The sequence below is a fragment of the Sciurus vulgaris genome (genome assembly GCF_902686455.1).
Source record: "Sciurus vulgaris genome assembly, chromosome: 16".
Classification (NCBI taxonomy): Eukaryota; Metazoa; Chordata; class Mammalia; order Rodentia; family Sciuridae; genus Sciurus; species Sciurus vulgaris.
This window is the reverse complement of record NC_136477.1, coordinates 53,665,891-53,909,031: the sequence shown is the minus strand read 5'-3', so window position 1 is coordinate 53,909,031 and position 243,141 is coordinate 53,665,891. Positions and strand designations below refer to the sequence as shown.

At 43.2% G+C, this 243,141-nt stretch overlaps 8 protein-coding genes and 1 long non-coding RNA gene across 27 annotated transcripts; 3 read left to right on the top strand and 6 right to left on the bottom strand.

The window, feature by feature from the left end:
• The first annotated feature begins 17,881 nt into the window (after nt 1-17,881).
• On the top strand, nt 17,882-45,812 carry ACOX2 (acyl-CoA oxidase 2). The gene is made up of 14 exons (XM_079114478.1): nt 17,882-18,154; nt 18,856-19,018; nt 19,228-19,379; nt 19,770-19,877; nt 21,402-21,521; nt 21,841-21,956; nt 22,587-22,759; nt 24,917-25,079; nt 26,628-26,818; nt 28,927-29,106; nt 30,786-30,891; nt 35,185-35,402; nt 42,002-42,134; nt 45,660-45,812. Exons 1-14 carry the CDS (start codon nt 17,995-17,997, stop codon nt 45,720-45,722), a joined length of 2,046 nt encoding a protein of 681 aa, XP_078970604.1. The 5' UTR covers nt 17,882-17,994; the 3' UTR covers nt 45,723-45,812.
• Nucleotides 45,813-48,012: 2,200 nt separating this feature from the next.
• KCTD6 (potassium channel tetramerization domain containing 6) lies at nt 48,013-65,348 on the bottom strand. 6 transcript variants are annotated; one of them, XM_079114443.1, is made up of 3 exons: nt 65,331-65,348; nt 51,157-51,226; nt 48,013-49,421 (listed from the first exon to the last, which is right to left on the bottom strand). In XM_079114443.1, exons 2-3 carry the CDS (start codon nt 51,181-51,183, stop codon nt 48,735-48,737), a joined length of 714 nt encoding a protein of 237 aa, XP_078970569.1. In that variant the 5' UTR covers nt 51,184-51,226; nt 65,331-65,348; the 3' UTR covers nt 48,013-48,734. The 6 variants fall into 6 exon arrangements, with proteins under 6 accessions (XP_078970569.1, XP_078970568.1, XP_078970570.1 ...); XM_079114442.1 differs by lacking the exon at nt 65,331-65,348 and adding an exon at nt 65,271-65,288; XM_079114444.1 differs by lacking the exon at nt 65,331-65,348 and adding an exon at nt 58,866-59,010.
• Nucleotides 65,349-98,035: 32,687 nt separating this feature from the next.
• On the top strand, nt 98,036-103,744 carry PDHB (pyruvate dehydrogenase E1 subunit beta). The gene is made up of 10 exons (XM_079114453.1): nt 98,036-98,140; nt 98,231-98,284; nt 99,737-99,844; nt 99,930-99,992; nt 100,096-100,131; nt 100,256-100,541; nt 101,463-101,573; nt 102,031-102,122; nt 102,768-102,909; nt 103,204-103,744. Exons 1-10 carry the CDS (start codon nt 98,099-98,101, stop codon nt 103,347-103,349), a joined length of 1,080 nt encoding a protein of 359 aa, XP_078970579.1. The 5' UTR covers nt 98,036-98,098; the 3' UTR covers nt 103,350-103,744.
• A 1,039-nt stretch (nt 103,745-104,783) lies between these two features.
• On the bottom strand, nt 104,784-179,900 carry PXK (PX domain containing serine/threonine kinase like). Of its 13 annotated transcripts, none has more exons than XM_079114406.1 (19): nt 179,694-179,900; nt 150,904-150,954; nt 148,589-148,636; nt 141,345-141,531; nt 134,694-134,771; nt 133,747-133,820; nt 132,874-132,948; nt 129,554-129,658; nt 128,938-129,039; nt 126,889-127,050; nt 126,373-126,490; nt 125,126-125,204; nt 122,690-122,738; nt 119,997-120,074; nt 118,937-119,023; nt 118,453-118,522; nt 115,376-115,438; nt 107,463-107,496; nt 104,784-106,064 (listed from the first exon to the last, which is right to left on the bottom strand). In XM_079114406.1, exons 1-19 carry the CDS (start codon nt 179,793-179,795, stop codon nt 105,878-105,880), a joined length of 1,749 nt encoding a protein of 582 aa, XP_078970532.1. In that variant the 5' UTR covers nt 179,796-179,900; the 3' UTR covers nt 104,784-105,877. The 13 variants fall into 13 exon arrangements, with proteins under 13 accessions (XP_078970532.1, XP_078970533.1, XP_078970529.1 ...); XM_079114407.1 differs by having other exon boundaries at nt 115,376-115,435; XM_079114415.1 differs by lacking the exon at nt 107,463-107,496 and adding an exon at nt 110,217-110,249 and having other exon boundaries at nt 105,932-106,064; nt 115,376-115,435.
• Nucleotides 173,051-179,670, bottom strand: LOC306646062. Its single transcript, XR_013759813.1, has 2 exons — nt 176,941-179,670; nt 173,051-176,836 (listed from the first exon to the last, which is right to left on the bottom strand). It is a non-coding gene; the product is annotated as an uncharacterized lncRNA (long non-coding RNA).
• Nucleotides 179,901-186,340: 6,440 nt separating the features above from the next.
• HTD2 (hydroxyacyl-thioester dehydratase type 2) lies at nt 186,341-189,210 on the bottom strand (the record flags this gene model as incomplete). Its single annotated transcript, XM_079116273.1, has 1 exon — nt 186,341-189,210. The coding sequence occupies one exon, from the start codon at nt 189,208-189,210 to the stop codon at nt 188,695-188,697; it is 516 nt and encodes a 171-aa protein (XP_078972399.1). The 3' UTR covers nt 186,341-188,694.
• A 31-nt stretch (nt 189,211-189,241) lies between these two features.
• Nucleotides 189,242-196,953, bottom strand: RPP14 (ribonuclease P/MRP subunit p14). Of its 2 annotated transcripts, none has more exons than XM_079116277.1 (6): nt 196,792-196,953; nt 194,317-194,414; nt 194,136-194,220; nt 190,734-190,810; nt 189,992-190,070; nt 189,242-189,375 (listed from the first exon to the last, which is right to left on the bottom strand). In XM_079116277.1, the coding sequence occupies exons 2-6, from the start codon at nt 194,391-194,393 to the stop codon at nt 189,319-189,321; spliced, it is 375 nt and encodes a 124-aa protein (XP_078972403.1). In that variant the 5' UTR covers nt 194,394-194,414; nt 196,792-196,953; the 3' UTR covers nt 189,242-189,318. The 2 variants fall into 2 exon arrangements, with proteins under 2 accessions (XP_078972403.1, XP_078972404.1); XM_079116278.1 differs by lacking the exon at nt 196,792-196,953 and adding an exon at nt 196,307-196,718.
• Nucleotides 196,954-200,444: 3,491 nt separating this feature from the next.
• Nucleotides 200,445-200,892, top strand: LOC306646263 (prothymosin alpha-like). Its single transcript, XM_079114797.1, has one exon. It carries the CDS (start codon nt 200,495-200,497, stop codon nt 200,825-200,827), a length of 333 nt encoding a protein of 110 aa, XP_078970923.1. The 5' UTR covers nt 200,445-200,494; the 3' UTR covers nt 200,828-200,892.
• A 6,364-nt stretch (nt 200,893-207,256) lies between these two features.
• ABHD6 (abhydrolase domain containing 6, acylglycerol lipase) lies at nt 207,257-242,117 on the bottom strand. Its single transcript, XM_079114427.1, has 10 exons — nt 241,667-242,117; nt 240,408-241,562; nt 231,868-232,020; nt 222,944-223,100; nt 221,348-221,461; nt 219,796-219,928; nt 217,323-217,480; nt 214,816-214,870; nt 214,179-214,279; nt 207,257-208,358 (listed from the first exon to the last, which is right to left on the bottom strand). The coding sequence occupies exons 3-10, from the start codon at nt 231,984-231,986 to the stop codon at nt 208,182-208,184; spliced, it is 1,014 nt and encodes a 337-aa protein (XP_078970553.1). The 5' UTR covers nt 231,987-232,020; nt 240,408-241,562; nt 241,667-242,117; the 3' UTR covers nt 207,257-208,181.
• Nucleotides 242,118-243,141: the final 1,024 nt, after the last annotated feature.

The following is a 243,141-nucleotide window of genomic DNA, read 5'->3' as shown; positions in this document are numbered from 1 at the left end:
CAGCAGCTGTCCTTCTCCAGATTCTTGTAAATAAAAACGAATTCCTGTTTGCTTAAGTCATTGTTAGTCAATCTCTGGTACATAATCAAAAATGTTTCTTAACTGATACAGATGGCCAACCCTGCCTGCCTAGAAATACCTGCAGGCCATGCTAAAATTTAAATTTCACTTTCTCATTAGAAACCTATTGGGTCAGGCTGGGTATGTGGGTCAGTAATGAACCTCTTATGTGTACAAAAGTTATAAAATTCCTCTAGCAACCTATTGGATCAGGATCCTCAGCTATGTAGGCCTTGGTTCTCTTTTTTATTTTATTGTTTGGGGAGCGTGGGGGCAGAATACCAGGGATTGAACACGGGGCATTTAACCACTGAGCCACATCCCCAGTCCTTTTTTGTATTTTATTTAGAGACAGGGTCTCACTGAGTTGCTAAGGGCCTCGCTAAGTTGCTGAGGCTGCCTTTGAACTCTCGATCCTCCTGCCTCAGCCTCCCGAGCCACTGGGATGACAGGTGTGCACCAAGGCCCCAGCTGGGGTCTCTTTTTCTATACCTTCTCATTTAGCCTACCTGTCACCATTCTGAGAGCTGGAACTTGGATATCACTAGTTCAGTAAATGTTCTTTGAATGCCCACTCTGTGCCAGGAAGCACACTGGGGGCACCCTGGGCACAGTGGAGAGAAAGTGCCTGTCCTTTATCTGGATTACCACTATCCTGCTACAGCCGTTGCCTTCTACTGCCTGTACTCCACAGAGCAGCCAAATGACCCTCTTTCTTTTATTTTGGGGCAGATCTTAACCACTGTGCACAAAGCCGCCCACCAGAATACAGTCCTTCCTGCAATCTCAAAGGTCCTGTGTGTCTGGCTCCCTCTTAACCTCTGACCTTCCCCCCATTCTCCCCCTCACTCATGCAGCTCTGGCTGCCCTGGCCTCCCCATGCTCTCCACGTGCACCGCACCTCAGTGTCTTTCCCTGGCCCAGGAGGATCCTTCCCCAGGCCGCCCTACCTGGGCCTCAGAACCTTCCCCAGTCCACTCACTCATTCTCCTCAGTTTTTTTTTTGGGGGGGGTGGGGGTGGGGGTGGGGGGATGCTTCTTCTAAACAAGGCCCCATGCAAAATGTCACATTGCCAGATGTGGTGGTGCACACCTGTAATTCCAGCAACCCAGGAGGCTGAGGCAGGAGGATCACAAGTTCAAGGCCAGCCTCAGCAACTTAGCGAGGCTCTAAGCAACTTATCAAGAACCTGTCTTAAAATAAAAAGGGCTGGGGAGGTGGATCAGTGGTTAAAAGCACCCCTGGGTTCAATATCTGGTACCAAAAAAAAAAACTAAAACATAAAATGATATGTCAACATCTACACACTTCCTATTGAAGGAGTTGAAGGAGTTAGAGATCTGTCTCAAAATATGAGGAATTGGTAGATTAAACTATAATCACTTGAGCAATGATAACTTCAGAAAGGGCTGGATTTAGGCCCTGGCTCTGCCATTTCCTTTTTTTTTTTTTTTTTTTTTTTTTTTTGGTAACAGGGATTCAATCTGGGGCACTTAACACTGAACCACACCCCAGCCCTTTTTTATTTAGAGTCAAGGTCTTGCTAAGTTGCTTAGGGCCTCAGTAAGTTGCAGAGGTTGGCTTTGAATTTGTGATCCTCCTGCCTCAGCTGCCTCAGTCTCCTGAGCCACTGGGATTATAGGCGTGCACCACCAGGCCTGGATGCCACTTACTCTTTGTCACAAGCCTGGACAATTTGGGGGCCTCATTTTCCATTTTCCACATCTGTGACAGTGGTGATCAAGAGCTCGACTGGTTGAACGTCCAGTGTGTCTGTGCCAGGGAGTGTGCTCAATACTTTGTACGAATTAGCTCTTGTAATCCCCAAGACTATCATTACCCCTGTTTTAGGTGGACCCACATCTGCCTGACTCTCTTACCCTGGCAGTACCTGCTGTGGAAGGATCCAGGAGGGTGTTCTATAAAGCACCCACACTAGAGCGTTCCCAGCTGGCCTAGAACATTCTGAGAGCATGCTGAGAATGGCCTTCCTCCTCCATTGACGGCAGGTGGCCACCCACGTCAGTCTGACATAACTGGTCCTTGAAACAAGAATCCCAGGCCCATCCTACTCACAGATGACAGAAAAGTCAGTGGCCACATGGGACACAGGGTCCCACATCTGTGTTCTTGGATCAAGGAGCTCAGGGAAGTGGCAGGAAGGAAGAAGACCTAGTGAGCGTCTCTGTGTTCCTGACATCTTGCCCAGCAAGCACTTCTTAGAAGACAGAAGCCCCTGCTCCCTGCCTCCCTCCCCTTTGGGATACCTTGACAGGTGGCAGGTGTGACTTCGAAGAGCCCAGGTTTCAGGCTCTGAGATGGACTTCAAATTCTGGGGGGAGTTGGGTGGATCCAGCTGCGCCACCCCCAAGTTGAGCGACCCTGAACAAGTTACTTATTAACTCTGAGTCCTTCATCTGTCAAGTGAGGTTGCAACATATTTGCCTCCTGGGTTTTGGAGAGGGCTGCATTTACAAATAAAAAGTGCTTGACAGGCCCCAGGCATGTGACCAGTACCCCCAAAAAAGTTAATGATTCTCACCTTCCCTTTTCCTAGTAGTTTTACTCCATCTCTTTCTTGCTGAAATAACCCGGTTTCCACTCACTCTTTTCTCTCTGTCCATAAGCTGATCCAGCCCCCATCCCCGCTGCCGCCCGCGCATGGCTAGACCACTTCAAGACACTGTGCCCAGGTAGAGGATGCGGCTCCATGGTGGAGCGCTTGCCACAGGTGAGGCTCTGGTTTTGATCCTCAGCAACACACACACACACACACACACACACACACACACACACACACACACCCCAAAACCAAACGAGAGAATCCCACTGTGTTCTCCTCCCTGTCTTCATTTTTGGGGGACACCTTCTCAGGCCAGCTCTGAGCCCCCATGTTACCTAACGTTCTTCTGCTGTTTTAAAACAATTCCTGAGCATTTCTCTTCTGTTTTAATTCACTAACCCCAAACCCAAGAAGCCAAGAGTGTGGCGTCTGGTTCTCCTCTCTCCTCCCTGGGCAGTAAAAGAACTATTTTTTCCCACACCCTTACGCAGGATCCTGTGACTAGTTCTTGTGGATGAAATCAAAGCATGACAAGGGTCACCTTTGGGCTGAGGCAATGAGAAGCCCCAGGGAACCCTCAATTCTTTCTCTTCCCCTTGGTGGCAAATCCAGGGTTTACAGTCAAGATGGAGGGGCCTCAAAATCAAAGCAGCCTGACTCATTGGGTCACCATGGAGAGGGTCACCTGAATGGTTCTCAGGCCAACCGTGGAGGTGGAATAAAGGAGATATAAACTTGTGTTTAGCCACTCAGATTTGGGGAAGCTTCATTCCTGCAGCTGGCTCATTCTGCCTAATGCAGCAGGGTACAAGTTAAAATCACCAAAATCAATGGACTGCCTATTGTAGTGTGCATAGCTATAAAAAAAAGGGCAATGTTTGACATAATGTTTTAAGCAAGTAAACAAATGGCATTAATGCTAATTTAACTCAAAATAAGTGATTTCATTAAAATGAGAATAAAAGATGCTATAGGAAAAGATGCAGGTAAAAATACCTTTTGGTTGGAAAGATGAACTGATATTGTAAAGTCAGCCTATTAATCTAAGGAGAGTTTAAGGTCCCAGAAGATATCCAAAGATTGGCAAATAGCCAACCTGTATTAGTCAGGACTATTTGGTGACAAAAGACAGAAACCCAACTCTAGCAGATTATAAAATCAAGATTGAATCAAAGAAATGACAGAAAACTTCTCAAACTTGAGGAGAGACATAAATATCCAAATACAGGAGTCTCAATGGCCTACAATAAGATTCAATTTATATAAGACTATACCCAGACATATATAATTAAAATAAAAAACAAAAAGAAGACCCAAAAAGCAGCTAAAGAAAAGAAGTGAATCACATAGAAGAGAATTCCAATTCAGCTATCAGCAGGTTTCTCAGCAGGACCCTTATATCCAGCAGAGAACAGGATGATATATTCAAAGTACTGAAGGAAAAACTTCCAACCAAGAATACTTCACCTGGTAGTACTGGCCTTCAGAAACGAAGGAAAGAGCCAGGTATGATGACACACACTTGTAATCCCAGTAACTCATGAAGCCAAGGCAGTAGGATCACAAGTTCAAGGCCAGCCTAGGCAACTTAGCAAGACTGTGTCTCAAAAATTAAAAATATGTAGTTAAGCTATAAAAATATGTAGCTTAGCTGTAAATCATCCCAGTTTTTGATCTCTAGTACCAAAGAAAAAGAAAGAGGAGGAGGAGGGAAAGTTAAAGACTTCCCAGACAAACAAAAGCTGAAGGAGTTCATCACCACTAGATCTATCCTGCAAGAAATGAGAAAAGAAGTCCTTCAAGTTGAAAGACAAGAATGCTAATTAGTAACATGAGGCATATCATAGTATAAAACTCACTGGTAAAAGTAAGAAAACAAACAAATTCAGAATATTCTAATTCTGTTATGGTGGTATGCAAATCACTATGTTTTAGTACAAAAGTTTAAAGGCAAAACTATTAAAATAATTATAACAATAATACCTTCTAATGAATACACAATGCAAATAGTTTCCAACTTATCATGTTTTGACTTATAATTTTCAATTTTATGATTGTGACAAAGCAATATGCATCCAGTCTAAGATATATTTCAGAATTGAATTTTGATCTTTTCCCAGGCTGGCATGTGGTACAATACTGTCATGATGCTGGACAGATATCGCCAGCCACAGCTCCCAATCAGTCACATAATCATGAGGATAAACAACCAATACTCCATAGTGGACTGTATTGGTACTCTACGTTGTTCAGTAGATTAATTATTGTTTTAGTCAGCTTTTTCACTGCTGTGACTAAATGATCTGACCAGCACTATATTATAGAGGAAGAAAAATTTATTTGAGGGCTCAGGGGTTCAGAGGTCTTAGTCCATAGAAGGCTGGCTCCATTCCTCAGGGTTTGAGGTGAGGCAGAACTTCATGGCGGAAGAGTGTGGCCGAGGGAAGCAGCTCACTTCATCAGGAAACAGAGAGACTCCACTCTCCAGATACAAAATATATACCCTATAGCCATGCCCCATTCCCACCTCCTCCAGCCACACCCAACCACTTCAGTTAATCCCATCAGGGATTAATTCACTGATTGGGTTAAGACTGTTGCAACCCAATCATTTCTCCTCTGAACCTTCCTGCATTGTCTCACATGTGAGCTTTTGAGGGACACCTCACATCCAAACCATAACAATTATATTAAACTCTTTTTTAACTTAGAATATTTTCAACTTATGATGGGTTTATTGGAATATAACACTGCTGTAAATTGAAAAGCATCTGTACAGAAAGATGCAAATTGCGACATCAAAACAAATGTTGAATGCAGAGTTCTTTTACACAAATTTAAGTTGTAATCAACCTAAAACAGTCTGTTATAACTGTGTTTTATGTAAGTCTCATGGTAACCACACACAAAAACAATAGTAAATACATAGGAGATGAAGGAATCAAAGCATATCACTACAAAAAAAAAAAAAAAAAATCTAAGCTGTGTGTGGTGGCACATGCCTGTAATTCCAGTGATTCGCGAGGCTGAGGCAGAAGGATTGCGAGTTCAAAGGGCAGCCTCAGCAACTTACTGAGGCCCTAAGCAACTTAGTGAGTCCCTGTCTCTAAACAAAATATAAAAAGGGGCTGGAGATGTGGTTCAGTGGTTAAGTGCCCCTGGATTCAAACCCTGGTACACACACACACCAAAAATCATCTAATCACAAAGGAAGACAGCAAAAGAAAAACAAAGGAACAAAAGATCTACAAAACTACCAGAAAACAGTTAGCAAAGTGTCAGTAGCAAATCCTTACCTGTTAATAATTTAAATGTAAGTGGATTTTAATTCTGCAATAAAAAGACACTAGTGAATGAAATTTAAAAAACAAGACCCAACTAATATGCTGCCTGCAAAAAACTCACCTCACCTTTAAAGATATATATATATATATATACACTGAAAGTAAAGGCATAATTAAGATCATCCAAGCTAGTGGAAAAACCAAAGAGAGTAGGAGTAACTAAATTTAAGTCAGATAAAATGTACTTTAAATAAAAAACTACCTAATTTCTTGTGTGACCCAGTTCATTATTCTCTCCCAGTTCAAGGAGTTAGATGTTCTTAGAAATTACGTAATATTTAAGCATGTGAAGAAGATACAGAAAGGTAATACTATGTACTAGAGGAATATGGGTGTTAACCAGTGTTAAGATTGCAAACCGGGAAGTCAGGCCTCTTTTTCATGTTGCCTTGGGGGTGATCAGCTACTCCAAGATGAAGTTGAACATTTCCTTCCCAGCCACTGGCTGCTAGAAACTCATTGAAGTGGACGATGAACACAAACTTCATACTCTTGATGAGAAGTGTATGGCTATAGAAGTTGCTGCTAATGCTCTGGGTGAGGGTTATGTGGTCCAAATCAGTGGCAGGAACAACAAACAAGGTATCCCCACGAAGCAGGGTGTCTTGACCCACGGTGGTGTTCACCTGCGACTGAGGAAGGAGCATTCCTGTGTGATGGGTTGACAGATCTGGCTCCATGAGAATGTTATAGGCCAGACTCTAAGGGAAATGACTAAACAGACTCCATTTTGCTCTGCGACTCCATGTTAGGTAGGAAATAATCTCCCATGGGAACACCCCGCCTCTGTACCCATCATTGGTTACTTAGTGTGACATGTTTAACAACACAGAATGACAATTCCTATATAAAGAAAAATTGCTCCCTTTTGACCTATTGCTCCTAAACAATGTACCATGTGAACGGAGATTATGTGGATGTTAGTAACCATTCTTTTAAGTTTGTACCTAGGTAAGGGTTGTTTTGACCCACTTTCCCCTCTGTTGATGATCTCATGATGTTAGTTTGTAATTTTGAATCACAGCAACAGACACATGATTGATGTGATTTTTGGTATAAGAACCCCTACAACCCTATGTTCTCCCAATAGCCATTTTTTGGGGCATTGTGTGAGACGGTCAGCCGGCCAGCTTAATAAAGACTCTCAAACTTGGACTTCTCAGTGGTGATCAGTCTGTTCTTAAGTTGCGCCCCTTAACACCTGTTACAGAACAAGGTGAACTGGAGAGAGAAAGCACAAATCTGTTCCAGGTTGCATTGTGGATGCCAATCTGAGCGTTTGCAACTTGGTTATTGAGAAAAAAGGAGAGAAGGATATTCCTGAACTTACAGATACTACTGTACCTCATAGACTGGGAACCAGAAGAGCGAGTAAAATAAGCCCACTTTTCAATCTCTCTAAGGAAGGTAATGTCCGCCAATATGCTGTCAGAAAACCCTAAAACAAGGAAGGTAAAAAGCCCAGGACCAAAGCACCGAAGATTCAGCATCTTGTAATTCCACGTGCCTTGCAACACAAGCGCCACTTACTGCTCTGAAGAAACAGCATACTAAGAAAAATAAGGAAGAGGCTGCAGAATATGCTAAACTTTGGGCCAAGAGAATGAAAGGAGCCAAAGAAAAACACCAGGAACAGATTGCCAAGAGACGCAGGCTGTCCTCTCTGAGAGCTTCTACTTCTAAGTCTGAGTTCAGTCAAAAATAAGAATTTTTAAGAGTAACAAATAAGATCTGGCCTTCAAAAAAAAAAAAAAATTACAAACCTACCATATACAAGCTATGTGAGACAGTAGGGAAATTGAAATTGCTTATATGAGGGTAGAAGAAATTTTTTTAATTGTTTGTTTTAAACACACACAAACGTACACTCGTGCACATGCCCCTGATTTCGGTTGAACTGCAGTACATGTACATGGTATATTTCTCTATTTCAGTATTTACACATTTCCCTCTGCTACAGCTTATAGTTCTTACTACATAGAATTTGTACCTGTTTTTAAAATTCATCCCTAAGTATTTTATTTATGTATTTACTTTGTTACCGGGGATTGAACCCAGAGCTGCCAACCACTGAGCCACCTCCCCAGTACATACTTTATTTAGAGACAGGGTCTTGCTGAGTTGCTTAGGGCCTCACTAAGTTGCTAAGGCTGGCTTTGAACTCTGGATTGTCAAGTTATTTCCATGTCCGGCGTGGGTGAGGGAAAGGGTTTCTGTCAGAGGGATGAGCCAGCTGTAGATTAATCACTAAGAAACTTATTTAATAGAATAACCACAGGAAACAATTATCTTTTCTAAATCAAATGGGGTGTGACAGATTGAGCCATGCTAAGATCTGACTCTAACAAAGATGGGGAGCCCACCTTCCCTTTATGATAGTCGTACAGGGAAAGGGGGACCAGGACGAGCTGCTTCGGTGAGCAACAGGACAGGGATGGAGTTAAGGAAGCCATTCACACTAGTGGGTCAACCCAGCAGGACTAGCATATTCCAGGAGGTGAGTCACTTGCAAGGAAGCCACATACTTCAGGCAATCTAGAACAATCTCTTAATGATTGCCAGTTCCTGAAAGACAGATTTCTGTGTCTGATAGCTCACCAAGCCTGGTTTTAATTGCTGGCCCTAAATGGTTCCCCACACTCCATCCTCCTGCCTCAGCTTCCCGAGCTGTTGGGATTACAGGTGTGTACTACCACGCCCAGCAATCATTTTATTTTTGAAAATGTTACATATTATTATTTTTGAAAATGTTACATATTGTTATTTTATATTATGTTATTTCTATTGTTCAACTAAATATTCAAATCAAAATACAGATATTGTCAGACTAACTTAAAAAGCTAGATAAATTATATTTTGTCTGGATACAAAATGTGCAAAACATTAAAAATAAAGAAAAGAAGTGTTTCCAGTGGGGAAAAAACTACCTAATTTTAATTATACTGCAAAGCAACAGTACTTTAAACAGCATGGTATTTGAATTAAAACAGACATGTAGCTCTCTGTTTCTGGCTGTCCTATCCTGAGCTGCTTTCCTCTGCTCTACTCTTCCACCTTCTTCCTTGCTGATTTAAATCTGTATCCTTTTACTAATAAACCACAAGTGAGTTCTTTTCAGCACATCACTGCACCTGAGGTTGATCTTAGGGACCCTCTGAAAGCCTCAAATAAATTCTCAAGATCAGTTTGTTGCATCAATGTTAATTTCTTGGTTCCCTAACTATACCATGGTTAAAGTTTGAGGAAGCTGAGGGAAGGGTATATGAGAACTCTGTAATATTTTTTGCAAATTTCTCAACATCTAGAGTTATTTCAAAATTAAAAATTAAAAACAAGGAAGACATTAGATGATCATCATTAAAGCTAGGTGTTGGGTACATGTGAATTCCTTGTGTTGTTCTATCCACTTTTCTACAGGTTTGAAATATTTCATAATAAAAAAAAAAGAACTAAACCTTTTTTTTTTTTTTACCCTAGATAATGCAATAGACTGACACAACAAATCAAAATTATCCCATTCAAAACCTACAAAGCAGGGCCCAAGCTGATGAAGAAATAATTGAAAAGAAGGGAGCTTACAAAGATGTGGAAGCAATAAGAGAGACCAATGAAGCAATCTTCCATGGGGAGAGAGTGTACAAATCCTTGGCAGAGGCCAGATTGAAGCCAGGACTTTCATCTCCAAGAACTGGGATAAAGGCCACCTAACCTGAAGTCATCACCCTGTGTGGAAACCACTGCCAATAGTAATAGGGGCTGCCACAGTCCTATAGTCCCAGCAGGACCTTAAAGCTTGGGTCACAGGGCCTGCCTCCTCCAGCAGACACAAGCTTGATGCTACCTGAGGAATACAGGAGGGAAATGTGAGCCCCTTAGGTGCACAGACACCCCATACACAGACAAGGGAGGCTGAGGTCCAGGACGGGAGGAAAACTGCCCAGAGTGCCAAAGCTCAGATATCCTGTCAGGACAAGAGTGCCAGTCTTTCTTTCTCAATCTTGCCCAAATGGGTCAATAATTAATCCTTTTCCTCAGGGACCTGGTTCAAATTCCAGCTCTATTAATTTGTCAGGAATCTAGCTATTTGTACGAACTGGGGCTGAGGACATCACCTATCTGAGACTGGTTCCTTACCGGCAAAATGGGGAACTGCACCCTACTCTCTGGGGTTTGGTTTGGTTTTGTTTTAAGAGGAGGAAAAATTTATTTTGACTCATGGATTCAGAGGTTTCAGTCCATAGATGGCCTAGTCCATTGCTCTGGGCCCAAGGTGAGGCAGGTATCCTGGCAGAAGAGCCCAGCAGGAGAAATCTGCTTACCTCAAGGTGGGGTCTGGAAGCAGAGAGAGGGAGGCAGGGAGAAAGGGCCACAGGGAAGAGGCATTCTTCCAGGACACATGCTCTTGACCCACCTCCTCCAGCCATGCCACACCTGCCTATGGTTACCTGTTTTGGTCCATCCATTCAAACTAGGATGGATCAATTAGGTGCAGTTCTCATAATCTCAGCGTAAGAAAACCCACGAAAACCACGCCGGACACGGGAAATCACATAAGAGGGTTTATTAAGCAAACAGAGTGTCTTACCTGCAGACATAAGTATTGAAATGAGATTAGTACAAGATAAATGTTGCAGAATCTGGAACATGCCAATGGATATCCTCAGCAGGGGGTGGAAGAACTGAGAAGTTTTTCCCATAACAAGGCCTAGCAAAGGCTGGAGAGGACAAGGCCTTTATTTGAGAACTTTAACATTGTCCAGGTTATCAGGCATGTAAACACAACATTTAGTAGAGATCTCTATACTTCTGTTACTTAGGGCTAGATAATCATCCTAGCAAATATAGATTAAGCATACTGTGTAGCTTAGGAAGGTCTGTAGGCCTTAAATTGACTAAAAATTTCTGACTCTGGCAGTTTCTCTTGATAGTTATCAGGCACATTTGCCTAAGAATCTCTCTTTTGTAGCTTTTAGTCTTTATTCTAGTGGGCTAACACAAGTGTACATCTTAAGTTACATTTAACTATTATTTCTTTTAAATGCCCAAGAATGGCTATATTTTGGTTTTATCTGTTTTTCTAGGTGTTTAAGATCAAGCTGGTCAAAGTGACCTGCTCCTGTCTGTTAAAGAGTCAGCTGAGTTTCCACAAGGGTCACTCATAGAGAACTTGAGAGCCTTAGCTTTAGTACTGTCCATTAGGCAATGTCTCCTCGATGAGGTGGCTTCCCTTGAAAGCACCAGGGATGTCTCCCTTTTTCCTTGACACTCCTCTGCAGTAGGTGCACTGAGTGGCTTTTCATCCTCTAGTGGCCTCATCAATCTCCTTGATCAGGAGGTTGTGTGACCCAGTTTCAAAGCTCCTTAGAGAAGTCCTCTTGTTCCCTGGATTCAGGCTGACTGAGGGCAAGACCCAAATATGGACTTTTCTTGACCTCTGTATTTAATCTCAATCTCTAAGTTTGATCTTAACCATCAAGCAAGCCAGTCTCACCAGTCATAAAGTAAAAGTACTGGGCTTTAACTTCAATATCTATAACTTTACAGTTATTTACCCCATTTTATCTAATTGGGGTCTACATTATCTGTCCTATAGGTGATGGCTTACTATTTATTTCAAGCTAATCTATGGTGTACTTCTGCAAAATATTAATCAGGCAACAGTTAGAGCTTACAAGGAAAATACAAAATGGAATCACCAACAGTAAAACATTCAGTTTGTGCAATAGCTATCTTGAATTTTGGCTGAGTTATTCTCTCTATCCCCTGTTTGAGATCACAGTAATCTTTACAACAAACATCAAACTTTTGAATACAATTTTAAATGAGTTAAAGTCTGGTTTACTTTGAAGTCATTCTAAAGTGCAGCATTATTCTTTGTTTTCAGGAAAGTTACAGAGACATTAACGTAGGAGCTCTGTGTAGCTCTCAAGGAAGTCCACTGTCCAAAGTTACTGTAAGGTGGGCAGGAACCAGAGCAGGGAGCTGATGAAGCACTGGTTATCTAGCAAAAGAATTCCTTCCTGCCCAAGAGCTGTGTGCCTGAGATCAATGTCAGAGCTGACAGGACTCCTGTATAAAGCCTTCCCAGGGAAGGCACTGCCACAGAGTTAAGCATCTTGTGCCCCAGCCCAGGAGCACTCCCAAGCAACAGGCATGCCAGTCAGGAGGTCAGAGACCCCAATCTCAATCACTGTTGTCCCATTTTTGCTACTGCATATTACACCCTTTCTTAAATGTCATTTTAAGAAGTTTACATATATTGACTCCTGAGTCTATATGAACATTAGTTAACACAATTTAACATTTAATCTAAAGCATGAATTAAAGAAAGGCTGAAAGAGCTTTTAACTTTCCTTTTGTATGGCAAAGTGTCAAAATGCTTTCACGATATTAACCTTTAAACAAATCAGGCTTTCAGTAACATTTAGAAATACATTTACATTTAAATTTATTTTATCTCAGTGTAACAAATTTTACATATACCCTATTGATGACAGGTCCTATAATAGAACATTAAATGATGAGTTTAAAATTACCATTACAGACAAGTTTAATTTGGAGAATAGCAGCTTGATAAATTTTCTGCTTTAAAGGCTTGTATATCTGGAAAATATAAACACATTTAATATACAAAGAATAATGTTTTTAAGTATGCTACTCCATGGAATAACTTTGTAAATTAATCAGATGTCTCTAACAAACACGTTTGAGTAATCCCATACATGTCGACTCTAATTCACTCATCTTTTTGTAAAAAAAAAAAAAAAAAAAAAAAAAGATATCAGACAAGTGAAAAAAAACCCAAGATATCAGACAAGTGTACCAACAGTATTTGCCATCTCTTTCCTGTTGAAGAAAAGTCCTAGAAAAATTGATGTTAGACATTTTATAAACATCAACATTTTATTAGTTTGACCACCTAGAGACTTGTGAGTTAATTTTAAAGACATTTTACTTCTATTAGTTTACCCAATTTAAATTGAACCTTTTTAAATCACATGAATTAAAAGTATTTGGATCCATTTTTTTAAATGTTAATTTTTATGTGTGCTTATATTTAGCACAAAAGCAAAGACCTTGTAATGCATATCTCCATTACAATGTAACGGATGTTCAAAAATAACTCTAGAGTTGGATAAAAAGAACTAATCAAAAATCATTAACCTAGGTATATAGGATCAAAATTGTGAACTCAAAAATATAGCATTTAAGAAAAACAAAAGTCCTGGAAGAAAAATGATAATGGCCATTAATTATAGCATGAGAAAATGGGAAAGAGAAGGGTGGGAAGGAGAGGGACAGAGAGAAGAGGTAAAAGGGAGAGATAAAGTGTTGTGTTGCAGCCCAGGAGAAATTTTACATGGACACTTTTTTTCCTTGGATTTGAGACTGGTCTCATGTGGAGGACATATCATATCCAAACTGTAACAGAGACCAAAAGAGAAAATAGGGCAAAGGGTATAAATAGGACCTGTCCAGAAAAAAAGATTGCCAATGTCCAATAAAAGTTTGAAGAGATATACAGCCTCACTCATAACTTACATAAATGACTAAAAAAAATGAAATTGTTTTCTATCTGTTGTAGATGGCATAAAAGGTCATAGGGAAACTGGAAAATGCAAATGTTTTTGCTAGTATAATGGTACAATTGGTTTAGCTGGAAAATCTGACGACATCCAGCATATTTAAGCATTTCTATTTCTTGGTGTATATTAGAGATCATCTTAGTTTTGCATTGTAGGGGCCCATAAATAAGCACAAGCAGAATTGCTGGGTAGCAAGGCCTAACATTTTTTAACTTACTAAACAGTCACATTCTCCAAAGAGTCATATCAATTTAACATTCCATGAGAAGTGTATGAGAATTCTATCTCTGCTCCTCACTCATACCCAGTAACATCAAGATTTAAAATCTTTTTGCTGATGTGTGGGAATCTTACTTGAATTTCCTTTTCCTCATTGATATCATAGTTTATTATCTTTTCACATGTTTGTATTAGCCATTAAGTTTCCTCTTGACAGAACTGTTTGTTAACATCTTTTGCCACTTTTTCTATTGGTTCATTTTCTTTGACTTGTGGGAGTTCTTAAGATATTTTGCATAGTAATCTTTTGTCAGTTAGATGCACTGTAGTATTTCTTCCCAATCTGTGGTGCATATTTTTTTTTTTACCTTTATTGAAGTTGTTCTTCATCATACACTGGTTTAAAACTTTAATGTAGTCAAATGTATCCATTTTTGTTGTCCTTTTTAGTTATACATGACAGTAGAGTGTATTTTGACATATCATACACACATGGAGTCTAACTTACTCTAATTAGGATCCCATTCTTGTGGTTGGACATGATGTGGAGTTTCACTGGTCGTGTGTTCATGCATGAACACAGGAATCCAATGTCCCATTCATTCTACTGTCTTTCTTTTCCCATCCCCCTCCCTTCCCTTAGTTCCCCTTTGTCTAATCCAGTGAACTTCTCCCCCCTCCCCACTCCCACCCAGCTTATTGTGAGTTCCTTCCAGGGTTTTAAGAGTGGAAGTGTGGGACCTTCTGAGCATCCCATCCCACCCAGCACCATGCCCAACAAACTACAAGTGTTCCACAAAGATCCATCTGGGAAACCTGGGGCAGGTACGTGAATACTAATGCTCACCATAAAGCAAGCCAAATTTTATAGCAGACATGGAGAGAGAGAGAAAAAAAAAAATCATTTGTCTTACAGAGCAACCCTTTCACACAAGGACGACCTGCGGGGAGACTGTTAAGCTGCGAGGCGATCAGCTTGAGTTCCTGATGGCAGGAGAGAGGAAGCCATGAGGACAGATCAGGGGTTTCACTTTGGAGACACAGCTGGGGTACACAGCTCTTAGTACAAGTACTTTCAGAGGAATCCCCAGCTTTGAGACTGGAGGGGGCTGCAAGCTCCCAGGCAGCCCCTGTGCCTGGCACCCAGGGCAGGTACATGTCACAGCCACCCAGGGGTACAGGGGCGGGGACTCCGAAGGCGGGGAGCCAGCGGGAGAGCCTCTAGGCTGTGTTCTCAGGCTTCCGCACCCAACCCCTCAGGGGGAGGAGAAAGGGGCTGAGCCGCTCACCTTTGTCTTTAAAAGGCTCACATCTGCAGCCAGGAAGGCATCAGCCCAGGCCTCAAGTGCAGACCCAAGACAGAGGTGAGTCAGGGACCCAGGGCAAGGCAGGAAAGGACTGGGAGACCCCGAGGAGGGGCCAGCCCAACAATAAGCCTGGGCAGCTCCTGGTGACTGTGAGCACCGCCTTCTTTCTTTCACACCTACTGAGCAGGCACTCCTGCCGGCAGGCTCTGGCTCTGCACTGGCAGAGCATGAACTTGACAAAAGATTCCTGCTCACTTCCATGAGGGCGGGTGGCCACAGACCGGATACACAAGAACGACTAACAGGTCAGAAGGTGGTAGGTAAACAGAAAAGACGCAAAGCAGAGTGGGGACAGGAACAGGTGCCAGGGGGCTTGGGATCTTAAAGAGGGTGGTCAGGTGGGCCTCTCTGAGAGGTGACATTAAGGTAAAATGGAGGGAGCCATGGTGACACCTGAAGACAGGGCGTTCTGGTCAGAGGTGTAAGAAAAATGTGGCTCAGCTCGGGTCCCAAGGCAGCTCAGACCCTTAAATCCAGGGGAGCAGGCACTCTGGGGTGCCCGGTCTGAGTCGCGGTCCAGCGACAGCACCCGGAAAGCCACTCCGGACACGGGAACTCACACCAGAGATTTTATTAGGCGGACGACCAGAGCATCCACTCCTGGGGCTGGGAAAGAAAGAAAGAGAGAGAGAATGGCGCAGGAGCTTCTCCTAAGTAGTGGAATTTCACGGGCTAACAAGGGACCAGTGACTGAGAAGGGGACTTGCAGTGGACCGACATCTAGCTAGGATGTGCACAGACTGACGATCCAGGTTGTGAGATGGGAGGGGGACAAGTGGCTGCAGCATAAAGGGCCGGGGGGGGGGGGGGAGCTTCACATTATAAGGGGTACGGCCCTGGGCCCTGGCAAAGGCTGACCGGAGGGAGAGTTCTGGAGAGGTGGGAAACAGCCAGGAGGCAGGGGGATTTGGAGTGAGGGCAGAGGAGAGGTGGAATAGGAAGGGAGGAGCTGGGCTAGGTGGCTTTGCAGGAATCCCAGAGGCGGCTGATGGAGACTCCTTGGGCATACTAGGTTGCCTCTCAGCACCCACAGCCCTGCTCCAGGAGGCCTGCATAGAATCCTGCTTGCTGGGCTGGGGATGTAACTCAGTGGTAGAATGTTTGCCTAGCATGCACAAAGCCCTGGGTTCCATCCCCAGCACTGCTGATAATAATGATGACGATGATAATAATAATGCATTTTGCCAGTGCAGTCACATGCACACCTGTAACCCCAGCAATTTGGGAGGCTGAGGCAGGAAGGTGGCAAGTTCAAAGTCAGTCTCAGCAACTCAATGAGACCCCCATCTCAATACAAAAAATAAAAAGGGCTGGGGATATAGCTCTGTGCAAAAAGCATCCCTGGGTTCAATCCAGGGATGAACTCAAAAAACTTAAATTAAAAAAAGAAAAAGAAAAAAAGAATCCCACTTGCTACCTCTGGCTATGAGCTGACAAAGTCGCTTTCTTTCTGAGGCCCCTGCCTTCTTTATGAAATGGTAGCAACCATAACCCATTCTAGGATTGAGGGGAGGGATACAGGGAATCCAAAGCGGGGCAACCTGCAGGAAAGGTTTACGTCTTGCCTCCCGTGAGCCAGGCCTGGGGACCCAAACAAATGCAGCGCACCTCACCCTGCATTGCCCTATGGCCCAATGCTCACTGCCTTGGGAAGGGGACATGTGAGTAAATAGGAACTTGTCCCCAATACCAATAACTGCCCATAGAGATTCAGTTCTCCCAGGGCTTTATAGAGTTGAGGTTCCTGGAGTTGGAACTCGCTAGGAATACCAGGAAGCTGAACCTTGCCCAGAGGGACCATCAGGGGCAAAGGGCAGCAGAAGAGTGAGAGGAAGCCCCAGATGGGGAGGTAGCTTGATGCAGGAGAGGGACGAGTGGTGTGGGAGGCAGATGGACGTGACAGTGACTCCATTCCACAAGCAGGGAGAAACATAATGTGACTTGCACTTAAGAGTTCACCTGGGCCAGGTGTGATGGCACCCACCTGTAATCCCGTGGCTTGGGAGGCTGAGGCAGGAGGATCGCAAGTTTGAGGTCTCAGCAACTTAGTGAGGCCCTAAGCAACTTAGTGAGACCCTGTTTCTAAATAAAATACAAAAAACGGCGGGGCATGTGGCTCAGTGGTTAAGCACCCTTGGGTTCAATGCCCTAGTCCCTCCCCCCCACCATAAAAAGACACAGAGGCCAGGAAAGACGTGATGGTGGCTGGGTGGTAGCCAAGGAGCAGTGGGATACAAGCAACTTGGGAAGTAGGATGGACTGTACCTGGTGGTTGCCTCACTGTAGAGGAATGGAAGCTTCTAAGAGCCCAAGGGTTTGGCATGAAGGAGGCAGGGCCCACCCTGGCCATAGGAGACCTGCTGGGGTTCCAGGGGAACACTTCCCAGGCAGAGGGCAAGCTTCCTCCCCTCAGCATCGCAGTACCCTTCAGAGCCCAAGAAATGGGGTTGAATGAGCCTGGAACTTGGGAACAGGTGATTGGAACCACAAAGTCCCACAGTGAGTCCCCAGGGTGTATGGATGACGAACTGCTTTGTGGTCAGATCCCATAGACTCCTGGTCACCTCCAGCAGTGTCACTAGGGGCCACTTACCTAACCTAAGATTATTTTGTTCAAGTGACCATCGCCAGCTCTTCACGAGGATGTTGCTCGTTACTAAGCCACAGAGGATGGAGCAGGAGCTTTGTAGTCAAAACCCGAACAAACCCCGGAGTGCAGCGGGACCCCAGGACTTGCTGACATGCAGCCTTAGGTGCTTCCTCTTGTACCCAGGTTCTTGAAGCCACCTGACACCCTGAACAGGCCTTCAGAGCAGCCAGGCCGGAAGTGTCTCTCCTCGGACGGCAGAGGAGGATGGGTAGCCCAGTGCACCGAGTGTCCTTGGGGGACACCTGGAGCAGGCGAGAGCACCCTGACATAGAAAGTGAGAGGCGTGTGCGGTCCTTCAACGTGGAACGACTCACCAACATCCTGGACAGAGGTGTCCAGAACACTGTGCTCCGGAGGGAAGTTGGTGAGAGGAGGCGGGGAATGGAGTACCTGCTTTGTACCCTGCTTTGCTCTCTTTTCTTTTCTATTTTATCAGGATTACTCTGTTTTTTCATCAGTGCATAATATTTATACCCATGTGCTTTCCTGAGAGAATGGAATAGGAGTCAAAGTCCTGTCTATCCATAGCACATTTGCACCCAGGCCTGGTGGTGCATGCCTGTGGCTCGGGAGGCTGAGGCAGGAGGATCGTGAGTTCAAAGCCAGCCTCAGCAACTTAGTGAGATCCTGAGCAACTCAGTGAGACCCTGTCTCTAAATAAAATATCAAAAAAGGGCTAGGGATGTGGCTCAGTGGTTGAGTGCCCCTGGGTTCAATCCCCAGTACCCCCCCAAAAAAAGTTAAATGCAAATTTGCCCTTGAAATGCCATTGTCAGAGTCATTCCTTTGGATTGTGAAGGCCCTACCAATACGCCGGTAATCCCTGAGCCCATCTAACTGACAGAAGAGTCCCAGGCAGGGGAGACCTGAAAGCTAGTCCTAATTCTGCCACTGCCTTGCTTTTGTGACCTTGGACAGATCATAGTTCCCACCTATGGGCCTCAGTTTTCTCATCTGTAAAGTAATAAGTGACTTCCTTTCCAGATCCATGAGGCAAGTGGGTGGAAAGATCCGATGCCAGAAACTTCACCAAGTTCCTAAGCCCTCTTTCTCCATCCCTTGCAGAGAGCATCGTCCACGAGAACCCAGTGTTCAGCCTTAAGAACAATTATTTCATGACCCAGAATGAGCGTTATGAGAACGCCCTGCGGAAGAGATTCCACATACAGACGATAGCACAGCGCCTGGGCTGGCTGCCAGATGGTAGTGAACTGACCTATGCTTACAGGTGCTCTCCCCTGGTGCGGCCTCACCAGAGAGGACTCTACCTGGGGTCACGTGTAAACCTCCCAGCCCTGTGAGCCATTTTCCCCAACAAAGGCAGTACTTACTGGGAAACCAGGATTCCAGGTGTCCCTTCCCTCTTGTGCCCTGGCTGAGGGTACCTGGGCCCCTGTCTTCGATAGGCTACTGAACCACAGCGTCTCTACCCCACAGGGCCCTTTCTGGAGACGTGGCCTTATCTTCAAGTGGCGTCTTCATGAATGCCCTCAGGAGCTTGGGTTCAGAAGAACAGATTGCTAAATGGAGCCCACTCTGCAAAAACCTCCAGATCATCACAACATATGCCCAGACAGAACTGGGACATGGTGAGCCAGGGCTGCTGCCTGCAGCATTGGGGTTGTGCACTGTAGGACCACAGAGGGCCCCTTGCATCTCATAGATTTGCATATTTAATTTGAAAACACTCCAGCAGATGGCAGTCAAGGGTCTTGAGGAAGGAGTGGCTTTTTCTAATTTGTATACTGTACTGTATGAACCATCAGCCGGACAAGTCATTCCTTTTAGAAGCATCGGCACCCAGCTGTGTGCGTCCCCACACAGCCCACAGACTAATGGGGAAAACACCTGCAAGTACAGAAGGAGCCGGCCCTCCTCCACACTGGCTGGTTCCTCAGGGTCCAGGCCCGCCCAGAGGCTGCTCCCCAGGTAAGAACCCCACCTTGGCTGAATGTCTGACTCCCCTCCTTGGTCCCAAGGGACATATCTTCAAGGCCTGGAGACCGAAGCCACCTATGACACAGCCACCCAGGAATTTGTGATACACAGCCCCACCATGACGGCCGCCAAGTGGTGGTCTGGGGACAGTGAGTATCCATCCTCCCCTGCCCTGTCCCTTCCCAAGGAGAACAAAGTCAGAGGGCAGAGCGGCACTGGCTTTGGTGTCCAGGAGACTGCAGGCTGATTTCCTCTCCTAAGCTGGTCACCTTGGGGGAGTTGATCCACCTCCCTGAAATAGCGGGGCTGCTAAGACTTTCATTAGCGAGCAGCTGACAGGCTCCCAGGGGGACCTTAAGTAGAGGAGACAAGGCCACACACGCACACACTGCCCCCGCCCCATGGGTGTGCATGTACACAACACACGTGCACACTTGGCCTAGCCCCAGTTGTTCTGTCTCCTGAGTTGATGATTAAGCTTTCCCCAGTCTGAGCACAGGCCCTGTGAGGACAGTTAGGGGGAAAAACACCCTCCCTGCCCCTGCCCCTACCCCTGCCCCTGCCCCAGACACTCTGTGCTACCCTGTGCTACCACCAGCTCAAATCAGATGGCCACCAGATGGCTGCCATGCCCAGCATCTCAGAGGTTGATCTGTCAAGCTCTAAGGGTCCCACCAAGGCCCCCTTCCTTGGGCTTGAGAATTCAGCTCTGAGGACATATCTGTAGCATTTGGGGACCCAGAAAGTAAATGCCTGGAGTGGAAAATGAATAAAACAAATGCCGTGAGTTCAGCTAAAGCAGAAAAATGGCAGAGGGGAGAGAGACTGGCAGAGGGGAGAGAGACGAGCAGAGGGGAGAGAGAGCAAGAGAACGAACAAGATCAAAACCACAGAGAAGAAACCTGCCTTTAAGATCAGGCAGACCACCTGGTGTGATGGCACATGCCTTTAATCCCAGTGGCGTGGGAGGCTGAGGCAAGAGGATCTTGAGCTCAAAGCCAGCCTCAGCAACTCAGGCCCTAGGCAACTGAGTGAGACCCTGTCTCTAAATAAAATACACAAAAGGGGCCGGGGATATGGCTTAGTGGTAAAGTGCCCTGAGTTCAATCCCCGGTACCAAAAAAAAAAAAAAAAATATATATATATATATATAATATATATTTATATATTTTATATATATTGTTTATATATATATATATATATATATATATATATTTCCCCCCCTCAGGCAGACCAGGGTTCAAATTCCAGCCCCCGGCCCCAGCCAGTGACTTTTGGCATGTAACTCTGCTCTCTGAGCCTGTTTCCTTATCTTGGAAAATGAGACTCATGGAACCTGCCCTGTAAGAACTAGAAAACTTCAGTGCAGGGTCAGATGCCACCTGGATTTTGATAAGCATCTGTATTCATTATTATGAGGTTGATGACAGAGGGATCCATTAATAATTTTTTGTGGGGGGATAGCAAGACTTTATTAAGAGCTCATTCATTTCAGTTCTTCTGTCAAGTCACTGCTAGTTTTGTTTGGTTCTCTGGGGACAAATCTTCTCTATTATCAATGACTTTTTGAGGCCTCAGAGATGTCCATGAGCAACCCAACCCCAGGAGGATAAGCTGGAGGACAGCAATGTCCAGGTCTCCCTGTGATGGGTTGCTCATCTTTCTGCCCTCAGTGGGACGGTCGGCCACCCATGCCCTGGTCTTGGCCCCGCTGATCTGCTCAGGAGCCCGGCAGGGAATGCACGCCTTCATCGTGCCCATCCGGAGCCTCCAGGACCACACCCCGCTGCCAGGTAATCCCATGCTGCTCCCTCCAGGACCCCTTCCAGAAGGAGTTCCTATCAAGCTTCCTTGTCCTCAGGGCCCAAATCTATGGGAGAAGCTGGGACTGCTCTCCCTTGGTCCAGGAGGGTACCAGTTGGACAGACCTGGTACTGACTGGTGGGGTGACCCTGAGCAAAATTCAGCATCTGTCTGACCTCGGCTTGCTTACCTGCAACGTGGGCACCATAACCCCAGTGTCACAGGCTGCTGTGAGTTGGAATGGGAACGTGGTACCTGGCACATAGCACACACTGAAATGACAGACATTCTCATCTCTTCCCCCTCTAGGAATCACTGTTGGGGACATTGGACCAAAGATGGACTTGGAAAATATAGACAATGGCTTCCTGCTTCTAGACCATGTGCGGGTCCCCAGGGAGAACATGTTGAGTCGCTTTGCACAGGTCGGGGGCCAGGGAGGCTGTGGACCTATACTGCCTGGGGAGGGGACCTGCATTTTGCACTTGCTGTCACTGGGTCTGGGTCCTCCTCCCTAGAACCGTTTAGGCCACGATCCCCCAGAGAGACTCTGTTGTCCCACAGCCTGGGGTAAAGCCCCAGCTTAGAAAGAGCGTGATCTTGGGCAAGTCACTTTGCCTCTCTGAGCCTCGGACTTCTCATGTGGAAATGCTGTCCACACTGGGTGGCAGAGCCATCATGGAGCGGGGTGGCAAGGCAACCCCAGGGAAAGAAGAAAAGGGGCCACAATGAGGCCTGGACACAACTAACCAGAGTGCTGGCAGAGACCTGGAGGTCCCCGCTTTGTCAGGCTTTGCCCCTTTAGTTGTGGATCATGGGGAGGCCAAGGGTGTCCCCACAGAGCGGCCATACACAGGGCACAAGGGGAAGTGGCTAGTTAGGAACAAGCAGGGAAACGTTTCTGTATCTTAATGATCGTTGTGGTCACTCCAGCCGTCTGCTCCAGATGGCCAGGAGCACCATGGTACTCATGGGGTGTGGAGGCCCATGGTCATGGGAGTCAGCAGGCTGGGGGGCCGTGGCTCTGGCCCAGCGTCTGTCTTTGTTTCACACAGGTCTTGCCAGATGGCACCTACATCAAGCTTGGGATGGCACAGAGCAACTATCTTGGCATGGTAGTGACGCGGGTGCGCGTGCTGTTGACTGGGATCTTACCCTTCCTGCAGAAGGCCTGTGTCATTGCTCTGCGCTACTCAGTCATCCGCCGCCAATCCCGGCTCCAGAACAGGCAAGGCTCCCTGGCAATACCTCTCTGCCAGGGCCAGGTGCAGGCACCTCTCTCTCTCTCTCTCTCTCATACACACATACAAGTCTGACGTGTTGGCAGGGTCTCTCTGGCCCCCTCTAACCCTGCCTGACCTGCCGGCCCAACTTATATCTATCAGCATCTGATGTTAGTCTGCGTCTGTCCAAATCTGTGTTCTACTCAGCTGTGACTGGCTAGTGAGTCTGGGTTGGCCAGTTACCAGGTTGCATCTGACCCTGGCTGGCTGTTCTGTCTGGCAAAGCCCAATGGTCTTGTCAGACTGTGTGGATGATGGTGTTCTGTCTGGCTGTGACTGTCAGCATTTGACTGTGGTATGTCTAGGTCTGGACCCCTTTCCTCATGGCTGGTTGCATCTGGCTACTAGTCCCAATACTCCATGGCACAGAATGGCAAGGGCTACTCCATTCCATCTGTTTTAATCTGTGTGCAAAAAAGTGCACGTGCCTGCGCACGCGCGCGCGCGCGCGCACACACACACACACACACACACAGTCTCCAGATACAGCACACCCATTTGAATTTTAGTTAAATAACAAATAGTTTCAAAGAGTAGATCTGTCCCAAATGGACACACACACCCAGGATGTGGCAAAATGGAGTGAGAAGAGGAATAGAGGGCAGAGTTGGTCACAGTAAGACTAAATCCGTGGTGCTGAGGACGGGTTTCAACCTGACAGTGTTCATCATCCCAGCTCTGCTGACTGACCCTGGACAAATCCTTGACGCTCTCTAGGTCTTGTTTTCTACCTATCGTGAGTAACATCATGCTGGGCATGGGATTACACCTGCAATCCAGATGGCCAGGAGCACATGGTACCCATGGGGTGTGGAGGCCCTTGGTTATGGGAGTCGGCAGGCTGGGGGGCCGTCCAGCGTCAGCAGGCTCTGGTCCAGCGTCTGTCCTTGTTTCACATAGGTCTTGCCACATGGCACCTACGTCAAGCTTGGGACGGCACAGAGCAACTATCTTGGTGTGGTGGTGATGCAAAAACGAGGCACTAAGCAACTTAGTGAGACCCTGTCTCAAAATAAAATACAAAATAGGGCCCCTGAGTTCAATGTCTGATACCAAAAAAAAATAACCAGTAAGATCACCACACAGGCATGTGGTGGGTGCCTATGGTCCCTATGGCTGAGGTGGGAGGGTCACTTGAGACCAACCTGGCAACATAGTGAGACCTCATCTCAAAAAAAAAGAAAAAAAAAAAAAAAAGAAAGAAAGAAAGAAAAAGAAGCAGCATAAAAAGAATGAGGTCTCCTGAACTGGAACTTGGGGACATTCAGCCCACGGATCTGGTGTTATTTCATGCTATGGGCTCCAAGGTCCAGAACAGTCTGACACAAAATGGACAGAGGATTGGATGCGAGGTGGACAGGAGTCATTTTTCGGGGTAGTGTTGAGGGTGACATACAGGAAGGCAGGGTGGGCCTCTGGCAAACCCACAGCACCTTTGGCGGCCTGGGCCCCAGAATCCCAGGCAGAGGGTGTCTGCACTGGAAGACAGCACTGCTTGTCTGCCTGCAGCCCCTGTACTGGGTTGTAGAGACACCGCGGGGATGATAAGAACTACTTGTTGGGTGGGGCCCCAGGTTCCTGTCAGCTGTGGGACAACCACCCCTCTTTCCTGTGCACTGAGGACATAGCAATGGACAAAGAAGATCCAGGCCACTCCTTGGGTTCCACTGGGCCCAAGTTCACGTCCAAAGAGTTGCTGTTTAGGCTCAACGCATTTCCTAGCACACAGCAAGTGCACATGGGCAGTGAAAGATCACAGGTTCAAATCATCATCAGTGCAGGGCCACAATCCACCCAATCCCTGGGAGCAGATGCCTCACAGTTCAGAACTTTTCACATTTTAGGATCTGGTGGTGTGCACACAAGAATTGTGTGACCCTCCCTCCACAAGAGGCAGTCCCTACGAGCAAGAGTGCAGGGAAATATGTGAATGTTCACGTGAGATGAGACTTTAGAAGATAATAAGTTTCGTGTTAGTTCTGCAATGAGTGTGTGAAGAACTGTCTGTTTTGAAGGCTTCCGTGGAGTTGGGGATGTGATCTTAAGGAAGGTGGACATGCCATGTAGCTATCATTTCCATCTTTTGCTCCTTTTCCCCACAGTGAGCCAGAGGCAAAAATTCTGGACTACCAGACGCAGCAGCAGAAACTCCTTCCTCAGCTGGCTATGAGTTATGCCTTCCATTTCACAGCAGTCAGCCTCTTGGAATTCTTCCACCACTCCTATGATGAGATTCTGAGTAAAGATTTCAGCCTCCTCCCTGAGGTATCTGCTGGGGAATCTGCTAGAGGGCGGCACAGGCTCTTCCAGCCACTGAGGAGCCGTCTCAGCCCTGCTCTCGCAGGCTCTCCCCGGTTCCGGCACCCTTCCAACATCCCAGGGTATCAAGGTGCACTGGACCCTGACATATAAATTCACCCACACCTGGCCCCCAGAGAGCTCCAAAAATGTTAAATGAAATACTCACACACAGTACAAAGAACACAGATCACAATCCCTGATGTGCTTTGAATCCCACAAAGCTCTGAAAACCAAAAGCTGGAACTCGTTTGATAGCACGGTTTGACTTGATTTATTCCAACATGAATAAGCAAAAATATTAATGTGTTCAATTATGAAGGCTTCCCCAAAGCTCACTGTGGGTATTACATGTAATATACCTTAAACACCCTGCTCTGCCTTTCTGCCTTTCTAAAATCCAAAAATTATTCTGATTCTAAAGCACATCGGGCCCATAGGTCTCAGATAAATCACGGTGGACTCACATATTCATTAAGATTCAGTCTGCTCAGGCACTGTGCTTTGTAAGCATTGCTTCATTAATTCTTCCAACTGTATAGCAGACAAAATTTATATCCACATTTTACAGATGAAAGAACAGAAACAATAAAAAGGTAAGACATGACTTTCCTTACAAGGACTTGAACATATGAAAGAAAGATTGGACCTTTCAAGAACTAAAAACTCTAACCAGGCTTGCTGTCTGGCAACCCCTCTGTCTTAGGCTGTTTGGGCTGCTATAACAAAATAGCATAAACTAGGTGGCTTATAAATTTGTTTCTCATAGTTCTGGAGACTTCCTAGCTGCCATCAAGTTGCCACCATCTATTAAGGGCCCTCTTCCTGTGCTGAATGTTCCACAGTTGGAGGGCACCACATGGCAAGGGATCCTCTAAAAGAGTGTTGGGGGGCAGAGTGCTTTTTTATAACCAAGCCACGCGCATGGCGACCCCATTAATCCATTCATAATGGCAGAGCACTGATGACCCAATCACCTCAAGAAGGTCCCATCTCCTACTACGATTAAAATGTATTTCAAATTGAGTTTTGGAGGAGAAATGCAAACCATGGCAGTCATTAATCCTATTCATGAAGGTTTTACCCCCATGACATTATCGTGTCCCAGAAGCCCCACCCCCTAATACTATCACCTTGAAAGTTAGGGTTTCAACACATGAATTTGGAGCAGATGCATTCAGATCATTGCACCCCACTCATCCTCACAGGTCAGTTTTCCAAACTTTGTGAGTTCTGAGGGATAGTGCGCCCAGTCCAGGCAGCACCCTCTTCCAGAGATCCTAGAGACAATGGCCAGGAAGGTCTTCCTTAGTTCATACTGCCCCATGGCTACACGGCCTGACCGTGTGACTCTGGGTGAGTCAGAGCCCGGGTCTCAGCCTTCTCATTCAGAAAGCTGTGAGTTAGGGAAACGCTACTTACCTCACGGAGTTGTGCTCAGCCTGCCATAAATGCTCAGTAATGGGAGGTATGGTATCCCCTTATCCCACCTGACCCCTCTTCCTCTTCTTACAGCTCCATGCACTGAGCACAGGTATGAAGGCCATGATGTCTGACTTGTGTACCCAGGGGACCGAGGCGTGCCGCAGGGCCTGCGGGGGACATGGCTACTCAAAGTTGAGTGGTCTGCCATCATTGGTCACCCAAGTGACAGCCTCCTGCACCTTCGAGGGTGAGAATACAGTGCTCTACTTGCAGGTGGCCAGGTAAGGACCGGACTGGCCCAGGCCTCTGTCCAAGCTTCTGCTCAGGTTGAGGTTTCTGTCTGATGCCCACAGAGGGAGGGGACAGGCTTGGGAAGCACCATTTGGAGGCTGTCCAAATCCCACAACAGGGCTCTAATCCACCTGTCCCCAGAGCCACTGTTCTTAGCCAGGCTGCCATCTTCTCTCACCTAAATCCAGATCTCCTGCTTCTACCAGGCCCCACTTCTCGATGGGCATCCAAGAGGGATCTTTTCAAAGCTATGGAAAATCACATCTTTCTCTTGCTTAAAAGTGCTCACGCAGTCAGGTACCATGGCTCATGCCTGTAATCAAAGCTACTTGGGAGGCTGAGGCAGGAGAAGCACAACTTCAAAGCCAGCCTCAGCAACTTAGTCAGACCCTGTCTCAAAATAAAATTTAAAAGGAGTGGGGATGTAACTCAGCGGCAGAGCACCTACCTAGCATGTGCAAGGCCCTGGGATCAATCCCCAGCATTGCAATTAAAAAACAAAAGGTTTCCCATGCTAGAGTTATTTTATGCTGTGGGCTGCCAGAAGGAAAATTCTACATTGTGGCCCACAAGGCTGTCATGACCTGGTTCCTACCTCCCTATCCATCCTGCACTGGGAACCTCCTGCCTCTGTTCACTTCTGCCAGCCACACGCTTCTTTCCATAGGGCCATTGCACTTCTCTGCCACCCAATATTGACTATTTCCTTTGGAACACAGTCTATAATTGTCTACATTTTTTTGTTGTTTACTTTTTTAGCTCTGGTCCCCAACTAGACTGGGAACTCCTTAAGGGCAGGGATTACACCTGCCTGGCTCAACACAGGATCCCAGGCTTAGTGTCAAGCTCACATAAGAGGCCCCAACTTTTTTTTTTTTTTAGTTCATTTTTATTGTAAACAAAAGGAATACATCTTGTTTCTGTGTTTGTACATGAAGTAGAGGCATACCATTTTAAGAGGCCCCAACTTGAGAGGCAGGATCCAATGGCCAAGGTAGCCTCCTGCACATGGTTTCCTTTTTTGGGGGGTGGGGGGGATACCGGGGATTGAACTCAAGGGCACTCAACCACTGAACAGCATCCCCAGGCCTATTTCATATTTTATTTAGAGACAGGGTCTCACTGAGTTGCTTACACCTTGCTTTTGCTGAGGCTAGCTTTGAACTCGTGATCCTCCTGCCTCAGCCTCCCAAGCCACTGGAATTATGGGCATGTGCCACCATGCCCAGCTCCAAGTGGTTTCTTTTCAGCTCTCTTTGAGGCTGACAAAGCCTCTCACACTCACTTATTCTCAGAGGACTGAATGGAACAAATATTCCCATAGACATGGAGAAAGGTAAATGTGACAAGGAATACTTTCAATATATAACAGTTATGGGTTTGCGTTTTCAAATTACCAAAGGAACACAGTAGTATGTATTGGGCATCCTGTGCTCAGCTCTGTGCCAAGCACTTCACAAATATTATCTTTCTGTTTCACAAACCACCTCCCAATCAGGTTGAGTATGACCATCCCCATCTAGAGATGGAGAAACCGGGACTTAGGGAGGTGAACCAATTCCTGAGCATCACGCAGGCCTCAGGGGTGCAGCTGAGAGTCCAGGGTTGCCTGAGGCCAGAACCTATAAGCACTGGATTGACGTATGCAGCCGCTGAGCGTCACCTATAATCCTCACACTCGCGTCAGTACCTATTCTCCTTTTCTCAGCTTAGAAAATGTGATTCCCACAGTCACTGCACAAATCATCATAAATCCCCAAATCACAAAATTTCCACAAAAGGATTCAGTTTGCACAGAATCTCAAAAGAGTTTATGATCCAGATCTGAAGGGATCTGCCCCAGGTATGCAGCCCCATTTCATTGTTGAAGCTGTCGGGTGCACCTCACGAAAAGGCCCACAGCAGGATGGCAGGAGGGGACTCTGGAGTGAGGAGTAACCCTCCAGAGGGCAGCTGGGAGGAGGCCTGGGCCCCAGGTTCTTCCACAGGAAGAATGGAGCCCAGTCTAAGAACGCACATCTCTGGCAGTTAGGGCAGCCGGGTGCCCCCATTGGGCCCCACACCGTCCCATCTATGCCCACCCTCTTCCACCCTCCAGGTTTCTGGTAAAGAGCTACCTGCAAGCCCAGGCGTCCCCAGGCTCCACACCACAGAAGCCCCTGCCTCAGTCTGTCGCATATCTTGCCACGCCTGTCCTGGCCAGGTGCCCAGCACAGAAGGCAGCCGACTTCCTCTGCCCAGAGCTCTACACTGCAGCCTGGGCACATGCAGCAGCCAGGTGAGTCACTGAGAGTCCACCAGGGTAGGCTCCTCCTCCCGTTAGGGTCTTCAGGATTGGTCGGGTGCACGTTCGGGGGCACGTTCAGGGATAGCCTCTGAGACCACTCCCATCCCTAGCCTTCCCAGGCCTCTCGACTCCTCTTGCCATGACAGAAATTTTAAAAATCTTTCAGTTCCTGGGATAACCCACAATGCAACAAATGTACCCATAAGTAAATACTACAAATGTATTGATATGCAAACCAACAACCATAAATAAAGCAACCCTTCTAAGTTGAAAATAGCCGATAATCTAAAAATGATTTTCTAAAACATGACTATATCACAGGACAGAATCTGTTTCATTCCGGCATCTAGTAGGCTCCAGAGAACACAGAAAAAACCAAGGGCTTGTCCATTCTGTAACTCAACCAATATTGCCAGGTACCTACTATGTGTCAGGAATGACCAAATATGCTAGGGACTTGGAATGGAGGCCCTAGCCAACCATAGACACCATCACAGAAAGATGGAACGATTTAATTACCTAAAAAGAAAAAGATTCTAACCCTGCCCCACACTAAAATGCCAAAAAAAAAAAATGGAAAAAAAATCTTCAGGAATGATTAATAGTTATTTTGAGATCACAAGCAACTTGGGACATTCATTCATTCATTCATTCATTCATTCCACAAATATTTATTAAGTGCCCACAATACGCCAGGCACTGTTCTAAGAAATAGGGATCTATCAGTAAACTAATAAAACCCTCAGACCTCAAAGAGCTAAATTTTTACTTGGGGGAGTGGGGTCGGGGGAAAAGAAGACTGCTGGATAATTAAAATACCATTGTATTTCTCTTCGTTTGGAACTCAAAGTGACATCTGCTTATGTACTCCCTGACAAAGCAAAATAAATATTGCTTAATAGTTTTCTTTATACACAAGTTTTGAGGGTCATGGATGGACATGCAGGAAACAGACAATAAAAGGGGATTAAAGGTTAATGTAATGGCAAATGACTAACTTATTAGTGTCTTGGAGGACAAGAGTAAGTTTTGTTTTTGTTTTTAGGATCCTTGCAGCAGGCCAGGTGACCAACAGGCCTCACTAACTAAAAAAATTATTTTTCTTGCTTGGACCATAGGAAGCCAGCCAGTGGAATGGCCTGAAAACACTGCAATTGGGGTGGAATGTGCATGAAAAAGCGGGGAAAGCTCCTGGCCTGAGTCCCTGAGGCTTTAAAACATGGTGGTTAAGAACAAATCCAAGCGGGGCATGGAGGGGTAATCCCAGTGGCTCAGGAGGCTGAGGCAGGAGGATCGTGAGTTCAAAGCTACCTCAGCAACTTAGCAAGGCCCTTAGCAACTCAGCAAGACCCTGTCTCTACATAAGGGCTGGGGATGTGGCTCAGTTAAGTGCCCCTGGGTTCAATCCCTGGTACCAAAAAAAAGAAAAAAAAAAATCTAAATTCTGGCTCAACTCCTTACTTACTAGCTGTGTTACCCTGGACAATTTAGTTGACCTCTCTGACATTCAGTCTTTCCCCACTGTAAACCGGAAATGCATGCCTTTAGAGAATGTTTTAACTTTGACACATGAGTAGTCATAAACAGAATTTTTATTTCTGAGGGCCCCCTTAAGCCCACCAGTTATCTTTCCCACTCAGTCAGGAAGTTGACCCTTTTTCCATTTTCAGGCTCACAGGAGACGCAGCGCATCATCTACAGACCCTCACGCAATCTGGGGCTGACCAGCAGGAGGCTTGGAACCAGACTGCTATCATACAACTCCAGGCTGCTAAGGTGAGCTGCCTATCAGCTGAAGCTGCAAGGGACCCACTTGTCTTTCCAAGCTGGCTACCCTGCTGGGAAAACCCAGGCTGTGCCATTATTTCCCAAGCCTGCTCCACAGCGGCTGCCCTCATTTCATTTCTAAGGCTTTAGTCCAGGGTATTTTAATTAAAGGACTTAACTCCAAAGCAATCTTGCTGGCAGCTCTTAGGGGGAAAGGTAATGAGGCAGTGTTATTGGATTTGCTTCAGGTTGTTCAAATATTTCTTCCCAGATAGAAAAGCAGGTCAAGCTTCCCCTTAGCCCCATAGGCAATCCTTGGATGTCTGATTCAATTTCCACTGTTTTGTGTTTGTGCATAATTCACAGTCAGTCGGCAAATATTTGAGCACCCACTCTGCAGAGCATTGGGCTGGGTGCTCTAACAGGGAAGCTTCTGCCCATACCTATCAAGAAAGCCCTGGATGGGGAAATACAGGCTGCTGTGGGATTCTGGGGCAGGTGCATCTCTACTCACCTTGAGGTTTCCCAGAAAGAGTGGCACACAGGCTGAGGCTTCAAGGATAAGCTGAAATTAGCTGGTTGAAGGATGGGGTGGCAGCTTTGCTGAGAAAGGTTTCCAAGCAAAGGGAGCGGCAGGTACAAGAAGAGACTAGAAAAGTCCTGGTGCTGGGGAGGAAATGCAAATCTTCCCAAGGAGGAGCTAAAGGAGGAAGACTAAAACACAGAGGGGAGGGGAGGCAGGGAGGAAAGGGAGGAGAGAGCTAAAGCCTTTTGCAGTGTGAGAAGCCTGGGTTTTGTTTCCATTGCAATGGGAAGCCATGGCTGAGTTTGCATCCGGGGAAATGAAGTGATCAGAGTTTCATTCTAGAAGGATCATGCAAGCTGCAAGGGGAGGATAGACTGGAGGCTGGAAGTCAATCAGAAGGAAGTTGCTGTAGTCTGGACCAGCCCCCATCATGAACTTGGCAGAGGCCATGGAGAGAAGTGGGGAAATGCAGGGACATTAAGCAGGCAGAAGGAAGGAACAGGCCTCAAGAGTCACAGGGCGGGAAAGAGATAAGAATGCCTCTTGAGCTTAGGTCACTGGAACTCTGGCCATGCCAACAACTGAAAACGAAAGTGACCACTCCGATCATGATCATCAGGCTTCAGGCCCTCAAAAATGGTGACCAAAGAACAGGAGAGCCCTGAAGGTCTGCAGAGGCCCTGGTTGGGCAGGACTGGTCAGGCAGGACTGGTCAGGCAGGCTGTGCATGAGTGCCACCTAATGGCCCAACACCTGGTGACCCAACACCTCCACCACACTTGTGGGCGCTGGCAGCAGCCGCAGCCCTCGGCTCCAGTCAGTCCGCCACAGGGGCACTCCCTGCGGTGCTAAATGCCCTGTCAACATGGAGGGCGAGTCAAGGCTGCACACTCATAGGATGACCAAAAAAGGAACCACAGTCACCCATTATTCATTTGTTCATTTTCCAAACCTAAGCCCTGCCTTCAAACGGGCCGGACACTGCTCGCCAGGGTTCCTTCATTTAGCATGAATGAGCCTGTGCTGGAGACGAGCAAAATCTCCCCTCCACGGGTGACAAAAGAGAACTCAGAGGAGTGAAGTCCCAGAAATAGGAAATGGCTGAATCAAGATGGCTTCCTTTGGGCTGGGGTTGTGGTTCAGTGGCAGAGCGCTTGCCTAGCATGCGTGAGGCACTAGGTTTGACCCTCAGCACCACATAAAAATAAATAAATAAAATAAAGGCAATGTGTTCATCTACATCTAAAAAATTAAAAATTAAAAAAAAAAAGGCTTCCTTTTCCACACACCAGACGCAAGCTGTGTCCTCAGGGCTCCTCAAGCTCCAGGGCACCAGCGTGGGAAGCTCAGCCAGCCTGGGAGAGAAGAGTGAGTCTAAAAGGCTTCCTGGGGAGATGGTGGCCAAACTGAGTCTCCGAAGTCTCCCAAGCTGGGAAGGGGGTTCTGTCCTTCCTGTGCTTTGTGGGGTCCACTACTTTACCTTAAGCATCCAACCAGGCCCCATCTGGAAGCCAGAAATGTGCAGGTAGAAAATGACTACAACTTGGGGGAGGGGACAAAATTGTCAGGGGGTAGACAAGGAAAAACCATGAGCTAAGTTCTGGTCTCCCAGCCCTGTGTTTGACATGCCATGTGACCTCAAGCACTCCCTCCCTCTCTGGGATTTACCTTTCTGGTCTGTAAAACAAGGGTGCTCTGACAGGCTTTGGTCCTCTGAGGTCAGACTCTGTCCAAGAGAGATGTCAGTTCCCAGACCCCTGGAGCAAATGCTGGTGCCTGGTATAACCCAGCCTCGGTCCCTGGTGGCTTTGGCAGCACAGGGGGCAGTTACAAGTACAGCCCTGGTTTGGCTCTTGTTGCCACCACTTACCAGCCATATGACGTTGGGCAAAGGACTTAAGTCTCTCAGAGCCCGTCTCTTCATGCAAAACACAGCTAATAACAGTACCTACTCTGCAGGATTATCATGAAAATTGAGCTAACACAGGTAAAATTTAAGAGATACTCAGCGATGAGGACATACTTTCTCCCTGTGGCCTAAAGGCCGCCTTCTCTTTCTGATCTTCATCCTGCTTTCCAAGACAGAGCTGGGCCCTGAGGCAGCTCGCTGTCACTCTACTCCTCAAGCAGAGCCTTGAGAATCTGCAGGTGTGGTCCGTGGGTTAGACAAGGGAAAGCAGGGCTTCAGTGACAAAGTCTCCAGTGTCGTCAATCTAGACACAGACTGAGTACCCAAGGCTGTAGGGCCAGCAGGGCGGCAGTGCCCACCTGATGTCTTCCAACTCCAAATGCTGCAAACCCAGCATGGGGGGGCGGGGGGGGGGCGGTTGGCTAAGAGGAGTTGTCAGCACCTGTGTGAGGAAGGCAGGTTCTTTCCAAATGGGAAATCTGACTACTCATTGCCCTGCTGAAAACTCTGGTGACTCCCTGACCCCTACAGAATAAAACCCTGACTGTGTCATTCACAGCTCGTCACTGATGTGGGCCCAGGTGCAGGTCCACCCAAACTTACAAAGTGCCCATCATTGCCTCATTAAATGCCAGTGCTTCAGCCTCAGGAAATTACCTTCAGCTTCCTGAAAGTATAGCCTTTGCACATAAAGTTCTCTTTGCCTCTAATGGCCTTGCCCCTAACCCTCATCCCCCAGAGGGAACTCTTGTGAACCCCCAGACACTCTAAACCTTGCTACTTCAAGTTACTAAAGGCGGCATAGGAATCACAAGAGATCTGGTTAGAGATGCAGTCTCGGGCCCTACCTTGAACTCTGCATTTTTTAATTTTTTTCTTTATTTTTTTTTGTGCCAGGGATTGAACCCAGGGGTGCTGAACCACTAAGCCCCATCCCCAGTCCTTTTGATTTTTTATTTAGAGACAGGGTCTCACTAAGTTGCTTAGGGCCTCAATAAGTTGCTGAGGCTGGCTTTGAACTTGCCATCCTCCGGTCTCAGCCTCCTGAGCCTCTGGGATTACAGGTGCGCACCACTGTAGCCGGCTGGAATCTGTGTTCTGACAAGATGTCCAGGTGCTCTGCAAGCACATACAGATTTGAGAAGCACTGTTTGTCCCCTCTTCCTCATGCCTGATGAGATAATTATGTGCCCCCTTATCTTGGGTAGAGGGGGAATATTCAAAATATTTAATGACCAATAGGGCAGAAGAAAAGGAGTCCTAAAGATTCCTGCTGAGTCAGGCATTAATCCTTTAGTTGCTGGGCTGTGGGGAGAAAGGGGTCCAGGGAAGGAGTCCATCTGGCAGAGGCGGCTCTCACTAGGTTGACGACAGTGGTCACTACCAGCCAGTACCAAATGATGATCTTAACAACTGAGAGCAAGACCATCGCCTGTGGGCTGATGACAGCACTGCCCAGCTCCAGGAGCTTATGCTCCGGCTAGGACACACTTCCTATACATCTCGGACCCTCACTTTTCCACCTGTGTGCCACCCTCCGAGTCCCCACAGCCAGCCACCAGCACACCTGTACACTCTCTCTACTGTCAACTCTACTTGAAGCTGCTCCAAGCAAAATGGGGATACCAAAGGCCAAGTTTCTGAGCCCACCAGCCCCTGACACACACGTGTGTACATGTACAGATACACACAGCACCAAAAAGGCTCAGTGAGACCCTGAGCGAGCTGGCGGGGAGCGGGGCTGCTGTCAGCCCACTGGCAAACATACAGCTGTGGCAGTGTACTCGTCTTGTCTTGCCAAGTATCCAGGGTGACTTCTGGAGTTGGAAATCATCAATCAGTGTCTGATACGTCTTTGTCTTTGTAGGCACACTGCTACTATTTCACTGTGAAGAGTTTTACAGAAGCTCTGGGGAAACTAGACAAGGAACCAGCGATTCAGCAAGTGCTCCAACGCCTCTGTGACCTCTTTGCTTTACACAGTATCTTGACAAACTCGGGTGACTTTCTCCATGATGGCTTTCTGTCCGGGGTCCAAGTAGACATGGCAAGAAAAGCTTACCTGGACCTGCTCCTCCTCATCAGGTAAGTGGCAGGGTCCTCAAACCATGACATCAGCCTTTGGAGAAAAGCCCTACACTCTAGTTCACAGGTCACCTCAAACTCCAAGATTTTGCTAACTGGGTTTTGTCTGGAAAAAACGGCAAGGGCCTGGCGGAGGTTGGCACCCCAGCATTATGACACCAACATAAAGCATTGAGGCTTCATGAAAGAAATAAGTGGAGAATAATTAGAAATAAAAATATTTAAAAATAAGTTAGCTACCTCAGCTGACCTCTTCAACATTGTCAAGGAGGCAGGAACAGTGTCAAAGGCATATGAATAAAATAAAGCATGCCACATGTGGATTTGTTAATAGTAATAGTCTGAATCATACCTAACATTTAAAGGGTACTTATGTGCCAGGCACTGTGCCAAAAGCTTTTATATACATCATCTCAGCTAATCCTCAGAGCCCTTTGAAATGGACTTAATCTCTGTATTTTACAGCGGAGGAAATTCAGGCTTATGGGAGTTAAACTGCTCAACGTCACATAATTAGCCAGAGAAGATCTGGTACAATCTCAGGCCTCTCTCTCGCCTGAGCATGAATCCTTAACCTGTGGGTGAAGGTTGAGGTACTATTTCAGGCATATTCCTTTGTTGAATGTGCATGGGCAAATTCTTACCAAGTTGACTAAACTTAACCTTACTGCCTTGGTGCCAAGATGAATTTTTGTTTTTTAAACTCAAGTATTTCATATATTGATTTATAAAACAATAATACAAATAGTTTTTTATATGTAAAACTCATGCAATCTGGAGTCATGAAATACTAATCCAATGTTTCATCCAGTCATTTCACATAATCTAAATAATTGCTTTAAAAACATATCAAAACCGAAGACCAACCTGACCAGGATTCTGGAAGAAACAAATTAAAACAATACAAATTATTTACCACTGTCAATAAGATTTTTTTTTAATGGGATAACTTGAGAATATGCCCTTTGTGAGCCCTCACTGGGCAGAAAACATGATACCTTTTGTACATTGGCCTTTAAACCCCTACATTCTCTGATAGTTCTCGTTATCAGCAACACTAAGAAAATTTTACAAATTTAAAATTTTTGTAAAATAAAATTTCCATGACAGAGGTAAAGGAAATAAACAAAACTCTTTTTATTTCTAACAATATACAATATTTTACACGCTATGTATGACTAAACATAAGTACTTAGCTAGCTGGTAACTAGTGAATGTTTAAATCATCACAAATTGTCAAAAAGGGTTGGGGATATAGCTCAATGAGAGCCCCTGGGTTCAGTACTGGAAAAAAAAAAAAAAATTGGGTCCATGAAAAATATTTAATGATTTAAAAAATTCTTACACTGTGAGGTTATTTTATACTGTTAGGAATAAAGCCAAAATAAATAAATAAATAGAACATATACATACACACATACATGTACATACAGTAAGACTATGAACTTGGGATATACATGGGGCTCAGTGGTAGAGTGCCTGCCTAGCATGCATGAGGCCCTGGATTCAATCCTTAGTGCCAAATGATAAAAATAAACTCTCAAAAATATATCTGACTGCCAGGCATGGTAGCCTGTAATCCCAGTGGCTCAGGAGGCTGGACAGGAGAATTGAGAGTTCATAGCCGGCCTCAGCAACTCAGAGACCCTTCTGTCTCTAAATAATATACAATGTGGCTCAGTGGTTAAGCACCCCTGGGTTCAATCCCTGGTACCAAAAAAAAAAAAAAAATAGATAAATGATAGATGATAGATAGATAGACAGATAGACAGACAGATAGAGATCTATAGATTTATGACACAATGATGACCCAGATATTAAACTTTCCCTCATCTAGGGAAGCCACAATAAGAGCATATTAAGTATAGCACAATTCAAGCCCAAATGTGTCTCTGAAACACTTGACACTTTAAAAGCACATGAGGAAAATAATGTTCTGGCCCCGCTTGGTGCTGATGATAAAATATGAAAGATCACCTTAACACCTTATAAGCACAGGGGGTTTTGACTTTTGTTTTTATCTGTGAACAGCATTTCTAAGTGCTTGCCTTGGCTCCAGAGACTTACAATTCAAGACAAGACAGCCCTGACGCAAGCTGCCAACTCACGCAAGCATCAAACCCACAAATTGATTTACTTACATTATGGTTCCTAAGTAACCTTATACTGCAGGGTAATTAGGTATGTAACAGAGTCCGCGCTTTTAACGGTTCTGTGTCACAGTTCCCTGCCTTAATTAGTCATTATCTCCCTCAGACTTCTGAGATGACAAATGAAAGGCAGCACACTATTCTGAATGACACCAAAAACCAGCTCTCTGTGTCATGTTAGTGAATAGACCCAAAGGGTTTTAGTTGTTTAAAAACGTGTTAGTAAAATCTCAGCTGGGGTAAAGATGGCAGACTGGGGTAAATCTCAGGTAAGGATGGCCGACTGAACAAATGCATTTCATTTTGTTCCTTCCTAAAGACACACCTGGGCTTGAATTGTGCTGTACTTAATTATCCTCTTAATGGTTTCTGCCACTGGATTCCCTAGATTAGGGAAAGTTTCCTACCTCAGGCATAATTATTTCAGATATATTTTCAACAGTGTTTTGTCTTGTTTTTACTTGGCACTAGCAATTGAGCCCAAGGCCTTGCACATGCTAGGCAAGCACTCTTTAAACAACAGCAAGAGAATTAGAAAATTGTTAAAGGCATCAGCCTACAAAGAGAACAGGAGAGGAAAAATGAAAGTTGGGTAGACGGACATACAGTGACTTGGCAGACAAGTCACAGCAGAGAATCCCAAGGAGGAGAGGCACTGTGCACCTCAGGCAATGGGGATGAGAGTGGGACTGACAGGAGGGGTTGGAAGTTCAGCTCAGAGGGAACTGAAACCTCAGTTCCCCTCCTCCCTGTGACTTGCCTTGCCCCTGCTTGATGGGGCCAAGGGGAATGGGGACATCAGGCACAGTAGAGGATGAGGCTACCCTGCAGAAAGCAGGGGTTTCACAGGCCAAATACTAACACTTCCCTCCCCCAGTGCTCATTAACTGCTGGGTCCTAGAAGACTGATAGTCAGGCCAGTAACCTGCAGGAAAATGGCAAGGTGATCCTTCTCTGGAGAATCTGATCATCCCAGGGAAAAGAAGCTAAGGATTGAGGCCAGGGTCCCACAACAGTCCATAGCGAGCCCCATTAACAATCAACACACACTCCTCTACTGGGCTAGTTCATGCCCCACTCTTAGCTATGACCAGACACGCTGTATGCCCCTAACATAAAAGATGGAGACCAAAACAAAGAAGAACAAGGCAAATCAAAGGACGCTGAGAATCTGTAATGAGTAGAAAACTTTAAAAATAAAATAACATAGTAATATCCTCAAAGACTTAAGAAGAGATACCACAACTATGAAATAAGGATCAGAATGAAATTATTTAAAATGTAATATTCAGAGAAGAGAGGAAAACAAATAACTCTGAAATTTTTTAAAAAATAGTAGAATAAAAACTTAATTTAAGGACTGGAAGAGAAAACGATTCATCTTCAAAAAAGCAAGTCTAGGAAAAAAAAAAAAAGAGGGAGAAAGGGAGAGAAAATGGAAAGGGGCAATTCAAGTTTAGATTGAAAAAGGGCCACAGTGCCTACAAAGAGGAGACACACGATGTCAAGCACACGTGTGAAGTGTTAATAAGTGCTATGAAGGGAAGGAAAGCAGGGGAGGGGGATAAGGAATGGGCAGTGAGGGAGAGGGAGAGGTCTCTGGGAAGGTGACGTGAGGAAAAGACCTGAGGGGGGTGCCATCTGGCTGCCCTATGGTGGAGGGGGGCGGGGGGGATTCCAGGTATAAACAGGTACAAATGTTGGAGGTCAGTGCTTTTACTCTGTATGACAGTAGGAGGGCTTTGAGCATAGGACAGTCACAATGGGAAATAATCCGACGTCTGTTTTTAAAGGATCGCTCCAGCTGCTATACTAAGAATTACGAATAAAAAGCAGGGGCTAAAGCAACTCAGCAAGACCCTGTCTCTAAATAAAATTTTTAAAAAGGACTGGGGATGTGGCTCAGTGGTAAAGTACCCCTGGGTTCAATTCCCAGTACCAAAAAATAAAAAGAAAAAAGAAAAGCAGGGGCTGAGAGCTATCTTAGCCGTTGATCCCTTGCTTAGCATATGTGAGGCCCTGGGTTCAATCCCCACCTGGGGTGGGGGGAATGGAAAGCAGTGGGGAGACCAGCTGGGAAAGCAAACATAATAATCCAGGTGAGAGATGATCAAGGCCTGGACCTGAGTAGGAGAACTGGAGTGGGGGGAAGTGGTCAAAGTTTTATATTTTATATTTTGAAAATAGAACAGGATGTGCTAAGAGATGAGATAGATGTGGGGTGAGAAAGAAGAATCAAGGCTGTTTATTATAATTGAGGAGGCCTACAGGAGAGTCAGGTTTGGGCAGGATGGACAGGAAAAGATTAGGAGTTTGGTTTTGGACATGTTTTGTTTGAAAAGCCTATTTGAAATCCAAATACAGATGTGACACAGGAGGGATAAATTTGGAAGTCACTGGCATATGGTTGATATTTAAAGCCATGAGAGAGATGATACCACAGGAAGTGAGAGCATGGGGAGAGGTCCATGTACTAAGTCTCAGGAAGAGGTGACCTTGACAGTGCAGTGGTGGAGGTGAGAACATGAACAAATCCAGTTCTCTCTGGAACACTGGAGTTATGGCCAACAGTGACAGCAAAATACTTGCAAGTTTTGTCATAGAGGGAGCCAACAAATGGAGTTAAGATAGAAAGAGCAACTGAGTAAAAAGTTTGTTTTTAAGATGAGAGAGAAGACAGCATGTTTGTATATTAAAGGAAATGATCCGGCCGAGAGGGGAGTTTTGACACTATAGGGGAAAAACAAGAGAATTTCTGGATCATTCTCTAATAGGCAAGAGCAGAAGGCAGCTAGTAGACAGGAGGGACTGACTGGCCAGAGCTGGGAGCCTGGACAGGTGACCTGCATTAGGACAGGGGGCACTATGTATAAATGAAGGGATGGGAACTGTGGAAATTCTCTTACTCCTTCCACTTTATCAGTGAAAGAGGATGCAAAGTCATTCCTGCAAGAAAAATGGGGAGGTGAGCCAGGCACGGTGGTGCATGCCTGTAATCCCAGCAGCTTGGGAGGCTGAGGCAGGAGGATGGCAAATTCAAAGCCAGTCTCAGCAACTTAGCAAGGCCCTAAGCAAGTTAGTGAGAACCTGTCTCAAAAAAAAATTTTTAAAGGGCTGGGGCTGTGGCTCAGCGGTACAGCTCTTGACTCACACGCATGAGGCACTGGGTTCAATCCTCAACACCACATATAAATAAATAAAATAAAATCAGATTCTTTGTTAAAAAAGGGGGGGAGGGGTGCTGGAGATGTGGCTCAGTAGTTAAGCGTCCCTGGGTTCAATCTCTGGAACCAAAAAAGAAAGAAAGAAAGAAAGAAATATGGGGAGGAGAGTAATGTAGATTTGAGGAAGACAATTAAGAAATAATCACCAAAGAGGTAAAAGAGAAAGAACTAGAACAATGTAATATGACTGCTAAACAGCAACCAGGCACACTTGAACCCTTGAATCCTTAGGCTGCTTTTCCTAGCCCTATACAACTACAAAAGTGTTGGCAGGAAGTTGGTGGAAAGCTGGAGATAACAAGGCATGGGTTTTGCTAAACTAGTATGGCAAGCAAAAAAAAAAAAAAAAAAAAAAAAACCAAACTGATGAATCTATTTTTGAGAGGATAAATGGAATTTCAGCTACCTAAGGAGGGAAGTGAGACCACGAGGGGTATAAGAGACTTTAAATAGGTGGGGGTGGGGAGGTCCTAACAATGAGGAATCATCAAAGAGGGATTAAGGACAGCATCTGGCTACCTCAAATGCTTGGATGACATACAGTCATCAGAATGTCAACACTGAATTTGGTCCCACCAAAATCACAAATTTATTAGGAGGAAAGCCAAGGGGAAGAAGGGTGATGGGGATTGGGGGAGGAAGGGATAAAGAGAAGGGATGCTCAAAGTTAATCCTTGTGTTTTGTAATGGGAAGTCAACATGTAACATCAAGAAGTTGCTAGCAGGGAGGGGGGATGGGAATAGGAAAGATAGTAGGATGAATGGGACATCACTTTCCTGAGTTCATATATGAATACATGACCAGTGAAACTCCACACCATGTACAGCCACAAGAATGCGAAGTCATACTCCATGTAGGTAGGATATGTCAAAATACACTCTACTGTCACGTATAACTAAAAAGAACAAATTAAAAAAAATTTTAAAGTTGCTAGCAATACAAACCAGGTATTTAGAAATATTCAGTGAAACACCAAAATATCAGCCTCTTGAAACTGCCTCTTGGAAAGAGACCAGGATATGCTGCTTTTAAAATAACGAGCCTTAAGGAACTCTTTGACTCTTCATACTGCGCATGTATAACTGATGGGAAAAAAAAAAAGCTGAATTGTTCAAAAAGTGAATACTGATACAAGCTCTAATTAGGTGTTGTTAATTGTCACTCCAGATTAATTAGATTCATAAGAACGATCCAAAATACTCACAGTCTTGTTTCCTCTCTCAGGAAGGATGCTATCTTGTTAACTGATGCCTTTGACTTCACCGACCAGTGTTTAAATTCAGCACTTGGCTGTTATGATGGAAATGTCTATGGACGTCTGTTCCAGTGGGCTCGGGAGTCACCAAGCAATACTCAGGTAGTCGAGTGGAACACATTATAAATTATGTAAGAGAGCAGAGAATAAGCAGTAAATACACCTGTTTTTCCATTTTAATTGATTTCCATTAGGTTGGAAATCGCTTGATATAGAATGTCTGTTTAAAATATTTTTAGAGAATACATAAAAGACACAGGAGTAGGGGTGTGGCCTGGCAGGAAGTATAATCAGCAAATGCATTGCTCAGGACTTAGTAAAGGGAATTAGGAGAGAGGCCCAAGCTCTAAATCATGGCTTGACATAACCAAGAGCATATACACACAAGGGCAAACTGGCTTTTAAGTAACAAGAAGATAAATTACGGCAGTGATTTAACCATCTTATATTCAGTCTTTTTAACTCTCGATGTTCTGGAGATAAAAGTGGGCATTCAGAGGTGACAGGAAGCTTGAGGGGTGTCTCACTCAGACCTGACTGCCTGCTAGAGATGCCTCTTCTTGGCAATCTCAGGAGCATAGAAGGTGGCTTCAAGGCCATGGTAGTCAGCAGAGCCACAAAAATGACAATTACAAAGGTTATGGCAACAAGATCCACAGCTCTCCTGGGAGAGAACCCCAGAACTCTACCTCATTAACAGCTGGAGGAGAGGAAAGACTCATAAAATCCCAAATATTTAAGGTCAGGGTCCCAGCCTCTGCTCAGCCTCGCTGAGATTAGTTGCAAATGCCAGTGGACACATTAGATGGAACAAGGAAATAAATCCTGTAGTTAAGAATGTGGGAAACCAATGTTTAACAGCAGACCTGACAGATGGTCAAAACAAAAAGTCTATAGGTACACACAGATCTTTTCTTTTGTTTTTGCAGTCCTGGGTATTTAAAGATTAATTATGTAGAGTCAGGTATGGTGGCACACACCTATTATATCAGCCCCAGAACTCTGAAGCCAAAGAAAGAGGACCGCAAGTTCAAGGCCAGCCTGGGCAACTTGGCAAGATCTTGTCTCAAAATTAAAAAAAAAAAAAAAAAACAGGGCTGAGGATGTAGCTAAGTGGTAGAGCACCTCTGGGTTCCATCCCCAGTATCAAGAAAGAAAAAAAAAAAAAAAAAAAAAGATGTATAATGCAAATATGTTGTTCACATGGTAACACTTTGCTTTTCTATCTCTTCAGTCCAATTTCAGAAAAAAAGGTGTCTTAACAGCTCATCAAATTGGCAGTTCTCAGGCTTTCATTCACACTTGGCACAGTGTTAGACTTGCTCTTGACAATTTGTGCTGTCATACCTCATAGCTTAATTTAACATGATTATCTCAAGTTATAGCACAACCAGTTACCCCAGAACAGCTGTCAGATGGCCAATCCATTCGGTCAACCCCCATCCCCAGAAAGGCGATCTTTGAAATCAACAAGGAAATATAAACAATTTACCACAAGAAAATATTTACTGCTTAGCTTAGTACAGTCTGCCTACTTCTGGAGTGTTTCTTTTACAGCGATCTCTCCTTTCTAACATTTAAAGCTTGGCATAAAAATAAAGCAGTATGCCTAGCCCAGCCCAGTTCTTGTGGTCCAAAGATATACACATGCCCTTTGGTGCTCCAAAGAACCTGCTCTGCTGTGTACCTGACAGGAAATGCTGACCTACAGCGCTCAGACCAGTTTTACTGAAAACACAGGAAACATTCCAGTTCTCCAGATTTCTCATGGTCACTGAAGAATGGAGGGGGCATTCTTGTTTTTCACCTTTAAAGACTTTAATCTGGATACCACATGAGAGCAGGCTTTTCTAAATGAGGCATGACTGATCCAAGGCGTTCAACAGATTTGGAAAAATGCCGATGCACTTCATGCTGTTCACTTCATCTGCCTGATGGGGAGTGAGGATGGAGCCTTCCCCTGCCTAACTCCAGAACTTACCATGGAGTAGACACATTTACGGGATAAATGAGCATGGTTTTTATGACCTACCCAGACAAAGGAGCCCATTGCAAACAAATACAGCAGACTCTCATCATCCTACCTTGCATTACCTTGTAAAAAAAGGTGACAGGTACAGCAATATGGCTCTTTCATGCATAGCAATTTAGGAATATGAGGTTACAAATCACCTTGTTTCCAGCTAATCAGAACGACAATCAATTGACAGCTAATATACTGCCACATGATTTTACAATACATTTCTGATTCCTACAGAAACCACCACAACTTTTAAAGTGTATTTTTCTAACCTAATATAGGTAATTTTGAAGCTGCAGTAAAGACATATTTTCCCTCATTTGCACAGGTAAAAAAAGGCACATTACAGGTATTTTAAATAAATTAAAAACAGCAGCTATATTAAAATATGCCTTGTCGACAAAAAAAGTACAACTGGGAATATATTTCAGTGGTTTTTCTACCGAAAGTGCTATGCTGAGTTAAATATCTTAGAATCAGAGAAGAGTCTCTTTTGTCTGGGACAGACTGTGTTAAGCTTTCTCCCTAGGTAGCATGATGTGCTCTCTCTAGGTTTACTCTAGCCATGGTATCTGCTTTTTGGTTTTCTGCCCAACCTGGATGCTATTTCAAGCCAGTTTCTCCAAGGAAAACTGCAAACAGTTCCCCCTCCCTACATGAACTCACATCTTAAGAGATTTCCGTATGGATGCAAGAAGTGAAGGAACCACTGGGGACAATTTCAAATCATGAATCCTATTATCCCCTGATCATTCCACTGTAAAAATCTGCCCTAGAAGTAGTTAGATGTGTTAATCTGCCCTAAAAGTAGATGTGTTAAACACACCTATTGATTCATTCATTTGTACATCCAAGAAGTCTCTATTGAGCTTACACTATGGTGCCAGAAACTTCTAGGTATTAAAAATACAGTGGAGCAGAGTGCGATAGCCAGTAATCCCAGCACATGCCAGTAATCCCAGCAGCTTGGGACGCTGAGGCAGGAGGCTTGCAAGTTCAAATCCAGCCTCAGCAACTTAGCAAGGCCCTAAGCGATTTAGCAAGACTCTGGCTCAAAATAAGTAAAAAGGGCTCGAGATGTGCCCTGGGTTCAACCCCTGGCACACACACACAAAAAAGCAGACCCTCGTACTTCCAATTTTAGCGTAAATAAACAAGTAAATTTTATAAAAGATGAGGATAGAACTCTAAAGAATTCAGACTTGCATTAGAGAACGATGGGAAAACCTTTCTGACACAGAATACTGCTTACCTGATTTGGCTTTCTGGTTCCTTATTTTGTGGTTCATGTTCAATTTCAAAGAGCCTCAAAAAATCAAGCCTTTTATTTGTATTAAATTCCAAAAGCAAAGATAAGCCTTTTTTTTTTTTTTTTTTTAAATCGGCCACCTGCATCCACAATTTAAAAGCTGCATAAGAAAGGAAGGGTGCCCTTTGGAAAAATGTTTCTCCATATGCTCACACAAAATGAATTTAAAAAATAATTGAAGAAATTAAGAATCTTATGTAAGGTTACTTTTCTGAAGCTAAACATTTAATTTGAAAGTTAAAAATCATTAATCCTGGCAGAAATATTGTCTTAATAATGCACTTCTTTCTAAAAACAGGAGAACCCTGCCTATGAGAAATATATCCGACCACTATTACAAAGTTGGAGATCCAAGCTGTGAAACAACCAACAGTAATCAAGGAGCAAGCAGCACCACAATGTTTCTATGGCATATATATAAAATTAAAATTGGTATACATATATACACATACATATATGTAAGAGTCATCTTTTAGACATAGTCTGGAGTAGCATCTGTGAGATATTATTTGTGATTTACTTCTATAAAACAGTCTGTAAAAAGGAGGAGTGAAGAGCTGTTAAATTTGGTCACTGGGTAGGTATTTAGGTGTTCATTACACTACTCTCTCTACTGTTGGATGTTTGAAATTTCCCACAATAAAAAAAAGAAAAAAATAAATAAATACTATCTACTTGTAGCATTTATTTGATTAAATACCATAACTTTGTTTTAGATATAGCAAAGTCAAAAACCAATAAACTCATCAGTTCCTATTTCTCTCTCTCTTTTTTCCTTTTTTTGGGATGCTGGAGATCAAACCCAAGGCCTCACGAATGTTAAGCTGTTAAGCGAGTACTCCACTACTAAGCTACATTTAGTATTTGTCCTCAGGTTTAAAAGGACACACACATTCTAACACACTATCCTCCAGAAGTGCCTATGCTTGGTGTAACTTAAATAAAATATAGAGCACTAAAAATACATCTAAGTATCAACTTTTTAAAAATCAACTCTTTGGGGCTGGGAATGTAGCACAGTGGTAAAGTACCTGCCTAACATGAGTTGTAGAGGCCCTGGGTTCAATTCCCAGCACAGAAAAAAAAAAACTTTTGAAGGGAAAATGATAAAAATTTCAAAGAAACAGACATAATAATTTCAAATTATCCAAATATAATCAAGGTACATTTTTCCATATCATTTCCAATTACCCAACTAGATAAAGCACTCAAATATCAACTGACAAATCGAAAAAAAAAATTTCTGCAGCAACTTTTCCCAATTTACTCATATAAGCAATCATTTAGTTATTAATAATTAGTAAACCTGAGAAAATTTATCCAAAGTAAACTTATCTCCAATAAGCTGGTTAGGGAAGAGAATTCATAAGTCTTTCACTTTCATAAACTTGGAGCCACTAGTATCATTCCTATTTCCACACTATTTTCAATTCTAATCATTTTACTTCGTATTGATCTCAGTGAGCTCAACTAACCAGTTGGGGATTTGTATTTTTATTTTTTTTGTAACCATCAACCAACTTGAAATGAGAGCCAATTTTCTAAAATGGTAGCCTTGAACTAGTACATCAATTTACCGAAACCAGAGCAACCTGTCAAAAACATTTAGGAATCTTAGTCTGAAGATGGTGAAAATGGGGTAATTACAGGTTTCTGCTTATGGGTAACTTATCAAATCTTAAAATAAATTTTCAGGAAGACGTGCGCAAAGTGGACAAAGTAAACGTTGTTATCTTTTCAGAGACAGAGTCTTGGAATAGTCTCACAGAGAGGAGGAGAGAGTGACCTGCCTGCCCCAGGGCACAGAGTCTCAGAGTTCTACTCTTCCCTTAGGAAACAGGGCAGAAGTTACATGCCTTCCTTTTATAAGGTGTTCTAGCAAACCAGGAAGTCTCACTATAATTAACATAATCCTTCCTGTAACTTTCAAGAAATAGAATCAAATGCAAAATAAGACTAGAAGTAGGCCAGGGTGGTGGCACGGTGCATCGCTGTAATCCCAGCTACTTGGGAGGCTAAGGCAACCGGATCCCAATTTGAGGCCAACCTAGACAACTTCGCAGGAGCCTGTTTCAAAATAAAATAAAATGGGATGGGAATGTAGTTTTGAGCATGTCTGAGGCCTGGACTCAATCTCCGGTACTTAAAAAAAAAAAAAAGAAAGAAAAGACTACAATGAAATAAAATTACATACATTTCCCCAACTATTCCATATTCTTCATTTATAGCAGTTTATTTCTTCTCTTCAGAAATAAACTTAGCTTTGATAATAACATATAATTGTGGGTAACCACAATATATGAGAGTAAAATAGCTAGAATCATTCTTGTTCCCATGCTTAGGACGAAATTGAAATAATGAGTCATATTCAGCATTATGACAACTGAAGAACAATCTGTAATCTTTAATATAAGTCCCACTGGAAACTTTGTCGAACTGCATGTTCACCATTCAAATATGCAATCTTTTAGACATCCAGACAAAATTCTATCCATCCCTGCTTTAATGACACAACAGAGTTCTTATAAACTACAATCTAAGGTTCCATTGAGTCCTCTCAAATCAAAGAGTAGGACATAAACAATGCATACTTTAGACAATAAATATGATTTTCTCCTTTAAGTAATAACAACCACCAATAAATACAAATCTAATTTTCTTATTTCATTTTTTATTAGGTTTTTTTTTTTCCCCCTGGTGGACAGTACACTTGGGAATTATACTGCACCAGGCATAAGAAGATTTCTACCACAGGGACATTTTGTATTCAGAATCCAATATAAATATTTCTAGTCAGACATTTCCATGGCTACAGATATTTGGTTGCTTGATTTATATGCATAGAAAGAAACAGTTGTCATAACTGTGAAAAGCAGTACTTAATAAGTACCTTTAAATGATTGGAACAGTTTTCCTTTAATATTACAATACTGCTTATTGGTTTGGAAACTAGGTCACCCTACATGATATTTGATTTTTTCAAAGGCATCATGAGTACTCTTTCATTCCTGTATTTTTAGCCTTCTAGTTAAGTTAGGGACCATTTTATCAGAAATCATTTTAGCACTGTAATAAAAAAAAGCTTTGTTAAGGGTAGATTATATACCATAATGATTTTCAGACTTCTTTTTATAAAAAAGGTATCTGGAGACTCAGAACAGGCACATGCATACTGAGGGTAAAGGAAACAAAACAGAGTCTGCTAAAGCACAAAACTTCCCTCTGGTTCTCAATGCCTTCAAATAAATACAAACATCAAAAAAAAAAAAAAAAAAAAAAAAAAAAAAATATTGATTAAAAAAAAAAAAAAAAAAAAAAGTCTCTTCCATTTCCTGGAGAGTCAGTTTCCAGGAACTTCTCCCAGCGCTGGAGATCAATCATCCGTCTTCCGGGCCAGTCTACAGAAAGTCCAGTTGTGCTCCACTGTGTTCTCATTGGCCCGCTCACTCATGTGATGCACGCGAGTGTTGCGGATCGTGAAACCTTGTTTTGTAATGTATTCCATGAGGTGGACCCGCAGAGAAACTTCCTGGTGATAATCACAGGGTCCAAAAGTAAAAGAAACCTGGCAGTCTCTGGTGTCCATCATGTGCTTATTCCACTTGGTAAAATAATTTGAGATGCCTTCTAGTAAGGAATGGACCTTGGTGGTGATGGTTAATTGAGTTATGATAACAGCCACTGGATTGGAGTACTTAGAAAGCTTCCGGGTACTAGAGAGCTCCACAACCTCTTCAAAAGTATCCATAGGATACAAAGGCTTTGGGTCGTTGAGACATTGAATCAAGGGCTCGATCTGGTAAAAATCTGCTTCTTTCCGAAGCAGATCAAATTCCTTAAAATCCAGGGGTAAGGTCAATTCTGAAGTTCTTAAGAAGTTGAGGACATATCGGAAAAGAGGTCCATCTCGATCAATGAAGTAATTGCCTTGAGGGTCTCGAGCTGTGGGGAAGTCCCCCCCAAACATAGCTCCAAGCATGGAATCTGGATAACGCGTCAACGTGGTGAGAGACGTCGTGTACAAGTGTCCACCTACATTTAACGTGACTGGGTCAGTCATCTGAAATTTTTTAAAAGATAATCAGTCACCTGAAATTTTATAAATCCTAACTATGACAAATTAAGAAAATTAATAGTAACAAGCAAAGCACTAGATTCCTTTAAATTATAACATATTTGGCAAATACATAATGCAAATGGCTTTACTTTCAGTGACAAGCCCACCCAGATTAAGGGATCTAACATTTGCTTCAATAAAAAAGAAAGAAGGAACTGGGCATGGTAGTACATGCCTGTGATCTCAGAGACTTAGGAGGCTGAGGTAAAGAGGATCCCAAGTTCAAGGGCAGCCATAGTAATTTCATGAGACCCTGTCTCAAAAATAAAAAGGACCAGGAATGCAGCTCAGTGGTAATGCTCCCTTCAGTTCAATCCCCAGTACCAAAAAACAAAAGGAAAGAAAAAGAAAGGAAAGAAGAATATATTCAGTCCTTTAAAGACTTAAGAATCAAGGGCATGGGGCTGGGGTTGTGGTGGTAGAGTGCTTGCCTAGCACATGTGAGGCACTGGGTTCGATTCTTAGCACCTATAAAAATAAATAAATAAAATAAAGGTATTGTGTTCATCCACAAAAAAAAAAAAAAAAAAAAAATCGAGGGCATGACTTCCAGAGCCTTACAGTTTCAGACCAGTATTTGAGAGCGTTTGGGTCACAGGAAGGAAAACCTCAAGCTAAAATATACTCATTTTTTTCTGATTTTTTTTTTTAAAGATCTTCAGCTTTTTTTTTTTAACTCAGTTTAACATACAACAGAATAAAAATGATCTGATAATGTAAAGATATTTACTTTTAATACTTCCTTGGAGTTTCCCCACTCAAAAAAGAACAAGTCATGAAATCTTTAAAACTGAAACTTTGTGGATTGGGGCTGTAGCTCAGTTGTGGAATGCTTGTGTAGCACATGTGAGGCACTGGGTTTGATTCTCAGCACCACATATAAATAAGTAAAATAAAGGTCCATTGACAACCCAAAAAAAAATTTTTTTAAATAAATAAATAAATAAAACCTTGTGCCTACCTAATCTTTATAACTTTTTTATGGAAATAGTAGTTTCAAACACTAAGTTAAAATATACAGCTGGGTCAACACAACCTAGCCACAAAACCATCACAGACTCAAAGGCTAGTAGTAGTTTTAAAATTTCATAACTTGATAGTGTATTCACATTTGTAACATTAATGTTGCAATCTGACCTTTAATTTTGAGAAACAAAACCCTCTAAATAACACATCTTTCATTTTAGAAACCATATTTAAGAAAAAGTAAAGACATGGGTAATGCCCAGATATGAGGAAAGTAAAATATTTCTCATCAGAGGAAGAGAAAAACAGGGAGACACAGGAACACACAAAAGGGAGAAGAGGCACATTCTCGACTGTCATCTCCCCAGCCACAAGAAAATGTTCTCCATTACATACTAGACCCTTTAGTATCACCACTCCACAGGCAGTTTTAAGAGTAATATACTTTAAAGACCAAAAAGTGATGGTCTCTCTCAAATACGTGATTATAAAAAGTTACTTCAAGAGTCCATACTAAGTCTGCTTCCATTAAAATACCAAACCAAACAACACACACCCCCGAAAAACACATCTAAATGAATTGAAGGGGAAAGGGGTTGCACAAGTTCCTAATTTGCATCCTTGTAAGATATATTATGTCTAAGACTAAGGGGAAAAAAGGTACAAAAATAATTTTCCAGTCTTCAAAGTGCAGCTGCCAAGAGCCACTCACCATATAGCCCCAGTCTCCATTATCCATCTGCTCCAGCGCTGCGTTTTCAGGAGCCCAGCTTCCAGGAAAACTTTGGGAAGAGAAAAAAGGACATATGATAGCACAAGCAAGTATGAAAATAGAGGAAAAAGTTCTCCCACCTAACAGAGCAGAACACCAAAAAATGACTCATCTTTGTTCATCTAAAGCCTACTACAGGGCCAAGACCTGGCAGGGTGCTCTATGGGTATCTTGAGAGCCTGTCCAGAAGGGAGAATTTCCTACACTTGGAGTAAGAGGAGGAGCCTAGAAATAAACCAGCCATTCAAATTCTTTTTCTTCTCTACAAGTCCAGTTTTTAGAATTTCCATAAAAGAATATTATGGCTAACTCTTCAACCTTATATTGGTACAAACCTATGATGATGATGGTCTTTCTCAGAAAGGTCATTTAAGAAAAAGGCAGGAGGTTACATCATGTATAACCAGAAGAATGAGAAATTATACTCCATTATATAGGATGTGTCAAAGTGCATTATAATGTCATGTATAACTAATTAGAACAAAATTTTAAAAAATTAAAAAAAAAAAAAAAAAAAAAAAGAAATAAAGAAAAAGGCAGGAGGATTACAAGTTAAAGGTCAGCCTGGGCAACTGAGCAAGACCCTGTCTCAAAAATCAAAAAAATTTTAAAAGGACTGGGGATGTAGCGCAGTGGTAAAAAGCACCCCTAGGTTCAATTTCCAGTATCAAAAAGAGAAAGAGAAAGGAAAGCCAGGCACAGTGGCAGTGTATGTAACCCCTGCAACTCCAGAGGCCTCAGTGGGAAGATTGCAAGTTTGAGTCACTCTGAGCAATTTACTCAGACCCTGTCTCAGAATAAAAAATAAAAAAGACCTAGGATGCGGCTCACTGGTAAAGGGCCCCTGAGTTCAATCCCCAGTACTGTAAAACAGTAGGAAAGGTAAAAAAAAGGAAGGGAAAACTTCTTTTTTTTTTTTTTTTTTGTGGTGCTGGGGATCGAACCCATATCCCCAGCCCCAGGGAAAGCTTCTATTCATCAGCATTTCAGCTATATGAATTAAACATCTTGGGGCTAGGGCTGTGGCTTCAGTAACAGAGCGCCTGCCTAGCATGTGTGAGGCACTGGGTTCTATTCTCAGCACTGCACATAAATACGTGAATTAAAAAAAAAAGTCCATCAACAACTAAAAAAATTTTTTAAATAAATAAACATCTCACTAAACACATTAAAAATAAATTTCCCAAGATACAAGTATCACTTTCCACAGAAATACATCAGAATAGTATTTATTATATAATAAAAAAGATACTTTTAATACTGAGGTATTTCTCTTCATGCAATAATCAAAACAAATAGAAAGCAATTTAAATGACAAACTGTTAGAGCATAATTTGGGGCATAAAGAACCGTCCTGATCTGGCTCAGAATTGTCAGTCAGCAATCTAGAGAGCCAGTCTTAGGACACTAATAAACACCCATATGCTAATGATGCCAGTTTGAATTTATTTTTATCTACAATTCAAGAGCACTTAAACACTTCCCCAGCTACTGAATTGCCTTAGTCAGTTCCCTCTCACACACTTCATTCCCCAAATCAACCTGCAAAGCAAACTGTAGAGCAAATTTCAAAAGCGCTGGCAAGAGATGGTAAGAAACATGGACCTCTCCATATTCACCCAGGAAAAGCATCGGCTTTTTTTGTGCGGTCTTTGAACAGATCCACTTTTCCCACTTTTAGAGGAATCTGGCACACAATTCCCAGAACAAGCTCTGGCTACAAAAGATCACAAAGGCTCTTTCTCAAAAGGTCACTCAGGCATGTAGAGAACATTTGCATAGCACAGCAGGGGCTGAAATCAGAGCCTGAAGCATCTATTTCTCCACCTTGCAAATTCTTCAAAGCAAACAAGCTAAAATGTGGACCAGAGGATGTACAGTTTTTTACTCTTTACCCTCCACAGTTGGATACAGACAGGCCTCCACATGCTACAGGATGAGAAATGGAACAAATGTCAAATTCAGGGCTGTTGGGACAAATTTGTATTCCTCTGACTTGCTTCATAAACAGTGCCTGAAATAAACAGAACCAAGAAGTGAACTTTACCAACTCGTCTTGCCAGCATCTCATGCAGCTACTGATAACAACAAATCAGTAACCATGCAATTTAAAAGGCCAGTCATTAGAAAGTTCTGGTAAATTCTGCTCATCTTTGGCATTCCCTGTCACCCTTTGGTATTTCCTGATGACCTCAATAACTGATCATTCAACCAACATTATTTTAGATCAATTACCGGGAGGGAGGATATATGCAATGCAGATACATAGGAGAAAAAGGGCAACCCTTGCCCTCATGGAGCCTTCGCTCTACAAAAGAAGGCAACAGGCAACTGAAGTACAGAATTCCAAAGTGTACATGGATGAACAGGCAGAACCTGCAGGAGGGAAGACCAAAAGTCCAAACTGGAAAATGAAGAGCTCACTCAATGGAACAAAGAAAATTTGCACAACCTGAGAAGGGATTCCAGAAAGAAGAAGCAATTTAAATAGGCAGGGATATGTACATCTTCCCCCCAACCCCTGCTCCCCAACACTGCTGATAAAATAATCCAAGCTCAAATTACTGCTCCCATTTTAGAGATGCAAAATAGAGAAACCAAGCAGATTAAGTGGCTTGTTCAAGGCCCACAGTTGGGAAGTAACTGAATAAGCACTTGAGCTTTCTGACTCCTGGTCTAGATCTTTCCATAAATACCCTCCTAGGATAGATATTGAAAGAAGAGAATCCCCAAAACCAAGAAATTGAAAAGGATTAATTTTAGACTCTCTATAGTTACCTACTAACCCTATCCACCTACTAGGGTTTTATTTACAATTTTACAGTAACTCACCCTAACTAAGCAGTCGTAACAGATTTGTAAAAATTCCCCGGAGTCGACAGGCACCATGGCCTATAATCCCAGCATCTTGGGAGGCTGAGGCAGAAGGATCATGAGTTCAAAGACAGGCTCAGCAAAAGCAAAGCCATAAGCAACTCAGTGAGATTCTGTCTCTAAATGAAATACAAAATAGCGCTAGGGATGTGGCTCAAGTGGTTGAGTGTTCCTGAGTTCAATCCCAGTACACCTGACAAAAAAATTCCCAAGTCTAAATTTTAAAAAGGCAGAAACCACTCACTAGTGTGAATAATGAATAACGTTCTCTGCCTTAAGTGACATAAAGAACTCCAATCCATGAATATCTAAATTACTAAATGACAAATGGAATACCAATAGACATTGATGTTATAACTGTTAGGCAAGGTCTATTTGTAGTTCTTTTTTACAACTAAATCAAAACGGTAATGTCTTGAGCAGTCATAAAAAGAAAATGCAATGATGCCCCTGAATCTGTTCTACAGCGAAAGCCAAGATTCTGTACAAAGATGTAAAAAACCTCAAACTTAATAATTCAGGAAAGCAATTATGGAAATCTACATGAGCCCATATTTCTTAAAAAGCACCCAAAAGTCTTTCTATACTTGTGTATAAGATTCATCAAAATAAACTGAAGCAAAGTCAGGGTTAGTCACTTCCAATAATAATGACGAAACTCTAAAAATGTCAAATTGGTCACTAAAGAGCTCAAAGGGGGAAAAAGTATTAAATTTTACCTCTACTCCTTGTTTCTAAATGTCCTCTGTAGAGATGTTTAGATACAGCAAGAAACCAAAAAAAGAAAAAGAAAAAAGCCAGGAAGATTCCTGATTCCTGCTTACCCAATACTGGATTCTGAATTAATGACTATTATTCAGAACATATCAGAGGCAATGCAGATGGATGAAATAAAACAAAATCCAAAAGAATTTCCGGAATAGCTTCAATCTCTTCTACTAAATCATTTTCCAGAGCTGTTAACAATTAGAAAATGATTCATTTGCTTTTCATCTTTTCTCTCTTCTGGTACAGACTCCCCTTAAGGGCTTAATGAGAAGTTAAATGACCACAAGACAAGCAGCAAAAGGAAGACCCTGAAGTAGGCATCAAATGGGTCTGTGTTATTTGATAAGGTAAAGAAATATCTAATATTTCAGAAAATTTGTGAGGAACAGAGATTATAAGGGTAACAAAAAAAATTTTTTTCCAGTGACTTTCCATACTAAAGATTGTTTTAAATGACAGTGAGAGCTAGGGATATAGCTCAACTGGTAGATTTCTTGCCTTGAAAGCACAAGGCCCTAGGTTCAATCCCCAGCACTGCAAAGAAGGAAAAAAAAAAAATGGCAGTGAAAAACCTGGATGTGGTGGCACATGCCTATAAACCCAGCAACTTGGGAGGCTGAGGCAGGAGGATCAAAGCCAGCCTCAGCAGAAGCCAGGCGTTAAGCAACTCAGTAAGACCCTGACTCTAAAAAAAGGGGCTGGGAATGTGGTTCAGTGGTCAAGTGCACCTGAATTCAATCCTTGGTACCCATCCCCCCAAAAGTGAAAGCAACCAAGCACAATTATAAAATTCAAAACACAACACTTCCTGGCCTGGTAAAAATCAATTCATCTGAAAAGATCTGACCTTTGATCCAAATAAATTCTTGTCTCAAAGTCTATAAGGCAGCACTGAAAATTTGCCTAGGTTTAATCTTAAAAGGTTATCATGACTAATGTATAAATTCTGATGGTGTAATGTTAGCAGGTAGTTCAGTTAAGGAAAGCACATGCTGAAAAACTTATAGAAGCTTTAAAAGAGATTACAGGGCTGGGGTTGTAGCTCAGAGGTAGAGTGCTGGCCTAGCACGTGGAAGGCACTGGGTTCGATCCTCTACACCACATAATAATAAATAAAAATAAAGGAATTGTGACCGTCTACAACTAAAAATATTTTTAAAAAATAAATTACAGATTTTTTCAAGGTAGCATATCTGAAGAACACACAATCCAATAAATTAGTAATTTACAAAATAACCTAACCCCTAAATGCCATCCTCCTTACCGCAGTAGAATTGCATTTACAGGCTCATGGATTATGATGAACTAAATTTAACACAAATATTCTGGGTTGCTCTTTTCTGCTACAGACTAAGAATCCCCCAGGGCAAAGTCCTTCTCCCATATATCACTCTATACTCTGCAACAGAAACCTCCAAATCTGATCAAGTAGTAAGAAAAATCTTGGCCAGGCGTTGTGGCACACGCCTGTAAATCGCAGTGGCTTGGGAGGCAGAGGCAGGAGGATCCAGAGTAGAAAGCCAGGCTCAGCAAAAGTAAGGCCCTAAGCAACTCAGTGAGACCCTGTCTCTAAATAAAATACAAAAAAGGGCTAGGGATGAGGCTCAGTGGTCGAGTGCCCCTGAGTTCAATCCCTGGGACCCCAAAAAGAAAAAAGAAGACTCTCTTAACTACTGCCTTCTCAGAGTTTCCAGGTAGCCCTTTAAAATGCTTTTCTACTGAAACCTTTGTGTCTGGCATTCGGAAGAGAGGACTCAATAAAGTCTCTCCGTCTATACTCACCTTCAAAATTGCCTTTGTACTGAGTTTCTGTTCTTGAAACGTGGGAGTTTGAAAGTGAAATACTTTTTATAGTAACTAGTTCAGCGACATCTAAAGGAGTCTTTTGGGTTAACATCCACATACAAGTCAGCACAAGTAGCTAAGCATACAAGGATAATGCGCTTATAATGTTAGATTAGCCCTAACCCAACCAATACAGAAATGGATCTTTTCTTAAGTAATTCTTTCTCCTCTCTCAACCATGTGGTCTAGAACAGAAGAGCTCTAGATTGAAAAGTGACCTTATTGCTAAAGAACTGTCACAGAGTCACAAAATCATAAAATTCATCTTACCCTCATGAGATAATATCACCTCCCTCAAAACTAATTAGACCATTTCAACACTACATGAAAGTAAAAACTGGCCTATAGGGCAACAATCCAGGAGTAAGGTTCTGAAGTCACATGCAGGCAAGTGCAAAGGAAAGAAAACTGACTACTGGGAAGGAAGGACCAGAGCCCCAATTCTGCTTCATTACTATTATGAGACCCTGAGTAAATCACTCATATGCCCAGCTTCCTCCTTGAGTAAATGGATAACATAAACAAGATCATGAATATAAAACAAGTATTATACAAATGTGAAAGTATTTTCACTTGTGGCAGTAGGATCAACAAAATTTCTATGAGAAAGAGAGAAATTTAAGAATGTGAGCAAAGTAATTTAGAGCACAGGCATGCAGAGAGGGCAAAAAGGAGGTGATGGCCTCTTAATATGCCTCCAGTGTCCTCAAGTCCACATTTCCTCAGAGTTCCAGACAAGTACAGTACAGGTAAAGGGCAGAGTCCAATGTTTACGGAGACCACAGACATCTGAGTGTCTGATCTGAGAAGGAACTTCTCTAAAGCATGACTCAGGATTATCTCCAAGGTAAAGCTGAATGCAAATACATACGTGAACTTCATTTTAAATAGCCCTCAAAAATCCAAATCCAAAACACACGAGGGAGTCACAGCATTCACCTAGGACTCCTTTATGTAGTAAAAGGTTTGGTTAAAATATGATTTATGAATATTCATACCACAAAACTTAGCAATGGCATCTATGGCTATCCTTGATACTTAAGACATTACAAAAAACATCTCCTTATCGACTGATGGTGTTCAATCAAAGAGCAAGTTCTCCCAACTTACCAACCCTGCTCATAAAAACATCCTTTTCCTAGCTACACGCTTGTTCACTTGAAAACATCTCAACCTGGGGCTCAGGCCTGTGCTATCTCAGCTTCTTTTTCCAGGATCATTCTGGTCCTAGGGCATTTGTGACAGCGAAGAAGATGAACATGCCAGGGGGATATGGGAAAGAAGAAGATACTTGAGCTACCCCAAACATTCTTAGCCAAAAAGGGTCATCCCAGGTCTATTTGCCACCCAAATCTCTTCTATCAACAAAGTCTCAAAACTGGATTTATCAACTTGTTCCAGAACTGGTATACTTGAACAGAAACATGATAACTTCAGCAGAATATCCAAACAGGATCTCGGTCACGTTTCATTTCCCGGTCCCACCCCCAGACACAGCCTCCAGCACCGTCAGTCCAGCAGGTGCTGCAGGGGCTCCCCATTACCACGGTCATTTATCACCTCTGACATCAAGCATCAGAAATGCCACGACATATACAAATCTGAGCATCTGAGCAACGAACTCGGCTGCAATCTGTGTGTCTCTTCGGACCAGAAAATCCCAAAGGCAATGCTCAGAAGCCCTTCCGTACGCTTTCAACTGGGGCAAGCGCTAGCTAGGAAGCGCCATCCCCCCAAAACACATCGTTTTCGAGCAAACCCGGACTCTTCCCGTCCGGGCCCCGCTCCGCTGTCGCCCGGCCAGCGAAGCCCGCGAACCCGACCCGGCCCCGGCGCGGAGCGGGCGATGCTCCCCGCCCGGGTGAGGGGCGCGCACCGGAGCCCCGAACCTCCGCCCGCGGGGCCGCGCGTCCCTGCCGGGCGGGCCCCGGAATCCCCGCCCAGGCCCGGCCGAGGGCAGCCCCGCCGCAGGCTCGTGCCAGCCCCGGGACGCGCGGCCCGAGCTCCCCGCGGTCCCCTCAGCGCGGCCCGCCACCTCCCGGCTCCAGGCGCCCCTGCCCAATCCTCTCAGCTCCGCTCCCCTAGCCACCGGGCACCGGCTTCTCCTTATCCCCGGCCCTCCCGAGCCCGGGCCCCGAAAGCCCTACGCCCGCCCCACTCACAGCGCGACAGCGGCGGCGGCGGCCCGGCCGGGAGATGCCGGCGGCCGGAGAGCGCGAGCACGGGGACGAGCGAGCCCGCGCCCTGAGGCAGCGGCGGCGGCTGCGGCGGCGGCGGCGGCGGCGGCAGAAGGGACGACTGAGCCGGCGCCCGGAGTTGCGGTTCCAGCTGCCCAGCGCGGGCGGCGCCTTCCCAGCAGAGCTGCGGCGCCACGAGCGCGGGCGCCCCCTAACGGTGGCGCGGGCGGGAGGTCAGAGAGATTAGGGAGCCCGACCGCCGTGGGAATTCAACCCGCACAGCCAGGACTGGGTCACCAGACGCGCTGTATCGCAGCCCCGAAGCCCCGCCCCAAAGCGCCAGCCCCGCCCAAGACTCCGCCCCGGCTATCTAAGCCCCACCCAGGGCACGCCCTCGCTCCCTGCCTCCGCCTGCAGTCCGGGGTCCTCCCAACCCCGTGCCCTCAAACCCGGTTCTCTCCCTTCGCTCTGCCCTGTGCGCTAGTGTCTCCACAGGTGTTTCTCCTCATTCATTTCACAAACTTGAGTGGATCCCTCCCACCACGTGCCAAGCCTGGGGAGCGGCCACCAAAATCGCGGCGGGTCCCAAGACTCAAGGAAAAAGCTAGTTGACAAAATAAGATTATAAGTGTTGGGAGGGGCATGACTAGAAGACTTAGGTGGAAATGAGGGAAGAGGACCCCTGCTTCAGATGCAGTGGGCAATGAAGACCTGGACGCCCGGCCTGTGACCAGAGCCCCTCCTGGCCTCGTCCAGCGTTAGGAAGGCCGCCTTATAAAAAGGACTGTAAGGAACCCCCAGGGGCCACCTATCCGACCTGGTGGCAGCCAAGGGCAGCCAGATGGAGAGAAGTACAGAGCCAACTTCAACAACCGAAATGACCTGTGCAAAGGCTTGGAGTCTAGAAGTTCTGCCCTAGATGAGGCTGGTGGAGGTTCCCATGTCAAAAGGCCAAGGTGTGGAATACCTAAAGCCTCAGAGCTAATTGATCTTGGGGCACAGCCCCTCCGAATGCTTTTCACAACGTCCCTTTCTAGGTAGGACCAGTTATGTGAGATTGGTTTGGCCGGTTTCCCTTCTCCAGGAGAACCACTAACCTCACCTGGATTTCATCATTTCTTCACGTGTGAGAGGAGATTCTCAAAATTGAACATTTAGGGGGAGGGTACCAGATTGAACCCAGATTGAACTCAACCACTGAGCTGCATCCCCAGCCCTTTTTTGTATTTTATTTAGAGACAGGGTCTCTAAATTGCTTAGAGCCTCCCTAAGTCACTGAGAATGGCTTTGAACTTCCTGCCTCAGCCTCCTGAGCAGCTGGGATTACGGATGTACACCACCATGCCTGGCTCAGAATTGAACTCTCAATCAATATGATCGTCACAGTCATATCTGGGTTTTCTCCAAAAACTCAAATTGATAGGCTAAATAAATAACATGCTTCATCAACATCACTGAATACATTACATTCACAAAAACTAGGTGAGGATACAGGGAAGTGTTTGTGAAAACAATAAGTACACAAAATAGTATACACAGTATAATCCTAATTTTGTTTTTAAAAACATATATACTGGGCACCGTGGAAGACGTCTGTAATCCCAGCCACTCGGCATGCTGAGGCAGGAGAATCACAAATTCAAAATCACCCTCAGCAGTCTAAGTAGGCCCTAAGCAACTTTCTAAAACCCTGTCTCAAAATTAAAAAACAAACAAACAAAAAAAAAGGGCTGGGGATGCAGCTCAGCCAAGCACCCCTGGGTTCAATCCCAGTACCAAAAATAAATAAACAAATAAACATAGTTATTTTAAAGGAAAAACACCACACCATTAATCATAGTGTTGCAGGTAATAGGATGCAAATGTTACTGACTTACGACTTCTTAATGTTTTTCTGAATTTTATTTATTGTCTAGAATATATAGATATTGAATTTCTAATCAGAAAAATACAATGAGTTTAGTGGTAGAGGGTGTGTTTTAGTCAGCTTTTTCACTACTGTGACTAAAAGACCTGACCTGAATAATTTTAGAGGAGGAAAAATTTATTTGGGGCTCACAGTTTCAGAGATCTGTCCATAGACAGCTGGCTGCACTCCTGGAGGTGAGGGTATGGTAGAAGAAAGCAACTGGGAGCATGACTCCAGGAAGCAGAGAGAGAGAGACTCCACTAGACAAATGCAAAATACATCCCCCAAAGGTAGGCCCCTGGATGCCCACCTCCTCCAGTCACACCCTACCTGCCCTTCAGTGACCACTTGGTTAATCCCCATCAAGGGATTCATTCGCTGATTGGGTTAAGGGCCTCATAACCCAATCATTTCACCTCTGAACCTTCTTGCACTGTCTCACACTTGAGCTTTGGGGGACACCTCACATCTAAATCATAACATTGTGTTTGTTTTTGTGGTGCTGCAGATAGAACTCACGGCCTTGCAAGCCATACCGACTCTACCACCAAGCTATACACCCACAGCCTGACAATGAGTTTAATTTTTTACAAGAAGACAAAACAGAAATTACCCAAGACTTAGATCTCTTGGATTCAGTGCCACTGAAAATTCAGATGTGCTTCCAACTTAACAGTGTCCTTGAAACAGTCATCTACTCTCTCAAGTCTTCTGTTTCCCCAAATAAAGACTGACAAGGATTAACTCTGTCAGTGGTTTTGTTTGGGTGTGTGTGTTCTGTTTTTTGGTCTGATCAGTTCCTTCATATCTTAAAGGCTTGATAACAATTATAAATTATATTTGTATTTATGTTTATATTTCATCATTCATTTATGGTTATTGAGATACAATTGGTTGTTAAATCATTTTTTATTCAACAAATTGAAGGAACTGTTTTGTGCTAATAAGTCTGAAGTTTCTCTTGAATTTTCTGTGTAAATAATCATAGAGTCTGCAAGTAGAGACAGTTTGCATCTCCTATCTAAGCTTTATTTTATTTCCTTTTCCTTGCTTTTCTGTGCTAACTTCCCTTGCACAGTGTAGCAGCAGTGGTGGTAGTATTTCTTTACTGCTTCTAATGTGTCACCATTAAGTATGGTGTTTGTCATAGATTTTGATAAACTTTTTTTAGGGTAAGGAAGCATTATTCTGCTTTACTATGAATGGGTACTGAATTTTATCAAATGTGGAATTTTCCCCCTAATAAAGTAAATCACAATCATGGATTTTATTAAACCATCCATGCATTCCTGGAATAAATTTGTGATATATAGTTTTTCCAATAGGCTGCTGGGTTCTATTTAATAATTTATTTATTTATTTATTATTGGTTTTTTTGTTTTTGTTTTTTTTTTTTTTTTGGTACCAGGGATTGAACCTAGGGGCACTTAATCATTGAACCACATCCCCAGCCCTTTTTATTTTTTATTTAGAGACAGGGTCTCACTAAGTTGCTTAGGGTCTCCCTGAGTTGCTGAGGCTGGCTTTGAACTTGTGATCCTCCTGCCTCAGCCTCCCAAGTGGCTAAGTTTCTTTCTTTCTTTCTCTCCTTCCCCTTACCCCCTGCCCAAAGTACTGGGGATTGAACGCAGGGGCACTCTACCACTGAGCCCCATCCCCAGCCCTTTTTTAAAATTTTGAAACAGAGTCTTACTAAGTTGCCTGTGCTGGCCTCGGATTTGCAATCCTCCCACTTCATTTTTTCAAGTCACTGTGATTACAGACACGTGCCACCAGGCCCAGCTATGCCCAAGTTTCTGTTCAATGCCATCCTCTCTCTTTGTCTACCCTTCCCTGATGCACTGGCTCAGCCACCTCCATAGATTCCATTACTAAAACTAAGCCAGAGGTTCCCAGATCCATATCTCCAGCCCAGCCCTCTCGCCTGAACTCCAGAGCTGCAGATCCTGCATATTCTAAAGCCCCAACCTGTAAGCCAAGCCCTGGGCTAAGTGCTTTTACCCTCTGTATCAGTTATCTATTGCCTGTAACAAATCATCTCAAAATGTAGAAGCTTATAACCACATACATTTATCATCTCACAGTTTCTGTGGGTCAAGAATTTGGAAGCAGCGCCGTCTGTCATGAGCTTGCAATCCAACTGTTACCAGAGCTACAGTCCTCAGCCAACCAGAGCACTGGCTTCCAATATCACTCATGTGGCTTTTAACACAAGGCATTATTTCTTTGTCACATGAGCCTCCCCTGACAAATGGCAGCTGACATCGCCAGAGCAAGTGATCTAAGCGAGAAAAAGGCAGAAGCCACCATGTCTTTTATAACTCAGCCTGGAGAGTGACATACCCATATTATTTTGGTCTTGCAGACCGGCCCTCCTAGTGTGGGAGGGCGTGAACACTGGCAGGAGAGGTCAACGGGGCTTATTTTGGAGGCTGACACCACACCCTTGCCACAACTCTGAGAGCAGATCAGCCTCACCATCCCACGGTACAGATGAGAAAACTAAGCAAGGAGAGGTGAAGTCATTGGTCAAGGCCACGCAGCAGCCGTGTGGGAGGGGAGACTGGAACACAGTTCCACCTGGTTCCACGTGGTCTTCTCCTCCCTCACAGTCCACCGCACCACGGTCCACCACCGGCCTCCTCATCCATCACGTATGCAAACCACAACTCTCTTCCACCACCCCCAAACCTCCCAAGTCCCCAGCTCAGCTCAGCAAATGGTGCCACCGTCCTTCCATCTGCCCAAACCAGAAGTTTTGAGTCATGCCTGCTCCTGCCTCCCCCTCACTTCCCAGTGCCAGAGAACCCAGCCTGCCAAGTCTTCCCCCTCAGTGCAGCCTGGATCCATTTCTCCTTCCCCCTCTTTATCTCCACCACCACTGCACCAGGCCAAGCCACCAATGTGTCCATCCTGGACATCTGCAGTAGCTCCCTCACTGGTCTTCCTCGTTCCCTCTGCCTCCCCACGCCTCCCATCTGTCTTCCTCTCTCCAGCCTGAGTCACCTTCAAGAACACAACTTGGGTTGTGCCTGCCTTATACCCCTGCAGAGGTTCCCCTTGCCTTCAGGATCAAATCCAAACTCGCTCTGGTGTGCTCCATCTCTGCCCAGCCTCCTCCCCTGGCCCTCTTACCTCTTTCTGGGCCTCAGCTGCTTTGGCCACATTTCAGTTTCTGGGACCAATCTCGTATTTTTTTCACTTTGGGGCCTTCCATGATTCTGTTCCTTGTGCCTAGAACGCTCTTCCCCCAGCTCTTGGATGCCTCTCTCTCTCTTCTTCTTTCAGCATATGGTTACCTTTTCAGGGAGGACTTTGCTAACCTCTCAGAGAGGCTGAGGTCCCCTAGCTATAACTTGCACAGGGCCTGCCTTTCCCTCTCCCCACCTCCCTGCCTCTCAGCAGCACTGTGAGCTCCCTAAAGGCATAGGCTGCATCTGTGGCTTGGAACAGCACCCTACAATAAGAACAGAATTGTACAGTGTCTGACACGTATTACATACTCAACAACTATTTATTTTTATTTTAACTTTTTTTTTTTTTTTTTTTTTTTTTGATACGTGAGATTGCACTCAGGGCCGCTTAACCACTGAGCCACATCCCCAGCCCTTTTCTATATTTTATTTAGAGACAGGGTCTCGCTGAGTTGCTTAGGGCCTTGCTAACTTCCTGAGGCTGGCTTTGAACTTGTGGTCCTCCTGCCTTAGCCTCCTGAACCACTGGGATTACAGGCATTCATCATAGTGCCCGGCAATACTCAACAACTACATGACAGTTTGTGGCCTTTTCTCCACCACCTCCCTTCCCCTTGCACTCCACACTCAAGCTGAAGGGACCATGTTCAGTTCCTGAGATGAATTCCAGGACCGCTCAACTCCAGGTCTTTGAAGATGCTGTTCCCTCTGCAGGCACACCCTTCCCTCTGTTCACTCAGCTATCTTCTGTTCATTCATCAGCAACTGGAGCTACCAGATATAGCAAATGAAGACAGGATGCTCAGTTATATTTGGAATTCAGCTAAACAATGAATAATGCTTTCATATAGGTATATCCCAAATATTATATCAAATACAAGCATTTACCTGGGTGTGGGGATGCATGCCCGTGAATCCCAGCTGCTTGGGAGGCTGAGGCAGGAGGATGGTAGGTTTAAGATTAGTCTCAGCAACTTAGTGAGACCCTGTCTCAAAATCAAAAATAAAAAGGGCTGGGGGATGTGGCTCTGTGGTTAAGCACCCGCAGGTTCAGTCCCTGGTCCCATAAATAAATACATACATACATACATACATACATACATACATACATACATACATACATACATAAATCCACAAAGGCCTATGGTTGTCCTGTATGTTATCTGGCAACCCATCAGGAACCATCACTCCCAAGTTGGTGTATTAGCCCAGCACAATGGTAGCTGAGATGAAGGGGTAAGAGAGGCGAATCCTAGCATGCATCCCCACCCCCTTAGCCCTCCTCACCCGCCTGCCCAGGATCCCAGTTCAGCCCCGCCGCCAGCCCCCAGGAAGCACAACACGCACTCTGCTTTGAAATGGTCCGTCACCAACCAGACGGTGATCTGACAGAGAGGACTGTGTCTCCTCCGTCTTCATCTGGAGCCTCTTTCACCTGGAACAACCCTGGCACCTGGGAGGTGGTGATGTTTACAGAGCAGAGAAATGGAAGAGCATTGAAGAGGAAAAAGTCAACAAGGTGGGAAAAGGAGCTGGCAAATGAAACGCGACCAGGGAGCCAGAAAGGGGCTGAGTGTCTCCCATGACCGCCTGCAGCGGGCAGCTTCCTTCCCACCCCCCACCCCAGCTGCCTTGCCCCGGTCAGGTACAGCACACCCCACACCCGAGTTCTCTCCCCACCCCAGCCACAGGCGCATCAGGATACTGTGGAACAGGAATGCAAAAGAAAACAGTCTGGGTCATTCTGGGGGTTTTCCAAAACAGTCACTTGAAGCCAGGCAAGGTGGTGCCCACCTATAATCGCAGTGGATGGGGTGGCTGAGGCAGGAGGATCGGAAGTTCAAAGCCAGCCTCAGCAATTTAGCCAGGCCCTAAGCAACTCAGTGAGACCCTCTCTCTAAATAAAATATATAAAAAGAGCTGGGGATGTGACTCAGTGGTTAAGCACCCTGGGTTCAATGCCCAGTACAAAGACAAAAAAGAAAAAAGAAAACAAAAAGCCACTTGAGCACTATAAATGGGGGGCTCTGTGTTGGGCCAGAGATAGAAATGATGAGAATGTCCCACAGAGGGAGGTGACCCCAAAGATTGGAATGTAGGGTTCACACTTGCATGCTACCCACCATGCCCTCCCAAGTTAGGGTGTAGTCCCTGGGAACCCCTGGGAGGTGTCAGGACCCTAAAGCTGTCAATTACATGGGGTTATTTGTTTTTGTTTTTTGTTTGTTTGCTTTTGGTATTGGAGATTGAACTCAGGTGCGCTCTCAACCACTGAGCCACATCCCCAGCCCTATTTTGTATTTTATTTAGGGACAGGGTCTCACTGAGTTGCTTAGGGTCTCACTAAGTTTCTGAGGCTGGCTTTGAATTCACGATCCTCCTGCCTCAGCCTCCCGAGCCACTGGGATTACAAGCGTCTGCCACCGTTCCCCAGCTGCATGGGTTATTTGGACCCAAGACTGCTGAGCTCCTTCCAACTACCTACCCATCAAGGAGAGCAGCCATGGGACTGGTCAGTGGGAAAATCCACTCCATTCTGCCCCTTTTTATGGTGGTTCTGTGTGAGTGTTGTGTGGGGGTGGTGTCCCTCTCTAAGTCTCTTTTGGTCTTTGTGCCACTGGTAAATGACCTCCCACTCACCAGAGCTGCCCCAACTCAGAACTAAATTCCTAAGTACCTCCTTCCCCCTCCTTGTCCCCGGGGAGAGCCCTGTCCCTCATCACACTTGTCCCAGCCTCCAGGCCAGCTCTCTGGCAGAGGTGACCCTTGTAGCCAGCCGTTTCCAACCCTTCCCCCACTTCCAGTCATGGAGATGCTTAAGGAAGTTAGACAAGAGTGTTCTTTTTTATAAGGTTTCTAATTACCTGCTGTTTCTGACCTCCTCTTTAATCAGCTTCCAGAACTCTGCTGGAAGCTGTGGAACCAGGGGAAGGAGTCTGGTTCTCACCAGTGTTGAGAGAAAGGCCTGTGGTTGTCCTTGAGCGTCACCATCCTCTTCACCATTATGACTCCCTGTAATTATAGAGAATGGATCTTATATTGGTTGAGGACTCAGGGAGCCCTGATTTCCATCCTTAGTCCCAAGAGTATCTCCATGTGTCTCTCACCTTGGAAAAGTTTACCTGTCACTTGGGAATAAAGCTGCCTGGATACAGTATGGCCATCTGGCCTGCAAAGGCTGGTAACAACTCCACAATCTGAGTTCTTATCTTCCCTGACTGCTCAGTGCCCCCCCACACTTGTCAGTAAGGTATTTCAAGCGGTGGTGCACGCCAGTAACCCCAGGAACTCAGGAGACTGGGGAAGGAGAATCAGGAGATCAAAGCCAGCCCCAGCAACTTAGTGAGGCCCTAAGCAACTCAGGGAGACCCTGTCTCAAAATAAAACATAAAAAAAGGGAAAGGGGTGTGGCTCAGTGGTTAAGCCCCGCTGGGTTCAATCTCCAGTACCAAAAATAAATTAATTAAAATTCTAGAAAATAAGGTATTTCAAGCTTGAGTTGCCCTCCTGCCCCCTTCTTAACCCAGACCACTTACCCTGCTCAACAAGAACTCAAAGCCCTGCCTGTTCTGTGCAGTCCTTCCCAGGATGCATCTCTCCGGGTGCCAGGGCCTCCCTTTCCACACTTCTTCCTGCCTGGATGCCCATCCTCTCCCTCAACCCAGTGAGGGAACCCAGGAACTGCCCCCACCTCAAATGTCTTGCTTTGTCAGGAGTTCTACATGATTGTCTGAAACACGATGAGGTTATGATGGGGTTCAGCGCATGCTACCCCAAAACATGGCAACTTGGATGTTGAATGTTTTAGACTGAAGGAATGTGAGAGACAGCAGGTGCAGGAGGGACTCTCTGGTCTTCCCCTGTAGCAGGTCAAAGAGCCCCTGACTTGAGAAGGGATGCCCTCTCTATACCCAAAGATGGAGGGACACTGAGAGGAATCTGAAGGAGCCGGCTGTTTTAGTCAGCTATTTCACTGCCGTGACTAAATGATCCGACCAATCATTTACAATTGTAGAGGAGAAAAGGTTTATTTGAGGGCTCAGGTTTCAGAGGTCTTAGTCCATAGAAGGCCAGCTCCATTCTTCAGGACTCGAGGTGAGGCAGAACATCATGGTGGGAGAGTGTGGCAGAGGGAAGCAGCTCACATCATCAGGAAGCAGAGAGAGAGAGTCTGTACTCTCCAGATACAAAACATATACCCCAAAGCCACACCCCAATTCCAATCTCCACCACTTCAATTAATTCCATCAGGGATTAATTCACTGATTCGATTAAGGTTCTCACAACCCAATCATTTCTCCTCTGAACCTTCCTGCACTGTCTCACATGTGAGCTTTTGGGGGACACCCTACATCCAAACCATAATACCGGCCTCAGGGGTTGGTAGCCTTCTCCCACTAACTAACTTTTGTCCTTTACACCCTTTGGTCCTATCACATTTTCCCAAACTACCCACTCTTCATCAAACCTAGTGTAAAAACACTCAGGTTTAACTGCTTCTTCCAGGATCTGTTTCCTCATGAAGGTTTGAGCTTCACATAATACATGAAACAAATTTGTGGGTTTTTTTTTCCATATTAATTTGTCTTTTGCTACACAGGAAGGAAAGAGACAGTTTCCTCTCTCATAGTTACCTCGTAGAGCTCCTGTATTTTACACAAGGTGCCATTGGTACTGTTTGTGAAGCTACCATAGTAGGGGATCTATAGATGTTCCAAGAGCTTATGAAATAAAAGCTATGATTACAAGGCAAGAAGGCTTTTTTAAACCTATTAAAATGTCCCTCAGGATTGGTGATGATAATGGGGAGCCCAAGACCTCCATGGCTAACTGTGGGTGCATTGTCATCTCAGCAAAAAAGGATTCCTGTAGTGTGGTTACTATGGTGTCCGTGTGAAGAGCCATATTCTGGGATCCAAGATCATCTCACGCATGTCACTCATTTCTGATATTGACATCAGGTCTGTGGTGACGGGTGGGACCCCCACTTGCTCTCGGACTCTGTCATCAGCACCCCTGGCTTCAACCTCTCAGCCTCAGCTTCCCAGGCTATAAAATGGAATAAGCAACTCCTTTTCAAGGTTGTGTTGACAATGAAAGGAGACGAAGTATGGAAAACTTTGATAAAGCAGCGCCTGGCATGACGTCGGCACACAATAAATTGGTAGCCCTTATTATAATAACTAATTGCTGTGCTGCTGATTTGAAAAGATAAATATAGAATGGAAACTCTCAGGCAGCAGGAGAGCTGGGTTGAGAGGGAGGAACTTTTTGAGACTGATGATTTGATTGTTCCAACAAGGCCTCTTAAAACATCCATTTATTTTGGTTGCATATTAAATATTGTCCATGTTGATGACCGCTATGAATAATTAAGGAACAACGGCTCTACTGACGTTCTATGGCACTTGCGTGATTAGCTAAATATACCTTTTTATAACCCTGTCCGTACTGAGTCACACAAAACCTAAACTCTTAACATCATAAAACTAAGTTGGCAGAGTGAAGTAACTGAACAAAGCAATAAGCAGGAAAGTCATAACTCTTAAGTTTCATTAAATACTTAATAACTGGGAAGAAATGACATCTCCATTTTGGCTGATTTTTTTTTTTTTTTTAGTAAATGTTGTTACTGGGGTAACATGTTCATATAGAAATATGCTTAAAGCATAAATGACCAGCTTGATAAATTTTTACAGAGTGACCGTACCCTTGCAATGAACATGCAGGTCGAGAAATAAAATATTACCAGTATTCTAGAAGCTTCTTCCTGGCTAATTTTCCCTTTTTTTTTTTCCTTTCCCTTTTCCCCTCCTTCTCCTCTTCCTTTCTCTTTGAGATATAATTTACAAGCCATAAAACATATCAATTATAAATATATATCCTACACTTTAAATCTGGGATGTCTCTCAAAGGCCCATATGTTAAAAGCATGGTCTTATCAGGAGGTGATGGAAGTTTTAAGAGGTGGGGATTAGTGGAAGGTCTTTATAGAGGTAATTGGTCCCTTGAAGAGGAAAGGGGGACCCCCCAGCCCCTTCCTCATCCTCCCCTTTGCATCCTGGTCCTGAGGTGGACAGTTCTTCCCTGCCATAATATGTTGCCCAAGGCCCAAAAGCAACAGGGTCAATCAGTCATGGACTGAAACCTACAAAACCATGATCCCAAAATAAACCTTTTCTCTTTATAAGATGATTGTTGCAGGTGTATGTTATAGAGATAGAAAGCTGACTAACACTAAACAGTTTGGTTATTTTTTTCTGAATGTATACAATTTTGCAACCATCATTACCATCCAGTTTTAGAATCCTTGCATGGCTCCAAAAAATCCCCTTGTTCAAGGTTAACCCTGTTGAAGGATGTGTTTGGTGAGAAAAGATACAAAATAGGATGAGTGGTTAACAGTAAAGCATGAAAGAACAGTCCCCAGGGGACACAGTGAGACCCAGGAAAGCGTGGTTATGCATCACATGCAGCAGCTGCCACAGAGGCTTTGGGCTCACAAGAGAAACCAGAGTTCAGGGAGGTGAGAGAAAGTGTGTTTGGATAAGGAAAAATTTGGCTCAAGGGAAAACTGAATATAGACAGGCAAAGAAGGGGTGGATGGTTCTAGCAAAATCAAAAGCAGAACAGAGGAAAGCACATTCCAGGGTCAATGAGCTGACCTACTAACTAGTGCAGAAAAGGGTGAGGAGCTGGTGACAAGACTAGAAGGATTGATTCCAATGTTGACAACTCACAAAAAAATATGAACTGAGCACCATAAAAATGAGAGATATAGCCAGAACACTTACATGGCCTCAATTCTTTGTGGAATGGATAGAGCATAGATAAAAGAGTGGATGGATGGATGAAGGATAGATGGATGGACAGATGAATGGATGGATAAAGGGAGGGATGGACAGATGAATGTTTGGGTAGGCAGATGAATGGATGATGGATTGATGGACACTGGATGAATGGATGGATGGATGGATGGATGGATGATGGATGGATGATAGAAAGCGGGAAGGGAATTTGTATGTATGTATCCCACATCTGTCCCTGAATTGTAATGCCTAAAATTAAAACTCAATATTATGTGCGGCCTTGAATTGGGAAGGCCTCACATGAGCTAACTATAAGACCCCTTCCTACCGTGCCCCTCAGTTAAGGCCCTTTGTTAATCCTTCTTGTCATAGGGAGCAGACATGGTTCCTGTGTATCCCTGAGTAGTGGGCTATGCCTCTCAAATGTGAAACCCACAGAATTATTCCAACAAGCCAATCACTTCCTCTTGATACTACCAGGTCCTGGTTGTTCACTCCATTCCGGAACACAATTCCCATGTGGTGCTGGAGTATATGTGATTAATAAATGTCCATCAATTTCACCTCTGCAATGTCAGGTGTTGTGTGCTTGGTCACCCCAATAACCCTAGGTAGGGTCCCTTTCTCCCTAACGGGGTGAAGATGACACAATCAAGGTAATCCTCTCCATTTTTCTTCACTAATAGAACCTGGATTCTGTTCAAGGAGCCATCTTCCCCAACATGATTCAGGAAATGGTCGAATCATCTCTCCTTCAGAGATAAATCCTAATTGGCTTAATTCCATCTAACTGATCCCATTAAACTCTAGCATGTGACTCAGTTCTGCTCATTAAAATGTAAGGATCTGATGGGAAGTTTCTGAGAAAGACATCTGGCTCCTGAGAGGGGGACACTGAAATAAAGGGCCCCTGTTCTATCTCTGTATAATAGTACCCACTTTCTGCCAGTTTCACTTTCTGTCAGTTCAGCTACCTGCAGTCAACCACAGAGAAGAATAAAAAAGAAAGAAAGAAATGGAAAACTGCAGAAGAAAATAACTTAAACGTTTTAAATTGCCACCATTTTGAGTAGTGTCATAAAATCTTGGGGCCACCCTCCTCCAACCTGCCTGGGTTATGAATCATTCATTGCATTTGTAATAGTTAGTTTTACATTGCTGTGACTGCAGTACCTGACAAGAACAATTTAGAGGAGGAAAAGGTTATTTTGGTTCATGGTGTCAGAGTTTCAGTCCATAGTGAGCCGACTCCACTGCTCTGGGCCTGAGGTAAGGCAGAACATCATGGCGGAGGAGTACTGCTCCTTTTATGGCAGCCAGGAAGCAGAGAGGAGGAAAGGGAGGAAAGATGAACCCTCCCAGGGGACACCCCAAGTGATCCACCTCCTCCAGCCATGCTTACCTACTTACACCTACCACCTCATCCATTTAAACCAGGGTGGACTAATTAGGTTACAGTTCTCAAGATCCAATCTTTTCACCTCTGAATACTCCTGCATTAGCACAAGAGCTTTGGGGGGGGACACCTCCGTTCCAAACCATAACACCATTGTCCAGTGTATAGGCCACCTGCCCAAGGGTCATTTAGTAGCCATCTCTGTTATCAGATTGACCATCATGGCATCAAAGTGCTTGTGATCAAGTAACCCTTATTTTATTGAACAATGACACCAAAGCACAGGCGGACATCACTAGTGATGCTTGCAAATTCAGATATATCAAAGAAAACCTTAAACCTTTAAAAGGTGGAAGTGCTGAACTACAGGGAAAAAAGAAAAAAAAAAAAAAAAAAAAGACCACCTGTCGAGTTACTAAGATCAATAAGATATTTTGAAAGAGAAAGACCACATTCACATAATTTTGATTACAGGACATTATTATAATCGTTCTATTTTTGTTATTTATTATTGTTGATCTCCTACTGTGTCCAGTTTACTAATTAGACTTTTCGTAGTTATGTCTGTACAGGGGAAACAGTATGTATGGGATTCAGGGCTATCTATGGTTTTAGGCATCCAATGGGGATCTTGGAACATAGTCCCCAAGGGTAAGGGGGACTCATCATTGCTGTTTGCACCTGATACTCCAGTTAACCTGTGGCCACGAGTGGGTATAGCCTACTCAAGAGGCAGCTGGAAAAGAGTCGGAAAAAACTTGGGCCTTTACTGCCACCACCGAGCCACCAAAATAATCCTCACGCCTTCAGATCATATGTTTTCTTATTGTTTATGCTGTTTGGAGTCAGAATTTACTTCTCCTGGCAAATGGAAACATTTTGTAGATACATTAGCTTTGAACTATATTCCCTAATTGCCTCCAAAGCGATGGCATTCTTCAAGAATGTATAGAATGACCTAAGTTTAAAGTTCAAATCGATAAAATTTCTGGTGAGGTTGATTTAATAAACAGACTGGAACAAGTCATTGAGTGCCTACTGTGTGCATGTATATATGCCTGAAGTGGGTCCTATTATTGTTTCTGTTTTATAGAGGAGGAAACAGGCTCAAGAGAGGTGATCAGTTCAGGTCACACGGACAGCAAATGTCAGAGCCAGGATTTAAAACCCAAGTCTGGCCTAACGTAGTACTATGGGGCCTGTAATCCCAGTAACTTGGAAGGCTGAGGCAGGAGGATCCCAAGTTCCCGGCCAGCCTGGGCAACTTAGTGAGGACCTCTGTCAAAATTAAAAATTAAAAAAATTTAAATGACTGGGAATACAGCTCAGTGGTAGAGTGCCCCTGGTTTCAATCCCCAGTACCACACACACACACACACACACACACACACACACACACACACACTAAATAAATAAATAAATAATAAATAAATAAATAAATAATTTTTTTAAAAAGAAACCCCAGGTCCGTTTGTCTTGCCAAAACCCTGAGGGAATTGGCTAGGAAGGGTATGGGAAGTCAACACAGAGGGTTGAAAGAATCTCAGCAGGCAATTAAAGGGAAAAAAAAAAAAAAAAAAGCAGAACTAGAATTTTTCCTATTTTTCAGAGAAGACAATGCCATTAGCAGCCTCTTACTTTTTCTGCCACATTTGATCCACACACAATAATATTTGAAAGTGCAAAATTGCTGTGAGATTTACAATCAGTCAATAAGTACTTTCTGAACTTGTAACACAGGCTTGGCAATTGGGATAAGTGTCACCCAGGTGCTGTGATTTCTAGTTCCACTGAGAGAAGGGCAGAATTGTAGTACAAACTCCAGGAAAAAAATGAGAATAACCATAAAGATATAATTTCAAAATACCCTAACAGTCTTACAGCTGTAACTTCTTTTTTTTTTTTTTTTTTTGTACCAGGGATTAAACCCAGGGGTACTTAACCACTGAGCCACATCCCCAGCCCTTTTTATATTTTATTTAGAGACAGGGTCTCACTGAGTTGCTTATGACCTCACTGAGTAGCTGAGGCTGGCTTTGAACTTGCAATCCTCCTACCTCAGCCTCCCGAGCTACTGGGATGGCAGGTGTGCGCCACGATGCCTGGACAGCTCTGGCATTTTTAAAGTATCTAAAATGCAGTGACAACTATTTAGAACTAAGGACTTGAAACTCTAGGGTCAAGAAGACTGGGATTCAAACCCCAGCTCTCAACCCCTGCTGTGTAATCTCAATCTAATTTCTTATCTCTCTGAGCCTCTGTTTCCTGATCTATAAAATGAAAATAATGATAGTACTTCATTTGAAAGTTTCTTGTGCCAGGTTCAGTCTGAACTCAACAGAGACGAGAGATTTGTATCATTTTATTATTCCTTTTGAAAAAGCAGAGATCTCCAATCTTTCATCTAGAAACACCAAGCTGGCATAAAGAGGAGGCCTGGCATTGGGCCTGGATCGTGCTGAATGTGGTATTAATTCACACCCTAAATTCTTCCTGTGTTTTCCTTTCTCCCTTCACCCCAGTCAACAAGAGAGCCAAGTCTGGAGATACTGTCCAGAATGTGGAAGCCTCTGGAACGTGGTGCAATCTATCCACTGGGGCAACCTCAGAAGGAGTCCCAGGGTGGCAGGAAAGCAATGGAGGGACCTGGAACTGAGGGGGCCATGTCACAGGATCAATACATCCCTCCACCAGTGGACCAACGAACCAGAGGGGACTCACCCGTCCCTTACCTTGGCCTTGCCCCAGTCCCAGGACTGTGAAAAACTCCATCTGCACATGCTGCTACGGAGGGGTACATGTCCAGCAAAGCCTGCAGTTAGAGCTTTTACCTGAGGCCAGCATGACCAAGGCCTGGGCTCAGAGTTGAGTTCTAGAAAAGAAAGCTTTATTTCTTGTCCACCCAAATTGTGGACGGGGATCCAGACGCGTTCCAGCTGGTATGAAAAAAAAAAAAAAATCCCGCTTGCTTGTTCCCAGGAGACTGGCACAGATACAAAGGCCCACGGATCCAGCGAGGAGCAGGAAAGAAGGCAAACTGCAGGCGAGACCATGGGCCCTTGGCCAGGAGGAGAGCATCCAGGCAGCGTGGCCCAAGATGCTTCTGGCAGGGGCTTGGGCACAAACAAGAAAGCAAAGGAGAAAGTGAATAAACTCATGTGGCAGAGGACCACCACTGTTCCCCGCCATGCAAAACCAACTCTTCTTAAAATCCAGAGATTTGAGTTTGTAGCTAGGGTTTAGCAATTAAGACTGTTATTCTCTACACTTCTCTGGTTTAAAGTGGTGAAGGTCAAGCCGGATGGGGTGGCGCACACCTGTAATCCCAGCAGCTCAGGAGGCTGAGGCAGGAGGATCGTGAGTTCGAAACCAGCCTCAGCAACTTGGTGAGGCCCTGAGCAACTTATCGAGACCCTGCCTCAAAATCAAAAATAAAAAGGGCTGGGGATGTGGTTCTGTGGTTAAGCAGCCTGGGTTCAATCCCTAGTGCCTTAAAAGTAAAAAATAAAAAAAAAAAAAAAAGCAGTGAAGTCAAAAGCCTGTAAAATTTGTGGATTTGACACCACAGCTTTTTGTGCAAACATCTGACTCACTCTGCCCCTCCGGGGGGCACACAGAAGCCAGCTCAGGTTTCACTATTAACCCCACAACCCTGCCGTGAATGTCAGTTCCTCCCCAGAAGCAAATGGAACAAAGCAAATCTCTTTAAATCGGTGCTGACAGGTTAAACCCAAGTTTATGAAGTTTCAGGCCACATAGGAGGCCCTGTGCTCCTGGGGTGCTGGAGGAGGGCTGAGGTTCTCAGATGAACCTGAACCTGGACTTCCGTGTTTTTATCACCCTAACATTTACATTCTGAGCAAGAGCCTGGGGAAATGGATTGTTGAGATGACAGACGTTAACCTTTGTTATAGACAAAGTCTGGGCTGTCTTCGAGTGCCTAATAAGAAAATGGTACTTCTTATCTCCAGTCTAGCCTGGAGTCTGTTGGAAAGGTCAGAACAGGGAGGAGTTCTGGGCAGTGACATCTCAGAGCTATGGGGACGGTGGCTACCATCTCAGTCCACTCTGGCATTTTCTGCCTGAGTAAACAGGCTGAGGAGAGGGTAGGGAGCTCTTGTCCAGTCACACTGCTGGGAGGTCAAACTTCAAACTGAGCCATGACTGAACTCTGTGTTCCTTGACTCTGGTCTACTCATTCACCGTAAAGAACGTCTGTTGGTTACCATTTGGAGGCCCCCATGTGTTTTTTTGTTGTTGTTGTTGTTATTATTGTTGTTCGTTTTTTTGGTACCAGGGATTGAAGCCAGTGCCCCTTCACCACTGAGCCACATCCCCAACCCTTTTTAAAATATTTTATTTAGAGACAGGGTCTCACTGAGTTGCTTAGGGCCCGGTTAAGTTGCTGAGGCTGGCTTTGAACTCGTGATCCTCCTGATTCAGTCTCCCAAATCTCTGGGATTACAGCTGTGCACCACCGCGCCCGGCTGGAGTCTTCCATGTTTGCATGGGTCATGATACCCAAGAGGCCCCAAATTCCCTCTCACCACCTCCTGGAAACAGCAGCGTGACTGACATTCAACCAATAGGACACAGCCACGGAGTCCTACAGTAATGTCTGTGGGAGATCAGAATATGACGCTCCCAAATACCCCTCTTCAGTTTAAGATTGGTGGAGTTGAAGACAATTGACTAGAAGCAGATGCAGGAGAGTTCTCTGCCCTTACCCCATTTGCCTGAAAGCATGATATACATTTGTAAAGACAAATGACAACTTTAGACTCTTCATTCATAGGCCATTGATTTGCCTGCCCCCAAGCTGCCACCCTTTAAGTCTTTTCCCTCAGTCCTGAGGGATCAAACTCAGGGCCTTGTGCGTGCGAGGTAAGCACTCTACCAGCTGAGCTATCTCCCCAGCCCCCTTGGTCGCTTCTCTAGAAATGCACTCTTCTTTGTTGAACTGGAATTCAAAGCTATTTCTTTAAGAACTATTCCATTTCCTGGATATCTCCCATGGATATGTGAAATACCTATGTTAATAATTGTGTTTGTTGTTCTCTTGTTAATCTGTCTTTTGTTACTGGAGCCTGTTCCAACTAAGAAGATATGAGAGTTGAGGAAAAAAATTATTTTTCCTTTCCTAAATGCCCAATCTACCCATGGCTACCATATTGGTTCTGCCCCACTATTCTGAACAGAACCACATATGTATCCTAATGATGAGTTTGCCTAGTGGCCCGTTCTCTTATTGACCAATTTCACAGTGAACAGTTTGCTTCAAATTCAGACCTCTTTTTAGTGTTTTCTGCATTCATTTGGCTGATTATATATATACATATACATATATGCACATATAATATATATATGGCAGCAAATATATAGACCATGTATATTATATATACATAATATAAATGGCAGCCTATATATATGTGTGTGTGTGTGTATATATATATATGTACATAGTGTTTTCTGCATTCATTTGGCTGATTATATATATACATATACATATATGCACATATAATATATATATGGCAGCAAATATATAGACCATGTATATTATATATACATAATATAAATGGCAGCCTATATATATGTGTGTGTGTGTGTATATATATATATATATATGTACATATATATGTACTATATATGTATTTTTTGACCACCTTTTTGGATTTTTTTTAAAGAAATCCATCTTTTTAAAAAAAATTTTTTGAGGGGTACCAGGGATTGAACTCAGGGGCACTCAACCACTGAGCCACATCCCCAGCCCTTTCCATATTTTATTTTGAGACAGGGTCCCACTGAGTTGCTTAGCACTTCGCTTTTGCTGAGGCTGGCTTAGAACTTGAGATCCTCCTGCCTCAGCCTCCAAAGCCACAGGGATTACACTCATGCCCCACTGTGCCCGGCAAGAAATTCATCTTCTTTTTAGTAGTTTCATTTTTTAGTTGTAGAGGGATACAATACCTTTATTTTATTTATTTATTTTTAGGTGGCGCTGAGGATCAAACCCAGCGCCTCACACGTGCCAGGCAAGTGCTCCACCACTGAACTACTACCCCGGCTCCCTTTTTGACATTTTTAAGAATTTAAGAATGAATTTCCTCCAGGGGCTTTTCTTTTTCCTTGCTAACTTTTATATTTCCAAATAAGTATTTATGAAATGTGTTGCCTTTTATAAACCATGAAATTTTCTCTATTGTTGTGGGAATCTTGTGATTATATATCAACCTTCACACACGGTGTACAGGACTTTTTTGTTAAGTTTACTAAAAGACCCTTCAGAGTTGCATGTTGTCAGCAAGAGATCCTTTCTGACTCTGATGTTCAAGATGTAAAATGCAAAAATTCAGGCTTGGGGGTTGTTACTTGCTGGTGAAATGAATATCAGAAAGGACTCTGGAGTCCTGCACTCCCAACGCAGGTGAGTGTGACCTCACCCTCTGAGACGCAAAGCCCTAGGGCACAGGGGAGTTAAAAGACCATTTCAGCGTAAGACTCAGTGTTGGGGGTCGTGGGGTGTGGTGTGCAGGTATAGCCACCCTCATTAGAATAAAATGGCAATGTGGGGGCAGAACATTCCAGAATGGGCTCAAGTTTGATAGGGAGCCTCAGGACAGAATGCAAGCCTGGGTCAGAGGTCAAGGGTTCAATTAGGTGGTCTGTGCAATGTGCTGTTGTAGCTTTCCAACTAAAGGTTAGCTTGATGGTGAGGGAAGACTCCTTCTGATAACCCAAGAAGCTAACCATGGGACCTCCAAGTCCAGCAAAGAGGATGGGCTTGACTCCCCCAACCCTTCTCCCTCTTTCCATTTGCTTCACCTAATGTATTTGAAATTTATTTTCCCTAGAAAATAAAAGTGTCTCAGATTCTCATGTGCCTTTGGCCCAGAGCCACTGTGCTAACAAGTAGTCAATAACATTTTGTCTAAAAAGGAAAACTGGCTGGGAATGTAAAATGGTGCCACACCATGGAAAAATCATGTGGCAGTTTCTCAAAAAATAAAAAAACGAAGCATATACTTATCCTACAACCTAGCAAGAACACTCCCGGGCATTTATCCCAGAGAAATGAAAACTTATGTTCACACAAAAAAAACCTCTGCATGATTGTTCATAGCAGTTTGATTTGTAATAGCTCCAAATTGGAAGCAACCCAAATGTCCTACAATAGGTGAGTGATTCAACAAACCGTGGTACATTCACACCATGGAATGTGTAGCTTTCAACAATAAATAGGATCAAACTTTTTTGGTGCCAGGGATTGAACCCAGGAGCACTTAACCACTGAGCCACATCCCCAGCCCATTTTTACATATTTTTTTATTTAGAGACAATGTCTCACTGAGTTGCTCAGGGCCTCCCTAAGTTGCTGAGGCTGACTTTGAACTTGCAATCCTCCTGCCTCAGCCTCCTGAGCTGCTGGGATTACAGGTGTGCACCAATGTGCCCAGCTCAAACTTGTGATATGGGTAGCAACTTGCAAGGATGTCAAGGTCATTATCCTATGTGGGAAAAACCAATCTCCTCCTGTATGATTCTGTTCATACAATATTCTCAAAATGACAAAATAATAGAGATGGAGAACTGATTAATGGTTACCAGGGATGGTGGACAATGGGGAAAAGGGCTGGCGTGACTATCATGGGGGCAGCACAAGAGAGATCTCTGTGGCGATAGAGCACTTCTGTATCTTCAGTGTGGCTGGGGTTAGCCAGTTCCAGTTCCATACATGTGATGAAATAGCATGGAACTACACTTTGGACCAGTGTCAACTTCCAGATTTTGTATTATAGTTGCATAAGCTGTAACCACTGCAGGAAATGAGGTAAAGTGTTCAGGGGACCTCTCTGTACTACCTTTGCAACCTCCTCAAATATTTCAAATGATTTTAATGGAAAATTTTAGAAACACAAAATTGTGGTTCAAAGTAGTGCCTGATTTCTCAAATTTCTCTTTATAACCGTTTTCCAGAAATTCTTTGTTATGGTTTGGCTATGAGGTGTGTCCCCTCAACCTAAGTTTCTGTGTTAACGCAGAGGTGAAATGTTTGGAGGTGAAATGATTAAATCATGAGAGCCATGGTTTGATCAGCCCATGGACAGACTGGGTGGTCACTGTAGGCAGGTGGGGGTGGCTGGAGGAGGTGGGTCACTGGAGACATGCCCTGGAAGCGTGCATCTTCCCTGTGGCCCCTTCCACTCCCCCCGCCCCTGCTTCCTTGAGCTGAGCAGCTTTCCTCCACTGGGTCCTTCCCCCATGATGCACTGCCTCACTTGGGCCCGCAGTAATGAGTCAGGGGTCTATGGACAGAGACCTCTGAAACTCTGAACCCCAAATACACTTTCCCTCCTTAAGTTGTTCTTGTTGGGTATTTTGGATACAGTGAAGCAAAAACTGACTAAAACATTCTCTTTATAAAATAATTTTTTTATTTGTCGATGGACTTTTATTTTATTTATTTATTTAAATGCAGTGCTGAGAATCAAACCCAGTGCCTCACACATGCTAGGCAAGTGCTTTACAACTGAGCTACAATCCCAGCCCCTAAAACACTCTTTTTTTTTTTTTTTTGCAATGCTGGGGATCGAATCCAGGGCCTTGTGCTTGCGAAGCGAGCACTCTACCAACTGAGCTATCTCCCCAGCCCCCCTAAAACACTCTTATAAAGTGGAAAGATAGAGATGCCCATCACACAGAAGAGTTTCCTTATTGCCAGGAGCAGTGGCCCACACCTCTAATCCCAGAGATTTGGGAGGCTGAGGCAGGAGGATTGCAAGTTCAAAGTCAGCTTCAGCAACTTGGTGAGAACCTCAGCAACTAAGCAAGACCCTGTCTCAAAATAAAATAAATTAAATAAAAGACTGGGGATCTAGCTCAGTGGTAGAACACCCCTGGGTTCAATCAAAAAGAAAAAAAGAAAAACAGAACAATCTTCATTACTCTTTTTACATTTTTTATAATATTCCATTTTATAAGTGTACCATATATTTTTAGTTCTAAATACTCTAACCCATGAATATTTAGGTCATTTCCATTCTTTTTACTATTATTACTATTATTATAAATAATTATGAATTATCTCATACATAAATCATTTTGTTGTCTTTTCTTTCTTTCTTTTTTTTTTTTTTTTTTTTTTTTTTCAGTACTTAGGATTGAACCCAGGGACACTAGACCGCTGGGCTACATTCCCAGTCCTTTCTATTTTTAATTTTGAGACTGGGTCTCACTAAGTTGTTGAGGCTGACCTCCAACTTGTGATCCTCCTGCCTCAGCCTCCCAGGTAGCTGGGATTACAGGCCTGCCCCACCATGTCTAGCTTCACCCTTTGTTTTTGTGAATATGTTTGCAGTCACAAATTCTTTGAAGTGGCAAAACTAGTTCTCTTTACAGCTATGGTATATTGCTAATTTATGTAGTATTCTAAGCCAACATATAAAATTTTTAAGAGTCTTAAGCAAAAAAAAAAGTTAATCTACTTCAAGTTACTGTGCACATTCAATGTTAATAAAACAATAGTTCTATTTGGATAATTTGTTAGTCATTTATCTATTGGTGTTGATATAAATAGGTTTAAAAGATACTCACCAGGTAATCCCAACAATTCAGGAAAATGAGGCAGGAGGATCACAAGATCAAGGTCAGCCTGAGCAATTTAGTTAGACTGTGCCTCAAAATAAGAAATAACAAGGACTGGGGATGGAGCTCAGGTATAAAATGCTCCTGAGTTCAATATCCAGTACAAAAAAAAAAAAAAAAAAAATCTACTCTCTATTTTAATGTGGCTTATTTTTACACAGATCCAAAGATATTGTGAAGGGATCTTTTCTCCCTAAATATAACAACTACATATAGGAAAGACTGGTGTAATCATTAATTCAGAGAAACAGCTCCCAACCACAGTGATATAAAATCAGTTCTAATGTATTAGATAAGATGCCTTTCCTCTAGTACAAAAAATTTTTCTTTTCTTTTCTTTTTTTTTTTTAATCTAGCATCAGGATGTTAGGGATATTAAGAAGCATCTCTTTTGTGCCTGGAAATGGGACATTTTATTCATCCTCTGAAAGTTCACACTACAGTGTGTGGGCAAAGCATCCCTCTTTCAGCCTTTGCTGCTGCAAAGCCAAAATGTGTCTGAATTTTGCTGCCCACAAAAAATGTGTCTAAGGCCAAAGAACATAAGTGTTAATACTTTGGGAAGGCCTCTCATCTCATGAGTCACAAGGCAGAGGTTCTAACAGGTTCCTGCACCTTCTGCTGCACCGGTAGCAGTCAAACCAGGAGGGAGCTCCCTAGGGGTGAGTCTGGGCAACGACAAAGAGGTTGAACATCCTTAATCCGAAAATCCAAAACCCAGAAAGCTCAAAAATCCAAAACTTTTTGAGCACTGACATGATGCCATACGTGGAAAATTCCACACTTGGCCTTCTCGGGATAGGTGACAGCCAAAACACAGGGGCACTAAAAATACTGTATAAAACGTCCTTCAGGCTGAGTATAAGGTATATATGAAACACACATGAATTTTGGGTTTGGACTTGGATCCCATCCCCAAGATATCTCATTAGGCATATGCAAATATTTCAAAATCTAAAAAACACAAAATCTGAAACACTGCCGGTCCTGATCATTTCAGATAAGAGATCCTCAACCTGCAGTCTCTTCATCTGAGAAAGAACATCCGGGAATCCGATAGCTTCCAAGTAGAAAATTTGACATTGATGTGCACACTGCTTCAGGGTGTCTTCAGGAGACACCCTGGTAGAAAATCAAGGCCACTTCCTAACCAGAACCAGACCAGCAACTGCTGGCAGAACTACCTGCACTTTGCTACCGCAAGAAGGCACGGCGGTGAAAGGGGGCGACGTCTCTGTGGGCGGGGCCTGTGTACAGGCGCCTCTGCCCGGCACCTGGGTCTCTGCGCCAGGGATGCGCGCCAGGCAGCCGGAGCCTGGGAAGATCTGAACTGGCTCCACCTACCTCTCCTCTATTCTCCTGTCTTCCAGGGTGGTAAGAGGACCTGGGTTCGGCCTCCCTGGGACCCTGAATCACTACTTAACTGATAATAAAAACTCATTGGAAAATTGTATTTTTAAAAAAGTCTATCAAGGAGGTGTCAGAAATCACATGTGGACCTATGTGTACCCATTTTCTGCTCATCTCTAGAAGGACATATAGAAAACCTGCGTCAGTGCTGGCCTCCTGGAGAGGGAACCCTAGAAAGGAGACGGGGAGGGGTAGAAGGGAGCCTCACATTTCTCCTTCCCCAGTATGTATTAGGAAAAGCTTCCAGACAGACACAAATTGAGTGGGGAACCTAGTGCAAGGATTCCCACGTATTCACTACCTAGATTCTCCAGGTGTTACCATTTGCCATTTTTGCTTTATCTCTATATTAGTTTGCCTGAGTTATTTCATTCAGATTTGCATTTAGAGTGGAGTCTTTACTCTTTTAATTCCAATAAATTATTCTAATTAATATATTTATCATAATTTTAATTCATTAAAATATTGTTATTTATCATAAATTATAAATTCATTATTATAAATCATATAATATATAATATATTATCATGCTATTTATGAATTATCATTTATTATAAATTATTGTTATAATTTATTATTAATTACATCAATCATATTATTGTGTTATTTATTATATTTATTGTTTGATTTTTATATTCTTATATTTTATATTATTTATTGTATTGTTTATTATATTTATCATTATAAATTTATTATAACTCCCAATAAATTTATTGTTATTAATAATCCTCTGAGTAGAAAGGTTGGATTAAATGACATATATACGATACCTGGCATGGTGCCAGGCACAGGTGCTCAGTAAATTCTAGCTATGGCCCTTCTCAGATTTCCCTTCTTTCATTTACGTTCCCACAGTCAACTCGTGGCTTTGATTTCCCGGCCACTCTGGCTTTGATAAAGGCAGCACAAATGAAATAGATAGGGCTCCAGAAAGTTCAGTGATTCAGAGTCCACCAAGTAGCAAGAGGCCTCTTCCAAATCCAGCCCTTTCTCCACTTTTCCCAAGCTTCTCGCAACTTCCTCAAGGCTCCCAGCAGGCCTATGGCAGAAGGGATAATCACACCCTGCAGGAAAGTGACAGGACCTCCAGAGAGCTGTGAGAGGCAAGCTAGTGATAGGTAGGAGTCCTAAGGTGGCCATGACTCTTACCCTGTTCCAGGCTGCTCCAAGAAAATTGCTTTATGCCTACAAATAGCCACCTTTGCCTGCAGATATCTCATAATAAGTTTGGTTGTTTTCTGGTATCAGACGATGTAATAAAAATATAAAATATAATTTACCATGTGGTAAAAATCAAGTAGTTAGAAATAAATAGCTCTCTGAACATAGATATACTATACACATTTAATACTATACATAAATGCAATATAATACATGCATTAGCTTTCCAGTACTGAACAAATTACCAGAGATGATCAACTTATGAAGAAATAAGGTTTATTTTGGTTCATGGTTTCGGAAGTTTCAGCCCAGAGTTGGTTGGCTGCATTGTTTTTGGGTCTGTAGCCCAGTAGTACATCATGGTGGGAGTTTTATTTGGGCTCATATTTCTGGAGGCTAGGAAGTCCAAGGTGCTGGCTTCTGTTTGCTTCTGGTGAGAGACTCGTGTTGTTTCAGCCCATGCCAAAAGCTGAAGAACAAGTAGGCATGTGCAGAGAGGAAGAACAAGGGGCAACCTTGCTTTAAAATGAACAGTTCTTGCGGTTACAGATCCAATCCTGAGAGTGGGAACTCACCCCTAGGAGACAGTTCCACCCTCATGACCCAAACATCTCCCACTAGGCCCCACCTCCCCGCATTGCTGCATTGAGGAATTAATGTTCCAACACATGAACTTTTGGGGGGGACACAATCCAATCATAGCAGTACATCAACACACAATAGCAAACACATAATTCGGTCTATGTCCTGTGGGATATAGATAGGTAGATCTAGAAACCTAATTACCATCTCTAGCTACTTGGGTTTTACTACATATTGTATTATACTTGGTCAAACTAACTCTTTCCACAACCAGGGTCTGCAACTCATTTTCCTAAGCAAACCAGCTGAGTCACCACTGGCCCTGTTAGCTACCCAATATGACTCTGGGGCCTGAGGTCTTCCTACCACTTGCTCACAAAGCCAGACTTACTCCAGTCCTTGGGGAAAGAGAACATGGGAATTCACCTGCTCCTTAAGGTGCCTGTTTTTCTGATTTCCCTGGCTCTGCTGTTGCCACCCCGGGCACAAATGAAAGAAGGTCCCTAAAAGCCACATGTGCCTTCCCCACCAGCCCAAGGCTACCCGTCAGGGCCTGACCCTGCCCAAGCGTGACTATTCCTAGAGAAGACGAATGAGGGAAATTTACAGACACTGATAGGTGAAGTCCTCCAAGAAGCATTTCTAATGACAAAACAAAGCGGAGGGCAATATGTGTGTCTTAAAAACTAATATCCGGACTGGGGATGTAGCCGAGTGGTAGAGCGCTTATCTAGGCTGCCCGAGGCCCTGGGTTCCATCCCTAGCACACAGTGGGAAAACAAAACAAAACAAAACAAAAAAAACTAATATCCGAGTCCAAGTACAGGATTCTGATTCCAGAGAAGATAAACACACTTCTCCTTCTATCACTATATGAATTTGATGATATTGATCACATTGAATTTGTTCTCATATCAATATATGAATTTGGGGGAGACAACCCTGCCCATAGCAGGATATCAGCTTCCCTGCTGTGTGTACTTCCTACCCACTGTCAACATCTGACACCAAGGGAGGGCAGAGAGAAAAAAATCAGCTGATATACCTCCCAAGACCTTGGAAAAACAGTTCTTCTGGTTGGAGACAAATATCTCTCCTCAGTTGCTCACCGGGGATTGAACCCAGGGGTGCTTAACCACTGAGCCAGTTCCCAGCCCTTTTTTGTATTATATTTAGAGACAGCGTCTCACTGAGTTGCTTAGGGCCTGGCTAAGTTGCTGAGGCTGGCGCTCTGAACTCATGATCCTCCTGCCTCAGCCTCCCCAGCCGCTGGGATTATAGGCCTGCACCATTGCACCCGGCCCTCCTCAGTTTTAAGTGTCTGCTCACACATTACTGCCACCGACACCATGGTATGACCTGCAGGTTGGAGTAAGGGAGTAGAGAAAATGAAAATGAAAAAGGGCTTCTCTTGGAGCTCTGTCTGTCTGCATCTGATGCACACTTGAGTTTCGAGCAGCTGTCTCTGAGTCTAAGCTGGGCAATACTGAAGTGGGGGAAAGTGGTGGACTCCTTACCATTTTGGTGGAACTTTGAGATCTGATCTCTTTCTCTAGTCCACACATTACCATTTGCTTTTCATGGTCCTTAGATAGCTGTTGCATGCTTTCTGAGAGACTCTGTAGTTTACAGCAAGTCTGATCAGAAAGTATAGGGAAAGGCAGGTACAGTGGTGCACACCTGTAATCCCAGTGACTGGGGAGGCCGAGACAGGAGGATGGAGAGGTCAAAGTCAGCCTCAGCAACTTAGTGAGTCCCTAAGCAACTCAGTGAGACCCTGTCTCTAATAAAATATATAAAAAGGGCTGGGGACTTAGCTCAATGGAAAGGCACTGCTGGGTTAAATCCCCAGTACCCACCCTCCACAAAAAAAAAAAAAAAAAAAAAAAAAAAAAAAAGAGAGAGAGAGAGAGAGAGAGAGAGAGAGAGAGAGAGAGAGAGAGAGAACATAGGAGAATAATGGAGATGAGGGAGATCAATAGAGATAGCCCAGCATGCAGGCCTGTAATCCCAGAGATTTGGGAGGCTGAGGCCAACCTCTGCAATTTAGGAAGACCCTATCTCAAAATAAAAAAATAAAAATGTCTGGTGCCCAGCTCAGGGATAAAGTGACCCCAGCTTCAATCAGAGAGAGAGAGAGACAGAGAAGAGAGATATCCCAGAAGGTTGTGTATGCACTTGTGTGTTCACCCAGAGTTTGCATGTACGAATCACACCCCCAGACGATACCAAAGGCTTCATGAACTCAGTACAAGGTGGCCCTCCAGCCAGATCTCTGACTGACCACTTGGGGGCGCACATGTGGGGCTGATCCCGACAGCATTACAGATGCTTTCAAAATTACTAGTTCAGGAACCACAGACCATAGGAGGTAGGTTGAAACTTGAAACCTGAACCTCACTTTCTGGATTATCTGTTAAGATTGAAATCATTCTCTAGACTCTGTCTGATTTAAGAAAGAGAGAAAAGACACAAGCTACTAAATTCAGGAATGAAAGGGAATATCACTGTAGAATCACAGACTTCAATAAACAGCTGGGCACTGTGGCGCATGCCTGTAATCCTAGTGGCTCAGGAGGATAGAGAGTTCAAAGTCAGCCTCAGCAATTTAGCAAGGCCCTAAGCAACTCAGAAAGACTCTTTCTCTAAATTAAATATAAAAAAGGGCTGGGAATGTGGCTCAGTGGTTAAGCACCCCTGAGTTCAATCCCTGGTGTAAATAAATAAATAAATAAATAGCAAGCTCCTAAATGAATATTATGAATAAGTCAACACATATAAACTTGGCACGTTAGATGAAGTAGGCCGATATCCTGAATAGTCTTATATCTATTAAAGTAATTCACTTTGTAATTAAAAGTCCCCCCCAAAGAAATCTCCAGATGGTTTCACTTGAAAATTCTGCCAAATATTTAAAGAAAAAAATAACATAAATTCTACACAGAAAATAAAACAGAACATTTCCCAGCTTTATTTTGTGCGTTTCAACATTACTCTGACACCAAAATACCAAAATAAGAGAAGACAATACAAGAAAACTATAGGTCAATTATTTTTCATGATCAAAGATAACCTCAAGAAAATACTGTCAAACCAAATACAGCAATATGTGTGTATTTCACCATGACTGAGTAGTGTTTATACTAAGATTTCAACAATGTTTCAATTACAGGCATACACTACAATGCCTGGCTAAAATTGTTTCTTTCACAGTCAAAATAATTGTCCATATAGATAATCCCATGGAATCTACAAAAAAGTCTCCTAGAAATAAATAAGTTTAGCAATATTGCAGGACTTACTGTCCACACATGAAAATCAATTGTATTTCTATCTATTGGCAGTAAATTATTAGAAAGTGAAAATTTTTTGTGGGGGGTATTGAGAATTGAACCCAGAGATTCTTCACCACTGAGCCACATCCCCAGCTCTTTTTTGCATTTTATTTAGAGACAAGTTCTTGCTGTGTTGCTTAGGAACTTGCTAAAATTCTGAGGCTGGCTTTGAACTTGCAATCCTCCAGCCTCAGCCTCCTGAGCTGCTGGGATTACAGGCATGCACCACATCAGTTAAAACTGAAAAAATTTTCAAGTGGTCTTTGTAATAGTATAAAACCCAGAAATACTCAGACACAAATCTAATCAAATGTATGCAGGACCTGTATGCTAGAAATTACAGAACACTGATGAAAGAAATCAAAGAAGACCTAAGCAAATGGAAGATCATGCTGTGCTTATGGAGTGGAAGATTCAGTATAGTTAGGATGTCAGTTCTTCCCAAATGTTCTATAGATTTAACACTATTCCAATTGAAATTCTATCAAGATTTTTATGTAGATGCAGGTAAGCTTATTCTAAAACAATTTTCAAAGAGAAATGTTGGAGGGCTCACACTACCTGATTTTAAAAATTACTGTACAGCTATATAAACACACAGCTCACTGGAACAGAATAAAGATCCAAAAATAGACTCATGGTTTTGATTTGCATTTCCCTAATGGCTAAATGATACTACGCATCTGTTCTCATGCTTACTGACCATTTGTATGTCACCGTTGGTGAAATGTTTATTCAAACCTTATTTTTTTCTGTACTGGGGACAGAACCTGGGGGCACTCTACCACTGAGCTACATCCCCAGCCCTTTTTATATTTTATTTCAAGACAGGGTCTCACAATAAGTTGCTGAGACTGACCTGGAACTCATGATCCACTTGCTTAATCTTCCTGAGTCCCTAGGATTACAGGTGTGCGCCTCAGTGCCCGGCTGCCAATTGATTTTTGACAAAGCTCCAAAGGTGGTTCAATGAAGAAAAGATGGTCTTTTCATCAAATGATGCTGAAAAAATTAGCCACATATCAAACAAAAAATCTCGTGTAATGGGTCTAGTTCCTGCTTTGAATATAAATCTTGCTGTTCAACCACTGATGGTATGTTTTTGTTTTTGTATCAGGGATTGAAACCAAGGGCACTTAACCACTGATCCACATCCCCAGCCCTTTTTAGTATTTATTTAGAGACAGGGTCTTGCTGAGTTGCTTAGGGTCTGGCTAAGTTGCAGAGGTTGGCTTTGAACTAGTGATCCTCCTGCCTCAGCCTCAGGCGTTGCAGGTGCACCACTGCCCCCAGCTGGTGACTTCTTTTAAAGTTGACAATTTTTTTTCTTCCTCTTCTCCCTTTCCCCCTCCCTAACTATGGGGAAAGTCAAGCATTCTTCCTGCCAGTTATCTGTCTTTTCAATCACTGAGCACAAGAATGAAGAAAGTTCAGATCCAGAAACTGGAGTAACAGCTTTGTCAAGTGTATAAGTTAAATATTAATTTGATCTACTGATAATATTTGAAAATCAGCCCTTTTATCTCCCTTTTTAAAGTCATCCTTTCCCCCCTGCACTTAGAATGGAAGCCTTCGAGACACAAATCTGTTGCCTTCTCATTTGCCAGCAGACCAATAAAACTTCTCTTGCCCTTTTCTCAAAGCCTTGCCCTCATTATTGAATTGGCATTGGGGACAAGGACTGAGCTTTTGTTATCACTTGGATCTAAAACTTACACCCTTATAAAAAAATAAACTAAAAAGTGAATCATAGATGTAATTGTAGAACCATAAAACTTTAGGAAAAAAAAACATGAAAGAAGCCAGGCCTGGTGATGCACGCCTGTAATCCCAGCAGCTCTGGAGGCTGAAGCAGGAAAACAGCAAGTTCAAGATCAGCCTCAGCAACTTAGCCAGGCCCTCAGCAAATAAAAATGTTTTAAAAAAGAAAAAGGGCTGGGGATGTGGCTTAGTGGTTAAGCACCCCTGGGTTCAATCCCTGGTACCAATCAATCAATCAATCAATAAATGTGTTGCAACCTCGTATTGGCAAAGACGTCTTAGACATGACATCAAAACATGATTCGTAAAAGAAATTTTGATTAATTCAATTTTATCAAAGTTTGAACTGTCTTCTCTGCAGAAGATACTGTTTTGAGAATGAAAAGCTAGGCCTAGTGGTGTATAACTGTGATTCTGAGCAACGCAGGGGGCTGAGGGAGGAGGATTTCAAGTTCCAGCCCAGCCTGGATAACTTAGTGAGATCTTGTCTCAAAATAAAAAATCAAAAGAACTGAGGATGTAGGCTCAGTGGTACAGTGCTTGCTAGCAAATACAAGACACAAGATTCAATCCCCAGCACCACATTAAAGAAAAAAGAAGAAAAAGATTTGAACAGACATTTCATCCAGTGATGACATACTCATGGGCAGTAAGTATAAGAGGAGATGCTGAATATCATTTTTCCTTTAGGGAAATACAGATCAAAACCTCAATGAGATATTGTTACACATCTATTATAAAAAATAAAACAAACGATAATGCCAAGTGCTGATAAGTTCCAACTGGAAATCTTGTATATTATTGGTAAGAATGCAAAATGGTACAGCCAATCCAAAGTGTGGCAGTTTCTTAAAAGTTAAACGCACACTTCCCATATGACCAAGAAACTGCCAATACTACATCCTAGTGGTATTAAAAAATACCTTCACACAAAACTCTGCACAAGGGGCTGGAGCTGGAGCTTAGAGGTAGAGCGCTTGTCTTGTACATATTAGGCATTGGGTTTGATCCTCAGGACCACATTAAAAAAATGAATAAATATATTGTATCCATCTACAATTTAAAAATATTTTTTAAAAAACTCTGTACAAAAATTTTTGTACTTGCTCTATTCATCACCAAGGAAAACTGGAAACAATTCAAACATCCTTCAACAGTAAATGGATAAAACGAACTGTGGTAATCCCTACAATAAAAGGTATTTTTAAAAAAAGGAATGAACTATTGAGATCCATGATAACTTAGATGAATCTCGAAGGCTTTAATCTGCGGGAAAGAAACCAGGCAAAAAAAGTAACATAGAGTGAAATTTCATTTTCATTCTGGAAAAGGCAATTATAGACCAACAGCAACACGGTAAGTGGTTATTGGGGTTTTGGGGTAGAGGGTGTGGCATCACAAGGACACTAGTAGGGAGTTTTGGGAGTGACAGAACTTTTCCGTGTCCTAATTGTGGTTGTCATGACCCAAATCTACAGTTTTCAAAACTCAGAGCTGCATACAAACACATACACACACACACACACACACACACCCCCAATTTTATTAAATCACGAGTAATTTGGAAAGCTAACAGTTGTGTCATGGAAGAGAGATCCAGATGCATCTGCTTATGCACAAGTAACCCTTCTTCATATATACACTAAAGAAATGAGTCAGTGGTGGCTGTGGCAGGGAGAGGAAGCAGTTACTGAAGTTCCAGGGCAGGGAGGGCACTGACATAGTTAATTTTAGATGTTGCTTTGACTGGATTAAAGGAATACCCAGATAGCTGGTAAAGCACCATTTCCAGGTATGTCTGTGAGGGTCTTTCAGGAAGATGGGCATTTGAATCAGTAGACTGAGTAACAAAGCTCCTCCCTCACCTGGTGTTGGTAAGCACCATGAAATTGGCTGAGGGCCCAGGTAGGACAAAAAAGGGAAAGGAAAGGTGAATTGGCCTTCTCTTTGTCTTCTGGAGTTGTGACACCCTTCTCCTGCCCTTAGGCAGCAGAATTACAGGTTCTCTGGCCTCGGACTGTGCAACTTACATGCTAGCAGCTAACCTGGTTTTCAGGTCTTCAGACTTGGACTGAGTCATGTTATCAGCATCTCTGGTTCTTTAGTTTGCAGACAGGCTATCAGGGAACTTCTCAGCCTTCAAAACCAAATGAATCAACTTTCCAAGAAGACCTCTTCTCGCAGCCAGGCACCACAGTGCACACCAGCAATCCCAGTGACTCAGGAGGCTGACGCAGGAGGATCGAAGGTTCGAGGTCAGCCTCTACAAAAATGCAAGACTTTGTCTCAAAATAAAAGATGAAGCTGGGCATGGTGGCATTCGCCTGTAATCCCAGAAGCTTGGGAGGCTGAGGCAGGAGGATCATGAGTTCAAAGCCAGCCTTAGCAAAAACAAGGTGCTAAGCAACTCAGTGAGACCCTATCTCTAAATAAAATACGAAATAGGGCTGGGGATGTGACTCAGTGGTTAAGTGTCCCTGAGTTCAATCCCCAGTACCCTGCCAAAATAAAAAATAAATAAAAATTAAAAGATAAAAGATGAAAAGAGTTGGGATGTAGCTAAGTGGTAGGGCACCCCTGGGTTCAATCCTCAGTATTGACAAAAACATCCTCTCTCATAATCTATAGCTATACCTAGATTTAAAATCTGAATCTATTTTGTTGGTTCGATTTCCTTGGAGAACTTTAAGTAATACAGGAACTTACTTTATTTTACAGCTTTCTGTACTACTGGAATTATTTTCCTACAAAGGGCTGAATTCCTATTCAAAAACTTTCTTATTGGTACTTATTATGAAAAATAGTGGAGTTCATTGTGGCGTATTTGCACATGTGTATAACATAATTCCATCAACTTCAATCCCCAATCCCTTCCCTTACCTTCTACAGCCCCTCCTCTGATCCCATCCCTACTAAAAACAAAGTATAAAACATAGTGCATATGGATACATTGCAGAGGAATATACGAAAATTTAAAAATAGGCCTGGTGGCACACACCTGTAATCCCAGGGGCTCAGGAGGTTGAGGCAGAAGACTTGCGAGTTCAAAGCCAGCCTCAGCAACTTAGCGAGGCCCTAAGCAACTTAGTGAGACTCTGTCTATAAATAAAATATAAAAAAAGGGCAGAGGATGTAGTTCAGTGGTAAAGCATTTGCCTAGCACATGTAAGGCCCTGAGTTTAATCCCCAACACTCCAAAAACAAAAAAAAAGCAGGGTGGGGGTGGGCATGCCGGGGATGTGGCTCAGTGGTCAAGTGCTCTCTGGGTTCAATCTCTGGCACACCCCAAAAATAAGAAATACACACACACACATACATAATATATAATATATATAATATACATATAATATATATATTTTCTCCTAAATGGAATCTTTTGTTAATAATTTTCCTAACACTTCACTAAAGGTGGATGGCAAGTAAGCACTTGAAAAGACCACTAATATCATTAACCATTAGACAATTGCAAATTAAAATAATCAGGAATGCTAATATCATTAACCATTAGACAATTGCAAATTAAAATAATCAGGAATGCTACTACCTATTTATTAGAAAGACTAACATGAAAAGACTGATATTACCAGGTGCTGGCAAAGATCCAGGACAAGTGGGTGTTTCACACATTGCTGGAGGGAAAGTAAAATGTCACAGCAACTCTGGAAAAACAGGTTGGCGGTTTCTGAAAAACAAATCACTTACCATGTGATCATGATCCTGGGCATTTACCTGGAGAGTTGAAAACTTATTTTCACACAACAACCTATAAAACATGTTCGTAAGAGCTTTATGGTAATAATGAAAACTGGATAAAACCCAAATGTCCTTCAGTGGGTGAATGGATAAACCAATTCAGTCTCACAACTATTCTGTAATAAAAGGGAAAGAAATGTGGCACACAATTTGAATGGATCTCAAGGACATCAGGCTAATGACAAGAGTCAGCTCAAAGAGCTGTATATATCATTGGATTCCCTACACACTATTTGTGTGTGTGTGTGTACATGCTGCCAGGGATAAAAAACCCACCGCTTCAAGCATGCTAAGCACATGCTCTAAAACTGAGCTACATCCCCATAGCTTGAAACATATTCTTGAAATAACAAGTCAGAGTGACTGAGAACACAGCAGTCAGTGTTGCCAGGAGTTGGTAAAGATGTGACTATGAGGTTACATGAGGGTGTTTTCTCTTTGATGATGGAACAATTCTATATGCTGATTGTTCGAATCTGTATGAGATAACATTCTAAACTTAGAATTTATACACATAACAAATAATGCATATTGAAACTGATGAAATCTGAATAAAGTATCATAGCATAATTGTACCAATATCGGTTTCTGGGTTTGGCAATATACTATGGTTATAGAAGATATTATCATTGGGCAAAGGCAGGTGGAAAATACACAGAAACTCTGTATTATTTTTGCAACTTTTTATGAGTTTTAAAATCGTTCAAGTTATAAGAAAAAAGTGAAGAGTAAACTGCTCATCTATCTAACAACACGGATGAATCTCGAAAACACTTTGCTAAGAAGCCAGACACAAAAGTGTACTTGTTGTAAAATTCATTTATTCCAAGTTCTAAAAGAGACAAACTAAAATATGGTGTTGAAAATCAGATTTGTGCACCAGACACAGTGGTGCATGCCTATAATCCCAGAGGCTCAGGAGGCTGAGGCAGGAGGATTGCAAATTTAAAGCCAGCCTCAGCAAGTTAGCAAGGCCCTAAGTAACTCAGTGATACCCTGTCTCTAAATAAAATATTTTAAAAAGCTGCGGATGTGGCTCAGTGGTTTAGCCACCCCTGGGTTCAACCCTTGGTACTCCCCCTCAAAAAAAAAAAAAAAAAAAAAAAGAAAGAAAGAAAGAAAACCAGACTTGTGGTCCCCTATGAGATGTTGGGTGGAAAGTGATAGGAGGAGACATGAAGTAACTGTCTGGAGTTTTATTTTAGCATTTTTCCATTAAGTTATACCTAGAAAGGGGGAGGAATGAAAAGTCCTCATTAATTTTGCTTGCAATCACACACACACACACAGAACAAAAAAAAAAAAAAAAAAAAATGATGGGGCTCAGTGGTAGAATACCAGGTTTTGGGTTTTTGTTGTTGTTTTGTGTGTGTGTGTGTGTATGTGTGCATATTTTTGTTTCGTTTTGTTTTTTTGCCTTAATGGGGACTGAACTCAGAGACTCCCACATGCTAGACAAGGGCTCTACTACTGAACTACATCCCTAGCCCTTTTTATTTCATTTTGATACAGGGTCTTACTAAAGTGCCAGGGTTGGCCCTGAACTTGTGATCTTTCTGCCTCAGAGAAAGTGGGATTACAGGTAGGATTCAGATGTGCACCACCATCTTCTGCCATCAGGCCCTAGGTTTGATTATCAAAAGACAAAATGAAACAAAAAACTTGCATAAAGAACTTTCTGAGGAGTGACAAAAGAACCTAGAGCGACTTGAGGATAAATGTTCCCTCTGTAACTCTGCAGATTTAATTCTGAGAGGCCTAGTTGACCAATTTACACTTCCCAACCCCTTTCAGGAAAATTGAGTGAGCATATGAGGCTGTAGACAGGTTTTGAGAAGATTATGGAGTTTAGAATCCAGTACTTTCATCTCTGGGTCTTTAATTGTTAAACAGAAAATTGTGTCCAGCCTTTCCAAAAGGCCAGTTTGAAAGAAAAGCAAATGTACCAATGTGTCTCAAATGTCCACAGTGTTATTTCAAAAGCAATCTCTCCACTGAGGCTGGTGAGTCATTACTGCCTTCCGGGCTGAGCTGGCCTGAATGGCTGCACAGTCTCAGTGTTCCTGACTTTTTTGGTTATTTCTGCAAATGAGGCCCAAGAACACTATCCTTAGTCTAGACCCCAACCATCCAAATTCTGGTTTCTCTTTGTGCCTTTGTTCCTCCACCTGGATGTCACCTTTGGCTTTGTAATTCTGATCCTGAAATCTTTCAGTTGGTGAATGCTGGGAGAAAGGAAGAGAACTGACTCAAGTCTTCATTCAGAGCAGTATACATCCCTGGGGACTGACCTCTCAAATTCATGGGTTTCACAGGGTGCTGTGGTTGTCAAGGAAGTGCTCAGGATTCCTGGACCTTGCTGGCAGGAACTGATGGAACAAGATGACAGCAGGTGAGGTAGACTTGGAAGGTGCCCATTCCATACTTCGGAGACAATCTCCACATTTTAAAGATGATGAGACATAGCCGGGAGAGTAAAGGCTGTCCCCACTTTATCTCTCTAACTCTGTCTAGTCTTTAGGTTCCAGGTTCCTATCCCTATATTGGGTGTGTTATCTAAAGTCAGCCAGATCAGAATGAACTTCCCTCCCTCTTCACAACTGCATTGCCTCAGGCTCCTCCTCTGCTCCATCCAACTAATAACAAAACCTCCACAGCAATCCTATGGATTCCAGCCCCAAATAGATCTCAGTCCTGTTCCCTCCTCTCCTAATCCAGGTTCCTTTCCTCAGACTCCTGCAGACCCCCAGAGTCTCTGTTTCTGCTTCACTACCCCTTCTCCCATTCTCCCTTGAACCACACTGATCCCTACTGATCATCTAGTGATTTCCCTACTACAACTGGCTTCCCAGAACCCTTAGATTTAACACAGCTTCCTCCTCACAAAGCCCTGACTCAGAAATGGCAGACTGGCAGCCTGAACCTCTGGTCTACAGAAGGGAATGTCTGGAATGTCTTGGGAGTAGGTAATGACTGAGTCCCCAAATGGTCTCCCACCCACCCAAGGGTCAAATAGAGTAATGAGCTTCAAGAGATTGTCCTCTTCGTTCAGGTCTTTGGCACATACCCATTAGTTTGTTTGTTTTTTTGAGGGGGTACCCAGGATTGAACTCAGGGGCACTCGACCCCTGAGACACATCCCCAACCCTATTTAGTATTTTATTTAGAGACTGCGTGGTTTAGTGCCTCGCCATTGCTGAGGCTGGCTTTGAACTCTGGATCCTCCTGCCTCAGCCTCCCAAGCCACTGGGACTATAGGCCCCATTAGTTTTCTATAAATGCACGCTGTTGTCACCTCCTCTTAGGCAAGACCGCCAACTTCTGCTTTAGCAAGCAGTGAGGACAGACCATCCTTTAAAATCAGACAGTCCTGCCAGGCATGGTGGCACATGCCTGTAAACCCAGCGATTCAGGAGGCTGAGTGGAGGATCTCAAATTTGGGACCAGCTTGGCAAATTAGTGAGACCCTGTCTCAAAATTTAAAAGAAAAAAAAAAAAAAAAAAAAAAAAACGGGCAGGAGATTAAATTAGTGGAGGAGCCCCCGCCCCCCGTTGGGTTTCATCCTTGGTATCGAAATAAACAAATAAATAAAAAATAAAATCAGAGTCCTAAATTTAAATGCTGGCTCAACCAATCTCTGCTGCAGTTTACCCATCTGAAAATGGAGACAATAATATTAACACGAATCACCTGAGAGTTACTGTGCGAAGTGAGCTATAAAGCACACATTACAAAACCTGGCACATATTAGGCGTTTACTGCGTCAATGAAAGCTATTGTCTGCACTCTGAGGAACCCAGAGCGCTGTCCGGAGGAGACTGGGCTCACTCTTACAGCGGGGGGCTCACTCTTACAGCGGGGGGCTCACTCTTACAGCGGGAAGCTCCCCATCACCACCAGGTGCCCGAAGGATTCCAGCAGCCACAAAGGGGCGGCCTCTTAAGGTCCCCCCAGCCTCGAGCGATCATGCTCCTCACAGGTGACTCTCAGTCACCTTCAAGCACCGGCAGTCAGAAGCGTGCGCCCGGCGTGCGCCCCGCGTGTCCGTTGCCGCCTCTGGTTGATAAAAGTTGAGCCGGTCGCGGAGAGAGAGGCTGCGCCTGCAACACCTCCGCCCGGCGCTCGGCCCTGCGGCCGGAGGGCGGAGGGGCGGGGCACGCAGGCGCCGCGCCCTGCCATTGGCCGCGCCGGCGGGGAGGCGGGGCCTGCCTCGTCCGCGGCCCCGCTGTGTTGTCATTAGGCGGCGGCTAGAGGACACGGTCAAGATGGCGGCGGTATCTGGGCTGGTGCGGAGACCCCTTCAGCAGGTAGGCAACGGCTCGCGGTCCCCGCGACCCTGCGCGACCCTTGCCCACCCAGCGACCGAGTCTCCGAATGTCCTTCTCTCTCCCCGCCAGGTATCCGGGCTGCTGAGGAGGCGCTTTCACCGGACCGCGCCGACGGCGCTGCAGGTAACTGGCGCGGAAGGTGCTCGGGGCCTGGAGGGAATCCTTGTCCTGGGACCTTGTCTGGAAACGCCGGGGTTGCGCCTGCGCCCTGAGTGGACCGTGTCGCAGAGATAGGGGGCGGTCGCAGGCTCTGGGGGCTGCGGACGGCCGCATCCTGCGTGGGACTTCTGCTACCTCGATCGCCTCCTGGCGCTAATCACACTGGAATGTCGGGATCAGATGAACCATCGAAGAAAACTAATGGCTTCCTCTTATCAACCGCACCCCCACCTTTTCTTTCTTCCTTTTTTTTGAATTGTGGCAAAATACGCATAACTTAACATTTACTCTTTTAAAAGTGTATAATTGAGTGGCATCAAATACACTCATCATATGCAACCATCACCATCATACATTTCCAGAACTTTTTTCATCGTCCCATTTAGAAACACCATCCATTACCTGATAATACCTTAACCACCACCCACTGTTGTACTCTTTATGAGTCTGCCTCTTCTAGAACCTCATATAAGTGGAATTCATTTGACCTTTTGTGTCTGGCTTATTTCTCTTAGCACAGAATCCTCAGGGTTCATACGTGTTGTAGTATACAACAGAATTTGTTTCCTTACAAAAACTGAACGCTGTCTTTTGTATGTATATACTTTATTTGATTCATTTATGCAAAGATGGACATTTGAGTTGTTTCCACCTTTTGGATTTGTGAATGATGCTTCTGTGAACATTGTTGTGCAGGTGTATGTCTCAGTCTTCCTTTAAGTTCTTTGGGGTATGTACCTGGAATTGGAATTGATAGACTGTATGATAATATCCCCTCCCCTTTTTTTCTTTGCTAGAAGTTTCTGACATTCTTTGTGTTAAAATAACAATTTACATATCCTTAATGCAAAGTGTTTGGCAGTGCCTGGCACCTAGTGAGTGCTCAATACTTAGTCTTAGTTCAGTTTCCCTGGTAGTTCTGTGCCCTTATCCTTCTTAAATGTGGTAACAAAACAACCCAGCATATGCCTGTGAGCTGACGGTGAGCAGCAAACAGTTTTCTTATGCTTGGGTGCACATCAAGAAAAGTGTAAAGGTTGGGCATAGTGGCGTACACCTGTAATCTCAGCCACTCAGGAAGCTGAGGCAGGAGGATCACAAGTTTGAGGCCAGCCTGGGCAACTTAGCAAGACCCTGTCTCAGAAAATAAAAGAGCTGGTGATGTAGCTTAATTTAACTACCAGTACTGCAAAAAAATAAATTCTGTAAGCTTATCATTAACACATCCAGTTTATGACTATGTATGACAGCCATATTACTTTTAAGAATTCTTGGAACTTTTAAAGAGAAGCCTGTTTTAAATTAGTTTTTATGTTTTGTACTGTGGGCAGCCTAGATAAGTGTAAAGGAAGAGAATCTCAATAATATTTTAAATAATCCTGTAGTATATTGACAGTTTTCCTATGCCTGTGACAGATGACAGTTCGTGATGCTATAAATCAAGGTATGGATGAGGAACTGGAAAGAGATGAGAAGGTATTTCTGCTTGGGGAAGAAGTTGCCCAGTATGATGGGGCATACAAGGTAACCAAAAGCAGTGAAAGTTTAGAACTTGAAGTGGCCGATAACCCCAACATATGCTTAAAAGTAATGGGGTCATCTCTTGTAGGTTAGCCGAGGCCTGTGGAAGAAGTACGGAGACAAGAGGATTATAGATACTCCCATATCTGAGGTAAGCCCTCCAATAGGAAGTAGAGTTTTGAAGGACATGTGTGTCAGTGTTTCAAGTTTTGATTTTTTACATTTTTGGCTTAGGCTTGTGTTTTGTTTTGTAGATGGGCTTTGCTGGAATTGCTGTTGGTGCAGCTATGGTATGTATTAAGCTTATCCAAAGAGACTTCTTTTAATACGATCTTTTAAAAATATTGTTTGCATGTTGGAAGAAGGGGGTGTTTGCCACTCGTCATTGTAACATCAGTGTTTTTGATTTGACAGGCTGGGTTGCGGCCCATTTGTGAATTTATGACCTTTAATTTCTCCATGCAAGCCATTGACCAGGTTATAAACTCGGCTGCTAAAACCTACTATATGTCAGGGGGCCTCCAGCCTGTGCCCATAGTCTTCAGGGGGCCCAATGGTGCCTCAGCAGGCGTAGCTGCCCAGCACTCACAGTGCTTTGCTGCGTGGTATGGGCACTGCCCAGGCTTGAAGGTGGTCAGCCCCTGGAATTCAGAAGATGCGAAAGGACTCATCAAATCAGCCATTCGAGATAACAATCCAGGTCAGCAGAATGACCCCTGGGTCTCTCTTGAACCATTTTAAAACACTAAAATGAAAGCTGGGTGCTGTAGTGCACACCTGAAGTCCAATGACTTGGGAGGCTGAGGCAGGAGGATTGCAAGTTGGAGGCTAGCCTCAGTGACTTAGTGAAGCCCTTAGCAACTTAGTAAGGCCCTGTTTCAAAATAAAAAAATTAAAAGGGTTGGGATGTAGTTCAGTGGTAAGGTGCCCTTGGGTTAATTCTCCAGTACAAAGAAAGTGAAAAACTAAAATGAAATCTTTGTATGGAAGGAATCATTAAAGGCTTCTAGTTAGGATTAGACATATCAAATACTAATGGTTTATAGGTATAGTAAAGATAGTACAGAATGTGGTTGTTTTTCTTATTTCCAACTAAAAATGGAGCAGTTAGATAAACGAGACATTTACCACACACTCAACAACACTGTTTTAACCTCAGCAGATAAAATTAATGTTGACCAAACTACGACTGTAAGGACCCAGACCATTCTTAAGTTATTGGACACAATAGAAACAAGGTTTCCTAATAAACACATTGAAACTTTTCACAAGATAAATGATGTTAATTCACAGTAAGGGGAAGGGGATAGGGAAGAATAGTTACTTTATATATTAGATATATATTAGAAGGGAGGGGAAGGGGTATGGGGGAAGGAATGATAGTCAAGTGAAATAGACATTACCTTGTACATGTATGACCAGTGTGATCCTGCAATATGTATAATCAGAAAAATGAGAGATTACACTCCATGTATGATCTATCAAAACGTATAAATGCATTCTACTGTCATGTACAACTAGGACAAATAAAATTTAAAAATAAAATATAAATGTTGTACATGCATTTTTAGTCACTCTGTATGTAGTTAGTTATTTTTGCTTAAATATTTGTATTTTGCAGTGGTGGTACTAGAGAATGAATTGATGTATGGAGTTCCTTTTGAATTTCCTGCAGAAGCTCAATCAAAAGATTTTCTGGTTCCTATTGGAAAAGCCAAAGTAGAAAGGCAAGGTAAGAATATATACAGTTAATATACATTTAAACATTATTTTTAATCCAGCCCCTCTATTTTTGTAAGTCAAGTAAAGTCTAGAAGGTATCGCCTTGTAGTTTGACTGACAGAGTAAAGGATGAGCTCAGGTTAAGAATGTGTGGGGTTGGGGATGCAGCTCAGTTGTAGAGTACTTGCCTAGCACTTGCCTAGCATGCAAGGCTCTGGGTTCATTCTTCACTATTGCAAAGGGGAAAAAAAAGTATGATGTGTGTTGCTTGACTTTTCATACAGTTAGCTTCTCAAATCTCAGCCCAGTAGATTTGTGTTTCATTTTTAGGAAGGCTGCCACATTCCTCGGCTCACTGGAATGAAATTGAGTTGGAAGACTTGACAAATGAACAAGAGCCACAGCTGACTGCAGACTGGTACTGCATCTTTCAACCTGATCTCTGATCTGTGACCATTCTGTTTCAGGGACACATATAACAGTGGTTTCCCACTCAAGACCTGTGGGCCACTGCTTAGAAGCTGCAACGGTGCTATCTAAAGAGGGAATTGAATGTGAGGTGAGGGGACATTCAGTTCTTAAAAAATCAGAAAGCCTCTTTTTAAATATAAGACCCAGAAATGGGAGTTTGAGTCCTGTAACAGGTTGACTGGATGTAAAAATCTCACTTTGCCACTCCGTTCTGTCTCTGCTTAGAGCTAAGAACCAGCTTGCTTTTCACATACTTGTCTTAGCTTTTTACCACTCAGGATCTAGATCTTTTAGAATCGTACTTGCTTTTTCAAGTTAAGACCTAGCCTTGGGGCTGGGCTTAGGCACAAACTCAGAAGTCGATTCTGACCACCTCTGTAAGACCTGCTGCTTACTATTTACACTTGGGCAAGTTAATTCTCATCAGCTATAAAATGAGGATGACATAAATACTACTCCATTGTTGGGTGGCTGTAAGAATTACACTTAGTGTAGGTACACGCTCAGTACTCAGCTGTTGGGTATTATTTATTTTGCCAAGATAAAAGTTAAAGCCAAGGAGGATAAATGAATTTATGTGAACAGGGCTGCTGACAAATTTTTGTTTTAATTACATTTTCTTCTACATTTTGTACATTGATTAGCAAACTAAAAAGAAAGTGGCATTATAGGTCAAGGCTGTATTTGTGATGCAGTGCTTCTATAAAATGTATTTATTATATTATCTGTTTAGGTGATAAATATGCGTACCATCAGACCAATGGACATTGACACCATAGAAGCCAGTGTAATGAAGACAAATCATCTCATAACTGTGGAAGGAGGCTGGCCGCAATTTGGAGTAGGAGCTGAAATTTGTGCCAGGATCATGGAAGGTATTTCAGAGAAACTAGTTCTAGAATATAGTCAAGCTGTAATAAAATTATGTACCTGAATATACACTGGATAAAGAGATCAGAAACTAGGGATGGCCAAGTCACTTGGTGATTTAATTTGTCGTCATGGCATTTTTTTCCTTTGGGTGTTTTAAAAAGCAAAGCCAGAAATAATTCCCCACGACTAGAAATTCTTTGTTTTCTTTTTGTCGGTAACCACATCTCTGTGCTGAAGTGGGTGGTCGTCAGCTGGCTTCTCTTGCCTCTCTTAGGAAAGCCTTCCTTCTCTCCTAGGCCCTGCGTTCAACTTCCTGGATGCTCCTGCTGTTCGAGTCACTGGTGCTGACGTCCCTATGCCTTATGCAAAGATTCTAGAAGACAATTCTGTACCTCAGGTCAAGGACATCATATTTGCAATAAAGAAAACATTAAATATCTAGTTTGGACTTGAATATCATCAAGTCACTGAAATTTACTTAAAATTCTTGCTGGGACTTCACTTGGATTGCACTGCAAGACCTTACTATTCATAAAGTTATCTCTAAGGCAACAACAGGTGTTTTTGTACTGGTGGGATGTTTAAATGTGTACGAGTGGGAAAGTCTCCACTCTGCTGCCCTAGACTCCATGCTTTCATTGTCTGTTACGGTTGCCCTGTTCTTTGAATAAATTAATGTAAAATTTTACCTCTTTTGCTAGAAGGACAAGGTATGAATGTGGCATAGTACTGATGAAAGTTATATCCAAAAAAGATAACTTATATGTATAAATAAAGTATATAATCTACATCTACTATTTGATTGTTTTGATAAGGAATAAAGGAATTCCTGAGTAATTGTGTTTTCATATTCATGAAATAATAAATGTGGGTAGAAATTTTAAAATTCTTTACAAAACTAGCCAGGCATATTGCATGCCTATAATCCCATCAACTCAGGAGGCTGAGTCAGGAGGATAATGAGTTTAAGACCAGCCTCAGCAGCTTGCACCCTAAGCAACTTATGAGATCATGTCACAAAATTTAAAAAAAGAAGGGCAGGAGATGTAACTCAGTGGTAAAGTGCCCTTGGGTTCAATCCCCAGTACCAAAAAAAACCCCAGTGCTACAGGTATAGTGGTGTATGCCCATAATCCCAGGTACTCAGGAGGATGGGGCAGGAGGATCACAAGTTCAAGGCCAGCCCAAGAAATTTAATAAGACCCTGTCTCAAAATAAAAATTAAAAGAGCTGCATATGGAGCTCAGATAAAAGAGTGGTGTCAATCCCCAGTACTGCAAGAAAACTAAATGCCAAATGGAAACAAATCTGATAACACAAAATCATTTTTGTTGTTGGCAGCGGTGTTTTCTCTGGTGCTGGGTCCTTGTGCATACTAGGTAAGTGCCATACCACTGAGTTCCATCCCCAACCCCACATTGCTTGTTTTTATTCATATATCTGAAACTCTCCAAAACAGCAAAGCTGACTTCAGAAGGGCCAGGTCATCTAGACCACACCACACTCGGAATGGGAACGTGCACAGACTCTTCAAATACCCAATTCTAAAAGGTTCCTTTTAAAATGAAAATACAATTTATGTCAGGTAATCTTCCCACTAGGAAAAACAGTCAGTCATACATTACCCTCAGAAGTTGGAATGGAAAAGATAGGTTTAAATGAGTTAGTGAAGCATATCTAAGCATATCCAATTTATCTAAATACTAAGGTATCTAAATTATAAAGTTTGTTCTTATTAACAGGTGATAGGACAAAAGAATAGAGGCAGGGTGGGTAGGAAGGAAACTTTAGATGATATACTGTGTGAATCTATTCTTTATGTTTACAAAAGATGCTATAAAAAGTTATTTGAAACATGTAACCAAGCTTCAGACAATGTTTTTCTTGACATGGTTTATTTTAATAAAAAATACAGCTGAACATTTATCACAGATTACATGAAACTATACACAATGACATTCTCTCTGCATAGTAACCAACACTGATGTGTGTACTTGGATTTTAAAATGGATTATTTATAATCCTTTAAAGTGCAATTTATTTAAAGGTTTAAGCAAATCATAGGATAAAAGATTTCTAATAAATGAGTAACATTAAAAAGATGATATATTTGATAAGTCTTTCAAAAATCAGAATTGATTTATATAGATGCCAAATTTACTTGTGTTGTAATAATAACCCACCCAAACCCCAAACTTGACTCTGTTGCTGAGGACTAAACAGATCCTCTAACTGGCAAGAGCTTTTTTTTTTTTTTTTTTTCCTATTTCAGTCCATTTCTAACTAAAAGAGCTGCGAGTCCACAGAGTAGGTGCTCTCACAGCCCCAAGTTCTGTAGCCAAAATGAGATTCCTGGTGGAGCCTGAGACAGTTAGGAACTCTCCCCCATTTCATTTGAGGGAAGAAAAAAATGATCTCCGTTGCTTCTCTGACTCAGCAACCTAACTATGCTTTGGGCTACAGTATTAACGTCTGAGGTGAAATAAAAGTAGCAGGAATGGGAATTCTCTAAGAAATAATGAGAAAATGCTTCAGAAAAATAAGCTATGAGAGGAACATTTCTGATGCCGTAGGAGGGATCACAACAGAAAGGCCATTCACTACCGTTACGGAATATTGTCATTGCTTTTGTTTCTGTCCATTTCCTTTAAATGGTGAAAATATTGATTCCAATATGCTGCTGTCCCCAAAAGATGTCCATTAGCGGATGACCAAACTCCACAATGCTGACAAAGGAACGAGACATTTCTTACTTAAGGCAGCAACGCCGGTCCACTTTATTCTATTTGGAGGACATTTCCCTCCTAACTGGCCTCTTACCCGAGCATCTGCAGAACACTGCAGGGCTGTACTGATTCCTCAAGGGCTCATCCAGGAAGAAGGATCTTTAGGGGGTAGGAGTGGGGCAGAAAAAGAATTCTTCCCTCCCAGTGTAAACAGGAAGCTCAGCCAATCTTAGGAGCACTGTGATCACAGGTTTCGGTTTTTCTCAAAGTTCCCTTTTGGAAATTCTGGATGGAGCTGAGCAAGGCCCCTCGGCTCACACCATTCACAGCCTGGGGTGAGAGCTGCGCAGGCACCTCTGTGCTCACAGGAGGCAAGGGAGCTGCTGGCGGTGGAGGTGGAGGCGGAGGAGGTGGAGGTAATACAGATGGCCCTGTGGAGGCAAGGGGACAGTCAGTATCCACTCAACCCCCGCCCTGGGCACTGCTGCTGCTCAGACCTGGGCGGAAAGGACTGGGGGGAGACTGCAAATGTCCTCCTCAGGGGGACCAAGATACCCAGTATTGTATCACTCTTTAAAACATGGAACAGAAAAGCTAGAAGCATCAAAGGGGAATTAATTAAAGGTTGTCATTTGCCTCAAATATCAGATTTGAAAAGACTGTTGGAAGCAATATCACAGACTACATGACACCATACACAATGACTTTTTTTTTTTTAATTTGAGACTGGGTCTTGGTAAGTTGCTGAGGGTCTCACTAAATTGCCAAGGCTGGCCTCAGAGTTTCAATTCTGCCTCAGCCTCCTGAGTTGCTGGAATTACAGGCACCTGCCACCGTGCCAAGGCCACAGTGACTTTTTCTGACCTCATTTTCCAAATTTAAGTAATGGTCCCAAAAGAAGAGTTCCATCAGCCACTTTAGCAGGTCCTGGGCAGCTCCATCCATTTCTGATGCTGGATGTGTGAGGCAGACATCTTCATGCACAGCACCGAGCTGCCTGAAGGCCAGTTACTCAAACAGTTCTTGAGCTGCTCCAACAGAGTCCATATGTGACAAATATGACTTAAAATAAAATGAAAACCACTGAGGATTCTTGGCAAGGAACCAGTGCCTGCTGGGTTACGCATTCCCCAAAGGAGTCTGTCTGGAAGGATCATTTTCTATCAGGTTGGGTTAAAGAAATATTAAACACTAATGATGGTGCTGTGCAGAGCAGGCACTCACAAGGTCTCTCCTTGGCAACGACATTCTTAGGGAGAAGTCTCGTCAAGTACTGTACTTTCTGCTGTGGTCCAACTGAGGAACTGAACGGAACTGGACTGAACATGCCTCTGTGCTGGAGCATCAGGAGGGACTGCAATGCTGAGCTCTACTGGGCTAGGAGGGGAAACTGGACAGGTATCTAAAACATCCCCAGCTCTCAGACGCATGGACATTTGCAACTTGAATTTTACAGTTTTGAATGGATGAGTGAATTGTTCTCTTGGGACCCATTAAATACTGAGCGCAGAAACAGCACTACCTTAAGAACTTTTCTATGCCACAGGGTTAGCTGGTCTACCTCCTGTGAACCTGTGGCTCCCTGGAACTCTACTATTTATTGCTGCCCTGTCCTCTACCCCTCGGAGGACTACAGCCCAGAGACATTCTGCTAGGTGATTCCCCACACTGTAGTGAGCTATTGTGATAATAGGAAAGACACCTAACACCACTGGATTGGTAAGCATGAATGGCTTGGGGTGACCCAGAAAATATTCAGTAAGTACATCCTTTCCACCAACTGTGAAAGGCAACAGCTGAAGTCTTGTAATTCATAGAAAACCACTTACCTTCCTTTATATCTTTTACACCAACCTAAGGCAGCTAAAATTGAAGAATCACACAAATACATACACCCATGCTCTGCAGCCTTGGAATTCTCAGTGATAATATAGCAATACAAATAAAGATTAAATACAGACAAATGAACAAAATGTAACTGTCACTGATTCTACTGAATAACAACTAATGCATGAAGCGCAAGTATGTTCTGTGCTGGCGCTGATTGTGGGAAGATGTTCCAGGTTTTATGTCACAGCCCTTTTACTAAACCCCAAGCGACTTTTGAGGTGAGAAACCCAAGTGGGATGAGTGTGTGATGTACGCGTTCCTCTGAAGAGGACTTCTGGGAAGTGACTGGTGAAATGGTAGAAGGGAGCTCTCAGCTGATGCTCTTAGAACTCAGGATCTCTTGACTGGCACCAAGAGGGCTGGGAGAAAGGAGTTCTGCCCACTTGGGTGCCAGTGCCCCTACCAGACACTCTCACCCAGTGGCCAGAAGAGAGCAACAGACTCGGGACTGACATTCTGAGCCAATGTGTACAGAAGGAGCTCCAGGGTTTCTTCCTCTCAGCTTTGCGCTCTGACCCCTGGCAGAAGAATCTCTACAGGGTTAAGAATAAGAAGATAGGCTCTGGCAGCACTTGGGGGTCCTACTGAAGGCCCAGAACTGGCCATCCAGGGTTTTTCCTGAAGCCCAGGATTCTGGGAGGCTAAAGACAGGCCTTGAGGGCTGGGCTTATACATAGGGCTGGCCATCCTGGCACAGAACAGAAGTGCTTGGCCTCACAGGGAACCAACCCCTGACTTGGGCCTCACTGTCAAGCACTTGATATTAAAAGTGCAAATGTACTACCACAGAGTTTGGGAGTTAGGGGTGGGATTCAGGAAATATATCTTCATTTTCCCAGTAAAGGCAGAAACTCGCCACTTTAATCACTTTGGTGAAAAGGTAGATATTGGAAATAAACAGGCCGTCCAAAGTGCTGTGGGGTGATCTGTGCCTGCAGGAAACAGGTGCTAATTAAGGATGTGTGAAGGGACAGCCACCAACCCATCCTGATGTCTGCTCATAGAGGGTCAGACCAGCACCAAAGGCCCCCTTTTCCTCACTGGACCTGCAAGAACTATGGCAGATCTTGATATATACAGTCAGGGTCAAGGAAGGCCAAAGCCCAAATTACCAGTTCAGAACCCCTCTGCACAAGGTTGGGGGAGCCTGGGAGTGAGAGGTCAAAACTGGAGGAGGCAAGTACATACTCCAGGGATTTAGTCTCCTAACAACAAGCTCCATCTATAGTCTTTGGCCTTTTCTTCTTGCCTGTTTTATGGTCACAAGTTTCCTTTAAAGGTCTGTTGGGGTTTAAGCTGTAATACACTGGTAACAATGGCAGGGGTGGGGTGTGGATGGGGGATCGGGGCCAAACCTGGCTATGGGGCCTGTGACAAACCTAGGAACAAGTGCCTGATGTGTGCTCCAAGCCTCAAATGCAAAAACTGTCAAAAGGCCCCAGATAGCCCTATCCCCAGGTCACAGAGTGGACTAATTCCCTGCTGGACTCATGGTATGTGACTTCCCATCCAGGATGGGAGATGCTCCAAAATATCTAAATTACAACCAGGTCAGTCCTGATCTCTCCCACCTTATTTTCTCTTAGACAAAATCTCTAAGACCCAGCTACTCCACCCTTCCTGAAAATCCCTTCCACCAAACTCAGTGGGAACCTGGCAATCTGGTGGAGGTCCTGGAAGAGGGCATAGGGCTGCTGCTGCAAGATAGGAGGTTAGATGTAGGGAGGAATGGCATTCTAGAAACATCCCTGACAGCCTCATGGGAAAGACATGTAAGAGTCCTCTGTCCTTAGACCAATAATAGTAGTGGGCAATTTACATGTCTCTGTAGTTCTGAGTTTCTTTCTGGTCCACACATGTAGGCAGGAAGCCAAGTGGCCACCAGACCACACTAGAGCCACACCAGGCCTACCCACCACTCTCAGGAGAGAATGGAGAGCCCAGACCCCTGGACACAGCAGTCCCTAGCTCTTGGGGACCACCTTTACTTTAAAAAAAAAATATATATATATATATATGTGTGTGTGTGTGTGTGTGTGTGTGTGTGTGTGTGTGTGTTGATGGACCTTTATTTTATTTATTTATATGGTGCTGAGAATAGAACTAAGTGCCCCACACATGCTAGGCAAGTGCTCTACCACTGAGCCACAACCCCAGCTCCAACCTTCACTTTGATCTTAGGCAGAGGAGGAAGCTGTACCCATGTCTTAGAGAATTTTTAAGGATGCTTAAAAACAGAACAGTTTCCGACCATCATGAGTTATGCAAGCCAGGAAAGCTGTCTCCCTGGAACCAAAAACCCTATAGCCTTAATACCTTTTCCTCTACATCAGAGTGACTAGGGACCAACATCTTTGTAGCAACAGGACTTTGAGAGTCATGGTTTCCAAAATTAAAATACACCAAAATGCCATGCAGTTGATCAGCAGGTTTTAGAGCTGTATTTTAAAACGAAAATCAGAGTGAAAAATGAAGACTTCTGAAGGTCGTGATGGAAATGAAATGAATATAGATGAAGTCACTTGGTGCTTTTTAAAGATGCTGTATTTCATTGAAATGTTCCAATGAGGACATAGTCTCAAATCTGCTTTCCCACATGTTCATTGCCTTAGTGATCTAGACACTTTGGGTCCTAGTCACATATAGAAACAGAGCATCTTTAAAGTTAGAGAAATCAGCATAGCTTACTTTACCGAAAATTCACGTTCAAAATGGCGCATGCTCTACTGAAAACAGCAAAGAGAAAGAAAGAGAGAGAGGACACAAGTCATTATTCAGATTTTAGTGTCATTTAATCAAACAGTAACAGACAGTAAAATCAGACAGTCTGAATCACGTGCTAATTATTCTCACTGCAAAACTAGGAGATACTTAAATGAACCACAAAATGCCCTGGTTTATAAACACTATTGTGAGCCTTTTAGGACATGGGAAATGTAGTAATGGGGCAACCCATGAGTCACTTTCCTCTTCACATTCTTTCTTTCCTGAGCTGGGTAGGTGCTATTTTTATTTCTTTATAAGCACACTGCTCACTTCAAAAGGCCCAGGGAGGCTTTCCCTCCCCTGAAAAGCATCAGCAGTGTACTTCACTCAACTTCCAAAGAAGGACAGAGGGAGAAAAGGAGAACTCCACTTTTTTGCAAGCAAGACTTGTAGTGTCTAAAATAGAGACTTTTTAAAGTTGGGAAAGCAAAAGCACAGGACAGGTCCAAGATGGATCTCCTGGGCCAGGAGGCCTCCCAGGCAGAGATATGGGCCACCTTCCCCTAGTAAAGTGTACGTGAGGTCATTTAAAAAGAAAGAAAGAAAAAAGGCAAATGTTTTTCTTGTCTTCTTTTCAACTGATAAGATTCCAGGTTAAATGTGAAGGATAATGGTTTCCCAGACAGTGAATCGCAGAGTTTCTAAGGAACAAATTCTGTACACTGACTGGAGGAAAAATCCCCTCCCTGGAGGTGGACCAGGAACTAGCACCCCTGGGCAGTGCAGCTGACCACTCACACCAGGACAGGTCTGGAAGGCAGAAAGGATGCTGGAACACCTGCTGCCTCTCCTCCTTCTAGGAGAGGATTCTGGGGAGGAGGTCCTATTCTTGGAGCTATTCTTGGGAGAGGAGGAGGGTTGAGTGGACAAGGCAGGTGGCAGCAGTGGGCAGGACAGCAGAGTCAACACATGCTTCAGAGCTTTGCTGCAGGACAGCTGTGCTCATCCCAGAGTATAGCTTTGTATATGTGTGGTTTCTGAGAGACCAAGAAAGGTCATTCTTATGGCCAGAGACAGCAATTTTGAGCCCATAATGGGTCTTAGACTTTGATTTGACTAGGTAAATTCTGGAAGCTCCAACACTGTAAATAAACTCATCTCTTTCTTTGTACCTTAAGTCTTCTTTTCCTTCTCATTAATCCTTCACCTTTCTTCCTGTTCTTTAAGCTCCTAGTGATTGTGCTCATGAGGCTCTGCTTTTCTTCCTCCAGCTTTCTGGAGTTGAAACCAGGCGTGGTGACACATGCCTGTCATCCCAGTGGTCCGAGAGGCTGAGGCAGGAGGATTGCAAATTCAAAGCCAGCCTCAGCAACTTAGTAAGGCCCTAAGCAACTCAGCGAGACCCTGTCTCTAAATCAAAACTATATAATGAAAGAGCTCGGGACTTGGTTCAGTGGTAAAGCGACCCTGGGTTCAATCCCTGATACAAAAAAAAAAAAAAGTCAGCATCAGAGTGGAAATTATTTGTCCGAGGTCACAGCCGGCAAGTTATAGAGCTAGGGCTCACTCAGTTCAGGTTTCCTGACTCTATATATGGGGTTCTTATTTATTTATCAATCACACAGGAGTGTTCTACCACTGAGCTACATCCCCAGAGTCCTTTTTATTTTTTATTTTGATAAGGGTCTTGGCTAAGTTGCCTAGGCTGGCCTCAAACTTGGGATCCTCCTGTCTCACTCTCCTGAGTGGCTGGGATTACAGGCGTGCACCTCTGTGCCTGGCTCAGGGTTCCTTCCACACAAGCCGAGCAGTGTTTAACAGCACAGGCCCAGCAGTGCACCCTGAAAAAAGCAGGCACTCAATAAGTTAATGGGACAAATGAACAAAGGCCGAACCAAGCTCAAATCTTGACTCTAGCATCCCCCACTGTCTGACCTTAGCCAAGTTTTTTTAGACCTAGGAGAGCCTCAGTTTCTTCTCTGTAAAATGGAACACAACTGGAATCAATTCTCATTGGACAGGAAAGCATTTGTGGAGATTAAATGAAACAGTGAGTACGAATCATTTAGAATAGGACCTGGCACAAAATAAGTGCCCAAAATATGTTACCTGAGATTATTAAAAATAACAGCTTAGAGTCTCCTGCTTATTTAGGTTTCCTAAAACACTCTTTGACAAAGCTACTTCATAGAAAAAAATGATAGCAAAGCAACAGAACTTTCTGCTCCCTAAGTGGAGTGGAAGTGAATATTTGTGTGTGTGTGTGTGTGTGTGTGTGTGTGTGTGTGTCACAGAGAGAGAGAGAGAGAGAGAGAGAGAGAGAGAGAAGAGAAAACTGGGACCTTTTAAGCCACTTGGCTCTATGAAAACAGTGTATAAACACTAGTTGTTGACATTCACCATGACACAAATTAGGATAAAGAATTTTAAAAGTTCTTGAAAGACTGACCTTCCTAAGGCAAAAAAAAAAAAAAAAAAAAAATCTTTAGTAGGAAAAAATAAGTGTTAGGAGTGTTCTTCCTGGAAAAACAAAAAAATAGGTTCATAGTCAAAGTATTAGAGAATGCCACCCTGCCAATGGAACTGCCAGCCTTAGGGAAATTATATTCCTCCGACCAATTTGTTAAGGACCTCAATAGACCCCAAGGGCGAGAGCTTCAGAGAGAAAAGGGAGGAAACCTCTCCATTTAGAAACATCTGCCCCATCGAGAAAGTAACTGCGAGTAAGGCCACACTTGGCTACTGTAGATGTACGGAAAACTGATGCTTTCTGGAAGAAAAGCACTGCTGCCCCACCCCCACCCCAGCTCACCTAAACTGACCTATTGCTGTTGATCTACTCCTGAGAGAAGCGCCAGAGGGCAGAGTCCACACCGGGTTGAGAGTACGCTGGACTAGAAGGAAGTGTGACAAGGTCTACTCTAACTTCTGCTTTTCTGCCCTTTACCAAGGAGGTAATCAAAACCCAGCAGTGGAAACTGACTCATTCCAGGCCTTGGTAACTAGCAGTGAAAGGAGGAACGCGTTTGCTTGAACTCTATCTGCCATTTTGGAGCTCCTGAGATGCTGAAAAGGTGACTCCATGAGAGCTGGGACCTTGTGTGTCTGTCTCTGTCACGCAGGGCCACACACAGTCCCTGGGAAATCATACACTCCCTAAAATGCATCTTGAATGAATAAACTCCCTGTGGGTACCCCATTTGGGGCCTGCAATGCTAGGTTGCTAGGCAAATGCTAAATATTATTTTATGAGATGCATTACAAGAAATGCCCAGCAGAGGTCAGAGTACTGGATTTGGGGTGGAGTCGATAATTTCATCAACACTGAAGAAACAGAGTCCCTACTTGCCAGGGACTTCTCCGTCTCAGTCATTGCGCTTAGACCACAATGTTTTCCCTCTAGATCTTCAAGATTTCCCTTCAGGGTAGTTACTATCAAATTCACAATATGGCCTCCTGCTATTCCCACTCACCTTAGATGAAGTTTTTCTAATACTGGCCCTAATTACAAAAGATTCCCCTTTTTTTTCTCGCATTCTAAAAGTTACTACATCTCATGCAAACTTGCTACCAAGTAAGATAGCTCCCATTTAAAGCAGAGGTAAATCAGATAATTCTTCCCCCAAATTCAAACAGATTGCACACCTTTCATGTCATTTAAAGATAAGAATTAGCAATGAATTGTCCAGACATGTCTAATATACATGGTGAGGTACAGTAAAGAGACACCTGACTTGTTAAAGAAGAGCTTATAGAGTCTCCAAGTTAATTTTCTTCCGTTTTCTTAATATGTCCAGGTGGTATAAAATTCATATTCTAATTTTTAGAAAAATGGCTCAACATGGTCTGGACAGTGGATCTCCAGAAATCTGTGATCAACCTAAACAGGGCATCTCTATAAAAGACAGATTCATCTGGATCCATATTTGAGAGTTTCTTTAAAAAAAAAATCTGCTGACAAAGACAGAGATGAGAATATCGTGCCATGAGCCAGGCACCTTGTTACTCAAGACTGGTGCTGGCCTCAGAACATTCTGCATAAGTCTCTGGTAACTACTCTCAGTCAGCAGGGAGGGATATATCAGCCAGAAGCAGGGGGTTCAAATTAGCTCCCTTGCATTTGCTTGTTGTCACTTCCTCAGGAGGGTCAGAAAGAAGTATTTGAGAACAACTGGAAAATGCTCTTGGTAGCTCCTGGGCACCACCATAAATGTTAATGAATATGCTATCATTTTCATATCCTGTATTAACTTCTTTCAGAAAGCTGCAGGAACCTTTCCAAGAATAGCTGATGAGCCCTGAGTGAAGAACCAGTTCCTCAGCATCTAGAACATCTGGTTCATTCGAGAGGTGAAAGGAGATATGCTGTTCCAGTGTGGTTTTACTGGGCATGCAAAATGCTTACATAGATCTTAGTTCAAAAAGGAAGGAAGCAGAGACAGTATTATGAGACCATTCCACAGAATTAGAGAGTAGTTTTGTAAGTAAGCTCCCAAGCTACATTCTGTTTTTAATTGTAGATGGACACAATATATTTTTTAAATTTATTTTTATGTGGTGCTGAGGATGGAACCCAGTGCCTCACACGTTAGGCAAGCGCTCTACCACTGAGCCACAACCACAGCTCCCCAAGCTAAATTCTTCAATTCTTAAAACAAAATTCATGGCATCTGATTTAATTCACAAAGGTGAAACAAAGGCTAATGATAGAGAAAATCAGAATAACTAAATGCATTACAGAGCAGAACAGAGTGCAAGTAGTTATCTGGAAACCAGAAGACAGTGGTTGGCATTTTGCTCCTCACCTAGACATCTCACCATTTTTGCTCTAAGACAAAACTCAGATCATGAAAGGGCTCCCTAAGGAGAAAGCTCCAGCAACACATGGCCCTGGACAGAGAGCAAGCTTGGTTACACTTGGCCAGAGTGACGAGTGGCCCCGAAACCAGTCCATTCCTTATAAACTCAAGCTTGGAAATGGAATCCCTCCTAGAAGACACAGCTAATTTGCATTCCCCCTGGTCTCCCTGGAGAAGGCCATGCTACCTAACATCTGAAGTGCCGGGGCCTAGGCGGGAGGAGAAAGAGCCTCGCTCCTCCCACTGGTGGAGAGGAGGGAGTCACATCACCTTACCCCATTACTAACCTGCTGTAGAGGGTGGAGTCGGCGATGACGGGGATGTGAGAGGTGAGCTGGCCCCAGATCCTGCTGAGATAAAACACAGGGAAACCCTCATGGGGACCAAAAAAAGTCATCTGGAATTTGGAACAAGCAGAAACCCATCACTGTCTGAGAATTCTCTTGCCATAGCGTGTGGGCCTTGTGGAACAATGTGATAAATGATAGAAAATTCAGAAACTGGACCCGAGGCTTTTGTCCAGGAAAGTCTGCTTCCTTCAGGCCACTAAAGGCTGGTTGAGTCCCACTGCCCACAGCAGCTTGCCTGGTTTGAAACCAACTCCATACCATCAAAACAGCTCAGATAGTTGGCAGTAACTTCTTTTCCTGACTTAACTCCATATCCAGGGAATGACCAATGACAGTGGCCACAGCAATACAAGGAACAGAGAGGTGCAGAACAGCCTGATGGGAGCTTTTCCAAGGAAAACAAGAGCTCCTCACAGAATCCACCCAGCATGGCTTTCTGCAGAAGTTCTACTTTATCAGCAGGTACATTCAGTTAGACAATCCTGCAATCTGTGGATTTTCCAGGTCATTTCTTACATGACATTCAGTAAAACAGTATTTAATGTAAACCAATGTGCAAAATTCCACACATTGCATGCTTTTTCTGGATCTAGTAGCCCTGTTATATTTCAAACACTCCCAAGTTCTCAGCATCTTCCTGCACCTTAGAAATCCCTAGAAAATATCCTACTGGATGGACCTGAAGCAGATGGAGGTGCTTACATAAGCCTCCTCTATAAAGATATGAAGCCTCCTTACACATGGAGGTCCTAACCAAGAGCTGCCAGGGCTGCCAGGCACACACCCTAAAAGGGAGGCTGTCACCACTTGCTGTTGTGGTTAGGCTCACAGTCATCAGGACAGGCCCAGTTCCCTCCCTCGTGGGCACTGTGCATGCTGAGAGATGTCCTAATTAAGCCATGCCTTCCTGTGGTTTCCTTTATTTGCAATATTCCTTCAGCTCCTATAAAACAGATTTCTACTGAAAAAAGGAGGTGAAACTCAACATGTGCTACTTTCCCACTAGTGCTAACAGACTTTAACGGGGAGAAGACTGAACTTGTGGTTCCAGTAGGGTCTTCCAGAAATCTGTACATTTTCATCAACCCCTACTTCACTTTCTGCTCAGTTTGCCCTTCAGCCCCAAGCAGACTTCCTCCTGGCTGACTTCACCGAGGAGAATGAGGCATGACCTGTAAAGATCTTCGCTGTCCTCCACTCATTTTTTTTGTTTGGAACTGGGGAGTGAACCCAGGGTGCTCAACCACTGAGCCACATCCCCAGCCCCCAACTTCTTTTTTTTTCTTCTTCAGGAGAAAAGCATATCAATTTTATTTGATGTTGATACTTTTAAGTGGAATGAAGATTCCATAGAATATAAACAAAAAGCCCAAGGAAGCCCTTAGATTGGGGACTTATGTACCATTTTAACAAAGTGTAATAAATTGTGAAGAAGTGTTTAGACAAAGGAAAGGGATTTGGACTTGTAGAGGTGGCACACCAAGAGAAAGTGGCTCAGAAATATATGGGGGAAATAAATGGAAGATAAATGTTGTTTTAATAAGGTTTTTCCCAGCTCTTTTTTGTATTTTACTTAGAGGCAGGGTCTCACTGAGTTGCTTAGGACTTTGCTAAGTTGCAGAGGCTGGCTCTGCACTTGTGATCCTCCTGCCTCTACCTCCCAAGCCCTCGGGATTATAGGCACACACCACTGCACAGACTTTTCCGCTATTTTTAATTCTATTTTTTGGAGATGGGGTCTCACTGTTTGCTCAGGCAGTCTTTAACTCCTGGGCTTGAGTGATCCTCCTGCCTTAGCCTCCTGACTACCTGGGACTGTAGGCACATGCCACTGCACCCAGCCCTTCCATTCCTGAGCCCCTCTGCCTCTCCAGGGTCCCTCCCCACTCCTGCCTGCAGGAAGAGATGGATGGGCTTCCTCCACAGCTCAGACAGAAATGCTCCATGCTAACCCTGTGGCCCTCTGGCTGCTCCAATGCTCTCCTCTGACATCTTCAGATTCTCTCTCTCATCTAGGTCCTTCTCCTCCCTAAAAGTAGGTATACTTTTGGGCCTAAAAGTATAATAAGCTGAAGTATAATAAACTTGCTGCCCCCAAATTTCCCCTTCCCATGATCCCCAAGGGCTGAACCTGCTGCCTGAGTTAGAGCAAAACCCTCCCTTCTCTATGTTGAACTGGACTTCACAGATTCATAAACTAAAGAACAGGAAGCCCTCGGGGAGCATTCAATCAGGCCCTGATTTCCAAAGTTGGGTACATTTAAGGCCCAATGCCAGTGGGGCTGGTTGGTGAGGGGCAGTTGGGAGTTTCAGCAAGGACTATCACTTTTTTTGTTTTGTTTTTGTTTTTTTTGGTACTGGTGATTGAACTCAGGGAGCTTAACCCCTGAGCCACATCCCCAGCCCTTTTTATATTTTATTTTGAGACAGGGTCTCACTGAGTTGCTTAGGGCCTCACTAAGTTGTTGAGGCTGGCTTTGAACTTGAGATCCTCCTGCCTCAGCCTCCCGAGCTGCTGGGGCTACAGGTATGCACCACCACACCCAGCAAGGTCTAACCCTTTGAATCATCTTGGTCTTTCTGAAATGATGCTCTTGCCATGGCCACACCAGAGTTCTTTCCTTAATCTATGCAGAGAAGCCCATCTTCCCACCATGTGGGATGCAGAGCAGAGGGCAGGATTAAGGGTTCTTTAGGTTAATGCAGGCTCTACAGAAAGACAGGAGTCACTGCATTTTAAGTGGGGTCTGTTTTATTTCCATGGCAAATGCTCCTGTGTGGATGGCTGTTTAGCCAGACAATGAAGAGGCAGAGCTACCCGGTAACTTCTGAGATCCTCCAGCACTTGAGACCTGAGCGCATGCATGCTGTCACAGTCCTTCATCAGGATCCGAGTTCTTTTGTTTTTGGTATTCATGCCCAGTCCGCCCACTAGAACCCAAAACCTCTGAATCAACCAGATACCTGATTGTGACCTCTGAATCTTGGGCCCCACACAATCTATAACCAGTTACCTGAATTATTGGAGTTGCTGTACTTTGCTGAATACTCTTCACTATTTTCAATGGCAGATCGTTTCGACTTCTTTAAAATTAAAAGAAAGAGGGGAGCAAAGAATAAACATGTTGAAGCTGAGAGTTAGAATAAAAAGTCTTCCAGGCATACAAGGTCATATTTGGCCTCACAACTTAGTACAGTGAAGAAGCCACAAGCCAAAACTAAAGAGGGAAATAAAACCAAGAATGCTGACTTCACTATCTCAGGCCAATCATTTCCACCAATTACATTTTGCCATAACAACCCCAGTAAGCCAGGAAACTATATGGTCCATTGCCCTGCTGATATTATGTGGCTTTTTTAAAAGCTGCAAACCAGTCATCTCGAAATACTTCCAGCTTTCAAGGAGATACAACACAAAATCAGTCATTAAATGTTCACCTAGAACTTCCCTCACACACAGTCAAGAATTTGCTGAGAACTCAGAGATGCCAGGCTTACCTTCCGAGCTAAAATCTTTCTCTTTTTTCTTTCTTCTTCTGATCCATGATGTGATTGAGCTCTTGTCAGTCTTCGATGCTGGTGAATCTGTAAAAGATCACAATCCACCACAAATGTAACCACATCCTACCTAAGACATTTCCTAATGAAAATCTTCTCCAACATGCTTTGCTAAATCAAATTATTCAGAAAAAAGAAACTCTTTTTTTGGACTCAATTTGTGTGCCTCCTGGTTCAGGTCTGAATGTCTGGAGGAGAGTAAGCCAGGGAAGCAGAACTTCTCACACCTTGGATTCCTCCCTGCAGCTTAATTTTATCTATCTATCTATCTATCTATCTATCTATCTATCTATCTATCTATCTATCTATCTATCTATCATCTATCTATCATCTATCTATCTATCTATCTATCTATCTATCTATCTATCTATCTATCTGTCTGTCTGTCTGTCTATCTATCTATTTATCTATCTATCTATCTATCTATCTATCTATCTATCTATCTATCTATCTATCTATCTAGTGGTTCTGGGGATTGAATTCAGGGCTTCACTATCTATTTATTTATTTGGTGGTACTGGGGATTGAATTCAGGGCTTCATGCATGCTAGGCAAACACTGAGCCACATCCACAAGCCTTTTCATTTTATTTTGAGACAGGGCTTCAGTAAGTTGCTGAGGCCAGCCTCAAACTTGTGATCCTCCTGCCTCAGCCTCCCTAGGTGCTGAGATTACCAGTATGTGCCATCACAACTGGCCAGTCCCTGGTATCTTTAGGGCATGGATCACATGTACCCCCAACCCCTAGCATGCTGTGATCATAAAGGATGACCACCCTTTGTGCATGTGTTCTTTCCCCATAGACCGAGCTGCTGGAGGGTAGGATTGTGAAGTATTTGGCCCTGTGTCCCAGCAGCCAGCCTGGAATCTGGTTAAGAGCATGTATGCACAAAATGTTTAGGATGTGAGCAATCGGTTAAAATTCCACCCCTGCGAATACCATGGCAGAGGATTGAGACACTAAAGATCAAAAGACGATGAAGGACTATTACCAACTTACCTGTTTCTGCTCTTCGATTAGTCTCTTTTCTATACATTCTTTGGCAATTCTCAATGCCTCTTTTAACTTTGTGGGAATCTGAAAGAAGAAAAAGTACATCATCTACTGAATGAAGGGGCTGGAGATTCTCCTGAATCTTGGAGTCAAGGAGGAGTAGCTGATTATCCAGAAGGAGGCTCTCTGGAATAAAACCAGTTCAAGCCCTCCACTCAAATGCTATTCCAGACTCATTTAGTATCCCTAACACACTCACTGCCTTGGGGATTTTTTAGCAATGAACACATAAAACTAAAACATAAGCATGATCTATACTTCAAGTAATGACAGTGGGATCTCAAACTGCCAAAATAATCTTGAGGAAGAAAAACAAAGTTGGAAAACCACACATACTGATTCTGAAAACAATCACACAGCTACAGTAATCAAAACAGTGTGCTGCTGAACGCAGTGGCACATGTCTGTAATTCCATCAGCTTGGGAAGCTGAGGCAGGAGGATCTCAAGTTTAAAGTCAGCCTTGGCAACTTAGTGAGGCACCAAGCAACTAAGTGAGAACCTGACTCTAAATAAAATACAAAAAAAGAGATGGGGATGTGGCTCAGTGGCTAAGTGCGCCCAGGTTCAATCCCTGGTACTGGGGAAAAAAAAAAAGTGTCTGACATAGAGAGACAACTAGAATAATGGAACAGTACAGAGAACCTAGGGGAAAAAACCCTCATGTACATGGTCACATGATCTTTGACAAGGGTGCTAAGAATATACAATGAGCAAAGAACTGTCTTTATTAAATGGTGCTGGGAAAACTGGAAATCTACATGCAAAGGAATGAAGCTGAGCCCTTACACCCATTCATAAAAACTAATTTCAAATGGATCTAAGACCTCAGTGTAAGACCTAAAACTATAAAACTCATAAAAGAAAACACTGGAAAAAAGTTTCATGACATTAGATTTGGCAATGATTCCTTTTTCTGGTACCAGGGATTGAATTCAGGGACATTTTCCCACTGAGTCACATCCCCAGCCCTTTTTATATTTTATTTAGAGACAGGGTCTTGCTAAGTTGCTCAGGGGCCTTGCTAAATTGCTAAGGCTGGCTTTGAACTCACAAACCTCCTGCCTCGGCCTCCCAAGCTGCTGGGATTACAGGCGTGTGCCACCACACCCAGCCCTATCATTTCTTAATTTATTGGCTTTTCAAACCAGGAGAAGTCCAGTCCTGGAAAAGAGGCACCCAGATCATGTTGAACTTTTTTGGTCTGTGTTATTCTTTCAAAAATTAAAATTTAAAAGGAAAAGAATTTTTGAGTAGGTAATACTGTCACATGGTTCAAAATCAAAAAGGTGCATACATGGTAAAAAGTCTCCCACCTCACTGTCCCCCATGGGGGCAGCCAGTGACATCAGTTTCCTGTGTAACCTCCCCAGTCACTACATCTACAAGAAATTAGTGTTGCTTTTAAAAATCACATTGTTTTTGTGGAAAGGGCTGCTGGCTTAGAGAGAGAGTGAATCTAACACTAATCCCTAAATCCTGGGGACTGGAAAGTCTGGTTGGGACAGTATATTTATTGACAAGGTTGCATGAATACATTTCCTAAGAGATTTCAGTGAAGGAAACTAATTTAATTTTTTCCCCTACCTCAGATCCAAAGAAAGCTTTATTGTTGGAACTCCTCTGATGAGCAAATAGAGCAGAGGAAAGCATCTCTCACTTACACAATCCTCTAACCTCACCTTGGTTTTTTTTCTTTCTTTTATTTGCTTTGTTTTGTTTCCTAGTTTTCTTCTCATCATAATAGCACGACATGTTCTTTTGGAATACAGAGAGAAGACAGAATTACACGTCAGCTTCCCACCTAAATCGGCACGTGGGTGAGACTGAGACCTGAACCAGGAGTGCGCAAAGGTAGTCTCAGTTGACCAATGACAACAGACTGTAATTACTCCCCAGGTGACACACAAGTAGACAGTAACTGTTAAGTACTTAACAGTGGCTCTCAACTGGGTACAATTCTGCAGATCCTCCACCTGGAGTGGCTGGAGACACTGTCACTGTGTGTGTGTGTGTGTGTGTGGTGCTGGGGATCAAACCCAGGGCCCTACACATGCCAGGGAAGTGCTCTTGCCTGGAGACATTTCCAGCTGCCACAATGAGGGAAGGGCCACTGCTTCACAGCCTGCAGCGCACGGGCCAGCAGCTCCCACGACAGGAATTATCCAGCCCCTAAAATCAAATGCTACGGCTGAGAAGCCCATTGTGGGCAATGGCTGGTGTCCTACAGGGAAAGCATCACTCTGGCATGTCATGCTCTTGGCATGACACCACACCACTGCATCCCCCACGACTTCCCTCCAGACTTTTCTCTAGACACAGTTATGTGGTCTCACACAGTGTATTTCATATCTAGCTTAAAAAAATAAATAAATAAATAAACTTAGCCCTGATCATAATCGTTTTACATATATTACAAACCTTAATAAAGTTCACTTTTATTGGGTAAGCTTTTTTTCTCAAATAAATGTACCGTAGATGATAAAACTAGACCCTAATTATAGGGTATTGAGATTACTTTCAAATTTCCCCTATTGTATACCTTTTCTTATATGACTGAACAAATAAAAGGTAACTTTCAAAGTCAAATTATTTGTGTTACAAACAAACAGAAAAAGAAAGAGACAGAATTTACTTTACCTTAAACTGTGGCTTTTCAGAAGTGGTTAGTAAAACATCACTGAATAATCTGTAAAGAAAAGAAAGAAACAAAAATCTTTTTTCAACCAGGTATATTCCCAGACTAGGATCAAAGCATTTTAAGACACCTGTAGGCCCTCAGGTCTGACTGCTCCCACCACATACCCAGCCCCAGCCAAGCTGCCACTCCAGGTTTACCCACAAAGGCAAAGCAGTTAACAGGCCACTCAGGGTGACCTCGGGAACTCCCTCCCCAATGGCTCAGGGGAGTTAGGCAGCACTGGGCCAGCTGTGTGGGGAGATTGTTTCCCCACCAAGGGGTAATATAGTATTTGAAAAATATTGTTTTTTGCAAAAACATGACAAATAATATATACAGTAGCTATTTCAAAACAGAATAACCATTATTCCTTTTTATTTATTTATTTATGCCTCAGAAAAGGATAAAATTTATTCTAGAGCTTAGTAAAATAAAGAGGAAGTAGAAAAGAATTGCCCTGATTGGAATCCAAGAGAAAAATAATTTTCTTCCAAGTGTTTCTCGTGCTTCATTTTAAAAAAACAGCAGCTTTTGATGTATAGCAATTCTCTCTTCGAAAGGATATTATTAAAAAACAATAGCATGAGGAATTCTGAACTGCTTGGATAGTGCCCACTTGAGTCTTTCTTGGCTGTTCTCCACTTTATAAAGACAGGAAATTTATCCCAATCAGAAGTGACAGGGCTGACTTTTCCTCAGAGTGCTCTCCAGCCTCCTGACCTCCACTGCCAGGCCTCTACTGACTTCCAAACAACACATTAAACCACATCTCGCCCTTTGCTCTCGTCAAGTTGGAGCCCAAAGGATGGAGACTTAGGGGAAGAAAAATATATCTGGCTTCACTTTAGAACTGGAAGCCTGGGAGGAAAATGGAAGGGCTTTGGAGAAGAGAGTGCAAATGCAAAATCAAGTAAATGAACAGGCTGTTTCCCAACTACAAATGCATTTTGTTATAAAAATTTGGGTGGAAATTACTTGGGTTTTTTGTTTGTTTTGCTTTTGATACTGGAGATTGAACCCAGGGGTACTTTACCACTGAGCTACAGCCCAGTCTTCTACTTTTTGAGACAGGATCTTGTTAAGTTGCAAGAGGCTGGCCCCAAACTTGGGATCCTCCTGTCACAGCCTCCTGAGTCACTGGGATTACAGGCATGTGCCACCATGCCCAGGTGGAAATTATTTTGCTTTCTCAAATGGATCTATTGTTCCATATGCATGCCATTGTTATTAATGGCTGTGGGTTTGGACAGAGATGCTCCCAAGTCTGGGGAACATTCGAATGTCATATCCACAGGGCAGGGTTTATTTCCACTGTTCATCAGTCTCCACAGGAACCAGGACAGCCCCTGGCCTACAGCAGGTGCTCTCTAAACACTCATGAGAAAAATCAATAAGGAATCTGAAGTTATCCACCTCCTCTGAACTCTGCTGAACAATCTTCAAGCTGTCCCCTGCCTCCTTTGCCACTGTTATTTTTTCTGAATCTGTTACTCAACAAGCTGCTACAGACAAAGCAATGAGCCTAGGAAACTCCACTCCCAGAGATTCCCAGGTGGAAGTGGTAAAGCTGGGATCCACCTCAGGTCTGTCTGACTCTAGCCACCTCCCTCTTAACCTTAGCTCAGCTCCTTCTCCATAAAGGAATAGAAAATATATTTAAAGGAAAGGCCCTGGAGCACTGTATCAACCGCTTTGATGAAGTAATCTCTCGGGAGGCTGAGGCAGGAGGAACTTGAGTTCAAAGCCAGCTTCAGCAACTTAGCAAGGTCCTAAGCAACTCAGCGAGACTCTGTCGCTAAATAAAATACAAAAAAAGGGTCAGGGATGTGGCTCAGTGGTTAAGTGCCCCTGGGTTCAATCCCCTGTACAAAAAAATAAAAGGTATTCTTAACTCTGCTTAAGGGAGAATGTCTTCTAAATGCAAAGCCCCTAGCACAGTGCCTGGTATATGCTAGAAGTTTAACAAATAGTCCCCAGTGAGGAAATGAGCAAACAAAAGCCCAGAAATATATTGCCTTCTCCTAAAGGGCAGACCTCCCAAGGCCCTGTGCTTGTGAACTACCCACAGCTGGGTGCCAACTGGTGTGCTAACAGGTTAGCAAGGAGAGGGGCTTGAGGAGTCCCTCCTTTGGCATTTCCTAAGTTTGGGGCTTCACATGAACACACACACACGGTGCTAATGTTGACAGAGGAGAGACACACATAAAAGGACACTGTTGTTCAAGGAGAACAGGAGAGAGCAGGGAGGTCATGGTATCATGCTCCAAGTGACTGTCAGCAAGCAGGTCACTTCAACTCTGCTGGGACCACAATTCAGTCTTTACTACAGCACCAGGCACAGCGGTCTGGTGTCTGACAGTTATCAAGGTTACAAGCAAGGCATATAATTGACTTACGGCATCTGTAAGAGCCGGGAGACGGTAGGCATGCCATTTTTACAGGCGTCACAAGACAGCGTAGACTCCAACACGGCCACTTGAAATGAACAGATACACATTTTAGTTCCACAGAACATGCTGGCAAATCCACTTGGTGATGAAAAGTTTGACACCGCTTTGTAACAACTGTCTGCAGGCTGATCAGGACAGTGTCAAAACTCTTCACACACAGACAGATGGCATACATGGGGGAGGGGGAATGCTGGCAACACTGGTGTACCCAATGACTCAAAAGAAATGCCTCAGGAACCATACGCTGACAGAAAGCCAAGTGTATTCCAAAGATAATTGGGGCCAGAACTTAAGACATCATTCATAAAAGTGTTTGTTCTCTCAGAGAAGTAAACCCTACACAGAAGCACAGCTCGGAGCTTGAAAGACATCTTGCTGCTTGCCTGATTTAAATCAAAACCAGCAAACAAAATGCCAGTCGTTGATGCCTCGTTATCCAACACCTTGGATGGCATAAAAAACAGCAGAGACTTTCTACCCCAAGGTCACTGTTCAGTTTTGGCTGTTCAAACTTAACACAAAATAGTCTTGGGGGCCTGTTTTCTTGACCTGTCTCATTTGACAATGACACTCAGTGGAGTGTTGACTTGCATATTCCCAGTACAGTGGTCCAAGAGTCACCCTGTTCTCCTCCCTCTGCTCTAGCTGAGTTCTGAGCTGGCTGTGGAGAGAAAGGAGGGTCCTGGATGAGTCTGCTTCAGTTCCTATAGAAGTTAACCCCCCACATCCTCCGCCTCTCCCGGGCCCCCTCAGGTAATGTTGGAAGAGCTCCTGGATCCAGTATGTTTGGGAAGCTGTACCCTGACTGGGCCTGCTGGGCTCTTCTCTACCAGGCTTCTGGTCCATGGCTCTCATGTTCTGTCCAAGTCCCACCCCAGCCTTGGTCTGACTCCGGCCACCTGCCAGTGTCCTTAAGACTAGCTTCAAGTTGCCAGGCCCTGGCTTCTGCTTCTGATTAAGACTCATACTGACTGTACTTCTCTTTATGTCCCTCTGCTTTCAAAATGCTAATGCATTTTCCAAAAAGTTTCCTGAAGGTTTCAGAGAGCTCCACAAATGGACAAGCCATCTGAGTATTTGCTGAAGTGTATTTCTGACTGTGGAGGATGGTAACTTTCTCTGGGTCTTTCCTGGACTCTGGAAACCAGAGGCTCTGTCTGAGCCTGGGAGATCCCTCCAAACCCTATACTGACCCACAGCCATGGACGGCGCAGGAGGAAAGGAATCCACAGGCACTGAGTCTGGAGGTCTTCCATAAGTCATTTCGTACAGTAAGTGGCCAAAGCAGTGGACATCCACACTTTCCAACGTCTGTGGAAGAAAGAGAGCAGTGCCCTGTTCATCCTTCACTTTGACCCCTGCTGCTCCTGCCCAAAGCCTCCACTGAGAAACCAGGCCCAGGGGCAGCCCTACTCCCAGTTGGTAATAAAAACACATTCCAAAGCCTTTTGTGAAGCCTCCCGAGGCATCATTTCTGACCAACTGTCATGGTCCTACCTCCATGGTTTTCCAGTCAATGATTTCACTCCCTTCCTTGCCCCACCTACCATTCAAGAGCCAGCAAAGTTCCCTGGGAGAAACAGTCAACCCCTAAGGCCCAACTCAGTGGTACCTTTCCCCACTGAGCACACATTTCCCACAGGGGTCCCACTGTGGGGATAATTTAGACCTAGAAATGAAACTACTGCTTCATTACTTTAGCGACTTACATTGATTTTCCTGAATTGTGTGAAGTAGGATCGGTAGAAGGAAGGCAGGCCCAGCAAGGAATTCTCGAGGTCTAGGAGTCGGCAAGTGTCCCCATCTAGCATCACATTGGAGGCATGAAGGTGCCCATAAGGGAATCCCTTGTCATGTAGAAACTTCAATACCTATTAAAAAATATGTATAGGTCACATTTTCTCCCAACTCACTTGGATATAAGATAAGTTAAACTTTGTGTGTATGTGTGTTTTTCTTTTTGGTTGGGGGTGTAGCTTAGTGGTAGAGCACATGCTTAATATGCAGGAGGACCTCGGTTCAATCCCCAGCACTGAAAACAACAAACAAACAAAAAAAACTGGTTTTTCTTTTAAAGTCAATGTATTTTGAAACAAAATCAAACAGGTCACTGGGGCAATTCCTAAAGAAAAATGCCACCTCTGTCTGTTCCTTTGGGGTGATGCTGAATGCTCTCAGGCTATGAGTCTGAGATGCAACACCAAGGTCCTTTTTCCAAAAATGGAGAAGGGCTGGGCACAGTGGTGCAGGCCTGTAATCCCAGCAACTCGGAGGCTGAGGCAGGAGAATCACTAGTTCAAAGCCAGCCTCAGCAACTTAGCAAGGCCCTAAGCAACTCAGTGAGACCCTAGCTCTAAATAAAATATAAAAAGGACTGGGGATGTGGCTCAGTGGTTAAGCACCCTGGGTTCAATCCCCAGTACCCCCCACCCCAAAAAAAGAGGAGTTTGGAGTGTATAGCTTTGAAGCCAAAAAGCTATGATTTAAGCACTTTCTGATCCCAACAGGCCAGCTCTCTTCAAAGAGTCTTAATCCTCCTGCATTAATGAATAAGCTATCATATCAGTGCTTTTGACAGGTACCCCAGAAAATGGACTGAGTTTGAAAATGTCTTTAGTCCAATCTCTGCTCAGGATCTATGTGACTGTTTATTAACAGAAACATACAACAGGCTCCCATCAAAAGATGCAAACTTTTCAGCTGCTATTTATATTTAGTGGATCACCTTGTAATAAAGAAGCCTCAATATGGCCCTGCAAGAGAGCAGCAAGACAGAGCAGCAACAGTCAAAGGAAGGATGCCCAGGACAGTCCACTGAGGCCTGAAAGGAAACATCACAACTTCCCTACTGTTGACTTTAAAAAAAAAATTTTTTTTTTTAACTTATAGTAATAAAGAAGCCTCAATATGGCCCTGCAAGAGAGCAGCAAGACAGAGCAGCAACAGTCAAAGGAAGGATGCCCAGGACAGTCCACTGAGGCCTGAAAGGAAACATCACAACTTCCCTACTGTTGACTTTAAAAAAAAAAAATTTTTTTTTAACTTATAGTGTCAAAATATACTAGAAGTAGTACATGTATGCAATATATAGTTAAATACACATAATGGAGGCTCATGTTTAAGTCTTTTTTCTTGATAGAGTTGCACAGGTCAGGAAGTCTAGAAAATATGATTTAGAGAGTAATATAGAAAAGGGCTTTCCTTTCCCTTTCTTCTCTTCTCTTCTCTTCTCTTCTCTTCTCTTCTCTTCTCTTCTCTTCTCTTCTCTTTCTTCTCTTCTTTTCTTTTCTTTTTTGGTGCTAGGGATTGAACTCCAGGTTTTGGGGTGCTAAGCATGCACTCTACCACTGAGCTATACCTCCAGCCCCAATGAAAAAGGCTTCAATACTGATTATATTTCTGTAAGGGAACCATATGCATTTATATTCCATATAACAAAACGTTTTTAAGTCTCAGTACAGAGATAAAGACCAACCAAACAGAAAACTTGATATCCTCATACCAAAGTTCTTAAAAATCAGACATCAAAGTTTAATAGCTAAAGCTTTTGGAATTTTACAGATGTAAATTACTGCTACCTTCATCTGAAATATTTGCTTATTGGGGTAAAATATGACAATGCCATCCGTTTATAAATAATCAGACTATGTCAGCAATTTTGGATATTGCCTGAAAACTTTTCCATTAAAAAAAAAAACAACAACATAATTGTGGACAAAACTCCAGTGCAACTTAAACAAAAATTAAATACCTCTTACCTCTAAAATCTGTCGTCCATATGTTTTTATTTGCTGGAGTTCAAGGCCCTGAATTTTCTTAGGGTTGCAGTACTTTTTTAAGAATGGGTCCTTTGGTTTTGCCTTTGGAAAAGAACAAAGAGCACATCAAAAAGTGGCAGAGGAGCCTCTATCTGTACCTGAGCATCCTGAACAGGAGACAGTCCACAGACACGGGAGGTTCCAGAGATGGCCAGCCCACAGGATGTGGGTTTAAAAACACAAGAGTCTGTGTAGTGAATAGAAAGAGGGTAACCTGGGTTCTGACCCTTCTCTTTCCCAGGGATGATGTGCCTAGTCTTGGCTTAGCAGTTCCCAGAACCCTGCATACGGTCCGAATTCTTCAGTTCTGCTTTGTTACATGTAACACCAACTTTAAAATTGACGCAAGCCTACAATGAAATGAACACAATCATGAAATGTCCTATCTTCCCTCATGTGAGAAAATAAATGCTCTTTAACCAGACTGGGTATTCTTTCCAAATAAATGAAAAATTAAAATCCTCAGGGCCTAGCTTCTGGAACCTTAGGTAGCAAGTATTAATAACAGGTTTTAAAGGGACTCAAAAAGTTTGTAACCATAAACATGTACATTTACCTTGTAAATCAGATCCTTCAAAGTTCCTTTTTCATTAAATGTCCTGATGAGCAATGCAGACGATTCATTAGCAGTGGCAAAGGTAACCCGATAGATGTAAGGGTGCTGCCAAAACAAAAAAGGAATTCACAATGATTTGCAGGGGATCCGGTTCAGGGTCTGGTTATGCAGGGTCAAGAGCCACCTTGGTGGTTCAGTTGCACACAAATATGAGGATATTCCTGAACAGTGGAAGTTTTAAGTTGTTTAGATGCTCAACTAGGTCTTCCTCCTCCAGATAAGGGAAGGGACATAGATGTTAGTGACAAAAGGAAGTGGATAACTGACATGGTAAGCTCCACTGTGGCGGTGTCTGCTTTGGTGTGTGCACTCTCAGTTCAGGCAAAAGTGTGGTGGAAGGGAGGAAATGCCTGAGTTTGGGGAATATGTTTTTGATATTCTGCCTCTGTAATCGGACAAAGAATACAATCAAGTCTCAGAACAACAGAGTGGAACCAGGATAAATGCACCTTTGCTCGAAGGTTGGCATCTTCGCCCCTTTCCAAAGCTGCTAGCATAGGTCACCCTGCCCTCCCACAGACGTTTGCAATATGATGATTCACAGTGTCCTCCTCATATGGGGACACTGACGTCAACCAAGTAGGGTGGGGAAAAGACAAATTATTTAATGATTGAGAGGAAAGTCCTCAAATAACCTCAAATTTTGGTTACATGAACAAACTGGCTCCAGACTGGTATGATAATGCCCGAGAGCTCAAAGGAATGCCATGAAAATTTAAACCAGTGCAAGCTGAACTGCACAGGGATGTGGGGGTGCCGCAGCTTTGAGGAGGGTGGAAGGGTATGCCCAGGAAAATACAGAAATGAAGTTTATCCTGATCATCACATCAGAATGGTGGCTGCTAACTTTTTACTAGCTTTACTGATACACAATCCATGTCATTACAATTGACCCTGACTATTCAATTCAATAGGCTTCAACATATTCGGTGGTAAGATATCACAATCTAATTACAGGACCTGTTCGTCATCCCAAAAAGAAATTCAATGAGACAAAGGGGAATGAAGGAAAGGGAGGGGCAATGGGAATAGGAAAGATGGTAGTGTGAATCAGTCATAAGTTTGCTATGTTCATACATAAATACATGACCAGTGAGACTCCACATCATGTCCAACCACAAGAATGGGATCCTAATTAGAATAAGTTATACTCCATGTATGTAGAATATGTCAAAATACACTGTACTGCCAAGCATATCTAAAAAGAATAATTAAAAAACCAATACAAACTTAAGTAACTTGTTTCTGAATAAAAATTACCGAAAGTAAAAAAAAAAAAAAAAAAAAAAAAAAAAAAATTTGATGAGTAAAATAAAAATTCTTCAGTCCATACTTATATAAATAAAGGGAATGGGGATATAGCTCAGCAGTAGAGTGCTTGCCTAGCATGCATGAAGCCCTGGGTTTGATTCCCAGCACAGAAAGATAAAAAGGAAAAAAGAAGGAAAGCTCTTCCTATGGTCTAATAAATACAAAAGAAATAATAAAATCAGAATGCTAAAACTAGTAGATTTGGTAAAGAACAGGATATTAATGTCATCTCAAAATATCTCCTAATACATTATTTAGTAATTAATTATAAATTTTATCTTAAGATGGGCACAAATGTTTAGATCAAGTTGTTCATTGTGATTTCTTTTCTATTTTTTTAATCTAATGAGAAAAAACTAAACACCTTAATGTCTGATTAGTTGAGTAAACTAGCCAAGGAAAATTCCATGCAGTCACTAATAATGATTTATTGTCAACTAAAGAAAAAAAAAAAAAAAAAAAAAAAAAAAAAAAACTAAAGAAGATCTGGTACACTACTAAAGGAAAAGTTTTAATACAATATTGTAGCTGGTACAGTGATGCATGTCAGTAACTCTAGTGACTCAAGAGGCTGAGGAAGGAGGATCTCAAAGTCGAGGCCATCCTGGGCAACTTAATGAGACCCTGTTTCAAAATAAAAAATATAAAGGACTGGGGATGTTGCCCAGTGGTATAGCATCCCTGGGTTCAATCCCCAGTACCAAAAACAAAACAAAACAAAAAAAATAATATTTATAAAATTTCCAAAAAATCAAATAAAATTCTAAAAAAGTAACAACTGAACATTTTGGTTCCTACTTCTAGTTGGTTGGGATTACAAGTGAGTTTTATTTTCTTACTTCTGCTCATCTGTGTCTTCTGGCTTCTCTACAATTAATGTGTACCTCTTGTGTGCACTACTTTAAAAAAGAAAAAGCATACCCATGAAAAGAAACTTAAAACTGTATGTAGACTGCATACCATACAGCCTGTCAAACTCAAGGCCACGCCATTTTTCTTGGTCACACGTCATATCTCGTTAAAAGACTGGTTTTATAGCATGACAAGCCACTCCATCTTCAAAAGTGAACTTGCTAACGCAAGCGGACAAGTCAGCATAATTGTGCTCAGCCCGCAAGGAACTCATTCTAGAGTTCTACATCCTCATGCAGACAAGAGATAAAGAGAAAATTTACTCAATTTTCTGGCCAGATTAGTCTTTGCTGAAGACATTCTCCACCTATTTTGAAATATAACATTGTGATCCTTTCCAACAAAGGCCTTGAATTAAACTTGTGCATTAGTGTAAGTAATGCTAATGAAGGTCAACTAGTAAGCCTGTGAGAGTAGTCACTGGCAGCAAAATGGATATTTTGCTTTTTCTTCACCCAGTTTATCTAAATCCTTAGTAGTTCTGTCTTTTGGACTAGAAGCAGATCTTCCAATTCCACTGATGCACATACCCTCACCAGAAAAGGAGACTCAGAAAAGTGGTTGCTTTCCTAATCTGGTATCTGCATAAAATACAAAGGCTAACCTGAGTATGGTAGTGCACACCTGTAATCCCAGCCACCTGGGAGACTAAGGCAGGATGATCATAAGCTCAAGGCCAGTCTCAGCAACTTAACGAAGGCCTCTCTCAAAATAAAGTAAAAAGGACTCAGGATGTAACTCAGTGATAAAATGCTTGCCTCGCATGCATGGAGCCTGGGTCTGATCCCCAGTACTACAAAAAACAAAACGCAATTTAAATATATTTTAAATTTATATTTAAATGATTACATTCCATGGGTTGTGCAGATGTCATGAGGGTCATTTCAAATGGCCTCGGATCAATGGGAGGAGCCCTGCACAGTTTCATCTGTACTGAAATCCACCGTCTCTCTCCATTCTTGAGCCTACAGAGTATTTTCGCTCTTGTGGTCATGTTCTCACACAACACTGAGAGAGACAGAAGGATGTGTACTTACCAAACAGGAAGGCAGAAGTTTGATTAGACACTGAAAATCTTTATCTGACAAGTACTTGTCTGGGCCAAGGTCAGCCTGAAAAAATGGGAGGAAATATCAGGGTACTGTCCTGGTCATCAAAAGAAAAATTCCTTAAAAGTCTTTCCCTTTAATTTTATTTGTCCAAATAAATAGCTATAAATCAAAGATGACAACCCGCTAACTCTTGTTGCCTCAAGGCCTTTCTGGCAAGATAGTGCGTAAACATACAAATACCAGGGTTTAACTGTGATTGGATTTAATTCTACTGACCAAATGTATCACTAGAAACCCCAAAGTGAGAGATTTTAAGTAGACAGGTGTTGGGAGGCTGAGGAAGGAAGTCCGCAGGCTTGAGGACAGCCTCACCAAGTTAGCAAGACTGTCTCAAAACTAAAAATTAAAAATTAAAAAAAAATGAAAGCATTAGGGATATAGTTCAGTGGTAAAGCCCTCAGTTCTGGGTTCAATGCCCAGTATTTTAGAAAATAAGTAAATAAAGTAAGTAAGTAAGTAAAGGAATTTTCTTTGGCAGTAAATTCCAAAACTATCAACCCTAAAGAGATCCCAGAGAATTATTTTAAGGTGTACCTATTTCTTTCCAAATGTTTACTAGGCAACTAAATATAATTACACCTATATAACCAAATACACAGCAAAGTGAACTTAAAATGACTCTCCTTTGATGTGGGACTGCAGAAGCCCTGACAACATCACTTAATAGTAGAGTAAGATTTTGTAATTCTCTTGTCAAATCTGCTTTCAGAAACCTATCTAAATTTCCTGAAATAAAACTGAAGCAATAAAAATACTAAAAAGGTAAAAAAAAAATCTGAAGCAAAAAATTCAGCTCACCCAGCTTAAGACTAGTCGTTCCTTTGGTTGATTTTTAATCTTCATCAAAAAATATTTCTTTCTTATCCTCCAGCCTGTCATTAAAGCAAAAATGTGTTTAGAGCTGCACCATTTTTACAATTGCTGTAAGTTTCATTGACTAAAGGTAATTGATCAAAATTAAGTTTGGCAAAATTATCCCTAGCTATGTAGGCACCAGTAAAAGAGCCATTTGTTTACGTTCACATGGTAAAGGGTATACCAGAGAGCAAGCAAGCAGGATGCTGGGGAGGAGGAAGAAAGAAGGAAAGGAAGGCAACAGTCTAGGAGGCTGAGGCAGAAGGATTGTGAGTTCAAAGGCAGCCTCAGCAACGTGGTGAGGCCCTAAGCAACTCAGTGGAACCCTTTCTCTAAATAAAATACAAAATAGGGCTGGGCATGTGGCTCGGTGGTTGAGTGCCTCTGGGTTTAATCCTTAATACAAAAAAAAAAAAAAAAAAAAAAAAAGAGAGAGAGAGAGAGGGAAACAAAGAAATTATTCATGGAAGTAATAAGAAAACAGCACTCAATTTGGATTAAATGAAAAAGATAGATAAAGAATGAATGGTGGGGGTGGTGTGGGGGCTGGGGTTGCAGCTCAGTGGTAGAATGCTTGCCTGGCACGTGTGAGGCACTGGGTTCCATCCTTAGCACCACATAAAAATAAATAAATAAAATGAAGGTATTGTGTCCATCTACAACTAAAAAAAAAAAAAAAAAAATGGTGGGTGCTAAAAGTTACTACCATCCAAATCCTAAAGTTACTACCAATGAATCCAAGATTCATTAAGTGTTAACAGTAGGGAGGCAAAAAGAAAAAGAAGTCACCAGAACTTAAGGGCTTCCTTGGTTTATGTATCACAAAGTAGGACCAAGAACGCAGGTGTGCCACCTGTCTCCTTAATGGACTGAGCAGGCCAATTTCTCACCTATGTCTTTCAGCGGCTCCACCACCTCCCACTTTGGCTCAGATCGGAAGAACATGGAAACCTGTTGTAAGGCAATCTCTGTAAAGACATTTAGAAACTCATTAGTTAGATGTATTAGGAAAGGGCCATCTGCTTCAGATATTATTCTCACAAATGAAAAAATGACAGAAAGAATACGAAGAAGAAGGGGAAGAGGAGGAAGAGCAGGAGGAAGAAGACTATAACACCTACAAACCATGTGGGATTTTAGATTGGACCCTGAAACAGCAAAGCCCATTAGTGGAAATACTGGTGAAATCTGAATAAAGCATGTTTTTAACAGCAATATGATAGCTGGGCACGGTGGAGCATGCCTGTAATCCCCACAACTCAGGAGGCTGAGGCAAGAAGATGGCAAATTCAAGGCCAGTCTCAGCAACTTAGTGAGGCTCTGTCTCAAAATAAAAAATAAATGGGAAAGGGCTGGGGGTATGGCTCAGTGGTTAAGCACCCCTAGATTAGATCCCCAGTACAAAAAAAAAAAAAAAAAAAGTAATATGATACTAATTTCTCTTGACAAGTGTGTCATAAGATATTAACAGTGGGGGATAGGTATATATGGAAACTCTTTGCAATACCATTGCAACATCTCTGTAAATCTAAACTCATTCCAAAATTAAAAGTTTATCAAAGAGCAAAAGAATGTAATTATTAGTGATATGAAAAAATATATACCTGTATATACATGTATATATATATATTTTTTTAAACTGGAAAATCTAAAACATGTAAACGAGCTAGCCTAAGCCATGAATTTCATATATACCCCAGGCCACAACCAAAACTCAGGACTCAAAACACATTCTAAGGACAGACTGGAAAAGCACTGAATATTGTTCCAAGTGGTATTTATCCCATCTTCATTGCTCATAGAATTATAGCTTTCACCAACAAAGAAGTGATTAGCCTTGAATAAATACCGGAAATAATAGCCAGTGTTTTAGAAAAACATCTATGTTCAGTAACAACATGGTTCTATTGTAAGAAGTCACTGAGTGCCTGTTTACTGGAAAAAAAAAAAAAATCCACTCCTACCCTTGGTGTTCATTTATCATGAGAATGCTTCCCCCCCTTGAAGAAGACAATGAGAACAGGAAGTTCTTTAAAGTACACTGTATTAAGAAACCATCAGAATAACTGCTTTTTACATTTCCTGGAAAAAAGCAACATCTGTAAGCTGCCATTTCCTCTCAATGCAGCGAGTAAATGAAACCAGTTCAGATCCCCGAAAGCAAACAGCCACCATCTAAATGCACTGTGGAATTCCACCTCTGCCAAGCACAAGCACTAGCTACATTCCAAGGAGACTGGTGAGGGATGAGGGATTTGCCAGAAATGCTCTCCATATGTCAAAATGACCTCGCCTCCAATTACCATGCAGAGAGCTTGGCAAACAGCTTCATTCTGATATGTTTTACAGTACATTATGCGTTAACCAAGACAGGAAAGAAAATAACTTCCTAGCTACTTGTTTACTGACTCAATATGTTAAGTGTCAATGGTATCCACTCAGAAGAAAACACAGGATACCCAAATACAAAATTGGCTCCATTTACATTTGTTTAACTACCCCAATGAGCAACGAACCATTTATAAGCAGAAGCATATAAATTTTTATTATCAACTCTGGGAACTTCGCACCTTCTCTATAAATAACATTGCTATAAAGCACTTTTAGTATTTCTAAAATAACTTAGAAATAAACTTAAAAGGAAATTAAGCGAAAATTATTCATATCAACTTTGAGAAGAATCATGATAAATAGTTTTCTAACACAGTACCATGTCATTTCAAAGACTGTAAAGGATAGTTGTTCAAAGCTAACAGTGACTCATAATTCCCTACAAAATCATTAGTCAACAATATTTATTTATGCTACTGCATACCATATGTTGTTTAAGGAATGGGGAAATAGCCAGGAACAAATAGAACATGCTGGATTTGTTAATGATAAATTGAGGACTAGAGAATAGATTCTCTTTTTACCTTAGGGGTCAGAGAATTGCAAAAAGGACATTTTCTTTCCACCGAACTATGATGTATGATGTAAATAAATCACAGGCTATGATGCTCCCAATCTTAATGCCTTCTCGCCCCAGATTCAGGCAACATGTTTCAATACTAAATATTACTCTTGTGCTTAGAAGCCTTTACTGGCCCCACTTCCTTACCAAATCTAGTCCATGCTGCTAAACACGGTGTTCAACCTGCCTCTGGCTTAACTCATCATCCTGTCTTTTCTACCACAAATGTTTAGGGTTTCCCACTCTGCGCTCAGCCTGGTCTCCCAAAGGCCGGCCTTCCCCAGTGCCTCACCATTTCTATCCCTCCAGGCTCAGCTCAGCTTTCCATCCCTAGCCAGGGCTTTTCTCCATGGCCTCAGAGCTCTCTCTGTCCCGCTCTTATGGAATTATCCAGGGCTTGTCCTGCATTAGGATGACTCTCTTCCACAGACTGTAAACTGGCTGGAAGGACCTCTTAACCTGGAAAAATCCAGAGCCATTTGAAAATATTTCTCTCCTGCTCGGGTGGCTCTGCTGGAAGCAGTGGCCCCTGCCTCTCAGCCTGGCTAACTTGCCGTGGCCCTCAAGTCTCACTGTGGGTAACACCTGTTCTGGAGAGCCCCCTTCCAACTCCAGGTCTGGACCGTCCGCCCTTCCCTACCCTCACCCCACCCCTTTCAAGGTGCTGCCAAGTGTTCACCTGTCAAGGCCATCACCTGACAATCTCCCTATTTAAGGGCCTTGGGTTTGGGGGTGAGTGGGATGGAGGGACTATTCCTTTCTCCTGGCCGTATACTTAGCCCCTGTCATATATAGATAGGTGCTCAAAATTTGATGACATAAGAACTAAGGGTTCATTACATGGTCGATAGATGTGGAACCTCTCATTAGGACATGAAACCCATGGAAAGGAAGACATCTGCCCTCTACTTCTTTAGCACTGACAAGTGGGAAGCCTCACGCTCAGTGAGTGCTGATGAACAAGTCCAGGATAAGAGATTCAGAGGCAGATCGCTGAGTCTGTCCTGTGCTTCCCAGGAGGCTTGGATATACCAGGCACCCCACTGTGTGCAGTCTCTGAACTCTTAGATCCCAACCCCATGGGGTGACTGCAGGGAAAAAACACCAGTCCTCTAGCCCTGCAGCTGGGCTCCAAATCTACCACAGGCACGTGGGCATGTCTCAGAGGAGCCTGCAACCTCTCTCAGACATCCTGCTTTTGATCTGAACATTGTACCCCAGCATTCCCTCCTTTTATCCTCCTATTCAAGGGATTCCTGGGGTCTTAGGACTAGAAGGACTTCAACGCTGCCTGCCCTCCCCACACCTGCAGTTTTGTAGGTCAGGACCCAGAGCCACAGAGGGGAAATGCTGCCAACAGCAAAGTCAGAAGCAGGGAACAGGCCTCCTGATTTCTGGTTCAAATGACTCTTGTGTGGTCATTAAAACCTTCTTTGTGGGCTGAGGCTGTAGCTCAGTGATACAGCACTTGCCTAGCATGCACAAGGCTTTTAGCTCAATCTCCAGCACCATTAAAAAAAAAAGAAAAAGCTTCATACTCTGAGGAGATGTGCAGGTTTGAGGTGGGACAGTGGTTACAGCACAGAGGCTTCTAAATGACAGAAGGGGCTTGTCATAAGATGAATACGACTGCGTGTGTTCTCAATACAAACTGCTCTTGACTGCGAGACCCTCTTGCTCTTGTACAATATCTGGCCCAAGCACCTGACAACCCCCGCATGGAGGACCAAAGGCCAACATCGACCTTCTGTGGATGTGGTCATTTGGAGAAAGCCAGAAAAAGAAAGAATGGCCCAGTAATCCCAGGCTGGGGACTCCGGGAGGACAGGAAGCAGCTGCTGATATCCTGAGACCTCCTGGTGACCTGTTCCTGGGGCGCTGGATTGGCAGCACAGTCCCCTCTAACAAGGCCTCAACTCCAGCCGGAGCACCGAGCAGGAGAGTGGCGTGAGGATCTTGCCACCACCTGTGTCCCTCAAATCCCGCTGAAGTTGGGTGGTGACCACAGACTACCAGGAAACTGAGGAGAGGCAGACTTTATCCACACTTAGTGGGAGAAGAGGCCCAGATTACAGAAGGGCCAGTTGGGAGCTGTGCAAGAGCCCCCTGGGAACCACGTCAGTGCATTTCTGGAATGGCTGAGTGGAGCTGGTGAGGAGGAGGTGGCCTGGGCTTCCTTCTCCTGATGCAGTTGGTGAGTCAGTCTAGAGCAAGTTCTGACATTTCAAAGGGGGAAACACATCAGCATCTTTCTGAAAACAGCACCCCTCACCTATTGCGTCATTACAGGACTCTGCCCTCTACACAGCAGCTGGAGTCTTGAGCATCTGGATTCCGGTAGGAGTTTCTGGTGACTTTTTATACCCCTGCCCACATCTGCTTTGAACTCCTGACAGTCTACTATGCTGTGAGGTAGGGAAAGATCAAGAACAGTAACGGCATGCAGGGGAGGTGCAGTACAAGGAGAAACAGAGATCAAACAACCTTCCAGAAGCTAAATAGAATTTTAACTTGAAAAAATTCAGACCAGACTTAGGCACACAAATGTACAAGGCTGGACCAGGCCATTCCTCTCTGGAGACCTTAATTTTCCTCATCTATAAAGTGAAAAGGTTAGTCTTGGTACAATAGCTCCAAGATACCTTCTAGTGCAGACCCCCTGTGACTCAAGGTACTTGTGGTACAAGCTCCCTGAGAGCAGAGTGCATCTGCTTCACACCCATGTCACGCCTGCATCCCCAACACTCAGTGGATGCTTGTGGAGTGAATGGCTTCATTATATGCGCACTACATCTTGATGCCTGTCTGCAGGAGAAGAGCCACAGACACTCAGGAAGTGATGCAGACGAACATGAATAGGACTGAGTTGGGGCTGATTTGATAAGTCAGTTTAGGTGACCTGCTGACAATGTCTGGAACAATCAGATGCAGCATGGAGAAATGAAAGCCACTAAAGATGCTACTCTGACAGAATTGGAGCTGTCCTGAGAGCCCCAGTCCTACTTGTGATATCTTTTTCCTTTGTGAACCAAAAAGCAAGTGGGAGAAGAATGGAATCCTTCTAACAGCTCAAGGTACAATTTTATAATTTATAATAAATGTGATTTTGAAATAAACTTTCCTTCTCTTGGCTGTTCTGAAAAGGCATTTTCCTTAGCGGTGTATAGCACTTCAACTGGAAGACAGCAAGCCCTTTCTAGAGCAAGACGTCTCCCACTTTAATGTGCATGCAGTGCGCCTGGGGACCTGCTCAAGGCAGATCCTGAATCAGCAGGTCTGGGCTGGGGCCTGAATCCTGCACTTCTGACAAGCTGTCATGATGCCAATGCGGTCAGAGGTCAGAGAACCACACCATGAGTAGGCAGCATCAAGAGCTGTGGTTTTCAAGCTAGGCTGTGTACTGGAATCACTCAGGCAGCTCTATAAACTACGAGCCCTACTGTAGAGACTGTGATTTCATCTGCATGCATGCAGCCTGGGTGCTGGGACTTTTTAAAGCCCCCAGTGATTCCACTATGCAGAAGAGTTTGGTGCCCAGGAAATAAGCCTCAATTTCCCTCTCTCTGAAACAGGAATAAAAGGACCTCCCTCTAATTACTTTTAAAGCAATGTTTTCAAGAACCAATAATCTGACAAAAATCCATTCTCTTAGCAAGAAAATGTATAATACCCAGAGTTCCACACAGAAAGCCTCTAAGCAGGGCTTGGCTTTAACCAATGAGTTGAATTTTGCTCCTGGGTTCAGGTTCACACGGTTTCTGCTGGTCCCTTTAAGTCCACACTGGAGTGTATTTAATATTTTGTTCTTCCTTCCACTGACCTCAGGCTTAGGCTCCGATGCTGCTTTGTGTGTAATCAGTATTGGAAGAGAAGTCACTTCAACTTGGACCCTTGGCAGCACCCTGATTCAGGGAGACTCTGTAAGAGGTACCCTCTGTGCTTTGCACTAGAGGGTCTCAGGAGCATGGGAAAAAAGAAAGGACCCTTCTGAATCATTGCTGTATTTAAAGTAAATCCCCCGAAGAAACAGACACACTATATATTGTAAATACCAAAACAAAGCCAAACTGTGTGAGGTGGTATGTGCCTGTAATCCCAGTAGCTCAGGAGGCTGAGGCAGGAGGATCGAGAGTTCAAAGCCAGCCTCTGCAACTTACAGAGGCCCTAAGCGACTAGTGAGACTCTGTCTCTAAATAAAATACAAAAAAGGCCTGGGGATGTGGCTCAGTGGTTAAGTGCTCCTGGGTTCAACAAATAAAAAAAAATCAGAGCCAAATACAAAACAAATTGAGATCACTATATATACCACTGTAAATTACATACTCTCTGCTCTGTCAGAATAGATAATAAAGACAAAGATTGTAAGTTCTAGACATAATTTCTCTTCCATATTTTTCTGTGCAAACATTGTAAACATTTTAGAAGTAAATTAAGTTCTTATAAATCTAGAGTAAATTATAATCAAGTAAGTCTTTGTAAATAAATAACACCTTATTACAAATGTGCACATTTCCCTATCTGGAAGTAGATTACCTCCTGCTAAGGACAGTGCCCGAAGTGACCAAAGCTGACAGACCCCTTTGCTTACCAGTGTAGTTTGCAGAATAGTTGTTTGGATCTAGAAACTTCTTAACCAGTTCACAATTAGACAAAATATGATTTGTGGTGATAACATTGAGATAATTCTGAAGACCTTTCTGCCTCTCAGCTATGAATTCACGATCCATGTTTCCAATCAATTTTTTGGGAGGAAGAGGTAGACTTAATCCTGCAATCTTAAAAAATAAAATAAAAAGATATTATACTTATGTCATCCACTAATAAAATTTACTATCAGGGTCCTAAACTATCATAGTTCATTAAATTTCAGACAACATAGATTTTAAGATGCATCCTAATTTTAGTAATATTATAAAAATGTGAAAAAAAAAAAACTATGTCTTTTGGAATTGATAACATTCTGTATGAAGTACAGTAACTTTAAAATTTTATTTAAAGGGCTGAGGATGAAGTTCGTCCAGAGTGCTTGCCTAACGTGTGAGGCCCTAGCTTCAATCTCCAGCACAATAAATAAATTCATTCATTCATTAAAATTTCTTAACCAAAGCTACGCATGAACATAATGCCAAGAACAAATAATTTTATAAAAAAATTATTGCTGGTAGTCCCACGGTACTCTGTCCACCACTCTCTCTACCACCAGGTGACATCTCTTCTCCCCTACCCTGAAATAGCCACATTCAATTCTTTCCATGTATCTTTTGGCAGTGGGGAATGCTCATATTGCTATGTCTTGACTTCTCATTTTTGGGAAATATCTATAATTTTCCATTATGGAAGATGAAGATTAAGTTCTTTTTCACAATTCTGACCTTACTCCACACACATCAAATCCCCATCTGCATATATTGTTATATTACAATTTTAGTGCATTATCATATTTACACTAGGTAAGTTATATTCATAATAGTTATATTCATAACAACTGCTAAACCTTTTTGGGGGGTTCTGTGATGTAAATTGAGACCTTATCAAATTATCTGCTTCCCTTCTCAAAATTCTACCTTCCCATATCTGCTTCATGAGTGAGCTCTCAGCTACTGGATTTTTGGCTTAATTTTGTTGTGGTTTCGTCCTCTGCTATTATATTTGTCCTTGAGGGTGTGTGTATGTATGTGTATGTGTGTGTGTGAGTATGTGTGTGTGTGTGTGTGTGTGTGTGTGTGTGTGTGTGTTTATAAAATCAATTTACTATTGTCTAGACTGGTTTGGAGAGGAAAGAAAAGCAAATGCAGGTGCTCAATCCACTATCATTTTCCAGATCATTTAAAATGTTGAGTCTATTTTTCAAGCTTAAAAAAACAAAGCATCGAATTGGCATTTTAATGTGGAGAGCAAAGTCACTTTCAAAGAGTGTCGTCCAAGTGGTGTGGCTATTGATGGAGGGTCAGGTCTGAAGAGAAGGGCATCCTGAACTCAGAAAAGGAAGTCATCTGGACCACTCTGTGGGCCAACCTAACTGGGACTGGCCACTCTACATTTTTCAAACAATGATGCAGCCAGATGAAGATGCTAAAGTTGATACTGGACCAGATGAAAAGGTTCACTGACGATTCTAAATTGCCTATTTCTTTAATGTAATTTTGAAAATACGTCAGAGCACAATCAGAGAGAATTTTCTATTTTGGCATAATTTATTGCCAGAGAACACACTTCAATTTCAGATTGGTTTCCTCTGTCATACAATTAGCCTTTATCTAATGATGGTTTCTTTGTTTGCTAAATAAAAAATGCATCCTCATCCAGCTATCAAGCATCCAGGCTAATTGCTTTATTTTATTTTGTTCAGGTCATGAAGTATTAACCAAAGGTAATATATAAGCTAAAACATAGCAGATGTGTCCCCTTATATAGCTATTGATGAAACTATAGAATATAATCTTACTTTGAGTGAGTGTGTGTGTGTGTGTGTGTAAGCCTAGAGATAAGTTTATATAGGCACAAAAAATAGACTGAAAGGACACACACCACTGCTTAACAATAGCTACCTCTTGCAACAAGTTAATTTTTTTTTTTTCAGATAGCTACATAAATACAGCTTTATTCATTTTTCAGAGATTGTCTTTTGGCTAAGAAAATTATGTAAAACAATAAAAAATAACTATGATTTTTGCCTGAAAAAGTCAATTGTGTTTACTTGCTAATCCAATTTTATTAACCGCAGTACACAGAAGTCCCAGGATATACCACGCATACTCGAGTCTTCTTTTTGTGCTTGAGGAAGACATGGGAGTATTTGCTGGACTTTCTGGATCTTTTTTAAACTAGCTTTTGCAGTTAATGACTTGGAGAATTCAGCACAAAAAGCTGCCAAGTCTCTTTTTCTTCCAGTTCTCTACTTATCCCTTCAAAATTCCCTTTGTGGCAACCAACACTTGTAGGAGGCTCCACCTACTGAGGACTGCCTTTCTAAGTGGAGAGAGCTCAATCTTCTCTGTCTACTACTTCAACTTCTGCTGGCTTCTTGATGTCTATTTTTTTTTCTTTGCCTTTTTTTTCTAGGTTAAACTGAGCAATCTCATCGTTTTTCTCTTGATGCACTTCAGCAGTGAATTATTCCTCCTGGCTAAGAGCTTCGCGTCCTCAATGTGAATTGTGCCTCTTTTTCCATTGCTGCTGCTCCTCGGCCTCCGCTTTGTCCTCCTTCATGTGGTACGACCCAGCAAAGTACAAGAAGGCAGAAAGAGGTGGCTGCATCTGGGCATGGTGGTGCACTCCTGTAATCCCAGCTACTTGAGAGGCTGAGACAGGAGGCTCACAAGTTTGAGGTCAGCCTCAGCAACTTAGCAAGGCCCTAACCAAGTTAGTGAGACCCAGTCTCTAAATAAAAAATATTGAAAGGGTCAGGAATGTAGCTCAGTAGTTAAGCACCTCTGGGCCAATCCCTGGTACCAAAAAAAAAAAAAGAGGTGGCTGCCCATCCAGTCAGATTCCTGTGGCAGTCTTAATTTTTATGTTTATAATGCTCATTCACTACTTTTTTTCAATTAAATAACAAAGAAAATCCCTTTTGCTTCTCAAACTGATTCTATAGGAAGCAAACATTTTTTTTTTTTTTAAATTACCATTGGGCTGGGGTTTGGCTCAATGGTAGAGCCCTGGCACGTGTGAGGCACTGGAACCTTCGATCCTCAGCACCACATAAAAATAAATTAAAAAAAAATTTTTTTTTAATTACCACTAAGCAGTATTAACTACTGACTGGCACTACCCCATGCCAGCCAGCACCAACTGCATCCCACCACACCCAGAATGGATATATATCTAATGTCATCAGGTTCAAACACCAATATTTTCCCTATTTTTCATTCATGGTGGGGATGTGGGGTGAATTTGATAAAACAGCTATCTTGAATTATTAGGGTTCCAAGCTTCAACCAGGCTATTTTTCCAAGCTTCATTTTACTCTGGAAAAATGTAATGTCTGCCTAAACATCCCATCAGTTCTTCAAAATCATCAGTTTTTTTGCCATTAGCTGCAATTACAGTGTCCCTACTATGTCAGAGAAGCTGGAGGTGGTTTTTCTGCCCTAGATGAAGACCTCAGGTAAATATTCCTAGAAATACAAAACTATGCAACGTGGGTTATTTTTAAATGCCTTTTGCCTGGTACGGTGGTGCAGGCCTATCATTCCTACTACTTGGGAGGCTGAGGCAGGAGGATTACAAGTTGGAGGCTAGCCTGGGCAACTTAGTGAGACTGTCTCAAAATGAAAAATAAGAAGGGCTGGGGATGTAGTACAGTGGCAGAGCACCCCTGGGTTCAATCTCCGGTACCAGAAAAAGATAAAATAAAATATTGCCTTTTACCAAAGATTACCATTCAAGAGACATTTATTTTCTCTTTCAGCTTTCTCTCAGACTTTCTAAAATACTTCCCAATCACAGAATATAAAATTTAAAATGTCAGTGATGAGAAAGGAGGGGAAAATAACAGTAGCACATAGAGTGATAAAATCACTGAGCCTCTGATTTCCCAGACATCTCCACAGTGCCACTTTCTAGCTGGGACACCTCATTGCCTCTCCTTCACTGCCTTCCCCTTTAACTAGTGCTATGGATTCCCTTGAGTTCCTTTCTGAAGTGAAGGAGAACAGGAAAGCCAAGAGGAGGAGTCCTGAGTTCCATTCACATTGATGCAGAGTGAGGGGCCAGAGCCCACAATCTGACCTCTGCTAGCCTAGTTGAAACCTCTAAGTTACACAACAAATTATCTCACAGTGTCAAGAAAACTTGGATCTGGAGGAAAAAAACCTTCCAACATTAACTGTTCGTCTCTCCTCTCTCGTTCTATCATCAGTTCTTAATGATTTGCCAATCATCTAGTTAGTATTCTAGGGCGTTCTAAGCTCTCAGCGGACTCTTGATTTATCCCAGTTTCCTCCCAGTGCACAGTAAAGTCTCTCCAAGGTCCATGATGGGCAAGAATATTCAAATCACAAAACATTTGTGCTGTGAGACCTCAGAAGAAACTGAGAACAACCCTTTCATTTCAGATGGAAAACATGAGGCTAAGAGAAGAAATGAGGGACCTGAGGTCTCAATGCTAGTAAAGAGCAGAGTCTGGGTTCCTCCCCAAGACTAAGGGACGAAGACTGTGTTCCTTCCCTCTTTGCCCAGTTCCATCATCTCAACCACCTGTTCCTTTGTTTTTGTTTTATGCTATTTCCCTAGATGGTTGTTGATTTGATGTTTATTTGCATTTATTTAAAATAAAGTGATTTATCTTCATTGTTACCACAAAATATGCTCACTTACAGAATTTTTGGAAAATGGAAACTTCTTCTATTTTTCCTCCTTATTACAGCCTACGTGAGCATGCTTGTACAGAACTTGGGAAGTACAGAAAAATATAAATAAGCAGAAGAGAACATAACTCATAATCCCACCTCCTGGAGGTCACCATTGTGAACATTTTGGCATATTTCCTTCCAACCTTTTCTCTAAACTTTTCACATAATTATATTTCATGACACATATAATTCTGCTTTGTTACTTTCACCAACGAATGTTCTCGTTGGACTCTACACATATATTATATTTCTCTTTCTTCAGCAGGAACTCATTTGTCTGTTGAATGAGTAACTGGAGACTGAAAATCCTGGTCACACTTTCATCGTGTGGTTCTGGTGTCTTTTTGGTCTGTGTTCTGGAGGTTGTTTTGAAATTATCTTGCTGCCAAGAAGTGTATGTACTTTCTTCTGTTTGTTTACTTGGATCAAGAAAAACCTCCCACTGAAAGGATGTCTGGCCGTATTCTGTGCAACACAAGCCAACATCAATACATGTGGATATTTGCATTTGAAATAAGATGCATATCGAAAGTGCCCATTTTAAAAGAGAAAATTACACTGGAGCAAAAATAAAATTCTGCTCCATTAAAAAGGCCACAATTGACTATCACAGAGATTCAAACATATCTCCCCAAAGTAAGAGAAATAAGACATAAAAACCCTCCTTTCCACCCCCGTTCTCAGAGGCTGGGTCTAGTCAATTTCAATTTGTGGAAATATTTCTCCTGAATCTTTGCCCAAAGATTCATTTATGCATAAAGATGGAAACACACGGTAGGATTCAAGTCAACTGCCAAAAATGCTCACTTGACTGTGCGGCTGTGCGGGGGGGAACTTGAGGAGAAAATCTGCCACTGGAATAAACTGCACCTCGATGTCTTATCTGCAAAGACACCACAGGCCTAGCTTTTGTCTAAGCACAAAGGAATCCAATTAAGCCCATTAATGAGGAGAATTCAATCTCTGCCAATATGCTATCCGGGGATTTAAATTGACCATACTAAAATTAAAATTAAAAAGGCAGGGGCTGGGGATATAGCTCTGTGGTAGAGAGCTTGCCTAGCAGGCCCAAGGTGCTGGTTTGATTCCCAGCACCCTATACCCCCAAAAAAGAGGGGTCAAATGTATGACAAATATGGCAATTGCTCACAGTCTGCAGATACCTGGGCCAATTCTATCAGAAGGAAAATAAGGCACGCATACTTTCGTCAGTAAGTGTTATAAATAATGGTAAAGTTCGGGCTCTTAAAAATGCTATTTTCTGAAGTCTAATCAATAAAAGGTGGCCTTTGGAAGGAAAGAAGCATCATGCTCCCTCCCAGCCAGCCGTGCTCGTGACCTTCGAGGACTGCATCAGAGGTCACTCAGAATACAGGCTGATGGCTAGCTCACCCACGAAGGCAGCAGTCCTTTGCCTCACGGCTGAGCTGGTCATAAGCGAAGCTCTCTGGTTTAAGTTGAAAGTGGCGTATGTAACCACCTAAGCTGAGGAATGACCCAGGCCCAGTAGTCTTCAGTAACCCACTGCGCTTAAAGACCATCCTGCTCAGGATGACACAGCTGGTATTGCCGGTGCTTCTATGATGCTAAAGCCCCTCTAGGACCCTGCAACTATTACTGGCACTGGCCATTTCCAGACAAAGACTGTCCAGTCATCCCTTGTTCCATTTTGGCCACTGGGTGAGAACATCTACATCAAAAGGATTTGGAAATATATGTTTAAGAGAAAAAAGTCAAACTGAAAAAGGCTATCTCTGTAGTTACTGTTCAGGGTAGACCTGTGATGCTAACTATACAGCCCGGTTCAGTGCAGAGTCTGAGGGTCCCAGCTCCATCTACTTGGACATCTCCAGCAACCCAAATAACCAGTCCTGATCTGTGAAATGGGGATTCATGTCAGTACCTATGTTGTGTTAAAGATATGATCTAGCACAGAGACTCACTTGCAAAGTGACTATTAATTATAAATCACAAGTGTCTTCTCAAAAGTATATTTTTAGAGTCACACATCATCTGTTTAAAGTATGAATGATTTCCTTTGTCAGGGAAATTTGTTAACTTCTTGTTCCTCATACTGCTATTTGCTGTAGTTTGGATCATGAATGTCCCCAAAAGGCCTATGTGTTAAAGACTTATCCCCAGGGTTGCACTGCTGGGAGGTGGTAGACCCTTTAGGAGGTGGGACCTAATAGGAGGTCTTTAGGTCCCTGGGGGTGTGCCTTTGAAAGGGATTATGGGACACTGCTCCCATTTCATGTTCTCTTTTGTTTCCTGGCAATAAGACAGGTCAAAGCAATAGGGCCAACTGATCATGAACTGAAATCCCCCGAACTGTGAGCTAACATAAACCTTTCCTCTTTATAAACTGATTGTCTTAGGTATTTTGTTATAATGCTAGAAAGCTGACAAACACACCATTTCCAACCAGTTTCTAAGACACCCCAAGCAATGTGTGTCACTGGAGTTTCAAGACATTTACCTGCAAGCTGTTGTTCAGTAAATCAAAGTCACTGTATCTTCTAACAATCTGTAAGAGAGGAGATAATAGTGTTTTGATTCTGTAAAAACATCCCTCTCCATTTTCTAATGTACTATTTACTGGCATTCTAGAGCTGAGACACTTATGCTAAGAGGAGAAGGAGGGCTTTCTGGGGCTTCCCCTGTTTAACTTGACAAGCTGATAAAACAGACCTAGCAGAGCTCTAGATTTGGCTGGGCCAAGGGAAACTGATTAATGCCAGACAAACTTACAAGACATTAACAAGTAGATGAATTAATGATTTACAAAATAATAAATGAATGAAGTTTTACTAAGCATAGACTCAAAAAAAATAAAAAATAAATTAAAAAAAAAGGGAGTGGACAGGTCTGAGTCCATGTTCTTCTTCCCCTGGATTAAACTTCCCCCAAGATGATCTCCCATCACTCTGGAGACTGGGTTACATCTCCAGGAAGGGCTGACACCCCTCACCCTGATTTCTCAAGCTTCCCTTCTTGGCAGACAGTCCACCTTCCATGGTCTACATTCTTTCTTAGTTGTGATGATGTCATTAATGAGTCCATGGCTCTGGGTCCTGTTTTTGAATAGTTTGACTTCAGCCTTTATTGGGGTTGTCAAATGTTAGTGTGCAGAAGAATTGCCTGGAAATCATCTAGAACCCCACCCACAGAGAATCTAATTGAGTAGGTGTAGGGAGGGCCTAAGAGTCCATTTTTGTCAGGCACTCCCAGGTTGCTAATGCAGTGGATCTAGAAAACTGCACCAAGGCTTGATTTTTCTGGTAGGACCTTGCTGTTGGTACTACTTGCTGAATCCACATGAAAAAGCTGAATTTAGCTGGGCACCATGGCAGCACACCTGTAATCCCAGTGGCTCAGGAGGCTGAGACAGGAAGATCACAAGTTCAAAGCCAGCCTCAGCAAGAGGGAGGAGCTAAGCAACTCAGTGAGACCATCTCTAAATAAAATACAAAATAGGGCTGGGGATGTGGCTCTGTGGTTGAGTGCCCCTGAGTTCAGCCCCCAGTACTCCCCCAATAAAAGAAAAAGTTAAATTTAAGGCCATCTCTAATAAGAGCAAAAAAGCAAAAGATAGTACAGTGGTTACCCACATTGATTATGCAAATTTCAAGCCTGTTCTGCCAAACATCTGATCTTGGACAAGTTACTTACCTCTCAAATATAAAATAGGGGTAATTCTACCACACAGGACTGGTTTTAAAGGGTTAGAGAATTAATGCACTTGACGCAGTGCTGAATACTTAATAAATGCTTGATAGATGTTAAAGGAAATAATTATTCAAACAAACAGCAATTTGAAATTCTAGGCAAAGGCAAGATTGAGGGTGGCCACTGTGGGCAGACTGCATGGCTTGGGGGAGACAAGAAACTGCATAAGGTGGAAGATCAAGTTCAAGCTGAGCTGTGAAGGACAAGGTAACATTTGTGGAAGGAAGTGGAATGGTAAACATAACTACTAAAACAGTAGAGGCTGGAGACGTAGCTCAGAGGTAGAGCAATTGCCTCGTGTGTCCAAACCCTAACATTGCCAAACCAAGACAAAAGCAAACAGGAAAGAAATGGCCACCTTCAGAATGACAAGTCAACTGGAATGGGAAAGACCTCTAGGTCTGTCTAGGAAGTGTTTTCTCTCTGAAGCCACCACTGAGAACAGCAGAGCCTGGAACTCCAAGAAGACCCTCCTTTAGGGACAGTGAGGGAGATAGCACTTGGAGTGGCCTGGGAGTGGACTTGGGCATCCATGAAATGCAGTGACCTGGACTGTACAATAGCCAGGACAATGACTCACCTTTCTGGTGGACTAAACTCTAAACTCACCCACCTGATCCATGGCTGTAAGGTGTCCTACTTGTTCGGGACTGAGCCAGAAAACAAATTCCTAGATACTCTTTCTGGTTACACTGTATACAATTTAACAAAACAAGGGGAACAGAAAATCCTTTTATGATCCTTGTCTTAAAGTTATAGGTTACATTAGGGTACAAGAAAAGGATCTAGGAGGGAGTATGGGAGGGTAAGAGGAAGTGCTGGGGAGCACAACTGATCAATTATATTTTATGCATATATGAATACTCCACAATGAAACTCACTATTATGTATAATTAAAATGTAGCAATAAAGAAAAAAATTAAATGAAGAAAAGTTAAAGGTTTATAGCTAAAAGAAATATGATTTATATTTATCAATGTTCTGATTTTTCCCATTTTTGGATGGCCCACGTCAGGGTTCTGGTGACAAGTTCAAACATTCTTCTAGTTGATAAAAAGTGCTTACCTGCCAGCTGTTTTCTGCAGAAATTCCTCTTTGTACCCGAATGATATATTCCTATAGATGGGTGGGGGAGAAAGAGCCTCAGTTATAAAACCATAGACTCAGAAATAAGTAAAAATATCAAATAAAGTATACTTAAGAGCAAAGAAAATAACAAGTTGAGCTACTGCCTGAAAATCCAAAATCCAAAATCTAATATCCTCCAAAATAGGAAACTTTTTGAGCATCACCATGATGTTCAAAATCTTTCAGATTATTGGACAGGAGATGTAGTTCAGTGGTACAGAGCTGGCCTAGCATGTGCAAGATCCAAAGTTCAATCCCCAGCATTGAAAAAGAGACAGTAATGCATGCCTATAATCCCAATGGCTCAGGAGGCTAAGGCAGGAGGATTACAGGTTCAAACCCAGCCTCAGAGGCTTAGTGAGGCTGTAAGTGACCTAGTGAGACCCTATCTCAAAATAAAAAATAATGGGCTGGGGATATAGGTCAGTTGCTAGAGTGCTTGCCTCATGTGCCCAAAGCTCTGGGGTTCAATCCCCAGCACCACAAAAAAAAAAAAAAAAAAAAAGAAAAAGAAAAAAATCATAATAGTAATATTAATAAAGGATTGGGGATGTAGCTCAGTGGTTAAGCACCCTTGGGTTCAATCCCTGGTACAAAAAAAAAAAAAAAGGAGAGAGGGAGAAAGTTTCATATTTTTTGAAGCACTACACTACAAATTTTCAGATTTGGGAGGCTCAAGGTGTAGAGTCTATACAAATAGCCTAAAATATAGCAAACCCTGAATCTTCTGATCCCAAGCCTTTTGGATGAGGGGCATTCAACCTGTACCAGAAACAAACAGGGACACTACATAAAGACAAAGGGAATCTACCAGGAAGATAGTAATCCTAAATGTGTATGCACCAAATAACAGAACTGTAAAATATGTAAGGCACAAGCTGATAGGACTTAATAAAATAGAGACAAATTCATGATTATAATCCGGGACTTCGACACACCTCTCTCAACTGCTGATAGAAAAACTACACAGAGACAGGCACAGTGGCATGTGCCTGTAATCCCAGTGGCTCGGGAGGCTGAGGCAGGAGAATCTCAAGTTCAAAGTCAGCCTCAGCAAAAGAGAGGCACTAAGCAACTCAGTGAGACCCTGTCTCTAAATAAAATAAAATTTAAAAAATGGCTGGGGATGTGGCTCAGTGGTTAAATGTTCCTGGGATCAATCCCTGGTACAAGAAAAAAAGAACAACAACAACTAAATGGAAAACCAGTTAGGATATAGAAAATCTGAAGAAATCCATCAACCAACTGGATTTAATTAGCATTTATAGTACACTCCATCCAATAACAGAAGAATACACATTCTTTTCAAGTGACTATGCAGCATAACAAATATAGACCACATCCTGAGCCATAAAAAAAAAAAAACCTCACCAAGCTTAAAGTAACTGAATTTATACAAACTAGAACCAATAACAAAGATAAAAGAAAAACTCTCCAAACAGTTTAAAACTAAATCACATACTTCTAAATAATCCATTGGTCAAAGATGAAATCTCCAGAGAAAAACAAAAAAACCACTGAACTGAAAAGTAACACAATGTTTGGGCTCAGAACATGATATCCCAAATTATGGTGCCTTGCTGTGCTAAATATCTTCAACCTAGGGAAAGGATCAGAAGCGAAATCTTTCTGTCTCCTGCCCTTTTCCTACCCCACGAGAGGCCGTGGAAACTAGAAACCCTCTCCCTAAAAGCCAGTCATAAAAATATTACTCCACCCTTCCCCTCATTTTCTGTGGCTATAAAGAAATTCTTCCATCTACCTTGTCTGACCCTCATTTCAGACAGGGTTCTGCTCTATACCTGGGCAGGAAGAACGCGACATAGAAAGGCCAAGAGGAATCTGAACTAGGCCTCGTGGGGCTTCCCATTCAGTCTTTTACCATAAGAACTATGTCCAATCACATGTCTAAATGGCTGTCCATTTTTCATTGAATCTAATCATAAAAATAGTTCTGAAAGGCACCTTGGCCTGTGCCTGTAATCCCAGTGACTGGAGACTGAGGCAGGAGGATCGTGAATTTGAGGCCAGTCTCAGTGACTTAGCAAGACTTTGTCTCAAAAGTTTTAAAAAATTTTAAAAAGGGCTGGGGCTGTAGCTCAGTGGTAGAGCATCTGGTTCAATTCCCAGTCCTGGGGATATGAGGAGAGTTTTCCTTGAGACTTTGGGTCTTCATTTCTGAAGGTTCCTGTGTCATGTAAAAACTGATTAAAACAATTTGTTATGCTTTTTCCTGCTAATCCATCTTTGTCAGTCTCTTCAGATACAGTCAGGAACCCTAGGAGAGATGAAGAAATTTTTCCTATCCTAGCAAATTTCTGAGACACAGCTCAAGTAGTGCTGAAAGGGAAATTTAAGTACTAAATGCTTTTATAAGAAAAGAGAGAAAGTATCAAATCAATACAAGTTCTACCTCAAAAGCCTAGGAGGGGCTGGGGTTGTGGCTCAGTGGTAGAGCACTTGCCTAGCAAGTGTGAGGCACTGGGTTCAATCCTCAGCACCACATAAAAATAAATGAATAAAATAAAGGTCTATCAACATCTAAAATTTAAAAAAAAAAAAAAAAGCCTAGGAAAGGAACAGAATAAACTCGAAGCAAGTAGAAGGAAGGAAATAAATACAGATAAGAACAGAAATTGATGAAATTTGAAAAGAGAAAACCAGTGAAATGAAAAAACAATTCTTTGATGAAACCAAAAACCTGACAAACCTCTAGCAAAGTTGACAAGAAAAGAAAGACTAAGACATAAATTACTAATATCAGGAATGAAACAGGATATCACTCAGACTACAGTCTCCCAAAGGATAAGAGGGTGACATGAACAAATCTAACCTCAGAAATTTGACAATTTAGATGGAACAGACTACTTCCTCAAAAACCACTAAGTATCACAACTCACCCAATATGAAATAGATTCATTTACTATCTTTATAACTAATAAGAAAATTGAACTCATAATATAAAAACTCCCCCCAAAAGAATTTTCTGGGCTTGATGGTTTCATGGGAGAATTCTGCAAATATTTAAAGGATTAACAGCAATTCTATATACACTCTTCCAGAAAACAGATGAGAAAGAACAGTTCCCAATTTATTTGATGAAGCTAGTATTAACCTAACCCAAACCAAAGACACTACAAAAAAACGAACCACAGCACTACAATATCATTCATGAACATGAGCTCAAAAGTCCTTACCAGAATATTAGCAAACAGAATTTAACAATATATAAAAAGAGGGCTGGAGAAGTTCAGCGGTAGAGCACTTGCTAGCATGAAAAGAAAATATATGTGTATTTGTAGACACACATATATTGTAAGAGTTTATTCCAGGGATGTAAAACCAATTCATTATTCAGAAATCAATCAATATAATCTGCCATAATGAGATACAGGGGGGAAAAAAAAATCACATGATCACATAAAATGATGCAGAAGCTGGGCATGGTGGCACAAGCCTATAAGCCCAGCAACTTGGGAGGCTGAGGCAGGAGGAATGCAAGTTGCAGGTCAGTTTCAGCAAATCAGCAAGATCCGAAGCAATTCAGAGAGACCCTGTATCAAAATAAAATATAAAAAGGGCAGAGATATGGCTCGGGGGTTAAACACCCCTGGGTTCAATCCCTAGTGCCAAAAAAGAAAAAGAAAAAAGAAAAAAAGATGCAGAAAAATCGTTTGACAAAATTAACACACTTTCGTGATAAAAACTTTCAGACAAACAGGAATAAAGGATAACTTCCTCAATTTGATAAAAAGCTTCTACAAATATCCTAGAACTAACACACTTAACGTTGAAAGACAACATTTCCCCCCAAGATAGGAACAAGGCAAGATGCCTGTGCTCACTGTTCTCATTCAACACAGTCCCAGAAAGTCTAGCTAGTGCAATAAGACTAGGAGAAGAAATAAAAGCATACAGATCAAACAGAAGAAATAAAACAGATTCTATTTGCAGATGACATGATAATCTATGTAGAAAAACCCAAGGAATCTACCAAAAACAAAAAAAAAAAAAAACACGCTCCTCGAACTAATAATTAATTTTAACAAGGCTCAGGGTACAAAAATCCTTTTCTGGGTGTGGTGGCATGCTTACAATCCCACTGCCTCAGGAGGCTGAGGCAGGAGGATTGCGAGTTCAAGGCCAGTCTCAGAAACTTAGTGAGGCCCTAAGCAATTTAGTGAGACCCTCTCAAATAAAAAATAAAAAGGGCTGGGGATGTGGCTCAGTGGTTAAGTACCTCTGGGTTCATTTCCTGGCACCCCCCCAAAAAAATTAAATATATGAATATCAATTGTATATCTATATTCATAGCAGCTTTACTACTAATAGCCCCCCAGTGAAAACAAGGCAGATGTCCTTCAACAAGTGGTTAAATTCTGCTCTATCCACACCATGGAATCCTACACACACAGAGGAATGAAATATTGAAACACACAACTTGGATGCTTCAGAGAATTATGCTGAGTGAAGAAAGTCAATCCCATAAGGTTATATACTGAATGATTCCATTTATGTAATATTCTTGAAATCACAAAATTACAGAGATGGAGAACAGAGTAGTAGATGCCAGGAGTTCGGGTGAGGATAGGGGCTAGGTTTGAAAGGGAAGTGGGTGTGTCTGTAGAAGGGCAAGTGAGGGATGTTTGTATTGATGGAAATGTTCTCTATTTTTTTCATTTATTTATTTATTATTTATCTATCTATCTATCTATCTATTTATTTATTTAGTGCTGAGAATCAAACCCAATGCATCACATGTGCTAGGCAAGTGCTCTACCACTGAGCTACAACCCCAGCCCTGTTCTCTATCTTAACTGCCTCAATGTGGATATCCTGACTGTGGTATTATACTATAGTTTTTGGAAGATGTTACCATTGGGGGAAATTGAGGATAGGGTATATGCTCTCTCTGCATTATTTCTTATAGCTGCACATGAATCTATAATTATCTCAAAAAGTTTGATTAAAAACTAAGCAAAAAAAAAAAAAAAAAAAAAGAACTAAGCAAAATGTAGACATTCAAAACTACATGTTCTATCAGTCAGAAGACTAAGATCTATGATTTTTAGTGTTCAAAGTATACATTTCATATGCCATCAGCTATGAGACTATGATTAACAAGTAAAAAGATGTAATAGATTAATAGATAGGCTCCAAGGCCATTTCCCAAAGAAAACAAATCTGACCCTCCAACCTGCCTGATCATCAAAATCACCTAGCCAGGCAGGGACAGGGTAGTGTATCAGAATATATTCCCAGGCCTGCACCAAACCTGTTAGATCAGAATCTCTAGGGGAAAAACAAAACAAAACACAAAACCTAGGTATTCAAAATTTTAATAGCCTCCCCAGGCAATTCTTATTAATAAATAAGCAAGAAACCCAGACCCAGTTACAGCCTCCTGCATAGGCAAACAAGGATTTGACAAGGTATGGATTAAATCATACAAAGAATGTTGACATTTTTTTGTTCAAATGTTTAGAACTGTTATACTAATTTTGGGTGGAATGATTTAGGCATTAGTTAAAGTCACTACTCAACAAATGTTTAACACAGTACCCAACAAATCTTTTCTGCTGAATTAATCCCACTGACTTAAGTAGGTTATTTAGAAAATAAAACCAAAGAAGCATTGTTAACCTGGCAATTGGATTTTAAAACTGACCTTATTACACTATCATTCGTTTCCATGCTGTTTATTTAGCAAAGGCTGATAAAATCCACACAAGCAGAAACTTCTGCCTCCTCTGGAATATGTTAATATGGATAGTACAGCCAGGTGCAATGGCAATCTTAGTGAGGAGGGAGGCTGAAGTAGGAGGATTGCAAGTCAAAGGCAGCCTCAGCAACTTAGTGAGGCCCTAAGCAACTTAGCGAGACCCTGTCTCAAAATAAAACATAAAAAGAGCTGGGGATGTTACCCAGCAGTTAAGCACCCCTAGGTTCAAACCCTGGTACTAAAAAAAAAAAAAAAAAAAAGTATATTCAACAACATGCACTCAATTATTATGAGTGAAACAACGAAGTACTTGGTGCCATGCTTAGTGAGCTTCATATGGAGTTATAAAATCAATATTCAGCTGATTTGTGTCTTAGGTAAATCTTAAGCAATATACTAATGCAATTGCTTCTGAATACATAAAAACAAAATGCTAAAAATATCCAACAGTCTTACATTGGGGAATCAGTTCTTTGGCTTTGAACTGTTCTCTGCCCTGCGCTGTAACACTGCCAAATTTTCTGACCTTTTATATTCTAATAAGTAAAGATCTAAATTAGCATGTGTAACTGGGTAATTCAAAACAACCACACATAATTTTTTTTTTTTTTATGTCTGAAGTAGATGCACACCTATAATCCCAGCTGCTCATGAGGCTGAGGGAGGAGACTTACAAGTTCAAAGCCAGCTCCAGCAACTTAGTGAAGCCCTGAGCAACTTATTCCTGCAAAATCCCTGTCTCAAAGTAAAAAATAAAAAATAAAAAGGGCTGGGTTGCTGGGCGCAGTGGTGCATGCCTGTAATCCCAGCAGCTCGGGAGGCTGAGGCAGGAGGATCTCAAGTGCTTTCAAAGCCAGCCTCAGCAAAAGCAAGGTGCTAAGGAACTCAGTGAGGCCCTGTCTCTAAGTAAAATACAAAATAGGGCTGGGGATGTGGCTCAGTGGTTGAGTGCCTCTGGGTTTGATCTCCAGTACAGAAGGAAAGGAAAAGAGAGGAGAGGAGGGGAAGGGAGGGGAGGGGAGGGGAAGGGAGGAAAGGAAAAGGAAAAGAAAGGAAAGGAAAGGAAGAAAGGAAATATTAAATCTCAGTTAGTTTGAGCATTCATTGCTCCAATCAGAGGAATATGTTTATTTTTAAATTTCAACTCAGTGTTAGGCAGTTAGTAGATGTTAGCTAGGCATCGCTGGCTTGTGTTACCTACTTTTCATTTTGAAGTTTGGACGTGTGTTTTATAAGATGTTGCTACCACCTGTGAACATGAATCAAGTACCCTTCAAGTTCAGTCTGAGCTTCGTTCATGCTGGAGACTTAACTCTCATCAAGAAAGGTGCTGTCCGACTAGGAAGGCGCTGTACTCTGCTCCTTTCCTCTCTACACATGTAGTTTAGGTTTTTTAAAAATATACACTTGACTGTAATGCAGCCCCCAATAATGATTGAGATAACATTTGGCAGAAGTGAAGCAGTAGCTACAGACAGTGTGTGGGTCCTGATGTCAGGCTATGACATCCCAAAATGACATTCTAGTTACTGTTCCTGCCAAGAGGCTCTAGTTTATGTCAGTGTTCTCAAAAAAAAAAAAAAAAAAAAAAAAAAAAAAAAGTGATTCTGCTCCCAGGAGACATTTGGAGACTTTTTTTTTTTTTTTGGTACTGGGGATTGAACTGCTGAGCCAGATCCCCAGCCCTTTTTATTTCTTATTTTGAGGCAGGGTCTCACAGAGTTGCTTAGGGCCCCACTAAATTGCTAAGACTGGCCTCCAACTTGCAATCCTCCTGCCTCAGTCTCCCGAGTCACTGGGATTACAGATGTGCACATCACCACACCTGGCATCTGGAGACATTTATGATTATCATGATTTATCATGGTGGGGAAGAAGAATGTAAGCTGAGGCCAGAAATGCTGCCAAGCAAAGAACAGGACAGCCACCATAACAAAGAACTGTTTACCCCAAATGTCAAAGTGCCAAGGTCCAAAGTACCCAGGACCAGATGAATACAACAGGTGACCCCGATCTATGGAGGCCTAGGATACAGGATGATGTTAGGAGTTACTTCTGTCATTGACTGCCCTTGTTTCATAGTCCCAATAATACTCCACAGGCAACGCTGTCCGTAGCATGTTCACATCTACCTATGGGATGCACTTAGCTACTGGGGCCACAAGATGTCACCCACTGGTGCTTCCCCTGTGAAGGTACATAAAGAAATGAGGCTTCAGAAACTGTAGAATGGAGGATACCAGAGGATGAGGGTAGGACTGCACAGAAAAAGATGTTGGTCCAAGGGTACACACTTTCAATTAGACAGGAAGAATACATTTTAGTGATTTATTGCGCTGTGTGATGATGACAGTTAATGATAATGTAAAATTCTGAATTTCTAAAAGAGATTTTAAACATTCTCACCACAAAGAAATGACCAGTATGTGAGGTGATGGATATATTAATTAGCTTGATTTTTCCACGGAGTATATATCATGATATCACATTGTATCCCATAAATATTTACAATGTTATTTGTTAGTTACGTATTAAATTAAGGAACTAAGTGGTGGAGCATGTGGGTTTGATTTTTTAAACACACAAGATCTTTAAAAAAAATTAAATTAAATTAAAATTTTTAAAAAGACCAACAAAATTAATTAGACATACTTGATAAAGAACCCAATAAACCAAAAAAAAAAAAAAAAAAAAAAAAAAAAATTTAAAAAAGTAGGCTCTGTTGCAGTCCTGACATCCCATCTGCCCTGGGATTACAAAGAGAATGGGAAGCAAGCAAGATACTTTTTTTTTTTTTTTTTGGAGTAAGGATTGAACCCAGGGGCACTCAACCACTGAGCCATATCCATAGCCCTTTTTAAAATTTTTATTTAGAGACAGGATCTCGCTGAGTTGCTTAGTGTCTCCCCAAATTGATAAGCCTGGCTTAGACCCTGAGATCCTCTTGCCTCAGTCTCCCAAACCACGGGGCTGCCCGGCTACTCAGATATATTTTTATTCCACTTCAAAGGGGCAAGTTGATCCCTAGTAATAAAAACATTTGATTTTTTAAGATTGCTTGATACCACCATTCATACTGGCCAAAAGGAAATACTTTCACCTCAAATCTCTGCTGATTTAAACTAAAGAAAACAGCATGTCTGTCTACTGCTTGCAAGCAGATACAACTCTTAAAAAAGCCTAGAGACCAGTTAACCCAACATTTGAAGTCAGGCCTCCATCTTACAAACTGGAGTTAGCAGCCCAGAATCCTCCAGTGAACCTTGCCCATCTTTCCCACCCTCTTCGATGTGGAGCAGAACCTAAGATGCGTACACAAGAGGATATAAACCACCAAGGCCCATGAGACAAGAAAGGGGAGCCATCAGCCCCACAGGCAGCCCTGAGTCAGACAGAACTAGGCTGCCGCCACCAACCCTGTCCCATGATGCCACTTCCCCAACGGGCCCTCCTGACACCACATCCTTGATCTTGGCATGTCAGGGAGGCCTATGCACGTGGGTGTTTTAACAAGTCATTGTGATCTGGTACTGAAGTTTTTCAAATTGGACCTGCACTAGCATCACATGATTTCTGGCTTACAGAAAGAAAGAGAAGGGAGAAATAACGTAAAAGGAGCACTAACCACGTGCTAGGAACTCTGCAAAGCATCTAACCAAATGCTTCTTATTCGATTCTTCCGCTTCTTATTCAACCCCTCTCGGCAGCCACCCAAGTGGGCAGATCTCTGCTTAGCAAGTACAGTGAGCTGTCCAATGTTGCACAGCTAAAGAAACAGCTGATTGGAAACTGGAACCCAAGTCCTGTTGACTCCCAAGACCCTCCGACCTTCCAAACACAGCTGGTGACCCCCATGACCTAGGGTAATTGTGAGGTCAGTCTCTTTCTGCAGTCCTAAAAGCCAGGGGTCCACACTGGTACATGGAACTTGGCTGGCTCACCCATCATGATGCAAACCTATGGACTTACCTGAGGGTACAGGGGTGGGGCTGGCATTTCCACAACTGATGATAAATGCTTCCATCACAAGCCATTTTCCAAGTAAGCATTCCCATGAGCATTTTGTTTACTGAGTTTCCAAAAAGGATTTCACTGTCTAGTTGCTCAAAGATGCCTTGGTTTGATGACATTTTTGGAAAAGTTTAATTTCAATTTATCTGTCTCGGAGTATTTTAGTGAATTTACAAACACAGATCCCTTTGACTGTGTCCACATGTGTATGTGGGCGTGTTTTGCTGGGAATCAAACCCAGGGCCTCACACATGCTAGGCAAATGCTCTACCACTGAGCCCCACACAGACCACTTGGAAAGAAAGGTGTTAAAGGAGCTAGTGCCAAGATTACATAAGATGTAAACCTACAAATCAGCTTAAACCACACAATTCTTCTCTCTTTCCTTTTGGCACAGTTATCAGATTTACCTGGAGACTCAAAATACAGAAAGACATGGCATGGCTGTTCCGAGATGTTTTACAGATCACTCTCAGTGTGCCCGCATCTACCTAAGCAGGGCATCTCAACTCTGCTGCATTCTACAGGCACCCAGACAACTAAAAAAAAAAAAAAAAAAAAAAAATTTAAATCCCCTTGCTTGGGCCCTGTCTCCCACAGATGCAGATTTAATTTGTCTGAGATAGGGCACAGGCATTAATAGTTCCCCAGGTGATTCTGATGTGCAGCTGGGGATGAGACTAAGTGTTTAAAACCCCTCGAAGAAATCGGAAACAGCTCCACACCACAGAAATAAAAACTCTTGCACAGAAGGAATGGAAAAAAGTGAACCAAGCACTCACTAAACCTCAGTCCCCTCCACCCTTCGCCCCCTTCCCTCCCTGACTCTCACAAGGCTCAGCTCTGGTCTTCTTGGGTACAGTATGCACCCAACCTGAGCTTGCGCAGATTCCTCACACTTGACCCCATAGTGGTGGCTCCCACAGTAACACTTAGAACATCTGCCAATGTTCTCTGAGGTGAGCAAGGAAGAACAGTTACTCTCGTTTGGCAGCTGGGGGAACAGAGTTTTCGAAGGATGGCTGCCTTGACTAGAAAGTGGTAGATCTGGAACAGGAGGCAGTCTTTAGTGCCCACCAGCCACACCACTCCTCTGGAGTTACTCCCAAACCTGCTTGCCTCCTGGCACCTTCCCTTCATAAGAAAAGCCCCAAGAATGCTAAAAGCAAGTTGGGCATGGTAGCACACACCTGTCATCCCAGCAGCTCTGAAGGCTGAGGCAGGAGGACCAAAAGTTCAAAGCCAGCCTCAGCAACTTAGTGAGGTCCTTAGCAACTTGGCAAGACCCCGTCTCTAAATGAAATATAAAAAGGGCTGGGGATGTGGCTCAGTGGTTAAGCACCCCCCACCCCCGGGTTAAATCCCTGGTATTAAAAAAAAAAAAAAAAAAAAAAAAAATGATAAAAACAAGAGACCTCACTGGATATCCAGCATCATGCCACTTCTCTGCTCCAGAATCTTCCACAGCCTCCACTGGCCATAGGACAAACCCAAACTCCTTACCTAGCTTCCACATTCTTCCACCTCCTGATCAAACTGACCTAACTGTTTCTTCCTATTCAACCCTCCACTATCAGACTCTTCAGAATATAAATATTTTTACTCCCCTTGCTTTGCTGGTCTACTTATTCAAAACCTGGAAGTTCAGCTTTTTATTTTTTTTTTAATTTATTTTATTTTTTTTGCAGTGCTGGGGATCGAACCCAGGGTCTTGTGCTTGCAAGGCAAGCACTCTACCGACTGAGCTATCTCCCCAGCCCTAAGTTCAGCTTTTTAAATGTTACTGCTATTTTTGTCCCGTGTCTGTCTATATTTGGGCAGGGGGATCTTTCCAACTGAATTAAATTTTTCAAGGGCTAGAATCACACATTTCTTTCTGTTCTAAACAGCACTGAGCACAATGTCAGGCCAATGGTAGAAGCACAGCAAATACCTGCTGATGGGTATTAGCTGACTGATGGCTTACACTTTTCAGGAGGAAGAAGCCCACACCTACAACAGGTAGAATCAAACGGCACTCTTGAGAAAATTCCCATGGGCTCTCCCAAGCTTCAGACTTACCATTCCTTTCTACGAAATAGTGTTCAGGGCTGGGGATGTAGCTCAGTGTTAAAGTGCTTGCTTATTAGCACATGTGCATGAGGCCCTGAGTTCAATCCCCAGCACCGCCAAAATTTTTTTAAAAATAAAAATAGAATTCACGTTCAAAATTAGTGTCACACAGCACAACAGCTGCACCTCACAAGCAGAAGTCTGTATCACCCCAAAGGACAGCAAGGTTTCTGAAGAAATTCTCATAATAGAATCAGATTACAGAACTTCCGCCCAGCTCGCTGGCCACCTGCCTGTGGCTTACAGTCTTTAATATTTCACTTAGAATTAATGATTACTCCTTGCTTTGCTACATATTCATTATTTATCACTGTTTCACCTGCAGATTTTCAGTGCTAGGACCAACCTTCGTTCTATAGACATTGCTGTGCTACCCCAGAATGTGTAAAAACAGCCCCCAAACAAATGAAATCATTGAGTTTTTAAAGGCACCCGAAGAATCACCACTAATCTTAAAAAATAAATTCTGGCAGATGAGTGAAGTCAAGTGCATCTCCTTTCGCACCATGTGAAATGAATTTCCTTTAAAAATCTAACCGACCGGATCACAGAAATGTGTGCTCTAATTTTATGCAAGGCAAATCTCCCAGTTTCTTTTTTGCTCACAGAATAGACAAGGAACATATCACAAACACACTTTGATCCCTGCAGTGAGATGAGCAACTACGGTCATGCATGCTTCTCCCCTCTCAGGTCTTTTGAAGTCCAAGATCTCCTCTGTGGGATGGTCTCCCAGCAGGAGAGCTGGTCTCCACGCTGACTTCAAAGAAAGCTGATGATCCAGTTAAGAGAAATACTGCAAAGAAGCACTCCAAACTCCCTTGACCTCAGACATGACTACAGAATGGAAAAGGCATCTTAAATAGCCAGATCCTGCAGCATTCTATGGTACAATGACCCTTGAGAGACGCCAAAACAAATCACCTAATTTGCTAAAATGTGAACCCACAGCAAAGGGGGGGGGGGGGAATTAAAAAAGCCTCAATTGAAACAAAATAAAGATTTTATTTCCTTGATCAACAATCCTCATATGCCTTTAAACTGTAGAAACGGATGCAGTGTGAATAATCAAAGTACCACCCTCTATATTTAGCTAGAAAAGACTATCAAACATACAATCGCTGCTCTGTTGCAATGATTTTTAGGTGGGCTCTGGTACCTATAGTGGCCAATTCCCTCACACCCTGAGCTGGTACTGAGGGGCCACCTGGGAGTTCTTCTGGGTCTGGAAGGAGAAGCTGGTACTGCGTAATGATTAGCCACAATGTGTCACCCCTCCTCCACATCACAGCCACAGGTCCCCGGGGAAAAGGACAAAAGCTTTCCATTCACAGAGACTCAAGGTCCAACTGCCACATGTTAGTTTCCTGGCTTAACTTCTCTGGGCCTCAATTTATTCATCTGCAAAATCATTCCTTCCCAATAGGATTGGGATAAATATTCGATGAGATCGCATATTTAGAGCAGCCAGCATAATGGCCAGCTTTGTTCACTGTTAGATTTCTTCCTAACTAAGAAAACAGCAAACACAAGCTTTGTTTTGGTACCAGGGATTGAACCCAGGGCACTTAATCACTGAGCCACATCCCCAGCCCTTTTTATATTTTCTTTTGAGACAGGGTCTCACTAAGTTGCTTAGGGCCTTGCTAAATTCTGAGGTTGGCTTTGAACTCTCGATCCTCCTGCCTCAGTCTCCCAAGCCACTGGGATTACAGGAGCATACTGCCATATCAGGTCAAACACAGCTTTCTGCAAGTGAATGCACCGTGGTTTTAATTAGCAAGCACAGGAGATATCAGCAACACTTGTAAGTGAGGAAGCACTACGTATAAAAAACAAAAAGTCATTCTTTTTAAACATGGGAAATAATTTCCTCAGTCTTTGATTTCTAGAGTTATTACTCCAGCCCCAGCCTGTTGTCCCAGGTTCTTGCTCATTTTGGGCTTTTTTTCCTCCCTACATTTTTCTGGTTATACTCAATGAACGTATATTACTATTATGATAAGAAAAGACAATTTTTTAGAGTTAATTTCCAGGCTGCAGGTAGCTCAGTGGTAAGCATTGCCTAGCATGCATGAAGCCCTGGGTTCAATCACCAGCATCACCAAAAAAAAAAAAAAAAAAAAAAAAAGTTTGTTGGTTTGCTACATGCCACTTGAAGGAATCCTGAGTGATAAGATAAAGATAGAAATTATCTGAGCTTAAATAAGAGCCTGATATGTTATCAATGATATGTGCAATCAATCACCCCTTTTCCTTTGGTAAGGAAACTTTTGGTTCTTTTACTGCCCATCAGCACTTTTACTGTCCTGGGAAGACTAGGAAAACAAAAGATAAAAGTAAGTCACTGAACTCTTCTGTTTGTATCAAGGGTGGTAAAACATTTGGTGGGAACAAAGCTTGAAATTCTGGGTGGAAGTCAAGCTAAAGAAGTCCCTGTTGGTTTTAATAATGGCCACCATCCCAAAGGATAACAGAGTTGATTTTACCTAAGTCAATTCGACCAAGTCTCACCAGTCAGTGTCCTAAGTCACTAGTTCCAATTTCATAACCAACCATGTACATGACCACACGCTGCACATGCCTGCAGCCATATACCTCCTCGAAGGTACAACTGCTACACTTGTAGAGTACTTACTTTGCCTTTGGTCCCTCAGCTTCTTTCATCTCCCAACAAAAGCCCAAGGCTCACAAAGGGTAGATGCCTCAAGTTACACAACTTGTATGTGGTAAGAATGGACTCCAGGTCTACAGGCCTGCCTGACACAGGAGTACAGCAGTTTCTACATTCTTCGGCCTCGGGCAGAATGCTTTCACATTATATGCAGTCTTGTTTTGATGAATGGGGGTCATCCAGGCAAGTAGAACTGGTCTATCAAGTCAGGAGAAGCTGAGGATGAAGAGAAGAGTAAGGACAAGCAGCCAGGCCTGGGTATAGGAGTTAGCCTGGGGACAGAGCTCTCTGAACACCACCTGATCACAGTCTCCTAACTTTGATATCCCCAAACTTTGTAGCCCAGCTCCTTCTCCACGAACACAAACTGCTGGGGTTGACTAGAAGCCAGGTACCACACAGAAACTGTGTACAAATGATAAAATGACTTCCTTTCTAATGTTAAGCAAGCCCTGCCATGCATAAACAAGGAGCAGAAAGGAACATTTTTATATGAAAATGCCATAAGCGGACATCAGGTTTATGAGGAATTCAGCAATTTGAATGGCAGTTAATTTCAGTCATACAAAAGTGGAACAGGGTCCTTGAGGAGACTGTGTTGCTTCCACACCATGTTCCTATTAAACTCCCCGAGGTACCAACAATGGCTGCACCTCAAGGGGCTTCCTTCCTGTGCTTTACTGTTAAAAACCATGGAGACTGTGGGCATGGTAGTGCATGCCTATAATACCAGCTACTCGGGAGGCTGGGTTGCAAGCTCTAGGCCAGACTGGACAACTTAGCAAGAACCTGTCTCAAAATAAAAAGGGCTTGAGGTGTAGTTCAGTAGTAGAGCACTTGGCTAGCCTGGCGAGGCCCTGGGTTCAATCCCCAGTACCACAAACAAGCAAACAAACACACACAGAGGACACAATGCTCACCAATTTGCTGGTCACACAGCTGGAAGGCCTCAGCCTCTCAGTCCTCCTCCACCAGTTCAGCTGTTTGTAGACAGCAGTGATCTAATTTGCCATTCAACAGGGTAGCCTCTATGGCCAGAGGACCACTGAGCTCTTGAAATGTAGCTAGTAAAAGGAACTGAATTTTTAATTTTTATTTATTTTAAAGTAGCCTAGTGGCTACAATACTAGGCAATGCAGTTTAGCCTGTTTACAGGTACACACAGATATTTATGAAAATGAATGCATACTAAACATAGTGTGTTATGACTGGCTTTTTTTCCCCACTTAATATATTACATGGCTCTTGTGCCATATTAATGCTTTTGAAGATTGTTATTTTTAATGCCCATATCTATGCTATCCAGTAGAGCAGCCACAAGCAATACAGTTATTGAGTACCTGAAATGTGATTACTTCTAGTTGAGATATACTATAATTATAAAATACACACTAGATTTAAAAACTTTGAACATAAATATAGTATCAATTTTATATTGATTTCACGTTGAAATAATATTTTGAATACACTGATTTACACAGAATATATTGAATTAATTTTACTTGTTTCTTTTTCCTTTTGAATGTGACTACTAGAAAATGCACAATTACATATATGGTTCACATGACATCTTCACTGGACAGTGATTCTCTACGGCCTCCACTGTGTGGGATGAATGAACTCCATTCCTATGCAGTCGCACTGGGAGAATTTAGAAGGCAGTCACCCAAACCATAGTCTGACAGAGTCAGGAGCACCTCCACCTTGTCCTCTCCTGGGAGGAGGCATTGTGGAGACACTGAACAGGTTCCCATTCCGCAGACCCTGATAACAGACCAGCCTGGATGGCTCCCAACTCGTATTTTGATTGAAAGTTCACTGGTATCATGTAAACCTCCATTCTGCCACTCCCAATCCTAAGGTCTGGAGCAAGTTATCCTTTCTTTCTCTACTTTATTTCCTTCAACTGAAAAATAGGGATAATAACAAAATCCAACTCAGAATTGTTATGAGGATCAAATGCAAATATAGTAAAGTCTGACAATTTCTTATCAAGTTAAACATGTCACCCCTAAATTACATTCCTAAATGTTTACTTGGGAGAAATCAAAGTTTATATCCATACGAAGACTTTACCCAAATGTTCATAGCAGCTCTACTCATAATTGCTCCAAAATAGAAACAACCCAAATGTCTACCAATGGGTGAATGGATAATAAGCTGTGGTCCATCCAAATAGTGGAATATTACTCAGCAATACAAAGAAACATGGAGATAGGCGCAGGGGTCCAGTTACTAGGGAGGCAGAAGCTGAAGATGGCTTGAGTCTGGGAGTTCAGGGCAAGACTGGGCAACGCAGCGGGACTCTGTTTCTAAATCAATCAATCAAATAAACATGCGAGATATCATGGAAGAATCCCATAGTTTTATGCTAAGTAAAATAAGCCAGACACTAATGACTACATCCCATAAGATTTCATTTATAGATGACATTCTAGCAAAGATGAAACAATAGTAATAAAAAGCAGAGTGACAGATGCCAAGGACCAGAGGGAAGGTACTGACTGCAAAGTGATACCGAGAAAATATGTGCAGTTGAGCAAAATGTTACACAATAGGTATATCTATTTATTAAAATTTATCAAATTGTACACTAAAAATAATGAATTTTATTATACGTAAATTATACTTTGTGTTAGTCAGCTTTGAATTGCTATGAAAAAAAACACCTGGGAAAAACAACTTAAAGGAGGAAAGATCTTTTTGCCTCATGATTTCAGAGGTTTCAGGCTATGTTCGGCTGGCTCCATTATTTTGGATCTGAGGTGGGGTAGACCCTCATGGAAGAGGATGTGACAGAAGAAAGCAGCTCCCCTCATGGTAGCCAGGAGATCAGAAAGAGAGACAGAGAAGGAAGAGGGGCCAGGGATAAGATACACCTTTCCACTGTATGACTCTAGTGACCTACTTCCTCCAACTAGGCCTTACCTCCTATAGTTTCCATCACCTCATAATAATGCTATAAAATTATTAATCCATCCATGGACTAATCCACTGATGAGGTCAGAACCCTCATGATCCAATCACTTCCCAAAAGCCCCACCCCTGAACATTGCTACACTGGGGACCAAGCCTGCAACACGTCAGACTCTGGGGAACATTCCAAATTCAAACTGTAACATACTTCAATGACCCAAAAGAGAGAAAGAGAGAAAATTAGGCTAATATAAAGCACTCAGTATAGGGCTTGGCACACTAGTGAGGGCTTAAACAATGTCAGCTGTTATGACAAGTAGCACTCCTTTTTCAGTATCATTCAAAATGTTTAAAGTCAAACTTTGACTCACCATGTTCCTAGCAAGACCTTTGAGTGCCTCTGTGCCCCTCACAGTCTCTACCTGGCACATTTTTCTTCTCTCCCTTCCTTCTCTACCTCTTGCCATGGGCCTGAGATGTGGTTTTAAATCCAGTGCTCCATTATCGGCAGGGACAACCTTCTTCCCTTCCTTCAGCCTTCTTAACCACATCCTACACACTAGCAACAAACAGCGGTCTAAAACTCCACTTTCACACGCCACATACCTGCTTAAGACACCTCATTGCTGTTCAGGTCCCCTTAGCCTGGCATCCAAGAGGCCCATAATTGGCTGTTGTTGCCCTTTTCCATCTTTTACCCTATACTAGAATCTTCCAAAATAAACCCTTTTAAAAGGAATGAACAAACACAGGCAGGGACCAAGTCTGTCCTGTTTAGACCTGCATCCCAAGTGCCAAGTGCCGAGAACATGAGGCAAACTCCCAGCATGTTCTGGAAAAACCCAGTTCTACTCTATGAGAACCAACCAAACGTGAAAGGAAACAAGAAGAGACCGAAGAAAGAGGCAGACAGAGCTAAGATTGCATGAAGTATAATTTATTAGGGACTTATGGGCAGAAGTATGTCTTTGGTAGCAGCAAGACAGGAGGATCCCCATACCCAAGGCAGGAAGGAGGTGCTTATATATGAAGCTAGATGAAGGTGGCTGTTGCCAACTGGAAGGTACCTGGCCTTTCTCAAAAATTATTAAAAAGCTGTGATCCCAGTGACTCAGGAGGCTGAGGCAGGACTACAAGTTCAAGGCCAGCCTAGGCAATAGAGCAAGACCTTCTCTCAATATTAAAAAAAAAAAAAAAAAAAAAAAAAAAAAAAACCTAGGGATATAGCTCAGTGGTAGAACACCCCTGGGTTCAATTCCTGATGAAAGAAAGAAAGAAAGAAAGAAAGGAAAGAAAGGAAAGAAAGGAAAGAAAGGAAAGAAAGAAAGAAAGAAAGAAAGAAAGAAAGAAAGAAAGAAAGAAAGAAAGAAAGAAAGAAAGAAAGAAAGAAAGAAAGAGAAAGAAAAAGAAAAGAAACTATTGACATAGGGCTGGGAATGTGGATCAGTGGTAGAGAGCTTGCCTTAGCTTGCACAAGGTCTTGGGCTTGATTCCCAGCACTGTAAAAAAATTTTTAAAAAATATATGTATATATGTTTTTAGTTGTTGAACCTTTATTTATTTATATGTGGTGCTGAGAATCAAACCCAATGCCTCACTCATACCTAGGCAAGTGATCTAACACTGAGCCACAACCCCAGCACCACACCCCCCCCCCAAAAAAAAAAAAAAAAAACTACTAACAAGTCCAAGGTCAGTTAAGAAAATCTGTGAGTCAGTGGTCAGTCACCTTGGCTATCTCAATAACTTTGTCCTGTTGGATTTGGGATGTGTGCCAGTGTTACCTGGCAGGCAAAATGGCAGTTAAAACCAAGATGACTGTAGTCCTGTCAAGCTGGATCCCTATACAGCAGTATCTGCTGAAGGAACTAATGAACTCCTGAAGTCTGCAAATACAACCTTGGCTACAAAGAACAAGTCACTAGCGTTTTTACACTGAGATCCTTCAGTTGAGTTAGTGAAAGATGACAAGTACCACTACTTTTTCAGTATCATTCAAAATGTCTAAAGCCAAACTTTAAAGTTTAGAACAGGATGAATGAGTAGAGACTTTGCTAGATGTTTCAGGATTGGTGTCTTCTCTGAAATGCTGGCTCTCTCAGCCTTTCCTAGTTTCCTAAGCCCTGGGAGAACCTGACCCCCTTCTCCCTTTCCGGTGTGCCCACCCTCACTCCCCCAGGTAGAGTGGCCCTTTCAGTGTCTTACTTCGCCTTTGGTTTGTATCTGCTACCTCTGCCAGGATGTAAGCCTCCTGCTTCATTCATCTTTTTATGTTAATACATAGCACAGTGCCCGGCACCCAGAAGATTCTAAGTTTTTGTTAACGTTCCGGAGGTCAAATGTCTATGCACCCATGTTGGAACCCCTCCAAGGGTGAGTAAAGGTGAGGAGGGGGAAGAGCTGAAATGGGCATTTGCTAGGAGCTGCCTTGCTTCAGGTCAGGTCTCTGGAACCTCATAGCCCACCCACTTGCCCCTTCCACCACCTCTGAACACTGACAGCCAGCTCTGCCACCAAGCAGATCGGTAAGGAGACCGTGTGCTACATGTCCAGGAGCCTAGCTGTCAGAATGTGTTCTGCCAGGGTAAAAAGGTAAAGAAGTGTGTACGTGGGGAGCGGGGGGTACTTGTTCTTTGAGATGTCACTGATCTTTTTTGTCATTTACTAGCAAAGTAGTCACAAGTGACAGTAAGAGAAACTTTTAAATAAATAACTTCCCCTTTTTCACTCAACATACTTGAGTGCCAAAATGCACAAGGCACTGGGCTAGTGTGCTGACATATACAGAGGTAATAACAAAACTGTGGACATGGGCTAGGTTCTGTTCGGAATGTTCCAGCTGTAGGAGCCTAGTTAACCAGCAACCCTAACGTATTCTTACCATCCCCACTTTACAGATGAACAAACTGATGTTGGTGGGATTAAGCAATATGTTCAAAGTCATTCTGCCTCTCTCCTCAATTTATTTATACCAGTTTGCACCTGTGGAGGGGGGCATAAATAGAAAACAGAGTAGGAAGAAATAATAGGTATATAAAATGCATGTGCCTTTGGGGCAGATACCTTCTACAGAGAGGAAATTTTAGGAAGGAAAATTATGTGTGACTTGTTAGGTTAAGAGGTTAAGTAGTAATATACAGGAAGGGTGTCCTGAGTTTGTACCTTGAAGAACTGCATTTGTTCAATGACTTCATTTATTTCACAAAAATTTTTTGGATGCTTATTATCCATGTGCCAAGGACTGTTCTAGTTTAAAATTAAAATCAAAATAGCAATATGTAAACAAGAAAGACTGGACTTGGGAGTTAAAAAAAAAAAAAACTTAAAAGACAAAAAACATGGAGAGAGGCAGAACGAGCTGCCCGTGCCCCTTCCCAGGGGAAAGGACAGAGAGGAGCCCTCCAGAGGCACCTCTCCACCCCTAGCAGCCTCAGATCCCCTAGAGCAGGGACCCTTCACCACTGCATACCTATAGCCAACCCCAGTGCCATCAGAGAGCAGGAGCTTAAGAAGTGTCTGCAAAATAGAAGAGCACAGCTAGTGAATGTGGTGATCTGCAGGGTCACATTGGAGATGGTTGGGGCCTGGCAAGGGGCTTGGAGGGCACTAGCCACTCCAGGTACTCTGGAGGGCCAAAGAGCTGCTGTCTGCTGGCCAGACCCCAGGCCTGACACTAGAGGTCAGAGTGAGCAGGCCCACTTGCAGCTTCATTTCCCTCAGCTTGGGCAAAGAGGAAAAGTGTGCAGGGCTCAAATGCAATGTGTCCCCTGGGGGGAGGGCAGACTCAAGAGGAAGAAGGCCCTGAATGGACAAGATTGCGTTTCCTTTCACCTCTATAAGCATTTTTTTCCTTTGGTACGGGGATTGCTTAACCACTGAGCCACATTCCCAGCCCCTTTTAGTATTTTTTTTTTTTTTTTTTTTTTAAGAGACAGGGTCTCACTGAGTTGCTTAATTTGCTGAGGCTGGCTTTAAACTTGCAATCCTCTATCTTCTGGCCCCAGCCTCCCAAGCCTGTGGGATTACAGGCTTGCACCACTGTGCTCAGCTCTATAAGTGTTTCTTAGACATTTTGAGATCCGGGATTCTCCCATAACCAATACTCCATTCATTCCCTCCCCTACCACCAGAAGAAAGCCTCAAATGAATAAATAAGTAGAAATGACCTGTTACTGATGAGCCATGTCAAAGAAATGTGGGCAGACTTGTTCATATTTTATAAACAGAGGTGCTATGACAAGCACGTGGAGCCATGACAAGGGCTCACACACCCTGCTTTCCAGTCCAGAGCCCTTTGCCCTCTCCCAGGCCACTGTAGGAAGTCATCAGAAATGAACCGGGCAGGCTGCAACCTAAAGCAATTTGGTTTTTGCCAATAGGACATAATCCATCTATTGTTCTAAGTATAGGGTGGTTTTCTTTCTTCCCTTTTTATTTATTTTTTTTTTTTTTGGTGGTACTGGAAATTTGGAAATTGAACTGGGGTGCTCTACCCCATTCCTAGATTCCTAGGCTGCCCACTTTTTTTTTTTTTTTGAGATAGGGTCTTGCTAAATTGCTGCGATTGGCCTCAAACTTGCAATCCACCTGCTCCAATCTCCCAAGCAATTGGAATTACAGGCACGTGCCACTTTGTCCAGATGGGTTTCTTTTCTTTTTTTTAGCTCTTTCTCTCTTTCTTTCTGTCTTTTTCTTCTTTCTTTTTTTCAGTGCTGGGGATTGAATTCAGGGCCTCACACAAGCTTAGACAAGCACTCTATCACTGAGCTATATCCCTAGCACTCCCCAGCCCTGGCCAATCTTCTTAAAGTACGATACAATGGTAGTTAGCATCTCACCAACTAAAATAAATTCATTCTCCACGTTCACAGCTTTTTAAAAATTTCTAACACTGATGCTTACCCCAAGATCCACAGGTTGGTGAGGTTCTGAGAAGTTACACAGACAGATGCATGGTTATGGACAGCAGTTGTTCCTCTGATTCTTAAAGGAGTTGGACCCAAAGAGTTGAAGAACTTGTGTTGAGATTGTATTTTGAGTGTAACATCTTGGAAGGTTATAAAACTTTCCAGGGTGATGGCTGAGGGGTGCTGGGATTCTTTGGGGATAATGAAAATGTTCTAAGATTGGAGTGATTCAAAGCTCTGTTAAATATATTAAAAGCCACTGAGCCAGGCATGGTGGCACAAGCCTGTAATCCTGGCAGCTCGAGAGGCTGAGGCAGGAAGATTTAGGGTTCAAAGCCAGCATCAATAAAAGTGAGAAACTAAGAAATTCAATGAGACCCTACCTCTAAAAAAAATCCAAAATACTGCTAAGGATGTGGCTCAGTGGTTGAGGACCCCTGAGTTCAAGACCCAAAACTCCCCTCCCCCAAAAAAGGCACTAAATTGTACACAATGGGTGGATTGTATGGTATAAGAATCAGAGAGCTAGTACAAAAACAAAACAAAAACTTTCCCAGAAGACTCCTGTCACTGCAGTCCACTCCCCAAGCTAACATATAGCTATACCGATAAATGGAAGAGCACCCTCTTAGCCACCAAGAAATAACTACTCAATTATTTGAAGACAACAAAGGCACCCCCTTTTGCTTTCAACTGTGCTCTTTTAGGAGGCAGGAGGAAACACTTGATATCTTAATTATCAGCTAGAAGTGGTCAGACTTCCCCCAAGAATGGTCATCAGCAAGGTCAGCTAGAGATTAAATGGTTAATCTGCAAAACTGCTTCCCCTGCTAAGGTCTAGGTATTTCCCTGAGATAAAGCACTTGTCTCTTAGTCCTGAGTCAAGTTTCAAAAGGCAGGTGAAGGGTCATTTTCCTCTCCACTGAAGAGAAGTCATACAGTAGTCTCCCCTACTTTGTGCCTGATGCTCACAAAAGAAGTCATTAATAATGACTTCCAGGTTAGGGGGAAAACCATGGGAGGAGTTCATTACTCCCTCTCCCATATCCCCTAACACTTAAGCCTTCAGGACTTCCAACAACCTTCAGGTCCAGCTTCCCCTTTTCCAGGATGTCAAAAGTGGTAACATAAAGGGTGCAGTGGCACATCCCTGTAATCCCAGCAGCTCAGGAGGCTGAGGCAGGAGGATCATGAGTTCAAAGTCAGATTCAGCAACTCAGCAAATCCAGTCTCAAAATAAAACATACAAAGGGTTGGGGATGTGACTCAGTGGTTAAGGGCTCAATCCTTGGTACCGAATAAATAAATGAATCAGTCAATCAATCAATCAATAGCTTCGTTTCACATGAAGCCACACAAAAATCTCTCAAAGCTTGAGCTGAGCACTTGTTTTACTTGCTTCAAATGAACCCATTTAAACCTTCAACCAATAATCTATATATACAATCTCAAGATCACAATCCATATGGAAGGCATGGCTGTTTGTGCAGCAGGGAGGTGGGCAAAGCACACAACTATCTTTTTACTTAAATTCCAGCCCCAGAATCCCACATTTCCTCCTTGTAACTACAGCCAGGTTCTTATTTGTATTTGTATTATAAGAAAACTTGCTCATGGGATAATCCTCAAAAGAAATGATATATGAGGTCTGAGTATCACCAGTCCCTAAATAGGGACTTCTTCAAAAGAAAGTGATTACTTGTGATCTCAAAATGAACTAATTACCAATCTCTAAAAGCTTTAGGGCTTTCTGACTGCATTCATCCAAGTTTCCAGGACAACTGGGCCAAAAAAGATAACCGGTGGACGAGTGATCAGAGTCCCAGAAAATAACTGCTGTTATTACCTATAATAATGTGTAGAAGTTTTGCCAAGTTAGCTGTCATATAGTCTGCAGTGGTCTATGCAAACATCTTCAAAGAAAACATTTTGAAGTGTTCACTTTAACTAGGAATTCTAAAAGAACTTCCCAATAGCATCCCAAAAGGAAGCCCAGATAGATTCTGATATTGGATGATCTTAGTATTTCAGGATCTGAAGACAATGATGCCATCTAATTTGGCATCAATTTTGAACAGGTATTTTTGTGCAATTTGAAAAGAGCTTAAAAGACAATTTCTAAGAAGGGTAGCCAATCAAGAAGCCAAAGTGCAATAAACCAAGTCATAAAAAGAACTCCAAATTCACCTGTGTTATGATAGGCAAAGGCCCTGGTTGACTTGGACACATCTTAGAAAACAAAAGACCTCCAAATCTGATAGGAGAAAAACTCCATGAAAGCAGGCACTGTCTATTTCACAGCCCTATCGTTGCCATTGAATGAATGTTGTTGCATAAATAAACCATGCAGAAATAGTTTCCCACAAAAGTTCAAGGACAGATCCATTTTCGTAAAGATTTTTAACATGTAATATTATCTTTCCCACAGATTTGAAAAAATGTTGTTATGCCTCCAATATCACTAAAATTATCTTTTGTTTCTCAAGAACAAAATGCACCCAATGCAGAGTAAATGGGCCCTCATCCAGATGAACCTCAGAGAATATTTAAAGAGGAGAAAACTGAGAGGAAAAGCTATCCACACTGTGCAGCACCAACTAGCAAAAAGCCGATCTGCACATTTGATAACAATCCTCTCCAGAACCGTCAGTTTCCTCTGGTTTCTATTTCAGCAGGGTTAGCAGTTTTTGAGGCTATTGACTTAAGTTTTCCCTTTTGTGTAGCTAAGAATTCATAGTTCCCTTGTCTTCTCTTATTTCTCCCAAACTTTCTCTTAACTCACCTGTGTGGCTTTTAACCAGAATTCTTTGTTTAGAAAACCTCCCCCTTTCTTCGGACTCCAGACTGAAAGCATCCTTTCCCTAAACACTGGCCTTTCTGATTTTATGGAAGCTTCATTTCCTTGCAGTAGAGGCCAAGTCTATTTCTTAGAGCTAAATTCATTGTACTCCATAAAAAAGAAAATGAAATCATTCAGGCACTGAATCACCTATCAACACTTGGTCAGTTGCTCATCCCAACGTGCCTTTTCTGGCAGTGACCTTGTGTTCCCTTCATCCTTCTGGTGTTAGTATTTTCCCCAGAGAATTCTTCCCTCCCAAGTTCATAGATCCTAAATCAGATGTGCTCTAAAATTTTCAGTTAGAAATGATTTCCTAAGGCAAAACAAGCTTGAGGAATGAAAGGAACTAAGGACAGAAATGAGCTTACTAGATAAAATATACTCTAAAATGTTTAACCCTTGGCACGAACCTTATCAGAGAATGAAGAGATGAAAAAAGGAAGGAAGGCACTTTACAAATACTTCACAAAGATAATTTCATTTAATCTTTCTAACAACCGTGAAAGGCAGCCAGGGCAGCCATGTATTACTCTCATGATAAAACTAACCATCAAGAAGGTTCCAGTGAGTTGAGTGCAGTGGCACATGCCTATCATACCAGCAGCGCTGGAGGCTGAGGCAGGAGAATCACAATTTCAAAGCCAGTCTTGGAAACTTGGTGAAGCCCTAAGCAACTCAGGGAGATTCTGTCTCAAAATAAAAAATAAAAATGACTGGAGATATAGCTCAGTGGTATAGCACCCCTGGGTTCAATCCCTGGTACAAAACAAAACAAAAAGAAAAAACAAACCTTTCAGGTCACGAGTAGCAAGTCTCATCCCAGCATCCCAGACCTGTACTAAGGTCTTGCCTCTTCCAACCCAAAGAATGTTCACTACTGTGTATTCCATGATGTATTTCTATCTATGTCCAAGGCGCAACTTCCTAGAGATTCAGTATTTGAAAGAGAAGTTAGACCTCTGAGCTTTGGGACATATCTCCCTTCAGCCAACAAGCTGGAAAGCCATTTTCACTCTTCCCAATAGAAAGCATTGCTTTTCTCTTCTCTTTTTCGTACCATTTTTAACAACTGCTTCTTTCCCAAAAATTTCCAACTGCTCTTGTTTTAAAAGCACTTACTCATAAGACATGAATAGTCCAAAAAGTTTGCATCAGCATATGATTTTCTCAATAAAGTTTAGGGCTGATGCAACATTTCTCAGTCTCAAACTTTACAGCTAAAATGACAAGAACACAGGATAGTCAAAAATTATGCAAGACAATGCTACATTTTTTTACTCCACACATCTGCGTCTATGGGTCTCCTGTGAGTCATTGTCTTTTGTGTTCAGTCATAATTACAAGAACTGCCATTTTCTACTCTAAATTATTTTGTCTTTTAAAGAAAAACTCTGCAATAAAACTGGGGGGAAAAAAAATCTTTCAACACCTGGCTGAAGCACTGACCTTTATGTTAGTACCTCAGATGACATGTTGTTCCAGTTTTTCACCAAAATTAGCAACTTACATGAACAGGAATACACACAGTAAGGTTGCAACTCATTTATTTATTCATCAAAAAATAAAAATTCAAAAAAACACACATGAAATCCTATCTACATACCAGAGGCGAGGACCCAAAAGTGAACAAGAATTGTCCCTTTTCTTATAGCCTGGTGGAAAAGAAAAGCAAGCAGTAATCACCAAATAAAGTGATCAAGATTACAGTAGGGTAATCTTGGGGCAGTGCCATCAAGAAATGCTTCCATAACTGGGCAAGGTGGCGAATTCCTGTAATCCCAGGGGCTTGGGAAGCTGAGGCAGGAGGATCAAGAGTTCAAAGCCAGCCTCAGCAACTTAGTGAGGCCCTAAGCAACTCAGTGAGACCCTGTCTCTCAATAAAATTTAAAAATGGGCTGGGATGTGGTTTAGTGGTTAAGTGTCCCTGGGTTTAATGCCTGGTGCCAAAAAAAAAAAAAAAGAAAAAGAAAAGAAATGTTTCCTGGAAGAAGAGGTCTGTGAGCATTTGTAAGCATCTATCTTTTCACTTTCAGTAAAAAGACTCAACTTTATTCCCTGAGTGGCTATAAGATTTATTCACCAATAGTCAAGTCAAAAATCTAATTTAAGGGCTTGGGATATAGCGCAGTTGGTAGAGTGCTTGCCTTGCAAGCACAAAGTCCTGGGTTCAATCCCCAGCACCAAAAAAAAAAAAAAAAAAAAAAATCTAATTTAAGAGCAGAATTATTGAATTATTGAGACCCTACCTTAAATTTCAACCATCAATACTCCCTTACACCAAATTACAAGTTTCACAAATCCAGTCCTATATGGTGCCTGTCCACATGGTGGTAGACTAGGTTTAAAGATAAACACAATGAAATAAAATGCACTTTTTAAAATGACAATCATTTTCCTAACTGGAAATGAACACTTTGAACAATTCAAGCCTACAAATACAAAGCATGGCTGTCGGAAGAGGAAACTGAGGTTCAAAAAAGTCCCACTTTAATACAACAGAATGAAAGGTCTCTTTGAACACCAGAAGAGCTTGAACAAAAAGAGAAACAGAAGGCTATTGTGGGGCTTTAGCCTCCAGATGATGAACCCCTAAACACACTGCAATGGTAAACAACAAGCCTCTGAGCTGGAATCTGATTTGGTGGCCCGACAAAACATTACAATTTATAGAATCTGTCTCTCCCCATTCATTATTTCCTAAGGTCCCACAGGCAGGCAACTCCAGGTTTTTGTTTTTTTTCTTTTTTTTTTTTTTTGGTAGTTCCTGGGTTTCTTTCTTGTAAATTATAACGCATAGTATGCCTTTCAAAAAAAGAAGAAAGAAAAAGAAAAAAACACGGGCAAATGAAAACAACCATGAATTTAGAGCCCCATAAAAGACAGTATATGTAACATAAATGAACTCTGGGTTTACTGCGAGGACCTATTACTCTTTCAAGCTTCTCCAGAGCATCTGCAATGCAAGTGAATTCTACCACTGCCCACTACAGAGCACGTTAGAGGAGGAAGGAGCACTTTGGCACACCTGCCTCCGCAGGACCCCAGACAGCCTCCCTCACCATTTCCCTGGCCAAAGCCAAGCAGCTGACCTGGAAATGGGGCTGAGGACCCCAGCCATTTTCTCTCTGCTGTCCCATAAGTAGGATCTAAAGTCCATTTGGCTGGCACATCCTCATCCCCACCACTCAGACCCCCGGCTGCAAGGTGGAAACCCAGTGGCCCCGAAGAGAAGACTGGCGGCGGGGTGAATGAGTCCCTAACAGTCCCTTCACTACTGCCCCGCGAGTCGTCCCGGGGCCGGGGTCCCAACACCTCGCCGGCTCCGAGTCCTTCCCCGACGCCGCCGGACTCCTCCCACCCCTCGGCCCGGGCGCTGCGGTCCCCGCCTTCCGCCACTCCGGCCTCCGCGTTCGCCTGGGCCCCCGGGGCCCTGCAGACCCGTCGCCACGCCCGAGCCCTCCGGGTCAGGGCCGCGCAGCCGCCCGCCCGCCCGCCCGCTCCCTCCCGGGCCCGGGGCCGCCCGCCCAACCGGCGGCCGCGCACCGTGTGCGACTGCAGGCTCTGGCTCGCCTCGATGGCTGCTGTCAGCGGCACCGTGTCGTCCAGTAGCACCTTGCCGGCCGGCGGCTTCTCCATGAAGGCCATCCCGGGCCGCCGGGCCGCCGCCGCCGCCGCCTCGGGTCGCGGGGCTGGAACCGGAGGCGCCACTCCCGCCGCCCGGCCCGCTGCACTGCCGCCGCTGTCAACACGCGCCGCCCCACGCGCCGCCGCCTCCCGCCGCGCCCCCGGGTCCTAGCGCCGACCCGCCACGGCGCCGTCGCTGTCAACACCGGCTGCCCTACGCGCCGCCGCCAGCCGCGGGGTCCTAGGGCCGACTCTCCATTGGTTGCCGGCCTGCACTCTGTTCTGTGCGCAGGCCCAGACTGTAGGCTCATTTACTTGACACTGCTGTCAACCGCACTCTGTCGTTGCCCTGGGCTCGGGACTCCCAACTGCACGTCAGACCGGGTACTCTTTTTACCGGGCCTCCAACCCAGAAACACAAAATCCTAAGCCAGCACCACCAGGGATCCCCAGATGTAGACACCCTATCCTGAGCCCTAGAATTCAGGACACTTCAGGTCCAGAGAAGTTCAAACCAAGCCTCGCAGAATTGGGCTTTTCAGATGAGACTCTCAGAAGCTGGGGCTGTCAAGACTTGAGACCCTTAGAACTAGGGTCTCTCCCTAGTTCTCTCTCCCACTCACACTACCCACACACAAGAACCCCAAGACCTAGAAAAAGAGCCTTCGAAATGAACCCTATCTGAGCCCTGGAGATCCACAGACTTAACAAACTCTGTCTGATTCAGGTTTTACAAAGGCTGTTGAACCTAGAGACAGGAGAACCCTGATTATATCTAAAGGGTACCCTCACTAGATCTCAAACTTAAAGCAGATTGTGGGGCAAACCTAGGTAGCCAAATGGCCATAACAGATTGGCTTTCTAATTTAGCACTAAAATAATGAGAACTATTCCTACATTCCAATTCTGACCCAATGTGTTTTAAAAGCCGTTTATTAAAGCAAAACCACACATTGTTTAGGAAGGACTCAATTTTTTATTTCCATTTCTTTAAGGCAAATGGATTATTGCCAGAATCACTGAAATAAAAATCTTATCATGATGGGACTGACCAAAACAAGCCTCTGCTTACATACTGCCGGTGGGAATATAAATCGGTTAAACCTTTCTGGAAGGCATTCATTCATTCAACCATTACTTACAGAGTATCTAACATTCTACCATGTAATAGGTCCAGTAGTAAGTGTTGGGATTTAATAATACTTATCAAGGACTTTAAAAATGTTCTCACTCTGTGATTCAGTATTCTACATCTAGGAAGTTTATACTTAAAAAAAAAAAAATCAGAGATTTGTGCAAAGATATAGTATTCAAGGACAAATATCTAATGCCCAATACAGGATTACACAAATATATACTCTTGAACTTTTTGCAGTGTTAAAAATCAGATTATTGGCTGGGGGTGCAGCTCAGTGACAGTATGTGAACAAGGCCCTGGGCTCAATCCCCAGCATCCCCACCCCCAAAATCAGATTATTGAATAATCATCATCTTTGGAAGTGCTCTTCACATATTAAACAATATATGCATAAATAAAACAATATATGCATCTGTATGACCCCAATATATTTACAGGAAAAACAGTGAAAGGAAACATACCAAAATGTGTCCTCTAAATGTAGCAGAATCATGATCTAAACACTTCTCCCTATTTTCAAAATGTCTCTAATGAAAATGTTTTATTTTTAAGATTAGGGTCCAGTGCTCTGAGAAACCACTGGTTCTGTAAAACATATTTCTGAGAGTAAGAATCCTCTGAATCTAGTCATCTGGGGTTAAGCTCCATTTGCACTATAAACTGTACAAATACACACTCCAATGGTGTAGTAAGAAAATCTGACTTGATCACAACTTACGAGTAATTTCAGATGCCTGAAGAAAGTCATTTTGCAATTTTCAAATGAGATGTTTTCCAATTTAAGATTAAATGATTGGAACATGATACTCTGGGCGTGTATTTTTGTCAAAGTTACTTCAGGTCTTTGAGTGCCTGTGGATGACAAAATGAAAAATAAGCAGAATTCTTTTCCTCTAATACTTTTTTAGGAGGATGGAAAGTTTGTTACAGATACAATGACTCCAAGGCAGTCTGCATTGAGTACTGGAATTGAGGTGCCTGTTACCACAGGGGAATAAAGGAGCAAAGAGTAATAACAACTAGAGGAGACTGTGGGGCAGTTCATAGAAGAGAAGGGGTTTGAGCAGTCTTTTTTTTTTTTTTTTTTTTGGTACCAGGGATTGAACCAGAACCAGGGGCACTTAACCACTGAGCCACATCCCCAGCCCTTTTTAATATTTTATTTAGAGACAGGGCCTCACTAAGTAGCTGAGGCTGGCTTTGAACTTGCGATCCTCAGCCTCTCGAGTTGCTGGGATTACAGGTGTGTGCGACCAAGCCTGGTATGAGCAGGGTCTTTAAGGAGAAAGATCACATCACTCCTTTTAGCAAACCCCTTGCTGAATATGCATTACATGCCAGACACTGTGTTAGGGGTACAGGGGAGTTAAAGAACGAGATAGATGTCACTTGCAATCAAGCTGCTTAGCCACATAAGCAACTAAAACCAAAATGGACATGCAGTGATGCGCTAGTCCAAGGGTTTGAGGGAGCTCTGAAAGTAGCAGGGCCATGTGAACTGGAGGAGCAGAGAGTAGGATGTGTAACAGGCTGGGCAGGAGATGCCCAACAGAAGAGAAAAAGGAGCCCTTCACATGTTGGATTCCAAGCTATTGAAGCCAGAATTGGGAACAGGTAGGTAGTGTAGAAATAGGGGATCGGGTCAAATCGAGGAAATGGAGGCCATAAAATCATCTGCCTCTGGAAGATGGAAACTGCCCCTGGAAGAATGGAATGTCAAGGATCTCCGGAGCCCATTGATTACCAAATTTACCTGCCTTTATCAAGAACTGCAAGCCAGGAACTGCTAATTAATGCCCCCTGGGCCCTTGCCTGCCTGAATCACCTTGGCCCTCCCCCTGCCCATGGCTTTTCACTTAATGCAAAACCAGGCCTAGTCACGTAGGCAGGAAAGAGAGATAAGGGGGGGAGAGAACTGGAGAACAAAAGAGAATTTAACCTATAAAAGATGTAGTGTGCGCTCACTTCTTGGGACTTTAGAACATCAGCCATGGCCCCCTTATCCTTGCCGGGAGAAGTCTGTATTATTAGCTTTAAATAAAACCTGCTTAATATGCTTGCCTTGGCGTGCTTCTCTAGTGTTCAATCTTCAACATTAGAAGGAGCAGAACTCGGCACCGGTGAACGGCGGTATCACTATCACACCTTCTCCAAGAGTGAGTGAAGAACATTCTCAAGAGATCCGAGAATCTAAGTCTATGGGGAGCCACTTTGAGACTATAGTGGCCACTAATACACACTTCTTACCTGAGCGGTGCTGCTTCAAGGAGGAAAGCAAGAGGGAAGAGATTGGTATGGGAGTAGGAGGAGGTAGAAAGGTAAGAGAAAGTTCGCCATGAGAGAAAAAAAAAAGTCACAATGTTAGATTGAGTACCTGGATAAAAGCTGGGCACGTAAAAGTGGTGCATGTTTGTAATCCCAGCTATTCAGGAGGCTGAAGCAGAAGAATCACAAATTTGAGGTCAGCCTGGGCAACTTAGGGAAACACTGTCTCAAAAGAAGAAACAAAAAGGGTTGGGGAAATAGCTTAATGGAGAGCACCACTGGGTTCAATCCCCAGTACTGCACAACCGAAAACCAAACCCAGACAAGAACCAGGCAAAAAGCTGATCTCATACACCTGAGGAGGAAACTGGTTATGGGTCCCAGCTCTGAAGCTACTCCTTGGGTCATGCTGCTCCACAGTTCACTGGCAGCCGGACGACTTTGCTTCAGTTTTCCTCACCTGTGGAGTGGAAATCAAGACAGGCTCCACCCCACAGGATTACAGACAGGACTGAATGCATTAATGAAGGTAATAGCCTGAAAGAGAGGCTCCTGCTGAGAGAAGGCACAGCAGGCAGCAGCTCTTACATTAGCAAGGAAATCAGCAGAACCAAACTGGGAGGGAAGCTGTTGGACCGAAAGGAACTCAAGAGCTTTTCTCCCTGGAAAGGAATTTGAATTGAAGATGGTAAGACAACCGAGCTTCCTAAGCCTTCCTTATGGTGTTTGACGGAATAAAACCAGGGACAAATCCTGCCTGGAACTTCTTCTGTAGATTCTTTCTAGAAGACAGCCCTTATAGATTAACTGTCCATGGCAGACCTTACAATTTTCTTTTTATCTACCCTGATCAATGCCTTGTCAGCGACCCCCTAAGAATGCTAGACTTAACTGGATCCCATGATCCAAAGGAGACAAGGCCCCAAACATGGGACAACCTCAACATCCATTTGGTTTTTCTTTTTCTTTCTTTAGTTTTGAGACAGGATCTTACTGTTACAGCCCAGGTTGGCCCCGAACTCCTGGGCTCATGATCCTCTTGCTTCAGTCTCCCAAATAGCTGACAGTACAAGCGTGTACTATGCTGGGCTCTATTTGGCTTTTGAAGTGGCTCATGATGAATGTGTGGGAACCTTCCCAGGGCCGGAGCTGATTTAAATTAGATTCACTTTCTTCCAGTCTCAGGCTGGGTAAATCCAATGAGGAATAAGGGAACCTTGACTTTTGCCATATACACAACTCCATAGGACCAATAAGAGAAATTTTAAAAAGAAAGAAAAAAGATTGTTTCCAATGTTTAGATGGCCTACAGGTTATTTATCTTACAATTTGACATTTGGCCTCATTGACTGAATATAAATTTTAGTGAAGATGCTTCTAGAGCTGGCAAAATCAAGTCATAGAAGCATGTAAAACTGTTTCCTAAGCAGGATGACCTTCCAACTAAAATTGTATTTCTTTAAATATTCATGATCTGGGATATTAAACATCATTCAACTCTCATTTAATCCTTATTTCCCTTACAAGTTGATATTTTCCATCACATCAGAGAGGACTCTGGTGTGGACTCTTGTCCAGGGTCATAAGAAGGTCATTCAAACCACTTTCTAATTAGGAGTCACCTTACAAATAAACTGTTTATGGAGATTACATATTAATCTTGTTCTATTTATGTATACATTATTTTTTGGATTTCTTATGATTCTGAACTTTAAATCGTTTCTTCTGGCTGGTGATTTTGCTCCAACTCCCAATTTCTCCGCAGATGTTGAGAATCCACATCTCTCCTGTGTTTGCAACCCAAATGAAGGCAAGATAAGAACAAAAGAAGTGAAACATCTGGAACCCTGGAGATAGTACTCCTAGTGGCATAATCTGGCAGCACTCCAGTTCTGTTCAGATAGAGGGAGTTAATACATTATGCCACCACAGGCAGTCACAGTCGCAGTCACTCAGAGTGACAGACAACCCTTGGTAGGACACGTTTTAATGTAAAAACTTAACAGATGTCATTTAATAGCAATTTTCTTTGGAGAGCAAATTGGTCTCTGAAACGTACGCTAAGAACATAAGAGAAAAATGACTTAATAGTTCAGGGCAAAAGGAAAGCCTGTGGTTACCTCAGAGGTACTGGTGTGCATTTAACAATTTCTTTTTTCTAGATGAATACACAAGCCAGGTCTATAAGACAATTGGTGGCCACAGTAAAGCTTTCCCCCACTTGCTATGCTGGGGGGTTAGGGGGAGAGGAATGAGTGGCATTCACCAATATGAAAATGTTTCTAATAGAATATAAAAATCTGTTCAGCAATTTTCCAGTACATTAGGCTGGAATTGCTTAAGATGGGTATTTCTGTAGTAATCAAACGTCACATAAATTGCAGTCTTACAATGCCCCTGTGTGGAAAGTGCTAGTACCAATTGGCCTACTTCATTACTTCTGTTCTTCCTTCCACATATTACCTGGTATAGTCAAGGGCACCTCTCAATTACCTGGGGGCACATTTCCGAACTTGAGTGTCACCCAAGCTTTCTTTCTAAGATAATCATTTTTTCAGCAGCTTGTGTGGGGCTTCAAATGAGAAAACCAACCAATTTTCTTCATAACTGGCTTTAACAAAGCATGAGTGGTTTCGGGATCTTGGCTCTGGGAGAAAATGATAAGACACCATTTACAGAGAAGTATCAATATCTTCTTGCCTACTTCTTTGTTCCAACTGTTACTGATTTACAGAGATCAAAGACCAGAACTCCTAGGGAGCATTAAAAATGTGGAAATGTTCTCATTGAAAAGCTATTTTTGAAAAGTTACACAGTGAAGCTGAAAAAACGGTGCTGCATACCTGTAATCCCAGTTACCAGGGAGGCTGAGGAGGGAGGATCACATGTCTGAGGTCAGCCTGGGCAACTTAACAGGCCCTGTCTCAAAAAAAAAATCTTTTTTAAATAAAAAGGGCTAGGAATGTAGCTCTGTCACAGAGCACCCAAGGACTCAATCTCTAGTATGGGGGGGGGGGGGGCCGACCAAGTTAACAGTTCAAAGCAATTATCAGCCACATCTGACATCCCTCCCCCAGCCCATGCTTGGCCTGCATGTAACTTTTTATCTTAAAACTAACCCTTTTAGCAATTCTTGCTCTGAAAACAATCACTGAATAGCAACTTAGAAAAAGGTTGGTGAAATGTATTTATGGAAGCCACCTAGTATAAAGGGAAATAATACAACTGTAGCAGAGAATAAGATCTAGAACATTCTAAATGTAAGAATTCCTTAGAATGATTTCAATTACTTCAATGGCACACATAATACTAGCAATTCGACAGTGCTCCAGGGACATACTGTAAGACCTACAGGGTGACATATAAAGGAGGGTCTTTGGAGCCAGGCAGCCTCAAGTTTGAATCCCAGCTCTACTGCACGTTAGCTATACAACATGGCACAAGTCTCACCACATCAGTTTGTTCCCTTGCCCATAAAATAGGACATTAGCCCAACTTCACGTAGTTCAAGGATTGGAGTAAATGTAGAAAATCAGTTAAGAATTTTAAAAATGGCAGCTACTAATACTAATGAACACTTCACAGTCCATTATGGACCCAAACTTTAAGACTGCTGCCAAGTCCCAGGGGATGAGTTTGACTTGATCTCAAGCTCTTTATGTTCTGATGTGATCAGAAAATTTCAATATGTCTAAGTGATTCACCTATAAGTGAGTCTTCTTTAGGTGGATCTCGGTCTGCACATGCTGCCTATTCTGAGAATCATGAGAACAGCTTCCTTTGGCATGGACTTTGGTATTTTCTTCCCAACTTCACAAAACAGAATACAGTACAAGTTTGGAAACACTCATTTGATGTAGAACACTGCCCTCTAGCGACTAGAACAGCTCTTTCTAGTAATCTGTTCAATTGCATCCTCGTTTAAAAAATGTAAAATAAAATAATTAAAATCTGGTTACTTATCCACCAGCCCAAGGAACACTTTTCCTGGAAATCTGGTGGAACCAACCACCAGATCTGAGTATCCTCTTAATCAAAGCATCAAGCTGTGGTCATTTACCATCTAAAGCTATCAGAGCACAGGTGGAACACTTGTATGACCAGGTGCTATTAATCCCGGCGACTAGGGAAGCACAGATAGGAGGATCACAAGTTCAAGGCCAGTATTAGCAACTCAGACACATCCTATCTCAAAATAAAAAATAAAAAGGACTGGGGATGTGGTTCAGTGGTAAAGCACTGGAGTCAATCCACAGTCATGGAAAAATAAGTTTGAGCTGTGTTGGGGATGATCATTCCTGTCAATACCCCAAAACTCTTTTAAGAACTTGGCCTTCTTATAAGTTTTATTTTTTCTATTTTTACAATAAAAGCGTGTATTTGTATATCTACACAACGTGCAGTGAACTCACATTTTCAAGGGAGGGAGAAAAGATTCTGGATTCTTAAAACAGAAGCTTTGCACTGAAGATTCTATTCCAGGATTAAAATACTAATACATACAGCCTCAAAGACTGGTTGGATGCCTACTTAACTGTAAGCTACTCTGCTTTAAATGCAGGAAAACCCCTAACCTCACTCACAGAGGAAATGGACAACAGTGGCTACTGTTTACAGCTGGGCCTTGTGCTTAACTGTGTATCTGTTATTTCCAACAATCCTCCTGCCCTGTACATGTTATCACCATTTTCTAGATGAGACAGAGTTTACATAACTGAGTCCGAATCTGCTCATAAGCCCTTCTCTGGTTAACCATGACCTGAAAGGCAAGTCCCAAAGAAAGTTGAGCAAGATGCCATCCTGGGGTAAGGAACAAATTACAATAAACTGACCCAAAAAGGGCCGAGGAGGGTATCTAAGAATATTTACTAGTAAAGGGTAAGTGTTCAAAGATGAGCCAAGTTCCACTGTTGCCTTCAGCAAGTAAATGCTAGACAGTTATAAATTCGGTGAGACTTATTCTACACAGATATAAATAGGTGTTTATCAAACACAAATCTAACTAGGTTTGAAATTCTGAAAGTAGACCCTTCAGATAAATAATAATCCTGATAGTTTTTCAATTTAAAAAACCTCAACAGCTGGGCGGCATACTACAAGTGTGAACCTGTAATCCCAGCAACTCGGGAGGCTGAGGCAAGAGGATCTCAAGTTCAAAGCCAGCCTCAGCAACTTAGTGAGACCCTGTCTCAAAATAAAAAATGGAAAGGGTTGGGGATGTAGTTCAGTGGTTAAACACCCCTGGGTTCAATATCCAGTAGAAAAACAAAACACCAAAACACAACAGCAAAAAACCTTAACAGACGATGAAGTCATGTACCTATTCAGCTCTTGGTGAAGTCTAAGTTCAAACTGGAAAGTGGACATTTGCTCACCCCTCTACCTGCTCCCCTTCTCTAATGTGGCTTCTGAGTCTATCGGCCTTTCCTTGGTGATGAATAGCACGTAGCCCGTTTCCTCAGATGCTTGTTATTAGCAATCAAACTGTGTTTGAACTTTTAACTTTAAACACCTATTTCAGGATTTGGAAGCTTCTGGAACCATAACCTTGACCCAGCCTTCCATAACAGTCTTTTTACTTTCTATTACACAACATGACACTGCAATAAAAGCAACAAACCGCTTCAGCTTTTTCACTTCTGCAGAAGCTAAAACCACTTCTCCAATATATAAAGGAGCTGGAAAGTTAATTTCCTGCGAGAGAAATACACAGCCTGGTCCTGGCATTTTAGTACCCAAGAGAGCTGAGATAAGTCCATTGATCAAAACTCCATGTACAATTGTCCTTCCAAACTTGGTGTATTTAGCAAAATCTTCATTTAAATGCAAAGGATTGACATCTCCTGTTAATTGTGAGAAGGCAGCCACATCCCTCTGTGTGAAGGCTCTGCTGAGCTCAGCCCGGTCTCCAACCCTCACGTGCACATGCTGCAGGGGCTGTCTACTCTGCACTGGTTGATTCAGGCAGAATCTCCTCTGAAGTCCACCCCATCGAAGGCAATAGCTGGATATTACTGGGAACATCTTCAGCATCCTCAAATTTCATCCATAGGAGCTTCTGGCCTGCTTCTGTATTCAAACTATGCAGGCACCAAAAAGTACTTTTGAGAACTGAGGTAAGTTTCTGAAATTGAAGACTACTCAATCCAGTACCAGTTCCCTACTATTACCAGATAATGCGAGGAGAAAAGGAGAAACCTACAAGACAATGAAAAAGGTTAATGCAGTACCACAGGAGGAAAATGCACTGCCACAAGGGAAATCAGAAACATGCCCAGCTTTACAGAATGAACAAAGTGGTGCACCAGCACTTTATTTATTTATTTATTTATTATCTGCAGGACTGGAGAGGGAAGCCAGGGCCTCACACATGCTAGGCAAGCACTCTAATCATTGAGCTATACTCCCGCCCTTTTTATTTTTTTGAGTCAGGTCTCACTAAGTTGTCCAGGCTAGCCTTGAACTTGTCATCCTCCTGTCTCAGTTTCCTGAGCTGCTGTGTGGCTGCACTAGCATTTTAAAAAGTGGCCTTAAACAAGTAGTCAAAGGCTCTGCATGAGTGTATCAATACATAACACACTAGATGTAAGCGTTAAATGAAAAGACTATCACAAGAGCTCCAACTTGGACCCCCAGACATCTCCCATATGATCTGAAATCTAAATACTTTGTCCACATTTTCAGAAGCAATGAAATCCTAGATTTTAACCCCCTTGGTAGCTGATATTAAATGGAAGACCTTCATTCAAACAGAGTAAAAAGCAGTTAGACCATATGCAGTCTCATTTGGAACAAGTGAAGGAACAGACTTTACCTGAATCACTCTGAAAGCACATTTTTTGCCTTTGTAGGATCCTAACAGGGTCAAAGAGCTCCACAATTTGACTAGACCACTGCCGAAAGATCAAGAAAACAAATAAATTGAGGCTTCCAATGTTGAAAACATTTCTAAGATTTCAGAACATAGAAAGGACAGTTGCAGATTTTACTGTGCATTTTAAAATTCTTAACACTAATTTATCTGTACAAAAGTTTTATATACATATGTTTGGATATAAAACAGTTTTAAAAATTAAAAAAATTAAAAAAAAAAAAGAAAGCAAATAAAGATTGAATATCTCCTTGAATATCTCCTTAGTACTTGAATATCTCCTTAGTACTTTTGTTTGTTATAGTCCAGAGAGTGTTTTTTTTTCACCAGAAAAACCTTTATTTAAATGAAAACAAACAACAACAACAAAAACTAAGAGTAAAAGCATAGTATTTCATAGGCAAGAATAAAATGAACCTAGGAATACTTCTGAAATATGTATTACTGGCTGTCTAACCATGGCCATCAACTGGGAAATTCTAGCTGTAGTCAAATCACAAGCTTTGTTCTTTCTAGCACATAGGCCCCTGATGGATGAATATTCAGATTCATCTCAGCTTAAATTTCCAAAAGTTGCCCAGAGTTCATAATCTCCAAACTCTTCTCATTCTAGAAGAAAGCATTTTTGCTACTTCTCCATCAGTCTCTCTTCCCCGTTATTCTACAACATTCCTGTTCATCATACCTGCTACATATTCTCAAGATGGCTGACAAGGTCTTCTCTTCATAGCTCAGGACATCCAAAGGCAAGGCAGCACCAACCTACGTATGGAACAATGTATTAGCAGGCTCTTCTCATCATTACCCTTGACCTCATTAATGAGTTCTAATGAGATCCTGTCAACTCCTTGTTTTTGAGTTTCTCCTCCCTTGATGGTGCTGGTGCTCTCAAGTGCCTGCTCATGGCTTCCCTTGCCTGGAACGTTCCTATACATCTTCATGCGGCTGATCCCTCCTCACCCCTCGAGTCCTTGTTTGAATTGTTCCTTTCCTGATTCTCAAGATCAGTCTTGATCTGCTTGCTCTGCTCTCTCCACACAGGATGCCAAACTTCCTCTCTCATAATTCTCATCTTTTCACTAATTAACAAATATTCCTGTTTAAAGGATCAAAACCATTAGTCTACGAGAAAGAGGCTGTGTCTCTTTACATTCCCAAAACCCAGAATTTATACCTGACACGCAGAATGTGCAGTTTTGGGTTTTTTGTTTTTTTTTTTAACTTTTTATTTAAAGCAACTAGACAAGAAGAGATTGCAAAGCAAGCTATAGGGAGGTTCCACGCACCCTTCACTCAGACTCCCCCAATGCCAACATCTTGCATTAATATGATACAGAATCAAAACGAGGTAATCAGTGTCAGTACAATTTGGGGTTTATTCAGATTCTACCAGTTATACATATACTCGTATTTGTACATGTATCTGTATGTGTGCGCATTCTATGTAATTTTACCACTTAAGTAGCTTCATGTAACTACTGCCACAACCAAGATAAAGAACTGTACGGTCACAAGAGTCCCTCACTCTACCCCTTTACCACACCTCCTCCTCATCCCTGACCCCTGGCAACCACTAATCTTTCTCTAGATTATTTAATTATGTTATTTCAAAAGTATTACAGATATAGAATCATACAGTAAGTAATCTTCAGGAGACTGCTTTTTTTTTTCATTTGGCCTAATACTCTGGAAATTCATTTAGTCATTGTGAATATCAACAGTTCATTCCTTTTCATTGTACTGAAGGACAAGTGGGGTGTTTCCATTTTGGGGTTATTACAAATGAAACCACTATGAACATTTGTATATAGGTTTTTATGTAACTATTAAGTTTTTTAAACTTTTCCTATTTGTTCTTTTTAGATATACATGACAACAGAATGTATTTTGACATGTCATACATACATGGAGTATAACTTATTCTAATTAGGATCCCATTTTTGTGGTTGTACATGATGTGGAGTTTCACTGGTTGTGTTCATATATGAACATAGGAAAGTGATGTCCCATTCATTCTACTGTCTTTCTTATTCCCATCCCTCTCCCTTCCCTTCAATCCCCTTTGTCTAATCCAATGAACTTCTATTCTACCGCCACCACACACGCACCCTTATTGTGTGTTAGCATCCATGTATAAGAGAGAACCTTCAGCTTTTGGTTTTTTTGGGATTGGCTTATTTTACTTAGCATGATAGTCCCCAGTCCATCCATTCACCCACAAATGCTATAATTTCACTCTTCTTTGTGGCTGAGTAATATCCCATTGTGTATATATCACATTTTCTTTATCCATTCATCTCATGAAGGGCACCTAGGTTGGTTTCATAGCTTAGCTACTTTGAATTGGAATGTAAGTTTTCATTTCTCTGGGACAAATTCCCAGGAGTGCCACTTGCTGGGTCACTTAGCAAGTATGTGTTGTTTATGCTGCAGAGTCCCTGCACCACTTAACATTCCCACAACCAATGTACAAGTGATCCAATTTCTCCACATTCTTGCCAGTATTTAGTGTTATCACTTTTTGTTTCATTCATTCTGTTCTGTACATACTGCTATCTAAATGAATCATTCATGACGTTTCCCTAATGTCTAATTCTGTTGAACATCTTTTCATGTATTTCTTTGCCAATTACACATCCTCTTTGGTGAAATGTCTGTACATGTTTCTATCCATTTTCTGAATGGGCTGTTTGGGTTTTGAGAAATCTTTATATATTTTAGATAGGCACAGGGGAGCACCCCCATTATCCCAGCTATTTGGGAGGTTAAGGCAGAAGAATTTCAAGTTCAAGGCCAGCTTTGGCAACTTAGTGAGACCCCGTCTCAAAATAAAAAGGATTAAAGATGTAGCTCAGTGGTAGAACAAATGCCTACCATGTGCAAGGCACTGGGTTCTATCCTGGGTACTGCAAAAATGAAACAAAAAAGAGAGAGTTCTTTTTATATATTTAGATATTAGTTCTTTGTCAGATTACTTAGTTTGCAAATACTATCGCCCAGTCTGTAACTGACCTTTTCACCCTCTTAACAGTCTAACATTCTTTTGCTGAGTAAAAGTTCTTAATTTTGACAAGGTAGTTGGCAGATTTTGCCTTGATTGAATACATGAATCAGTAAATAATTTCCTGAGAATCGTCTTTGCTTTTCCTCTCAACTTCCAAAGCTCTCCTTTGTTCTCAATTCAGTGTTAGGACAAAGAGATGCAAAGTATTGGTCTGTGATAAGACAAGGAGCTGCATTAGGATGCAAAGCAACAATATCACTAAGAACACACTTTTTTTTTTTTTTGGTATTAGGGATTGAACCCAGGGGCGCTTAACCACTGAGCCACATCCCCAGCCCTTTATTAGGTTTTATTTAGAGGCAGGGTCTCACTGAATTGCTGAGAGCCTCGCTGAGTTGCTGAGGCTGGCTTTGAACTCGAGATTCTCCTGCCTCAGCCTACAGAGCTCCTGGGATTACACGCACACGCCACTGCACCCAGCTCAGCACTCTTTTGTCCAGCTCACTGAACAGGACCTTGTACACTCTAGGCAAATGCTCTACCCCTGAGCTGCACCCCCTGGCTCTCACAGTGTTTTATAAGACCTTTTCACTAAAGGAAATAGTGTGCTTGTTCTAGCATGAACCCCATCTCTTCAAGATAGGCAAAACAACAGTTTGCAGATAGCCAGCCTAGGCCACACTCTGAGTAGCAATGAACAAATATTTGTCTAACAAATTCCTTGTCAAATAAAGGAATAGGGCTATTGTTGTGGTTCAGTGATACAGTGCTTGCCTTGCATGTGTGAGGCACTGGGTTTGATCCTCAGCACCATATAAAGTAAATAAATGAAATAAAGGTATTGTGTCCATTTACAACTAAAAAAAATTTTTTTTAAATACAAGGCATATTAGAACAAACCTATTGTAATGCATCATCTACAGTTTAAAAATGCTGTTAGAATTCTTCTTCCTTCCTATGGTAGAGATCAAATCAGGGCCTTGCACCTGCTTGGCAAGCACTCTACCTCTGAGCTATATCCATCCCTTCTGCCCCTTTTCTAAATTTCTTACTAACTTCTCAGTCTATTAAATAATTCCATACCTCCCCAAACAGATCCTTTAGGGCAGAAATAAGCAGCTGTTTGAACTGTGCAGCATTCAGACCAACTCCATGATCTTGAAATTCCCTGTAAAAAAAACATTAAAAATTTAAAAAAAGACTATGCTATTCAGATTCATTTTAAAAAGGTAATCTAAAATGTAACTTAGGAAATTGAACTTACAGGCAGACTTTCATGTAGTGGTGCTCAGAGGGATTTTTGTAAACTATTCTTTCATACTTGGTAGCTGGTGCTGGCATCTTTTCCAATGCTGATCACATCTACAGTAAGTCGAGAAGGTTAGTAGTTACGAAGGTACACGCTATCTTTCACTTTTTTTCTGGGGTGGGGGGTGGTAATAGGGATTCAACTCAGGGGTTCTCTACCACTGAAATATATATTCTTTCACCCTTTTATTTTGAGACAAGTCTGGCTAAGTTGCTGAGGCTGGCCTTGAACTTGCAATCCTCCTTCCTCAGCCTCCTGAGGCTATCTTTCATATTTTTGTGTGTGTGTGTGTGTGTGTGGTGCTGGGGATTTGAACCCAGGGCTTTGTGCTTGCGAGGCAAACACTACCAACCAAGCTATATCCCCAGCCCAAACTTTGCTTTCTAAGAGGTCAGAAACCCCGAGGTTGCCACTTGTAGAGTCAGACCTGACAATCTTTCACATTTTTAATAAGAATTCAGCCCATTTGATTTTAAAAGACCTCTTGACATAGTAACAACTAATTCTGGTCAAAGGTTACCTACTGAGATAGAAAGGAAGTTCCTGTTTTCAATATGCCAGGCCATTGTCCTCTCACTTTTAAGTAGTAGGATTTATCCTACTAACATAATTCCTGCTAACATTTTTCGGTACTAAGCACCAAGCTCTGTGCTAAATACATCACATGCACTAGTTTTGATGTCTTCAAAATTATCCTATGATGTAAAAACTATTATTCCCATTTTTTTTTTTTTCCAATGCTGATAAACTTTACCAATGAGCTACATTCCCAGCCTTCTAAATTGTGAGATAGGGTCTCACTAAGTTGCCCAGGCTGGCCTTGAACTTGGGATCCTCCTGCCTCAGCTGTCCAAGAAACTGGGAACACAGGCATGCGCCAATCTACTCAGCAATTACTCTCATTTTAAATAGCAAGGTTTTTGAGAAGAATAATTCCTGAAACGGCCACCCTTATGGTGTGAACACAATCTGTCCCCTCAAAACTCGTGCTTGACCTTGGATCAGAAATATAAGCCAAAATTAACTTATTTTCTTTGTCCAATCAAGGAAAGGGACTTATCCAAGGCAGCAGAACAACTGAAACGTACTTATTGACGCTGAAATGGACACTTAAAAATGGCTAAAATAACACATTTCACATTTTGTATGTTTTATGCTAAGACATAAGAAACTTTTTTTGTTTAAAAGTGTGCAGTGCTGGGGATTGAACACAGAGCCTTGCACAAGTTGGACAAGCGCTCTACCACTGAGCTATATCTCCAACACACAGAGCAAATGTTTACTGAGCAGTCACTTCTCCACAGGCCAGTCCTCAGAGATGACAGCATTGCCCTCTGCAGGCTCTTCTGAGTTTAAAGATGCGTGGAGGACTCTGGCATTCACCAGGCTCAATGAAAGACCCAAGTGCTCCCGTGGTCATTGCCATCAGCAGCTTTTACCTTGGCTTTTTTAGTGACTACAGGGATGCAGGTAAACAGGTCTATGAGCAGTAGCTTCCGATCTACTCCCCTCCCCAATCTGGTCTCCACAGCAGCCGGTGAACCTATTAAAATCTACTCAAGCCACGTCCTTCCCCTGCTCAAACCCTGCAATGCTTCCTATTTTATCAAGAGCAAGGTCAAAGTCCTTAGCAGCCTGCAAAACCCCACCTGATCTGTACTGTTCTTCACCTCGTGCCATTCTTCCTGGACCCAATCCCCTCCACCTCCCAGTTCTTTCTCATACACTAGTCTCTCCCCCGTCTGGTCCCCGGCTTCGGCTTTTCAGCACACTGGAAATAACTTTATTCAAGCAGTCACATGGTTCACTCCCTTGCCTTCTTGCTGGTTTTTTGCTCAATCTCAGTCAATGTAGCCTAGGGCCCATCCTAATACTGCACCACCCGCTCTGTGTCCGGACCCTGCTCTTTTGTCTCACAGCGTCTGCTACTTTTTAACATAATTACCTAATTCATTTATTCTTTATCTCTACTCCCCCAGTAAGTTCACTCCACGAGTCTGGGGTCTGTCTGGTTCGCTGCTGTTTTCCAAAGACCTAAAACAGTGCGTTGCACAGTGCAGACGTTCAAAGCACAACTTCTGGAATACTGGGGCAAAAAGCTCAATCCCCTACTGTTGAGCACTTAGGCTGTTTCCAACTAACAACCGCCGTTGATTTAGGGCTCTCCTCGGCGCGTGGCACAGGCAGCGCGCCCTGCACAGCGCCACTCACGCCTCGAGGTCACCCTCTGCGGTAGTGACCCCTCGCCGCGTGCTACAGAGACCCACCTAAGTCCTCTGTCGCAGCGGACCGGGACCTCCGGCTCGCCGCACAGCCCGCACGATCGCTCCCGCTCTGCACATGCGCACTCGGCGCGCGTGACAGGCGACACCAGTTGGCCGACTGAAACCGCTCCCGGAAACAACCACACTCCTGTGGACTTCCGCTTACCCGCTGTCCGTCGAATTAGCCTGACGCCTCCCCTGACTCCTGTTGGCTGCGAGGATTCGCCAAGGTTTGGAAGTCCCATGCAGGCGCCAGAGCCTGGGTCCGGGGAACTCCTCGAGTGTTTTCGTTTGGCTGCGCCCTGACCTCCCGGATGTGAGATAGGCAAGCGGATGTGACATCACCGCGCGGAGCCGCACGTGGAGTCTGGTGTGAATCCCGTGCAGGAGCTGAGGGCGCGGAGTTTAGCGCCCTCTGGTGCCCACTCTGGGAAAAGTGAGTGCAATTGTCTGCAGAGGAGGCCTGTTTATGTTGGCGGGTGATGTTTTAATAGTTATTTGTTTTTTCATGGTTTTTTTTGTTGTTGTTCTTGGGATTGAACTCAGAGGGGCTTTACCACTGAGCCACATCCCCAACCTTTTTATTTTTTGTTTTGAGAAAAGGTCTTGCTAAATTGCAGAGGCTGGCCTCAAACTTGTGACCCTTTCGCCTCAGCCTCCTGAGTTGCTGGGATTACAAGCATGCGCCACCGCGCCTGGCTTCCTGCATTCGTTCTTCAACGGATTTATTTATCTAGAATCTCTTGGTTGTTTCGGTGCTGAGGATCAAAACCAGGGCCTCATGCATGCAAGGCAACTTCTCCTCCACTGAGCTAGATCACCTGGCCCTAGCATCTCTTCTGAACATCTCCTGGGTCAAGCACTCTCCAAGGACAGGACCCTCTCTTAATGTCCCTTGTGTGTCTAGCGTACAGTAGGTGTTCCGTGTGGGCTGACATGGAAGAATCCAGTTTGTCCTATTTCCAAATGTAAGCCATTTCACTTATGCAGTTATTTACTAAGTACTTGTTGAACTAGTTATTTGCTGGACTCTATTCTAGGTGCTGGAAACTCAGGAGAATAAGAAGATATGGCCCCTGTTCTCATGAAACAGTGTATTTAATAATAATAATGGCCGCTAATATTTATCAAATGCCTACTTTGTGCCAGGCACTGCATGGAAGACTTTACATATGCTTTTATATGAAACACTTATATAATCCTAATGTAGCTATTATTATAATCATGCCCATTTTACAGAGGTGGAACTGAGGCATAGAGAGAGGCTAAGGTATTTGCCCAAGATCACACAGTTATAAGAGATGGAGCAGGCTGTCTGATTCTGGCCAGTGCTCTCCACACTGTACTGCATTGTTCACCAAAGCCCAAGGTCAGAGGTCCAGACTCGGGATCCCAACAAGTCTGGTCTGGCCACTTGCCCCAAACAATAAATGGGAAAAGTAATAGCGAAAAGGAGGCAAGGAACTTTAATCAATATTGCCGTATCGAGAAGGCCAAGTGAGTTCAAGTGTCTCAGCCTTGCATTCTGGGTGCTGACATGAGCTTTAGGTTTAAAAGAGGAAGAATTGGGACAGAGGCTGAGAGATACTTAAGCAATCTTGGTCAAAGTGGGGTCTGGTTTATCATTATCTCAGTTCTGGTTCTGCAAGGTGACTTATCACTTAAGAAGTTCTTATCACTTGAGGGGGCAATTCCACTTGCTGCTCAGGATGTTTATCTATCAGACCTGTGATCCTGGAAAGGGGCGATTTGGTTTCCATGAGATGTTTATTCCTGCAGAGGTGCAGGAGGGAAGACACGAAATACTGCCTTTCAGTCACCAGAGCCTGGCATGTCTTAGACAAATGATTTAACCTTCGCAAGTTTCACCCTGGGTTAAACTTTCTGCAAGTTTTCATTGTTCCTGAAAAGGTGCAGGGCAATGACTGGAGACTCCAGGGATCTGGAACAGGACGTTGTAAAACCTGGCAGTTAAATGTCCCTGCAAATCTTGAAAGTACCTTAGGTATTTTTATCTTGATGTCCTCCGTCTTGACGAGGGTCAAGATAGGTTAGGTAAATTTAGGGCTAATACCTTGTGTTACCAGTTTTTAGATGTACATTCTTTAAATGACTAGCATACCTATGTGCAAAGCTGAGCAGGAGTCTGAAGACAGATACAAAATGAAGGCAGAGACGCCAAACTTTATGGCTTTTAGTTACCCATTGGTCATCAGCAGGCCCAAATGAAGTCAGTGCTTTGAGCAAAGGCAGCTTCTAATTCTGTTATAATATTATAAACAGTTGAGGGGCTGAGGTGGGAAAGGAACCTCAAGTGTAAGTCCCGTGAGGACGAGGTCTTGTCTGTGATGGCTTGCCGCTGCATTCCAGTCCCCAGCACCCAGCAAGCACTCCACACACATTTACTGAATGCATCAGTTCATACATGGATGTACTGTTTTGGCCTGGTGAGCGGGTGGTGGACAAAGGGTGGCCTTTCCCAAACAAACCCATGCCCAAGGGAGCAGGGACCTTCCTTCTCATTCTGTTCTCAAAATGCCACTGTCTACTGTTTCCTGGAACTTCAGTCCTTGCCCTCGTCGCGTTCTCCAGTTCTGTGGCTCCAGCTTGCCTTCCTTCTCTCTTCACAGGGGACCTGATTTGTTCCCAGATGGGGAAGTGGGTGGAAGAAATCCATAGAGACCTCAGATGCTGCCATTTTCTTTCTCAACGAAGCTTGGATCTTGGAAGCTCCCAGAAGCCAAATCCATCCTTTACCATCTCACATGAAAAGATCATTAGCCTCCACACCACAAAGTTACAAAGAAAAAAATCATTGATCATGTAAAGCATAAGAAAAAGGGAATAATGGAAATCTCTCTCAACCAGCCACCTTGCAAACCCATCTTGCCAACCTGTGCCACATCCTCCTACCCACCCACCCCCAAAAAAATAATAAAGCAGCTCATGTGCTTTGCGCTTCAGGAAAACCTTAATTTTCACTCCTTCTGCACCAAACCCTGAAAAGGCAATGCCTTCCCAGCCGCTTGACTTCCCTTCTTGTTAACCCAGAGTTTACCTTGGACTGGTAAAGATGTAGTTAGTTGACATGTGCTTTTCAACTAAATTTTATTTTTTGAATGGGTGCCGTCAGCTTATGGTGCGTTCTCTCACAGGATATAAATGCAATATGTACGCAAAGTAACCCTCCTTCGTACCCCTTCCCCAGCCAGTACATCTTCTCTCCAGAGCAACCACTGGTTTGCGGTGCTGGGGATTGAACCCAGGGCCTATGTGCTTGCAAGGCAAGCACTCTACCCACTGAGCTATCTCCCCAGCCCTGGTTTGAATTTCTTAAGTGTCCTCTCAGAGGTTTGGTATGGGTTGGTATGGGGCCTTTTCCCTCTTTCTCTCTCTTTTTTCTTTTTCTTTTTTTTCCTTTTAGTACCAGGGATTGACCCCCCCCCCCCCGGGGGGCACTTTACCACTGAGGCACATCCCCAATCCTTTTTTGCATTTTATATAGAGACAGGATCTCGCTGACTTGCTTAGGGCCTCCCAAAGTTGCTGATTCTGGCCTTGAACTTGAGATCCTCTTGCATTAGCCTCCTGAGCTGCTGGGATTACAGGTGTGCGCCATCGTGCCCAGCTGACTTTTCCCTCTTGATGATATAACTTAACATCACTCCAAATCAGAGCACACAAAACTCCCACTGGCTGCTCTGAAAAGCCATCTCTGCATTGTTCCTGGGTTCAGCTCCTCGCTCGCCGCAACCACCTCCGCCGCGCGCCTCCTCCGCCGCCGCGGACTCCGGCAGCTTTGTCGCCAGAGTCCCTGAACTCCCGTTTCCTCTTTAGCCCACTGCATCGGCTCACCGGCGTGCCCCACCATGTCAGACGCGGCCGTGGACACCAGCTCCGAGATCACCACCAAGGACTTAAAGGAGAAGAAGGAAGTTGTGGAGGAGGCAGAGAATGGAAGAGATGCCCCTGCTAATGGGAATGCTAATGAGGAAAATGGGGAGCAGGAGGCTGACAATGAGGTAGATGAAGAAGAGGAAGAGGGTGGTGAGGAAGAGGAGGAGGAGGAGGAAGGTGATGGCGTGGAAGAGGATGGAGACGAAGATGAGGAGGCTGAGGCAGCTGCAGGCAAACGGGCAGCTGAAGATGACGAGGATGATGATGTTGATACCAAGAAGCAGAAGACCGATGAGGATGACTAGACAGCAAAAAAGGAAAAGTTAAACTAAAAATAAAAGGCCGCCGTGACTATTCACCCTCCACTTCCCGTCTCAGAATCTAAACGTGGTCACCTTGGAGTAGAGAGGCCCGGCCGCCCACCCACCGCGGGCCGTGCCGCCCGCAGGTGACACGCGCTCTCCACCACCCAACCAAACCACAACGTGGATTTGCAACAGGGGAGGAAAAAAAAAAGAACCAAAACTTCCAAGGCCCTGCTTTTTTTCTTAAAAGTACTTTAAAAAAGGAAAATTTGTTTGTATTTTTTATTTACATTTTATATTTTTGTACATATTGTTAGGGGTCAGCCATTTTCAATGATCTCGGATGACCAAACCAGCCTTTGGAGCGTTCTCTGTCCTACTTCTGACTTTACTTGTGGTGTGACCATGTTCATTATAATCTCAAAGGAGAAAAAAACCTTGTAAAAAAATCAAAAACAACAACAAAAAAACAATCTTATTCCGAGCATTCCAGTAACTTTTTTTGTGTATGTACTTTAGCTGTACTATAAGTAGTTGGTTTGTATGAGATGGTTAAAAAGGCCAAAGATAAAAAGGTTTCTTTTTTTTTTTTTTCCTTTTTTTGTCTATGAAGTTGCTGTTTATTTTTTTGGCCTGTTTGATGTATGTGTGAAACAATGTTGTCCAACAATAAACCGGAATTTAAAAAAAAAAAAAAAAAAAAAAAAAACACACAAAACTGCATCAATCTTTACAGAATTGCCCTGAATTTCAGTGGGTGAAGTCAGTTGGGTCTTTGGGGCTGTGTCTGTCATTCAGGGCAAAGTTGTTGGGGCAGATCTGTAATATTTGATGTTCCTGGAAAATATGGCAGCTGAGAAGGAGCTAAGGCCACACTGCCTCCCACTTTACTGTCTCTTCCTCCCACTTTGCTGTGCCCTGCCTCCCTGCTTTGCTAACTGGTGCCAATGGCTTTTGCTAAAGTGGAGGAGCTTTCTCAACTTGAGGAAGAAAAGGCAAGAAAGGAGTCCAAGAGGAATTCCAGTTCTACCGCTGTCCGGCTGTCCATCCATCCATCCATCCATCCATGCATCCATCCAAAGGAAATTGTGCCCTGTGTGTCAGTAGATTTTGTCAAGATAAGACAAAGGAAGTGAAAATGATTAGAAGCTAAAAGCTATGGGTTTGCAGCCATTGCTTCTGCTCAGGGAGAACTGCCAGGTTGATGGACAGCTTTTGCTCACATTATCCCATCGACTGCATCGTCACTGTCCCGACCACCTTTCACAACCGAAGAAATTGAAGCATGAAGGTTAGGTCATCCATCTAAGCCCTGCCACGCTCTGGTGGCTAAAAGGCAGTATTCCATGTCCTCCTGTGTGCACAGCTAGGCTGGGAGTGGCTCCTGTGGGCTTCCCTGAGAATCATCTCCAAACCAGAAGCACTGAAAAGCACTCCCCTGCTTCCGGGAGACCAGCTCGCATGTGAAACCCATGAAACCAGCGTAGAGAGGAGTAAGATGCTGCCAGAGAGGAAGCTGAGCCATAGGTGAGGGTGGCTGAAGTTCAGCCCCAGCAGGAACCCATGCGGAGCCCTGGTGCATACATGATGCCGGAAGACACACAGTCTTGTAGGCACGGGGGCCAGTCCTTCCTATTCCTCCTCTGTCACTGACTGGCCAGATGCAGCAAATGAAAACCCAGGGTGCCCAGTTAAATCAGCAATCAACAGGACATCCTTATACTAAAAATGTACTTATTGATCATCTGAAATAAAAATTTTACTGGCTTTCCCAAGGAGATGGGAGAAGTTTGGGCATAGCTCTCCGCACACACAGCAGAGGGCAGCAGTCAGTAAAGAGGACCTGGAAGGACAAGAGCAGCAGCCCCTGTAAGCGGGGACTCTGGGACAGCTCACCAGACAACAGTAAAACAGACTAGAGGCTCCAACTTAGTCAGGTCCAAACCACCTGCGTCATCCAGGGCGCCAGTGGGACACCGGTTCCTGTGTCAGCACCCTCCCCTGGGTCCCCTGCCATCTGAGGATGTCTTTGCCCTGTCAGAGCCATTTCCTTGCTGTGTGGCTGCTGGAACCGGAGCCAGGTGCTTGAACCTTGCATCTCCGAAATGCACTTAGGCGACAGAGACTACCCTTAGAAGTATCTTACACCTTCAAATAAAGCCCAGAAAAGGAGAGTCTGGGGAGAAGATAACCATCCTGGAATTAAGCAGATGGTTTCTGGTGGCGCCTTGGATCCTTTCTTAAAATTCAGAGGTCCTCTCCCAGGTGTCCAGAGGGGTCCCTGCACTTTCTAGGGAGGGCTCTGCATGCCCCTTACAGGAACTTAGGAATCTGTGAGTTGGATCTAGAAAAACTTTAAAGCATAGAAGTGAAAAGAGCAGGGTGGGCAGGCAACAGGAATGGCCTCCATGACCCCATTTATGTAAAAAAAAAAAAAAAAAAAAAAAAAAATCCACACAACCACCCAGAGGGTCTGTCTGTTCACAGTATGCATGTGTGTACGTATGCATTTGGCAGTACTGGGCATTGAACCCAGGGCATCTACATCCCCAGCCCTTTTTATTTTTCATTTTGAGACAGGGTCTTACTAAGTTGCCCAGGCTGACCTTGAATGGATAATCCTCCTGCCTCCTGAGTCACCAGCCACCTGGCTATATTGTTTTATTTTAAAGGGATAGAAACATCATTTTGCTGACACTAAAAATTATGATGTAAAGTATCAGGACCAGCTAGAGAGAGGCACAAGAGGGAGATATGGTGCACACTACCTGCAGGCTGCTCCTTTCTTGGTGATAGAGCGCTTGCCTGGTATGCCTGAGGCCCTGGGCTCACTCCCAGGCACTGCAAGGAAAAAAAACCATTCTAGCTGATCTGAGAACGAACACTTTTCAGGACAGCTGGAACCTGACAGCACTCTCCCATCCTTTATCAACAATCCTAGAAAAAAAAAAAAACTCTGGACACCAAATCTCTTGATGTGGCACCAGTGCTTAGAGGAAGCTTGTTATAGCTCTTGTGCCATCTACCATAGCTAAGCTTATGTTGCCCAGCAGAAATACAGATGTGTTTATTTGATTATGCACAGAGGTGTGTGGTGCATGACAAAGGGCGTAACATCACAAGCAATATCTAAATGGGGGAACACTTCAAGTCATATCTGGTCCTGAGAACCTTGGTGAGGGGTTGTGGGCCTGGGCTCAGGTTACTATCTAGGCAAATGCCTTCCCAGGAGTTAGGTCTTCCAGGGACAATCATCTGCCCCCACCACTTGGTCAGCCAGCCAGCTTGGTCAGCAGACATCCCAGCTGACATCACTGGGATGTCAGCCTCCCATATTCTCCAGGTCCTGCTGGAGCTCCCTAAAGTGTGGCCTAAAGTTCCTCTTCATTGCGCTGAGGGTCTGGAGACCAAAGATCAGGAACCCATAAAGGGAAAGTTGCTCCAGGAGCCGAGGGGAAGGGGCTGCCCTGCTGCTCAAGGGACAGCCCAGCAGGCAGTCATCTTCTCCCCCTCCCAGAGTAGCCAATGAAGCCACTCAAGACCCTTGTGCCCACGAGGGGCACAGGGAACCCCAGGCCCACACCCAGGTTATTACCTGCCCAGAGAGCAGAGACTCTGGGCCACAGAGCCCTGGGGCCACTGGGGATACCAGAACAGCAGCCCCTGCACCATTGCTCTCTGGTCCTAACCTTGGCAGGTAATTTGAGGACAATACCACTGCCTCATCTATGTCCCTCCAAAACACACACACACACACACACACACACACAAAAATCTGTACATTTTTTTCTTTGGTACCAGGGATCGAACCCAGGGGCACTTAACCACTGAGCCACATCCCCAGCCCTTTTTAATATTTCATTTAGAGACAGGGTCTTGCTGAGTTGCTGAGGCTGGCTTTGAACTCGTGATCCTTCTGACTCAGCCTCCTGAGTTGCTGGGATCATAGGCATGTGCTATGGTGCCCGGTGGTTTTTGCTTTGTTTTGTTTTGGTTTTTGCCTCTTAATGACTGATGAGAAAGTCCAGTCTGTGGCGAAAGGGGTGATGTTGAAAGAGATGCACGATGATGTCTCAGAAGAGCCAGGCTTACAACTGTTAAGGGAAGAGTATGTCTGTGTGTGGCTCAGAGAGGGAGAGACAGACGTCACTGTAAGACCTGGCCTGCCGTACATTCCAGCCTGGCCTGACGTACATTCCAACCCTGAGTATTTTCTGGGAACTTCCTCTGGGCAAAGCAACAGGTGTGGTTCTCTGAGATGAAGAATACTCACCAGAGCTCAAATGAAGATACAGACTTCATTGTACCATCAAACTGATTCCGGTTACTTCAGCCACTTCTGGTGCCACTTCCATTCTGGACAAGAAGCCCATCCTGAGCTGGGCATGGTGGTGCACACCTATAATCTCAGCTACTTGGGAGGCAGAGGCACGAGGATTACAAGTTCAAGACCAGCCTGGGCAACTTGACAAAACCCGGTCACAAAATAAAATTTCTAAAAAGAGCTGGGAATGTAGCTCAGCCGTAAAGCACCCTCATGTTCAATCCCCAGCACAGGGGGTGGGGGAGGGGGTGGAGCCCATACTGATGCACTAATGGCAAACTGAGTTCTAACCACTGCCTGTCCCTCAGCCTCTTCAACGCCTGTCCAGGAGGATCCATCCACATTAGCCCTGAAGGTCCCAACTCCAGACAGTAGGTCCAAGAGCCCAGTTGTGATTCCTGGAGCTTTCCATTGTTGTTTCAGAACTCTCTGGCTGTCTTTCAGGGAAGGCTGTGATGAATGACCTCTTTCTTCTTCCCAAGACTATCCTCAATGCCACGCACCACAGGGCTTGCCGTCCTCCCCTGCTGAGCTTGACCACAAGTGTCCAGCTGAATGGTCCCACCATAAGCATAGCACAGAGACGTTTTTCCCCCTTTTTTGTACCAGGGATTGAACCCTAGGGCACTTAACCACTGAGGCACATCCTCAGCCCTTTTTATTTTTTATCTTGAGACAGGATCTTGCTAAGTCCTCAGGGCTTCACTAAGTTGCTGAGGGTGGCCTTGAACTTGCCATCCTCCTGCCTCAGCCTCCTGAGCCACTAGTATTATAGGTGTGTGCCACCGCACCAGGCGTAGAGATTCCTTTTGATGTGATCTTCAGTGATATTTAACCTGGAGCACAAGAATTCCTTCACTCAGGAAGGCTGCTGATCTGAGACTGACCCAAGTCTGGGCTTCTTCAGTGACCCTGAGGAAACCATCTCTCACCCATCCAGAGCTACCAAGATGAAGCCCTTCTCCTGTGAAATTCTTGGTGACCACAGATTAGAACAAGTAGAATATCTACAATCTACTTTCTTTTCTAGTCCATTGATTTTCGTTTTCATCTCTTACTTCATTTTTCTCTGGTATTGACTTGCAATTTCTTTCCTAGCTTCTTCAGATGAAAGTCCAGCTTATTAACTTTCAGCCTTGCTTCTTTTCAAATATATGTATTTAGGTCTATAAATTTCCCTCTGAGCACTGCTTCAGCTACATCCCACAAGTTCGATGTCACATTTTCATGTCTTCTTAGGATCTATGTTCTACTCTTTTCTGAAAAACTAAAATATTCAAACCACTTCCTGAATTCTCATTTAAACTATAAAGTTCATCTTGCTTTATTTCCAGAACTGTAGATGCTCTATAAAAAAGGTCTGAAAGACTAGAGCTCCTAGTAAGTTTAGGATTTCTAAATGCAGCAGAAGCAAGTCAAAAGGAATAGTTTGATGATTTCTGCTTTTTTTTTTTTTTTTTTATTGTAAACAAATGGGATACATGTTGTTTCTCTGTTTGTACATGGCGTAAAGGCATACCATTTGTGTAATCATAAATTTACATAGAGCAATGTTGTTTGATTCATTCTGTTATTTTTTTCCTTCCCCCCACCCCTCCCTGATTTCTGCTTTTGATGTAGAATTTCACTTAAATAAAAACTGCAATCATCATTTCTTTCTTTTCTTTTGAGGTATTAGGGGTTGGACTCAGAGGTGCTCTACCATTAAGCTGCATCCCCGGCCCTTTTCATTTTTTATTATGAGACAGGTTGCCAAGGCTCCTCTTGAACTTGCAATCCTCCTGCCTCAGCAGCCCAAGTGGCTGGGATTACAGGGGTGTACCACTGTACCTGGCTACAAACACAATTTCTTAAAATGAAACTAAGCAACCATCCAAGCAAAGGCTTCCAATGCCTGCAGAACAAGCCTTACTTTATTGTTATCATTTTTACCCAGTGTTGGGGATCAAGCCAGGGCCTCATATATGCTAGGCAAGTACTCCACCACTGAGCTACATCCCTAGCCCTAAAGCCTTATTTAAAAAACATATTCTAAAGTGAACAGAAAAACCACTGACATTTCACTTAATTAGGGGCTCAGAGACAGAGACCACCTGCAAGTGGCTGATCTAGACTTACTTATATTTATTTCACATCATTGTGGTCACTTTTACAGCTGTTTAGACTCATTTTCAATCACATTACTGTTCACAGAATTCACAGAATTCATTAACAAACTAGTATTTTACATCCAAGGGTTTTCAGTAGCACAGCAAATAGAAAAAGAGGCTCACAAGTTGTCTGTGTGCGGAACTCGGGTCTGATTATTTAGATCGATGTTTAGAACATTATTGCTTTATTAGTCCTATTTTTTAAAAATAATAAATGATTCCTAGGAAACCCACCCCACCAGGTGTTCTTCATTCTGCAATTCTTCGGGGTCCACTCACTGCTTACCTGACTCATGGGTGCCAAACAAACCACCCCGTGTTTTCAACTGCTCAGGCGGTTCTGAGGGCTGGCCCAGCAGGAGCTCTGGTCCTCTGCACATGCCAGTTTCCTCCCTGATCTGTGGCTCATGGGCTGTGTTCACATACGGGCCTCTATGCAAAACTTAAGTTAGACCTAAACAAGAGGGTACGGTGAATGAGGACTAATTCTCCTCTAGAAGCCACTGATCATGCAGGGGGATATATCTGAAGCAACAAAAATCTCTCGAGTCCCAGTGTGAGGAACATCTTAAAGAAAACATCCTGGATGATGGTCCAAGACGCCTGCTTAGAACATAAAGATGTCTCAGGAGACTGCATGGCTGGGCGTTCTTACTGTGTTCCATGTGAGTTTCCATTTTGGGAAAAAGATCTTGGAGATTTCCTTGTGGCCCCTGAAGCTCTGTGGAACCAAGGATACGGGGCGAAGAGGGACTGGGATTCCTCAGGGTCACTGGCGCTCCGACCGCATTGGGGGCAGGATCCCTGAGAGTGGTGGCCGCGTCAGGCTTTGGGGACGGGAGCGGATGCCGTGTGCCGAATGCAGGCTGCAGTCAGGGCTTCAGTCCAGTTTCTTGTTGTTGTCTGCGTTATGCACAGAAGCCAAAAAGTCGACAATGAGCTTGGCTGTCTTCCTGGGTCTCTCCATCACCACTGAGTGCCCACAGTTTTCCAGCAGCTCCACCTGGCAGTTGGCGATCGACTTGGCCAACATGTCTGCCCCGGACACATCGAGCACCTGCCATGGAAGAGAGGGAAGGAGATGGTACATTCCGTGGAGAGAATTTCCACTGAGACCTGGCAGGGGTCAGGTTGTGGGGGTGAACGGAAGGACCATGTCACTTCAGTGTTGCTGTTTATGGCACTCCAGTGGAAGGGACTGTCATGCCTCCTGTTTGATTCTGCAACTCAGTACCAAGAATTGGCTAGCTGCCAGTGATACTTAAGTGGAAGGGACACAGTCCCTTCTGGGAGGAGGTTATGGTCTGGTGGGGAGCCAGACAGGTCAAGAGACAAGTGCAGAATGATGTGATAGGGGCTCTGCTCCGAGAGGATCCTGGAGGCTGACAGCTCACTCAGGAGGAGCAGAGAAGAGGATGTGTTCTTCCTGAATCCTGGGAGAGCAGAGGAGGAGTCTTCATGGGATGGGGAGGAGGGTGGGAAGTCAGGGAAAGCACCAGGGTCAGCAAGGAGCAAGGTGGCTCAGATGAAACATGCAGAAAGTAGGGAGGGGCATGGCAGAGGGAGGGGCAGAAGGAAGAAGGCCACCACTTCCACCACGTTGGATAGGGGAGGCAGGGGGCTGCATAAAGGGGAGTGGAGTGACTTGAGTAGCCAGCCTTAAAGCTGGAGTAGAGCAGCCCAAACTATAGGAAGAGCACACAGGGAAATGCAGGAGGGGAATGCTTATTATCACAAGCTGGGGGGCGGTGCCTCTTTGGAAGGACTTTCAGAGATCCCCAGGGCTGTGACTCAGACCCTGAAGTTGATGAATAACAGGGAGTGTTTTTCCAATGAAAGCCAGCACTTTTCCAGCGCTGACCCTTTTCAAACAACTCCTTTACTCTGTTACCATTATGCCAATCTGGTTCCTCTCTACGCGAGCATCCTTTCTCGGAGGATCTGCACTCACTCCCCTTAATGGCCTTTACCTGCAACTCATCCTGGACAAGAGGGCACCTCCTCTCTGTCCTTAATGGAAGAGCGAAGACTCCACCCAATTCGGCACTTTTGGCTTGTTTTTCCTTTTTTGGTACCAGGAATTGAACCCTGGGGCCCTTAGCCACTGAGCCACATCCCCAGCCCTTTTTGTATTTTATTTAGAGACAGGGTCTCACTGCATTGTTTAAGACCTCTCTAAGTTGCTGAGGCTGGCTTTGAACACGAGTGCCTCCTGCCTCAGCCTCCCCAGCCACTGGGATTTCAGGCATGTGCTACTGCACCCAGCTACTCCAGCGCTTTTTGTTTTTCAGCTTTAGTCTTATCAACCCAGGTTATTAAATGAAGTGGGGGTTTTTTTGTTTGTTTTTGTTTTGTTTTGTTTGTTTGTTTTGGTACCAGGGATTGAACCCAGGGATGCTTAACCACTGAGCCACATCCTCAGCCCTTTTTATATGTTACTTAGAGACAGGGTCTCGCCGAGTTGCTTAGGGCCTCACTAAATTGCTGAGGCTGGCTTTGAACTTGTGATCCTCCTGCCTCAGCCTCCTCAGTTGCCAGGATTACCCGTGTGTGCCACTGAGCCTGGAAGTGAAGATTTTCTACCCACCCCAAAGTGGGGCGGGCAGAATGCCTCAGCCAGGGAAGGGAGCCCTGTAGAGCACCCTGAACCAGGGAAAGGAACAGGGAATGCAGAGCTCAGGGAGAGGGGAGCAGCTGGCCGGGGCTTGGATATTTCTTCTGTGGTCACTATTTGAGCAGGAATGAAGCTCAGTGACTATGGAAAAATACCCAGAGGGAACGCAGATGGAATGCAGTTGATACTGGTGAAAAGACAGAAACTTCCACCCTGCAGAGAAATCAGAAGCCACAACTCACAGGTAAAATCCCCACGTGAGTTCTGGTTTTGGCACCGTTATGCTGGTTGGCATTACAAAGCCAGCATTCTCTGCTGCCACCCAAGTGAAATTGCTCAGTGGGTCCTGATGAGATATGCACCTTTGTGGAGTGAGAGCAGCAATTTCTTTAACAGATTATTCACAAAAATGGTCCAAACAAAAACTTGCCTCCATTCCATTCTAGGCCAGGGACAGGATGAGGTGAGCCAAATGAGGTGTTCAGCTGGGGCACAAAATTGAAATGGGCATCAAAATACCCAGCAATCAAGATGAAAAATATTTTAATGCAATATTTTATAAATTAAACACAAATGCAAAAAGCATGATGAACAAAATATCAAAATTATGAATACAAGCTGGGTGTGGTGGCATACACCTGTAAACCCCATGGCTCAGGAGGCTGAGGCAGGAGAATGGCAGGTTCAAAGCCAGCCTCAGCAACTTAGGGAGACCCTGAGTAACTCAGTGAGACCCTGTCTCTAAATAAAATATGAAAAAGGGCTGGGGATGTGGCTCAGTGTTTAGCACCACTGGGTTCAATCCCTGGTACCACCACCTGCCCCTGCCCCTGCAAAAAATTATAAATACAGATAGGATCCAATCCTGGAACTCGCATGATGCCTCTCTGTCATCTCACCCATGTTCCAGCCCTGTCATGCATTACAGTGGCAGGTAGATCATAAGCTGCCAGGGGGCAGGGATCCTGTCTTGTCTCTCCTGTATCTCCAGGGCCTAATATAGTATTGGATACATAGTAGGTGCTCAATAAATACCTGATAACTGACCTGGATGTGTTAGCAGTTAGCTGGTGGGTTTGTCCCTCTGCTAGTTTGTTCATCCACTTTCTTGCTTGCTTGCTCACTCACTGTGTACTCTAGGTCTCCTACAAACCAGGCATGTGCCAGCAGGGAGAAGAGACATAAAGAATAATTCCCTCTCTCCACAAGGCCCTCTTCCTCTGGTGGACTGAAGAGAGAGGAGAGGTGCTTGAACTGAGGTACAGAAACCATCTCAGGAAGGGCTGCCAGGTTCTCTCGTGCAGGTTGTCTACTGCCCAAATCCAGGAGGCTTCATTCACATAGAGTGCAGTGCACACAGCTTCCCCCGTAGCTGTGCAGTACAGCTGCAGACTACAGAGGGCCAAAGAAGAGAGAGGCTGAATTCGGCCTGACGGAGGTGGGTGTTGTGACACCAACCGTTAAAGGCAGAGCAAGAAAAGAGCTACAGGGCAGAAGCCATGAAACAAAGGGCCCCGGCAGCCTCTGCTGTTGGGCCTCTGTCCTGAGATGGTCCATGAAACATAAAGGACCTGATCAAATCTGTAACAGACCCATAGAATGTTTGGCTCTTTCCCTGGAGCATAAAGGATTTCGAAGTCTGGGAGAAAATTCAGGACCATGAGTTGAGGCAAAGGACATGTGTAATAAACTGGGTGTTCTCTGATCACTGGAGAAGGGCCACTTTCACATACCTTAGCTCGTTTGAGCTTCACGACTATCCCAGCAGTGGAAGAGACGCCCTTGATTTGGAGAGACTAGGTGACTTGCTCAAGGTCACAGGCTAATGAAGAGCAAAGGCAGGGCTGGAATGGAGACGTTGTGCCTCCAAGGCCAGTGCTCTGGCTTCTGTAGGACCATGGGTTACAGCCTCTCCCTGCTGGCCCCCGAGATCCCTGATTCACCTTCGAGATTTTCACAATGAAGAAAGGCTCCATTGTTCTGGTTTGGGTCTCTGATCAAGTGACTCCCTGCTGGCCGAGTCTGGATCCTGCTTCTCTCATTAGGCACAAAGCTCCTTTCAGTCTCTTGGCTGCTGCAGAAGGGAGCACAGGAGACTCTCCTCCTTTCTCTGGCCCCACTCCTGTGCTGTGCTGTGCATCCTTAGCCATACCTGGCTGCTCTACACCACTCCCTGCCTCCGCATGCGTGCCGTGAGCCTACAGCTGACTTCTCCTTCCAGTATTTTCTGCCCAGGCCATCTCTGCACTCATGGGCCCTTGTGATTGCAGCCTGACCGCCTGCCTTTGCTTTCATTAGTCCTGACAGGGCTCACAATGATGGTTTTCATGTTGGAGTCTGCTATGGGTTCAATGTGTCCCCCAAAAGTTCACGGGTTGGAAATTTTATCCTCTGTCCTCATTAACAAATTAGTATCACTATCATAGAAGTAGGTCCAGTGTCGTGTGAGGAATTTTGTTATAAAGGTGAATTATGGCCAGGCACAGTGGTGCACACTCCAAATCCCAGCTACTTGAGAAACCAGGGCAGGAAAATTCCAGGTTTGAGGCCAGCATGGGCAGCTTAGTGAGGCACTGTCTCAAAATAAAATAAAAATAAATCAATTAAATAAAAGTGACCTGTGTCTAGCATCCTTGCTCTGTCCTACCATGTGATGCCCTCTGTCATGTTATGAAACAATAAAAAGACTCTCCTCGGACACTGAGCAGATGCTGGCACCCTGCTTGTGGACTCCCCAGCCTTCAGAACTGAGCCAAATCGACTTTCAGTCTTTATAAACTCCCTGGTTTTAGGTATTTTATTACAGCATCAGAAAACTGACTAGGACAGGGAAAAACTTCGACATCCTTTTCTCGTAATATTTTATAGCTCAAGATTCCCACACACCCTGGAGCAGACAATATCACTTTGCATTATAGACCTTCTAAAGGCTCCATTTCTCATTGCCTCCTCTTTTTTTAAATATATTTTTTAGGTGTCAATGGATATTTTTGTGGTGCTGAGTATAGAACCCAGGGCCTCACACATGCCAGGCAAGCACTCTACCACTGAGCTACAACTCCAGGCCCCTCATTGCCTCCTCTTGCTTTGCATATCATGAAGAACTTTCAGTAAGATATGATTTCTAAAAAACATGCTATAAACAGAAAAGGAGATTCTGGAAGTATAAATCAGAATCTCTTTGAAGGACCTGTTAATCAGTTGAATTGTGCCCCTCACAAACCTATATATTGATGCCCTAACTCCCAGTACCTCAGAATGTAACCCTATTTAGAAATAGGGACATTATAGATATAATTAAGATGAACTACATAGGTACAGAGTGGGCCCTAATTCAGTATGACAGGTGAGGTTTTGTTTTGTGCCAGGGATTGAACCTAGGGGTGCTTAACCACTAAACTACATCCCCAGACATTTTTTAAATTTTATTTTGAGACAGGGTGTTACTGAGTTGCTTAGGGCCTCACTAAGTTACTGAGGCTGGCTTTGAACTTGCAATCTTCCTGCCTCAGCCTCCCAAGCTGCTGGGTTTATAGGCATGCATACCCAGCTATTGGTGTTCTTATAAAAAGGGGAAATTTGGACAGAGAGACAGTCAGCCACAGAGAGAATCCCATGTGAAGATGAAGGTAGAAAGGAGGGGAGTGTGTCTATAAGCCAAGGAATGCCGAAGATTGCCAGAAAGCCCAGAAACAAGGGGGGCGGCACAGAAAGATCCTCCCTCTCAGCCCACAGAGAGAACCAGCCTTGCTGACGTCCTGATCTTGAACTTCTAGCCACTAGAACTATGAGACAATCAGCTTCTGTTGTTTAAGTCACTGAGGCTATGGTACTCTGCCCTACCAAACTGGCAGAACCTACTAAAATCTATTTACCTCCCCCGCCGCCTTTTTTTTTGCAGTAGTGGGGACTGAACCTTAGGGACAGCTACATCCCCAGCATAGCCCTTTATCTTTTTTTTATTTCAAGTCAGGGTCTTGCTAAGTTGCCCAGGCTGGCCTCGAACTCCTAGGTTTGAGGGATCCCCCTGCTTCTGCCTCCCACGTAGCTGGGACTAGAGGTGATAAACATAATTTTTAAAAGTAATTTTAAACTGCCTTTCATTCTAAAAATCAAATGTCACTGCTCTTGAATCAGAGAACTGTGCTCCTTGACACCTGGCATGGATATACACCACCTCTCCCGGAGAGCAGGAACAGGCTGCGGAGGCTCACTGCACTGCTTTTCCTCAAGGCAAGTCTTCCGCAGGCCCCTATGACATACCTGGTCTTGTTTCCCCCAGATGATCTGTGTCGGGACCTTGATCTTGTTCATGTTCTCATGCAGAGAATATCTGGATTTTTCACTGACGATCTCCAAAAACACTTGTCAAAAAAAAGGAAAATGGTGTTAAGTGTGTACCTGGTTGCAAAACAACCAAAGGCTGAATGTGCTTTCTGATATGTGGACACTGATTCACACAAGGGGGTGGGAGGGGGGTTCACCAGATTGGACGGGGTGGAATGGGGGGAAGGGAGGGAGATGGGAATAGGAAAGACAGTGGAATGAAGGGGACATCACTTCTCTATGTTCACATGTGAATACACGCCAGTGAAACTCCACGTCATGTACAACCACAAGAATGGGAAGTTATATTCCATGTATGTATGAAATGTCCAAATACATTCTACTGTCATATATAACTAAAAAGAAGTAAAAAAAAAAAAAAAAAAAAAAAAAAATTAAAAAAATTGTGTGCTGGGTTATGCCACTGCGGTTAAGAGATCAAGTCTGGGACACCACTTCCTCTCCTCAGGGGCCCAGGAAACATTCAAAGTTGCAGAGGTCTAAGAAATTAAAGGCAGCCAGTCATAAAGCTTCACTTATAATATGTTCCAAGCTGAAAGTTGGGACTACTTACACTTTCTGTAGAAGTTGTTATGAGGGATGCGGACATCGACAAGGCCTTGCAGAATCTGAGGATAAATAACCCAAAGTTAGACAGCAAGAAAAGACTCAGGGGCTGGGGAGATAGCTCAGTTGGTAGAGTGCTTGCCTTGCAAGCACAAGGCCCTGGGTTCAATCCCCAGCACCGCAAAAAAAAGAAAAAAGAAAAAAAGAAAAGACTCAGAGCCAGGTGTGGGGTTCCCACCTATAATCTCAGCTACGAGGGAGGCTGAAGCAGGGAAATCACAAGTTTAAGGCCAGCCTGGGCAATTTAGCAAGACTGTGTCTCAAAATAAAATTCAAAGTGCTGGGGATGCAGCTCAGTGGTAGTACGCTTGCCTAGCATGCATCCTGGGCTCGATCCCTCATACTATAAAAGGGGAAGAAAATTTAGCAATTTACTGCATTGCCAAAGAAGTCCTGCAAATTCTCATGAGGTACTATATAATGCAATTGGGAAGTGGGATCCTAAAAGGCTTTTATTTTAAATTAGGAAAGAACCTGGGTAATACTATGAAGCCCAAGGTTCCCTGCAGCATAGAAAAGACACCTGAGATGGCTTGACAGCTGCTTTATCTTGAGAAATTCCCTGCTTAGCTCAGGATGCAATGAAGACGAATATAATATCAAGGAATTGCTCAGTGATAGTCAAATATAAAACAAAGTCTATTTTTTAAAAAATAATTCAGCTGGGTGCAGTGGCACATGCCTGCCATCCCAGCGGCTCAGGAGTCGGAGGCAGGAAGATCATGAGTTCAAAGCCAGCCTCAGCAACTTAGCAAGGCCTTAAGCAACTCAGTGAGACCCTGACTCTAAATAAAATACAAAAAAAGGGCTGGGGATGTGGTTAAGCTCCCTGGGGTTCAATTCCTGATACAAAAAAAAAAAAAAAAAAAAGTGGCTGTGACCAGAAGGAACACAATCCTCCACTTCCTCCTGCCTCAGGAGGCACAGGGAGAGTACAGGGTTCACGTGAGTAGCTGCCACTCCTCTCATCACCTGGGAACACGGCTCATCCTTCACACGTATCCTCAGGAGTCCTGTGCTGGAGCTGGAAAGACCCACTCATGGCTGCTTTGTGCTAAACCAACCCCCTGGAGCATGACTAGAATCTGAACGGTTCTAGGAGTAGAAGGCAGAGGTGAGACCAACGAAAATTTGTGGAACAATGCTGTGCTGGGCATCGGACTTTTTCTTTGTTCTGCTATTCATCCTGTACCCCTGCCTCTAACCATCCTGCATCCATCCATCCTTCACCTCTGCTTGCTTAGGGATGGATTAATCCATCCATCCTGGCTCCCAGAATCATATATGCCTGTGCCTACCCCATCCTGTATTCACTAATCCATCCATCTTCTATTCCTGCATTATCCACACATCCTTCCACCCATCCAAGCAATCATTCAGCCATTAAATCGTCTATGCATGCATATTCATAATCATGAATAGACACATATACATGCATGATCTATGCATCCATCCTTCCTAAATCTACCCACCCATCCATTCTCCATTGCTACGTTGTCAAGGCCTCCTATCGAAGCATCAGTCCATCCTCTCTATACCCAGGACCTACTTGATACAAGCACTATGCTAAGTTCTAGGGACAGAACAGCCAATTAAGACAAATCTCTCATCTTAAGAGCTTAGAGTAGAAGACACAGACAAGTGAACAAAATCACAAGATGTCACGGTGAGCCGTGCTGGGTGTTCCTGCTCTCCTGGGAAGGAAAGATTTTGGAAGCGCCATTTATTTTCTCTTATCCCTGCCATTTATTTTCCCATCCCTCACAACTCATAACAGACTTAAAAACAAAAAAACTGTGAATCTGATTTAGCCCCCGTTTCCCTTTCCAACCTCATCGCAACCCATTATTTCCCTCCTGGCTCCAGTCACCTGCTCTCCTTCTCTAGCCTTGAATTGTTTATGCCTTTTCCACTCCTGCACAAGCGGTTTCCTCACAGAGGCTTATTAACGCTATCCCCATCCCTCTGTTTCTAATCACTGTACCATCTTGGTTTCCTCTCTAAAACTCATTTCAATTTGTCATTTTTGGTTTACTGATTAAATGTCTGTCTCCTGCACTGGACTGCGTCTGCCTGGGGAGCTTACGTACTCACCACTGTACCCAGCACAGAGCCCGATGTGTGCAGCATTACATAATACTTGCTAAATGAAAACATAGAAGTTTCTGGCTGCCATGGTGCTGACCTGTAATCTCAGTGGCAGGAGGATCACAGGTTTGAAGACAGCCTCAGCAACTTAGCGAGGCTATAAGCAAACTAGTGAGACTCTCTCAAAATTAAAAAGGGCTGGGGATGTGGCCCAGTTGTTAAGCACCCCTAAGTTCAATCTCTGGTACCAAAAAAAAAAAAAATGGAAGTAGACAAGGAGTGGATGAGCAGATGCAGGAGGGAAGCTGGTCCTGGCCACCAGAGCCCTGGCTAGAGGGCCAGAGCATCACGCTGAGAGCATATTACCTGCTGGGGCACCTTGAAGCGGACATAGGAGCAGAGCTGGAGCATTTCACTCATCTCTTCTGGCGTAGACGGGATCAAGGGAATCTTCTGCGTGGTGGCCGAGTCCTGCAACTCTTTGAGTCGTTGTACAAACTGATTATCAGTCGAGTACTGCAAACCTGTGGGATTTAAACCAAAACAGCTTGACAATACATCTGCCTTCTTTCATTTTGGTACTAGAGATTGATCCCCAGGGCACAACACTACTGAGCTACATCGCCAGCCCCAGTACTTTTTTTTTTTTTTTTTTTTTTTCATTTTGAGACAAGAGTTTTGCTGAGTTGCTGAGGCTGGTCTTGAACATGCAATCCTCCTGCCTCTGCCTCCTGAGTTGCTGGGATTACAGGTATGTGCTACTGTGTCCAGCTCATTCAACCCCCATTTTATGTAGGGAACTTTCAATAACAGCCAAAAGCTAATACATTTCCAGTTTCTTTCACCAGTAAACTTCTTTCTTTCTTTGTCTCTCTCCCCCCTCCATCCCCCTTCTCTCTCTTTTGTACAGGGATTGAATCCAGGGGTGCTTAACCACCGAGCCACATCCCCAGTCATTTTTGTATTTTATTTAGAGACGGTCTCACTGTGTTGCTTAGGGCCTCACTAAGTTGCTGAGGCTGGCTTCAAACTTGCTATTGTCCTGCCTCAGTCTCCCGAGTAGATTTCTTTTTAATTGGCACTGCCATTTGTGCTTAAAGTCAAAACGATACTCTGAGCAACACAGAAAAAAAAAAAAAATCCTTTAAGGTAATTTAGGGGCTCACACTATAGTCCATAGACTAGCAGCATCCAGATCCCCCAAGAAATGCGGGAGGCTCAGCCTCTTGAATCAGAATCTGTATTTTAACAAGTTGCCAGAGGACTTACACACATGACAGCATGAGAGGTGTGAGCCTAGAAGGCATCTTGCCTGTACCCTTTGCACACCTGTACTCTTTAGAGGTGATGTGAGGAACCACAGGTTGGCAGGAAAACCCAGGCTGGAGTGACTGGCTGTTCCTTCTTCCCTTGCCCTGGACCCCCTTGGTCCTCTCTTACATGGGATCAATACACAAGCATAGGGAATATGTGAATCTTCTCCTGAACTGTCCCTGGGTTGGAGCAGAACACAGGCCCTCTGCAGAAGAGCATGAGGTGACTGCTGAGATGGATTCCCTTTGAGGTTGCCCATTGTTTCCTATAACCCTGAAGTGTGACATAAGAGAGTCCACAGTGGCTGACATTACACAGAGGGCAACATTTAAGCCAGGCCTGGTGGCGCAGGCCTGTAACCCCAGTGGCTCAGGAGGCTGAGTCAGGAGGATTGCAAGTTCAAAGCCAGCCTCAGCAACTTAGTGAGGCCCAGAGCAACCTGAGTTAGACCCTGTCTCAAATAAAAAATAAAAAGGGCCAGGGATGTGGCTCAGTGGTTAAGCACCCCTGGGTTTAATCCCTGGCACTGGAAAAAAAAAAATTAAAAATAAAAAAGAAGGGCAACACTATCTTCACTTCTAACACTGAGAAAATTTCTAGACATTCATCTTATTTGAAGAGCTATCTTTCAGAAAGAAAGGCAGTAGCAACAATAATATTGGTCATGCTGCAGAAACCCACACTTTATAATAGTCGATACCAAGCAACCGCTCTAATCCTAACACAGTCATGGCTTTTACAAGACCATAGAGAAGATTATATTATCTATTTCCACCCTTTTTAAAAGTAATCTAAGGAGCTAGGGATGTAGCTCAGTTAGTAGGGCACTTGCCTAGCATGCTTGAAGCTCTGAGTTTAAATCTCAGTACCTGGGGAGTGGGGTGTGAATCCTGAGAAGATCATATTGCAGAATTTAAAAAAAGAAAGAAAAAGTAATCCTACAGCATACTCGAAATTATCCAGATACTGATGATACATAATGGGGGTGGGGAGTGAGAGAAGAATGGAGGAACTTTAGATTATGTCAAAGGAAATGAGAGGGAGGGGGTATGAAAAATGGTGGAATGAGACAGACATCATTACCCTATGTACATGTATGATAACACAAATGGTATGAATCTACATCATGCACAGTCATAGAAATGAAATGATGGACCCCATTTGTGTACATGGAATCAAAATACAGTCTGTAAAAAATTTAAAATATAAATAAATAATTAAAAAAAAAAAAGAAAAGAAATTACTCAGGTACAATCCTGTTCAACACTGACTTGTTGCCAGGTATGGTGGCTCGCACATGTAATCCTAGCAACGTGGAAGGCTAAGACAGGAGGATTACAATTTAGCAAGACCCTCAGCAGCTTAGCAAGACTCTATCTCAAAAATAAAACGGGCTGGGGATGTGGCTCAGTAGTTAAGTGTCCCTGGGTTCAATCCCTACTACCTAAAAAAAAAAAAAAAGATGATCAGAGATCCACCCTTCTGCTCCTGTCACTCACAGGGACGTTGGAGCCTCACAACTCACCAGCAGGGCACACAAGACACAGGCTGGAGACATCCGATGGGTAGTAAGCAGCATACACTCCAGCCACGTGGCCGCCCATGGAGGTGCCTACCAGGTGGAAGGGTTTTTTGTTCAGCTTAAGGCATTCTACAAACTAGGAAGGGAAATGAGAGGGAGGTGGTTACACAGCTGAGACAACGATAAAGGATATCACAGTGCAGAGGTCCCTGTGCAACTGAACTCAACTGCGAAGAGTGGAAACAGCCATCGATGAGAGACGGTCTGAGACCCTACTGGATCCATAACCGAGACAAGCCTGGTAGCATGAATGTACTTCTCTTTACCTGGCACAAGTGATCATCTGGGTATAAATCCACAAGCATTCCCCTAATTAATAAGCCAGTAAGCTTTTCTACACAGGTCAAAAGAATAACTGTTTTCTGCTTCACGGGACTTAGAGTCTGTTGCAAGTATTCAGGTCTGCGGCTGTATCGCAAAAGCAGTCAGCGACAAGACCCAAGTAAATGAGCAAGGCTGTGTTCCAGTTAAATTTTGTTTACAAAAATTGTGGTCAGTCCTTGGCCAGGTGTGGTGGTGCACACCTGTAATCCCAGCAGCTAAGGAGGCTGAGGCGGGAGAATCCAAGTTCAAAAGCCAGCCTCAGCAACTTAGCAAGGCTATAAGCAACCTAGTGAGACCCTGTCTCTAAATAAAATATATAAAAAGGGTTGGGGCTGGGGCTCAGTGGTCGAGTGCCTCTGGGTTTAATTCCCAGGGGAGGAAAAAAAAAAATTGCCACCCAAATTTAAAGCCTGTCCTATCCAACCAACCACCCACCCATCTACTGTCTAAAAAAATATTTATTGGATATCTATTATGCACAAGGAACTAGGGTGAGCTGCTGAGGAGACAGCAAAAAGTCTAAGAGATAAGGTTCTTGATCTTATTAAAATAAATAGCTTAGGGGCTGGGGTTGTAGCTCAGTGATAGAGAGCTTGCCTAGCATGCACAAGGCTCTGGGTTTGATCCCCAGCACTGCAAATAATAATAATAACAACAACAACACACGGTTTAATAGAGGAGACAGACATTATTAAATCAATATCCTCATCTGGGGAAAATACCTAATGTTAACCTGAAACTTATGGGCTACACAATTCATAAGGACCTAGGACCTTGAAAGCCCAGAGGGAGAGAGCTAGAGACAGATGCTAGGCAGAGGCACTATGGCTGTTATCACGCAGCTGGTGAGCAGAAAAACAGACCTCCAAACAGGGAAATGGAATTGAAGAATTCCAAACTCCCTTTTCAAAGAGCTGAGAAAACGCCCAGAATGTATTTCTTCACAGACAAGTGCAGTCAGCTTAGAGGAGAACAGCACATAATTAGCCTAAGCCCTCCATAGCTGATCACGACCTCATCTGCCTGCCCTTTGGTCTGTGATCACTTGCAGACAGAATGTTCTGGAGAGGTCATGAGTCAGTGTGGAACTCTCTTGCCTTCTCTTAAGGGTTGGGCATGAGATGATGGGCAAGACCCAGTCTGGGCAATTTTGGAGGAGCCTCTTGCTTACCTGATGTATCCTCTTGACTTGCCCATCTATGGACAGGTCATCCAGGGAGGAGCGAGTGGTACCCTCGTGTCCTGGCATGTCCACGCAGATCAAGTGCAGGTTCTTTGGAAGGAACTAAGGATACAGAGACCCAGAGAATCAGTGTGGGGTACGCAAAAGACGTCTGCTCACTTTTCTGGGGAGGGAATTCTCCCCTCTTGCCAAGACCTGAACAGCCATTCCTGGGCCTGGTTTACCCTACGTCTGTGAATAAGTATGCCCAGTTAGCCTCATGGGGAACAGAGGCCCCCAAAGACTAAGACATAGGTGGAAAGGGGCTCAGGGGATAAGTGGGAAGAGGAGATAAAAATCAGGTCAGCATGCTAAGTCTCCTGCTCTTTCTTGACCCTGCTTAGCAGACACCACATCTTTCTCCTTTCCTCTCCCTTCCACAGTTCACTCCAGCTGTACAGCCACTGACTTTGAAGGAAATGGAAGGAAACAGAAAGGATGGCTATGTGTTCCCAGAGTTCTGGCCATCTCCGGAGCCAAGGAGAGCAATGCCTTCCCCCAAATCACGTCTGGTCACCCTGATGCTGGTTTCAACTTTTTTTTTTTTTTAATTCCCCTGGGCATTAAAGTCTAATTCTTAGGACTCTGGTTACCCTAAACTACCTCTTCCGCTTTTAAACAGGAAACTGAGAAACGTTAGTTATCAGCCAACAAACATCCAGTCACAGAGATATTTATCTGAGGTGGGGACAGGAAGTGAGGCTGTCCCATCGTGGTGTTTGGAACTAGAAGGTAACTAGAAGCTGTGTGAAGCTTTTCCTCCTGGTGCCGGTAACACACGCTTCAGGAGGGAGCCTGGGATGCCGCTGCCCTCGCTGTGACTTCTGCCAGCTCCAACCTTCACCAGCTGGTCACTCTTACCAAGTACAGCATGGTGCCACACCAAATAAACCGGGGCAAAAAGTGATTTGCAAAACTATTCCAGAAAGCTGCCAGATCAAGAGTGTTTCTCTGAATGGCCGAGAAAAAAAAAAAAAAAAAAAAAAGAAGAAGCAGCAGTAGAAGAAGTGGGGGAAGGGAGGAAGGAGCAAAACAAGCATGGGTGTGGGGAGAAGAATCCTGATGAATAAAAAAATAAATGGGGTTTGGGGATATAGCTCAGTTGGTAGAGTGTTTGCCTTGCATGCACAAGGCCCTGGGTTCAATCCCCAGCACTGCAAAAAAACAAAACAACAACAACAACAAAAAATAAATGGCCATGCCACTAATCCCAGTAGCTCAGAAGGCTGAGGCAGGAGGATTGCAAGTTCAAAGCCAGCCTCAGCAAAAGTGAGGCCCTAAAAAAAAGAATAAATATTTTTTAAAAGTCCAGCCTGGGTCAGAAACCTTCCCTAAACAAATATTCACAAGGTTAAAAGCTTTCTAAAGTTTCACGAATAATATTCAACTCAATCGATTCCTTCTGACAAAAGATTTTGAATAGTGCCCTGTGTTGGTTTTCAGACTGCCCTGAACTGTGGTCCCTTTGCATTCCACCATCGCCCATGCCACCACATGCAAGTGGAAACCCTGTCCACCTGAGGAGAGAAGGCTCTGGAACTGCACCTTGACCACGCTGAGCCACATGTCCTTGTGCGCAGAGAATCCGTGGAGCATGAGGATAGATGGCCTGTGTCCCGGCCGGCCCCGGAAGGAGTAACAGAACTGATAATCCTCATGGTGCACGTAGCGGACCTGCATGCCCAACGTCCTCCGCCAGTACCTAGGGGGAGACAAGGGACACAGAAGGCAGCACGCTCTGGTAAGTGGCTTCAGGAGGGGGACAGGTTCTCCCAAATGTCCTCTTTAGTGGCGACACAAACCTCTCCCAGCTCTGGTTATCTGGAGACCCCCCAGACTCCACCCTCAAGGGGCACTAAGAGGCGAAAGAGGTGTTTTCTTAAGAAGCATGTCACACAGAGTAAACTCTTGCTACAATACATTTCTGGAGAGTCTGAGAGGGCTCACTTCTTTCCTGAGAACCGTGAGCACCAGTCCTCTGGCTCTGATCCTCACAACATATGGCGGCTGGCTGAGGCTCGGCTTCTGTTCGTTACATAAGACTTGGCAGTGGTGCAGTTTGGCCCCAAATCGATTTCAATATGAAATTACCAGAGAAACAAACTGAACTCTCTACGTGAAGAAGTTCTCCAAGATCGAAGATAATTAATTCAATCAGAGATTCACTTTGTGATGTACTTTGCACTAAAAAAGAAGCAAAGTCATGTAAAAGCAAATAACATCAGCCCACTGGCCTTAACCCTTTGTGCAAAAATAAGGGGAGAGGGAAATAAGGATAGAGATTCCTATTCACTTGTCTCTGCACACAAAAGCACAGGAACATAATGCAGACGAGGATCTGGAGCTGAGGGGGAGGATGAGGGGAGGAGTAAATAGCGACCGAACAGAGGTGGGAGGGAGACCCGTGTTCTCTTAGTACTTTTCAATGACTGCATTGCCTATTCAAAACATTAAAAATGTAATAAAGTTGGCTAGCTTAAAAGCTCTCCTTTTCAGGAAGCCAGCATATATCAAAATTCTAAATCATGGCACCATAACGTTTTTTCATTCATTCATATCCCTGCTCATTCATTTACTCACTATATGATATTTTTTCTTTTTCTTTTTGTTCCAGAGATTTAACTCACAGATGTTTAACCACTGAGTCACAGTTCCGGCCCTTTTTAATTTTTTTGAGACAGCATCTCACTAAGTTGCTTGCAGTCAAACGCTAAATTGCTGAGGCTGGCTTCAAAGCTGTGATCCTCCTGCCTCGGCCTCCCAAACTGCTGAGATTACAGGTGTGCATCACCACACCTGGTTTTAACTATATGATTTTGAACCTCAATTTCCTCATAAACCACATGGAGAAATGTTGCATTCTGCTAAGGATATGGGAAAAGTTAAGAGAGAAAACCCACTGGGTACGGAAGTGGACACCTATAATCACAGGGGCTCAGGAGGCTAAGGCAGGAGGATCCCAAGTCCAAAGCCAGCCTCAGCAACTTAGCAAGAACCTGTCCCAACAAGGTATACCCTTTTATGGACTTGCAAATTAGAAAAGCTTTTTTTTTTTTTTTTTTTTTTTTTCAATCATAACCAGCTTTTCTAGGAAGCACTCTGGCATTAGCCATCAGGAGTCTTTAAAACGTCATGGGCTCAGGTGTAGCTCAGTGGTAGAACACTTTCCTAGCATGTACAAGGCCTTGGGTCTGATCCTCAGCACCACCAAAACAAACAGCCCTCATGCTCTTTGACTTAGTAATTGTTCTTCCAGGAATGAGGAAGGAAATGTCTTAAGAAAATAAGCAGAAGCCTTGAGAAAAATAATTTTTTTAACATGTCCAAAACAGTGTTATTAAAATTAGAAAAAGAAGTCAGAAATGGTAGCACAGGACTGTAATCCCAGCTATTCAGGAGACTGGGGCAGGAGGATTGCAAGTTGGAGGCCAGCCTCAGCAACTTAGTGAAGATCCTTTGCAACTTAGTGAGACCCTGTCTTTAAAAATAAAAAAAGTCTGGGGATGTTGCTCAGTGACAAAGTGCTCCTGCGTTCCAGCTCTAGTATGAAAAAATAAATAAAGGATAAATAAAATTAGAAAAAAAGTCAAAACTAAATTTAGTGTCCATTAAAAGAAAATGTATTACATAAATCACAATATATCTAGACAATGTTATCTTTTGTTATTTCAAGAGGTTTTCAAAGAATATTCAGTAACATGGAAAAATATCTCTGACATCATTTCAAGTGAAAAAACAGGACCCCATTTCTTATACTATGGATTCTGATTCTGCTAAAACATTTTTAATGATACACTGATAAGGTGAGGGGAGAGAGGCACTCAGAGGTATTAAAGAAAATGATTCAAGGGGTTAATGGGGTATTTTATTTGTTACCCTTCTTTTTTTACTATATATATATATATATATATTTAGTTGTTGGTGGACTTTTATTTATTTTTATGCAGTGCCAAGAATTGAACCCAGTGCCTCACACATGCCTCTACCACTGAGCCACAACCCAGCCCTCTTGGTTACCTTTTTATAGTCTTCAAATTCTCTAGAACCCTCCTACAGATCAAAGAGGATCTGGAAGGACCTTCTGGAAAGGGTGAGACCTGAGCAGGCTACTGGATATTCAACAAGTCTTAACTGAAGACATTGGGAAAGGTGTAAAACAGCAGAGGTAAGTGTGTGGGGGATGGCCAGGCACAACTGAACCCAGTGTGAAGCAAGACGGGCCTGGCAAGGGAGGACCTTCGGAACTGCTCAGTAGTTGTCAATTACCCAGTACATCCCTGGAAAACCTGGCCCATGGCTCCAGAAACAAGGAGCTAGAGGACAAATATTTTCACTAACTTAAAATTACCCCCTCATTGAAAGAGTAGGAAAAGGACTCTAAGCTGTTAGGGCAGCTAAAAAATTATACCAATGGTCCTGGAGGAAAAACACATGGCACAACTTCTTTGGTGGACTGATCATAGTAACTTCTAACTTCTCGAGCTGGAGATTAGACTTAGCTACAACCTGACAGAACAGAAGCAACCAGAAGAATTAAGTTGGGATGAATACATGTCTCAGGATCAAGTTCTTTTACAGACAGATTTAGTAAAGAAGCCAAACTGCTCCTGTTTCAGGGACAGAAGTCTTTGAAGACTCTTGACCTAAGTCAAGAAGCCCAAGACAGTCGCAGTGGCGCACACCTATAATCCCAGTAGCTCAGGAGGCTGAGGCAGGAGGATCACCAGTTTAAAGTCAGTTTCAACAACTTGGTGAGCCCTAAGCAACTCAGTGGGACCCTGTATCTAAATAAAATATAAAAAGGACTAGGGATGTGGCTCAGTGGTTATGCACTCCTAGGTTCAATACTAAAGAAAGGGAAAGGGAAAGGAAGAAAGAAGGAAGGAAAGAAATCCCCAAAGAGGAATCTCCTCAGGTTCATCTTTGAGAGAGGTTCATTTAAAATTTTGTACAACTATCACCACCACCCATTTCCAGAAATTTCTCCTTATCCTAAATAGAAATTCTGTCCACTAAACAATAATTCTCGATTCCCTCTCCCCACAAACCCTGGGAAGCTCTATTTTACTTTTTGTCTCCATGAAACTGTCTAAGTAAGCTGTATAAGGATTCACACAATGTTTGTTCAGTGTCTGGCTTATTTAGCTTGACATAAGTACTCAAGACTTACCTGTATATCCATTCGTTGATGGACATTGGACATTTGGTTATTTCCATCTCTCTCTCTTTTTTGGGGGCCGGGTACTGGGAATTGAACTCAGGGGTACTTAACCACGAGCCATATCCCCAGCCCTTTTTATATTTTATTTAGATACAGAGTCTTGCTGAGTTGCTTAGGGTCTTGCTAAGTTACTGAGACTGGCTTTGAACTCGCAATCCTTCTCAGGAGGCTGAGACAGGAGGATCAAGAGTTCAAATCCAGCCTCAGCAACTTAGCAAGACCCTGTCTCTAAATAATATATATATATATATATATATATATAAAAGCTCTGGGGATGTGGTTCAGTGGTTAAACACTCCTAGGTTCAATCCCTGGTACCAAAAAAAAACAGAAAGAGACAGGGCTGGGGCAGCTCAGGGGGAGAGCACTTGTCTAGCAAGGCCCTGAGTTTAATCTACTATGCAAAAAATAAATAAATAAAAATAAAAAACCCATATCTCTGTGCATCTATTACTATACTCTCTGGGTCTATCTGCTCCCAGGCCGATTTCACACTGAACTTGATTTATTGTAACTTTATAATTAGTCTTGAGAGTTAGTAATATAAATCATCTAGCTTTGTTCTCCTTCAACATCATCTTAATTAACCTTTTGCTTTTCCTTGTGAATTTAAGAATCAGCTTATTAAATTCCATGCAAAAAAACCAAAATCTGTTGGAATTTCAAATGCACGTACACTAAGTCTACAGATCACTGTAGGGAAATCTAACATCCCTACAATACAAACACAGTCTATCCTTCTATTCATTTAGGTCTTTTTACTTTATCTCATGAATCCTTTGTATTCTGTGTAGAGGTCTTCTACATTGTTCTCTAGATGTAGTCTCAATATCTTATAATTGTGGATACTATGGTAAATGGTATCATAAACCTTCTCATTCTCTGTTTGTTGCTGGCATATGGGAATACAATTGATTTGGGGTTGTGGTTCTTGTATTCAGCAACCTAGCCAAATTTACCTATTAATTCCAATAAATGATCTATAGTTATTTTTTCGACTTTCTGTGCACACAAGCAAACAGTGTCGGTTTTATTTCTTCGTTTCCAACCCTTATCCATTTTTCTCTCTTATATGTATACAGGCAAATTATTTGCTATGATTTCTTATCCTTATTTTCATCCAAGTTTCTTTGGGCAAGCAAAAAAACTTAGCCGATCTGTCTTTTTACTGTGGGAGGTCTCGATATTTTCATTATGCCTCTGACGGAGAGGGAACTGCTCACCCACAGTAGCTACAGAACCCTCAGTTGTGCTTCTCTGTCAACTCACAGCAAAGCATCTGGCACCTTCTGCAGGAGCAGCCACGATTCCCGTCACTATGGAAATGAGGGGGCCATGCTCTAGGGACGATTTAACCCAAAGAGATCTGCTCTTAAGCCTGACTGTGGCCTACCGGGGACACCTGTCCCTGCACCCCCAGATCCCAGAGGGAGTCAGGAGTGCGTGCGGTGATGATCTCACCGAGCCCTGTGTCGGGCGGGCAGCAGGGCTGGGGCGCTGGTGCGGAGCCACCTCTACTGCCTGCTGTTCCTGTTTGTGTGACAATCTTGAAACTTAACCTGACTCACCCAGGTCTGCTGGGTTATTATGGGCAGTTGAGCAAAAGAAGGCCTTTGGAGTAGCTGTGATTGAGGGATACAAGTGACTCATGGTAAAGCTGCTCATTCTGTGACAATCACTACGTAAATGTCACCTGTAGTGAGTCCCTTTGGCGCCAACAGGCAGCAGAGGAAGCCACTCCCAGGATTTCTGACAGCTCTCTGCAATGGCATCATGGGCCCTATTACTATAATCATAATCTCCATGTCACAATGCCATCTGGCATGATCTGAAAGGTTTTCCAGGATTTTTTTTTTTTCATCCTTCTCAACCCAGCTGGGTCTTCTTGGCCTATGTGTTTGAGTTCACAAAATAAGGAGCATTGTGTTTGTCTCTGGGCCACTGCTCTGGGTAGCCAGCATGGGCAGCCTTTATAATCACATGCATTGAGCCAGGTAGATGCCTATTCTACCACTGACTTGGGAGGTCGAGGCAGGAGGATTGCAAGTTCAAGATCAGCCTGTCTCAAAATAAAAAATGAAAAGGGCTGGAGATGTAGCTCAGTGGTGCTGCCCCTGGGCTCAATAAAAATGAACTTTTTGCTATGCAGTTTTATTCATAAGAGACAAAAAGTGGAAACAACCTAAGTGTCATTAACAGTTGAACAGATAAACAAAATGTAGTATAACCATACTGTCTTCGTCTGTTTTCTGTTGTTATAACAAAATACCTGAGACTGGGTAATTTATAAAGGTAAAAGGGTTTTTTTGTGTGTGTGTGGTTCATGGTTCTGGAGGCTGGAAAGTCCAAGACTATAGTACTGGCCTCTGCTCAGCTTCTGGTGAGGGTTCTGTCTGCTTCAGCTTGGCAAAAAGCAGAAGGGCAAATGGGCATGTGCAGAAAAGACAAATCATGAGGATCCGCCTTGCTTTATAAGAACCCACTCTCATGCAATAGCTGATCCAGCTCTGCCAGAATTGCACTAATCCTTGTTAATGGCCTAATCACCTCTTAAAGGCTCCGTCACTCACAAAGCTGTTACAGTGGGAATCAAATCTCAACATAAGTTGTGGAGGACACAAACCATAGCACAGACAACGGGACGTTATTCAGCTATAACAAGGGATGAAGTACACAACATGGATGAACCTTAAAAATACCTTGCTAAGCAAAAGAAGCCAGACAGAAAGGCTGTATGACCCATATGTCCGTATGACCCCATTTATATGAAATGTCCATAACAGGCAAATTCAAAGAGACAAAAATTAGAGATCAGGAGATGGGGGAAGAAAGCACCTGAGAGTGACTGCTAACAGGACAGCAGGTTCCTTTGGGGAGATGTAAAAGTTTTAGAATTATATTAGTAGCAACAATTATCAACACTGGGGATGTATTAAAACTACTGAACTATATATACTTTAACATGGTGAATTTTATATTATGCAAATTTGAACTCAACAGAAGATGAAATATTTGCTATGAGTTTATTTTTCCCCTTTAAAAATCAAAATCGCTCCAACACCCTGACTCTGACAGCCTTTGCCTCAACAGCCTGGGGAACCTGGGGGTTGGGAGACCAAGGCGGCATGGAGGCTGGCCTCCCATAAAGTGAGTTAGAATTAGCCTTTTATAATCACACCTCTGTGTGCAGCCATACCCATGGTTACCGTCCACATCAGAGAGTTGTATTCTCAGCTCCAATTTTGATTTAACAAAAAAAATGGCATTTGTGTGTGGAAGCCCCCAGTGCCTCAGCATGGCCAGGAGGTAGCACATCCTTGGCCTCCCCAAAAATCCTGCTACGAGCGTCAAAACGGCACTGGCATTTAAGCAGCTGAAGGCTTTGGCCATGCAGAGGAGGTCCTAGATGACCCTCTGGAGAGGTCACCACTCCTCACCCACCCTAAAAGACAGCGAGAAGTAGAAGAGGAAAAGCTGCCTTCTGTTCAGTTAGCTTCTTTTCCAGGATCAGAGCCTGATGGCAGGTGGAAAATTCCACACTCTAATCAAGGGGAGCCAGAAAGAAGGGCCGGTCAATAGCAGTGTTCTGGGTACAGGAGTTACCAAATCTCCTCCATCTTCCCCAAGTCCCAGTCAAATCCCAGCGGGCTCACCCAGCACAGAACTGCCTCTATTTCAGTAGCCACTTCGCCATGGGGGCAGGAGGGGTGGGTTTATTTGATAAATAGACATGAAGGGAAGAATCATGAGGAAGTCACTTCCTTCCCAAGTGCTAACCCCATGTCCCCAAGGACAAAGGCTTGATGCAGGGCAACCCCACCTGCCCTGCCTCTCATAGGAGGCACCAAGGAGAAAAGAGGCTCAGAGCCTTCAGCAGGCAGCAGTAGAGGGGTAGAACTTGACGTGGTTCTTTAATGTCGCTGTTTTTGTGTGTTTGGTTTTGGTACTGGGGATTGAACCAAGGGGCACTTAATCTCTGAGCCACATCCCCAGCCCTTTTTAATATTTTTTATTTGGAGACAGAGTCTAAGATTATAGGCATGCACCACTGTGCCCAGCCTCTGTTTACTTTTTTATACTAACTTTCTATTTATGGTACATTTAGCAAGCTTGCCACTTACAGTGGTGATATTTATATCACTTTTTTTTTTTGGTACTGGGGATTAAACCCAGGGGTGAACCCACTGAGTCACATCCCCAGCCCTTTTGTTTTTTTATTTGGAGAATAAAACGTAGGGTCTCACTACGTTGCTGAGGCTATCCTAGAACTTGCGATCCTCCTGCTTCAGCCTCCCGAGGGGCTGGGATTACAGACTTGTGCCACCGCACCTTGCACATCACTTTTTAAATAAATACATTTGAGGTTTAAAAAAAAAAAAAGTAACTCACTCTGAAGAAAATACAAAAGAAAAGCACAGGTGGTATGCAGATAGGGCAAGAAGAAAGATGTAACGAGAATGACAGACATCTTTGAAATGTCTTTTTTTTCTGTCACTTTATGATTTAGAGCAACTCCAAGGCGTTCTGTCCTACATATGCCTCTCACTGTCCTGGTGCTTCTAGTTATTTTTGTTTATTTATTTATTCATTCATTCATTCATTCATTTTCGGTACCAGGGATTGAACCCAGGGGTGCTTAACCACTGAGCCACATCCCCAGCACTTTTTTTATATTTTATTTAGAGATAGGATCTCTCTGTGTTGCTTAGGACCTAAGTTGCTGAGGCTGGTTTTGAACTTGCGATCCTCCTGCCTCAGCCTCCCTAACTGCTGGGATGACAGATGGGTGCCACCATGCCTGGCTGTAGTTCATTTTTCAGAAACATCACCGCACCTGTCAGGACACTGCTGGGTCAGAGTGCAGAGATGAGAAAACACCAAAGGAGCCTCACAGACGTGCACAATCCCTGCTTATACAGTCAGGGGCTCTGGGGGTGTGGTGGCCTCAAGAGCAAAGTGTTACCAAAAACCGGAAAGAATTTACCTGGTGAAGAGCAACTACCAATTCTTCTCAAACTCTTCTAGAATACAGGAGGATACGTATATTCCAACTTTTCTTCATGTTTGAAATATTTACTGATAAAACGGCCAACAAGCAGAGGTGACAATATTGTGACACTTTTTTTTTTCTTGCGGTGCTGGGAATTGAACCCAGGACCTTGTGCTTAACAGGCAAGCACTCTACGAACTGAGCTCTCTCCCCAGCCTTCGTGACACTTTGAAAACATCGATTACATAATTAACTTACCAATAATAGATTCTTATCAGTGCTGAAGGCCACAGGAGAAAGGAGGCGACAAACGCCAAGATGGGGATGGCCAGGGTCCCACCCGCGATCACAAACATGTTCACCACGTCGAGATCCATCCTGCTCCTCAGGGTTGGCCAACACCTGCAGGGGCTGGAGAGAGCAATGGTTCTGAAACCTTCTAGGGAGAGGAAAGACCCACAAGGAGGGTATAGATCAGGAGGAAGCAAAGCAGGCAAGTGCTTAAAACAACCCAACAGACATGACAACCAAAGCTAGTGAGGCATCCTTGAGAAGGTCTTCCATTTTAAGGAGAGAAAAATCAAAAGTATAAGGCACCTTGTTGGGATAAGTGGGAAAATCTGAGTAAGGACTAAGTATTAGATAATAGTATTCTATCAGTGCTACAGTTCTTTGTGTGGTACCAGGCATTGAACCCAGGGGTGATCTTCCACTGAGCTACATCTCCAGTTCTTTTTCTTTTGAGACAAGGTCTCACTAAGTTGCTGAGGCTAGCCTCGAATTTGCGATCCTCCTGCCTCAGCCTCCGGATGACAGGTGTGCACCACCACCTGGCTAATGCTATAGTTCTTGAGTGTGATAATGAAACTGTGGCTATGTATGTGTGTTTCAGAATGACCTTGTTCTTAGGAGGTGCCTGCTGAAGTTTTAGGTGGCAAATGATGGTATCTGGTCCTCACTTTTAAAAGTTCAGGAGAGAAAAGGTAATGTAAGTATATGTGGGAAGGGAGCGAAAGAAATGGAACAAATACAGGGAAATATTAACCACTAGGGAATCCAGGTGGATATTATGGTATTACTCCTTCAACTTCTCAACACATTTGCAATTTTAAAAAATAAAAAGAGGAATCAGGCATGGTGGCACATGTCTCTCATCCCAGCAGCTCGGGAGGCTGAGGCAGGAGAACTGTGAGATCAAAGCCAGCCTCAGCAACTTAGCAAGGCCCTGAGCAACTCAGGGAGACCCTGTCTCTAAATAAAAAATCAAAAGGGCTGAGGATGTGGCTCAGTGGTTAAGCACCCTTGGGTTCAATCCCTGATGCTGAAATAATGATAATAATGATAATGATAATAATAATAATAAATAAAAAGAGCACACAGACCCTTAAATAAATGGAATATACACAGAGACACGTGTGATTGTACACACAGCATATCACTGGATGGGTATAAAAGAAACAGGCAACAGTGGTTACATTGAAGGTGGAGAACTACACGGCTGCACATCAGGGAGAGATGTGAGATTTGTGTTCCGCTTTTTAAATCTTTTGAATTATCATATCCATAATCTATTAAAAAACAAATAAGACACCATAAGACGTTGGGGAAGACAAGTCAAAAAGGTAGTTTCCTAATGTCTTCCTAAAGACCTTCATCAAACTGGGTACAGTGGAGCTTGCGAGGCTGAGGCAGGAAAACAGAGTCCAAAGCAACTTAGCGAGTCCCTAAGCAGCTCAGCGAGAACCTGTCTCTAAATAAAATATAAAAAGAACTGGGGTCGTGGCTCCGTGGTGCAGCGCTTTGCCTAGCATGTGTGAGGCACTGGATTCTCAGCACCACATACAAATAAATGAATAAAATAAAGGTCTATCAATATCTAAAAAAATTTTTTTTTTTAAATAAAAAGGGCTGGGGATGTGACTCAGTGGTTAAGCACCCCTGGGTTCAACACCTGATTAAAAAAAAAAAAAGAGCTTCATTAGACACAACTGAGGGCTAGTATGTGGCGGGTCCATGAGGCAGGGACAATGTCCCCAGCACTGAGACTAAGGCCAGACATATAATAGAACCTTTCGAAATTGCAGTTGAATCAGAAGTCCCTGTCTAGTCCTGTCTCATGAACTCATAACATGGTTCATTCTGGCGTAGAATGAAAAATATTACAAATCCCATTATCTTCCCTAACACAGAATACAACTCCTGCACGGATCTACAAGCCAGGTGTGATGTCCTGCCAAGACATCCAGCTACCCGTGTTAAGTCAGAAAGCCCTTAGAAAGTGCTGAAGGCCATTGTGAATTTTGAATCCTGAGTTGCAGGAAGTTAATTACAACATGTAACTTTGGACCAGCGATTAGAGCATTTTATGCCAAAGCCATATGTATTCCCCAGAACCTATTGCTCCAAGAAAAAGCATTAAGACCTACCATATCATGGCTTTCCTTATGTTTCCTGTAAAGAGATTTCTCCCATACACCTCTGTCAAGTGATATTTATTTCAATTTTATAATGAATGCACTGACCTCACAACCACTGAGCACAAGGGTTGGTAAATGTTTTCCATAAAGGGCCAGATGGTGCCTACGTTAGCACTGTGGGCCATGGACTCTGCCACACTACTCAGCCTGCTGTCAGAGTGAGAAAGCAACAGTAGATGCTGTGTAATCAATGCGTATGACTGTGTTCCAATAAAATTTTATTTATACAATTAGGCTGTAGACTGCATTTGGCCTGCAGGCTATAATTTGCCAACCCTTGATAAAGCACACCAACCCTGTCAAAGAGGCGAGGTGGGTGTTTTATCCCATTTTATAGGTTAGGGAAATTGAGACTCCATAGGTTAAGTAACCTGCCAAAGGTCATCCAGTTGGTAGGCTCAGGATCACAAAACAGGTTTTGAACTTTGGCACATTACCTTTGCACCGAGGTCTACTTAATTTTTTTTTTTTTTAAATGATCTTTCTGCCATCTTTGTAACCCCTTTGCTGGTAAGAAACCACACTCACCAGGCCCATGCTTGCAATCCCAGCAGATCAGGAGGCTGAGGCAGGAGGATTGCGAGTTCAAAGTCAGCCTCAGTAACTTAATGAGGTCCGACAGGTTTGGACCCACAAGCCCCTCTTGTGTCCGGGATAAACATGAGATTTGTCCTTCACTTTTTAATCTTTTGTATTACATAGATATATAACCTATTAAAAAATAAATAATACACAGTAAGAAGTTTGGGGAAACAAGCCCATCAGGTAGTTTCCCAACGTCCTCCTGAAGAGCTAAGAGACATCTGTGACAGACGCATGGGTAGGTGGGTAAGGTGGTCCTTCTCAGTCTCACACACATTCTGTCTGGGTCATGATGAAAGCTGCCTCCTTCCCAGGGTGCAAGCACTGACTTTGCTTCTCATTCAGCTACCTTCTGGGTTTCTTACTCACTATTTGCAATTTTCCCAGCATGCTTAAATTGTTGGCCTGTTTCTTCTACAGGCAGAGATCTGTGAAGGTGGGGACAATCTTATATGCTCTTTCTCAGTGTCTAGCATGGCATAGGACACACATAAAGTACAAATGGATTAATGCAAAACAAATTTACAAAATGGGCTGCATCCCGTTTGATTTCTTGTAGGGACAACTATTCCCATTGACAGTGCAAGATCTGATAGGTTCTTTTGTTTGTTTGTTTTTGTTTTCTTGGTACCAGGGATTGAACTCAGGGGTGTTTAACCACTGATCTACACTCCGAGCCCTTTGATTTTGTATTTTATTTAGAGACAGGGTCTCACTGAATTGCTTAGGGCCTCACTAAGTTGCTGAGGCTCACTTTGAAATCTCGATCCTCCTGCCTCAGCCTCCTGAGCCACTAGGATTACAGGCATGCACCACTGTACCCCGCACTGATGTTTTATCTTTTTCAATAACTACAAAATTGCCTGAGGAATTTCCTGGTAAATTCTGAGTACAAGAGCTGGGAGTGTGGCTCAGTGGTAGAGCACTTACTAGCATGTGCAAAGCCCTGGGTTGGATCCTCAGCACTGAACAGGAAGAAGGAACTGCTGGGCACAATTTGTGCTGCTCAGAGGACTTGCCATCAAGGGGCCATCAAGGGGTGAGCAAAGTCACCACAGAGTGAAAGGGATTCGAACAGATCTGAACATCACAGATCTCACATAAGCTGATGAATATGGGAAGTGTCAGCTTTTCCAAGACTCTTCCACGTCTCAGAAAGTCCTTAAAATGTGCTGAGGGCCAGTGTGAATTCTGACTCCTGAGCTGTAGGAAGTCATTATACCGTGTACCTTTGGACTAGGAATTCAAGCATTTTAGTCCACAGGCTCTGAAACTGGAAGTGGCAACACTGAACAGCCGGTAAGTTTGAGGAAAAAAGAAACCTCCCTGCTTTGTGGGTACCTGCCATGGATGTCACCCTCAGTTCCAAGGGAAGCTCCACCAGGCTCCATTTCATTCAATAGGAAAATAAAGTATCGGGTGGAGCATGATCCATGTAGCAAGGTTTGGATTTCTTACAGAGAACTGTGCACTTTGTCTGATGAGGTCAAATAAAGCGAGGCCCAGAATGCTTCCTGATGGCAATGCTTTTAAAGAGATAAGGAGCAGACAATTATTCTTATCTCAGCAACACCCTTCATTTTACAAAAGACTTGACCCAGCATTCCTTTAAAAGGGCAGTTGCTCTGCCTGCAGGTATTTATTAATAGAATGCTGTATTCTATTAATAAATGAAAGTGACCCCAGGGGAAGGCTGAAGACAGAAAGAAGCCTAGTTCCTTGTGATCCAGGAACTACCCATGACTGAAAAAGCAGAAAACCAACTAAAGGGTGTAACAGAGTTTGCCAAACCATGGGTCCCACACAACTGATGGCTTGTGAGATGATTTTAGGGAGTGGGGGCACATAAAGTAATGCCCCAGGGTACACAGCATCAGCAAACACTGATATACATTTTAAGAGAGTCACCTCTTTTTTATTTATTTTGTGGTACCAGAGATTGAACCCAGGGGCACTTAACCCCTGAACCATATCCCCAGTCCTTTTTATTTTTTTATGTTGAAACAAGGTCTCACCAAGTTGCTTAGGGCCTCGCTAAGTTGCTGAGGCCGGTTTTGAACTTGCAATCTTCTGCCTCAGCCTCCTGTAGCTAGCATTATAGGTGCTTTTCAGTTCAGGTCCTGTTTAGGTCAAAGATCAACTCTCAGGATCTGACCCTTGGGCCTCTTGGAGGTATTCAGCTAGTCAGTAAAACTGTTCCATTTTATTTATTTTTATGGATATTTTCTAGTTATGGTAGGGATGCAAATTAATATCAAGGAGAAATTTAAGCCAGGCACCATGGCATATGCCTATGATCCCAGGAGCTCAGGAGGCTGAGGCAGGAGGATCAAAAGTTCAAAGCTAGCCTCAGCAACTTAGTGAGGCCCTAAGCAACTTAGCGAGACCCTGTCTCTAAATAAAATAAAAAGGGCTGGGATGCAGCTCAATGGTTCAATCCCTAGTACCAAAAAAAAAAAAAAAAAAAAAAAGAAGAAGAAAAAGAAATTTAAGTAAAAAGAAATTAATTTAAAGAACAAATGCTAACTAGGTGACACATGGATAGGAGAAAACCATGACATGGCGTATACAAGGCTGCAGCTGAGGGGCAGATGCACGGGACCCACAGCACTGGGCTGGGGGTTGTTCTAGCCAGCTGTCTCCTACTGGGTTCTTCCACACATCAGCTGCAAGACCTTGTTTTCCTCATCTATAAAGTGAGAACATTCAACCAAATCATCTTGTCTGTTCTTTCCTACTCTGGTAACTTCAACATTTCTGAAATTATGCCAGGCAATTAAAGAGTAGAACCTGGCTTGTCCTCTCCAGAATCTTGTCCCTTATGTTTTCCAAGAAGCTAAAACAGTAGCTAGCAGACATCTGGTGCTTAAATAATGTTCATGCCTGATTTAATAAACTGAAAAAGAAAAACACTCTTTTTACATGGCTGTTGTATAAGGTGAGGCACCCAGGGGCGTGTGAAGTGAGGTAATGTCAAGCTGGCCATCATGGGAGGGAAACACGCTGTCACATCCCATGCCAGAGCCTGCCACTCAACCTCCTCTGCCACCTGTTAACACCCAAGCTGTGCATCTGGGGCCTATATCTCTGAACACAGAGACAAAGATTAATTGAACAAGAGATGTTGGTGGATCCTGATAAAACATAGCATGAGGGAAAGTGAGTTATTCTGGGGTTAGAAGTCAGGCACAACGTTTCACTGTTCTCTTTCAATGTTCTGAGTTTAAAAACTGGAAATCTTAAGCTACAGTCCCTTAATCTTCAGAGGCTAAAGCAAAATCCAAGAATAAACAGAATGTAGAACACCTTCTTAGAATCCTGCCTTTCTCTAGATGTCTACGTATAGTCCATCAAATTTGACAAACTAAAGTTTTGCTCCCTTCCAGATAACAATGGTTGCCATGACAACAACAAAAACAATAACTGTGACCCTCACCAAGAGCATTGACCTCCATCTACTGATGATTCTGTGCTAGGTCCCAGGAACAGGCTCATATAATCTTCCCAGTTTAAAGATGGAAAAACTGAGGCTTTAAGAAGTTAACAAATGCCCCAAGTCTCCCAGTTGGTAAGTGCTATGACCTGCATTTTAACCCTCTCCCGTGGATCTCCCGAGCTCATGCTACCTTTGCCTTTGCACAGCTTGCTGTAGCAGATATTCGTTGTGTATCAGTTATGCACAAGGTGCAGAGTTTGATGTCCCCACAGGCATTCTCTGTACTTCTTTAGAACTGTTCCAACAGCAATGAGCATGTTAACAACCTTACAAGTTACCAGTTGGCTTGCTCCCTGTCCTTGCTGGTGTTTTTAAAACTATTGGGTGCTGCTTATGATTTTTTTCTTTATTGTGCAATATTAAAGAATTCTCCCCACAATGTTTTCCACTAGAAAAACACTATGTTCTTGAAATGAGTTTCAGCCCCCAGCTGTTAAATAGTGCTGCATCTACCCACACTGATCTCTGGAACAAGTTCTTGGAAAGAAAAACGAAGTCCTCAAAACTATCCCTAAAGATCACCAGCTAAAAAGATGCAGTAGGACTGGGGACATAGCTCAGTAGGTAGAGTGCTTACCTAGCATACACAAGTCCCTGGGTTCAATCCCCAGCACCACCAAAAATAAAAAATAAAAATAAAAAAATAGAAAAGATGCAGTGAAGATTCTCTTGTGTGGAAGCCCCAGAATTCATGCAACAGAGTAACTTGAGAAATGGACTGTTCTAGTTCCTTGTCATATGCATCTTCTCTATCACAGAGGAAAATCCACTGAAATTTCCAAACGAGCAAGTTGGCTTGCACCAGTTATGACTGAAAGTATGGCAAAGCCCCCAGAATTACTGCCCATGGGTGCTCACCTCTGCCCTCTTCTTACTGTCTCCCCATCTGAACGGAACGCTGAATCCATTTCTCTGTAATGTGCTGTTCCATCAATGGCTACTGAAGCAAGCCAAGGCTGAATATGCCTGGCGAGGGTACCACGAGGCTCCCTCACTCTCTCCCCTGGATAGTCCCATAATGCTCTCCTTGCTCCCTCCTAACTTCCATCTTCCAGTGCTCTCCTCTGCAAGGAATTTGAAAAATCAACATACCCGATGGGACTTCCTTCCAGACTTTTCCAAATGCCTGCCTGACCACACCGATGACGCACCAATGATCCAACAGTCCTGCAATGCCTCATGCACATCTTTCCACACTTCTCCCAACTCACTGATATCTGTACCCCCACTGGCCTTGCCTCCTAGTCGTCAAGGCATCTTCCACTCTTCCCATCACTTCCCCTCATCACTCCAGCTATGCAATAGCAGAGAGGTGCTGTCCCTGAAGCCAACTCATCTGAATCTACACAAGCTGCCATTTAAGTTAAAATTAATTAAATTCAATTAAATCTGAAATTCAGTTCTCATTCCCCATCAGGTGTAGGACTTTCTGTCAATCAGATACACTCCCTCTGCTGAACTCCCATTCCGACACAAACTATTCTTTCATATCTTGTATTCTTCCACCACCAGCTCCAAGAGGAATCGCCTCATTCACATCAGGGATTGGGCTGCACTGGTCAAATGTCTACCAAATAACATATGAACCACCCCATAGGGTCTCAGGCCCACTTCCCAGTTCTGACCCCCCATTTCTGCTTGCACCAACTAACCAGTTCCCTGCCCCACGCCAGCCCCACACAGCCTCTGGTCAGTGGAGCACCCTGCCATCCTGGCTACCTGATCAACATTTTTTGTGTCTCCAGGGCCAGTTCCAGTACCATATTCCAGCACCATGGCCTAAGTATAGGCCTTCTAGAATCCCTTCACATCAGAGTTCTGCTCCTGGCACAGTCTCAGAGAACTCTTTATAGGGGTGGTGGTGGATTTTGAAGTTTTGAAAGACTCCAGGAGCCCAGTCCCTTCCCATCAGCCCCAGAGAACCACCTATACAGGTAGCCTGCATAGGGTGGAGGGAGCTCAGAGGCAGCCCAGCCTCAGGAAGGGCTACTTTGTTGTCTGTGGTGTTAAAAATCCATATTTTCTGGGTGCAGTGGGACACACCTATAATCCTAGTGGCTGGGGAGGCTGAGGCAGGAGCATCATGAGTTTGAGGCCAGACTCAGCAACTTAGTGAGGGCCTGAGTAACTCAGTGAGACCCTGTCTCTAAATAAATACAAGGAAGAGCTGGGGATGTGGCTCAGTGGTAAAGCACCGCAGGTTCAATCCCCAGTACTGAAGCCGGGGAAAAATTCATACTTACTCTTCAAAGAGTGCAGCTTTCTTTCCCAACTGCTACTGGCTTTGGCAGGAGCTGAAAATGAGATTCTGGAATCACAAGAAATAAGATGACAAAGCATTAAAACATCTTAGGGAATATGAACGGATTGCTAAGAGCAGCCAAATGGCTGGCTGAATAGAGCAAAGCTGCGAGGCAGGTGTAAACATCCTGTGGCCTTATAGTCTGCCCCTGACTCAGGCCACCTCCCCAATTAGGCAAAAGTGCACAGAGGGCGAGGCATCTCTGATAATGAGTCAGGCCTAGGAAAGGGCTGCAGGGCAAAGAAAAAAGCAGGTGGAGTCAAGCAGGGAATGTACTGCAGGACAGCCAGGTTCCCTGGGTGGGAAACAATAATGAGGAGACCAGCTGTACTTGGCTCTAGGCCTACAAGCCTAACAAAGAACCTCAAATAAAGACACAGAACTCTCCTTCCCTTTGGGACCAGGGCTTCCCTAAACACTGAATTCAGGAAGTTATGGAGGAAGGGTGGGAACCAAAGGGCCATAGGGTTATTGGTGTGATACGGATGGGGGGGAACAGTGCTGCGCGCACAGGGCTGGCCAGAAGCACAGAGAAACTGGCAAAGGCTCCGTGACAGGAGTGTGAGGCCACGGGCAAGGGAAAATAAAGCCACAGAACCCCAGGACTGTTTCAAATAGGTCAGTGTTAACCATGAAATGTCTAGAAGAAATCATGAGAACTGTTTTAAAATACCTCCATGGGGAAGGCCTTTCTAAGAGAAGCATAAAAACCAGAAACCATAACAAAACATCACTATTACAAAATATTTTTTGCATTGTTATTATCATTACAAAAGAGTAAGAAACTGACGACATAAAACTGTTTTACGCTTCTAGGAATTGAACCCAAGGCCTGCTGCATCAGATTCAGGGAATCACATGAAATAAGATGCCAAAGCATTGAATCACTGAGGCCCACTCTGCCAAGCACTCTACCGCTGAGCTATATGCCCAGCCCTTCTCGTTTCATTTTGAAACAGGGTCTCAGTTGCTCTGGCTGACCTCAAACTTGTAATCCTCCTGCCTCGGCTTCCTAAGCAGCTGAGATTACAAGTGTGCATTACTGCAACTGGTTAAAACTGCTTTTAAACATCCACTCAAAAGTGATACAGTAGGGCTGGGGAGATAGCTCAGTTGGTAGAGTGCTTGTCTGGCAAGCACAAGGCCCTGGGTTCAATCCCCAGCACCGCAAAAAAAAAAAAAAAAAGTGATACCATAAACAAGATTAAAATATGTCAACACATATCGAAGGCAACAGACTAATTTCCTTAATGTATAAAATGCTCCTACAAATCAAGAAGAACAAAATCTAGCAAAACAAGATGAGCAAATAATCTGCCTTAATAAATACCAGAAAGGAAATTGGAATGACCCCTAAACATGGAAGATTCTCAATCCCATTTAAAAGAGGCAAATTAGGTCTACAGGTTTGTGGTGATCTTTATCTGACAAAGGACAAAAAGTTTAGTAACAGACTGTATGCCTGAGGCCACTGTAGAACTGGATGCTCTCATATCACATACACATTTACACTCTCAGTCAGGTGTAATGGTGCAGCCTGTAATCCCAGCAGCTCAGGAGGCTGAGGCAGGAGGATCTCAAGTTCAAAGCCAGCCTCAGCAACTTAGCAAGGTCCTGCGCAACTCAATGAGACCCTGTCTCTAAATAAAAAATAAAAAGGGCTGAGGATGTGGCTCAGTGGTTAAGCACTCCTCAGTTTGATCCCTTGAACAAAAAAAAAAAAAAAAAATGTACACACCCTTCAACAAAGTTCATCTATGGCAAATCTGTGGCCATGGGAAATTCATCTGCCTTTGACCTAAGAAAACTTTTTTCTTCTAGCAATTTACGCATATTTATATCTCAACATATGTAAGAATACGTTTGTGCAAGATTATTCATTGCAGTATCATTTATACCATAATAAAAGATTGGAAATAATTCACATGTTCATTTACAGGGAACCTGGTAAATAAAGGATGGTATACCTTTACAAAAAAATATTACATACAAGCATCAAAAACAAATAAAAACTAAATATAAGGGAGTTCAATTTTTCCCCATACGTAATGACCTCCAAGATACATTGTTAACACAAAAAAGTAAGGAACAAAAGACAGTAGATAGAATAACACCATTTGTATTTAAAAAAAAAAAAAGAGTGAGAGAGAATGCATATGCTATGATTACATATGTATGAAATGATTCTGCATGGATACACAAGAAAGAAACTGGGACTATTGCCAGCTCTGGGAAGGGAAACCGGGTTCTGGAGGCAGAGATGAGAGTAAAAATTTTCAATGATACTCTTTTTGTAAATTTTGAATTGCTACTGTGTACAGGTATGAAGGAGTTTTTTCCCCCTAATAATTAAGAGATACAATATAGCTGAGCACAGTGGTGCATGCCTGTAATCCCAGCGGCTCAGGAGGTTGAAGCAGGAGAATCAAGAGTTCAAAGCCAGACTCAGCAATTTAGTGAGGCCCTAAGCAACTCAGTGAGACCCCATCTCTAAATAAAATATAAAGAAGGGATGGTGTTGTGTCTCAGTGGTAGAATGCTTGCCTTGCATGTGTGAGGAACTGGGTTCAATTCTCAGCACTGCACGGATATAAATAAATAAAATAAAAATCCATTGACAACTAAAAAATATTTTTTCTAAAAAAAAAGGACTGGGGATGTTGGCTCAGTGGTGA

What these genes read in the sequence shown, in the direction of transcription:
- ACOX2 (XM_079114478.1), top strand. Translation starts at nt 17,995, where the DNA reads ATGGGTAGCCCAGTGCACCGAGTGTCCTTGGGGGACACCTGGAGCAGG. An exon ending in CAAGTGGTGGTCTGGGGACA is followed by an intron (nt 19,878 to 21,401) that starts GTGAGTATCCAT and finishes TTCTGCCCTCAG; the next exon opens with TGGGACGGTCGGCCACCCAT. An exon ending in TGTTGAGTCGCTTTGCACAG is followed by an intron (nt 21,957 to 22,586) that starts GTCGGGGGCCAG and finishes TGTTTCACACAG; the next exon opens with GTCTTGCCAGATGGCACCTA.
- KCTD6 (XM_079114443.1), bottom strand. Translation starts at nt 51,183, where the DNA reads ATGGATAATGGAGACTGGGGCTATATG. An exon ending in ATGGAGACTGGGGCTATATG is followed by an intron (nt 49,422 to 51,156) that starts GTGAGTGGCTCT and finishes AAAAAATTTCAG; the next exon opens with ATGACTGACCCAGTCACGTT.
- PDHB (XM_079114453.1), top strand. Translation starts at nt 98,099, where the DNA reads ATGGCGGCGGTATCTGGGCTGGTGCGGAGACCCCTTCAGCAG. An exon ending in TGCGGAGACCCCTTCAGCAG is followed by an intron (nt 98,141 to 98,230) that starts GTAGGCAACGGC and finishes TCTCCCCGCCAG; the next exon opens with GTATCCGGGCTGCTGAGGAG. An exon ending in CATTCGAGATAACAATCCAG is followed by an intron (nt 100,542 to 101,462) that starts GTCAGCAGAATG and finishes TGTATTTTGCAG; the next exon opens with TGGTGGTACTAGAGAATGAA.
- PXK (XM_079114406.1), bottom strand. Translation starts at nt 179,795, where the DNA reads ATGGCCTTCATGGAGAAGCCGCCGGCCGGCAAGGTGCTACTGGACGAC. An exon ending in ATGGACGACAGATTTTAGAG is followed by an intron (nt 127,051 to 128,937) that starts GTAAGAGGTATT and finishes ATTTTTTAATAG; the next exon opens with GTATTGAAGTTTCTACATGA. An exon ending in CTGAAAAGCCACAGTTTAAG is followed by an intron (nt 120,075 to 122,689) that starts GTAAAGTAAATT and finishes TTCTTCTTTCAG; the next exon opens with ATTCCCACAAAGTTAAAAGA.
- RPP14 (XM_079116277.1), bottom strand. Translation starts at nt 194,393, where the DNA reads ATGCCAGCACCAGCTACCAAGTATGAAAGAATAGTTTACAAAAATCCC. An exon ending in CACTACATGAAAGTCTGCCT is followed by an intron (nt 194,221 to 194,316) that starts GTAAGTTCAATT and finishes TTTTTTTTACAG; the next exon opens with GGAATTTCAAGATCATGGAG. An exon ending in TAAAGGATCTGTTTGGGGAG is followed by an intron (nt 190,811 to 194,135) that starts GTATGGAATTAT and finishes TTCCATACGTAG; the next exon opens with GTTGGTGCTGCCTTGCCTTT.
- LOC306646263 (XM_079114797.1), top strand. Translation starts at nt 200,495, where the DNA reads ATGTCAGACGCGGCCGTGGACACCAGCTCCGAGATCACCACCAAGGAC.
- ABHD6 (XM_079114427.1), bottom strand. Translation starts at nt 231,986, where the DNA reads ATGGATCTCGACGTGGTGAACATGTTTGTGATCGCGGGTGGGACCCTG. An exon ending in AAGTCAAGAGGATACATCAG is followed by an intron (nt 219,929 to 221,347) that starts GTAAGCAAGAGG and finishes TTCCCTTCCTAG; the next exon opens with TTTGTAGAATGCCTTAAGCT. An exon ending in GCTTCAAGGTGCCCCAGCAG is followed by an intron (nt 214,871 to 217,322) that starts GTAATATGCTCT and finishes ATTTATCCTCAG; the next exon opens with ATTCTGCAAGGCCTTGTCGA.